The sequence below is a fragment of the Oenanthe melanoleuca genome, chromosome 2 (genome assembly GCF_029582105.1).
Source record: "Oenanthe melanoleuca isolate GR-GAL-2019-014 chromosome 2, OMel1.0, whole genome shotgun sequence".
Lineage (NCBI taxonomy): Eukaryota > Metazoa > Chordata > Aves > Passeriformes > Muscicapidae > Oenanthe > Oenanthe melanoleuca.
In genome coordinates this window covers 64,156,652-64,409,260 of record NC_079335.1, presented here as the reverse complement: position 1 = coordinate 64,409,260, position 252,609 = coordinate 64,156,652, and the positions used below count along the sequence as shown (strand labels likewise).

General features: G+C 39.5%; 1 protein-coding gene across 5 annotated transcripts; it reads right to left on the bottom strand.

The window, feature by feature from the left end:
- Nucleotides 1–130,149: 130,149 nt before the first annotated feature.
- PTPN3 (protein tyrosine phosphatase non-receptor type 3) lies at nucleotides 130,150–252,361 on the bottom strand. 5 transcript variants are annotated; one of them, XM_056484333.1, is made up of 27 exons: nucleotides 252,195–252,361; nucleotides 223,086–223,240; nucleotides 213,849–213,956; nucleotides 213,648–213,705; nucleotides 212,538–212,616; nucleotides 211,136–211,180; nucleotides 210,175–210,227; nucleotides 201,416–201,536; nucleotides 197,607–197,694; nucleotides 192,856–192,944; nucleotides 187,600–187,663; nucleotides 182,382–182,554; nucleotides 177,554–177,688; nucleotides 175,884–176,060; nucleotides 164,269–164,292; nucleotides 162,189–162,387; nucleotides 161,145–161,222; nucleotides 160,100–160,156; nucleotides 155,354–155,510; nucleotides 153,495–153,661; nucleotides 150,896–150,986; nucleotides 150,587–150,648; nucleotides 149,812–149,958; nucleotides 147,581–147,709; nucleotides 141,838–141,983; nucleotides 141,034–141,169; nucleotides 130,150–137,167 (listed from the first exon to the last, which is right to left on the bottom strand). In XM_056484333.1, exons 2-27 carry the CDS (start codon nucleotides 223,221–223,223, stop codon nucleotides 137,090–137,092), a joined length of 2,799 nt encoding a protein of 932 aa, XP_056340308.1. In that variant the 5' UTR covers nucleotides 223,224–223,240; nucleotides 252,195–252,361; the 3' UTR covers nucleotides 130,150–137,089. The 5 variants fall into 5 exon arrangements, with proteins under 5 accessions (XP_056340308.1, XP_056340310.1, XP_056340309.1 ...); XM_056484335.1 differs by having other exon boundaries at nucleotides 213,648–213,690; XM_056484334.1 differs by lacking the exon at nucleotides 252,195–252,361 and adding an exon at nucleotides 238,281–238,614.
- Nucleotides 252,362–252,609: the final 248 nt, after the last annotated feature.

Sequence of the window (252,609 nt, the reverse complement as noted above, 5' to 3'; positions counted from 1 at the left end):
AGAGGTTTGTTCATAAACATGGAAGAACAAAAACCTTTCCATTAGAAAATCTACAAAAAGAAAACATTTCTTGATGAGTGAGCACTTTGCAATGACTCCCGTCCATCTAATAAGCAGGTTTGATATGTCTTAATCATATGTTCTTTCCTTTAGTGAGAATTTTATCAGGTTTGTACTGATTTCAGTGCATATAAATAGTATTGATATTATTTATATTCAAAATTATGATTAGATTTGGATGCATTAATAAAAAAAGTTTTTATTTAAAATGCTTTGTTAAATTTGCGAAGGTAACAGATGCTCAGCTGAAAAATTGAGGCATTTTTCCAGTGGTGAACTGTTTTGATATTAATCTTTGGTGAGCCTAGAAGACTGCTCAGAATGTTACCTATAAGGAAACATCACATGCTGAAAGAATAAAGTTTTCTAGGAATATTTTCTAACCATAATTATGCGTCTTTTAATTATATCTCCACTGAAAATAGATATCCATGGCTTCTTGTGCTGTGCATGAATTAATAAGGTCTAAAATTTGCAACAAAAATACCTTTGACTGACGCTGCAGTGCTGAATGATACCTTGTGTAGGTCTGATGGGGCAACAAACCACTTATGAGAGCTGCTGGAAACCTTCAATATATATTAAAAATCGGAGCAATAAAACGAAGGTGAGGGTTGTAATGAACATGCATCACATTAGATTTGGTTAATTAAAAGAAGCTTAAGTCAGATACTCTGGGCACTCCAATCCATTGGATGTTAGGCTGGTGGCAGAAGGAAGATCCCCTCCTTATCTGGAGACTTGAGCTCTTCACCTGTTGAATGGTTTGAAAGAGAGAGGGACAGGAGGCAGCCAGGGAACTGTACTTCAAGAGGGGGAGCTTTTTGGAGGCAAACTAGTCAACAAATGAAGAGATGAGTCAATAAAAGTAAGTATTTCTGAGGGAACAAAAATGGAAAAGCAACAAAAAAAGATGAAGCCACTGACAAGGCTCCTGAGTCAGTTTATTTGTCCTGTGCCTACCAGTAGCAAGAAAACAGGAAGGAAAAATTCAAACTGAAATACTGAACCATCAGTGCCAATAGTTTAAACAAAAATATTTTTTTAAAAATTCAATTTTTATTTCTAATCTTGTATTATGTAGCACAGGTTTTGCTGAGGGATGTGGAACCAAACTGTTGACATACTACAAAGTTGCTTCATAAAGTAGAAATGTTTTGTAATTCTTTTTTTTAGAAACTGCATTTTCCTAAACAGCAAACAGCTCATTCTGGGATGTGAAATATATCTTGATTAAAATGTTACCTATATCTGAATGATAACCTGAGTATAGAATGAAACACTGTCAACTTCCCAATGAACAGGAATCTGCTGCACTAGTAAAGCTGCATTGGTGTTCAAAAGAGGAAAATTGTAGGAGGACTGAATCACTCACCCTACAGCATGGCTTTTCATTTCTGTTATATGGCATAACTAGGGGGAAGCATACAGTCCTCCCTTGTGTGTGTATAAACTTTAGCTTCCTAGATTGATTGTCAGACACAAATGCAAATTTATCCCAGCAAAAAAGAGATTGGAAAGCAATGTCTCTTCATAATAGATGACCTAGAGGAGAAAATCTTTTAGAGATTTTTGTGACTTAACATGTACTTGATCATTAAAATCTCCTGACATGCTACTTTCCTACTGAGTTTATGGGGTTTTAATTTCATAAGAACTACAGCACCAGCTGAAGGAAATCTATTCTCCTCTCCTTCCCTTTCTCCATCAAATGTTAATAATGTACATGTACTGTCAACAGAGGCTCCTTCTTGCCCAGCATTTTCATCCTTTATTGTCAGGCACTGTGCTGTGCACACACTGTCCTGTACCATCTTGCAGTGACAGCATCAGAACACTCTAACATTCTTCTGAGTCTGTTTTCTCTCTCTTGTCACATAAACATGTTTTTATTTAACAGTATTTTTAGTCTCTCTGGATCCTCTGTTGGATGATGGCAGCGTAAAGTAGAGAGACACACAGACCACAGGAGGGGTTGTGATGCTGCCAAAGGGTAGGAAAGGGGCTTCATATCATCTTTGTCTTGAGGCATTCTCATTTCCCAGCTGGAATCACTGGGAAAAACTTCTGTCAGGTTTTCAGAAGCCCTTTCCCAATAACAAAAGTAAAGTCATATAGACTGGCTGGAGTATGCAGAAAGATCAGAAAGATCCTCCTTATATGAGTGGGAGGAAATTTGTATCCTTCAAGTTTATCAAGAGGAAGCACAGTGAATCCCAAACATACTGAGAAGTAAATTTATTTTTCTCATCTTTCTAAAGTCAGTGATACAGAAAGATATGTTTCCTCTAAAATACAAGCATGAAGGGCTGCTTCTGCAGCCCTTAGAAGACAGGGCTGCATAATGACACACAGCACAGTGCTGGCTACTGCATCTTGAGCCAGAGAAGTTTAAAAAAAGTATAAATTAATAATATAATAAGTTTTCTTTTATGTATGCTATGATTTAATTATAAAGAAATGGTTTTATATTTTCATAAGAAAGTTTGATAACTTTGGCAGTATTACAACACATTGCTGAAGAAATGGAAACAACTATTTCTTTGTTTAGCTCTATTTCCCTTAAGTGTAATCCAAGTTACAGTGCAGAAGAAATCTGTCTAAAAATCAAGTCATTCTAAAAAAAAAAAAAAAAAAGACTGATACAGAGAGTTCTGCCTGAAATGAACAAATAAATTTACATAGCATCATTTTTATCTGAACAACAATCCCCATAGTTATTTTCTCCAAAATACTTGGTGTGCCTTCAGCCACACCTTAACTCAGTTGACTGGATGCAGATTACTTTCAAAAGTAATGCCATGATTCTGACTCCTTTACAAGTTTGGATGTATGAACTCTTCTAGCATTTGCAGCACAGAAGATATCTGTCTTACCTCCTGACAATAGGACCACTTCCAGACCTGAAAGTCAGGGGGCAACTTTAGATGATGACTGGAGATTTGTGGAGTGTTCCTTTCCTGTTCACTGCTGTGAAGCCATGCAGAGAAAATTTTGCTGCGCTAGACAGGATTTTTTTTACCCTGGCAACTCATAAAAGAGTAAGGCATGTGTCATTCAAATTATTAAGATGTAGTGAAAATAATTGTAAGCCTGTTTAGTAAGTTCTTTTATATTGTGTGTAAAAGCATTGTGTTAAAACTCTTAGCAATTAAAAAAAAAAATCTGAGCCAGAAATAGTGTTAGTAGTTGTACCTCACTGTAATTTCTTTTCCTGCTGAAAGCACAACAGATGTTTGATTCCCATGTTTACAGTTTTAGAGGCAGGCGTAAAAAAAATTGTGCTAACAGGCAGGCAACCATAAGTATTCTCTGTTTGGATATTTAAGTATTCTCACCATCATAGATGAGCAAAATTAAATGGGAGAATAGACTGGGCTGTAAACATTTGTTCACTGAGGTTGCCTTGCATGATGCAAGAGGATCAGTGATAGAGTGAGGGGTACTGACTGCTCTTCTGCGCTCCAGGGAGGTCAGGGGGCCTTTTGAAGAGAGGTGGGAAGAAAAGAGATTTCAGCTCTTCTGGACCTGGTTCTCCACAGGGGCATAACCAGCATGTTACCATCTCAGCCAGGGTCCAAAACATGTCCCAGAACCATTGAGCCAAACACTTGCAGCTATCAGCTTGGAACCCCATAACATTAGAGGCCCATTGTGTCCAGACTGGGATCTTAGTGGAGAAATGGAGTCAATGTAGTTTGTTTGCCCTGAGTGAAAAAGAGTTTCAGTGCACTACCAGAATAGCTCCTGAGTGTGGAGAAATGACTGCTTACTTTTTTGTCAGGAGGTCTAATGTTTTCTCAGGCTTCTTGGGAGATTAAATTTAAAAATAAAAAAAAACTGAGGGTTTTGTGGTTTTCCAATGTCTTTTGAAATTGCTGAGCAGGTTTATACAGTTATCCAGAAAAGGTAAACAGAAAGTTACTGGATTAGGTTTACATGTAGACATTGAGATAAAGCATTATGCTTGAAATCTTGCTTTCACTGTCTTTCTAAACGTTAGCAGCTGAAGGTGTGTATTCTCAGCAATTAATGTTTTATTGCATTTGAAAACTAAAGCAGAGGGAGACTCTCAAGCACAGAGCTTTAACAAGTACACCCAGTGACAGAAGCTGGCGAAACCCAAGTCAGAACTGAAGTGTAGGCAAATGCTGCAGTCTTCAATGGTGGCAGAGCCCGGGCTGTAGGCAGCTGTTGGATGCTGTGGGAAGCTGGGATTGGGTCCCTCCCCAGACTGTGGGAACACCAGGGCTGCATTTGCATAATGGTGCAAGCTAATGTTAGGAGTGGCTGGGCTCCCAAGCTGGAGTTTACCAAGGGTTTTTACACTGTGGGAGAAGGACTCGCCTCTCAGCTTAAAAAAAAAAAAAACAAAAAAAAACAAAACATAGGATGGAGAAAGTGCTTTCTTATTGATGCACTCCTTCTTTCCAATACCAACTTCTCGGAAAATTGTGTTTTGGATGAATGTGGCCTGCCCCCTCAGCCAGTCAGACGGTTTCTGTGAAACACCTGCTTAGGCAGGGGAAGAAAGGTGATCCCTTTTTATTTTCCAAGAGCAACAGAATAAATGGAACTCTACCCAGCCATGCCTAGTGCTTGGAATCATCATGTGCTCTCTCTGACTGTCATGGTTATCACCCTTCCCCCCAGCTCAGAAACTAGGCATGCATTTTATTCTTTCCCTGCCCCATCATGAAAATTTTGGGGGTTTTTTAAGGGTGAAAACTATGAATATTTAAAGCACATTGGATAGAAGAAAATCACTTTAGAGGCTTCAGATAGCCCAGAAAGGAACAGTGCCATGTATAAGTTAGAACAGAAGTGTATCTCTGGAAAGTTACCTCTTATCTACCTATGTTACAAGGGCCATCTTCATCCTGCATGGTGAAATAGCTCCCTGCTTGCCAAGATCAAATGTGTAGCTGAGGTATTTATTCAGATCCGAAAATGTATCTATACCTGCCTGGAGGCACATCTACACAGGCTAGAGAGTTGTTTATCTAAAAGGAATGAAACCCAGAGCCGTACAGCCTCCTCTGGTAGAAAGTCAGACAAAAAATCCCCCTCGCTTGTGGGGACTGAAAACCCTTCAGGCCTGGTTTCAGGCAAAAACCTCTGCAGATAAGATAAGCCTGGCTGCAATCCCAAACTGAATCCCAAACTGGAGTTCTGCCCAGCCAACTGGGCGAGCTGGGGGCTGTGCAGGGGTAGAGCCTCCAGTTCTGAAACACAGAGGATGCAACAGAAAGGGTGAGAAGAGCTCCCTGGCTGCTTCTGCTGGAGCTGGGGTAAAAGGATGAGCAGGGGGATAGCCACACTCCAGATTTAAGTAACCTTTAGCACGAGGTGAAGCTGCTAGCCAGACACTGCAATCTGTGTTACACCAACACCAAGCTTCCCACAGCAGGAATACATAGCGACAGATGGGTAGCTGGGCTGCTGGTGGCAGTGGGTGGCCTTGGAGTCCAATCCCAGGTAAAGCACATCCTAAAGGCTGATGCAGGACAGAGCTAATGATCATGCTAACAGGAGTGGTGGCCTGCTGGCTGGAATCTTCCTACTGCCTCCTTTGGCAGGCATAGTTAATAGCACAATTACAGATCTCAGCTATCAGCCTGTGTGTAATTTTACAAATCTCAATCGGCAGTTGATGAGAATCCCATTGCCAGCACGGAACCTGGCTCTTCACCCATCAAGCAGCAGGGTTGCCTAACATCCCACATCACAGCAGTCTTCCTGAAACAGATTTGGAGCAGACTTTTGGAGGTATAAGATTATGCAAAATGAAAAAAAAACCAAAAAAAACCAAAAACTTCAAAGTAAAAGAATTTATGTTTAAACTAATTAAAAATAAAATAAATTATTCTGACAATATGAACATGGCAAAGAAAAGAGTAAAGCTCTTTATAATAAAATTAAAGAAATATAGAGCTGATTTTCTATTCTTTTTCTTGTCCAAGTGGTGTTGTTGTAGAAGCAGGGAGCAGAGTTAAAGCTCTGCTAGTCTTCCTCCCAAGAAGTGTCAGGAAAGATGAGTGCCTGTCCTACTCCTGTGCTTGTAGTGAGTTGCACTGCTTTTGTTTCCATCCACCCAGTGGGGGGAAGATCAGATATCCCATCTACAAGCAGAGGAGGAGTAGTCATGGTCATATTGCTTGCCTAAGAGGATGGTCAGTCACTTTTTGTTGGTTCAGAATCAGCACTATTTGTGCATAGGGAAAGGAAAGATTGCACTCTTAGAGCAGAGTTGGTTGCTAGCCCAAAGCTGGGAGCAGCACACTGGGATGGAACAGCTCATCAGACCTCTCCACTCGGGAAGGCTGGTTTTCTGCCTCCCTCCAGCTTTGCTTAGGAAGAAGAGAGTATTGTGTGGGTCACACTCACATATGAAGGGAAAGGATTCCAATATCTGGGGACCCATAACACAGAGGAGTTATCGTTCTCCTCTTCCTTCTGTTCCAGAAGAATGAAAAGAGATGTAACAAGACATGTTGTGAAGAGTGTGCTTAAACAGTAGGGCTCTTTTGTCAAGTACAAAGCAACTCCAGCTCAGGTATACTTTAGTTTGCCTTTTTTAGGTGGAATTAACAGAGTTCATGTGCACTCCCTCAGTCTATTTCTGTGCTTTTCTAGTTTATGTAACAAATCCTTCACATCAGTTTGGGCCCAGATCCCATTAAAGTATTCTGAGCAGATTTGAAGTCTAGGTGATGGTCACAAGGAAACAGAAGTAAACATACAGCCAGAAGTGAGCCAGTGGCAGAGGAATGGACTGGATGCCTTTGCTAATGATAGGATCTGCAATTTTATCTGACTTGACTGTTCAGGAAAGAGTGACGGGAGTGTTTGAGAGCTACCCACTCAGTGTGCCAATATGCAGACACTCACCTTTGTTTTTCTGAGCTAGAGCTCTGTCATCTGATAACACCTAAAAATTATAAAATGAACCAAGAGGCAGATATAAAACCTCACAGCAGCACTGAACTTTGCACAGTTTAATTAAAATGCCTAATTGGATTAGCAAACAATAATTTGGATTATTAGACTTGCCATACAACAGTTTTGAAATGCATGATGAATCTCAACAATGCAAATTCTCTCTGTTAAGTGGGGCAGCAGTTGAAATGCACTAATTGTTCCAAAATATAGCTTGGAAACAACTTTATGAAATCTTCATTAAAAACTAACAAACAAAAAAGGGGAGCAGGGTGTCCCATCTCTGAAAGTGTTCAAGGCCAGCTTGGATGGGGCTTTGAGCCACCACCTGTTGTAGTAACAGGTGTAGTGGAAGGTGTCCCTCCCATGGCAGGGGGATTGGTCTAGATGATCTTTAGGATGCCTTTCAACCCAAACCATCCTATGATTCTATGATGATTCTATGATTCTCAGGAGCACTTGAAAAAACGAACTGAATTGAAGCAACAACAAAAAAAATAAAGCTTGACAGGAACGTTTTTGGCAAAGTTCCAGGATTGTCAATAGCATCTACTAATTTCATAAGCTTGATCTATAGCTCACATCCACAGCTTAATATTTCAGTTTGGACTAAGAAACTCTGCTTTGAAAATACATGTCCATATATGCCATGTCAGGTATCTAAACTGAGCAGCAGCATCAAACATTTAGTCTTGGTCTGTGGTCATTGCTCTGACTCTGTATTTGCTACTCTAAACAATCTTGCAATAAGAAAGATACTGTGCTAATGCTCAAGCTTGAGAAGCTTGCCTCAACCTGGGAGCCAAGGTGCCCATAGCAGAACTACCAAACAAACAGCCTGGATTCAGCCAGGTTAGTGGCTGCTGATCATTACGGACAATAATCTTCCATATCTGACAAAAGACAAACTGATTTAGATGTTTGACATTTTGCAAACATGGTTAAAATGTAAAGAATGGAAACACAGTGAGGAAGTCTGGCACTCATCAGAATACAAAACCCCAAAACCAATCAGATGTCTGGTTCTTAAAGAAATACCTAGGAACTGGAAGTGCTGCAAATGAATTTTCACTGTAGAAGCTTGCTGGAAATGTCGCCGAAATATGATTCCCAGTAATTATTTGTAACCCTGGAAAAGTGTCATTGTTCGTGACCAGCAGTGTGGAAGTAACATAAAGTGAATATGTGGAATTCTGTCTAAAACAAACAGCTCAACATTATTTGTTCAGCTAGTGAGGAGCATTGTTTCTGTGAATACCAGCCATAATAGAAGTCTGAGCACAATATTTCAATAATAGCTTAAATAATCTTTGATCAAAGAGTAACAGGGTGGTATTAAGAGCCAGACAGATTAAATCTTCCTCAGAGAAGAATATGGAGTCCCAGACCTCACCACTGCTCCAGATGAACTGACTGGAGAGACTTGTCTTTTCTCATGCAAGGGATGCAACCAGGCAATATGTGAAGGGAGAAGGAGCAGAGCAGGGCCTTGTTCCTTGGGCAAGGCTGTGGTGACACCTGCCTCTGCTGGTGTAGAAGAAGGACAGTGAAAGGGCCCCACAGAGAGGCACAGTGTCCCTGCATTGTCCCTTGATTCCTGCTCTCTGAGCGACCAGAGGCACAGCTTGGCTCCCAGTCCTCCCTGCCTTGGTGCTGTCTTTCTCCATCCATGTGCTCAATGGTTCAGTGTAGCTCACAGCAGTACATCCTTCCCTGGCCCAGGAAGTAGCAAAGGAACTGGAAGAAAGATGTGAGGATGACAGTCATGGCCTGCTGGGTGCCATAAGGTGCACAATGAAATAGAGTGTCCAGGTGGACACGTACCTGTGAGACACTGTGAATGGATTTGTGTGATAGCCACCCCTCTGCTGAGTGCTGCCAGATGCCCAAGGCCTTGCTGTCTGGCTATCCAGTGTAGAGAAAATACTAACATGAAGCCTGAGTGCATTTGAAGAGTTGGATACAGCAGGCAGGGCAATCCTTTCTATCCCCCTGCAGCACACTGTGGACACACCACTTGCTTCCCTGCAAGAAACTCTGCCTCAGCCTCCTTATGCAAGTTATGGCCCATGGCAGAGGGGGGTCTGGGGCTGCATGGGGGCACCAAAACAGAGCAACTCCATCACAAAACTCCTGTTCACACACTAAGGAAAAGGCATTTGGATGCAATGCTGTCACCTTGTAATACCTGCCACTGCAGTACAAAAATTCTTTGGTTTCCTACCTTTAATCTGTATATGCCTATGGTTTTCCCCATACACAGAAAGAGGGGATTAGAGAGGATATTATGCATTTGGTCCTTGGTGTCACAGACTATCCCACATCTGGATTTGTACTCCATTTTAAAGTGGATCTTGGTAAAGCAAAGTTGTTTGGTGTCTGGAGAATAAAGAAAAAGAAGGTGGGAAGTAAAGGTAAATGTGGGATTTCATCAATGTCTCTGATCATCTGAATAGAGGGTGTAATGGGGATAGATCCAGGCTCTTCTCAATGGTTCTGAGAAATAGGAGAAGGGTAGCAGGCAGAAACTGGAACAGAGGAAGTTCCATCTGAACATGAGGAACCTCTTTCGTGTGTGATTGACCAAGCACTGGAAAAGATTCTCCAGAGAGGCTGTGGAGTCCCTCTCTCTGAAGATATTGAAAAGCCATCTGAACAGTCCTGTGCCATGTGCTCTAGGATGACCCTGCTTGAGCAGGGAGGTTGGACTAGATGACCACTGTGGTCCTTTCAACCTGACCCATTCTGTCACTCTCAGCACACCAGTCTTCTTTGGGAGAGGCACCCCCAAAATGAATCCTGCCTGCCCAAGACTGCCCTGCAATGCTTATCTTTGAAGGTGTATGGAATAGCAATCTCCAGTGTGTACATACAGATCCTGAGTTATTCAGGCAAGCCTGTCAGCACCACTTCAGCCAGCTTAACAAAATAATCTACTTGTTCTTAGTGCTTTTCCTCATTACAGCATTTTACAAAACCTACCTTAATTAAAGTTCACAGCAGTCCTGTGTGTTAGCAAAATGTCATTATCCCAATTTTACAGATGAAAAAATTGCAACAGAGAGGTGAAATGCTGGGCTTGAGGCACAGAAGGAGACAGTTTTAGGGGCAAGATTAGCCATTGGGAACTTTTGGCTCTGTGCAGCATAGCCAGCCTCCAAGGGCACTGAATGGGCTCTCAGAGATGCTGAAAACACTGTGCTTCCCCTCAGGCTCCTTTGCAATCTCTGTGTGCTCTCTGTAAGGTGACAAAGGGGACTGGTCTGGGATCTGGGTGCTGGCCTTTGTTATCCATATTTACCTTGCAGAACTAGGCCATGACAGGCATGTGCTGAGAAGGAGAAAATCAGCAACATGACCTTCTTGGGCTACTGTGAGTCTCAGAGAGCTATTCAGTGAACAAAGAGGGGCCACAAACAACTTAGAGCAGTGTGAGGCTGGGCCAAGCCACAGCAGGCACTGTACCACCTTTGACCGCTGCTGGATTCCAGAGGGCTCAGGACTTAATCCCCAAACCACGCTCCTCGCTGAGCCAAAAACGTAATGTCACCACAAACATATCCAAGACATCTCCAAGCAAGCTGAGGCAAGCATGGATCCAAATGGTGTGACATTGGCAACCCATCTGGAGTGGTGCAGGGGGCAAACTTCTACTCTGAGTCATGCAGCAAGGATGTGAAGCTGGGACTCCCACCTTTTGAGCCACCACCCTAGCCAGAAAGCTCAGATGTGTGCAGCTGACACTCCTACACCTTCCATTTTCATGTAAATATTCAGAAGGCTTCATTTTTTCCTAATAAGAAAGGAAAAACCCCGTTCTACATGTTAAAAAAATGCTTCACCACAAAGAAGAATCATTGCCTGCTACTCAGCTGAGCTTAGCACTTGGGTCAAAAGGCACCTCAGGATGTCTCTAGTCCTGCCTCCTAATCAAAGCAGGGTCAGCTCTCAAATCAGACCAGGGTACTCAGTGTTTTATCCTGTTGTGTCTTGAAAATCTCCAAGGATGGAGATTGCACAATGACCCTGGGCAACCTGCTCTAATGCCTAATTTTCCTCCTAATGATTTGTTTTTCCCTATATCCATTTGGAACCAGTTGGACTGGTGTCCTAGAAAGTAGTGTGTTGTTTCACCTGTGGCTACTTCCAGAATTTTTTTTCCCTTTGTTTAAAGCTGTGCATAAAAAAAAAAAAAATTTAAAAAAAAATTTAAATTGATTTATTTAAAAAAGAGACCATGGAAACTTTTCAGTATGAGTTTTAGTACAGCAACACTCTGTCAAGATCTCAAGCTGAAGGCTCATGATGACATCAGAAATACAATAAGAATATATTTTCTTTTTATGTGAGAAAACAGACCAACTTTTTAAAAACTCCAGTGTTATTTCATTTCCCCCACTTGTTTTTATAAGACAGTGCTTTCATGTCGTTGTAATGTAATACAGATCAGAGGTCTCTAAAGCTCTCAAGTCTGCATCACGTCTTAATACCCTAAGGCATAGGTAACATGACTGAGATTTACTGCTGAAATTCACCTATTATATTCTTGTGACATCAGTGATATTAGTCACCTGTTACTTTCTTGAAAGTCTTTTATAGAAACATAATAGTAATTTTCTTGTGAAGATATTTTTATATTTACTTCTGTGACTTGGAAGAAAAGGGGCAGCAAAATGCGTAGTGCAGGATCTAAACTTCACCTGAATCACTTCTCAGTAATTATACATACACCAAAGCCAGGAACTGTGTGTGCCACGGGAATGAGGGGGTAGCATGGATCTCACTTGTTGTGACAGACCACACCATAATCCTGTGTTGGAGTAAGCCTGACATGTGTCTGGTTGTGCCTGTAAATGTGTATGGCATAGCTGTGAAATATTCTGCTGTGTTTGCTTTGTTCAGTGGGCAGGAGTTACTGCACCCACCTCCCAAACTGACTTACTCCATGGATGAGTATTCCTTTGTCAGGCAGCCACCAGAAATGTAGCAGGGAGTGTCCCAGAGATTGATGGACCAGGGAGTGAGGAGTTGGATGTAACTGATGAGGGATGCCAGGCTGTTCTGCCACTGGTATCTTCTGGCAGGAAGTTAATGAAAGGGTCCTTCCCATGGAATGAAATACAGAGGGATACTATGCTAAAGCTGTAGTGGTTCAGCCTTCAGACACTGCCATTTGCTCATGCATATTGAGGTCCATGCCTCCTACACCTCAGACTGCAAATGGAAGTGTAGTGATCAGTGGCCACATTTCCTGGTGAGTGCTGAAACCCCACTGTGAGTCATCCAGGACCTTGCTCTGCTCACTCCTCCCTCCTGGGTTCCTGGTTGCTGTCGCTATCTTTCCTCTCCCTCTGTGGCTCGATGGTTAATGCAGAGCACCTGGCATGAATTGTTCTGGACAATACTGACTTTTGTAACTTTCACTGTTCCTTTCCCCTACACCCCTCTTTTTTCTTTTTCTTTTTCTTTTTTCTTCTTTTCCTGTTTTCACTCTTTTGCACCTAGCTGGCAATCATAGAGACAAAGCCATGAGCTGGCACAGGCACTGCTCAGACCATAGATGCCCAGTGATGCTGCCAAAGGAGCTGGCTGATCAGAGAGGTGAATTTGCACTGATGTCCCTGCTGCCAAGGCAGGCCTGGGAGAGAGCTCCAGCCTCACTCAGGTTTACTCATGCAACCTGCAGTGGCTGCAGTGTAGACATATGGTCTGTTTTACTCGAGGCCAAAAGTGACAATTATTTATAACTCAGTCTTAGTAATGGGACAGCACTCCCTTATTTCTCACCAAGATGAGTAAGACACAATAAGAGGGTCTTATTCTCATGCTCTTTTTTCTCTCCTCCCTCTCCAACAGAAAGATTTTGGTTGGTCTCTGCTACCCTTGTTTTGAGCACTCACGTAATTTCATTGTGAAAGTGTCTGATGTGAAATATACCTGTCTATACTTGGACAGAAGTGGACAAATAACTCAGTAGGATGACGTTCCTGTATTTGTAAACATAACATCATTGCTTAGTGTTCAAAGTTCTGCAGTGAACCAGCCATAAAACCATTAGCATTTCACTGAAATTCAATACAGAAATTCTTATCTGGTTTTGTGCTCGTACCCTCTTTGGACAGAATGGTCAAGGGGAACCTGTGTCCTTTAAAAGCAGGCCTTTAATGCTTAGGAATGACATCCTGGTAAATGGGACATGCAATCCTATCATTTTTTTACACTTCTAGAGTGAAGTGAAATTTTATTTAGCACTGAGAAGGAAAAAAAATCAATAGAGTATTGTGGAGTTTCCCCTGAATTTAGCTGTGAGGATCTTATTTGTTCTAGAAGGTTCATTCTGCTGTCACTGGCATATTGTTCCAGAGCCCAAAATGAACTGAAAGCACACAAATAACTTCACTAAAGCTCATAAAAGGGCAGGGTGACATGCTGATAGGAACCCCAAAGTCTGCAGGGTGGGAGCAGTAAACATGCTGACTTGTAAGAAATGCTGTGCCAGAGCTCTTGGTGATCCATGTAACCTCAGAGTTGATGAATTTTCTCTTTCCTGCACCAAGGATAGCTAGAAAGCAGCACCAAACACACTGATGGCTGTCACCCACTGAGGTGCACAGGGCTTTCCCCAAAGAGAACTCAAAATGAATTTTTGATCAGTTAATATATGTTGTGCCTGAGGCCAGGTTTTGACTTCTGAGTGGGTCCTGGCACTTGAAGTCAGTGGGAGTCCACGCAGAATAATGTGTAACCCACCACAAGTCAATTCATCACAAGATGTTTCAAATAATATTCAAGGGCCCAAATCCAAAAAGCAGATCTCCAGCTGATAAAAACTGCATCAGCAGAGAACTTTTCCTTATTTCAATAGAATCACCTGCAATGATAAATTGCTCAGGTCCATAAATTGGATCAGGACCTTGAAGCCTGTTTCTTCTGGAGCCAGGATTGAGTATCTGCATTTTTGTGAGCATAACTGAATATTCTGCATGTGCTGAAATCACAATAATAAACCAAATTTCTTAAAACTGGAAGAAGGCCCACATGCCTGCTTTCATGCCCTGCCCTATTTTCATAAACCCAATACTTGCTGTAGGAAAAATACACAAAAGAATCAGGAAAACCCCTAAACCTTCTGCTTAGGGTAAGGCTAGAAATGTTCCAGTTCCCAGAGGTTTGTTCCATAACCAGTAATGAGAGGAACTCTTAGTCCATAAGATGTATATTGAAATAAAGCAGATCATACAGTGGCATATCTTGATTGTCTCTCCACAAAAAAATGGAAGCATTTTTTACTGTAATAGGAGAACAAAGAATGGGCAACAGAACACTGCTTTTTTACTAAAATAATTATTTTGGTTATACATTATTTTTATATCTGTGGTGAAATACTTTCAGTTAGAAAAGAAGATTTGTGTTAGAAAGTACTTATACTTGTAACTCCAGAGTGCTGGGGTATGTAGGAGGTATTAGGCACTTTTGGTCATTGAAGTTACAGATTCCTCAGTGTGAGGAAAGAGTGCATGGGGAGTCAGTTATCAATAGAGATTTCTATCACAAAACAACCTCTGTGACACTGTAATAGTGTCCAGCTCACTATAATAGGTTCCAAAAAATGAGGTCTGAGAAAGGTGATTTCTGACTTTTCCCTTTCCATGTCCCAAAATTGCCATCTATTTCCTTGGTATTTGAAGGTGAGAGGAATCGTCTGCCTTTGATCTTTAACAGGAAAACTCAGAAACAAATGACATAGTATAAAGGACATTTTTAATAGATGCTTAATATTTCCCCATATGGGTGTAGCATGAAGAAGCAGAGGTCAACAATGAACATGTGGTCTAGAAACTCTGTCTTCTGACAGAAGTGCATCATTTGCATTAATTATGTCTGTAGGCATTAAATCAGCCTAGGCTTCTCTAAGCAAATGAGAAATGCCATATTTGTATCAAGAGTATAGCTTTATCTGCCAGTGAATTGGATTTTATGTCTTTGAACAGAGAGTTTTTCAATCAGGTGTCCAATAGCCATGTTTTTCACAGCAAAGTTTCTCTGTGTAAAGCCTTTAGCATTGCATGAGAGCATTCTGCAACCTGAAAGTGATTATATGTTTCATGGTATTCAAATGATGTTTGAAATGCTGAGGTGCATTTTTTTATGTAAGATTTGCAAGTTGTGGTTAGTTATACATACCAAAAATAGCTTTTTAAGAATGTTCAGCCAAATGGTTTGCTTTTATACAAGAATATACACAGAGACCAAACCAAGAGAATTTTAGATTTAGTCAGGAAGCTGTTGTTAAATACCAATCAAAATTTTCATATAATTGCAATATGAACTAAAAAAGAAATCTTGAAGTGATTTTTCTAGGCAGCAGTTTTCTTGGTTAGCAGATCTTTGAAATGTTTCCTTTTCCCCATGAATAACTGTGAAGTCCTGCATGAGAGCTGCCATGTTATTCTGGCAAGTGTACTGCAACACATCTGCAGAAGCCCAAAACAGAACTGCTTGGGACTTTCTGACCTTAGACAAAACAAATGTAATAATCATTTACCTGCTTCACTGTAGGTTTTGTCAGAAAATAGTTTGTCAGAAAAATACAAACTATTATATATAAGATGTATTATATAATTAAACATACTGTCTGTAAAATTCAGAGTAAATTCTAGATTCTATATAAAATAAAGCATCTTTTGACAATCTAATCTACTTTTTGCTGACCTTCCTAAAGGGGAGACTGTTGTGATACACAGAAACTTCAGGAATCCTCTATTCTTTAGGAATCTATTTTCTAAACATTTGAGTGACTATTTCCACAGAGGTTCTCAAGCTAAAAGTGACTAAAATGTAACCATTTTTACTACTACCCGGAATAGCATAATTATTCCCCATCAATTTCATATACTCATGAATATGCATGCACTACTACTTTCTTCACAAAATGGGAGAAATGTGAGAAAACTAACTTATGGCTTCAGAAGATGTTAAATATTTCACTTGCAGGAATCCATGAAGACCGATTTTTTTCCCCCTTGGATTGTACTGACAACAGGAATCGATTTGCTGCACTCTCCTCAGAGAAAAGGTGCTTGGTGCAGCTGCAAAGAGGGTCTGCCTAATATTCTTGCCTACACAGATAATGCATATGTGAGTGCATACACATGCTAAAGTAGCATTGCTGGGAAAAGCTACTGGAGGCATATTCTGCATTTAGCTTGGGCCAAGCTGACCTAGTGCTGAGAATAGCTGCTGGAGATGTGAGGAAGTGAAAAAGGGCCCCAGTGAGAATAACACCACCACCAGCAGCACCGTTTACCATTTAGTCCTCCTTGCTTATGCTTACTGAAGAGGACCATTGTATCAGGGAGCATCAAAATAGGTGCAAGCTGATGCTTTGAGGAGTCATAGAATCATAGCATCATCAAATTATAGAATAGTTTGGGTTGGAACAGACTTTTAAAAGTCCCCTGGTCCAGCCCCCCTCCAATGAGCAAGGACACTTGCAAATCTGGTTGCTCAGAGTCTGGCTGCAACCTGGCCTTAAATGTTTCCAGGGATGGGCTACCTACCACCTCTCTGGGCAACCTGTTCTAGTGTTCCACCACCATCATTGTAAAAACATCCTCCTTATATAAGAATATATTCTTACATCTTCCCATCCACCAGGTTTCTACTCAGCTGCCCACCCCCAGGAGAGTTCTGCTAGTGAGAGAGATTGTGCCACCACGGAGGGAGCTGAGAAACAGGCAGGACCAGCCTACTAACCAGCAGGGACGTGCAGCCATCTTCAGTGCTGCTGCTGACACTGGGATAGGCAGAAGGGCTTCTGTGAAGCACTGTCAGTGCTGACTGCCTCACTTGTTTAAAAATGAGCCTGCAAAATTTATTAGATGGAGCCATCTGCTTCTCAGTCATTCTCCTACACTACCTCTGACAGTGACTGACAGGAGAGAAACAATGAATTTACAGCAGTGGGTGAGAATCAATTGCATTTCTGATCCCTCTTCCAGAGCTGCTTGGAGCCCTTACAGTTCAACCTGGAGTACCTGGTAACCCATCTCTTGAACTTTTGGAATGCAGACTTAGTATTCTTGATCACTTTTGCTGTGCTCCTTGCAAAAGCCAGTGAGGAAGAGTATGCAAAGGAGTTGAGTGTTTGCAATCATTCTTGTTAATCAAGCTAGGAAAGGGGAAACTTACTGTGACAACTCCAGGTTTTCTTTTTTTTTTTTAAAGGGAGACATTCAAAGGTCATTTGGATCTTACTGACATATCACTTCTGATTTCAATAGTCCAGTAGATTTTAATAGTTCAATAGGTCTTGATATGGTTATGAGTCTGTGAGCACATGTTCTTTGAACAAGGTGGTTTTATTAACTGATTCCAGTCTGGAACATGAACTTTTTCTGTCATGAGTACAAAATCTTCATTGCAAAATGAGTTGTAGTCGTGTATGTTTCTTTTGACTATGTTTATTCCATTTTTAATGAAAACTGAGAGCATTGTGAGTTGGGTTTTTTTCTGATATTTATTTGATGTGAAAATCGGGTGCAAAAAAAAATAATGAAGTTTTGTCAAAACAAGAGAAGAAACTGCTTTGATTCACTTGTATAGCAAAGAAATGTATTAGTTCTGCTTCTTCCACTCCAGACCTAAAAAAGAAACCATATGTCCCAAACTTTGGCTACTTTTCAAATTATACCAGTTGATCTAACTAGCAATACTACTTTTGCCTGCAAACCTCAGATGACAAAAATATGGACTCTCTTGAAGTTAATCAGTGACTTAAGGCAGCATGCATAGCTAATTTGTTTCACCTACTCAAGTGGATAAAAGAAACAAGTGAAAGATGTTGCTGCCATTTCTAAAAGCTGATTCTCATGTCCTCAGGAATTAGTTGATTACCTGCAGCACAAGCTGTGTATGTTCTTGGTAGGGTTTGAGGAGGAAGCCATGCACCAGCAAAGAGGAGCAGCAGCAGAGGAGCCCTGGGGCCAGCTGCAGCATAAGCAGAACACAGGTGCCTGATCTTGCAGTGCACGCTCAGTGGCACATGCCAGACCTGCTAAATGGGATCTGCCTCTCATCAGCATGCACACCTTTGCCAAGGGCAGCTCTTCACCCCAGGCTGGCTGCATGCTTGGGCTCCTCTTCTCCCAGAAAGCAGCAGCATCCTCATGGCTTCTTGCTGGCCAAGCAGCCACCACTGACTGGCTGGTTCAGGTGAAGGGTCCTTCAGCAGGGTACATCCTATGGCATGGCTCCTGGCTCTTTATGTGCTATGTCTACCTTGTGCTCACCACAGGCTGGAAACAGGCAGCACAAGTGGGCCAAAGCCAGGCAGCATTCTGTCTGTGCTGGCTGCCGCCCTCATGGACTCAGGATCCGTGACCAGTGCTTGTCACTGTGTTGTCAGCTGCTCTTCTCTACTTTAGGATCCTCTCTGAGTGGCAGCTGTGGTCATGCACATTAAAAATGTCCAGTCTCCAGGCAGGGTAGTGCCCAGGTTGACTTGGTGACCTGTGCTGGAGCTGCAGGGTGCCAGAGGAATCAGCAAGCCAGCACAGGAGCTTGCAAGCAGCCCAGAGAACACATTGAGGGGAGGTGGTCCTTTAAACATGTCCATCTCAGGGCAGAGTACCAGGAGCCACTTCTCTCTTAAAAACGTTCAGGTCCTTGCTGTCACCTGGAAACTGATGCTTAAACTTCTTGTGTTTTCCACCCTTGGGTGTTTTTGAAGCATTTCAGTGTTGTATGTCAGTAGCCAGCTCACCATACAGGTGACAAAGGCTGCTCCCTGCTCAAGACAACCCAGGCCAATGTCTCTCACCTCAGCAGGCTGTAACAAGGAGAGGTGGAACTTGGGCACTCATGCTTCTCCTGGAGGAGTTGTCTGTCTTTCCATGGCATTGCTAAGCACCAGCTAGAAGACAGAAGAGGTCACAGGTAGCCCAAGGCCAGTTTGGTCTCAGCATTCCTCTGGGTAGAGGGATGGTCTGCACTCCATGCCTTTCCTCTTGAGCACATCTCAGATCCTGCCTCTCCATACAAACTCACCACCCATAACCATGGCTGTGCAGAGGCAAATTCAATCTTGTGCTCTTTCTTGCCCTCAGTGAACATTTATTTATCCCATGCAAAGTGGAGCAGCATAAACAGGGCCCTGTTCCAGGAGAAAGCAGTTGCAGACATCCAGCTCTTGTGGCACATTCCTGGGCAGGAGTTTGCCATTGCCCTTGGGTCAGGCTGTGCTGGTGGCACAGGCAGGGGAGATGTGTGATAAGGGACTGGCCCTTGTGCTGCTCAGCATCATCAAGGCAGGAGCATGTTGGGGCATGCTGAGAACAGAATGTGACAACCCTGAAAAATGCAAGTTTGGGAAATACTGATGTATTCAAAATGAAGTTGCTGTGTCAGTTTTGGGGGAAAGGGAAGCTACAGAAACAATTCATCTATTGTTTGTGAGCAGTTTGTGGTATCAGTAAATACAAAGTAGATACAGTGATACCAAGAAGTGTTTGAGCATTATTAGATGTAAGAAACAGAATGTTGTACTGAGCCATGTGACTGAGTGATGATTATATTCCTAAACCTACAAGACACAAATGAGTGCTTTATAAAAGAAAGGGGAGAAAGGTGTCATGCAAAAGGGGAGAAAAATGTCATGTTATCTGCTGGAATTGCTGCAACGTGATGAAAGTGATTTGCAGAAATACACACAACTTACCAAGAAATACTGCCTGTGTCTCATCCCATCCGTAGGAGAAGAAAGCTGGCATGTGTAGAGCTTCTTGATGAAAGTACTGAGCCATCCTCCTCCTTCTCCTGCCTTGCCTGGTGGCACAGAAAAGCACGTTTAGCTTTCACTGAAATCAAGAGCTGGGGTCATTTAACATCTACCTGAAATATTTTGCTTCTTGCAAAATAAGGTACTTTGAGGCTTTGGGTTTTGGTTTTTTGGAGTTTTTGTTTTTGTTTTTTTCCCCTTGCTGTGCAGGGTACCTGCTAAGAGCAAGTGCTAGAAAGCAGAGGAAGAGGTATTTTCTGGTATTCTCTGGAGAGGGTGAGCTTTAGCTCCAGCAATCTGTGTTTTCTTTTTATAACAGCACCTCTCACTGTGGTATCTTAGCACTTGCTGAAAGGTAATCTCAGAGAGTAAATACATGTCCACTCCTCTGAGTTGCCTAGATTGGAATTTGTCCTTTAATTCCATGTTCTGGTGGGATTGCTTATGTAACAGATTTTTTTTCCTTCCTTAAACTAAGGTTATAATTCCATGGTACGTAGAATTAGGCAAACATTTCATATCATAAAACTACAGCCTGTGGGTGTGATGGGCTTTGGGCCAGCATCTATGAACAGACAAATGTTTTTTATCATTTTAAGGAGTTAGGAAATCAGACAGATCACACAGAGATGAGAAATAGTAAATGTGTTTAATTAAATATTATTTTCTCAAGATGGTTTCAACAAAAATATTGAACACTGCAAATGTTGTTAACACCTTCTTCAGCATTGCAAATGTAGGCCATCAGACCTGCTTTAAAGGAGCAAGGGGGAGGAATAGAAACAAAAGTGCAGAAAAAGTTTCCAAAAATCCCAAATGTGTTTCTATTTTGTAGGGAAGCAATTCAGTTTAACACACATGTTGATGGAGAGGATGATGCACTTTCTGTTCAGAAGGCACAGTTTGAATGGCTGCACGAGGGACACGTGCAGTGTCATTTTGGTGTCTTGAGCTAGGGTGGCTTTCCAAGGAGCAGTGGAAACCATCCATGAGCAAGCTGGTGAGCTGCCCTCTCTGATTCTTCACAGAAATGCTCATTAGACCAACTGGAAAGGTTGATACAGGCAGGGTATCTCCTCTTGCTGTAGATCTGGGTAGCATCTGTGGGGTCTGACTGAAAGCAGCTCACCCTTTAAAGAGTGACACCCCACCAAACCCTGACAGTGCCTCTATTCTAGTACCTCTATTCTATCTGTTTTCTTCTACCTTGTGCATGAAGGATGAAATTAGCTTAAACCAGTCCATTACACTTGCAGAAACGCTGCTCTGGCCAACCTCACGACTAGAAAAGCCAAACCTTTGGCTCAGGGTGGAGGGGCTCTCTGTCTTTCATCTCCTTGATGGCTCCAAGACCAGCTATCCCATTCACCTGGGATGTGCTATGACTCAGGCTGATGGAGCACTTGGCATAGGGAGCCAGCACCATCTCCCAGAAACAGCCAAGCCCAAGGGACACACGAGCACATTTTTAGTGCCTTTCAAAGATGAGAGGGGTGATTATTTAGCTGCCCAGGAAGCATTGTTTTCCTCTGTAAAACAGTCTCTTTGGAGCTGGGAGACACACTGCTCATGCTGCTTAATCAGTCATTTGGGACACCAAGGTACAGGCTCACCACAGCCCTGGGAGGAGCTAGGGCTTGGGAGAGTAATGCCAGATTCCCAGACTGTTATCCCAGCTCTGGGCAGGTTTTCTGTGGGGCCATAAGCTGGTCATTTCTGTCCTTTTACCTTCATTTGCCCACCTGAATTAATTAAAAGATGGGCTTTTGTGGATTAGTTGTCTAATAAATTATACTGTGCTTTGCATATGCAGCATATGATTTAAGCATCTCCATGACAGTTCATTAAAAGCCCTAGAGTGCTTGTATAACAACAGGTAAGCATACATATTTTGGCAGGCCCAGTTTTGCAGATGCATCTTGTTACAAATAGAATTTAATGTGACTTCAAATAAACCATGTGAAAACAAGCTCTTCCATTTGTCTGGATTAGCATAAGCTCTTCCTCCCCTCATCTCATTTCCCGCGTGTTTGAACTACAAATACAGCTGAATTTGAATGTAATCCTCATGCCTTTACCAACTCATCTTCACTGACAAAAGCACATCATTAAGAAATAGTAGTGTAAGAAGTGGGGGGGAATGGACTAGCCTCCTGTTTTTAAATGTGATGTAAGCAAACCCATCCAAATCTGTGTTAGTGAGTAAAAATTTATCCCCTAAGCACAATAAAATTGGTATCACAGAACATACAGGCACAAAAAAAAAAAAAAATCTAGCTTCAGGATTACCAAAGCATTTCTGTAAATTTGGGGTTCCTTTCTCAGTTCATAAACACTTATTACATGTAAGGAGACCCAGTGCCTGGAGAAAATGTGCAGTTTAACCTATTATTGATTACTTTTACAGCCTTCAGGAGCAGCCAGATTGTATTTCAGGGCAGAAATGGAGAAGCTGTACGTGCAGTGCATACTCTGGAGAGCTGCCAGTTCTACCTGTAAGGTAACAAGGGGTTGCTCCAAGCCCACTAGACCTGGGAGAGGCAAGTGGTGTTAACCTGATACCCTGATCAGGGTAGCAGTGTGCAGTCAAACAGGTGATGTTTGCTTTGGGGATGGGGGTTTTGGGGGTTGGTACAAGATGAGCTGCTGCAAGAGACATTTCTTTAAGACAAGGATGAGTGTCTAGGACCTGAAGCAACTCATCACCTGGAAATTGTAGAGAGATCCTGAAGACTGATCCAGCTGTATCTTGCTTTGCCCTGGCAAAGTCTGGGACTGTGGGAACTACAGCCAAACGTACCACGACCAAGACCTGAAAGTGGTAAAAGTGACTTCAATGTACAAACCTAAAATTCACTTTTCAGGAAGACCTTGAAAACCCCTCTTCCCCAATTTAGATACTCCTCTCTGTTATTGCCTGTCCTGCCTTGGAGAAGATAGTGACCACTGAAAGAGATGGTTACTGAAGGCACAGAAATGTGTAGTTTGATCATATATCCACTGCCATAGTAAATACAGGGAGAAGTGAGACATCAGGGTTGGCCTGGTGCAGCTGTTGTGCTATGGCAAGAGGAAATACACAGGGAAACCTGTGGCACATACACATTGCCAGGGACATCAGAGTGGCCATACTGAGTCAAACTATTTGCCAATTTGACCCAGTATTTAGTCTCTGCCCACAGCCATAGCAGACACGCAAGCAAGTGTGCAAGAACAGGTTAGGTCTGTTCCCCCAGAATAATCTCCAGCCTTTGAAAATGTGCAGCTCCCAGTCCAGAAGAATTTTTCTGGTATTTAGAAGCTGTAGTGGATGTTTGTGAATTCACCCAGTTGTTTTTGGTCCAATGTGAATATTTTGCCCTGTCTCTGTGAAGAACGGTTTCCTTTTGCCGATTCTGCCCTAGCTGCTCTCTGGTGTCACTGCATCCTGGTGGGACATCAAACTCACGTTGGGCAGCAACAGTCACTCCCTACCCATGCTTCTGTGATGGACCTAGAGCACATTAGTCCCTGGGCATGGAGAATTCTGGTCTCTGTGGCTGCTTCTGGTGTAAAAGCCATTCCACTCTTTGAATATCCTGGTTAACCCATCTCTGAATCTTTTCCTGTCCTCTTGTTTTTAGGATGAGGACAGATGTGCCCTCTGTGAAGCAATACTACATTTATGAAGTGCCAGCACTGCCTCTGTTGCTGAGACCAGACTTTTACCCAGTACTAGTCACTCTTCTGAAGATGCCCACCACCTCTGCAGCTGAGAAGCAGAGCACAGCTGGGCTACAGGGCACTCACCAGCCCCCAGCAGTGATTTTTGGCAGAGGGGGACAGTTGTGCCACCCCTGCTCTTCCTGGTTCAGAGTTGATGCAGGAGCAGATCCAGAAAAACTGGGCAAGCTGGGGACAGGGAGTGAATTCAGAGAGGGAGGAGCTTCAAGGATAAACACTTCTGAGATCACCAGCCTTTTCCTCACAAGTTTAATACTGGATGGCATAACAGTAATTTTTTTCCCCCAGCAGGCCAATCCTGTGAAATGAATGTCATTCTTTTCATGTTGCCCAGACTCACAACAGCAATGAACTTTGGTTTCACAGGCTGTCCAGCTTAATTGCCATGCCATGCTGGGAGCTCATAGCCAGTTTCATGGATTTGCTGCACATCATCTCACCCAGCACTTTTCCAGCATTGCTTCTTTCTAAACACCTCCAGCCCCATCAAATAGCTACATGTGTTTCTTCATTTCTTCTGGGTGTATTAGCTTGTGTTGTTCAGGTTGGATTTTATTACTATATCCTCCAGATAAGGCTGCTGCCTCTATGATAGAGTTTTTGCCACCTACTATGAGATTAGCTTCAAATTTAATTTGAGAGCTATTCATCTCCTCTTGATACCTACCATTTACAACAATAAAAGTAGAAATCACAACTGAGATTCCCAGAACCCTTTGGGTACCTGGCCTTATTTCAGTATACAGTTGTTGATTGTTCAGTTTTATCTATTTACAGTCCTTCAAGTAATGTTTGGTATACAGAGCAGCTCTCTGACATGCCATTAATCAGCTTCTTTGAAATGACTGTAGAAAAGATATTGGGCCAGGAGCCAGCAGTTTTGGGATCATGTTAACGGTTTGCTGTCATATTTCAATCACTTGTTCTGTGCAAAATAACCCAAGATGTCCCTCCCTCAGGGTATTAAGTAAAGATTGCAACCCCTGTGATAAGGGAAGATTCTGAAAAGCATTAATCTGAAGGGAGCAATTTGGTGGAAAATAAAGGGCAAGAGCATCACCAAATAGCCTGTTCCTGCACAGGGATGGCATTTTTTGAGTGCATGGACTTTTTAGGAGGAACCCTGTTTCCCCAGGATTCTGGCATTGCTACAAATATTGGGGTGCATTTGGGTGGTGTTCAACATCCAGAGCTTTCAGATTTAGAAAATCCTTAATTAAACAACAGAAGGCATATTATCCTGTCTCCTTTCATCAGCTTGGTACCCATCAACTACAGCTGGCACAAACCAATTATCCCTGTGGCAACCACAGCTTTTGACAGCTCTTGACACAGACCGTTTTCAATTTGTAGCACCCCATGCTATTTTTATGCTTCTGCAGATGATGGATGGCTGCACTGTGCACCTTCTTCTCTTGGACTTGTAGTGCTGTGGCAGTCAGGAGGGGGCTTTGAGACTGCCCTTCTCCAACAGCATCAGCCAATGCTTCCAGAGCAGTGGTCACAGTGCAGTGCAGAATTTGGCCATCCTCATCCTTGGGAAGCAAGGTGTTTCCATCAGGCTGAAGCTGATGCTCCAACTTTCTCACAGTGGCTCCTTGCAGCCCAGCACTGCCAAGGTCAGTGATTGTACCCTGAGATAAGTCTGTGTGATGGAACTATCCTCCTGTGATACCAAACAGATTTTTAGTCCAAATCTCTTCTCATGGAAGTCAATGAGCATTTTAGAAGTGAGACTGAGGAGGATCCAGACCCAGCTGGGCTGCAGAGCTGGGTTAGTTACTGGATTACAGAGCCACTGTACAGGCTCTGGGGTATTGGCTCAGACTGCCTACAAAGCTGTGATCACCTGTCTGCTGTGGAACAGTAAGCAAGGTGATGGAGACCTGATGGAATATTTGAGAGGAAGAGAGAAGAAAACAAACTGTGAGGTGTTTCAAGTCAGTGAGGTCAGTTCACAGCTAATTAGAGGGCAGGAGTCTCTTTCTGGGCTAGTGACCAGACTGGCTCTGCTTCATGGCCGCCAGCAAGCAGCAACAACCACAGATGAGTGGGAGCTCAGGCTTTGGGCTGGGTGTCACCACCCCACTCGGTGGCAAAGCCACCCAGCAGTTCAGCAGTCACCTCCCGTGCAAGGATTGTCTCCCAGCTCAAAGGGAGATTTGGCATTTTTCTTTTTGATGGATCTTTTTGATCCATTTATCCTTCTTCAAAAGCCCAAGCCAAAAGCTTTTGACTTAAATGGGCTTTGCCTTGGGTTTCCAATTTGTTGCAATGAGATACATATTAAATTGTTCCAAACTTCCTCATTAATAAGAGTCCTACTTATGATCCGTCTGTGCTTGGTTCCATGATCTAACAGAAATCCCAAGCTTTTTTTTTTTTTTTTTTTTTTTGCAACATCTCCCACAGATTTTTAGTCTAAATCTCTTCTCTGGAAATCAACGAGCATTTTAGAACTGAGATCAAGGAGGATCCAGAGCAGAGTCCCTCAACACTTTTTGTTTATCTCAGCTGGGCTGTAAACCTGGGTTATTTTTCTCTCTTCTTTTAACAGAACACCTTGTTGGCACATTTTCTGGATAAACCTGCAATATACAGACTTTCAAGGAATCAATATAGAGATTGTCAGAGTGTCAAGAGTCATGATTTCCAACACACACAGAGGATGGTTGGCTTGCTTTTGGTTTTTTTTAAATGAAAGCAGAATACGAAGTAAGAATCTGAGGAGTAGGAGGACAATTGTATTACCAAATGCAGAACATTCTTAAATTCCTGACATTTATCTTTAAAAGGAAATCTCTAAGAGCTCAAAGTTGATATTTTCCATGTTAAATTTGTGGGTATTTTCTAAAAAAAAACAAAAAACATTTAGAGTAATTTTTCCTCAAGTATCTCCACAGATAATTAACTGGATTGACCTTTCAAAAATTGTGCTTTCAGCAGAAAGATAACACCTTATAAAGTTCTATATTAAAATTGTATGGATTTTTGTGAAGCTGGATGACACCATCAAATGTTTGGATGCCTCTTTAATACACTGGCAGTTTAGGCTCTATAATTTTAGCCACTGGAGGGCTCCCCAATTTTTTAATTAATTTAGTTGAACATATAGTATGAAAGAATGGAGGAAGAATACAAAGCAGGGTGGTCCTAGTCACTGCCATCATCTCCAAAAATACTAAATTGAATGTGAATTCCAGGTATTCCTTGGCACAATAACTCAACCAAAATACTGGGAGAAAATATTTTTAGTATTTTTGGTAGAATAAATAGTCCACTATGAGTTGACCAACCAGCAAGACTGGGAGTAATTTTTTAGCTTGATATGCATAAAAAAATAAAGTTTCAGGACTTAGAAATATTACAAAATCAGGTAAATTCCCACAAAGTTTATTTCAATATATCAATACTTCAATATATCAGTTTCATGTGGATGGTTTAATTATCATTGCAGCTTCTCCATGCTCCCAGGCTACCAGCTCACCTCTACACTGCCACTTCACTGACACCCTTTTCAGATGCAGCTGCTCAGAGAAGCTGCCTTGGGTTTTTTTGAAATAATTATCTACAGAGACATTTCTGTACTGAACATGGCTGCTCATGGCTGGATCAGGAGGCAGCACAGAACAGAGTCTGCTCCTGCATCCTGCTCTACCTGTTGCACTCTGAGCACAGAGCTAACCACCTTCCAAGGTCCTAGGTCTGGCTGTATGACAATATCCATGCCTGCTCTGGTCAGAGACCTGGGGTGTTCTTGCCAAAGATGCGTGCAGAAGGAGAGGCCAATAATCCCAACCATGGAACATTTGCTGGGGAGTGCAGGAAGACAGGTCATGGGCTGGCCTGTCCCACTGGCAGCCACTTTGTCAGAACTAGGTCAGAGCAGTTTCTATGGATAATGTTGCAATCCTCTCTGTCCTCCTGACCTGCTAGCTGCCATCCTGATCAGACACAGACTCAGGGATCTGGTGTGGTTTGCATGGTGCAGCTACACAGTGGTACTGCAGAAAGCAATGTGCATGGAAAAAAGGCTGAACTGGGAGACTCAGGAATGCAAACACTAATCAATATGGATGCATTTGGTACACCCTTAGGAAAGAGAAATCAGTGGCACCAATTGTTCCAACTCTTGTTTTTCATACTGCCCTTGTGCAAGGCAAAGGTACCCACACCTCAGCATGGTGAGCAGTAGACTCCTTAGCAGAAAGGCATATTTGCTGCTAATAAAATATTAACCCAGATGAAGGGCTGGTAAAATATTTAAATATCCCACATTCCTCTACTCTTCAGCTTCCCAGCTGGCACAAATCACTACCATGATTTGGAATCTGATCAAACACGTTTCATCGGTACAAAGAGGCTAATTTATAAAGAAGGATTAAACCCTCTGCAAGACCAGGCTGGTTGGAGTTTCTCTTTCCCCTTTTCATGCTGTAAGACTCTTAAATATTTTTACACACAGTGCTTTTCACTAACTTATCTCACAGCCTTTTGAGGCCACATATTTTAATTCAGAAACCTGAGAGCTGAAAATTCCTATTTATCCACAAGGCAAGTTCTAGTTTGCCCTTGGCCCTATGAAGAACTTTGCAGTAACCCTTCAGCATACTTTGAGCTTGACCTGTAGAAGGGCAGAGAAGGTTACAGCAAGTCTTGGGACCAAAAGAGATGATGAGCAGAGGTGGAGAATCATTCCAAATGTAGTGCAGGCACCCAGAGGTGGTGCAAATGAAGTGTGCCTGGGACGTGGCAAGTGAGCAGGAACAAGGGGAGCACATGACAACCTTGGCCTCAGGTAATGCAGGTGCACATACCATGGTGATGAAGGCCACATTTCAATTAGAAGTGGTGTGGAACAGGATTGTTTTTGTGTTAAATGTGTACTGCCTCATCATTTCAAGGTGCCCCTCAGCACTCTGAGAAACGGGACAGAGAGAAGTTCCTGTACTTGTCCTGTCGTGGCTTTGCTGGTTGATCTCCCTCTCCTCTCTACTTCAAGCTGACAGAAGCCAACTTAGCTGGTACTGAAACACCAACATCACACAGAAATGCCTTAAACAAAATCCATTGCTTCTTTGCCCCAGGCAAATCTGAGTCTTCTGTGGCATTTTGAAAGATACCCTCCAAAGTTTGCCTTGGAAGCTGACCCAGTTGGCAGCAAATAAATGCTGTAAATAAACAAATACATCAAAGGAATGCTGTGGTCTGAAAGGTGGATTTTTCACTTCATCCAGAACCAACTTCCTATCCAATGTCCTGGGACAAGATCCATTCTATTCACCACTCTAGCAGGGCTGCAAACACACACACACAGAGGTAAGCATCTTCCAGACATATGTGTTGATCATTTGCTAGGTAAATGAATTTAAATAAACTTGGCATTAGACCTATCTTGTGACTTTAAATTCATTAAGTTCAATTCTTTCCCAGGAAAGCTTTGAAGTGGTGCTGTTAGATTCAGATCTCCAGCTGCTATCAGTGAGCTGCAGAATATGGCATTTTCATACTCCTGGCTTGGGTGCTGGCAGCTTTCCTATCTATTATTTTATTTGGTCTAGGTGCAGATTATGGCAATGATGTAAAGGTTTGTCAAAGTGTTTTTTATTATTTGGTTTTAAATTTACATTACAAACACCTCTTAAAGAAGATCCAGTTAATCTCAGCTTGGCCTGTTGCCTGGGAAATTTTCTGTGTGGTGTTTAATATTAAATATAGCTCTTGAAGGTTTCTTTATTTTTCTGAAGTGTTTATAATTATTTCTGTTCTCATCTCAGTTTGAAATTGGCTATTTCATGAGTACACAGGTAAGAATTAGGCTCTTCCTATGCTTCATGCAAAAGTCACCATTATATTGTTAATCACTGAAAAGATGTTGCTAATACAGTAGCCTGCAGCAGATGAGAAAGGGAGAACTAAAAGGTTTCTGTAAGAATGCCTAAAGAAATGGCAGAAACATGATACAGCTTTCAAACACAGACAAGGCCTCATTCTTTCTGTCTTGTTTGATAAAAAATGAACCACATAGTGAATGCTGTAGCTTCATGTTACTCCTGTCAAATCTTTAGTAAGTGGGTGTCCAGGGAATTAGATCATAAGCAGAGGGAATATTCCTCTCATTTGAAAGGTTTCTCATTGTGTTTATTAATTTAACCATTGATTTTTAAGAAGGCAAAATATGCTATTTTTAAAGGGATTCAATGAAGTGAGATCTGCCTGACCCCTTTACAGGCTATTCTGAGAGACACTTATCCTATGTATCAATGGAAATACCCAGAGAGAATACATGTAATATAATTATTCATAAAAGAGAGCTAAATCACCGAGCAGTTACACATCACTTAGGCTGAAAATATCTTCAATTAAGGTAGGAATGAAGTAATATCACATTTTATGCAAGTTCCCATCAATAAGCCTGACACATGTCAGCTCTCATTTAATAACATATTTTACTTCTAATAATTCTCCTTTTCTTCCAGGTACAAAAAATATTGAAGAAGGCTCAGCTGTTCACAGAAATGAAATGTGGTTGTAGGAGGAATTAAGGTTTCATGTTTCAGGGCACAAAATAATCCCCTTCTGAGGAGGCCAAGATGCATTTTCCTGTTTGGAAAGGAGCACCAGCATCACTGGAATGCCTCATCACTGGACTCAGGAAATGGCAGAAGTGGGAGCAGAGGTTATAACCAATTTGACAAGTCCCATGGTTCATACACCTCCATTTCTGTCCCCAGAATATTTGGGAGGTCCTTTCTGCCTGAGCCAGTGCTAATTCCCTCATGTCAGTAAACAGAAAGGGCCAAGTCCTTCTGGCACACAAGTGTTTCCAAAGCATTAGGCTTTCTCAAATTGAGTGAACAAAATGCAGCTCCATCCTGAGTAGCAAATGGGAAGGGAGACAAGTGAAAAAAGCAAGGTGTTGGAGATGGGCTAGGACTGGGGAGTCATCCTGAGTGGGGAGCTCTGGGCAACCAGAACAGCATGTCCTGCCCAGGCCACACTGCTGCTGAGCTGGAGGGACTCTTTGCCCCCATTAAACATCCCAAATCCTGCTCTGCATGGTTTGCAGGGATGCACTGCATGTAATTCCACCCCTCAGCACCCCTGATCTCAGTGTGTGCAGCATGGAGAGAAACCAGGCTGGGAAGGGAACCAAGAACACACAGAAGCCATTCCCACTGGAATGGAGGAGGGGAGCCTCACTTAATCCATCCCCACACTCAGTCAGGAAACAGAAGGGCTGCAGCTCTGCCAGGCAGCTCTAACAGCAGTGTAATCAGAGGGAAAAAGCAAATCCATCCTGCAGCAGCTCTTTAAAAGAAGCTGCCAGGCTGCAAGAGCTGCAATGTAGGCAGCAGCAGTTGGAAACATGAATTTGCATGTCAGCATCTCAGGCTTCTCTCCCTCCATAATTTCTCTTTCTGGAAGGGCTGCAAACTGGGATTCAGCTCTTCAGGTGTGCAGTGCTGTTTTGGGCACCCTCAGGTTGCAGGGAAGTTTGCACAGCACTGGCAGGTCCCTGGGGCAGCCTCAGGAGGCCAGGTGGGAGAGCACAGAACATCTCAAAGAGCCTCCCAGCCCCATGTTAGGCAATTAACTCAAGGGAAACTCAGAGAAATCCCAACAGATTCATGCATCTAAACTTTGAAAGATGAAGGGCAAAAATGCAATGAATTATTGCCAAAACTGCTCTGAATTTTGTTTCTATAAACACAGACATAAAAATATATTTGTATATATTTGTATAAAGAAATAAAAAATAAAATGTGTTTTTGTAATGTACTATTATCCATTGTGAGACACTTTAAATAAATTGTGTGGGAAATACAGTGAATTCTGCATAGCAAACACATTTGCTGAGATATTTTCTGATGCACCTCACTAGTGCTGCCCTTCCAGCAGAGACACAGATTTTGTAAGCTGTGTGGCAGGAATTATTTTGTTGGTCTTTTTGACCATTTTTTATCTATTGGGATATGCCAGCCCTATGTACAGCCTGTCCTCATTCATCTCACAGAAACAAGTTTCAGTTCCAGTGACAATGCTGTCAAATTTCTTATGATTTTAAGGTATGGGAAGAGTGGGAGTAGAACTTGAGGTCTTCTTGCTGTCTTGATTAAAACTATTCATATTTATATACTTTCATCTGTAGCTTACTGGTGTTTCATAACACACCAGTTCTCCCCATGCTCATTAAAGGAAAAATATGGAAGCAAGAGGGACCAAGGAAGCTGCAAATTAATGCTGATGAAAATGAAGGGGACAGAGGGTATTCCAATAAGTCTTTCCTATCTCTCCCAAGATGTGCTCCAACAGAAAAATAATCTGACCCTCCAAACTGCAATCTAACAAGTGCAGGATTCCTTTCTGACTATAAACTACACAGAAAGCTCCAAGTGTAACTCTTGCCATACAGCCTTTGGGAATGTGATGATTTCTTAAGTAGACACTGTTTGCAACAAGTCACAATGTCGAGGCAGGAGAGATTCTCACTGAATGATTTATGGGAATTTACATTACATTTCATATGGCATAGCTGTAAATGAAATTAACCATAAATGTAAAGAAAGAGAAAGGTCTTTATCACGTTGAAATAAATTGCTCACACATGACTCGTGAGAAAATTATTAAGCACCAAGTCAATATTTCCCAGAAATTTTGGGTAATGCAAAATTTGGATTTTCTTATATCCTGGTTCCAGTTTAGAAGGATTTCCCCCCCTTGTATAAAATGGCAGGATTGTCCTTGTAAAAGATAATCAGGTTCCCAGCAACTCTACCTTTGCTTTGTTCACCTCCAGTTCCAGTCTCCCCAGCTAAATGAATATTGTTGTGTGTATTAACTCTGCTCTCATTGGCATGAGCTGGTTTACTTCACCTGCTCAGAAGCCACTTAGAAAGTGCAAGCTGTCTCTGAGCAAAGGCAGTGGCTTTCTTCTGCTGTTCATTACACCACATCTTCACAGTGGGCAGGAGCATCGATTTCAGTGTTATCCTTCTGGAACAACATCAGAAAGCTTTATGGTCTGCAATCATGAGCTCATCTCTGTGCAGCCTCTGGATACAGCTATAATGAATATACCTGTATTTATTGACCTGTAAACTGGCTTTAAGATACACCTGGATAACCCCTCACAGCTGTTCTCTGTTGCTGTTCTCAGTTATGTCTGCCTGGTTAGGAACAAATGAGCCTGATTTCTCTGGAGCTTTGGGATCTGGTAAATGAAGTGTGAATGTGATTTCGCACTAAATGAGTCTATAAAAGTAATGATTTAATGCATGACATTTGTTTGTACCTTAAAAACATCATAAAGTTTAGCACAGAAAACACAGCCAAGGCCCACTGGGATCCTGTTGCAACAGGCAAATCTAGGGAGCAAGGGCACAGAAATGGGGCTGCTGTAAGGCCACTCATTGCATTCCAAACACCCCAGAGCCAGAGCTGCTGCCAGCATTCCTGTGAGCTGATGGGCACAGGCAGAGGGTGCCTCTGGACCTCTGCAGGCAGGGCACAGCAACAGCCACCTGCCCCTTCAGAGGGCTGAGCTCTTGGTACTGAAAAAAAATACAGGAATGGCAGGGTACAACCCTAGACAGAGGGAGGACACACAGACACAGAAATGAGGCTCCCAAGGAAAGCTCCTGCACACCCCTCCTGCTTTCCTAACTGCAGCTGAAAGATCTAAGGTTTATTTCTGTGGAAAATGCTGATGTCCTTCTTGGGAGCTCCCCATCCACAGGGGATGCCTTGGCTCCAGCAAAACCCTTGGCAGTTCAGTGCTGAGGGAGTCTGCTCTCGGGTTTACAGGTTGTGGTTTCTCTGATCTGGGGCTCAAATGGCCAAAAGCTAAAAAAATGGGGAACATGTGACTCAGAGTTGAAAACTGCTGTGGTTCTGTGGGATAAATATTATTTTTAATGTGCATGAGCAGTGCACTTTTGAAGAAGTTCACATATGAGTTCCTTTACCACAAGTCATTACTTTGCTCTGATGAAACATTTTACACAAACACAGCATACACAAAATCTATATAGTGAGAGAGGGCAATCCTGCAGCTGGCTGTACAATAAAGGAAAGAAGTAATAGGAACACCAAAACAACTCTTTAAAAGTCTCATAAAGCAAACCAGATTGAAAATCGTTAGCGATAACACCAATGTAATTCCAGTTTAACTCCATTACACTGAGAAATTACCAATAAACAACAAAGAAGTGCTTGCTGCAAGCCAGAAAACCCAGACAACAACAGATTTTGTCAGCTCTTCTCGCATTATCTATATACAATACTGCTCAGCTTCTTATTGGAAGCAAGGTTTGAAGCTGATTTTGCTTTGTTCCAAACAATAGTGTCTCCCATTGATGTTGAATGATTGCTAGGTATTTTTTTCCTGAATTCACACAGTCAGTTCCTTCTACCTTTACATTTAAAGGTGTTATTGATAAAGACAATGTCCCATAAAATTGTATTGTAGAATCTATGACTACATCTGAGTTCACACGTTCCCTGGATAACAGTGGAATATATTTGTTTGAGGTTTAGTAGTCACCAACATTTTTCACTCATTACCTGTTGGAAATGATTTGTTTGCAGTGTACTGTGCATGTGTGTGTGTTTTACATTTTCTGATAGGCTGTGTATTTATTTTAGCACACCTGTACACACTGTCAAGCACCTAAATTCAACTGGAAATTTTTTTCACATCAATGGGTTTTTCTGTTTCATTTTTTTATAATACTTCAGAAAAATCCACAAGAGCACAGCAGTATAAAATGGGCATACATAAGCATGTCAAGAGTAGAAAGCAAGCTCCCAAAAGCATTCAGAAGGAAGCAAAGAAACAAGGCTACCCTTGAATCAAACTGCAACCCCTTTCAGCAGTGTTAGCAAATACTTTTCTGAAATATGAATATTTCCCCTTTTCCAGGACCAGTTAAAAACGCTCAGTTCTGCTCTGAAAATTGCCTGACACTGCATCTAATTTATCCAAATCTAATCTCCCTATCACAGATATCACGTGTTTGCTTCAGGAAAAAAAATAAATAAGTGCAAGTTGTGCATAGCAGAACTCTGAACTTGGAAAGGCTGCTCTTGTGTGTGTATGTGTGTGTGTGTGTGCAGACCCACACATGTGCTTGTGTGTAGGCAAGGGGGCAGGACAATCAAGAGGCTGGGGAAATAGGTCTATGTCCTTAGTCAGCCCTTTGCCATGTCCCATCACCCTCCCCACTGCCACCAGAGCCCCTGAGGACTCGTCAGAGCAGTTCCCCCACATTGCTGGGAGCACAGCTTATCTGCCACAGACTGCCAGGAAAACTCACCTCCAGGTGGGGCAGTGTCAGGACCTGTGACAGGAAGGCCACAGTGAACCTCAGAGGAAAGGTTAAAGCCAGGATGTAAACAGAAACTGGTTATGAAATCCAGGTCTGAATCTGGTGGTTAGTGTGAGTGCCACAGCCCAAAGCTGGTCTTTGGAAACTGAGTGCCTTTTAGGGGTGCAAATAACACCAGGATCGTGGGTTTGATCCTTTTTCTGGCCATTGACATAAGCATTGGAATGAATGGTCCTTGTGGGTCCCTTCCAGCTCAGACAATTCTGTGATTCTATGGTTCTGTGATTCTGTGATTCTGTGATTCTGTGATTCTGTGGTTCTGTGATTCTGTGGTTCTGTGGTTCTGTGGTTCTGTGATTCTGTGGTTCTGTGGTTCTGTGATTCTGTGACATGCACAGAAGCTGACTTTGAAGGACAGGACCCACCTGTCATCACTTGGGATGCATCCCTGTGTAGTGCAGCAGATGGGCATGAAGCTGGGTAGGTTTTTGCTGGAAAGGTTCAGTTCAGAGTAGGTGTGCAGTGACCCAGCACCAGATGCCTGTAGCCACAGTCATCCTCAGGGAGCAAGGATTTGTCTGGCCCAATCAGAGGATGACTAGGCAGTGACTCTTCTCAGAATGGGGTTAATCCTCTTTATGCTTCTGATTTTGCCCCGAAGCTTTCCTGATGGCTTCACTGGCACCAGGTAAATTTCCATCCACTGGGCTAAACAGGGAGGGAAATGTAGTATCTCAAACAGCTGCCTCATGTTGGAGCCAAATTCAGGTATCCAGATCCTGGTCCTGCCCTAGGTGCTTCCCTAGGTGCTGGGGAATGGGGGAGCAGAGAACAGTGGCTGTTCAGAGAGTTTGTGTGACCTGGCCTAACCTTCAGTACACATGTCATCCATAGGTGGGCTGTGATAGATCATGTGTAGGGAAGACATTTGAAGCAATCTTCATGTTAAATGAAGATTTTTTTTTCCCCCTGTAATTACCAATTATCATAACAAAGAAACTGAAGGGGCTGATCAGATTTGTATTGAGAACAGTTTTGTTTCCACCTCTTTTCTCTTGTCTTGGGAATAAAACATGCAAAGTACCAAGGAAGATACTTTCTTATAAATCACTGAATTATAACTAAGCATTTCAGAGGTTACTTAAATATCTATGTATACATATATATATATAAGAAAGCAAAGAAAAGCATCAAGTTGACAGACATAATTTGTCTTACCTTATGACTAATGTGTATTTTTCCCTTCCTGTATTTTGCCATCATAATTTCTCTTGCACTCAACTGCCTGCCCTAAGTCAAAATTTTCAGTTCTTTTAATTTAGTAACTGTGCCCCACCACTTGGGGCAGACAGCGAGACACATGCACTCTGTGATGCTTTTGGGTTTTACCCCAATTATTATAGAAGCAGTAATGTCAGAGTGCTGCAAATACAGTTGAGGCAATACCTGCTTCCTCCTTTTCCTCTACTTGTGATCAAAGCAATCCCAGTTTCCACCTTGACTACTCTGAGGACCTAAAACAGCACATGTGCTGTGGAGCTGCTGCTTGCTGGGCTCCAGTTCTGGTTTTCTGGAAGTGTTGCATCAGCTGCACTGCTGCACAATAGCCATGCAAGTCACTGGTGGGTTTATGTGACAAGGTTTTGTAGCAGGGGTGCAAACATCAGCTCCCCAAGTGGGGCTCTCAGCAGTGTCAGGAATCTGGAGGATCCTGGCACCTTTGGCCAAGCCAGGTGAATTCTAGAAACGTTGAACTGTGAAGTAATAACAGCCCTCCCCATTTAGATTTTTTAGAAAGAAGAAAAAAAACAAATATATACCCAAAGAAACCTAGGTGAACATGCATTTTTGGAACCTGCAGCCTTTTCTACTATTTCCCTGCTTTATCCCTCAGGTATTTGAGGGACTTGCATCAAGGATTTCCTTCCTTTCCCATCACTGATTTTTCCATTTCATTTTGAGGGTAATTTTAGGCCCACAAACTAGTTTCCTTTCTCTATCTAGCATTCAATATACCTTCAAAGCATCCGGGTAACTTTCTGAGCTTGTCTTCTTCTCTACCTTGCCAGTTCACCATGTTTGTTCTGGGCTTTTCTGACTTCTCACAGATGTCCTTCTCTTCCCTGCCACTTCTTACATTGGCAGTTAAAATTAATTCCTGCCATGTATCTTACCTTTTTTCCCCTTTTCCTCTCCTGATTCCTGCAAATCCACCTGCCTTGGGGTGTATTCCTGTGACAGAAGCTGTCCCTCTTCTGTGACCCTCAGCATTATATCTCATGGGCTTCCTTTGATCAAAGTGCCTCCAGGGGAAATGGCTTCTCTTCACTGCTCTGTGAATTTTAGTCAGTAATGCTCCAATCCACACCTGCTCGAAGAAATTTAAGTCATTCATATATGGGCAGCAAGAGATAAATGGGCAGCAAGATAAATATCATCATTTCCATAGAAATGTAGACCAACAAATATAAGATTAGAAGGTAGCTCTGCTCTTGCATTATTGGGAAAATGTGCATAAAGGGACACATGATAAACACTGACTAATGAACTCTGGCTACCATAGGATTTGCTTTTTTTCCTGCACTAATGTACTCTCTCTGAGGGGCTGAGAATGAAAGCTTGACTGGGCGTGGGTGCATTTATACCAAACTTTGTCTGCTTGTTTGTCTGCAGATACTCATTCTCAGACAATTAACTTTTCTAAAGTAAGTTATGAAATTTGAGAAAACAACAGTTTATTTGGCACAAAGGTTTAAACCCAAAGAAATTAGGCATTTTTTTACAATCTTTGTCAATTAGCTCTGTTTTCTTTTGAAGATTCTTATTAAATAGTAACCACATTTGCAATGTAGTGTAATTAAGAACAATTCATGAAAGAGAAGTGGAGAGAGAGCTTTGACAAGGTTGGTAATTGTTGTTAGTTTTTCTACAAGCACATTCTAATTCTGCATCATCTGCCACAGCTGCAGAGTTGAAATATCTTAGCCTTGACTTTTATGTAAGATTTAGTCCTAACTTCTATTCTTGCATAGGTGGTGAACAGTCTATTTTAATTTATTTTGGTGCCTGACCAGCAGTCCCTCCACGTGGCTGAGTGGCTGTTCCTTATTTACTACATTCCCTTCAGCTGCATCCATTTTATATGTGAATAAATGCCTTCCTTCTTCTCCTGAGATCTGAGACCAAGAGCTGCAAAGATATTGTGAAATACCGTCTTCAAGCACTTTATCTGCTTTAGACAAAAAGGATTTTAGAGCTTACTCCAAAGCCTAAGACTCTGTATTTTTGCAGTTCTTTGTAACTTCTGCTATTCTTCCAGGGCTACTTGCACTTTGACTGCTCAAAAACTTCTACTGTTTTCACAGTTATTTTCTTCTCTTCTGTCTCATGTTTCTTATAACCTGGACCCACCAGCTATTATCCCCAAGTCTCATCTTTTAGATCATGGAGCTGCCTTCTGGGCACCACAGTTAAAAACATAAATAGAATGGAAAGCTTTGCATTTGTAGGGAGTATGTGGAAGTCACCTTTTTGGGTATACTACATATTATTGATGAATGCCACCTCAAGACCACCATCACATTTATGTTGTTTTACTTTTGTTTGTGTTTTGGAAAGCATCCAGTGTGGTGTTTGGTTGATGTGACAAAACCACCCTAAAACAGAGCTCATAATACAGTAGGGTCACTTATGGCAGAGTGATGACATTGTCTGTTCCTGCTTGTTGTTTTCCAATTCTGTGCTAAGTCAGGTGCACTCATCAGGACACTATATAGCTATTTTGAGAGATTTTCTGGTATTTCAGGCTGGGGTTTTTTTAGTAGATGATCTTTCTCTTGTAGGGACAAAATTTCAGTGTTTTCTAGGCTTTGATGCTCATCTGAATTCAGCAGCAGCTCTGAGTTGGAAAAAAAAAACTCTCCAGAGGAGAAGTATAGCAAAAAGAATTTCTCAGCCACCCCTTGTGTATAGAATCTAAACAAAATCAGAAAAAGCAATTGGAAAAAAAAATACTGTTGTCCCCCCAAATATCTCTACTAAAACAGGCTGCTAAAACAGACAGCATTTTCATGCACAGTATATGAAGTGATACTGATATGGAGATATTTTGTCTTTCCCAAGAGAAAATGTTGGTCAGGTAAAACAGAACTTTTCCATTAAAAGGTTCAATTAACTTGGTATATTGATCCAGAAGGCTTACTAAGCCCCAGATTGATTCTAGGAGGTGAAAGTGACTGAGATTCACACCAACCAGTGCTTAATGATTAAAACATTCTCCTGAGATGCATGAGGCACAAACTGAAATTCTTACCTCCCCTTTTTAGGTTGGTAATTATTTGGCTAAATATGTAAAACATGGTAGTTTGATTTGGGAGGTAAAGCTATTTCTTCAGAAATCTGTTTGTCCAAGAAGCTGCTTGAATCATGGTAAATGCAGGCAGACTTACTCCTGTGACCATCACATTCAGCCAATTTCTGTCCACAGAGTAATTTTCAGATTATTGTTTGGACTCTCTTATCTGTGTTCTCTTTTCTGAGCAAGGTGATTTTCTTCTCACTCTGCTCAGAATGGAGATTTCAGATTCCCAATTTTTTAAACAAAAAGCAAATCTTCTCAGTTTTCTGGCCCAAGCCAAGTTAGATCTGTGTAGATGGCTAAAGCTGCAAGAATAACATGTTCTGCTGATATACCCCTGCACAAGCCTGGACCTATCAAACCTATACATGTGCTTAAAATGGGATTTCTGTCTCTTACACAATACTTCAGTTATCTCACTTTCTGCTGCTCCTCAGTACTCACAGAACTTTTGTGTATTGCTTTCCTTTTATTGTCTGGCCAGGATGCAAGCTGCTGACAATGAGAATCAGGGCTCTGTAATCCTTTCCCACGTCTGATGCTCCCAGTATCACATGTGGCCTGGGACACATGTCCAGAGAGAGCTCTTGTAGAAAGTGCACAGTCACAGGGATGCCCAGGTGTTGGCAGCACATGTGAGAGAAAGCATCTGAAAACAAAATGAGTAAACAGAATAATGGAAAGAACCTGCACTACTGGGGACAAACACCTTCCAAGAGCTAATGAGCCCTTGTCTAACATGGTAGGGATGCATTTGGTTAATGTGCTCCTGCTTCTCTTAGCTAAGTCCTCTGAACTTATGAACTGAACCTTTGTTTTCAGTGTTAGCATTAGCAGCCCTAGGTATGTCATGAGCTGCTGACATGTTCAGACACTGATCTATTATTGAAAAATGTGCCTCTCCCTGAGCCTGATTGGTAGTCATCGTGCATTTCAGAGGTAATTAATACCTGTGGTGAACATGAATCCAGCCACCAGGAGCAAAGGATGTTTATTAAATCAGCAATTGTGTTGAGGTGGTTGCAGCAAAACCAGATAAATGAGTTCTGTTGTCCTATGTGGTGCCTCTCTCAAGAGGCTGTGCTGGAGTTGTTGTGAGGATGGGACTAGGAATACTTTACAGGACCCAGATGTTGTGCTGTGCAGGAAAAGTTACACAAGTTTCCATATCTCCTCATGACTTTGTTCTGAAACTAAAGAGGATAGTGGTAGTGGTAATTGAATGTCAGAGCAGGATGTGCTCAGGGATGAACTGTGGCTGTCCCAGGGTACTCAGAGATCAAATAGCATGGCTGATGTCCTTCATCAGCAAGTGCAGTCTGACATCTCCAGTGAGAGCCCACCTATGGCCCAAAGATCAGGAGCTGAGCAAGTTGTAATTATGGAGAAGAAATGGTGTTTTTTCCCTAGTGCTGTTGCCCTGTAACCCCCTGTTGCCCCATGTTGCTGCCTCTGGGGCTCTGTGAACCCTTCTGGTGACCTAAATTCATGCAGAAGGGGTTCAGAGTGGTGCTGAGCATGTAAATGTGGTGAGTGGGAAAGGTAAGCATGGGCACAGAGCTGGGGACAGGTCACAGCAAAGTGAGTTACAGAATGGCAGAGAGGAGATAAAAGGGGAACAGGAAAGCTGTGCAAGGAAAGAGCTCAGGTGGTTGTTCCTTTAATTAGGACAGGAGCTCACTGCCACAAGAACTCAGTGAGTCATTCCTAAGATAATTGAGCTGTTGTAGGTGGCAGATTCTGGAAGAGATACAAAACCTGTTTCAGACCACAAGCCAATTTTGGATTACTGAGGGCCTACACCTAACATGGGTGCTGTTCACTTCAGGTTTACAGAGTTGTAGCACAACCAAAGCACACTCCCTCATCTATGACAGGACCCTAAACTGGAAAAGGAGCTGGAGCAATCCAGCCAGATCACTATATAGCAAAAGCATTTTAGGCAATGAAGATAAAACTCATGTGAGTAACAGAATCAGCTTTTGTCATTACTTGCAATGCAACCCAGGTGACTCATCTACTCTCAAAAATTTATTTCCATGGTACTCTCAGTGTCGTTTTTGACTGCAAAAGGTTCAAGTGAATCATTTATGAGCATATTCTGGCAACTCAGCCAAGGGATATTCTTCCAAACCTGGTTTCTTGAGGAGACAAAAATGGAAAATGAAAACCTGCATCTGATCAAACTAGAGCTTTTTTCAAAATTTCTCCTCAGCCTAGGAAAACTGAGTTCAAAAATCTCCTCTGGTCTAGGGCCAATTCAAACTTAATGTCTTTGCCTGTCAGAAAGAATAACATATAATTACCTACCTCACCAGGGCATTGCAAAAATTAGTTATTGTTTGCATAGAGTGGTTGAGTAATCTTAAAATCTTCATTTCAGCTCTCATGAAAGATTGTCTTTCTAAAGTAAAATAAAGTATTAATAATTTCAAAGCGGTAGTAGAGGAGAAGGCAGGTTTCCAGATCACAACTTGAGTAATTCAGTGATGCCCAAAAGAAACAGGCAGGTACCAGGGAATAGATGACATGTGAAGGACCAGATAGCCTGCTTCTGTAGCAGACATCCTCTTGTAGGATTTGGGACCACCAATTTATCCTTCAGATAGAGGACAGAAGCAGTAATTAAAGAAAACATCAGGAAGTCGCTTGGTTTTTTGTTTATTTCCAATTCAACTGCTCTGTATTTTCATCACAGCTTTCCCTCATTTCTTGGTTAACCACACCTAAAGGAACCCCTTTCCCCTCTCAGGTCTCAAGGGTGCCTGTGCCCAAGTGCAGTGAGAAAATGCACATCCTCTGCTCACATCCCAGGACTTTGTGCTGCTTTCACCTCACACAGCAGAACTGCCATGACAGGGAAGCTGTAATTTGGTTTTGGTTTTTGGATTGCACTTATGAAAACAGTTCATTTGCATTCACAGTCTCTTGATGACACCTGACATTTGAAGTCCATTATATTTGGAAATGTCATGTCTGTCGCTTGCAAGATAGGAGAAACAAGGTGTGCTGTGTTCCCAAAAATTACATGGCAAAAACCTCTTCTGTCCACTTGCTTCTTCAATTCAGCACTAGCTCTTGTTTCCTGTGATAGGGTGGCACATCAGGACTGAGCAGTTCTGCAGAAGAGACCTGCTCCAAATGGTTTCTAGGTGCTGTGCTGCAGTGCCAGCAGCTGTGGTCAGGACCCCACGCTCCATGCACCTCAGCCAGGCTGAGGACACTGGCTCTGCACTGGGATTTTTAGGGCAGGGACTTTCCGGCCACAGTGTATCCTGGCTACAGATTTCTTTCTTGGATCATCTGATTCAAAAGGAAGTACTCAGAATTCAAAGTGTTGCACGCTTCTACTATGATTTATTTAAAATTCTGGTATCCAGTTTCCCCCCATCCTTAAGAAAAGTGATCCTTCATTCACACAGGGTGTCATCACATTTTTAACCAGGCAAGATACATTACACAAGTTTGCAGATATGGTGCCTTGGATAGGTTTGCAATAAGAAAGAACTCTAATAATCTCAGTATAGAAAGCTGTTTTATTGCCTGAGTGTTCATAAGCTGCCTAAACACCCTTAAATCCCTACATAAAGGGCGGAGGAAGGAAGGAGATCAGGATGGGATTACCATGAAGACAGGGTGTTGAGGAATCTCCTTGAGGTATGGGAACATTATTTTGATCTCCTAAGTTTGTGCTGTCTACTCCAGTACGAACTTTTGTGATTTCACCTTCAGAGTCACTTGAGTCTGTAAAAGTGAAAAAACAGTAAATGCAGGCATTTCATTTTTCCTTCCCAGGGAAGACTCACAGATATGATTTGGTTTGATCATTCACACATTTGTTAATATCAAAACAACTTTCTGGCTAGGGGATTCCTGACTGATATAGGCATGCATCATCCCATGCCATGGCATAATGAAGTATTCCTATAGGAGCATAGGGTTTACCTTGTGCTTTGCTCCTTCATCCAGGATTACTGCAAGAAATGAGAAGACTGATAAAATAGAGAAGCAAAAAGGGGCATACAGAGGAGATAAAAATGAGCTGTATGCTCACCCTGCTAACCACCTAGGAATATTCTTTCCTAATTGCATAAGCATTAGTTTTATTATCTCATTGCTTCTCCCCCTCTCTCTCCCCTTAGCTTTGTTTGGGGTTGGGATTAATTAGCATAAGATGTTAGAGCATAAGAATTGCAGCAAACTTCTGCTTTATTCCACAGCTGGGGTGGCCAAGGCACTTAAAAGCAAATTCTCATTGATGTTTCTGGGAAGAGGTTCAGAAAGGATTTTAGCCTACACAGTTTTGATGTGTAACAGGAACTAAAAGAAAAAGAATTACATTAAAAGGAAAAGATATCTTTCTCTACTCACCCAATCTTTCAACAGTTCATTTCAGTTATTTATATAATGAAAAACAATAGTTCCAGCAGAGAGGGCAATGTACTATGAATTTTCCACTTCTGCGTATCTACCCCCTGTGGTAAAGTTCATACCAATGACAAAGAAGCTACTCAAAAAGAACAACTTTTGGTTTGTGCATTCACAATACCATTTATTACTAAATTCCCTCTGAACCTTATTAAGAAATTCAAACAAAGGTTTTCGCTTCAGTTTCTGACTTATGTCAGCCCAAAGGCATAAGTTAGAAGCTTATGCTTATATGCATACCTTATGCATGTAAATGTCCTTGGGCATCTGCATGCACATGAGAGCCCTAGGTCTGTGGGAATATTACCAAAGGATGATACAGTTGTGAAAACATCTGTAAGAGTGCCTTTTGAAAAGCAACAGTTGCTAAATGTGTTCTCACTAATAAGTATTGGAAACTAGATTTCAAGACTGGAGGCGCTTTTCTTGTGAAACTGGATTGGTTACACAGAGATCTGTGTGGCTGGTGGAAAAGGACATGGAAGGTCCAAATGTACCATTCCATGAAAGACCCCCTTATTCTCTTCCTGTTCTGATAGAAGGTGTTTCTTTTTTTTCTTTTTTCCAAAGCTATTTCCTTCCCCTTCCTTCTACCAAAAAGTGAAAAGCACACTCATTAAGAGCCATGAGCTCTATTTTTCTTCATTAAAAGTATATTAAAAAACACAAACCAGAATTAGAGCTGCATAATGTGGTCCTCATCCCATGATAAAGTACCACCAACAAGAAATATTGTTATCAACACTGTCTTATATTCATTAAGCAAACACTGCTTGGGATGGTGTCAGATTTTCTTCATTTTTCTATTACATGATCCATGGGACTTTATTTTCTTGTGATTATGGAAACAACTGAACGTTACACCTATAAGTTCTAGTTGCTTGCTCCATCATTTTATTTTAATAGGTTTCAACAGCAAAGAGAAAATTAAACCAGGGAAATCTTGTAACAGAAAATGAAGAATACCTGATTATGTGCATTCAGCAATTACTGGGGAGGAGGGGGTGGTGTAGCTCTTTTTAAGCTGTGCCTACAGGGCACTTCCACTGCTTTGGTTCATAGGCATGCAGTTTGCCACTCATATTTTGTGAAGACATTTCACATAAAATTCCGAGTACTTGCAAGACAGTGCCTTGATACATGCTTATCCAAAATGGAGCAGGGGCTGGGTTTGCAGTTCATTCAATGGGACTGGGTTTGCAGTTTATCCAACAAACAAAAATGGACTTAGGCTTCTGGATATTTCCAGCAACAGCCAAAAGGATGTCTCTCTCAGCTTGATTGTCAGTGCCTTGAAGGTGCCTGGGTTCACTGTGTCTGACTGAAAACCTGCTCATGCACTGGGCATCATCCTGTGCAATAAGGCGCTCCTCTCCCAGATGGGCTATCTGACTGTGCACTCTGTTTCTGCTAAAACTTAGTACAATTCAGGAGATGAGGATTCTTCTGTCCATGAAAAAGGGTGAGCTGCCTCCAGTAACCATTGCCTGAGCCTGCTGGACTGATAGGACAGGGCACAGAACAAAATCTGTTCACAGACATTTGGAACAGTGATGGCAGCTGTTGCACTCTCAGTTTCCATGTCCCTACACCTTTCCAAGGTGCAGTGTTGTCTTTGCAGTGGGACAACTGCTCTCAGGGATTGTTTCCAACAAGAAATCAGCACGCTGCATCTCCCTGTGGAAGCTGTGCCACCTTGCTGGAAAAGAGTTTAATCAGAACAGGGAGGGTGTGAATGCCTGGTGTGTCAAGGGGGCATTCAGCTGAGAACTCATGAGAACTCTCAAGACTACCACTGGATTTTATGCAGAAGCTGCAATAATAAACAAATGTACCAAACCAAACAAAACCATGCTGGTGAGAAACTCCTTCTCTGCTCTGGGTTTTCTTTAACAAGACATGGATCTAAGGTGCCATCTTCCCCCATGATAATGTTCTAGATGGCAGATGGAGCTTCTGCCCTGTAGCCCTTGATAAGTGCCTAAGGCATTGCCTGACTCCTGCTGCAGCAGGATGCAAATTTGGCTGATTGCAGGTGACTTGCAGCTCCCCAGTCAGGCTAGAAACTAGTGCTAGTAACTCAACAAGATGGGAAGAATGGGCATGCAAGTCTCTCCTTGGAGGCAGAGAGCTTCTCATAAATTAGGTGCTGGAAAGGTCACATTTAGTTTTCAGTCCTGCTGCTACCAATCTCTGGGGCCTCTCTGGAAGCTCAAATCTACCTTAAAAGTAAAATTTAAGTTCTCAGCAAGCAAATTGCAGCAATATAAAGAAACCTGACTCTAAAGCATAGTCAGGCATATGTAGAAGATATATGTGCAAAGCTCTGCAGGTTATGAAAGGACTCCTTTTTTCCACCACAGCAGCTGGAGATGAACTACTACCTGTTGATTCCAGGGCAAAGACAGCCTGGTTAAGCTGAGCTGCCCTCAGTCCTCTTCCCTGATGGAGGTATCAAGCTGCAAGAAATTGGTATGTTCTGTGGAGGAGAAGATAATTCAGCTAGAGATTTGCCTGTCTTCATAATAGCAATTGTATACTGATTTTTACCTCTAGAATTGTCCTTGTTTTAAAGTCTACCTAGAATCATTGAATGAAAATCATTTGGGCTTGTAGCTGAAAGAAGCACAGTCCTTCTTCATGGATAGGGAGCACTTAGCTGTTTATTGCTGGAAAATGTCTCTCACAAGAGAAGGACTCAATGTCAAAGTAACAAAGCTGAAGGTAATCCTTGGCTCAGAAAAATGTGCCACGAACTAACTTCACTCAGCTCTTCTCTTCAGAAGACAGAAGAGAGGAGTTTGTGCTAAAGCACCTTGCTACAGTACATATCAGACTGCTAATCTCACTTTGGAGCTGAATGCAGAAGCAGTATTTCAGTGCTGCTGACTAAGAGACAGAACAGCTCCACAGATAAATAGCCTGATGCTGAGAATATTTGTGACCACCCTACTAGTGTAAGGGTCTGAAGCTCCATGAAATCAAGATCAAGGGGGCACAGTTCATGTTTTGTGAGGTTTCCCCCCTGTCCTCAGATACTGCAAGAACTCCCTCTCTCAGGCATATCTCCAGGGGTTGTTCAAGGACCATCTATGAAGAAAGTATACTTATAGAACTGCCATGCTTTGCAATTTGGGAGAGTTTTCTCCTTTTCCCAAGTAGGGAATTATCAATACATGTTACTGTAAGAAAAATAAACAGTTCAGGGCATGCATGCACCATTTCCTCTGCTGTTGGTATTCATGAATGCTCAAGCTACTGTTTCCTTTAATCTCACATGACCACAAGTTGTTTCCCAAGTGCTAGCTTTACAATCAGCTTGTGGTTTTGGAGAAATTCAGGGCAAGCAGCACAGCCAGATTTGCTGTGAGTGTTGTGGCTGCCTAAAACACCTAATGGAGAAGAACCCAAAACTTCTGCAGCTCCCTGTCTTCTGCCTCCCCAGCCTGCTGCAGCTGTGGCTGTATCCTGCTGGCTGCCCTGTTGCCATCCCAGCTCCAGTCAGAGGTTATCTGTATGGCAATACACAGCTGCTTACAGGCAGCAGTGCTGCTTTGGTAGCATAATACAGAATAAATGAACAATAAATTCAACAATAAACAGTAAATTGCTGTAGGACTGCAGGGCACTTTCAGGAGCAGCACAGCACTTGTCACTCATCCACATAACCTGTGCCATGTCTGCTTGCTTTCCCTGGGCATGGGCTTGCTGTCCAGGGCTCATTGGCAAAGCCTGCACATCCACATATCATGCAATGAGAACATATATGTGTGTGTCCATGTGCTCCTGCCCTGGGGGCTTTGGTTTCCAATCTAGTTACAATACCTTGGAATGTTCTTCTCACACCCTGATCCCCAGCTTGGTCACTCCTAATGATCTCTGTGGGTTTTAGCCTGTGTTGTATAATACATGAGAATTGAGGTTCTGCCTTCTGGTCACTGTGATTTAAATGCTGTATTGGTATCTATGCTGGCACCTCCACTAGACATTACTGTCCCAGGGACAGAGGCAGTGCCACTTTTCCAGAGCTCCAGCAGCTCAAAACCCCAAACTACTGCTGATTTGAGCCTGTTCACATATTTTTAGCAACAAACTGCAGCAGATGAGGAGCAGAGGTGCTCACTGTTCTGCTGCCTTAGCTGGCATGCAGTACCTCCTGGGAGGTGGCTGGGCATCATCCCACCTTAAATTCCCTTCCAGCATGAATCCTGGTGTGGTGAAATAACAGAATTGTTGAGTTTGGAAGAGATCTCTAGGTCATCAAGTCCAACCATTAACCCAGTTCTGCCAAGTCCATGTCACTATGCCATGTCCCTCAGTGCCACATCTACATGTCTTTTAAACACCTCCAGGGATGGTGACTCAATCTCTTCCTTGGGCAGCCTGTGCCAGTGCTTGACAAACTCTCCTGTGAAGAATTTTTCCCTAATATTTAATCTAAACCTCCTCTGCTACAACTTGAGGCCACTTCCTCTCATCCTTTCACTTGAGATATGGGAGAAGAGACCGACTCCCACCTGGCCACAACCTTCTTCCAGGTAGTTATAGCTCAGTCAGGTCCCCCAATCTTCCTCTTCTCCAGGCTGAACAGCCCCAACTCCCTCAGCCACCCCTCCTCAGACTTGTGCTCCAGACCCTTCAGCACCTCTGTTGCCTTTCCCTGGGCACCTCAATGTCTTTCTTGTAGGGAAGAGCCCAGAACTGACCAGAGGATTTGAGTGCTGAGTGCAGGGGAAGAATCACTTCCCTGGTCCTGCTGGCCATGCTGCTTCCAATACAGGCCAGGATGCCACTGGCCATGAAAACAGCAGGTGCCCAGGAAAATCAGGTTAGGTTGTTGTTTTGTATTTTTTAATTGACAAAAGTAAATCTCAACAGAAAAAACAGAAGCATCTAGTGCCTGGCTTTTAACCCACAGCTTTCAGTGTGACCCAGAGACAGGCACTGGCTCAGGCCACACAGGTGGCAAGATGTTCTCTCTTACAAACTCTGTAAGACCAGCAGATTCCTAGAAATTGCTGCTGTACATGCTTTGTTTCTCCATGCCCCATTGTTCTTCCTCTTTTGCTTTTGCATGTCAGTTGGCATTCCTTTATCCTGAACCTTTTCTGCAGTATATTATACATGCTGGTGCCCAGTGCAGCATAATACAACTTGATTGGCTCACAATCAACACTTCATAATAAAAATCACTTACCATTATCTGAAATAAGTCAGACATAGTGGAGAATAATTTAATTTTTTTCCCTTTCTCATACCAAGAAATTTGAGGACACTTTGGTAATTCTGCTATAATGCTGAGTGTCACTTTGGAGACTTTCAGAGGCCACCGTGTTGCAAATGGCAATCAGTTTGTGAGACTTGAGCAAGCTTTATGTAGCAGTTTTTGCATGTAGCATAACTGCAATAAGCACCAATTTTGCCTATAAACAGGTACTACTTCTCATTCTTTAGGGATTTCTTTGGTAGGAGGAATTATATTAAAAATAGACACTTTTAGTTTTGCAATTATCTCAAAGATCAAGTTTAAAATAAAGTTTTGAAGGTAACCCTTTACTGACAATGGATTTTGCATCAAATTTTCTCCTCTCTTCTGTGCAGACTATTTTTAAGCAGTGTGGTATGGTATCTATCTCAGCTCTATGAGGTCAGCTGAGATTTTGGAATTAAAGTCCTTGACTGTGTAACTTTGCAAATCTTACTCTCCATTTCCTTGTCCTTCCTACACTACATGCTGCCTTTTTCATCAGGTTTTTATCTTCAGCAGTCAGATAATACACTTCAGTGCCACGAAGCCTCAGCACCACAAAATTAGGATATAGTCCTGATGGTCTGAAGACGTGTCAATCTCTTTTCTTAAAAAAAAAAAAAAAAAAGTTAAACTTTACCCTAAACAACACGCTGACATTGGAAACTTGTACTAAAATAAAAGTAACAAACTCCTGCCTCCCTCAAGTGGGCTGTTTTAATTAAAAGCTGTCATTACCTAAGCAGGCAGAGGAATAACTTACCCACATTGCACAAAGACTACAAAAGCATCTCACTGTGAGATAATCTGTCTACAACACTTTTGGATGGGGTATCAGTGGACCTTTACCCACCAGCTCCCTCTTGAGTGGCGCTATCTAGAAAAGATATTAAGCTGACATTAGACTTTAAATAGCTTAGCCCAGTCAGGCAACTAAGAACCAGGGAGCTGCTCTCTCACTCCCCACCCTCACCCTTCCTCTGGTAGGATGGGGAAGAGAATTTGAAAAAAGAAGGATGAAACCTGTGAGTTAAGAACACAGTTTAATGAAAAAAAACCATCATCCTCATCATCATAATAAAAATGGAGATAACAAAAAGAGAGAGGAATAAACCCCAAGAAGCACAACTGATGCATGATAGAGTTGCTCACCACATGCTGACTAATGCCAGACCCTGTTCCTGAGCAGTGATCAGCCCATCCCAGTAACCCCCCAGTTTACATACTGGCATGACATTCTGTGGTATGGAATATCCCTTTGGACAGTTTGGGTCAGCTGTCCCAGCTATGCTGCCTCCCAGCACCTCCTCACTGGCAGACCATAGAATGCTGAAAGTCTTTGGCTTGGGGTAAACTCTGCTGAGCAACAACCAAACCATCAGTGTGCTACCATCAGTCTCATGCTAAACCCAAAACACAGCTGTGTACCAGCTACTAGCAAAAAAATTAACTCTATCCCAGCTGAAACCAGGACACCAGGCTGAGGATAATGCAGTAAGGTGAAGTAAGAAGGAAACTTTTTTTCTGGACATTTAGTCAGCAAAGGCAAGACTGTAAGAGGAGAAAGCCAGACACCAGTCATTATGGCTTAGCATTAATCAAAGAGCAAAGCAAAACTGGAGAGTTGGCCAAGAAATGAAGTCATGCTGAACGTCACAAAGTCACCTTCTAGATGAAAACCTCATGTGACACCATTGCTAGTGTGGTGTGGTTCTCCACTTCAGCATCCTGTCAGACATGGTTTTTCTCTAGTCCTGTGCAGGTTAGGCATTAAAAAGCCTCTCACACACCATGAACAGGACTAAGCTGGTCTACAAACACTACCATGACAGGTATTTTTAGGGAACGTTTCCAAAATTTCTGTCTTGCTTTTGGAAATGGCTAACTTGTGCCAGCTAAGATTGGGTCCCTCCCTTCTTCAAATATGCAAATACAAGCAAGTTAGTCTGAGGCATCCCTGCAGCACGAAAACATCTCATCCTCATATTTACTGTCAAAAAAATTCTTTGTATGAACATTAGTGAGGACCTGACTGGTTGGAGGAACTTTTGATGACAAATGATAAATTAAAAGTCTGACAAGCAGAAGGCCTAGAGACTTGTCTCCCCTGCAATTAGTGTGAACATGCAATGTAGAAGTGTCTTGTACCCCCATTTTTCTCAGTTTCTGCTGTGCTTAGGCCAATTTGCAGTTTGGGTTGGGAGCAGTGTAGTCCCAGTGTTAGAGGCACACTAGCTAAAGCTGTCCCTTTAACTCAGGCAACACCATCTGCCTCTGCTGCTCATCTCCCTTAGTGGTTTTTGGCTTTGGCTGGTGCCTGAGCAGAAAGACCCTTACTGAGTTAACTCATCACTTCTGATACTCTCTGCAGCACCAGCAGGATCCTGCTGGATCTGGCACTCACTAAGGGAGTAAGCCACCTTCAACTTCAAGCCATCCTGGATCATCACCAAAGACTAAAATCAGGAGAAGTCCAGGATTTTATTCCCTATTACAATTCTACAGTTACCCAACCAGATTACATGTACTTGGAGTTGTGCAAAGCCTTTGACAGTGGAACAGGCTGCCCAGAGAGATTGTGAATATCCCATCCCTGGCAGCATTCAAAGCCAGGCAGGATGGGGCTTTGAGCACCCTGCTCTAGTGGGTGACATACATGTTTATGGCAGGGGGCTGGAACATCTTGAAGGTCCTTCCAACCCAAACCATTCTATGATCCTTCCTGACAACTTCACAGAATAACAAGCAAGAAATCTCTCAGAAGAAGATCTCTTCAGTGGTTGTCTTGTTCAGTGCTCACCAGCTGTTAGAGGCAAAGAAATCTGTATCTCTATAGCTTCAGGCCACATGGCTTGGCTCAGCAGCCAGTTTTCCAAGCCACATTTAAAAGGATTGCTAACTAACTACTCTTTGCTATTATCTGTCACTAGACATTAATTTTGGGGTAGAGATTGTCCATTGGAGTTTTTAGGAGAATGCTAATGATATAATAGTAGGGGAGGGGAACCTTTTGATGCCTCAGTAACTGAAGAGAGAGGAATGAAAGCCAAAATACTGCAAACCAGTAATGAGTTTAACAGACCAATACAATCAAGTGGAACAAAAATCACTTTAAGTGGCTTTGTATTTGCATTCACCATCAAGGTCTCATTTGTGCAATTATTGTAATATTGATCCTCTTGCAAATGAAAAAATGTAGTGGCAATTTTTTAGTTTTTTTTTTTTTAAATACAAGAATAATTAAAAAAAAAAGTTCTTATAAACAGGAATGGGCTGGAAGATTTCAAAAACATTTCATTATCCTGAAGTCTGTAGCTCAATTATTTACCAGCAGTGGTTCAAATTCTAAATCTCACTCTGCTCATCCAAATCACTTATGAGAAGGACTTAGTTTACAGTAAATTCCTTTTCCTTGGAGTTGTGTCCTGCATTGTATAGCCGTTTGAAGATATGAGAAGTGGCCAAGATTTCTGGAAGGGCTGGGTTTCTAAAGAAAATGATTATGCATTTAGGAGGATTTTCTGAAATATCTAAATAGCTTGTAATTTATTTCTGCAGGTTTCAGCTCACTGTGATACCTCTACAGACCTCACCAGGTATGTATTCAAATCCCCAATGTCTTAGAAAATGTACAAAAGATTCTGCAACCACAATTCCCAGTTTGTGTTACTGAACATTTCATGATTTATCTGCATTTTGGAAATCCTTTGCATACATTTTAAGTAAATATATTTCCGTAAAACACTCTCCAGGGATGAGATAAGTGCATTTCTGAGAAACTGTAAGAGAACCTGGGCAGATCTATCTCAAACAGGCTGTTTCCTTTTCATGAGGGAAAATGGTACCCATTTCAGTTTCAGGCTCAGTGCATCTCCTGAGGTACATGGAGTTTGTGGCATCAGTGGCAAGCACTACATACTGGTTGGATACAAAGGCAGAATCCATTTTACAGTTCTAACATAGGTAAACTAAGCCTAGGCTGAGCATTTATGCTATTCCAGCAAGTTGTAATGCCAGTCAGTCTGTCAGTCATGCCCCCACACAGATCTATTATTCCATTTGATTGCCAGATAAAAGCAATTTGGAAACAAATGCTCCTAAAATGGTTTGATTGCTCTTCTTGTAAGTAATCAATTACTCCTTAATTAACAAATATATGATTTTGTGATGTCTCTTGTATCTTCTCCCTCATTGTTTTGTCCAAGTGCTTAAAATATATCTCTGCCCTGCAAAAACCCCTTCTCCTTACAAGCAGCACAAAATTACCTCAGCCAGCAGCTGAGATTGCTTCCAGCACAGGGTAATCTAGTCCAGCAGTGGCCTTTGATAGCCAGCTCTGATCAGGGCAGGCCTAGCAATCCCTCTGAGGGTGGGAATTGTTGAATTTCAGATGGGGTGGGATGAACTCTGTTCATATCAACCTGCTCAGCTGCACCTGAGAGTAACAGGGACTGCAGTGCTGTGGGGGCAATCAGATACTGGGTACTTTGGTTAGGATGAGCAGAACATACCTGATGAAAGATAATTGCTGAATCAGTCATAAACCTGCTTGTTACCACTAATGGAAAGATAAAAACTAAATTTCATGTTGTTAGGATGTGACCTCCCCTGAAAAAAGGTCAGACCTCAATGGACCACTCCTGCTTTATTGGCACAAAGTGATGCACTGCAGGAGTAGCACAAATCTCCTTTCTGCAGTGAGCACTCCTGCAGTGTCCAGAGGCAGTCTGCTGCAAAGGCAGAAGTTGTCATGGCAGAGCAACAGAAGTGGAACAGCAGCATGTCAGCACTGAATTCAACTTTCAATAAATGGAGTTGGTTAAGTTTGATGTCTCAAAATCAGCCATCTTATTGTGGTTTTGCCTTTGAAAGTTTCGGTGTGGGAAAGAACAATAAAGTTAAGCCTTAGCAGAGCATGGCCTCTTTAGCCCTCTCTTCATGGAAAGATTGGGTGTTTAAGGCATCACAACAGCATTTAAAAACTTCCCTCAACAACAACAACAACAGCAAAAACAAACAAACACAAAACAAACCAAAACCAAAACAAAAACAGTAAAACCAAACCAAACCAAACCAAAAAAAGGAATTACCCATATTCCAGAAGGATCCCACCAGGGGAGACGTCTGGAATCAGCAGCTCAGATGCTCTTTGTACAGTGGAGCTGCTGTAGAAGTTGTTAAGCTCTCTCTTACCTGTCCTGCTCTTCTGCTGTCACTTCAGCTTGCTAAGATTTGCTGTAATACATCTTCTGCCAGAAACAAGGAGAAACAGGAAAGCAGCTGCAGTTGAATAAAAAGGTTGGAAGCATAACACCATTGCAGAATCTCTAATGCTGGTTCTCAATCCAAGGCATTCATTATCTTGTTCTAACAACAACATTTTTCCTATTTCTACCTGCTACTGCAACCACAGCCTTGTTTACCATTCATTTAGTGCACAGCCTTTAGGGAAGGATGTTTATGAGGTAATTCATCTCTCTTCATATGCATAATAAAGAATAAATTAATAACTACATTAATAAAGCAGCTTATTATATATTTATTATAATTATTATATGGGGTTTTTTTATTGCTAACATAAATAATGAATGCCCCTCCACCCAAGTTACAGCACAGAGCACAATTCTTACTCATAACTCAGAACTTTCAATTTTTTCTTAATTTATATCAACTCACTTTCTCTACCTAGTGCTATGTCCTCAACAATTCTACTGCCTGCAGACACTAACTAGGAACAAAGCATGCATTGCAACTTGTAGAAATCACATTGCTGCTTTGAAATTTAAGCAAAGCACTAATAAAGTTATACATATCAAGAAGTGGGTTAGCACTCCATATTTCTTCTCAAATGATTGTGCAATTAGTCCTCATCAACCTCCAGACTTCCATACCAACAGCTGGATTTGCTTTTGCTCTTACTTCCCAGCAAGTATTGTGAATGATGACTACAGAAATCCTGTGACATTCAGAACTTTGACATGATGAAAATTAATCTTCACTTTAGGAACATGGGAGCAAGCAAATGTGAATGTTAATGTAATTAAAGACTTGCCAGTTGGGGAATGTTGGGCAGGAGGTTTGAGCTTACGACTTAACATCACTTTTCACAGCTGTGATGCATGTGTTTAGAGAGAAGGGAGGTGCACTGAATTCTAAACCATTTAACATTTGCAAATAGATGTCATGCTCACTCTGTGAAGCCACCAAACCCACTTCCATCTTGTACTTGGGATATTTTATCTGTCTTTGCTTCTACATGATGCAGATCTGATAGTCCCACTGCTGAAATGAGAGCAAACCATAAAATCTGGAAATATAATCAGTTTTCCATATTGTTCTCTATTTTAATCCTATAAGTCAGAAGGGGATTTTCTCTTCCCAATTTCCTTTGCTTGGGGCCAGCAGAACATATTGCAGAAAAAAAGACATTTCATACATATTAGCCTAATCTCAAGCACAAGGAGTAAATTTCATCTAAAAATCTCTTAATGTAAGACTGTAATGACTAATATTATGCAACTGGGCTAAAGAAATTAAAAAAAAAAAAAAAAACCAACACTAACCTTTCTATTTATCTACCAATATTTCTAATTTGGCACATTTAGATGGTACATGGCTGTGCCACAGGATGTGAGGTTTTCAAACTGGAATACTTGGAAACACATGATGTCTGGGAGCAAATTTATTTCCAGGGTAAGTGTTTCATAGGCATTTATTCTATACCCAGCATAAAGAACTCAGCCTTTAGACTGGCATCTGCCCAGAAAAACAGGCCATTACCTCCTTTTAATTTTATTTCAGGCAGAAATGTATTCATTAGCAGCTGAACATTCATTTCCCAGCTAGGAGAGGCTCAAGAGCAAAAAATCTGCTGTTCTTTCAAGGTCAAATGTGGGTTAAATGTGTAACTATACCAAATATTTTTCTTCTTTCCCCCCAGCCCAACCTTGTAAGACCATGAGGAAGAGGGTGGATTAAACCCAAAGTGGAAATGCCACATCCAGATGCTCAGGAGGACCCCAGATATTCAGTAAGTCATGAATTTAGATCATATTTCTCTGATATACTTGCCCTATAGGCAGTGCTTCTCTAGTCTTCCCTCCCAATCATAGCTTGAGCTTCAGCAGAGAAAGAGAAGTGGATGAACCTTTCTCTTTGAGACTGATAAATGGGATGCAATTTCCCTCAGCCAGGAAAAAACAGGGAGGTCTATGGACCTCAGGCCCAGTTTAATTTTTCCCTTCCCTTCCTTTCCTCAGGGAGGATGGCAGCAGCAGGAGGTGCTTGCTGTCAGTAGCCCAGGGCAAGAGTAGGGCACTCACACCCTGAAGGGGCTGCTCTTCTCGAGGGCTTCAGCACTGGCTCTGCCCCTCAAACCCCTTGGTCCCTTTCTGTAGGAAAGGGAGTGTAAACATCACTTATCCAGAGAGGAGGTGGAGGATAGGCAACAAGAAAGAGGCTGCTCCCTCCAGTCCTTGGGGTCAGCCTTGAGGACAGGAGAAAGAGGGGCCAAGGACAGCCTGGCCATGTGTTCAGCACCAACATACTGCAATGGGATGCACTGAAATGAAAACACCCTTCATCTACTCTTCCAATGAGATATGTTGTGGGATCCCTCATTTCTCCTCCATTCTTCCTTTCCCAGAGAAATGCAGGAATGGACCTCATCTGCTGTGAAAGGCAGTTTAACCCCTGCTTGATGAATTTACCTTGCTTATAATGAGTTTCAGCATACTTTCACGGAAGGTTTACATGCACTTAGCTTGGTCCTTTTTATCAGCTCATTAAACCAATAATGAAGATAAAGCTCAAGTACTAGGACTGCTAGTGAGCTGATCATGGCTAAAGTGGAACACCCATTAAAGCCCAAACTAACTGCTTCAGGTAGACTTTCTAGTTATGAAACTATCAATTTAAAGATTTCACCATCTTAACAAGTCCTGTTTCTTTCATGTACGTAATAAAAATGAACCTATTAATCTTCAATGTGCATATCCCCAGAAAGAAATGAGCAGGAACATTTTAATTTTCAATCAGCATTTCTGGTGGATGAACACAATTAAGTACTGTCATATAAAATATCTGTGATAGCTTAAGGGTGTAGAGTACAACTATATGAATAAATAAAAGAGCCAGTGAATGAATCATAAAAACTTACATCTAAACCACTGAATTATTCTTTAAGATATTAAATCAGGATTAACCTAAGAACATGCACATATTTCTGTGTACATATCTATGTGCTCAACCTGTATTTCAAATCCATTCAAAAACATCCACATCTTTTTTTAATCAGTGAGCACACATACAATTGTGTGATGTTATTCCAAGCAGCAAGAAAATGAAGGTAATCAAAACATTATGGTAAAAATATTTATAAAAATTAATTTATAAATATACAAATTCAGCCCCATTTTGTGTTAGAAAGGCTATTCCACAAGATCAATTGTAAAATCTTGCTTTCCATTATGTCCCACATGTCTGCTCCAGGCAAGGTCCAAGCTCTCCATGCATCCTGCACAATTCTGGCAGAAAAAAAATGTGGTGACTTATGTGAAGATGGGACAAGAGGTAGACTTGCAGAAGTCAAGACACAATGACTGTGGAGCTGCCTGGTCACAGAGGTGGGAGGAGAAGTGGAAACCGATGGGGCAGGAGCAGCAGGAGCCACTGGGTAATTGGTTTTGACAAGCAGGAAGGATATAATGAGAAATAATCTGTAGGGATGAAATCCTAGGACAGAAAGAATGGCAGATATAAGAGAGATATTTACTGTTGAACAGGAGCAATAGGAGGCGGACAGGACATGAGGACCAATGTCCCTGAACCAAAACAAGAGAGGGGTAGAGCATGGAGATCAGATGAAGATTGGATGGGATTCACTGAGTGAATACGTGGATAAAAAGCAAATAATGAGACTTGAAAAATATTTCTGATGACAGGTCTGAAGAAAGAAGGTGTGTTATAAAATGGTGGTGGTAAAGCAAAAAAAAGAGAGAAAACATATCTCTACATGCAAATTTATTTAGTTTTCATTTCACATTTTAGGAAGCGTGGGATTAATTTTTCATTTCTATTGAACATTTGGATTGATTAACTTTTTTTTTCTCTTTTTAAAGTATTTTGGTGCATAGAAATTATCCTCTGCACACTCACACAACCACATGTACCTATGTCACAAAGAAAAGAACTGCTGAAAGATAAAAAGTACTAGCTAAAAAAGTGTTAATGAATTCCTCAGGGCTTTGAGAAGTGATGAGTAACAACCACCAAAACAAATATACTCACTGAAGAGTATTTTTAAACTGACTTGTTCATGGAAGACTTTTCCCAGACATATTTATTATAAAATACTGTGAAGTGGTTTGTCTGGATTTTGAAGAAGAATAGCCTGGAAGCTAAGTCATAACCAAGACTGTAATAAAAAAATAAAAAAATAAAAGGATGAAAAATGTGCAAATAGACCATATTAAAACTTGCTTATTGCATTTTAGTATTCTCAAAATGTTTACTGCACGTTTTATCTTTCCTGGTGGTAGATCCACATTTCATTTTTCCTATCTGTCAAAAGTATTTCACTTACAGTATTTGTAGCTTAACCACTTTCTCAGTGGCAGCTATTGTATTTCTCTGTTGCTTCATCACCTGCTCCCATTCAAGTATAAATTTTAGCTGTGGCAATATAAACCTAAATGTGCTTGAATATTGTTTCACAAGATCTATGTTTCATTAAAAGTTTATTTGTTCTACGAAATATATGTACTATTTCAGCAGTATGAGAATTATTTCAGCAGAGTGAGTATAAAATTCAAATAACCAAAAATCAGTATAAGGTCTGCTAACAGTGTTTGGCTCATTAAGATTGGATTTGAAATGAGCTACTCAAAATGACTATTTACCTTCTTTTTAGCAGTCGCAGAATGCTTACATTTAAAAGTCTATGGCTTTTATTGAATTAAGTAAAGAGTAGGATGTCTATAAACAAAAAAGATACTTATTCTTGAGTTGAACAACAAATCAAAAGTTCTTGTTCAGGTTCTAGCAGTGCAGGAAGTAGAAGCAAATGTATTTTATGTTTTATGCCACATACAGCAGAACAAGGCAATTTTTTCCTATGTAAGTGGACTGGTCTACTCCTGATTGAAAGAGGTGCATATACCTAAAATGTGCAAGAGTGGCAAATGCCACAGTTTAATACTTAATAATCATATGATCAAACTGCTTTTATACATCCTGTAAATGGAATCAATTTATCACTCATTACATTTTTATCTGATATCCAGTGTTGAGGGTTTATTTCAACCTAGCTGATGACAAGATGATGTCTACCATTCTGCTGCAGATTGGTAGACATAATTTGGGTCAGCCTTAATGTTAATGGCTAACAGAGACCAGCAGTCTGATACTTGAGAGATTTTTGATACTGAACATGGAAGCAAAATTCCACCAAATTCTCCTCAAGTAAGGAGGAATCTTTTCCACTCTTATCTGGTCATCAGCTGTCAGAACAAATCATCAACATGTGATGGAACAAGATTTGGAACAGAAAAACCAAATATGATAATATATATATCTCTTTTTAATTTTTTTTTTTTTTTTTGCTAGTTTTTAGTGCTGGTTAGTCCTTTGCAAACTTGTCTCCCTTTAAAGCCTTGTATGTGGAAGTGTCTTCCCTGGAGTAAGTCTGGTGGAAGTGTTCCCTATTCCAGTAGACCATATGAGTAGGAAAAGGAGTGGAAATGGGGCATGTCCTGTCAGCTTACAACAAGATGAAGTGTTCCCTGGATGAAGCATTCATCTCGAAGATCTGAACTTTTTCTAAGTGTTGCATTCTTTGACAAGAAAATATGAAATCTTACTTTCTGTCAAAGTCACTTGTGAAATTCTGCATCTTTGACTCGCCCAACACTGGCTCCTTCAACCTTGCAGTAATATCACCTGAAACAAGAGCTCCACAGAAATCATAAAGGCTTTGGAATACACTGCTATGCTCCTCCACAACTATCATTAAAGCCAAAGGGGTGTATGTCTCATCTCAGTAAATCCTCAAGAGCAGACCTTGTGACTGAAGTATGGAAATGATCTAGAATTAAGCTTTTGGCTTGATCTCTTCTCCACCACTGTTTCTTCTCTGAGAGAGTTCTCTGTTGCATAGTTATCTTTATTCTTTTTCACTAGCAGGCAGGTATATTCAAAATCTAGTCCAAGCAAGATGAGATATTTGGACTCACTGAATATTTGCAAATGGGCTGCAGAAGAAGCAGAAGAATTGCCCCACACTGCCCCTTCAGATGTGATTTTGCCCTGCAAGATGCAGCAAAATCACATCTGAAGCCACAATTACAGTGCAGAAAACACTGAAGAGTCCCTGATAAAGGGTACTTTGTGTTTCCAGGAAGCTGACAAAAACCTTAGCTCCTGGGATGATGCACACAATTGCTGAGCATACACACAGAAAGGGGGCATCAGGCATAGAAGGGGATTACATGCTGCAACACAGAGCTTGAACTGAACACAGGTGTCTGAAACAAATTTCTCTGGAGGACCCACATCCATCTCTCTATAGACAAAATTTGATGGAGAGATTGTATTCCCACCAAGGAAGGCAGATGGGGCAAAATATGGATGTGCTTGTATAATTTTAAGAAGAACCTGACAATTATTAATAGTCAGTCTTTAGACAGTACTTTACATTTACAAATCTCAGTTCAAGCTGTATTTAATTAATGATAAGTCCTTAAATACACTGGAGTTGAACTAATGCAGCTTAGAATGACTGATGCATGAAGACAGAAGAATCGTTAACCTTAATGAATCATGTTTGGGACAGTGGATGGAATAAGTATTAGAAATAAACATGGACAGTGTGTGACAGGTTGGCAAGGTAAAAAATTAGTCACCTAACACAAGCTGTTTTGTAGTATTGCAGCTTCTGACTGTTTCCCTGGTAGATTGATTGCCATGGGGTGAGCTGGGGTTGCAGTGTGCAGAGATAAGATGATACACAGTGCTTGCTCATGATGCCACAGGCACTGGTTTCCTCTGCCCACTACCAATGCTGCCAGGGCACTTACTGATTCCTGAGGATTTTGGCAGATGCAGAATCAAGTCTATGAGTAACCATTACATCACTGTTACTTTCAGGCTTTTGGAATGGGACATAATGGAGTGCTATTAATTAATGTGTATAATTTTAACGTCAGTAATGTTAACATAGCAGAATCTAAATTAAAGACCTGAATGAAGACCATCACCTGTTTGAGCAGATAAGCATAATGATTTTGTGGTATGAAATTACTTGAGTTGAAACTGTTACCTCCCAGTCAGACTGAGAGTGATTCTCCTCTGGGTAGAACAGCACTTCAAAAGCTTTGACCATCCATTAGTTACAGGCACTGCATCCTCATAAAAACCCTGCAATTCACTGGCTCTGTGCCCTGTATTGCTTTTTGGAAATACCAGACACTATCTCAATCTAATATATTTACAATTGCATTTTGAATATATCTAGAATGACTGGCAGACAGATCAATTTTTTTGATAAAAGCAACTTTTCTATATTAAAAAAAAACTGTCTAAGCAGTCTGCATTTAAATTTTTCTATAATATATTGCTGTTCAACTTTCTGTGTCTGCTTCAGTGTTTATAAGTAACACCATTATCCCATGACCAGATAAGCACCCTTCATTTTCCATTAAATTTTCTCATCCTTAGCCCCTTAAATTGAGGGAAATGGCAGGCACATCTGATTCAGAGGTTGCTAGCAGAGACTGCAGCTGAGTATCAACTCACATGGGCACTGCTTACCTACCCTTGCACCCACGGGTGCCTGAAGGGCTCCTCCCAGCCTTGCTGCTTAAGCTTCCTTATCTCTGCTGAGGCAAAAGCTGGGTTTGACTGACATCTGTTACCAACTTCAGAATTCTTGCACCAGCATGAATCTCCTCAGGTTGTAAAAAAAAAAAAATCCTTTCCCAACTGCACAGTTGTTATTTATCTGCACAAAAAGCCATGGCAGCAACTCCAGGTGTAATCCCACTGAATGCTGTGGTTAGACATTACTGTGTTTCAAATTTATATGCTGTTACTAGTAATATCATAAAGCATCATGATGTTATTCCCTTTTCTTTCAGGGATCTGTCACATTAAACAAATATTTATTCTTTAAGTCGTGCAAGATACTGAGGCTTTGCTGCTTTGTGCTCACACAGATTAACTACCCCCTGCAGAAGCAAACAAGAAGAGGACACAGCTCCTGCTATAAGTATAGGTAGCCTGGTAGCTATGGTAGCAAGGCTTTGCTAGAGTGAGTCCTGTTTTGGAAATAACAGTGAATAGGTTACATGAAGTAAAATAAACACAGATTTGTTTACTAGTAAACTGCTGTGATAAATAGAAATGAAGAGGATTAGGCATTCCTTTGGGAAATGTGTCTCTTCTTCATATTAATTACACTGACAGGAGATTATTAATGCTGTGTCAGCTTTTGTTTACAGTTTTCACAGAAAAAAAAAGAGAATTGCTACAACAGAATGTGAATATAGACATTTATTTTTTTGCTCGGTACATGTTTCAGCGATTATTTAAATAGACAAATGAAGATATCCTCACCATTATAAGATAAAGCAGAAGAACTGAACTAAAATTATAACTGAAAACTGTCAAAGCCTCACATTTGGGAAATGCATAATACATGTAAGATTTCATTTGTGGAATCAGAAAGTCATCTTACTCAGTTCACCTTCAATCTCATTTTCCCAGGTGAAGTTTCAGCTTAAGTTTTTTGAGGGAACATGAAGAGCTCTAGGTCCTTGAGAAGCCACACTTCTTGTTCTTTTGCTCAGCTATGAAAATCATCATAATGTATTTATATTATAATGATATAGAAAAGTGTGTGTTGGTTCCCTATAAGACATTTGTGTTCCACAGCCCCAGGGAAACACACATAACCCCCTGCCCTAACACAGCAGGAGAGGCTTGTACTAAGGTCATGCTGTAGCATGTAAACTCCTGCCAAAGTGAACAAGAAACACAGAGGAAACTGCCTGGGTTTTACAAACAAAACAACAAAAATCTGTTTTTGTTTAAGAGACTGAAGTACTGAGGGGAGGACTAAAGAAATGGGTTGTGTTTTAAATAAAAAAGAAACTTAATGCTTGATCAGATCTCTGTTCTAATATATGTACAAAACCCTGGTCTTGCTTGATTTTGTGTGTAGCTGTATCAGCAGTCCCATCAGCACCCTAAGAGAATAGTGGAAAAAGTTGATGTGCAAGTGTGTTACACCATAAAAACCCTCTTTTCAGTTGTTTTTCTGTTTAGTTGATTAATTCTTATCAAAGTTTCTCAACTTTTATTTTCTCTCACAGGTGTTTGTTGCTTAGCTCACTTGGTTAGAGCATGGTGCTAATAATGCTGGTATTGTGGGTTTGATCCCCATATGGGCCATTCACTCCAGAACTGGTTTTGATGATCCTTGTGGTTCTCTTCCAACTCAGAATAAATATTCTGAAATTCTGTTATCCTGCCTCAGTACAGATGGGAATGCCAGAGATCTCAGTGGCAGGTACTTCACTTACTAAATTGGGATCTTCAAACTGAAAAGGCAGTAATTTTCTTGCAGTCTGCCCTGCCTCACATATTAATCATGCATTGTTTGTGGGGGTTAGGACTTTGGTGCTTTGTCATGGAACAAACTCTAAAAATATAAGTACCAGTAATAAAACCACTCTGGCTGGCTGGGACGTGCTGCTGAGGTTTACTGTCGGATGTACAGGGAGAAGCTGCTGGGTCCAAAATCCATCACCCTGAGTTGTCCCTGGCATATTTCCCCCATGCTCCTGGCATCACAGTGAGTCAGCCACCAGTCCTCCATTGCCAAACCTACGTCAGCAGCCTGGGGTTAGTCAGAGAGGGACCAGGGGAGACGTCTGTCCCTCCCCACACAGCCATCATTAAAAAGGCTGTGGTCCTGAATACAGAGTGCTGCTGCAGGGGAGAGATGGCCAGGCCCTCAGGAGGCTCCAGGAGATGATGGTCCACAGCTTCAGAGGGCCTGCTTGCTCTTAATTGCCACCATCCTGTGTCCTGCCTGTGTCACAGGGTGTCCTGGTGACAGGACAGGGTCAGAGATTTGGGTGTGCCTTGTAGGTGAAGGAGGTGTCATTCTTCATCCAGGAATGGCTGGTGTCCCGGGATCTGGGGTCCTGTGAAACCTTTGTGTTGTGCTGTCTGGCATGACAGGGTGCACCTCCACCCCAGCAGGGCAGAGAACATTGTGCCCACCACCTTAAATGACTCACAGGCTGGCACCTCTGCTACCCAGGAGATTCAGGGTGATGCTTCAGAGACTAGGGGGATGCACGCCCAAATCTCTGGAAATCCAATGGGACTAAGTTTTTTAAAGAAGTGGCCTTTCTCTAGAAACCCCCTTATGATACTGGTGAATACTCAGATACCTTTTAGAAAGGCTGTGAAAAGCAATATAGGAGGGTGTGTGTTTGCACACATATACTTAATGTAAAACAGATGTTCAAAACCCATCATTTGATCTCATGCAAACATTTATAATGTTCCCCTAGAAACAGGCAACCTTCTCTTCTTTGGCAATTAAATGCATGTTTGGCCTCATTCCTATACATTGATAGCATCTATTTTTCATAACATAAACAACTGAGTTAAAGAAATAAATGAAATCAAATGGGAAATTATTTCTCTCTTTTTCTCATATTACTTGTCATATGCAGCAAGGAAACTTCCTAAAATCCTGTGTATGTTGCTGGTGTTGTATAATGTTTAGAGTTTTGAGAGACTTGTTATTTTAAGCATATACAGACATAAAATAGCAACATAGTGATATTGAATATTTAACATTACTGCAGATGGTTTTATTTATAGAAATCCAACTGCCTAATTTCTGTTTTACTCATATTTGGGTGGATGTTCTGTCATAGATTAAAAAAAATGACCTGATCATACATCAAACAGATGGGTTCAGTTCTTTCAGGTCTGGATTGACATTTATTACTTATGGGAAATACAGCATGGATTGTCAACAAAAGTTTTCTTGCCTTAAGTTGCCACGTGCATCCATAGCATATGGAAAAAGGAAAAGAAAGGGATAATAATTAAAGACCACATTCCAGAAAGTGAAAAAAATATTAACCTAGCTAACACCTCAGAAAAATCCAATAATTTCAAAGTATAACTCTTGACAAGACAGATCCCTTCAATGCTTATACAACATCATCGATGACAATATCCTGAGTGGAGTCATAAAGGGGAGAGCCCATAGAAGAACACTTGTATTTTTTTTTTTAGACAGAGAACAATATGGTCATCAGGCAATAATCAGCCTGACAGTAATCATTCTGGCTACATGAGAGGACTTTTCACAGTGCACTATGAAAAAGGCTGCCTTTTGATACTCAGTATTTAGCCTTGCCGTTGTCAGGGTGACTGGAAAAGAGCTGTGCATAGAGAGGGATAAAAGAGAAGAAAAATTATAAAACTTTTTTTTAAGAAAAAAAATCACTTTTACAGAAAAAAATACTGATTTCAAATCATACCAGTTATGCAAAAAAATTACTAGAACTAAAATTTAAGGCAAAAGCTGAAGTCTGACATGACAAAATGTTTACAGAACAATTCTCTTTATTCCAGTCAACATTAAGTGGGAGAGAAAAGAAAATTACTTGAATGAAGGAGAAATAACAAGCAATGACATTTTTGAGTGACTTATCTGTTGGGCCACTCCTCATATCTCATAGCTCCCAGTCTGTAGGATTTCACTCAGTTCAGTGACCAGCATGGGCAGGTCCTGTGCAGCAAGTTTCAGGGGTGTCCAGCTGTGAATCAGGTGCTGCTGCCCCACTGCTGGGTGTCCTGCCCTATTGCTGCCCTAGTGCAGGATGACACACTCAAAAAGCTGTAATGGCCCTACACCTTCCCAGAGAGGCACTTCCTTGGCTTCAGCAGCTAACTTAGACCAAAGACACTGTGTTTAAGGCCCAGTGCTGTGGCACATGGATTTGAATGAGTCATGTATGTGAGTAGGACCTTGTTTTATCCCTCAGCAGTGGTGAGGGGGAAGAAAAACAGCCTTGCATTTTCTCATTCATATTTTTAAAACCTAAGACACAATATAATAGACCTCCTAGAATTAGGCAATAAATAAAAGGATAGAACTAATCTGTACATTAAAAAAGAAAACTCTTTCAAAGTGAAATGCCAAAGCTTATCTGTGCTAACACTGAAATCACCAAAGAAATTTAAAAGTATTTCACTTACCTACCTCACTTCTATGTACCAGATTGCTGTTTTGTCTCTATCACATCTCATGTGTTTTTCAAAGAACTCTCCTCTGGGATGGACCAGTCTATGGAGCTGCTGCTTTTAAAATACAGCTTTTAATCTGTGATAAAAAACAGTTTGTGGGAAACCTGCAAAGCTAACCATGCTGCAGTGGAGAAGCCATGGAGAACTGTCCCCTCAATCCCAGTCCATCTCAAGCCACAGTTCCTGAATGAAGACTTCAAGGGCTGGTTTCTCTCCCTACCTCTGCTGAAGACAAGCCAAGCTCTTTTTTGGTGGCCATGAATTGTGGAATCACTACTGCCAAAGTGCATCCATCAGGATGATCCATCTGACTGAAGCAGCATGGCAAATAAGTGTTTCTCAAGTGCTGCATAAAGCCCCACAAAACAAAGAATTACTCATTTCGTGTACAGCTCTTGGTAAATAGCCCATTAAACAATAAAAGAACAAGAAAATATGATGTTTACCCATAAACTGGGTACTATCCACTTTGTGTGCCAGCCACAGTTTCCTGGGAATAAAACTGTGGTCAGGCAACAAAAGGCTTTGTTATGTGCTCAGAGGGATGGCAGCCCCTCTCTTTCTGCCATTGTAGTTCTCTTCTTGGCAAGCATCACAGCCCCTTAGCACTGCTTGCTGTGCACTGTCACCTCATATATTGCTATTTTCTGACTCAGCACAGGACATGCAGACAATGCAGCTCACTGAAGGAATAAATAATGTAAGAAGGTTTTTTCCACCAAACTGGAAGAGAAGTGGAAACAAGCACAGAGGAACAGTGCAAATTCACAGGGAGCCTACACGTGACCACGGTCCTGCCAGGTGGCTGTTGGTGTTGTCCCCAGATAACCTGTGCTTAGTGGGGGATGAAGCCATGTCCAGTTCCTTGGGAACTGAAATGATGTAAGGAGGGCTAAGGAGAACAGGAAAAGAGAGTCAAGTTTGGTCAAAACAAACTCAGGTTACTTAAAGCACATGATTGGTTTTCATTTTTTGGCTGAAACAACTCAGTGAAAATGTGTTATGTGATGACAGAAAGAGGGAAATTGCCATCTGCTGGTATCCAGTACAGCCAACAATATTTTCCTATCCAGGCACCAAAACTGCTTCTGTGCCATATATGCTTGAGCAGCTGGCAATCGTAGCAGAGCAACAAGCTGCTTCAGTGCTTTGACACATGGTTAAATGAAAACAACAGGAAAAAGAAAACAGTGAGAAGATATTGGACAGTGGTTAGAAATTGGCAAGTTGTTAAGCACTAATCTGTATCCAGACCCCAAATCCTTCATAGCTCTGGGTCGAGTGAATCTGTGGTTTGGTTTGCTTCTTTCAAAAATGCAAAATTCTTCTTCCTTCCCGTGCTGAAGGCATCCAGCTAATACACACTGGAGTCACCTGCAACCCATCAGATTTAGCACGTCCTTGTGTTTATGTGTGCTTATGCTCCCAAGTGACTGGTATGAGGAACTGCAGCCATTTGCTGCTTGGCCCTGACGAGCAGCACCCCAGCTGCAGGGCAGAACTGCAGTGTGCTCCTCACAGGCAGCTGTGACATTCATTGAGTGTCATGTGAGTTACTGTGAGCGATCAGGAGGCCACAGATACCTCTGCAGTGTCATCTCTGAGTCTCCATTGGTGCTGGCTGGGAATGACAGGCAGGAAGAAGGTAGATGGAAACCCTGGAGAAGAAGCCTTTGCAAAGCCAATGGATTAGGAAAAGCCACATGGCTCCTACTGGCACAGACAATGGACCACTAGATGACACCTAGTATGTCTTTCTTATTTCAGAAATATTTTTTTTATTTTAGGGCAATCTTCATAAGACAAGCCTGCATGGCCTTGCACTTTTTGATAAATGTTATAAATAGCAGGTCTGGTTTTGTTTTCTTTTTTTTTAACAATGCCTGTGGTTTTGCTAGCAAGTCTCTGAAGTTTACTGTTTGCCTCTGCTGCTGATATTTCATCTCATCAGATCAGGAGCCTGTGTCTGTGTAGTGGTATAACCAAAGTACATATAACTTGTGAACTTCCAGGACTGCTTCTTTCTCAAATTTTACCTGTCTCATACGTTTCGTTTTCCTTTTATCCTTCTCTCAATTCCTCATGTCACTTAATCTGAACTTTTTTTCTTCTTTGAAATCACAGTATCACAGAATTGGTAGGGTTTGAAGGGACCTCTGGAGAGTACCCAGTCCAACCCCCCTGCTATGGCAGGGTCACCTAGAGCATGTTACACAGGAATGTGTCCAGGTGACTTCTGAATGTCTTCAAACAGGGAGACTCCATGACCTCCCTGGGCAGCCTGTTCCAGTGCTCTACCAGCTCAATGTAAAGCAGTTCTTCCTCAGGTTGAGGTTGTGTTTTGGTTTATGGCCATTGCTCCTCATCCTGTCACTGGACATCACCAAAAATGTCTGGTACCATCCTCTTGACATCCACCTTTGAGATATTTATATGTATTAATGAGATCCCTTCTCAGTCTCCTCTCATCCAGACTAAACATTCCCAGCTCCCTCAGTCTCTCCTTATAAGAGAGATGCTCCAGACCCCAAATAATCTTTGTGGCCTCCACTGGACCCTCTCCAGCTCCTCCTTGTCTTCCTTGTGCTGAGGAGCCCAGAGCTGGGCACAGCACTCCAGATGTGGCCTCACTAGGGCTGAGCAGAGGGGCAGGATCACCTCCCTCCACCTGCTGGCCACACTCTGCCCAAAGCACCCCAGGATCCCACTGGCCCTCCTGGCCACCAGGGCACTGCTGGCTCATTGTCAACTTGTCATCCACCAAGACTCCAGGTCCTTCTTCACAGAGCTGCTCTCCAGACTGTCTGACCCCAGCCTGTGCTGGGACTGGGGGTTTTTCCTTCCCAGGTGTAGGACCCTGCACTGGCCCTTGCTGAACCTCATTGGGTTTCTCTTCACACAACTCTCCAGCCTCTCAAGACCCTGAATGGCAGCTCAGACTTCAGGTGTATCAGCCACTCTCCCCAATTTTGCACCATCAGCAAATGTGCTCAGGGTGTGTTCTATCCCTGTGTCCAGGTAATCAATAAACAACTTGAATAAGGCTGGAGCCAGTATTGATTGCTGGGAAACATCACTGACTACACACCTCCAGCTGGATTCTGCCTTGCTGATCATGACCCTCTGAGGTCTGCCATTCAGGCAGAGCTTGCCTATAAAATAATCTAAGCAAGTTTGATCTCGGAACAGACAAGCTACAAAAGGAGTAACCTGGGAAGAGAAACCATCACTTTTTTTTTTTTTTTGCATCTGAGAGAGGAAAACAGAGCCTATTTTCAATTTCTTCAAAGGATGATACCACTTGTTGCTTCTTTAATGCTTTTGCAGGTTTCAGAATATCTGGGGATTGGCTATCACTGATCAAGAAGGACAGGGTATTAAGAAGGATACGTGGAGCTATGTGGTTTCCCGTATTTTTTTGTTCACTATCACATTTTCAGCATCCTGCTGCAATATGGCTTTTTCTGGCTGATGTACAGACACTGTTAAGTACAGTTCCACTTCACAGCCTGAATTCCTTACTAAAGATGAATACAAAGTGCAGCTATATCTGGGATTTCAATTACTATTGTGAAGAAATCTCCTGTTGACACAAAAACTAAAGAGAAGCTCCCTGTGTCTAAAAAAATAAAAAAGCTTTGCATCTTCCTTGAACAGCTGGAATAATAGAAGCTTTCAAAATACTCCATGGCCTGTCATTTATTTGTAAGCCTCATCTGGGTCTGTGTTTCAAACACAGTTGGTGTATCTCCTCCTACTCTACACTGCAGCTCCCAGTACTGCAGCTATTGGAAAAGGGGAAGTTTGCTGACAGAATATAGAGCAGAGGCATTTCAATTGCTTAAACATGGGCTCCTGTTGCCTTTTTGGATGGTACAGTGCATCTTGGATAGAGATGGGACTATCCATCTATCAGGGCATCTAGCAGGACATGATTCAAACCTCACAGGAGACCCCCACACATGTCTGGGGAAACAGCTGAGGACCAGGTGGTTTGTAATACCTAAAAAGATGCAGGATCTGTGTGGAGAATGGGGCCAAGCCTTGTAGTCTGCACTATACTCAACTACTTGTTTCTTTCTTTCTAGAACTTACTTCCAGTGTAAGAAGTAGGCAGTGTTTTCTGTGTTACCCAAAGTATGTTTGTTTCCAGTAATTTTGTTTCAGAAGCATGTCTGTCATTTTGGGCTTGGACTTACAGATGTTTGAAACATCAGCACCTAACCCTAAGTTACTTGCCCTGATCCCTGTAGTCCACTTATCCTATCTGTGCTCCTACAGAGCAGGAACTGTCAGCTGCTTGAGACCAGAAGGAAGAATTGTTAACTGAAGCTACCACCAGCTGTGGGAGAGAGAATTCGGTTAGACTAGACATTCAATTCAATAAGTTTGAAATTAAATTAAAGGCATCTTCCAGGTTAAGGCAAATATTACAAATAAGCCCTTCTGTGCTGCATTTTCATGCTGAACCCTTGTGTTTCCACAAATTCCAGCAGAAGTCTCACTCTTCAAAGGCAATCAAGCCCTCTCCTTATATATTGGGAAAGTCCAAAGTTCTTTGCCTTGCTAACTTCATTATAACCACTAATAGCAAATTTAAATACAACAATATAAAACCTTCCAGCCCATTAGTTAAGGAAAATGCACTCACATCTATACAAACACAAATAACACAATTCTGTCTCTGCAAGTGTTGATTAGACCTTGAAGGAGGAAAATAAAATGGATCTTGGATTCCTGGAATGATATGAAGTGCTTAATTAAAAAAAAAAAAAATCTCATCCATAAGCTGAAAGTTTACTTTTTATTTCTTGGGATGCATTACTTTTAGTGAGCAACAATGATGGCTATTTATTTAAAATTGTCATTCCGGCAAGCTTCTTGTGATTTTCAGGTTTTCCAGACTATTAGAAGGTGGCAAAGATATATGGAGGGTTGGGGAACTTTTAGGCTTCCATGTTTTTCTTTATTTACCAGTAGAGAAAGTGAAATTGTGAGAAGATCCTGAAGAACATGGGCTACTTTGAGAAGAGACACAGGGCTCAGGTTCACAGTTAAACTCTATTAAATTACTTAATAAGTTTTGCATCTGTTTGTTCCAGGGCTAGGAGGCACATCCAGCTGGGCAAAGTGGCTCAGCTCACACACAGGTGCCATCTGAATGCATATTTAAAGTCTCAGCCTCCCTGCATTGTGAGAAGCTGTGGGACTCAGCCAGATTCCTCATCAGCTCTGAAAGTGGTGCCTGGCATTCCAGTGTGGTGAGATACCTTACATTACCCTTGATTCTTTAGGCATTTTACTTGAAAAAGGGTTGGGGTTTCACACTTGTGAATAGGCTAGTTTATAATGAACTGTCCTGCCACAAATTATGATCCTGACACAGAACTTCAATGCCTGCAGGAGGCTCAGAATGCTTTTCAGCCCATCTTTAAGCTGCAAGGAGAGATGATAGAGCAACACTGAAAGATGTTGGTCTGCTAGGTATTTCTCAGAGAAAGTCAGTAAATAAAAATGTCCCAAGTAAACATTCCAAATAATAATTTCTTAAATAAGAATAACAAGGAATTAAGATGACATGATCATTCATAATGCACAATTTTTCAAAGAAAAGAATAGAAGTAATTTGCCAAATATATCCCATTTCATGCAGTGGATAAAATTCACACCTATACAGTATAGTACAAGAATTACCCACAGAAGTGACTTTGGCCCATCAGTGTGATCAAGGCTCTGGGTCACTCCCATAAGTATACTGTTATTTATATTTTTCTCCAGCCCTCTTTTTTCTCATATCAGTCTGCTGAAAGTTTCCATTTGAGTGATCCAGATGCTTGCATTTGCAGTTAAGTGCTAGGATGAAGGACAGCATGTGTAACAAAGAGGCATCCACCTGTCTGTGAAAAATCACCTGTAAAAGCCAGCACATAACTTATGCTACGCTTCTGTAGACTCCAGCTCCATAGTAGAAACTCTCAGCTATGGACAGGGAGATCTAATGTTAAACAGAGTATTCCCAAAAGAGTGGGAAATACTCTGTGGCAGATGAAACACTATTCCCTTCAGTAACTCCACAGATATAGGTAGAGAAGTAAACATGAACTCAGGGGCAGAAGTACTTCCCAATACCAGATTATTTGTAAGAGAGGGTATTTTTATAGTACCTATCAAGGGAATTTGGCAGGATACAACAGTGAACATGGCTCAGTCACTAAGTTACCTGCCTAGCCTAACCATCTGGTCAGCTTTGTAATTTGTGTGTCACTAACTTTAGTCATGCAACTTCTATGCTAGGATGCAGAGGAAGAGAAGAAAATACCTTGGTGTCCACATACTAATGGATGTGCCTCAGCCATATTTGGATTTAGTAGATAGAAACTCAGTATGCTAATCCTTCTCTAACCCCTTTCATTAATAATAAAATTAATCATTCCCTGGGGTAAATATTCACCCAAGACACCTATGTCCTATTCCTCTGCACTTCCTAGATGAGTACATCCTAATATTACCCTTATTGTATCATAGATTTACCCAATACAGTCATTTATTTCTGAAGTAAACCTTCTTAAAAAAACACCATACTTAAATGCTGATGGTCAGGAGCTGATTCTGGCAAGCAATTTCCACTCAAAGAGCAAATATCTACACAACTACAAACTTTCACAAAAAATTACCCAGCCATAGAATCTGGTTCTCACTTTTCTTTGCAGCAGGAATTCTAGGATGTATGTCAAAGTAACTAAATGGGAGGAGACACAAAGCTGCTAACAGATTATACATTAAAACCTTTTTCTAAATTTCCAGCAACAAACTCCTTCCAAAAAGGTCCTCTCAGAGAGATGGGTCTGCCATTTACTTAATACAATTATCTCAGAGTATGTCTTGATTTGCTATCTTGATAAATTCTGTATTGGCAAAAGTACTCAAAGAACTAGCACACAGAAACATGATATTTGCAGGAAGCTATTGCTTATAATGCAGATCTTTGAGGGAAAAAAAGAATAGGTGTACCATGTAATGCATTGTAATGTGGAATCAATGGAATAAAGGTACCCAGGAATACTAAACATAAAAACTGGGTAATTCTGTAGGAAAGTAATGTGCTCTGTGTGATTTTTAAAAATAGTTTTTGGTTATACCAATTATATTTGATGGCAATACCAAGCAGATTAGCAGCTGTGTCAAAATTATCTTCCTTCCCATGTATTTTTAAACACATAATCTTCCCTACTATAATAAGTATTTGCACACAAGATATGGCACTGTGCCAATAAGACTTCACTGTACATCAGCTGTGCTACCAAGTAAACAGGCATGTGGACCTGAAGCCACCTGATAGCAGGCACTTACCTTTGTGCCAGACACACAGAAAACATCTCCCCTAGCTGATGTGCATACTGTGTCATTTTCTCTCCACCCCATTATGTTTCCTGTGTCAGCTTTCAGCAGGTCCTTCCTAAATCCCACCCTTGCCACAGGCAGACCAGATTATTCCGCCTCCCCGTACACTTCTGAGAAATCCAATTCCTCCTAGATCAGAGGCAGTGGTGCTGAAAAGCTGGCAGTGAGACAAGAGTAGAACATGAAGTATGGACCAGGCTGGCAAATGGTGTCAGGTATAAGACTGGAATGAGAAGGGACCCAGTAAATAAACCACTTGGATATTCATTTATGTTAACCTTGGCCAGCAGCCAGGCATCCACCCAGCAACCCTCTTGTTCCTCCTGCTCAACAGGGTCAGGGGAGAAAAAAATGATGAAAATGCCAGGAGGTTGAGGCAAGGACAAGGAGATTGCTTACCAGCTGCCATCACAGGCAAAGAAATCCGGGTATAATTAGGCTAATTTATTGCCAATTAAAATAGATTTGGGTAGTGAGAAACAAAGAAAAAAAAAATGAAAACAACCCTTTCTCCCTATCCACACCCTGCTTTTCTCCCTAAACTCAGCTTCACTCCCTCATACCTGATGCCTCATCATCCACCCAAGCAGTGCAGAGTTGAGCTGTCCTTGATGAGCCCATCACTGCCTGATGGGCTCAGCTGAGTGTGGGTCCAATGCAGACATGGCTGTGTCCAGCACAGGGCAGCCACTGGCTTCTTCTTTTACTGTGTTTTTCAGAAGGTTTTGAACAGATAATAGGCCCATCTGTGCTGGTAACACCTTGCCACCTACACCCAATACACACTGTTACTGGTTTTACTTGGTGTGGTCAGCAGGTGAAATCCAGCTCAACAAAGTGGTCAGTGGAAAGAGGTAGGGCATTGTATTGCATGGCTCTAACACAGTATTCTTTCCTTATGGAGAACATCAGCTTATTCTCCCTTGCTGACCTTCACTTAACACCCACAATGCAAAACAGCCACTCAGTGGCCTCATGCACACAACTCAGCTTAAAAAGAGTTTAGGAACTTGTCATCTTCTTTTTGATTAACCTTACCATGCCTTTGCAATGAGACCTGTCATTACCATCACTGTTCCCTGGCACAGAACCTAAAGTGCCATTTGCAAAGATAGCTGTGTCTCAGTCAAGGCACAGTGGAGCCAGAAAACAACACAAAACAACACTTACATAGAGCTGAATTTGAGCTTATTATGTGCAACATATGCAGAATCCCCTTGAGTCATGGAAGATGGAGTCCTCCTAAATCCCTTCTGATTTGGTGCCTCTGCCTCCAAGAGCAAATACAAATAACTATTACTTCTTAAATGAAGCAGATGAGAATTTCTTGGCTTTAGGGATCTTGAAAAACATACCCTAGCTTTCCCAGTGGAATATCTGCACTGGTTTATTTTTCATTAAATGAGTACTAAAACAGTGATTTATATTTACAGCATCTGACTATGTAAATTTTTTAATAAACATGAATTGAGTAGGAAAGCGACCCCTATTATGTATAGGTTTGCATTGTTGCAAAGCTTTCCCTCTAAGGATTTCAAGCCTGTTTCATTTGCAGTCTCTGTAGCTTATCCCTGGGGACCTTCCCTCTATATAAACCTGAAGGAGGTTGGAGGCTTGGCTGGATTACTGAGGCACATGGGCAAATGTAGTTAGGACTATGCCTGGATGATTTTGATTTATAAAACTAGGTTGGAAATATTCATCTCTCTCTGGAGGAGTGAACAGCAGCTTGTCACTGCTTTTAACATCCCCCTTTCTGCGTAGGGGTAAATACATTACATTGGATGTTGCAAGGTGAACATTTAAAGTGGGGAAATATATTTTGTTCCTTTATAACATGTGCATATCCTTATTCTTGGGTCAGCTCCTGGGACAATGTTACTTAATTCTAGTGAAATGTGTTTTCATGTTTTTCCCTTCCAGCTGCATCCCTCTCTGCAGCTCATGCTCACAAGCACTCCTGGTTTGTAGCCTTTAGAACTCTGTGTACCCTATGCACTGTGAGTTTCCTCTGTCCTGGTGCTGTGGCTCTGGGTTGAAATCAAACAGTGCCACACGGGAGAGAGGATCTCACTTCCAGAGACAATGACTCCTGATTCCAGCTAAGCCATCCTGTGAAGGCAATGCAGAGAAAGCATCACTCCAGGCCTGCCTGCAGAAACCCTCTAGCTTTCAGGCAATGCTCCTTGCAGAAGGAGACCATCTCCTGCCTTCAGAAAGGTACATTTTCTACCATTCACACTGTGCTACCTCTCCTCTTCTTGCAATTCCCTCCAACAAAGATGGCTGTAAAAAACCCACAGCTGCCCTTCTACTGATGAAATTTTACTAATTTGATGTCCTTCCTTGCTTTATTGCTGGTGATTATAAGGACTCATTTGCCACAGCACTGATACTACAGATATCTTTTCCTGAAGAGAAGGAACTGCTTATTTGAGTCTTTTTATTTTTTCTGGCCTGGCTAAACCAGCAAACTTGTTCTTATAAAGCTTTTATGTAGATTATTACCAACAACATCAGCATATTAATTATTCCTCTGTGAGTTCCTAAAATGTTAATTCACTGCATACTGCTAATTAAAGAGGGCACAGCTATGAAACTATGCAGAGACTACAGTATCCAGCAGAGTTTTCTGTTACCTGACAAATAAATCAGCTTTCACTATTTTTTTAATACTGAACTGAAAGGAATACCTGCCTTGACTCGCCAACACATAGTGGCATGCCACAAATAGCTTGGCATCCTCAGGCTTGCTCCTAGTTTTGCCCAATAAATGTAGATTCCAGGATATCACTATATGCTCTTGTTTCACTCTTTCCAATAATGGCTTGGTTTGGAATCAGGGAAGCAGGGATTATTATCCAGTTATACTGTTTGGACTGTGGATTGGACCATTAGCAATCATGGACAAACAACTTGACTTAGGTTTAACTTGTGTGTCATGTTTCATCCCAGTGCACTGGTCTCCAACTCAAAAGCCAGTTTTGGTTTAAGGTATATTTGTGCTTAAGACTCCAATTTAATTTACAAATGCTTTATCAGTGAACCTGGGAGAAGAACCACTACAACCATGCTGCAGTGAGCTGGCATTGCCAAACTTCCCTTTTACCTTCCTGTTGGGGATGTGTCTCAATGTCCAGCAGAACCAAGCACAATTGCTGGTGGCCTACAGAGCTTCATACTTCAGAAAAGGGAAATTTCCACAGTATGTAACTTGCATGTCCCTAGGTAATGTTTTAAGGTCTGTGCTGGTCAGAGGGTAAAAACTGTCACCTGAGGAGAGGCCTGGGCTCAGTCTGAGACTCAGAGGTGCACCCATAGCACAGTGTTCAGAGACACTTAGTTCTGATCTGATTCCCTTTTTTTGCTAATTATTATGATGGATTCATGTGAATACATCTCCTTAAAATTGCTGATTTACCACTCCATGTAGCCAGCTAATTTACCAAGCTAGCAAATTTTGTGAAGAAAACCCCAAACTGCTGTGAGTCTTTTCTGTAAGAGATTGCAGGAGATGGAAAGTTTGGTTCCCAGCTCCATGTAGCAGCAGCTTGCACTGCATAACTTCTCACTCAGACTCTCAAAGCCTGTTTAATCACACTGCAGAGGCAGGTGGATGTTAAAGGCTCTCTAAAGCCTACTTTATCTCAAAAGATGGACTGATTAGGTTAAAAAATACCATTTATGGAAGCAAAGAAAGAAAATAAATTGGTTAGGAGAAGAGAATGTCCCTTTGTAGACTTGTACAGCTGAAGTCTGCAGAGCAGAACTGAACAAGCCCTTGGCTTCCTGATCTTGGACAGATACAATTTTTCATAGAATCATATGGTCATTTAGATTGGAAACAACATTTAAAATTAGTAAGTTCAACCACAAATCAAGCGACTCTAAACTATGTCTCTCAGTGTCATATCTACATGTTTGTTACATACCTCAGAGATATTTACTTAATCTCTTCCCTGGGCAGCCTGTGCCAAAGCTTGAAAACCCTTTCAATGTAGAAATTTTTCCCTAATAACCAATTTAAACTTTTCCTGGCACAATTTGAGGCCATTTTCTCTCCTCCTGTCGCTTGGTACCTGGGAGAAGAGACCAAACCCCATCTCCCTACAACCTCCTTTCATGTAGTTTTAGGGATCCTTCCTGGGCTTTCTTTTCTCCAGATTAAACAATCCCAGCTCCCTCAGGTGCTTCCCATCACTTGTGCTCCAGACCCTTCTCCAGCTTCATTGCCCTTCTCTGGACAAACTAACGCAAAACTGAACACAGGATTCCAAATGCAGCCTCTGAGTACACTACTGAGTATAAGTGCCCTGGTGCTGCTGGCCACCCTTTTTTTGACACAGCCAGGATGCCATTGGCCTTCTTGGCCACCTGGGCACACACTGACCCATGCTCAGCTGCTGTCAACCAGCAATTCCTTTTCCTCTGAGCAGCTTTCCAGCCACTGTGTCCCCAGTGGCACTGCCTGGGTTTATTGTGACCCAAGGGCAGGACCCAGCAGCATTCACCCTGTTGGACCTCGCACCACTGGCCTCGTTCCATTGACCCAGCCTGTCCAGATCCCTCTGCAGATCCCTCTGCACTCCAGCAGATCAACACTCCTGCCCCTCTTGGTGCTATCTGCAAACTGCTTGAGGGTGCACCCAATCCCCTTATCCAGATCATGGACAGAGGTGTTAAACAGGGTCCTGTACTGAGTCCTAGGGAACAGCACTGGTGACCCACTGATGTCTCACCATCCACCACCACTCTCTGGCCCTCCAGACAAATTTTAACCCAATGAACAGTACACCTTTACAAGCCATGGGCAGCCAGTTTCTCCAGGAAAATGCAGTGGGAAAGGGTGTCTAAGGCCTTAACAAAGTACAGGCAAAAAACATCCATAATCTTTCCCTCATCCATTAGGTAGATCACCTAGAAGACCAGGTTGGTCAAGCAGGACCTGCCTTTCATAAGTCCTTGTGGGCTGGATCTCATCCTGGTTGTCTTGCATTTATCACTTGATGGCAACTGGTATTATTTGCTCCATGACCTTCCCCAGCTGATAGGCTTGGAACCCCCTGAATTCTGCTTTGAACCTCCCTGTGGAAGGCTGTCCCATTTTCTCACATCCTGTCATCTGGGATCTCACTGACTAGCCAGGACTGCTGGTGAGGGATGGACAGTGGCTCAGTGAGCACATCTGCCAGCCTCTCCGTGCTGTCAGGGGGATCCCACCCAGCCCCATAGACTGGTGCATGTCCAAGTCTCATGACAGATAACTGATCATTTCTCCTTGGATTAGGCTTCATTCTGCTCTCCATTCATCTCCCAGCTCAGGGGGCTGTGTATCCAGAGAACAATGGCCTTACTATTGAAGATGGAGGCAAAAAATGCATAATGTACCTAAGCCTTTTCCTCAGCTTTTGTCACTTGTTTCCTCCCACATGCAAATTTTCCTTACTTCCCCTTTTTTTACTCAAGGTAATGTAAAGTTGTATTTAGATTTGCTGCTGAAGAACTCTGGGATCCTCCAATGAAGAGTGCTGTAAAAAGTTCAAGGCACTGTCAGACTGGGAATTATCTAAATCACAGGGAATTAACTAAAGAAGATAAAGCTATTAAACGTTCCATAACCCAGTTGTTTCAGGGGAAATGCAGAGAGATAAGTATTAATGGGGTTTTTTAAAAGATAGATGACTGAGGAAATGAAATACTGATAATATGTCTTTTGTCCCTTAAATAAGAAAAATAGTGTATCCAGAAAAAACAGAATCCCTTTTTCTTAGACATAAAGCTACAACAATTACAGAAAAAAAATCCTACATGCACGTTGTTTCTCATAATTCCTAATAGGATTTGAAAGAATAGTTTGAAAATCTGTATTTTTGGTAAAGATACAACGATCTTTGCAAATTCATGGCATTGTTCCATATTTGATGGAAGGATCCTCAGACTCAATATCATGAGTATATGGCTTTGGCATACAGCTTTGCTTTGCACAAGGAATATTGCTTCCATTGGTCAAACAATGATGGTTTGATGACAGCAATGGAAAAAACAAGACATGCACACATAGCTCACTTGAAATTTCAGTTGGCTGGCATACACAACTCTACCAAAAGAACAGAGGACTCAGTGAACAGAATGATATCTGAGCTAATCTGTCAAATAACAATGATTTTTATAAATCACCACAACAACAGTGTAGGTCCCAACTCCCTTATGAGTACCTTCCCAGCAGAAAAACCATGTAGAACAAATCAAGCAAGCAGAACTCTCACAGCTCCATTACTGCTGCACCTGCTAAAGCAAAAGCAGTCCAATTTTAAAAAGCCTGTCTACTACAGTGCTGGCTCACTTTAAATCAGTGTTAATATCCAGGTCTTCTTTTGGCTGCAGTCAGTATTTTACTGGCATCACAGAGATATACCTTTCCTACATAACCCTTACAGTCTGAAATGATGTAGACAATCCTTATTAACACTTTATGGGCAAGATAATGGCAGTTCTTTGTTTAAGCCATTTATCTGAATACCACATTCCACTTCTTATGAGGGGATTTAGCCCTGAAGCTGCCTGAGTGCCTCTGTTTATCAATTCAAATATGTTTAATTAAAAAAAAAAAAATAAATAAAGACAAAGTATTGTATCTCTTCTCATGAATACAACTGGTTTTAAGATCATAGCCAAAGGTATCTTTTGAGTCAAAGCTGTGTGTGATCCTGCTGAAAGTCATAAACCTCCCTGGCTTTAATGGTTCTGCCAGAGTACCCTTATTTAGCAGCTATGAAAGTGTAAGGCAGAGGCACTTACTGGGAAGCAAGGTTTGTTTTTGGCTCTGTTCAGCTGAAGAGAGCCCTTGCCTCAGCATGGCCAAATTGGTCTCTCTGCATGTCAGCCCCTCTCTGCCTGCTGGCACTGACACTGCTGTGCTCCTTAGTGCTGCTGCAGTTTTGCTGCTCATCCTTCCCCTCCTCCTCCTCCTCCTCTCGCTGGAGCACGTGGAACACAGAGACTCTAACAGAGGAGATGTATAATTGCAAATGCCTCTAACCCAGGTTGTAAAAGGCACAGAGCAACTAAAATCCAACTTAAGCTCGACACAGAATACAGGTCCTGGAGCATTTTGGAGCCTGTTTCCTTCTCTGCATAAGAAGTCTCACCAGGCAACTAATTCACAGTGGCATCAGGGGTAGCTTAGCTGGTAAACTGCCTGCACGACAAAGGAGAAGCTGAACGAATTGTGGTCACAGTTAACACTCTAATAACTAGCATTTGTAATAGCCTGACAGTACATTTAGGGCCCTAGATTACCCTCTGGAGGTACCATATCAGGCTGCCAACACCACACTTGCTGGCTGCACCTTGGCTTGGCCACAATCCCTGAGCAAGAAGATTGTGTATAAGGAACTAACTGTACCTCTGGGATGCCTGGTGTGCTCCTGATCCTTGTCTGTTCACATATGATGTAATCTGCTTTTTGGCCCTGCTCCCTGTGCTCCAGCTCCAGCTTGGGGGAAAAGCAGCTAGGAGAGTTTTCCTTCTTGCCTTCTGATGTCTGAATGCAAGGTCTAAAGGCAAGCCATTCCCACAGGGCAGGTTGGAGTGCTTCTTCCTGCTACCCTCTGTCCCACAATGTGGATGTATCACTTGAAAAATAGTCCAGCCCTTGGAGCACATCTTTTCTGGATCTACACATGGAGGGAGAATAGCCTCAACACTTGCAGAATTAGACTTTTTTAATAATAAGGGACATATTTTTTTTATTTTCCCATCTACAATCCTCAGTTTGCAGACAAACTTCCTGCAGTGACATGTGCCCATTCCAGGCCTCACTTCTGCTCCAGACTGGAAGTAACTTGGCCACAGATCAAGCAATCAAGTGCACTTTCATTAATTCAGGGCTGAGCTGCCTTGCCATCACTTCTAACCTTGTCCTCTGACACAGAAAAATTTCCCCCAACCCACATGCCCCGGGTAGCTTGGCACCAGGGAGGATTCATAAAATTAGAGTCCATGTTCAATAAGCACAATGGAGTGGAAATGGCCTAGATATATTAGTAACACTGCCAGTATAGAACTCGTGGAGAACAGCAGCTTTATCACTTTGAAGCAAACAGAAAAATCTGTCATTAGTGGAAAGGTCATCATGTTGTCTGCAGAGTGAGGAATGTGACAAGTCAAACAGCTTAGCATTTTGAGAATGGTGCTCAGGAGATGATGTGTCTGGCATCCAACAGTGTTGTTGCTGCTGCCTGTGGTTCCCACTGTGGTGCTGGCATCACTGCTCCCCTTTTCCCAAGATGACACCACAAGAGAGGCTTGGAGAAGATGGTGGGTGACCAGGATAACACACCTGGGTGAGACACCTCCAAGATGACAGGCTAGCACAGCACATTGCACAGCAAAGGGTCTGTTGTGGTACTCAGTGAGGACATCAGCAAGAGCTCACCTCAGCTCCTCTGCATGTGTAATAGGCCCTTAGGCCCAAAAATACTACTTAGATCTACATTAGATCACTTCATTGCAAATTTCAATTCCAGCTGGGGCCTCAAGCATGTAAATTGCTGCAAATGGGTAATGCAGAGAGATTCTCCACAGGTCCATCCACACTGTGTGTTGATGGCAAGCTGACCATGAGCCAGCAGTGCCCTGGCAGCCAGGAGGGCCAGCCCTGTCCTGGGGGCATCAGGGACAGCATCACAGCCAGGCAAGGGACGGGATTGTCCTGCTCTGCTCTGAGCTGGGGCAGCCTCACCTCCAGTGCTGGAGGCTGGTTTGGGTTCCACGACATAAGAAATACATTAAACTATTGGAGAGAGTCCAAAGGAGGGGAATGAAAATGGTGAAGGGCCTTGAGGGGAAGCCAAATGAGGAGTAGCTGAGGCCACTTGGTCTGTTCAGCCTGGAGAGGAGGAGACTCATTGAGGTTACAACTTCCTCATGAGGGAAAGAGGAGGGGCAGACACTGATCTCTGTGGTGATCAGTGACAGGACCCAAGGGAACAGCCTGAAGTTGTGTCAGGGGAGGTTTAGGCTGGGTATTAGAAAAAAGTTCTTCACTCAGAGGGTGGCTGGGCACTGGAAGAGTCTCCCAAGCCTGACAGAGTTCAGAAAGTGTTGGACATGCCTCAGGCACAGGGTGTGATTCTTGGAGTGGTCCTTTGCAAGGCCAGGACCTGGACTCAACAATCCTGGTAAGTCCCTTCCACCTGAGTATATTCTATGATTCCATCATCTTTTCCATGTATATAAAATGGACCCTTTCTGATCTGGTAGGATTTTGCACATCATTTGTGTGAGTACTCACGACTACAGCAGAGATCAGAGTAAGTCAAAGAAGGATCACTTTCTCATATGCGATTCAGTTTTCCTCAGGTTGTTCTCATTCTCATAAAATAGCCTTTAGAATTCTAATTTCTGTTCCATTCTGAGGAATAAATCTAGATACTTCATGGCTCATGATACTCTGTGGCTCATTTTCCAACCACTTGCTATAACAAACATAGGAATTTTGGATGTTTTGGATGTGTTTCTTTTGTCACTGTTGAAACTGACACCTTTAAATAGTGGGTACACCAAAACATAAGTCCTAAAGTAACTCCTTTGATAATATCATTTGCAGCTCTATAATATCATCTCCCAGCTCTAGCCCATCTCTCCTGCTTGTCTGCATGATTACCCTTAGCACCTCCAGGACCACCTTCTTTTCAGCATGCAGGGCACCAAAATACCCTGCCTTGTCACCATACAGATTTATTGACAAGTTAGAAAATTGCAAAATATGTTATGGAGATCAGTGAATGCATCTATTTCATGTAGCCCATTTCTTCTCTCCAGCCAGTCCCACATAGACTGTTCTCTCTGGAAATTATACTGCCAGTGAGGGCCACTGTGCAATGCATCTGATGTCCTGATAGTGCACACTCTCATTAGGCAAATCCCAAGGATAACTCAGAAGCTAATGAGAATGGTTACAGATGCATTAACAAGGTCACTGATAAGAATATAGTCACAAATCACCTAATTAGGGAGGAGAAAAATCCAGGCAAGCTCTATTATATTTCTGTTTTACAAGTGAGTTTCTGCAGCCAGCTGCTAGCTATTGCTTCTCTTTCCCCTACCTGTACAGATGGCTGCCAAAATACCTCTCCCAAGCCTGAGAAAAGAGGGGAAGGAGCAGAGAGTTCTCCTGAACTGTGGCATTTTGATCCAGTATGGAAAAACTAATTTGGAATTCTGAGAATATCTCTTCAGGCCTGCTTCTTTTGTACCTGAAGGGCTGCTCACATCCCCCTACTCCTCTGCCGAGTCAGTCTCACTCTTCACTCATTTTCTGTCAAAGGACATTGATGGGGGTGTGGCACTCACTACACTGAATGCAAGCCCCACAGAAATCAAGACAACTATTAATCAGTTTTTCATAAATTGAAACTCAGTGTAAGAGAATTAGGGTCAGTGAAAATCAATTCTGGCACCATTAGGAAATTTTGATTTCTCTGGGTTCTCTTTGCTTGGTTAGAACCAGGACAGAAAAACAGACACACTGGTATTCCCACAAAGACAGAATAAAGTCACATTTAAATCTGATTAAATGAGTAGGATGGAACCTAGCACTGACTGTCATTTTACAGGAAATATAGGGTTGACATAATCCATTCTGATTTAATCAAACACTCTATGAGGTCAAAATAAAACCCAATTAACAGCATCAAAACAAAATGTTTCAATTTAACCAAGAGTTTTTAACTTAGCTGAATCAGTACCCTTTGAAATTTAAAAAATTTTGCTTTTATAAAAGTTCTGATGCTACAAAGAAATGAAAATAACAAAATGTCCTTCATCTGCAGCTGTTCTCTAACTAATGCCTTACTGTTAATAAGATTTATTCTACTCCTAATAATGAGAATTTGCCTGTTAAAATATAATCTACTGCAACCTGATTCTATAACACAAATAATTTGTAAAATTGAGATAATGTATTCTATACATAGTTCCAATCATACATATGTACAAATATAGAATACCATAAATACAGAACACACGTATTTATAATAGTTGTACAAATCCTAGGCCAAAATTCTTACATAAGTTATACTGGCTGTGTTTATATAAAGGCAGAATATATATGCTGACTCTAGGAGAGGACAAAGCCTTGAAAGCAGAGATATCATACAACCACAACATGGCCTTAAGATAGAAATTTATTCCTCTCTCCATTAATTCACTAAATCCTCCTCACTCTTGCTCAGTACAGCAAATTTTCCCACTATTCCCCATCTAGTGAGGCAACTTCATTCTCTGCTGGCACTTTCAAGGTTACTCTCTGCCTGAACAAATGATACCCATGCTGTTTTTTCCTTACTTCGACAGAAATCATCTTGTCCTTCATGATCTGTGTGCAAATGTGTGAGCACTAATAAATAACAGCACTGCTCATTCAGACAACGTCCTTCACAGGAGCACTTTCCAATCCGGCAAAATTAACAACAACATCAAACAAAACCCTTGCCAACTGGGATATAAAAGCTAAACCACACACTGACTGCCTGAGTAAGGAAAGAAATCAAGGTAAGGAATAAATGTGGCAAATTTATTTCTGAAAAAAAGATTAAGTGGAGATCTTTTGCAGCCTGATAGCAAACTGCATGGGGAGCCAGGCTGGAATACTATCTTTTTTTGGGTGCCCTGGCTCGGGTCCCCCTACCCACATAGCCCCACATGTGGACTTCTTGGTGGCAGGGAGTTTCCCTAATGGAACAGAGGTTCATCCTCTGGGTAGCCAGAGAAGCACAGATACTGTCCTGATATATTAGGGTAAGTCTTGCTCTCAGGCAACTTTTAAGTTCTGCCTAGAAGGCAGGGAGGGGTAAGAAGCAGGAACAATGCCCAGAGCAGGTGCATAAGGAGCCAGGTGCTGAGTCTGCTCAGGTCCTCAAGAATGGACTGGTAAGACTTTCAACTCCAGCTGTAAAGTGACTGGGGGGGTGCTCAGCTTGGTATGGGCACCCCAGAGGCTCAAGCAGACAAGAGCTCTCAGCAGCTCCTCCATACCTAAAGTCTGACTCTGCTGCTGGCTGCACCAGAGCTTTAAAACAATAGGGAATGGAAGTTAAAAGCTACCAAGAAGTCACCAATTCAATGTTTACTTCAGAGCCAAAGTTCCAACTGAAATCAAAATAAATCAGTAGTCTAAGAGCAAATCTGGGTGTTTTCCATTTTCAAAGATCTCTATGCCTCTTGGATGAGCAGTACATTTAAACTGCCAAGTACACTAGTTGGCTGGAAAAACTGTAGAGCCAAAGATTACCTTTAGAAAAATGCCAAATGCCACAGGTAGTGCTGCTCAGAGCTGCAGTGGGTCAGTGGAGTCCCAGCAGCCAGAGGTCTCCACTGCAGCAAACATTTTGGTGATAAATGAATAAACAAGGCAGCCAGCACAAGACCCTGACTGAAGCCCATCAAAAGGCAGTACTCAAAGGGAAGCATGAATGAACAGTAGCTTGAGAAAGCACAAAACATAAAATAACAAACCACAGACAATCCTGAGTGTATTTTGGTGCTAGTCTTGAATGTCCCTCTCTCCACTCCCACTGACATAAAAAAATGGTACAAGATATAAAAGCCATAAAAAACACATTCCTAACCTGTGACCCAGCTTTTCCAGCCATTGCTGGGCAAGGGCATGCACCTTTAGGGGCAGGGAGGGGAGGGCAGGGGGATGGAGGAGGCAGCTGGAGGGGCCCTGCCATTTTCAGGGAATATATCAGCAGCAGCTTGCTTGGCAGACTCTGACACCAGGCAATGCATACACAATTCTGCATATGATTATTTCTAGTTCAAATTAAAATATGAAATAAAGTAGGAAGTTCATCAGTGCAGAATAAGACAAAGAGTGAGCAATCATGCCTGACAGCCACAGGTTTGTGGAAACATCATGAACTGCTGCTCCGAGCTGCTTGCGGAGGTTGGCGCCCACGTCCCTTCATTGCTACCAGGCAGCTCCCATCTGATTAATTTCTGGATGTCCCATCTATGCTCTGCAGTTTTAAAAGAAAACTGAAGCATATTTAGAGGATGGGGTTCCTACTGATTTTGTCAAAAGGCTGAACATTATCTTTTGGGGTTTGGAAAAAGCACCATTGTATGTTGGAAAATTCAGACTCTGATCTCTGTTCTTTCCTCTCATCAGTGTATGTGCCTTGGTGCTTCCTATAGGGGCTGCATAATCAAAGTTTTTGCCTGGTTTTAGAATACAGATGTCTAAGCCAAACAAAAAGTCTGCATGATGCTTTCCTGGGTATTTTAGCTTCTTTTTTGCTTTTCTTTTTTAACATAGACCATTTAAAAAATATTACCTGCAAGACTGACATAAATAAGATCTCTCTCTTGCAGCTGGCATGCAATAGAAATTATAGATTCTGATTTAATCTGTTTGTCCAACTTGCTTGATTCTAGTTAATCAAGTAGAAAAAAACCCAATAATAATAAGTTGCATCTAGAGCTTCAGTCCTTCCAGCTTACTATCTTCTCTCTTCCTAAAACAGTCACTTATTTATTCCAAAATATATCTTTAAGTTTGAAGGAAAATATATTAATTTCTCCTGGATCTGAAGAAAATATACATTGACAAACCCTTTGCCAGCAGGGACAAATTCAGATTGCACATTAACCCTAGGCCTGCAAAACACTGTTTAAAAAAGGGGATGTAATGTTCTTCATGTGTGAAAAACACCCTATTCTTCAAGCTGAATCACATTTCTTTTCACAGGCAGGTCAATATTTTATCTTGATTTGCCATATTTAGTGTTCCCAGAATGAAAGTGAGTAAAATAGAAAATCTCCTAATTGTCACAGATTCTGTGCGAAGCCACAATGGCTGTATGTCACCTTGAAAAGCAGCTTATCCAGTACAAGAGACCTGCGTTCACAAATTAATGTAAATTATGTGAAAGCACCAAGGAGTGGAACACAGGGCTATTATTCGCTGAAATGAGTCACTCACAGTATTGCTGCTGGAGTAGAGCTCAGAAAAAAATCCCTACTCTTCAAAATCCCAGCTTTGGTTTCATTTTACAAAGTACTGTAATTCCATTTTCTAATGAAAGTAAATTTGGCCTTCAACTCATTGTCTCACCATATTAAAAATTGATCAAACACAATTTAAATTAATATTTTAGTCCTTTTCTTCCCCATAGTCTTTTCTTTCTGAAGGTAGCTGCACTCGGGTGTCCCTCGCAGCAGCAGCATCCTGCAGGCACTGACCTGTTGTTGGATACTGCTGGGAACCAGGGAAAAAGCAGCCTTGAAGCCTTGAGTTTCTCAGGCTCCACAAGGACATGAAGTTATAACAATGATTAAACACCTGCAAGGTGCGTGGGAGCTGTGTGTGTCTCGTGATATTTTGCAGAAAGCATGTTTTCAAAGAGGTGTTGCCTTCTTGGACCAATGAGCCTTTTCTATTTTGTTTTTCACGTACTACCCTATAAAGTGTAGTGTTTCTTTGAATAAAGCTCTCTCTTCTCTTCTGCTTCTCCATTGCAAGAGGAGCTGTGTTGCATTATTCTTTTCGCCTCTCACCTATAGCATAAAATGCAAGGCTGACCCATGCAGGCTTTGGGAGCAGGGAGATGTGCTGTCAGAGCTCCTGCTGGCTGAGAGGGCTGTGGGAAGGGCCACACACCCATTCTGTAATTCTGTGCCAGAACATGTGTGGGCTTGTCCTGATGTCATCTTGCCTGGCGGGTACAGCTTGCTGTGAGCTCCCAGCCCACAAGGCATCTTACAGGGCTTTGGGCTAGCCTTCACCCCGTGCATGACAAAGTGGGTATCCAGATGAGCTCAGCCTGGAGCTTCCCAGCATTTCACAGGGCTTTGTCTGCTGAGCACCAAGCTCAAAGTTCTCCCAAGTTCCAGACGGTCAGGTACATCCAGGAACCAAGGCTTCTTGTGTCCAACCTTATATTAACTCCACATGGTACATATATTTCCCCCCACCAGATGAATTTTGTCTTTTTCCCTGAATTATAAACAGTGGGAAAATGCTCTGGTCACAGTAAAGTTATGCTTTGCAAATGTTCTGTTATTCATGTTCCACTGTCACTTATCAAAATTTAAATGTCTTGGAGCTTCATGACTGTACACAGCACTCAGAGGCTGCAGGCAATTTTCTTCACTCTTCTCTTTAGAAATTCACTAACAGCTGGTGGAGTCCCACCTTGAGTAGCGTGTTCTTTGGGCCCCTCACTTGGGTTTCTTTGGACCCCTCTTTGGGTCCCTCAAAAGGACATGGATGTGCTGGTCTGTGTCCAGAGAAGGGCAAGGAAGCTGGTGAAGGGTCTGGAGCACAAGCCCTGTGAGGAGCAGCTGAGGGAACTGGGGTTGTTTATCCTGGAGAAAAGGAGGCTCAGGGGAAACTGCATTGCCCTCTCTAATCACCTGAGAGGAGGCTGTAGGAGGTGGGGCTCAGGCTCTTCTGTCATGTCTCAAGTGCAAGGATGAGGGGAAATGGCCTTCAGCTGTGTCACAGAAGGTTCAGATTAGATATTAAGAAAAGAAATATTCACTGAAAGAGCAGTCAGGCATTGCAATAACTTGTCTGGGAGATGGTGGAGTCACTGCAACAGAGGAGGTGTCTGGATGTGGCACTTGGAGATACAGTTTAGGGGTACAGATTGTGGTGGTGTTGGGTTCACAGCTGGACAAGATGATCTTGAAGGTTTCTTCCACCCTTGATGATTCTGTGAAAGACACACTCTTTAACTGCAAACGAGACAGAGTTTATTAAGCATGATTTGCATACTCTTGTAAAAAAACCCCAAGTTCTATATCGGCAAAAATTTAAAGTCTATCTGGACTTGTAGCTTCTGCCCTCAACAAGAAACACCTCCATGTTGGTCTCAGTCTTAAATGCTTCTACCCTTATTTTAGGATTCATATCCTAAGGCTATTCACTGCCTCTTCATGGAGTAACTATAGATTAGCCTCTGACTTTATCTCCTTTTTTTTTCTCTCCAGAGCAGACTTTGCCTCTGCTCTTGCACTTGGACATGTCAGTTCTGGGTCAACAGGCTTTTTTTTCTTTTGGTTAACTCTTACCAAATTCCCAGTGTTTTTGTGCCTCCCCAGATCTTCCTTCTGGCCCCTCTTTTTAATTTCTGTGTTATTGTATTTAATTTTAACTTTATATGATTCAGCCATGAAAAAGAATTTTACAGTGTTATCCATAAGATAGATATTTCACAAAATAAAAAGCTGAAATGCATTTCTCAGGAAACAAAAAAAAAAAAAAGTTTGAAGATGGTATGGTCTCTATTTAAGTTATTTGCCATTTTTAAAATGCTTTTTCCTCTGCTGCAAAAACTTCACCCACTCTTGTATTCCAGCCCACGGCCACTGTGAATAGTTTGGAGCACCCACACACATGTTCAACTTCCACAGGTCTAATCACAGAGTCCTTTTCACAGCAATTTTCAGATAAACATAGGTGGAAAAAAATAATGAAAATTTGAAAATCAAGGTCGATTCAAAGTCCTGAAAATTTCCAGTTGGTTCTGCAGGAGTTGAGTCAGGCTCGACCTGAGACAAGCACTGTCATAGGAATATCGTGCTGTACCTGCCTCCCTGCCAACAGCCGATGGGACTTTCCAGTCTTTGATCTTTGTGCACAAATCCCTCTGGTATTGCTGCAAACAGCTGACATCCATGAGTCCAGGCTTGTTATTTCTTTTTTATACCCTTAACTGTGTTATCTTCTTACCAATAAATGTAGTTTCCCACAAATCAGCTTAAAAAGTAATGGCAGCCACTCTTGCACAGTGGGAGGAGAAATGAAAGATAAGATCATTTTTCTTCTCTCTGTCTTTATAATGACCATGAAAAAAAGCCTCTGAAATTAGTTGAATGAATCTTGGCACTTCTTTCTTGGCTGAGATCATAATTTCATGGTTAATTATTTTGTATCTAAATTCTCTCTGCTTGCAGCTTCCATGAACTTTTATTACTTTAGCAATATTCTTGGTTATCAAGTCTCAGTTTCTGTTTACCAAGGCAGCAATACCCACACTCAGGACAATGGCTTGGCTTGACTTTTGACTGTCTAAGTTCAGGGTTTCTTTTAAGCATACAGGACAGCAAGTGGGGTTAGTTACATACCTTTTCTTTTCTAGTTGCACTGTAGCTATTGAGCAGCATTAGTGCAGGAACCAATGAATTTTTGTTTCTCTTACTTTCTTGAACAGTAACTTAAAATTAAAATCTGAGGAACAAGTTTGGGAAGTGTCTGTCTCCTCTTTGTCCATCACACTGCCAGCTGGGCTTTGCTCTTCCTAAAATACCTTTTTCTCCTCTACTGTTGGGAGATCCAACTTCAAAATTTTGTGCAAAACAGAATTAAATACTTGGTCTGGGAAAGCGAAAGTGTGAGGTTTAAGTACTTCAGATATGTACTATTTGCAGAATTTTTTTTTTTAGTAAAAAGTGCCTAGTAGACCTGTGATTTTAAGCTGTGTATCTCTAAAACATTGCAAGGAGAAACTTATATTTTCATGTGAGTACTAATGAATAGATGTCAAAACCCACTTGCACAACAGCTAATACAAATGCTCCCCACCCCAGACTGATTTTGCTTTTATTAAATTCTGGTTCAATGAAGAAGGAATAAAATTTTAAAGTCCAGTAATTTTGCCCTTGCCTCATTCAGAAGTGCTTTTTCTCCTTGGCATTACTATTGACTGTGTTGTTTCAATGGGGAAAAAATAATTGTCAGTGTGGAGACAATACTACTGAGTAGCTGGGACAGGATCTTGCTCTTGAGTGTTGCTCAGGAAGGGCTCTTACAGTTTCAGGTGGGTTCAGTTCATGGCTGAATGTGGGTCTGGCTGCAGAGCTGTGTGGCCACAGGCACTCCTTGACCTTCAGGTGGCTTTCCCACAGCTGCTGTCCTACAGCTTTTTCTGCGTTTACAAAGAGCACAGGTCAGCAATCACAGACTGGTGTCCCCCCAGCAGAGGCAGCACCCATTTATCCTTGACTTTGGAGGGAGCTGAGGGCACGCCATGCACTGCAGGTTCAGAGAGTTAATGAGCTTTCTGCATGATTTACAAGAGAATATGTTTATCAGCACTTGACACTGCCCCTAGCGCGCACACTCCTGCAAGCGTTTGTGTAAAAGCTCCTTGGTGGCTGGCCAGGCGCCAGCAGAGATTGTTGTGACAACACAGCTATTCAGGATGATTCCCCCAAATGGAAACATTTCACAGCAAAGTTATTCACCCTCTGAGTGAGATTTCTGAGCACAACCAGCGTGCCCAGTGGCTGCTACTTCAACCACTGAGAAGCTGCTCCCTGACTGACAGTAAATGAGTAACTGGGGTCTTAGTGTGGCACTGCAGCAGTAGAGAACCAAAGCTGGCAATTTTCCTCTCAGATGAGTTTTCTAACCATTGGGGAGCTAGCTAAGAAATATTTTCAATTTTGGAGCTAAGTTTTCAGGTTTCTAGATAGTTAGAACACAAAATACCTTGAAACTAATAACAATTTTTGTCATGGGATGAGGTAACCTTTTTTTTGTGCTGTCTCTACATCAGAAAACTGCTTTTCAGGTGATAAGGAAACATATTACATGGCTAATATGACTGTGAGAAACACAGCCCAAGACTGATATCCTAGCCTAGGAGCACAAATATTAGAGTCCAGGAGACCAAGCAAACTCATGCTGGGACACGCTGATGTGCTGCCTGAGGATGCACCTTCTCACCTTGCAACTCCTCTGCCAACCAGCCTCTGAACAAGCTGCTTCTTGTTTCTCTCTATGTGAAAATAGTAGCTTTTTAAAGGTAATATGGTAGACAATATGGCACTTTATAATCATAGGCATCTTCAGAGTGCAAGTAGACATCAACAGCCCTGTGCTCCACACCGAGGAGCAAACAGACTCCAAGAGGAGAGAGCCAGTTAGAAATAATTATAATTACAGTAAAGAAGTCATAAATAAAAACAGTTATGGAAACTAAAGGTTTCTAACTATTAAAATGGCAAAATTCTGGAGCAGCTCTGCAGAGATACTCAGACTAGAGAAAAATTAAGTAAATGAAAAATAAAAGCCCAGCCAAACAAACTAATGTTAGGCAACCTGTCCTAGTTTGGACAAACTTAGGGGAAAAAAAAACCCCAGAAGAGCTCCCCAGGGAATAAACCCCCAATTCTTTATCCCACTAGACTTAAGAAAAAAATACTTCACTCAGGGGGAAAAGTGGAAAAAACCTATTTATTAACACATACAAGGGAAACACTTCCCAGCACAGATCCAGATGCAAAAAAAAAATTTCACCGAGGGAGAAAAAAAAGAGACGTGGACGATTCGATCTTCACCAGAAGGACGAGATGCTTCTCTGGCCGGTGTCCAGAGGCAGCCGCAGGGTTCCTCCGGAGCGAGCTGGTGCTGATCCTCGGGAGGTGAGGGGGGGGGGGAAGGGAGAGGGGGAGAGAGAGAAAGGGAGAGAGAAAAAGGAAAGAAAAAACAGCCAGCAAGCCTTAAACAACAGCAAGCAGGCAACGAACTACTACCACAGCAGCGAAAAGCCAGCAGCAGCAGCAGCAGCAGCAGCCAGAGCCAAGCGAGCCACCGCAAGAAGAAGAGAAAAAAAACCAAGGCCAGTCCACAGAGCCGAGCCCAGGCGGCCCCTCCCCCGGGAGCAGACAGCTTCATGGCCAAGGGGGGCAGGGTGAGGAGTCAGTCAAAACACCAACCCAGGACATTCCACCCCTTATCCCATATCGTGATCATTGACACACGATTGGGATATACACTCATTAAACACAATATGAACACTTCCTCTGACTTGCTCAAACCTTCAACATTTACATATTCCTTCTGTCTCATCCCACAGTCAGATCTCCCTGAGGTACACAGCGGGTTGTTCCATCTTTCTGCATTATCCACCAAGTACATCCAGGTCCTTGAGCAAAGGCAATCCCCCGAATGGGTTTGCCTGTACTCGAGGTAGGATTAATCCATACTGTCTTCCCTAGCAATCCTCTGACATGGGCCGCTGGGACTTTGTCTCCATCTACTGTATTAAGGCACTCAGATTGGGCAGGACCTGCTCGGTTGGTGGAACCTCGAGTGTTGACTAACCAAGTGGCCTTTGCCAAATGCTGCTCCCAATTCTTAAAGGATCCCCCACCCAATGCCTTTAAGGTGGTCTTTAACAATCCATTGTACCTCTCCACTTTACCTGCAGCTGGTGCATGGTAAGGGATGTGGTACACCCACTCAATACCGTGTTCCCTAGCCCAGGTGTTGACAAGGTTATTCTTAAAATGAGTCCCATTGTCTGATTCGATCCTCTCAGGAGTACCATGCCTCCAAAGGACCTGTTTTTCCAGGCCCAGGATGGTGTTGCGGGCAGTGGCGTGAGATACAGGGTAAGTCTCCAACCATCCGGTGGTGGCTTCCACCATGGTCAGCACATAACGTTTACCCTGGCGGGTCTGAGGCAGTGCGATGTAATCAATCTGCCAAACCTCCCCATACCTGTACTTGGACCACCGTCCTCCATACCAGAGGGGCTTCACCCGCTTGGCCTGCTTGATGGCAGCGCAAGTGTCACAATCATGAATAGCTTGAGTAATGCTGTCCATGGTTAGATCCACCCCTCGGTCTCGTGCCCACTTGTAGGTAGCATCCCTCCCCTGATGGCCTGAGGCATCATGGGCCCATCGAGCCAGGAACAACTCTCCCTTATGTTTCCAATCTAAATCTATTTCCAACCCCCCTATTTTTGCTGCTTGATCTACTTGATGGTTATTTTGCTGTTCTTCGTTAGCTCTACTTCTGGGGACATGGGCGTCCACATGGCGAACCTTCACGGGTAGCTTGTCTAACCGAGTAGCTATGTCTTTCCACTCTTCTGCAGCCCAGATTGGTCTTCCTCTGCGCTGCCAGTTCGTCTCTTTCCATCTCTGCAGCCATCCCCACAAAGCGTTGGCTACCATCCAGGAATCAGTGTAAAGATAGAGCTTTGGCCACCTTTCTCTTTCGGCAATATTCAAAGCCAGTTGGACAGCTTTGAGTTCAGCGAATTGACTAGACCCTCCTTCTCCTTCAGTAGCTTCTGCAACTCGTCGCGTAGGGCTCCATACAGCTGCTTTCCATTTCCGTTTTGTCCCTACAATGCGACAGGAACCGTCGGTGAACAGGGCATAACGGATTTCCTCTGCCGGTAGCTGGTTGTAAGGTGGTGCTTCTTCAGCCCGGGTCACTGGTTCTTGTTCCTCGTCTGTCACACCAAAACTTTCTCCCTCTGGCCAGTTGGTAATTATTTCTAAGATCCCTGGGCGATTTAATTTCCCGATCCGGGCGCGCTGCGTAATGAGGGCTATCCACTTGCTCCATGTGGCACTGGTGGCATGGTGGGTGGAGGGAACCTTCCCACTGAACATCCACCCCAGCACTGGCAACCGGGGTGCCAGAAAGAGTTGTGCTTCTGTGCCAATCACCTCTGAAGCAGCTTGGACTCCCTCATAAGCAGCCAGGATTTCCTTTTCTGTCGGGGTATAATTACCTTCAGACCCTCTGTAACTTCTGCTCCAGAATCCCAGGGGTCGGCCTCGGGTCTCACCTGACACCTTCTGCCACAGACTCCAAGACAGACCGTGGTTTCCAGCTGCAGAATACAGCACATTCTTCACATCTGGCCCCGTCCTGACGGGACCAAGAGCTACTGCATGGGCGATCTCTTGTTTAATCTGGATGAAGGCTTGTTGTTGTTCTGGGCCCCAATGAAAATCATTCTTCTTCCGAGTAACCTGGTAAAGAGGGCTCACAATCTGACTGTACTCGGGGATGTGCATTCTCCAAAAGCCTATAGCACCCAAGAAAGCTTGTGTCTCCTTCTTGTTAGTAGGTGGAGACATAGCTGTGATTTTATTAATAACATCAGTAGGAATCTGACGTCTTCCATCTTGCCACTTCACTCCTAGGAACTGGATCTCACGAGCAGGTCCCTTAACTTTATTCTTTTTGATGGCAAAACCGGCTTCCAGGAGAATTCGGATAATTTCCTTTCCTTTCTCAAACACTTCTTCTGCTGTGTTTCCCCACACAATGATGTCATCGATGTACTGCAAATGTTCTGGAGCCTCACCCTTTTCCAGTGCAGCCTGGATCAGCCCATGGCAGATGGTGGGGCTGTGTTTCCACCCCTGGGGCAGTCGGTTCCAGGTGTACTGCACGCCCCTCCAGGTGAAAGCAAACTGCGGCCTGCACTCTGCTGCCAAAGGAATGGAGAAAAACGCATTGGCGATGTCAATGGTGGCATACCACCTTGCTGCCTTGGACTCCAGCTCGTACTGCAGCTCCAGCATGTCCGGCACGGCAGCGCTCAGCGGTGGGGTGACTTCATTCAATGCACGGTAGTCTACTGTCAATCTCCATTCTCCTTCAGACTTGCGCACAGGCCAGATGGGACTGTTGAAGGGTGAGTGGGTTTTGCTCACCACCCCTTGGCGCTCCAGCTCCCGGATCATCTCATGGATCGGGATCACAGCATCCCGAGTTGTCCTATATTGCCGGCGATGTACTATTGAAGTGGCAATCGGTACTCTCTGCTCCTCTACCCTCAGGAGTCCCACGGCAATTGGATTCTCACATAGTCCGGGCAGGGTGTTCAATTGCTGGATTCTCTCTGCCATCACAGCCGCTATCCCAAATGCCCACTTGAAGCCTTTTGGGTCCTTAAAATACCCGCTTCGAAGGAAATCTATTCCCAAAATACACGGGGCCTCTGGGCCAGTCACAATCGAGTATCTCTTCCACTCTCCTCCAGTTAGACTCACTTCCGCTTCCACTATGGTAAAGTCCTGTGATCCACCTGTTACACCAGCAATAGAAACGGTCTCTTTTCCGACACATTTTGATGGAAATATAGTACATTGCGATCCAGTGTCCACTAAAGCTTTATACTTCTGTGGTTTCAATGTGCCAGGCCACCGAATCCACACGGTCCAAAACACTCGGTTTTCCCTGGCCTCACCCTGGCTAGAGGCAGGGTCTCCCTAAGCCTGTTTATCCTTTTTGACGGGGGCATAGGTCTTAGAAGTTCCTTCAAGTGAATCAGACATGTCGTCATCATCCTCCTCATACGTGGCACTGTGATTCCGGGCGACTGGAGCTGCTCTCTTTCTGATGGAACCTTCTTGTTGAGCCTTGTCTTCCTTCAAATCACGCACTCGTCGTGCCAGAACGGCTGTGGGCTTTCCATCCCACCTCTTCATGTTTTCTCCGCAGTCACGCAAGAAAAACCACAACTCCGCACGTGGGGTGTACCTTCTCTCCTCAGCAGAGGAGCGTCTGCGTTGACTGCCAGGACGTCCGATTTGCACAGCTGAGATTTGGAGGAGATCCTCCTTGATTTCCTCTCTCAGCTTCTTATGGTTTTCCTCCAACTTATCCTCCAAGTTCTGTAAACGTGTTTCTACGGCTGCAATCCTGGCATGCGTTGGGCCATGCACAGCATCAGCGTACGCCCGAAGCTTCTTTGCCATATCAAGCACTGTCTCGTATATGTCTTCTCGTTTCATGATTGCAAGAGCTGAGGCATATTCAGATGGTCCAAGCCTCACAAGCTTCCTCCACATAATCGGTGTGCATGGTACCAGATCTGGATTTCTAGTTGTTACGTCATCTGAGAAAATAATTTCTGTCACCGCCATCTCTCTCAAACGTTGGACTCCCTGCTCGATGGTTTTCCATTTGGTCTGCTGCATGTACAGGTCATCAGCGCAGAGATATCTTTGTGCCACACTGTCCAATACACGTGACCAGAGGCTCTGAGGATTAGCTCCCCTCATCATACCTTGATCGATGACTGGATCTTGAGACAGGGATCCCAAATGTCTCGCTTCCGTGCCATCCAGGATGGTTGCCTCACCAGCCGCATCCCAAAGCCGAACTAGCCAACTAATTATGGATTCATCAGGTCGCCTTGTATAGTCTTTTCTTAGACCACGAAGATCTTTCAGAGAAAGGGACTCATTATTAGTTTCTGATCTCCCATCAGTCACTTTAGCTTCAGATTTTACATCAGGGGGAGTTGAAGGTCCTTCTCCTGCATCCTCCTCATCCTCATCCTCCCCTGGCCGATCTGTTTTCTTTGTGCACTTTCTACTCCTGGTACTGGTAGCCACAGCCATAGGTTGAGGCTTGCTGTCTAATTTTGCCCCTGTCCTGGAGCCTGAGGAGTTAACTGCAGTCTGAGTAACTGGAATAGTGGCTACGTTATCTCCCTGTTCCCTCTCCTTTGTTTGTTGTCCTGCACTATCTAACAGGGTTCGATAAGCGTACGCCAGAGCCCAGCTCACTGCAGTGATTTTCTTTTTCTTAGAATTGTCCTGACACTTTTCTTTTAAGTACTTTGCAATCTTGACTGGGTCTTGAATTTGTTCAGATGAAAAATCCCAGATTATAGGTTCAGAAAACTCTTTTAGAATTTGGCCCAGTTCCTCCCATTTGCCACACCACTCAGAATTCTTCCCACTCTGCTTTGCTACCAAATCAGGGGTTGTAACACCTGCATCCCTAGAAATCTCAGCTTTCATTCTGTATAAACTGCAGACAGTATAGAAAAAACTTACTAAATTAAATACCAGAAAGATGGTTTCCTTTACACTCAGGGAGAGCTGAACATTTTCTAACAGAGATGTAAATAATTCAGGGGAGAAGAAGGAAAATAAAGGCAAGAAATCCTCTTTGCTTGCTTCTCCTCTAATGAATTGAGTGCACAACACAAACCACGACTTGTACATCCCTGAAGTGGATTCTAACACCTTCATAAACTTCTGGCAGATCATAACAACCAAGCCTAGCCCAATGAGTATTTTGGTTAATACCCCTTTCATGAAAAAACTACGTGCTAGAGACAACACTGGGGCTATCTCTGAGTAAGAGAACAGGCCCAAAGACCACAGGGGTATTAAGATTTCAAAAAACTCTAAAGAGCAAACATACAGACAGGCTTCCAATCCAAAAGACATCATGGCTTCAAAAAACATACTGATATCAATACAAGCAAATTAAAAACAAGATGTTATTAAAGTTTTTTCCACTTTCTCCTTCCCCGTACGGGCCACCAAATAAGAAATGTCCTAGTTTGGACAAACTTAGGGGAAAAAAAAACCCCAGAAGAGCTCCCCAGGGAATAAACCCCCAATTCTTTATCCCACTAGACTTAAGAAAAAAATACTTCACTCAGGGGGAAAAGTGGAAAAAACCTATTTATTAACACATACAAGGGAAACACTTCCCAGCACAGATCCAGATGCAAAAAAAAAATTTCACCGAGGGAGAAAAAAAAGAGACGTGGACGATTCGATCTTCACCAGAAGGACGAGATGCTTCTCTGGCCGGTGTCCAGAGGCAGCCGCAGGGTTCCTCCGGAGCGAGCTGGTGCTGATCCTCGGGAGGTGAGGGGGGGGGGGAAGGGAGAGGGGGAGAGAGAGAAAGGGAGAGAGAAAAAGGAAAGAAAAAACAGCCAGCAAGCCTTAAACAACAGCAAGCAGGCAACGAACTACTACCACAGCAGCGAAAAGCCAGCAGCAGCAGCAGCAGCAGCAGCCAGAGCCAAGCGAGCCACCGCAAGAAGAAGAGAAAAAAAACCAAGGCCAGTCCACAGAGCCGAGCCCAGGCGGCCCCTCCCCCGGGAGCAGACAGCTTCATGGCCAAGGGGGGCAGGGTGAGGAGTCAGTCAAAACACCAACCCAGGACACAACCAAACTTCATAAAGTTAACAAACCACAGTTCTTAGTACCACAGAGCTGATCCTCTTGTTGGGTATATCAACCTGTTTTGACCAACCTGTTTTACTGTCGATGGAAACAAGCAAAACCCTAGTTATTGCACAATATTATTCACTTTTCACTAATTTCCTTCTTTTTACTATAGGCAATAGGAATGCATAAATAAGTATTGCTGGCATCAGATACAAAGATGGTGTTAAAAGTCAAGGCAATACAGAGAATGAACAATTTTAAAAAGCTGTCAAGAAAAATCATTCTTAGGAAAGGGAGGACGAGTATTCAAAAATAAAATTAAAACTTTTCTTTTTGACAAAGTTGTATTGAAAACTGCTTTTTCTTCCTTAATTTCTTCTCCTCAAAGATCTGTATGTTGGGGACCCCACTGGAGAAGACTCATCTAGGCTGTTTTGATATGGAGTGAAATGTTCCCAGTGCAGGAAGGCACTTCCCCAAGGAATGGCCATGCAGGAGACCTTGCCAAGGCAGATGCAAACGAGCAGTTTAGGGGTTTGCAGTATTCTCCTAACCAGAGAGTAACTCGAGGAGTACCTCGAGTCTCTTGCACAGCAAGACAGATGCAAAAAAAGCCTTGCCATTGGTACCATTCATGACCCTTGGGAGACAGGAAATACCATGTAGCAGGGAATGGTGTGCAATCCATAAATTTTCCTGTGCATAGGGTTCCTATGTTCAGTGTTAAAGCAGTGCTAAACTGGATGATGGGAACAGAGCTGGAGAAGAGGTTGTTTTCAGTGCTGCAGAGCATCTGAGAGAATGCTGGCTTGCTGAGTTGCTCAGCTGGTTCTTACAAACAGGAATTATTTCCCCATGTGTGCAGATGTTGGGCTCTTCTTTTCTTTCCTTATGAATACACAGATGTACACATCATCATTGAAAGGCAACCAAGGAATGTGAGGTGAGAAAAATACAGCTGATAACTTTTGGGTCTCTTCCCTTACTCTGTCAGAGGAAAAAGTCACTCAGCCAAGAAAGGGAACTGATAAAGCTTTGAGACAGCCTAATTCATTCAGGCCATCAGAAAGCTAAGAGATACACACAGCCCCATTCATCCTGGTGCCCTTGCTGTACATTAATAAGAGATGTATTCACCCTTTCAGGGGCTCTCAGTACATCCTTTCATTTTGGACAGTGCCTCATTCACCTTCTCCTGAAGTGCTTCTTTCCAGTAACATCAATCTAGGAGGCCATCAGCCCTGCATGCTTGATAATTTCCAATTAAAACAGCAACATCTGCATTGTATAGGAGGAAAAAATGCTGGAAGACTAAGGAGGCCAATTTCTAAGTTTAGCTATCAGAGGTGAATGTAACCTAATTTAAATGTGATGAAATTAGACCATTTGCCCTAATTTTCATGCATTTAGCATTATCTCAAGAATACTGATGAGGATAGAATGAACACCTGAGAGCAGCTGTGCTGCATCACATTCAAGGTTTGATTTCAGATGGTAAAATGGAGTTATAAAAATGAGGGATAGAGCTAGGCTATCTGGCTCTCCAGCTTGTTTGGGAATGGGAGAATGCCAGCACCCTCCCTTCAAAATCACATTGAATTCTTCTTTTGCTTCTGCTAGCCTGCTCTGCTTGTGTATTGAAATAAACTCAATACTGTTTATTCTCTTAGGGGAGAGGATTGCTCTTTGAGAGGTGCTGGTGGGAAAATTGGGATGTGGGGGATTTTTTGCTTGCATTTTACTTTTTGACTAAATGGAGGTAGGAAGAGGAAAGCATTGCTCCTTGAGTCAGTCCATAAGAAGCAAAGACAGAACTACTTCCATCTATTGGTAGAAAAGAAAAAATTATTTTACTTACTTTCCAAAGACAGGAATTACAAGAATTTCTAGTGCCATCTATGAGTGAACACAGAGAATTGCCAGTATTCCTATGCCTTGTTTTACACACACATGCACACACACACACAGATATATAAAATACAGAAATGCACATTGCTCATGTTGCTGTCTCTAAGTCCACACAAGATCTTTGTGAATAAAATAATTTTGCAGCTATTTAATAGACACACTTGAATAAATCCAGTTGGAGTTAGCAAAACTTTAAAACTCATCCCCAAAGTCTAAGGTACCATCCAAACCAGATGACATTCAATCTGTCACCACGATGCACAGCTCTCAAAGAAAAGCCTAAAGGAGATACCTGAGCTCAAGTCTCTAAACTTCCTAAATGGCAGCAATCCAGGGTTAAAATCTGCATTTGACCCATACCAAACTGAAGAGAAGCATCTTCCCACCACCCCTGCTGTAGTTCAGTGTTTTTAAAATACATCCTAATTAAAAATCAGCTGAAAAACAGCAAAATTCAAAATCCAGTTGTTGTCCTCCACTCACCCCTGAAAAGACAAGCACAATCCACCTGGAATTCCCCCCTGGATCTTACTGGGAAGTAATTTAAAACCTCAGAATGATAATTATCTTTTTCTGATACTCTATAGGTTGATTTTAAAATGCTTTTGAATACTCATCATTAGAGATTGTCAGAAGAAGGGATGTGGGAAATCACATACTGTAATATTTCTTTTTTGGATGTTCCCAGATGTATCAATTTCAAAAAGTGCAACTTATGCCTGGGAGAGACTTTCTATTTTATTTCTCCTCATTCACATCTGAGTCTGTTTCCTGGGATTTTTCTCTCCAAAGAGGACAGTAGCAAAGAGAAGTGGCAATCCAGAAAATAAAGAATGGTTATATTGGATCCCACAAGAGAACAACATTAAGAAAAGGACTACAACATATCTTGAAAAACACATTACTTTCCCCTGGGGGAAAAATTTAGGAGTTCACATTAAGGCAATATTCATTTGCAGAACCTCCTTAACACAAATTTGTGCCATAAAGTATTATAAAGGCTGTCATAAAAAGTGAAATACCAAGAAAATATTTCCTGGTATATTTTTTTACTACTGTAAAATAAAACAGAGCAGAGCCCTTCACCAAGCAGAGCATGTGAGATTAGCTCAGCACCAGCACTGCCTCTCAGCTCTCTGCAGGGATGTGCCTTGTGCAGCAGTGTAGACCTTTCCACTGCAAGTTTTCACATCCACATTGCCCTAGGTCAAGTGATTAGATCCACCTGGGCCAAGTGGTGTCCTGGGTTTTCATATGGAAATAGGCAGTGTCTTATTACACTGTGGAGAGATGCTCACATAAGTAAAAATTGCAATGTCCGCTCTGGTTATGAAGTTATTTTTAGTTTTAGGGGAATGTTCAAAGAAAAACCTTGTGGAGTACGACACAATTTCTACATTAAACAGCACAGAAAGTGTATTATTTGTTTTGTGCTTCCTTAAGCTTCTCTCAAAAGCAGAGGTCAAAGGAGACTTTCATTAGTTGGGGACTTGCATTTTCTTGATATCAGGTTCATGGTAAAAATACAGCTAAATATGGATTACCAAAGGAGCACTTAAACCAAAAAATGTCCCCCAGAAACAGAATCCCAGCAAGAAACGTACATAATCATGCACTTCTTATCACTGGGAGGCATCAATGGAAAATGTGAGGGAAATAGAGGGGGATGTTACATCCATTGTATTTTCACCTAAGTATTTTCCTCTGAATAAGAACATTTTATGTTAGTTTAAAAATGACATCTAATTTGTACTAGACCTGACTGACCTAGGGACCATTTTCCAGAATCAAGCACAAAGGTGAGATAAAAATCGAACTCCAGAATCTTTCAAGTTAATACATTTCAGTTCAAAGAATGTGAATGTACAAAAGCATAAAAAGATATATGTTAGCTTTTCAGTAACCAAATGCCAGAAAATTACTAAGAAGGGCAATGTACAGCAGAGTCCTTGACTAACACCCTTGTTGCAAAGCAGGTGTAACTTGGTAAGTTTTAAGTGTTTTACATGGAGTTCTGGCACGACACTATGAAACACACTCTCTCCTGATCTGATCTTTCCCTTGTCCTTACAGTTCTTCAATTTCTGTGATGTGTGTATGTTTCCAGACTGTATGTACCTGGATTTTGTCTTTATTCTATCACATGGAAGATCAGTGGGGAAACAGGTGCTCCTGTCATTGGGCTTTCCACCCACACCCTAAGGCATGAAGTTCTTCTAACAAATCCATGTGTGTCAGTGATTAAAATATAACTGCAGATAAGTATTTCACCTACATGGAGACACTATTGCATGCCTCATCTTTCTCTAAGCCATTTATTACAAGACAGCAAAAATTTTGATTTCTTTACCCAGGATTTATCTATTTTTGCACCTCAGGAGTCTGTGTAGATACCCAGTGAGAAGCAATGGCACAACTGCTTGTAAATTTATCAAGGGACGTGTTTCTGCAATTTCAGCACATGTCCAGGCAATAATGATAAGTAGGTTTTTAACAAAGGTCCTTTATCTGATCTGGTTGCCTGAGGAATTACCTTTCTTTCATAAGATACCACCATGAAAAAGACATGGTCTGGTTCCTCAAGTGGAAAAGAACAAGAAGAGCTTCAATTTTCTAAATAATATCACAAGCCTAACTTTTATTTTTCTAAATGTTGATAAGGTTTCCTTGGGGTTTAGTTTTTCAGGGATTTTTTTTAATGGCGTTTGGTTTGGATTTTTTTTTATTTTCCTTTGGTGTAGGGATTTTTTGGGGGGAAGAAGAAAGGATACACTTACCTTGGTATATTAACAGAAATTTGGCTATGTGGCAATTTCATGTTCTAGTTTCATGTTCTAGATATATACAGCTATTTTTGTGCATGTTAAACTGCATAATTAAAACTAATGAGGAAATGGTTGATTAAACAAAAAAATCAACAAGCATATTTGAAAAAAGCCAGGAGGGACCTTCAGAAAATACATTTGCAGGCAGTGGGCAGTGGCTACCATGCACATTTCTTCATGGGAACTGAGCCCAGAAAAAGCCCTTTGGTTTTGCCCTTGAAAGTAGTGCATCAAGGGAAAAAAATTCAATTAACTAGAAAGCAGAAAGACAAGTTTTTAGAAAAATCTTCTGAGAGTTATGAAAATAGATCGTTATTTTTCTCTTCTTTATTACTACACACTGCCTGCATTGATGTAGACTTATAACAAAATTGACCAGAAACACAAATCTCTATTAAAAGAAACCAGAAACACAGAGCAAATCAAATTAGCACCTTCTGACAAAAACAAAGACATTGGGGGACCAGTTTGTTCTGGCTTTCTCAATAAAAACATAATAGTCCTTTAATTATCACCTGAGCATAACATTTTTAAACATAAATTGTGAAAATGCATCCAAAACGTAATGAAATCACCCCCAAACTTCACAGGGCAGGTTTTCATACAAAAGGCCCTCTTTGGAGTCAAACTGGTGAGCTTTTTTCCCCACTTCATTTTAAAATAAAAAAGCCCAACCAAACAAAAAGAGGACACAAGAGAATTATTTTTCCCCTCAAAATTTTTTTTTAGATATCAATTTTAGCCCCCTTCCCACTCAAGGTCCTAGCTCAGCTCTACTTTTGACCTTTTATTTTTAAAACAAAGAGGGAAATAAGAAGAGAACTTGAAAACTCATGCAAAATAAGGCTACCTAATTTGCTAAGGCAAACATTCATATTTAGAATCCTGGGATTGACCGGCATACCAATTTGTTCCTGACATTGAAGTTAGAATGTGAAAGAAGGGTACCTCTCCCACTTGCTGAGATTCAAGTGTGTCATACTCTGCACACATCCTTTCCTGCTTGGGCTGAGAAGGGTGAGTCAGTGTCTCTCTCTAGAGAGCCTCCAACCATTACAGAGGTAGTAGTTTTGTTAATTCCATCATGAGGGTTTGCCTTCAGCCACTAATGATGGCAGAAGGAGTCGTTCCTTTCACATTTTAGGAAATCCACCTTTCTTATCCTCAAAGGAGTCAGGTTTGGTGGGGGAAGTTTGGCCAATCTGTATCAATTTCTCCCCAGTTTCATATCCTTGGCTGGTTTGGCCCAGTGGAGAGCACTTCAGCTGGCTGCTGCTCTTGACATGGGACAATAACCTGGCAAATCACTGGTCCCTGGGCAAAGAACCTGCTGGTTCTGCCATGGCATTTCCCTGGCCCAAAGCAGTTTGTGTGCCAAGGGCTGGAATACAGCAGTGGGTGCTCACCAGAGTACAGCTCACTGCCACGCTTGTGCCATGAAAATCCCTAAAAGCTGAGATCCCTACACTCATCTATTAATGGACTCATGACAGAAATAGACAAAATAAAAGCCTGATGGTATAAATCAGAATAATCTTATTATTTTCACCAACATAGAGTTAACAATCATTTGCACTAGTTGCAAAGCTGGCCTCTCATGTGTAATGGATGACACAACAAGGCTGCTGGGGAGGAAGAATAGATATGTCCTCCCACTTCTTAATGAAGAAGCTCCATGCATTAAAATGCTCAACAGATAGAGGTGACTCCTAAGAAGTCAGCATGCATCATGTTCAAAGATCTCAGATATTCTGCTGGTAGGTGATAATTTTATTTTATCTTCAGCTGTCAGTGTTAGTCAATTGTAATGCTAAGTAAGGTTGCATCACTTGCTTTCCTTGGCTGTAAGGAATGGGATGTTTTGCACAGGTCTGAGCAAATTTTTGCTACAAGCTCTCCAATAATTCTCAAGGTACACTTTGAATTTGAAAAGCTTTTCTACATCTAAGGACTAGGAGTGCATTCCTCTTTGAAACAGGGTTGATTTATTCTCATGGCTGGTGCAGCTGAAAGAACAGAACCACCAGCAAATAGCTAAATTTGCTACAGCAATTGAGCAAATCCAGCTCAATTTATTGTATATTAAAAGTTTGCTAGTTGTTTTCTCCCTGCAAACATATTCCAAACAGTTAGACAAAAGTTTTCAGGAAATAAGTCTCTTTACTTCTCTTTACTTTAATCTTTGCTAGTAAAGCACATAGAAGTTGGAGTTGGATCTGTCTGAAATGAATATCATCTCCAAGGGCTATGAGAACTGATTTTAGGAGATGTCTGGCACTCCTGCAACAGAAAATAATGCTGGGATGGCATCTTGGAGTCACCATCCTCAAATGTTTCCTTTCCACAACCCTTTACTGTGACAAAACAGACAGAAAATATTTCATTTCAGCAACTTCTGGCTTCAGCACTGCTTTCTCAGCAGGATGTGAAGACAAGATAAAAAAGACAGCAGTAACTTTGCCTGTAGATGGGTCAGAGAAAATTTTCATGGAAACAACTTTCATTTCATCCATAAGTTGAAGTTCAATGACTGCAGCACAGTCAGGTCCAAAGCTATTACACATATAATAAACAGCTCAGATATTAATACACAGCAGAAATAATCTGTGGAGTTTTATTCCTTTTGTGGTTTGTTTGGGGTTTTTTGGGGGTATTTTTTGGTTGTTTTTGGGGGAGTTTTTCAGTGTTCTTTTGTGGGGTTTTTTTGTTGCTTTTTTGGGGGGAGCGTTGTTTGTTTGTTTTGTTTGTGGTTTTTGTTTTTGTTTGGTTTGGTTTTATTTTCTTTTACTTACTTTATACTTGGGATTTAGCTGAAAAAGGATTTGCAAATGTGTCTTTGCAGATACATGACACTGGTTAAGCTCCTGCTCCAAATACAGTACATTCTTCCTGTGACATAATCCTCATAAGGGTCAGCAAAATAAAATTGAATATTTAGACTTTATAAGACCTGCCACCACCTTTTCCTGGCCCATCCAGAAAAATCAGGGTACAGCAACCAGCACTGCACTGCAGTAACACAGAGCAACACAGGACTGGCCCAGCCTTTCCCAAAGCAGCACAATGTAGATCAAAGAACTTAACAGAAAAGCCATGTTTCAACAGAGGTGAGTTTCAGAAAACAAGCCTCAGATTAGATAAGCAAATGCCCAGCTCTTGATAGCTGAAGGTGAACAAATCAGAGACCCAGAGGTTGAGCACTTGCTGAAACCAGGGTGCAGCTGTGCCCACACTGCAATGGAACCTGCAGAGGAGAGAGCTGGCATGGGTGAACAGCCCAAGGGCAGAGGGGTTTGTGATGGGTGGGGTAGTGGTGGTGCAGAGGGCTGAGCCATGTCTGCCTCCTGCCAACCCCTGGCAGGCAGCTGCAGTGATCCCCCAAACCCCAGGGCCACTGCAGCATCCAGAGATCAGCTGCTGGGGTTTTCCCAGGGCAAATGCAGTGTAGGTGCCCTGTGCCCAGGATCTCACATTCAACGTGTAGAATGGGCAGACTGCCCACTGTTTTCTGCCTGTTCTGAGCCCTCTGAGGATGGCTAACTGCATCAGAAGGGCACACAGATCATTTCCACCAGGCCAACTGTGAGCAAATACATGCATTTGGGAAGGGATTTCAGACACAGCGCTGCAGCAAGGATGACCTTGCCTGCTGTGCTGTCCAGCATGTGAGAGCAATCTCTGAAGAGCCCATCTGTGAAAGTGGCAGCCTGTGTCAGTCTCCTCCTTCCTCCATGCCACAGCAGTACCATTGTGAGGCTGGCCATTAGTTCAGGACAACATTTATTCTTTGAGCATTCACACACATTCTGCTTCAGCCAGGAAGGGTATTTGATTAGTACCAAAATGCTTTGTAACAATAATTTGTACAGGACCAACCTACCTGCACTGAAAGGGTCTAGGAATGTGGAGATAAAACTGAAAGGTCTCTTCTCAAAGACACAATATCTGAAGAATAACAAAAGTATATTTCTGGATCTGTGGAGTGGAGGTCATAGGCTGAAGTGTTTTCTATCTGCAAAGCATCTTTTCAATCTTCTTAGCCCACCAAAGAGGAGCCTTTTCTTATACATGTGTCCAAACACAAACAATAGAGTTGGGGAAATTTTACCTGAATAGATAGACATGTTGCCAGTATCTTCTCTACATTATTAAATGGCCAAGAAAATTGCTCCTTATTAATTTCTAGATGTAGGAAGCATACTTCTGTCAGTAAACTCATTGCCAAAACAATAATTCCTTGTATTACATGACTATCTTGTAGATATCTCTGCTACAATCCTTTGCTATGTTTAATTAGGCATTCATAGATAGTTCAAAAACTGTAGTAAGCTGCACAGTTACTAATTAATCAATATAAACAAACTGCTGTGCCTTGAGTCCCTTAAGAGGAACAGAGGAAAAGAGACAGCAGCTATTTTTGCATCACAGTGACTCAGGGGTACTGCTCTACGTGCTGAGCAGTTTCTATTTTCCAGAGAACATCCACACCTTTTCATTTCGACAGTAAACTCCAGAGAAGTGCTCCTTCAGTTGAGCACACACTCCACAAATTTCTCACATAAACCTGAGAGAGGATATTTAAGAGTCATAGACCTAAAATGTGCCTTGAATACTTGAAAAGGAGAGGTTTTGATGTGTGTCAAAACACGAACTATTTAGCCAGGAATTGTCAAAGTGAGAGCTTAAATCTCACAAGGTTAGCACTTCCACCTGCAAAAAGAAACACTAAAAGAAACTTGAAGACCACCTGTAATGTGGGAAAAAACCCTCTGAGACTGTGGGCAAACTGCAGTGGCTCAAGGAAAAGAGACATGCTCATATTTGAAGAAAAGGCTTCATGTGTCAGGAAGAGAATAAATTTGGACAGTAGAGGAACAACAACACTTTACTGCTGTGACTTCCAAAATTTTGAGAAATTACCCAGGGGAGGCAAGCAGCAGGGGCAGGGCTGGAGACACACACCTGTGTGGTGGATCTCTGCTGAGGAGGCCCCTGGAGGAGCTGCAGCCCGTGAAGGATCCACAGCAGGATGAGGAGCAGTGGGTGGTGTGGATGTGCAGAAAAAACCTGCTCTGCACCAGCCCAACCTCATGGCTCACTCACTCAAAGGGACAGGGAGGGACTGAGTACAACATGCAGGGAAGTAGGGACCAGAAAAGGTGGAGCAGAGCTGTTGGACAGATACCAGTGTGGGGAAAGGGGAAGAAAGACATTTCCCTCAAGGTTTGCTTTCTTGATCAGCCCTTTATATTCCCTCTCAATAGCCAAGGTAATTGTTAGAAGTTTCTGTTAATTGGAAACAAATTGAATTAAATGAAATTTAAATCCCTGAGTCAAGACTGCTTTTCTTGTGATGAGAGGTCTTAATTTGCTTGGCATTTTCACACAGGTCTGGGCTGCTTTTTTCCTTTTTTCGCCTACTTTTTTCTTTTTTTTTTTTTCCAATCTCCACAATGATAGGGAGATATTTCTTCTTGAGGACAGGGATGCTCAACATGCAACACGTGATGCCTATGGCAGGGGACTGCAGGACAATGAAAATGTTGGCATTTCCTGGCTATCACTTCTGAGGACATTCATTCCTCAAACCTTTCCCTGCCACAGCCCAGACTGAGCTGGGGACAAGTGGCAAGAGCAGCTGTGCTCTGGCCTATTTCTGAAAACAGAGTGTGAAAGGAGGCTGCCACCCTTGTCACTTCATACAGCCTTGGGTTGGGAACCAACTGGGACTTACCTGTGCATAAACCCCAGCTTTTCTGGCTGCACCACCACACCTAGTGTGTGTGTATTTGGGAAGTCCAGCCCCTCATGAGCCTTGCAACCACAGCTGGAGGCTGGTGCATGTACAGCAGAGAGACCCTTGGGGAGCAAACCAGCCATCACCCACATGGAGAGCCCCAGAGCAACTTCTGCCTCCTGAGAGAGACTCTGCGGCCTTTGGTTCATACAGGAAACACTGTCCTCTCCCATCCATAAATCATGGTAGCTCAGGAGAAACTAAAGCCTGCATAACAAAAGGATTACAGAGTGTTCCTCAGGAGGTCAGGAGAGTCCAGAGCGGTTCAATCAGCTCTTTGATATTTGCAATCTAGGCAAAGTCCCAGGTCACTGGTTTAAGGATTAGAAAAAATAGCAGAAATATTTCTTAAACTGGCTTTGAAATCTGCAAATGCCTTATGGAACAGGAAGACCAGGCTCCAGGAACAAGGCAGTGCCAGCAGCCTGCTCAGCAGCACAGGAGATGGTGTCCTCTCAAGAAGTATTTGCATTTTTTGGGTGGGACCAGGGTTCATGGACACAGAAGATAACAGAGCTGTGTGAATGCCTTCACAGTTTGACATCAATATCTAAACACTGGCTTAAAAATGAAGCTGTGTTGGTCTCAATTAAACATTACATGAGTGCTTAAAATAAAAGCAGACAGGAACACATCAAGCTCCAGAAACAGTTCTCCACTGCTTGAAATTGAGTTTCATTTCCAAGATTTGCTGGTGACACTGAACTATTTTGGGTGCATTCCAGAGGAAACTGGAGAAAGGTGGAAAACCAGACAAAATGTTGTCACATTGAAGGCATGCAATTTGAACTGTTTTCAAATTATACTAGGTACAGAATTGAGTACATCAATTCAGACAAGACACCACTGTATTTTAATACAGAATTTAGTACCAATCTCTGGACAATCTGCCAGTAACAAAAAAACCCAAACCAAACCAAAAAAACAAACAAACAAACAAACAAACAAACAAACACCACAAAACCTCCCCAAAAATCTGAAAGGAAACAAAATGCTAGTAATTCAAATTCTGTTTATCTTCTTCTGAGCAATATAGTTAAGGCAGTATTTGAAAGTATCACAGGATAAGTGTTTGAGTTCCACAAGAAGCTGGGCTGATATAAACCATTTTTTTAAATAGGCTACTCCAGGACACGTGGCTTTAAGTGCTGACCATATAAAAGAATAGCCTTGCTTGGGAGTCTTAGTTGTCAGCACACAATGTAAGATTTTTAAAGAAATCAAATTATATGAGTAGTTGCAGCAAATTTTACACCCCTACCTAGCAAAGCACCAAAATGCAGTTCTCTCTGCCTTCATAGAAATGTAAAGCATCAATGCTGCCTCAAAAATTTCTAATGCTAAGCTGTGTCATATTCAGAAACGTTCAGAGGAAGAGAAATTTACTTGGTAATCTGTCCCCCACAAAGGTAATGGCCTTAAGGGGACTGGGCAATAGGGAAGGCTCAGCCATCTGCCTTGTGAAGTCCAAGTCCTTGGGTCATCAGGGATATGGCAAAGGCTTTCAGGGAGGAACCCTCTTCAGGATGGGCTCCATTTAGTCCATTCTGCATGAATGACTAGAAAAGATGAATAACATATTAATGACATTTACAGATGCTGTTTAATTATGAAATGAAGCAAAGGCTAATATGCAGCTGAAAGGCAGTAAGAAAATAGTGAGGCATACACATAGAATAAACACTCACATTTATATGAGTGCACACATCAGCTTCCAAACATAGTGAGGGAAATTATTTTCTGAATTACTGTTTTTATTGACATTGGACTCACTCTCTTGAATGGCTGAATGAAAGCACTTCTCCATCAAATGAAACCATCTAATAATATATTTTACTGCTGTGGGCAATACTGTCGATCTAGATCTTTGCTTCCACTAAGGAGATTTCAACCAGATTCCTGATAATTTTTTTTCTTCCTATCTTCTGTTTTATCTTTTGTATATCTGTGTTGTAAAAGCAGTAAGTGAAAGCATTTCAGGTAAAGTCCAAAAGGGAAAGGGTAAAAGTGCAAATGACAACCTGTTAATTTTTACCTGAGAAATCAAAACTTTGGTTGTGATGTGTCCTGGACGTGACCTTGTAGTGGGAGGAGGAGCAAAAGGGGTGTGATTCCTGCAGGTGAGCAGAGCTTGCAGGGACTGTTGGAGCTGGGTCTCTCTGCCAGACAAACACACCCAATGCTTTCAAGCCTTTGCCTCTGACTGGGTTCCAGATGGGGCTGCCCGCTGGATGGATAGCAGGGGAACGGCAGCCAAGGCCTGAACACCTTCCCAGCTGCTCAGGGCTGGCAGGATGGTTCTTTTCTTTGCAATTACTCTGTGACCTGTCAAAGAAAAGTTTTTCATTTTTCACTTCTGAGCACTGGGAGTCAGGGCAGCTCACAGCCAGTGCAAGGTCAAACCACTGAACTATTGCTCGTTTTCCATTTTTTTCTTTTCTCTAGGAAAACCTTTTCACAAACTGCTTGGAAATCCTTGTTTTGATTAGCACTGCCAAGTGCATCTGCACTGCACAAGGATGAGGATGTGAGGTGACAGGGTCACCTGCAAGCAGCAGGGAGAAGTATCAGGAACACTGCTGTGTATTCCCTCTGGCCACACATTTTACACTCTGATACACTGGGCTAGGGAGGCCTCAAGTAAGCTGAAAACATCTCACAGGTTTGAGTGGCAGATTTTTTAGCTCTTGAATATTGAGGCTAACTGTGTTTAGGGCTGGAGGGTTTTTTCCATTTTCACATACACCAATTTGAAGAGAAGAGGCTCTTCAGGAAAAGCCAGCAACCCTCACATACACACATATGTCCAGAATGGATTGGACAAGTCACTTCAAAGGTTCATTTTATATTAATCTCTCTGTTTACAAACCCAGCCATGTATTCTAGGTTAGAACTGCCTGGTAAAAAGTCATGTCCCAGTTTACTTGGAAATCTAAGCAAATAAAATCAAACCAATCACTCAGTCCTGCTAGGGCTGGGGCAGAAGCTCCTGAAGCCATAAGTGCTGCTGACCTCCTGCTTCTGCCCTGTTCCTCAGCTGTGGCTGCTCCCCCAGTACAACCCTGTCACAGGAAATGTAGGAAAAGAAGATTCAACTCTGCAATAGCCAGGTGACAAAGACAGCTGATTTTGTGTCCAGGGCAGCAGGTCAGATGGACTGTGAATGAATGATGCTGGTTTTGCTGGTGTGGCCTGCCAGAGTCATTTGGGGTGGCCCATAGCACATCCTTTCCTACACCACAGGGTTATAAATGCAAATAAGAGCCTGCAATTTCCCTGCATAATTGCCACAGAAAAACCTCTTGGCCTAATGAAGTAATCCAGACTTTTATAAAATGGCATGTACAACTTTACAAGAAAGCCTGACAATTTGACTACAGGAAGCAGAATTAGTGTGACTTTGTTAGCCTATTTTCAAGGTGTCACAGCAACAGAAAGACATCAGCACGACACTCTTGTAACTCCTTGGGTGTCAAATCAAGGTTCTTTCAGAAGGCAACATAAAAACACAAACCACCCTCCATTAGCAAAGAGAGCTTTGATAGTGTCTGTGTCTCTCAAATAGTTTCAGATCTGGCAGGCAAAATTCCCAACAGGGGTAAGTGCAGGAAAGCCTTTGTGTGTATCCATATTCAAGGCTTGACCTCTCTGGCTGCTGGTGAAGAACAGACACAAGGTGAATGGATGGGCAGGAGCTTTGGGAAAACCAGCTCAGCCAAGAGGAGCCACAGCTCTCCATTCCTGCCCAGCTGCCCTCCCCTGCCCAGGAGGCTCCCAGTCCAGGCACTGCTGGCTGCTGACCTGGCTGCTTTCTTGGGCTTGTCATGCACACCTGCAGCAGAGCAGGACATCCCTCAGCCCTTCCAGCAGCCACAGCACAGCATCTCTCTGCAGGGCTGCTGTGCTGCTGGGCAGGCTCTAACACCTGCCTGCTCCACGAGGGAGGAAGTTGTGTTTGGTGAATAGATTTAAACCCAAGTGCTCAAGCCCAAGCCCAGTAGCTCATTTATGATACAATACCAAGATGTGTCACAGGAATTCATGCTTCACTCTCCTCTGCACAGGCCACAATGCAGTGCAGGCTCTCCTGTGCAGCCAGAGTTTCACTGTGGCAGCTGCAACATTGCAGAACATCCCTGAGCACAAATGCTTTGGTTTTGTCTTGCCACATAAACAACAGCAGTCCAGGAGAGACTCTGCTTTGACCACTGAAAAAACAGCAGTGATGTTTGTGAGTAAAACCACTGAATTTTTAACACAGTCAAAATCCTTGTCTGCTTTGGAATTTATAGGTCTTAACCACTGCTTGAACTCTGTTTGGACCTGGGAAATGCACAGGACCCCAGCACTGTGGTGATTCCCTACCTCTCATAGTTGTGATGTGCCACATTTCCATCTTTCATCCTGCAGGGATGGTTACAACCCGTGCACCTCATTTGCATTAGTCCCATCAGGCTGTGTGGAACTTAGTCAGCTAAATATCAAATCCAGCTCTTGCAATTCTGCTTACCTAGAAGAAATAAAGCTGAATGAATTGAGGAAAAAGTAATCAGCTTACATTGTTCTGATACAAAATACTTGAAGCTGATTTGGGATCACGTCTCTGGGTTACTACATTGGTATTTAGAATATTGTGAGTGTTGGGTATTGGGTGCCCCAGTAAAACCCTTAATAGGAGAAGCTGTGACTGCTGCTTGCTTTTAGCTGTGTGGTATCTGAGGGCTGAGGGTTCTCTGCAGCACACCCTGGCCTTGCTCAGGTAACTCTGAGATCCCAGAGTCCAGATGCAGCAGTTCCTACATGCAAGAGACAAAAAGAGAAGCATGCTGGACAGCAGCTGGGCAGATGAATAATTTTCCAGAAATGATGGAAAGTGCTATTCTTTAGGAGGTCTTGATGGGACTCACACCATTCACAACCCAGAGTCTTGCTCCAGCTCCTAGAGCAGGCCACAGGGGCAGGGTCCTGGCACTGCTGCTGCCCCCTTGAACTACAAAACAGATGGTGACTGGGCATTTTCCATGCCATTGGGAAACAGAAGGGATAAGTTATCACATCTTTCTAGGACCAAAACCCAGATTTAAAAAAAAATTCTCTTTAAAGATTTACTAGTGGAGATTTTGTTCTAAGTAACAGAAAATGTCTCACCAAACATAATACTCCTCTGCAAATATTAGTGTAACAAAGCAAAGAGAACACAGAGTGAAACTGCTCATTTTTTGAGATTCTGCCTTCTTGTGAAGCAAGAGACTCTGAAGACTGACTGTTTAATTTCAATTTCCCCATAATTAAAAGCATGTTCCAATAAAGGCCAGGGCACATATATATCTTTGCACTTACAAATCCCTACAAGTTATGTGCAAATGTGACACACACAGACCTATGCTATTATTTGTACTTAGAGTCACAGAAAAAAGGAATGTGAGAGCCAGCACAAGGACAGCTGAACCAATTTCCATCAACCTCCTTGATAATGATGTGATAAGCTGCCATCAGGGCTTCCCCCTGTTGCCAAAGAAAGCCCCATGACCCCTCAGAGCAGCAGAAACCCCTGGCAGAGCCCCTGCCAGGTCTCAGCACAGGCTCTGCAAGTCCTTGGTGGTGCTTGGTGAAGGCAGCTTGCACATGAAGCGTGGGCTCCATCAGATGATCACTGAAGCCAAATTTGCTCCTTGGAAAACATGCACACATTCCCACGGTGCCAGGAAACAGTGGGCTGCCAAACAGATTGCCTGGGCTGACCTGGCCCAACTTTTTCCTAGCAGAAAATACACACTGAACATCTCTGAGGCCAATTTGCCAACTTCTGCAAAGGTGAAAACTTCATGGCCTGCACCCATTTAAGTCATTGAATGGGCTCATAACTGGCCTGCCACAAATGCTGAGGGTGAGCAGCCAAGATGATTTTACCCACCTGTATTCCTGCAAGAGGCAACCACAGTGTCCAGCTAAACAGCCTGTGTGGGAGTTCCACAAGAAACCAGTGCATCTGCTCAGTGCTTTAACTCTGCTGTCTCAAGGCCTTTTCTTGCTTCCTTGGGCATGAATCCTATCACACTCAGTTTTATGACCCAAGATGTGAAGTACATCTGGCTGCTGAGGAATTGATAGGAGAAATAAAGGGCTTTCCTTGCAGCATGGCTAAGTGCCAAGCTCTTCATGCAAGGTTGCAGTGTGCTAACCACACTGCCCTTATAGGCACAGAGAAATCAGGCAGCAAAAAGCAATAAAGTGGTTATATGGTTTGCCAGCCTTTTACAAAAAGGGAAGAAAGTATAAAAGCACCTGAGTTTGGTCACAGTTTGGTACAATGTGGTAACCTTGCTTTCCAGAGAAGGTATTATCTTGAGTTTTGGGAGGTGGGTTCTAGTGCAGGCTCTTTCACAACTCCCATGATGGTTTCCTCTCCCTAGAAACAGCATCAGTCCATCCAGACCAGGTGCTCTGTTTGAGCCAAACCCCTGAGGCCAGTTTCTGATGGGGACCCCAGAGTGCTGGGAGCACAGGCACCAGCTTGTCTTTCTTGGTTCCTCCTCATCTGCAGGGAGAGGTTGGTGATTAGGCTGGGATCTGCCATGGTCCTTGCTGTGCCTTGTCACTGGGGATATCACTAGGTGGCCCTCTTAGATTGTCTCTTTCTAATGAGCAAGATTTTAATCTTCAAAAGAATATTGTACTGTTAGGGACTGGGACTGGAGCCTTTAAATACTTTTCTCTTTTTATTTTTTTTTTAAATAAAGGATTCTAATTTTGAAAGAAATCATTATATGATTGTGAGAGCTTGCTGGGAGGTTTATTCCCTATATTTTGACAGAAACCCTTCAAAACCACAACTCTGGGCTCAAAGGAATGAACTTTCTTTCAGAGGAGATTTCTTTGTGCACTATTTGAGCTGACTTTTGCTCTAAAGTTAGTAAATGTATATAAATAAAAGATTATGGGCTTTGAGCAGCTGATAATCTGGTCTGCTTCAGTAGAAAGGTACACCAGAGGTTTGCTACGGTTTGCCTCAGTGCCAGGAGGGAAAGGACAAGTTTGGGTTTTTTTCCAAGTGGAAAGGCTTTTGCATTTGCAAGGACCCTTTACATTTGCCTGGGACTCTACAAGGACAAAGTATCAGCTTTTCAATCCTGTAATGTGATACCTGTCCTCTCAAAGGTTATTTGTGCTTCTGTGAGAGGCCATTGCAACACAGCTTTTCATTGCAATCCTTTCCAATTAGCAAACCAGGAGTGTTTATACAGTGAGGCTTGTAAGCACTTGTACAGCTGCAGCATGAAGGCATCTTGGGAGTGAAAGAGTTTGTAACTACAAAAAAATCCCACAGTCACATTTCCCAGCACTGAGGATCTGGACCAAGCTCCGTGCTTCATTCCTTGTACAGCTGCTTGGCTACTCAGCATTGCAAATTTTAAGGAGAGCACAGAGTATCAGCACGTTGTGTTGAACTTCTTCTGGGTCTGCTGGGAAAAGGGAGACATAAAAGGTTAGAAAAGAAGAAATCATTAGTGCCTGGGAGAAATAATGGGAGCAGAGGACGTGCTGTGGGGAAAGAGTGATGCAAGCTCTCAAAACTTACTTTTGAGTTATTGATGAGATATTTCCTGCCAGCAGCCACCTCTGCTACCGAAGAGTGCCTGGCACTCCTCCAGTTAAGGAAAACCCAAAGACCAGTTTGGCTCTTCAGCAGTGAGCTGACCTTGCAGTCTGAACACTTGATAAATTCAAGATTGTGCATACTCCAAAAGACCTGCTGCCACCACAAAAGTCATGGAGATGGGAAAAACCAATGAGCAAAGAAGCCCACACCTCTTCAATTTATTCAACAAACTAAACAGAACAAATCTTCATCTTCAGCAAGGTGTCAGTGGAGAGGGAACTGAATATTAGCTGGCACATTATAGCCAGAAAAACTATGCATTTTAAAATACTCACTGTCCTTTCCTAAGCTTCCAGCCAAGGAGATGAATCCATGACCACCTTGCTAATTAGCTCTGGCCATTTGCAGGGCCTTTCAGGGGTTATTTGCTTGTTCTAGCCTTTCACTTGAATAAACTGAGCCATCACATTAAGTGGCTGGGACCACACAACATCTGTAGAACCTGCTGCCTGACCTGTCTGAGAATCCCCTTTGCTTACCCATTGTTGCAGAGAAGGTTTTGCAATTAGAAATGGCAAGGCAATTTGGCACAACAAGAGGCATTTCCCACTTAAAAATTCTCATGATTACATGGGACCTCATGATCAAGTGCTGTGTCCAGCCATACACAGCCACACCTGGGATGGTGGCAGAGGTTTATAGCTGCAGGCCAGCAGGTTTATAGCTGCAAGCTCTAGAGAGTGGTGTCAGAGAGAGACCTTTTAGCCACTGTTCTTAAACTTGAGCAGGTGTCCCCTGCTGCCAAAATGTTACATGCAGCAGAAAGATAAATTAAAGGATGCTTACGGCAGGAAAACCTCCCAGAGAAGAGGTTTCTGCTGTCTGCATCCCTTTCTTCAACAGTGGCACCTCTCATCCCAAAAATAAATTATCCATGTATTTCTAAGCACTGAGGCAAGCAACAAGGGCTTTTTACATGTTTCCCAGCCTTGCCTTCTCCACACAACAGTTGTTTTCAATTACAGCCAGCTTCCATCAGCATCTCTCACTGTCCCTGCTTGCAGGAGACAAGTTAGATACTGACTTTGTATTTTCACCTTAGTTGTTCTCTGGGCTGTGGGGGAGGAAAGGGAAAGAAAGGGAAAGTGAATGTAAGTGAATATCAAGAACCTGCCTTAGATAAAATATTCAAATCTTACAGTGAATAATACATGGGAATGGAAAACATTTTTCCAGCTGCGTGCAAGCCCAGTGCACTGTAGCAGAGACCGTACCAACTTGGCTAGCAGCATCTTACAGAGGACCAAGGGAGGCAAAAAGTTTGGCACAGCTTCTGTTATTAACTAAATTCCCCTTCAACAATGGAGCAGCAGAACAGGCACAGACCATGCACACACACACACACACTCTCATTCTTTACACTTCTGCTCCAGCAGCATGGGTGCTGTGCTCACATGCAGCAAACACAAGAACTTGGTCAGAGGTTTCAGCGGGAGGCTGGGCTGCTCTGTGCTGCTGGGCTCTCCAGGATGGTGAGCAGAGGTTTGCAGCTGCCACATCACCACCCCTCTGCCCTCCGTGTGCCCCCTCCCCTCTGCTGGTGCCCATAGCACATCCCAGCGCTGCCTGCAGCGCCAGCTCCTCCCTCCTCTCAAGCTGCCTCCGCTCCGGGTGCCATCCTCCAGAGCAGCAAACCTGCTCTCCACACTTACAGCTTTCAAACTGTGACCGTGTCCCAGCAGGGTTCTGGCACTCCCCGGGTGCCAGTGGCCCCCTCGTGCCCCTGCCCATCCCACCGCTGACTGCTGCCAAGGAGCTTTTCCCAGGAGTAGCACTGCTCACAGCAGGCTCAAAGCACGGCTGGATTTACCTGCTGGCAGCATTCCACGGCACCCTCTGGAGCCACTTCTGCCCTTCTCGGAGGGGATGAGCCTGGCCTTGCTGCAGCTCTGCCTGGGGAACCAGCCCAGACTGTCTTGCCTCTCCTCTCTGACCAGAGGGTTGGCTGGATTAAATCCTGCCAAGTTTCTTCATAAGAGCTGTTGAATCAACCTGGGCACCAGGGAAGTCATCCCACTCCACTGGATGGGAAAACGCTCATCTAAGGATATACTGTAACCTGGGCTGCCTGAGCATCCATTTTATGGATGCCACACTGCTGTGGGAGCTGCTCATCTCCCTGCTCTGACAAGCTGCAGATGTTTCCTTCAGTGTTATTCTAGCTTCAGGCACAAAGTGCACAGAGGCTAGAAAATAAGTAGCCCTAAGGGATTTTGTGAACCCCTCATCTGCTGCCTCAGGATACACATGCCCCCCTGCTGCCCCAAGGCACTGTGTGCACCTGGAAACCAGGGAAAGGAAGGGGGGAAGGAGAGGGAGCACAGAGGCAACCATTCCCACTCACAGGCTCTGGGGAACAACCCAGCACTTGTATAAATGCAGGGATAAGGGCCTGCACTGCTCAGCAGCCAATTCAGGTAATGGCCATGCCAGGCTGAAACTGCTGCTCTGCATCAGCTCCATTCACAGCATTCCTCTTTCCAATGCCTGCTTGCACAAGTGTTCCAACAGGCTTAGCTTTGAAAGTACTTATTGCTGTTTAAAAAACAAAACAACAACAACAAAAAAACCAGAGACTGTCTCTAAGGCTTGCAGAAGCATACACACAGCTAGAAAGAATGATTTTTTTTTTTACTTTTTAAGCCCTTCACTGCTTCAAGACATAATTGATTTATGCAAGGAGATAAAAATGTTACTTATTGCAGGCCAGCATATTTCCAGACAGAACTAATCATCATTAGCCTTTCTGATTACTGAGTAAACAACCTGCTTAAGTATTGATCATAAATCTATGATATCGCCTGGGTTCATTCTAACTTTGCACATAATGTCAGCTGCTGTGAGATGCAAATACAATAGATTCACTTTCCAATTGCTTGTCAGAATATTGTACATGTGCTACTGCAGTATTCTGGGCTCAGATATTGTATTCCTCCCCTGAGGTCTAAGAAACAAGAATTTCAAGAGGACAGCAAATGAATTTCTAGCCTGAGGGAAAATGTTTGATGAAAAAAGTCACATTGTTACAGTTTTCATGGAAAATGAGATGAAAGAGAGGTTGAAAAATAATAATACTGGAGTGGTTTTAGCTGTAAGTGCCACTGAGGGCCTGATAAGAGCTGTACCTTGTCATTTTTTAGACCAGTCTCTTTTGCACACTAGAGCTCCCACTCAGGCTCACACAAAGCATTCCTCACTGGGTACAAGGTAGGAGGAAGACTACTGCTCTCTGTGGGCAATGTCAGGAAAGAGAGCCTGCCTGGTAAAAGCTAAAACACAATTCAGGAAGCATTATGATATCTGGATTGACTAAAATTCATTATTTTTATTGGAAGTATTCTTTCTCATGGTGAGAAGTTCTTTGCTCCTGTCAATAGCTAGCACTTTCCACAATAACTGTGAAAGCCCAATTTATCCAACAGAAATGCCAATGGAAATCATTGGGGTCAGCTTTCACAATACCACCTTGCACTTTGAAAACAGCAAGCAAAGCAGTCCTCCTGTTTTATCCATCAGGAATGGATGGCAGACAGGCCAGGTGGACTGGGCAGCAAGTGGGTTTAGTGCACAGAGCTGCTGCTCAAGCATGGGCTTCATCCCCTTTTGAGGGAAAAGATGCATTGGGGCATTAAACAATCACTGCATGCATCACCACTTTGAGCCCTTGGAAGTGAGGCACAGTGACTACAGAAACCCATCTGTATTGTTCTTGGATTCATTATGAGTAGTAAACTGATGTGCAAAAAACCCCAACTACAGATCACATATAAAATCCAAGCAGTCCTAAAGTGCCAAGAGATTTTGTAGGAGCCCCTGGTGAGGCAGGATGCAGCTGAGGTAACCTGCTTCTCCAGCCTCCTAATTGCCTTGATCCATTTTCAAGGAAGAGGATAAAATGTCACAATGACATATTTTACTTGAGCTAATCAATGCTGTGGGCTGCAAAGCAAAAGAAAACAGCCCCATTAATTCACAATAACCTTCTTCTGAAACCTTTTGGGATTTTATGCTTAGCTGCTGCTAAACAGAGGAGGTTAAATAGCAAAACTGCAGAACCACTTGCTTTGCTTCTCAGCTCTGATGGGCAGCCTTCAGAGCAGGCACAGCTATCAGTTAAATGCTGGTATGGTCCAGACCAGGCACAGCAGCTCCCTGAGCTGGCACCAGTCACTGCTGGGCTTCCCCTCTGTGCTCAGGGAGCAGCAGCAGACGTGGTCCCAGGAGCAAGGGAGCCTCCTGGGAGGCTGCACCGAGCCAAAGCTGGAGCAGTGCTGGGGCTCAGGGCAGCTGGCAGGCTGAGGGGCTGAGCAGGACCTGTCCAGCCCTTTGCTGTGTGCTTCCTCAAGGGCCTGCACCAATGAACCAGGGCAGAGCTCTGCCTGTGGGCTGTTTTCGTTAGCTTGCTTTGACTGCTTTTGTTAAATATGAGCAGAGGTTAGGGTTATTCAGAAAGGATGCCCTGTCCTTCTTTCCCAAAACTGTCCTCTTGCCCTGATACAACAATGCTTTCCCTGGCTCACTGCCACACTCAGAGGCTTCTCCCAGCCCTTTCTATCAGGCTCCCTCTGTGGTCCATGTCATGTTTCAACTGAGAGTGCAAAGAAAGCCAACAGCTTTCCTAGGATTAACTTTCAGCAAAAATTGCTACTCTTTTTAGCAAAAACTTAATAACTTACTAGTACTACTTACTAGTTTATTTTAAAAATAAAAAGCACTTTTAAAAAGCAAAGAGACCAGTTGTGAAGGAGTTAAAGAAAGCAATTGATTTCAAAGCAATTGGAATATCAAAAGCTTGATAGGTGATACTTGTGGATGGACTATTATGTAATAAGTTTATAGCTGTTTAAAATGGGCAAGCAAGAGTAAAATAACTAGTCTGGTATGTCAATGAATAATTTCCAAAAAAATATATATATTGTTTTTAGTCTGACAGGACACAGGATAAACTTAGATGTCTCTACTTAGTAAGGAAAATGAAAGAAGCAGCCTGGGACACATGAGAGATGTGCTACAGGTCATCAACAAGCAGCATTAGGTAGAGAGTTTTAATTTATTTTCTTTTTTTTTAAAAAGTCTTTAGCTGAAGACTTTGGTAACCTTTTTCCTTCCCAACACAAAGCTATGAAACAGGCAAGTGATAGAAGAGCTTCTTGGGATATGATGGGAATGATTTTCCGCAAAGTTAAAGGGAAGAGGGAGGTTCGGAGGATGGGGAGCTCTCTGAAAAACAGTATTAACAGCACACACATGCTCTGCCAGTGCGGAGGAAGCATAGCAGGAGAGCAGCTTGGCTCTGCTAGGAGCTATGAAACAGCCTGAAACTTGAGGAGAATAGGAAAATAGGACATAGGGGAAGATATTCAAGAAAAGTATGACAGAAGAGCATGAATTTATAAGGGTAAAATCAAAGGCCAAAGACACAGAGCAGGATTTTACCAGGAAAGTATGTAAATTAATGCATTAGCAAGACAATAGAGATCACTTCTCAGTGGGAAAGGAGCAGCTAGCCCTGAGGAATGGAGCAAGGCATTTTACTTTGCACTGGAAAAGACAGCTAGCTGGAGCGGATGGGCAGGAGAATAACACCCAGGGGAAGGGTAAAAGAGCCAAGATGATACCAGAAGAGAACATGCCATAGAGTACTCTGAAAATGTACACTGAAAAGGTAGAAAATGCCTGAAAGCTTGTTTAACTGGTTAGACATGAGGAAATGTACCCAGATTGCTCATCAGCCTATGGGAGAACATGTCAAAATGACCACAAATTTTTGTTGCGCCCTTGGAGAAAAAATGGCACTAGATAATGGGAAACAGAAGAGTAAAATGGTCCTTAAAAAATTATTTAATTGTCCAGTGATACCAGTGATAACAGAGCATGTGGCTTCAATTGCAATTCCTAGAAAAGCACTGGAACAAATTATCTAATTATAAGTGAACATGCAGTAAGCAAACATGTTACAAGCAACCAACATCACCAACTCATTAATAAAACCCACATCGAATCAATCTAGTTTTTCACACCTTGCCATACCAGAATATAAAATCTCAGAGAGGCTTGTGGGCTTGGTTTGGGAATTTTTTTGTGAACCTCTCCCCATCATTTTGGGTTTGAGCTGTTTTTGTTTTTTCCCCACATCCAGCTAGGTTTGGAAAGAAGAAATAATTGGTCGCTGAAACAGAGGAACCTCGGGGGAGTTTGGTAATACAGGAGCTTAATAATGTGCCATGAAATGAGATCTCTTTAAATGTCTCTCTTTATTTCTATATTTTACAGTCACTGCTTTGTATGTCTGGCTATTCAGATCACTGGTGCTGGCTCCCCACCATGACACAGGTGCTACCAAGTATTTCTTTAAAGAGCACAGTAGGAATAAGGATTACAGGGAAATCTGGTGTTCACAAACGCCAGATGAATGTAAATACACATTTCTGTGTGCACATGAAAGCGTACTGCAGTGGCATCCAGAGCTGTTTTAAAAATAATTATGTGCATTAGTCATGGGGTTGAGCAAGGAAAGGTTTCATAAAGGCAGAGTTGTCAGCCTCCATCCACACACAGCTGAGTGTGGGGAGGTGCAGGCACAGACCTAATATGTGAAACTGGCTGATAATTACCTTACACACTCAGCAGGAAAAACTAAGCTGTGAAAACCATACAATATGTGAATTATCACCTCACATGGAGAGGGGGAAGGTCTCTGAGGACAGGGGCACAGCATGTCAGCCCCTGGGGCAAGGGGTGGTAAAGAGATTCTCAGTGCTGCAGCTGCCTGGGGATGGACGTGTGGCCTGGGGAAGTTCTGGTGAGAGGCATGAGGCAGATTTCAGGGATCCACAGGAGAAACCTAGTGGGTAGCTGCAGGCTTTTCCTTGTGAGGGAATGTGGGCAGCTTCCAGACCATGGTACCAGGCTGGGCAGGCATGGTACAAGGGGCAGCTGACCTGAACAGGGCTGCAATAAATGATGAGGATATAACAGAAGATGATGGGAACACCTGGAAATTGTGGACTGTGGTTCAGAAATCTGGGTACTTTAAAGCTATCAAGACACACAAAAAATCATTGGTTAGATTCCTCTCCTCCTTGGGTTACCTTGGCTCACTACACATCATCTAAATAAACCACTGACAACCACTGGCCACTGAAAAAACCCCAACAAACTAACATCAACCTTCCAATTGTTCAAATCCAAATAATTAAGAGAAAACTAACCAACCTTTTCAACAAAAACGCTAAATTTTCTCCTTTTCCTTTAGCAACCTCCTACAACACATGAACATAACTAGTGGCTGCACTGCAGACACCATCTGTTCCAGCACAACAGCAACTCACCCACTTCTACCCACTCAGCATGACCAGAATTTAGCAGTGCATGCTGCATGTGCAGGGGAGGCACATGTGTTGTGAGTGGTGGAGGAGAGCAAACTAGGATAAGGAAGGGACAATCACTGCTAGAGGGGGAGCAGAGTGCAGTTCTGCAATGAAACCTTCTTTTTGAGATGATAGCAAACTGGCCACACTTGAGAAGGATGAGAAATTCATCCTGGGATAACCAAATGCTTCACTATCTTGTAAGCTGCCTAGTACTGATGCAGCCATCCAAACCTACTGCTTCCTTGCCATCAGCCACAGTCAGCAATCCAATTATTTTTAGTGTGAAAATCCTCTAGTGCTGTGCTCCACAGAGTATTTTCCACAAGTATCCCATGGAATACAGGTAAATCATTCTGGTAGTCAGCCTGGGAATTCTGGCATCAGCCCTGACATGGGCAGAGGACCACAACTTGGCCTTCAAATTCTCTTTTCTCATCCAATAGTTTTGCTCTGTGGCCATGAGATTCTGCATGTAACCTTGGGAGAAAGATACAAATAAGTGCATCTAACAGGAAGGACTGTAAAACCAACCTTGCTTGGCAACATGACACTTACAGTACCTGGTCCATGGGGAGCTAAACAAAAATGTATCCTCTCCTGATGGACTTCAGCTCTTGCTACTTCCTCCACTACCCCCATCTTCCAAGACCTTTCTCTGTAAGAATTTTAAACAATTAGCACAATCCCATCAAGGAGCAATTCCTATGAAGCAACAGGAACACATTGAGAACAAGGTAGCATCCAGGGTTTCAATTCTCCTGCAGAAAGGGCTCTGTGCTGTAGGCTTCCTCTCAAGGCATGTTGCCAGTGTTGTACTTCCAGTTTCTATGACTTTATGCTCTCTTCCTTGCTGTACTTGGATAATCCAGGTTCCATGCAGTATCATTCCCTTTGCATTGGGGTAATTCCATCAGTTCACACAGCCAAACTTTGGCTCTTCAAATATCTGCTGAAATTATATCTGCCTCATCTCTGTCATTGAGCAGTTATTAAAGAAGTAATTTCTTCCCATATTTAACCCTTTAACAGGTGTCACACCCCTGTTTCCTTATATACCATTGCTTGGTTGACTGTGCATGTATAAACTGTTTTGAACAAACCTGAAAGCTCATTGGAAGTGGGATTGCATTTGATAATTATTAGCTCAGCATCAAGCACCCTAACTGCACCAGATTACAAACTTTAATAATTGGCTTGATTAGGGCAAAAGGCATGATATGTAAACCAGTGCTTGAATATAGACTGAATGTAATCATTGCTACATAAAGTATTTTATTTTCCCTATTCTCTGACATCTAAACTCCCAGAAATACCACTTTCCTAAGTCATTTAAGGATATTAAAAATATCCTCAATCTATATAACCTTGTAATGACAAAAGAGTAAACAGTTTACACAGTTGGCAATAAAGCAAGCAAGATTCAGTGTAACTTGAAATAGTAAATTATGCATGTATTACAAGGATCTACAAAAGCAAAATCATATGCATATAAATAGTAAAACCAGCATATATACAGATTTTTTTCAATAGTTTGAATCAAGTTTTTACTTCAGTACAAAAACTACTGTAGCATGCCAGAAAAAACCCACTCCTTATTTATACATATTATTTCTATTACCTGTATGGCCAGCTTCATTTTAGACTGACTCTTTTTAGTATTGTTTAGGGCTGAGATGTCAAACTGAGTGTCAGTGTTCTCTGCCCATTTTTGGAGCTAGTTTTGCTATTCACTTAAATGTTCTGTTTTCTCTTTCTATGTATGTCCTCACATATACATCTATCTCTCTCTATATATATATACACCCCCTTCCTATCCTGTCTTGATAAAGAGATAATATTTGAAAGTAATACCATTTAAACAAATCTTTAGAACTCCTGTAAGAGCACTTGCCCAGATGGAGTTTCTTAGCTGAGGAGTTTTAAGCCATGCCAGCTCTGAGCAGTTGCTGCCGTAGAGAGTGAAGTTGAGTAAGAGAGGCCAAACAGGGAAAAACCAGCATGACCAGCATCATGCAATGAGAGAACAGATGACTCTGTAGGAGTGAAGAAACCTTCCCACTCCAAAGGGAGCTCAGACTGGCTGTGGCACTCCCTGCCACAGGGACTGAAGGAGAGCCTGTTTCCCTTAGTAAAAATCCAAGGGGGATGGGGAGGAGGGAGAAGCGTAGGAAGCTCCTTGTAAATGGTTGTCTTCCAGTCTTCAGCAGATCTAATAACTCTTGGGTTCTGTAGGTTTCCTGCATAGCATCTAGGCTATGTTCAGTCCTAACTTTCCTTCAGCTGGAAGTTCCACTTCTCCTCAGTTCTTGTTTTACTTACCAAAGTAGAGGAATTATCCATTGTGTTGTGTAAATTGTATAAGGAAGAGTTCCTACAGAGGTGGTGGCATTTTCCCAGCTGAGACAGCTTGAGACATTTGTTCATGTGCTGACATCCTATTTGATACTGAGGTAGCAGAGGTGCAATATCATAATACTGAAAGCTGTTTTCATGGAGGACAAGACAACATCCTCTATTCAAAATGCAAGTGCCCTCAGAAGTACAATGCGAGATTTTCTTGCAATAGTGTTTCTAAAACTGAAAAAAAAGAAGCTTAAAACAAAACAAAAAAGTCCCCAAACGAAAAACACCACAAAACAAATGAAAAATCAACCCAGCAACACAGATGAAAATAACACAGCCCTGACTCTTTAAAAAAATAAAAAAAATAAAAAAAATTAACACTCACAACCAGTCAGGAAGCAGCAACAAGTAATTTCATAGGCAAAATGGATTTCAGTTTTTGGCACATTACCTGAATGCTGGAGCCACTGCATCCTTTTAGGCTAAGTATTATACATAAGCAAATTGGCCCCATTTGAAAGCACCAAGCTTATGCTACCTTGGAATCTGTATAATTGAATGCACAGCTTAAAACCTATGCTACATTTCCATGACATTTGCATGAACATGCACCAAGCAGAGTTAACCAGATCAGACCTGAGGACTATCATGCTTAGCAAGGAGTAACAGTATTTAAATGAGAATTTATCAGGTCTAAAAGAACAAGGCATTTGCACTGACACAGAAATCATGAAGGCAAAAATTGCACTTAAGCAGGAACAAACCCATCAGCAATCAGCATTCCTATTCCCACAGCACTCTGAGTTATATCAAAGTATACAGTGAGAGTTTTCACACACCTTTCCATCCTGTTACTACCATCTTACACCCCAGTTCACACCATCATTTGTGTCAGTGCAACCTGACTGTCCTGAGCAATTAACCCTTGGGCTTAAGAGACAGCTAGTGCTGAGGAAACCTTTTCCTATCAGTGCCCATTAACTAATTTCTTAAACTGCACCTGATGCATGGATGAGCTAAAAGGCTCCTGCTATAAATGATGTTGCATATTTTGCGGGTGGGTGCTAAACTCAATGAAACAGAAGTAAATCAGAACACCTTTGCTTTAAAATAGTGTTGCAGGAGGTATTTGAGCCCCCCAGTAGCTGTGTCAGGCCACAGAAGGGTACATGAGTCTGGCCTTTTATCATGCTCCAGCAGAATATTGGTGCCCCTTATTCCTGAAGATGGACCTAGGAATCTGAACTGGCTCTGAACCCAGAGACCAGCAGCAATGACCCCAAATGACTTTCAGTTATTTTCACAGGGTTCATTTTAACAAATTGTGAATTTTGCCAGTCAAAATGAAGAAACGAGTTTTCTGAGCAGATTGGCTTTTGCACATGCCACGTATGCATATTTATTTTTTAGCACATGAAATCCACTTCAATTACATTGTATTAGAACTGGCAAAAAAACCACAACTTAATCCCAGATCAACATGAATTCAGATATTAATAATTTTTATTATATTAGTTAAAATATTTTACTTCAAGTACTACAAGGAAGATAAGCTAAATTGCTCATTTCACTGCTTGGAAATGTTTATATCACTGAACTAGGGCATGAAAAAGCTAGACATGAAAATAATACATATACTGGGGAATGTCATTTGACATTTATATTCCCAGTTTTTACAAATTCAAGCAAGACTGTTAAAAGGGAGGTTCTCTTACCTCTGACTGCTCCTTAGGAGTCTTGAGTTACATGAAGGCACTCCTTCCATACTCCTGGCTCCCTAGTGGAGCATCTCATTCCACTGCAGGGTAACAGTACCATAAGGATTTTAAAGGATTGCCTTGTATGAAAGAATGGAACACCTTCATGTACAAAAAACACGTGTAACACTCAGCAAGGTAAATCCTTTTCTCCCCTCCAGCAGTCAGCTACGATACAGCTACAAGCTTGGAGTTTACTTCTGCCTTATCTCCTCCAAAAGGCCCTTCTTGCATCCTATCTTGCTATCAAGCTGTGAAGATACCAGTACATCTTTCAATAAACTGCTTCAATTGGATTTCCAGCAAAACCTCATCCTGATAGCTCTCTATGTACCTGTAAGAGGTTCCAGCATGCACACATATCCTGTGTTCGAGCTGTCCAGAAGGTTGGTTTTGGCCTTGTGCTTCCTTTCACTGAGATTTTATTGAATTCATAACTTCATCATGAAGGGTTATTGGCCTCAAGCTTAAAAAGACTAATCAGCAGGCAGAGCCACGCCTTGTAAACAGCAAAAAGTGCTGGCTAACAACCATCCCAGTTCTTAACAAAATCTCAAACATATTTTCAGGTCAATGCTCTATCCATCTGTTAGTGTTTCGTTCAATGTGTTCTCTATTTTGAACTTGCATTTTAATATGCATGTAAACAGAAATAATTCAAGAACAGCATCAGTGGGCTCTGTTTTTTTTGGTGAAAACGTGATAAGCACCATGGGGCAACAGACGGTGTAGAAGATCACTCAGACATGCCTGGTTAGTACCCTGAGAACACATGAAATCCCAAAACGAAGGACAGGCTCCAGATTTTATACACAGGAGCAAAAAAGAAAATCTGCACTCAAACTTGCATGACGTGACTGCAAATGTTTATTCTCCTAATTAACCAAGACAATTCTCTTTCATAAAGCTTGTTGCAAGTGAAATATTCCTAAGAATTTGTGACACTTGCTTGGTTTTCTTTTCTTACTGTGGTATATAGACCAGACATCTCCCATACAAGTTTGATTGCTTAGATACAATTCAAGCTGCATCCATGTGTGATTTCTTAGGTAATTCCTTTACTATCAAAAAGGTCTGTAACTTTTAAATGCAATTCTTATTTTCTTTTTTAATAAGTCACAGTAAAACCATACAGCCAAAAATGTTTTATTTCACCATTAGCCATATAACCAATAAGCATAAAATGGTGGCTATATTTTTGTTCAAAACAGTTCCAAACCCCAAGAAACCTCTACTGAAAACCAATCCTTTATTCCTATAAAAATAAAAAAGAAAAATTATACATTCAAGAAGTGTCTACACTTTTAAACAATAAATTAAGCTTTGTAATATCAACATCAATTTACATTTCAAATGATTGAAAATAAAAGTACAGCATAGGGTACAAAATAATCTCTTTCCTTACCTTCCAAATACATCAAAAACATTCTTTTATTTCTTTAATGCACTGGCACTTAAGATCTTAGAAGAAACTACAGAGTGCTACAGGAAAAGGAAAAAAAAATTAAAAAACCTCACAGCCAGGGTCCCTAAATGGATATTACCTTCCAAGATTTTGCTGTCAAAAATGCTAACTGAACTTATATGAAAATACAATCTTAGTGACTAGAATAGTGGAGTCTTCTTCAAAACTTGCAAAAAACCCAAACAACTTTGGCTTTCCCAACTGCTATGCAATTTATTCCAGTATTATAAACGTTTCCATATCAGTTGTAATCAAGATCAGTTTTAACCAGTACATCATTTGTGAGAATGAATGGCAGGCAGGTTTTTATAGCTTTTATAGGACTGTCCCCATTATATACCTTGTATCTCTCTATTAAGGCTACATAATGAAGCGTGAAAATCTAAATAAATTATGTTTAGTAATCACTGCACAGGTCAATCTGATAGTTGTCACTCATTTTGCAAAACTGGGATTAGAAATAGATTTACATTTGAGCGCATACACTGATTTCTACAGACAGTAATTTAATTCCTGCTAAACCCCAAGTTTTCAATAATGTATGCAAAGCTCTGAATCAGAAGGGCACTGATCAGGACTAACTCAAGTGCTCCCACACTCACCTGCTGCTTAACTGAAGCAAATGAAGCCCACTGCAATTAACATTGCTGAGCTTTTTTTTTTTTTTTTTTTTTTTTTTTTTTAATAGAGTGCTTCAATATTCTTGCGGACTCATAGAGATACATCTGATCTCGCTTTGAACTAGACAGAGAATCAAGTACAACCTCACTAAGATCAATATAGGCTATGGATTTATTGTGCAGGATTTCAGTATCTTTCCCTAAGAAAGGCAGCACTTTTTCCTTGCTCCTGAAACAGGATTGCAACCAAACATGTGCAAGAAAGTTGATAAATAATCAGGCATGTGGGCTGATGATGCACTTTCTGTGCTTTACTGGCCATACTGCACACTAGCTGAGAGCAAATTTGCTTTATGTCTAAGTAAGCTGCACCTACAGCTAAGAAGGTACTTCTAGCAGCTAACCTTTAGATTTTTGCAGAAAAATATTTTATCTTCTTCCTTTTAAAAGGTATGTTCTGTACAGAATTTGGTAAATAGTCATGCCTTACTTGAAGATTCAGGTTTTAACTTTTTTGGTTTTTTTAAAGCATAATTTCTATATTGGTGCAAGACGACTTCCTTGGGAGAACAAGCTCAAAGGACTGTTTACAAAATGTTTATTTTGCAAAAGGCTGATAGAAATATGAGGCTACTCTGGCTTAAGCTGGTAACTGATGTTAGATAAGGAGTTTAATAGCCCTAACAAAGCACCTGCTTCCTTTTAAGCATGCAGGGCAACCTCACCAATTATCCAGCCACATGCAGGTTTCATTTATGTCTCAGAAAAAGACATCAAATGAAAACAGCCAATATAGTTTTTAAGATGAAAATATTTCAGAGGTTTTGTTAATGTTACTAAAGAGCACAAACCAGCAGATGAGGAAAACATTTCACTTAAAATTATTTTCTAGGTGGGTTTGACAAAAATTAAATCCCATGGCCAGCAGTATGGCTCTTCACTAAAGAAATTGTTCCAAGAGAAATGCATGTGTTTAAAACACAGAACAGTTTTAAAGGAAAAAGAGGGGGGAAAAATAATGTATTTCCCACACCGACTTTATCTGTTAAAAGCATTTTCATGTTCACAAGGTTTGATTTTTTTTCTTTTAATATTTAAGTTAAACCCAGGTTTATCTGCCCCGAAGAAAACACTTCTTACATGCTTTTCCATATATCTTTATGATTTCTATCACTGCTAGCAGCAGTTTAAATTCCTCAGAAAGCAGATCAATTGAGACTGGTCTGAACACCACACTGCCCCTTCAGCATGTGAAAAAACCCCACCCTTTCTTAAGCAGCAGTAATATCACTTTGCCTGTCTGAGACAAAGCCAGCTTCACAACTATAGGAAACCTCAAAGTGATTTTATAAGGCAAAACAATGACATTTCAGGAAACAAAATCATGAAAGCCAAGTAAACAGAAGTTAAACAGAAGCAGTAAACTGAAGTGTTTCACTAATGTCTGTTAAAATAAATGCTTTAATATTTTAAATAGAACTTTAATTAAAGGTTAACCTGCAGCTAAGCCCAAAAGAAAGCACAAAGACTACTCTTATCCAAGTAGTCTGCAAGCAATTGTTCCCTCTTGAGATGAATTTGTCTTAAAAAAATAAATAAAGGACAACAATATTTCCTGGTCTCCTACAGACTATACAATTTGTTTTTTTCCATAATATTATTGATCCTCAACATTTCCTCTTTATATGAGTGGTAAGAATGCTACTGTCACAGAGTTAGCCTGAGCTGAAAAACAATTGAATGTATTGATATTATGTGGTAGTTCTTCCTTTTGATTCAGAGAAACGTACTTTTTTCTTTAGAGTGACAGGATTTGGTGATAGTATGCTACTCTTTGGAGCTTATACAGTATTAAAGTACACTAAAATTAAATCATATTGCATTAGACTGGTGTATTTAAACTGTTAATGTAAACTATGGTTAAAACAGCCATTTGTGATGGCTGAGCATAATCAGTGCCAGGACTTAAATGCTAGAAACAATGAACAAAATATTTAATGAAAACTTTACCTTCTATATAGCTTCACCTAATAAATACTTTTAGCTAAGTAGATTACAGTGATTGCAGTTTACTAATCAAAATACAAACATTTCCCAGCACATGTTCTCTGGAAAGGCTGAAGAGTAAAATAAACTTGCACTTAAATGCTACATTTCAGGATAGAAAAATAAAGCCATTATCAGTGAAATATCTATGTTTAAATTATAATTGACTGAATATGAACCAGGTGCATCTATTTTCAACATTTATGCATTTAGCCTGACACAAGAACACTGTCTACAGGAAATAGTTTTTTTGTACAAAAGTACTATACTGTGCTTGTAATAAAGCAAATGCAAAGTTCATTATATAGTTCAGAACTAGAGTTCTTTTAAAATACATATATATTAACTAAGTATGGCATAGAAGGGAATATGAGGGGAAAAAGAAAAACCAACAGTTAAAAAACTGGGTGCATATGAAGACTTATTGCTGAATTTGTGGGTACGTTTTGACTGCATATAATTTAGTATCAACACCTAAAAGACAGGATAATTAAAAGCAAGCCCCTGGATTACTTTCTTTTTTTTCTTTTTTTTTTTTTTTTATTTTTGCAAAACACCACCACTATTAAAGGTTTGGTTGTATTTTAATGATTTCTATTTCATACATCTGGTTACACAAAAGGCATTCATGGTTTAGGGCACTGTTTTCCTTATTTTTAATATATAGCAAGACCTGTCCCTTTCACCTCTGTCTCAGAAGTGAGATTTCTGAAGACATGCTGAATAGTTTAGTTACTTCCGTATCAAATATAAAGCCAGTAAGTTAAAATTTGTTTAATTCTGCAGAAATAAATGTTAGTGTATTTCACAGTGATGAAAACGTCAAGGGTTTATTGCTCCCTCTTCATCCACCACCACACCAGACATTTTGAATACTTATTCTCATGATGATGCCAGCACAGGAGAAATCAAGGGTAAAATGTTTATGAAGGTTATACAGAATCTTGTCTTCACAGCATTTTCTACCATTTGCCAATTGCTTGACAATTAAAAACTTGTAGTCACAAGTTTTGACTCCCACCAAAACCCCCTAAACCAATCAATTAAATCTATGTCTTTGCAATTTCTTAATTTTTGTGGAAACAAAAGCTGGTGTTAAGATGTTTTCATAATTATGCTTTCATTGCAAGATCAGATCTAAGGCATACTTCATTCAGTGCAAAGTCATCACACACTACAGAGAAGACAAAATCCTTTCAATTCTCCCCTATGGACCCTGCAGGTACATGTGCAAAACCCAGCAAGTGAAATAAAGATGGACACATTATACAAGATACTTGTGTTGCTAATATTTCCTCTAAGGTATTAAAAAAAAAAGAAAAAACAAACAAAAAACTTACAGAGATTACTATTTATATAGCTTTGAATATTCTCTTTGTGGCCAGCAATTTCAAACAAGTTATTAAAATCCAAGAGCTCCCCAATGGTATTACCAAACCCACCCAAGTTTACCAGAACAAGAGCAGCATTTCTTGTCACAATATGACAGTCATCATTTAAATGCACACATACTAACCCAAGTCTATACCATGTATCTTGAGACTGGAGTCATACAAGAAATACATTTACAGTGCTTTGGTAAGTATATATTAAACACGAAGAAACATAAATAGCAATTCGAATATAGGAATAACCTTGAACACAAAGAAACAGTGAGTACTTCCATGAAAGACACAGATGTCACAAAGATGCTCTAAACATTTTCTTACAATTTATTTTCTTGCCTTTTTTCACTTCTTGACAAACTATTAAATATAAGTCATGCCAACTGCAAGGCATGACTCTGAGAGCTGGGCACAGGAAAACTTTAAAAAAAGAAAAAAGAGATGTTGTAACAGACAGGCACACATGTAACAAAGCTTCCCAAGCAATATGTGCATGTCCACTATCATTTTACATTTGGATTCACAGACAGATTGAGCTACCTGATGCAATTTAGCAAGGTAAGGCAGTCTTCTAATCTATGCCCAATCAAGCAAGATGACAATGATCCAAAATTATACAGAAAACTCCAGTCAAAGTGAAATTTGGAATGCAGTATGTAAGGATGAGCACAAACCTATTCAACATAACAAGGCCAAGAAGATTTCCGTGTTGCCAACTACTTTGCACATCTCAATTAAAACTCTTTTGATCAATAAATAGTAACCAGGTATCTTCTTCAGCTACAGCTAAAAATGTAATCTTGGAGAAAGGATCAAGCCAACAAAAGACAAGTCAGCAATTTAGCTCATCCTACATGTACTTTCTAGTTATCTCCTGGGAGAAAAAAACCATAATTTTCCAGTAATATGAGAGATGTGTATTGTACAGCTGTGATAGTTTCTATAATGAAACTCCAGCCATAAATGATAATATCCATAATACAAACCATAATTCTAAAATACATCTGAGTATGTGTGTGCATATATATATATGTCTCTGAAAAAAAAATTATCTAAGTTTCTCTTTTATACATATAAACATCTGGCTATTATGCCCCATAAAAATTTTTCCCTATTTAGGACTAATTTTTTAAATAACAGAGTTTTAAACAGTCCCTTAGAATATTTTTTAAACACTATTAAAAAATTAATAACTATCTCAGGTTAATCAAAAAGCACACACAAAATAATTTAACATTATACAAATGTGGTTATACTGTTCAGAAAGTCCAATTCTCCCATCTGAAATGAAATAGAGACCAGTGTACCTTAGGGTGAATTACTCATCAGTGTACAAATTCATTCTCTCTTTCCATGTAAATCTTCAGGCGAATTTAACTGCATTTCTGTATAAGCAAGAAACACAGTAAATCTGGAGAACTCTTGCAAAAGGGAGTCGTGTTTCACTGGATAAGAGTGCTTTGCTGGAGGGCACCAAGTCAATCTTTTATCACCACCTGAACACTAGCAACACCTGTGCCCTTGTAAGCTTCACACCTTGAAATAGCAGCAACATATTTGATGGGTTCAGTAGTAATTTTTCTTCCAGTATTGGATTACACTACTTTGTATACACAGTAAGTCAAAAGTCTAGTACTTGTGTGCAACATTAATCCACATTTACATCTGAGAACTCATAAATACACATGGAAACAAACATGACAGAGAATTAAACCTCGTTTTAAGTTAAAATGCTTTCAGTCCACATATAGAAACAGCAGTGAAAAGTACAAAGGAGATGGACAGCAGAAACAGAAGAAAAGCGGTGCAGTAACTAAAACTGTAAGAAGTAGGTCACTGTCAAAAGGGCAATAGCAACCAAAATTGATCAACAGAAGATGTAGACTGTACCATCTGCATAAATGCCTAAATGCAGCATTATTTTCACATCACATACAGTAGATGTGATTTCTAAGCAGCATATTATAACAGCTGGCATATCCACTAATAGATTTATGGTAACTGAATACTAAATTTCTCCAGCTCGGTGTACAGTAGTTATGCATTAGCCTTTAAAGCTCTTCATCAGCCTTTTAGTCAAGGTTACAGTCCCATGGATATTTAGTATCCCAATAAGAAAGTTACAAATATTCACCTTCAATGAACTTTCATACAATACAAATATATTAAACGCTTTCTTAAGATGAATCATTTCAATAATAGGAGTTTTCTTCCTGCTATTTCAAAGAAAACACAAGAAACATTGCAACTTCCAAAGTAAAGGGTGTTTTAAGGCAGTAAAAGACGTGTTAAGGTTTCCATGATTGTTTATGGTGGTCTATATGAATAAAGCATATTACACACAATTGTTGTCATATATTTATCTATGTGACTTTGTTATACTGTACATGATTTAACAATCTTCTTGAGAAATTTAAAGTGCCACAGTTCAAATGTGCTCCTCTTTCTTTTCATGGGCTTCTAGTCCATTCTAGGTGCTTCCAGAAACAAGCCCTTGCTTTACTTAAGGAGCAGGTTTTTTAGGTGAAAAAAGAACTCATCCTCCACTGCAATGCTAACTGGAATCCAGTGGTCGAACCAATCCTTCTTTGTAAACACGAAGAATAGCTTCACAAACAAATTTGTATTGGCTCTGTGTAGGAAAGAAAACACAAAAACATTTATGGATGTTCAGTTAAACTGCTGATTAGACAATATTATTGAAAAGGACTAACAGTTCCACGGCTTCCTTCTTTCCTGAGCAATGACAGGAGAGGAGCTACAAGGATGGGAGGAGAAAATCCCACTCTCCTGTCTGTGTTCACAGTAAACAAAGCTGACATTTACTTTTCCTTGTAGGACAAGCATTAAAAATCACACACCAAGGAAAATACACTTCCCCAAAATAAAATAATATGTTCTTAATTTTCACGGAATAGGAATTACTTGTAAAAACTATGCATTACTTTTGACTAAGTTTAACTTGATATTTACCTTCTCATGTATTTGGGCAGGGTGAGGGAGGGTTAAGTAGTTATCTGATTATTATGAGCATTCTGAGCTTGCCAATTGTGCAGTTATATATTACTGGGCACATTTAAGTTACAGGATCACACTTAAAAGTTGCCATATAGGACCTGTAGGTGCAACTACCTAGCTGAAACCCCCTTTTTTTTCCCCCTAAAACACCTACCACCTACACTACTGCAGGAGTCACTTTATTTTCAAATTTTGATCAGACATCATATCTCCTTTTATAACAGAAGGACATCAAAACCTTTCAAATTGATATTTTTTAAGATCAGCAGCCAAATTAATTCCTCTCTCACCCAACATTTTAATCTCAATTAAAGTCTTCACATATCAGAGTTTCGTTTCTACACTATACTATTATGAAGCTCTTCCATGCCTTTGTAATGTAACTATTTGTTAAAAACAATTAGCCAGTAAACCTCTTTCTAAAAAGTGATGCAAGGAGACATTATCAATAGGACTAGTGCAGAACTAAACATCCAGGTAAGCCTGAATAAATTTTTATGACTAACACAATCCTGAGAACGTAAGATGATTGAAATTTAAAAGAATTTGCAAAGATCAAAGTACCCTCACTTCTTCTGTGAAAGTACTACTGTCAAAACCCCCAAAGCCCCAACTTTCCTCCAAAGTTCGATGTCATATATTCAGAGAAGCAAAGCTTCACATTTTTTACATCCCTTTTTCCGTCTTTGAAATGTTCTCCCAGCTGCCCTTGTATTGTCAGCTCCCATTAACTCTTCTGGAGCATCCAGAAATATTCTCCCACTATCTCCCAAAGGGCAGGGCGGAAAGATAACATTTGTACTGTGAAGGACCTTAGGTTGCCTTTATATACCAGCAGTTAGGAATGTTCTTGTCCATAACATAACACAACACATTTTCTTTTGAGTACAGAAAAATTCAAGGAAAACAGGAAGGTGGAAATGAGTTTTCTGCATCTTGATTTTCCTGGTTTTTCTTTCAACCTTTCAGTCAACTTCGCCCACCTTCAATATCACTTTGTTCTTATTTCTTAATTACCATGACTTGTCTCTTCATTGTTATTGTCATTTCCATATTTCTACTGCCTGAACAAGCCAGGTGTGGTATTTAGCCCTCTGTTCAATACTTCTGTTAACTTGTGTGATCAAGTTACTGAACAAATAAAAGAATGAGCACTTCAGCTTGCTTCCTCTGACTCAATCTCTGACTACTTGTTTTCTTTGCTCATATCTGTTGCATGTGTTCTTACTGCTCACTCAGCTAGTAGCTACTTCTATTATGTACATCCTAAGCACAGTATTCTCCATTGTTTAGATACCTAATTTCTCTTTATTGGAAGATAATGGTTAATATTTCTTTTTTATTAATGAAAGGCCATACACTTACACCAACTTTGTTATAGCTTCATCATTTTGGTTGAAGCTTTTTCTGCTGCTCAAGGTAACAAAATTACTGGTCTTTGAGAAACTACAGCATTCACATGATTAACAACAGACACTAAACTGACCAGGTAATAGCTCTGATAGGTCCACTCTTTTTCAGTATGCCCTGTCACAACATGCATCTGGCAAATCATATCACCTTAGAACTGGAGCTCACACACAATCCCCACAGGGCAGCTGAACACACTTTAGGCAAGGCTATTGAAACTGAACAATCCCTTTATTACAACTGAATAATCTCTAATGGCTTCTCCCAGAAACCCTAAGCAGGATATCAAATATGAGCAGGGAGGCTATCTGGAATGCAGGCATTGGAATGTGATAGAGCACCCAGGATAGACTGAAATATTAACATGCAGCTCTCTAGTATTCTGTTTTCTCACAGTTGAGCGCTTGCTTCTGTGTCTCATTTACAGCACAGTATGCCAGTTTTGCTCACTGGCTTTTCAAAACACTATCTGCCTTCTTCAGAAATAACAAGTGAATTTAGTTTCCCAGTACTGCTGCTACAGATCATCCCTCTCCTGATTGTGCTGACAGCAAACTGTGTAACACAGCAAACAAGGTAAAGAATCCTATTTTAGATATTCCATACCAGGAGTCTGACTGTAGCTGTATTTATTACTATTCCCTCTATTCTTTAGTTATGTCAAAGTGTGGAGTGAAAGGACAATTCTGGCTGATTTCTGTTGTAACAAAAGGGATTCAGCCTTCTGGCAAGCTAAAGTTTACTTCAGGTTTTTGCTTCTGATTTTCAAGAAGAGGATCACTTCTAGAATGTTGAAGCTTGAACTTGTTTAGGCAATTTTAGAAACTGAGGGGTGTAGACAGGTGCAACTCCAAAAGTTAACACTCAGCTTCCTTAAACTTGAAGCGAGTGCTCTTCATCTCATGACCACCTTTGTCACCAGCTCTGCTTCCACTTCAGCAAGGAACAGGCAGGGCACCCTTCAAACAACTCCCTTGTCAGCCACACAGTCCTGACTCTCTTCCAGAGACTGCACTCCTGCTGCAATGATCACGAGTCACAGCAGCACGGATGGACAAGCTCTGCTCACTGAGCACTCTAATGGTGCACAGGCAGCTGCAGATCCTGACATTTTTATGCCCTCTGATGATCCAAGATTGCCCCCACATCTAGTCATAATGCTAATTCCTGCATTATTCATTAACCTGTTAATAAATAGAATTTGTCTTTTTAAGTTAACTTTCTGTGATCAAATGGATTTGATTTCAGTGCATTTCAGGCATTTTCTTTGTAAGATGAGACAGAAATGCTGGATTTAACTGTTGGCTTTCTGTGTCTAAACCCCCTTACTCTCATTCTCATAGGGTGTTTAGCTCTCCAAGATAACCCACAGTCAGAATTCTTGTCATCCAGCCTCTCCTAAAGAAAGGACAAGTTCTCATCCTTCATCTGTCTCTAACATCAATATGTTCATTTCTAAAGCTGACAGAAAACTGCTCTTATGAACTCAAATTGTCTCACTTTCATCTTAAAAATCACCATCTACTTTCCTGTCTCAGTTACTGATGCTACTCAACTTGTCCTTAGTTTTTTCCAACTGGGTAGTGGCAAAATTTAAAAAAATCCATAATATGTTCTTATAGAATTTCTGCTCTAAAGTGGCCTTTTGAAAATCCACTTCCTCCTTTTCAAACCAGGTCACATACACTTTGATTTCACTTTCAACATAATAACTTCCTATAGTGCTCTGTACTAGAATAAAAAGCAAAAATTTATTCTAGCTTCTTGCAGAGAATTTAGACAAAGGACCATGATCAGATGATCAGTACAAGTCTGACTTCGGGCATTCTAACTACTTACAATGTATCAAAATCTTTCCATGGCAAGACAAGAAATATTTTAAAATTAGATAAATACATACCTCATTAGCAAAGCAGCCTTTGCCACCATGCTACATTATGCTAAAGTTATGAAGTTTGAAATGCAATGGCAACTGAAGATTCATACTACTAGATCCTTTAAAAAAATGTGGACCTGTTTTACAACTTGACAAGTGCAGTATATATGCAGAAATGATAGTTCACCACTTACTGATGTTTGCACCATCATAGCTCTCTGGTCTCGCATTTTCCGTACAATATCCAGTGGATAAACAGGTTGGTTCCTTTCAATTAAGCACATGGCTGTTTCCATAGTGACCAACACACCAGTGCGACCGATTCCTGCACTGTGAAATGTAACAGGAAAATAGTCTAGAAAATTAGGTTTTTGCAATGCACCAAATTCATATCACAGTCTTAATAGTAGGACAGCATTGGAAATTACAGTAGACCCTAGTAAATTCAAAGAGAGTGCAAAGTTTATTGTTACAGCAACTTCAGTAAAATTTTCTGGTAATTACTAAAAAGAATTTTTTTTTAATATAAATAAAACTAAAACCTTATCTAAAGTAAATGCATTTTTAAACAATTAAACTGCTCAAACTGAACTGGTTTGGTATTTTTGTCTTAAAAAAGGTAAGATCTAAATGACTGCTTTTATGTCATGCACACTTAAACAGCAGGAAAAGAATTTTTGCAGTACCATTCAAAATGAGATCACAACAGTGGTAGAGGATAAAAACCAGAGAACAAATTAAATAGCAGATTATCAGATCTGTGATAATTATGTGACTAAGCCATTTCACCAAAAGGTTGCAGGAGAAAGGGAGACAAAGTAAACTCATCCTTTAGATACAACATCAGTGTTTCTGTTGTCAGCAGTAAATGATAATATTGCAGTTTAACATTTTCATCTAATTCAAGGAATCTCCTGTCTTGGGGACAAATTTTTCTCATCAAATGCTTATTCTAGGGCTGAAGCAGATCTATAATCAGAGTTTTAAAACACAAGTACCTGCAGTGAACAAGAACTGGCTCATCCTTCACTCTCTTTGGCCTCATAAAGGTCACAAACTCCAAGAAGTCCATGGAGTCATCAGGAACGCCATGATCAGGCCAAGCTACGTACTGGAGATGGGTGACGGTGTGCTGTTGTTCTGTCTAAAATACAGTAAAGTTTTCAAAAGATGGCCACTGTTATGACTCCTGTACCAATGTTTACTAGATAAAAGTCGTATTTTTCACAGCAAGTGTTTTCTGCAGATGCAGTAAGAGGTAGGTGGTCTAGAAAACGTTTGCAAACTTACATATATAGGTATAATAAAGTCACCAACAACACTTGCTAAATTTGTTTTCTGTTAGAAAACAGTATATATACATATATATTGTTCATACATACATGCTCATTGTACATATATGAATGACATCTGTATGATCCACAGGAGGATACTTTTCTGTATGGAAGCAATATAATTAGTTAAAAGATTCTGTTGCACAAAGAGTTCTTTTTTTTAATCAATTATACATAAAACCCCCTACGGTTTTACAGAAGTTCTTTCAGTTTAGCCTTTTGTTAACTTTGATTATGAAATCACTTAATCATCTCTGCATTCAGTTGGGCTGAACTGATGTTACAGATGTAACTGATGGTTAGGGTGGGAAGGAAAAGACCTAAAATGCTCGTGAGCTCTGCTGCATGATGCAGCGAGGATCTGAACTTTTACAAACTGAGACAAGTCTTCATGTTCCTTTACTCCTTCCACACGTTTTGCAATATTTAAGCTGCATATTTTTGCATATTTTACCTGCATTTAATTTATGCCCATTACCAGACTTAACATTTGGCACTCTTCTGAAATAAAACTCTCCTTTATGACTGGATTAGTCTATAAAATCTGGCCTTTCCCTAGTGGTCCACACAGGAATGTTTTTGTGATGCTAGTGACTTTAAAAGGTTTTTTCCTTTTCCTCTTAGGCTCACAACTGCTGAAATATAGGACCTGTTTTTTTAAATGTCTTCAACTGCTTGTTTTCTTCTCCCACTTGAGGATGTTCCACTCCTAGGAAACAGGCTAGTAGGACACAAAAATGGAATAACTACTACCTATGTACTAAGTAGCACCATAGGGAACACATTTACTCCAGTTAAAGCAATTGCAGAAATTTACAATTGCCCACAGGGACAAAAAAATGACACAGCTCATACTTGGCTTCTTAAAAGCAGAGCCTGAGCAATCAACAATTAAAAGGTCCAGCATAAGGCCCACATTGACAACATAATCTAACATTAATGACCAAGCTCACTGTAATACAAATTACATCAGCATCTACCATCCACATCATCAAAAGATGCACAATGACCAGGATCTCTGCATGAAAAAGCATGCAAGGCCTTGTGCTACCCAGCTCTACTGAGTAGAAAAAGTTGACCTTGATCAAATGATTACCATTCACATTTTTCTGAAATGCCACAGATTCAAAAAAAAAAAAACAAACCAAACAAAAACACATCTAGAAAATGTCATTAAAAAGTCCTCCATTGAAAATCTGCACATGCTTCATCAGAACCTCATCATAAAGGAAATGAGATAAAGGAGCAATTACATGTAACAGTTTGTGCTAATTCTCTTAAATCAGAGACATTTGAATTACAGTATCGTGGTAAAACAGAGACTTGATTAATTTGAAATTATCCAAGACTGAGCATCCACTTGCCTTCCATGTGCTTCAAGAATTTAAAGCTACACAGCATGGATAAGGCACACCTGAGAAATACTAAGAGTGATCTGCAGAAGCAAAAAATCGTTTTATAAGCTCAGAACAAAGGAAAGAGCTGACTTAATTTTTACTTATCAGTACTTCAGGCTCAAACAGAGTGAGCTGCATTTGGTTAAATAGTTTACAGACTTAAGTACAAAAAGTACATTACATAAGACTTATTCAGAGTGAGAATACACTAAGAACATGCTCTTAGTCCTCAAAGCTGCTGCTTTTGGTATAAGCATCTTCAATTTCTGTTATGTGCCTTAGAGACCAATATAGGTGTTTGCTAATTATTCCAGGTATGCCTCAAGCCTCAGTGCAGCCTTCCAATTATTTGTACTTTAACATGATCAGTTTTGATTCTTTTTTTGAGCTCTTCTGAAATGATTAAAAATGCTGAAACTTGACTATTCTGCCACTTGCTTTCCAAAATGCACAAATATTTTAAAACACTTTGTTTTTTTATCAATTTAAACCTAATGTAAACAGTAAATATATTCGTTTATGTTTGAATTAGTTTTTCTAAGTCTAAGATTTTATGTCTCATGCAGAAAATGTCAAAGCAGACTCTGATAAAGTCCAGATTTTTAAAGCTATTTTTAGCGGGGTTTTGGGCTTTTTTTAAAACATAATATTTTCAAGTCTAGTGAAAGTCAGTTTTTAAATACAGAAAATGTCAGCCAAACAACACCCCACATGGAAATGTCTTACATTAAAAACCATCCCAGTTACTAAAATCTAGCACTTGTAGATTAAAAAAAATGCTAGAATTTAGTTACTGGTTCCCTAGTTAGCCCTACAGTACATGTTCTGTTAGCAACACTTGTTTTTAAACACTATTCCTCTCAGATCTTGCTCCTTTATACAAACCTGATAATGGAAAATAAGAGGTAACTTCTCGTATTCAAGTTATTATCAAACCATTATTCTCTGCAACTCAGTTTAAGTATTTTCCACAGTTTTTTCTTTTTGCACTGAGGTTTTCAATGACAGTCATCCTAATGACTGATAAATGTATAATTCTTTCTTCACAAAAATCTGACTTTATTAGTCCTGTTTTATGACCCTTAGAGAAAGTGAGACAGCAACAGCTGCTTATGGTTTGACTGCAATTTTTGCTTAACTTGACCTTGTACACCTTGCTATTCCATAATTATTAAGTGGTTTTTTTTTTTTTTTTTTGCACTCATGTGGATTGATTTCAGTGGAATTAAAGTATTTGGTATTTCTCCAAATCAGTTTAAAAATTATTCAAAAAAATTAGCCTAAACAACAGACTCCTGCAAGACTTCAGGATTATGTAATTTTCCCAGTTTATCATCAGCCCTTTGGCCAACATTTATGTTCTTCATGGCATTGATCCACATTTACTTAGTAAGGAGCCACAGAATTCTAAGACATCATGTTTGTCCCCAGCTGTTTGTTATTGTGCTTCTTTGCTGCCATTACAGCAAAGCTGTTCAGCAAAAAAATCTGCAACAAAACTGTCTACTTGTCCCTACTCCTCCTGGGCAAATTCAGGATATCTAACTGCAGCAGCAGCTTCAATGTGGTTAAGCTAACATCCTAGATTTTGCTCAGAAGCACGTAATTTTTTCCAGTCAGTCTACTATTGGGGCTGAAACTCCTGACAAAGAATAGAGCTGTCACAGGTAATGCTTCAAATGGCTGCTCTAACACTTGCAATACAGCTGTACTGTCAAGACCTTCAGCCACAAAAATATCCATTCTTCATCCTTCTGCAGTTTGCAGCCTTGATTATTATAATTACATCAAAAGGCAAATTTCCTTGTTTTCATTCTCCTTAAATGATAGACTCTTCCTGATTAATAAAAGATTTGTGTTCTCTTCTGAAAAGCAACACACAGAACTTAGAATCCTAACAGTCATACAGAATGTAGGAAATTTAAACTTGAAGTGTCAACCTTAATTCTTATGTTAAAGACCAAGCAATTGATTTTGCATTTCAAGGTTTCAGTTAATGTCCCTTTTTGCAGAGGTTATAACAATCTTCAACAATGAGACAAAAAAAAAACCAAACAAACCACAATGTAGGACTACATTAACCCTGAAATGGTCTTTTTATCTTCTAAGCAGGAAAAGGTTTGCTCTTTGCCAGTGAGCTTCACAAACATATCTTGAAAGCTGAGTCTGAATAATCAGGGTTAAAGCCCAGTTCCTAAAGAGTAGGTACTCTGGCAAGTGGCATTTGGCATTTCTTGGACTTGTTCACACATTATTATGCTGCTGTACACACTTGCCATAACACTTCTGACTTACTTTTGTTGACTCTTCATGTTTCAAAACCAGTGAGATTTAATAGCCAATCATATATTGCAAGGCATTTATCTTAAAGGGAATGGAACACAAACTTGTTTCAGGCTTCTTATGCTATTTTGTCAAGAATTATAAAGAAATACGTATCTCAATTGACAAAATAGTGCACTGTGTGATGAATTCTGCACTCTTATGACATAATTTCTTTCCTTTGCCTGTTTGTTCTGAAGCTTTTTTTTTTTAATAAAAAGCCTCAACCAACTCCCCAAACCCCTAAACTTAGTGCTACAGTATAGCTTTCAATCTTGGTCTTGAAAAGAAAGGGTGGGAAATTAAACCTTTCTTCATTTTATGAGACTTCAAAAGGTTACAAATAAATAATTTGAGTGACAAGGACTAAACTTTGGGTACAGCTGCAGCACTACTTTTATGAGGTTAATTTTTTCTGTGCTGACATTCAAGCTTGTAAATTATAGAGAAGAGTTAAATACACAATAAATATATTATATCATTATATGACAATACACAATATTGTATATTGTCATATAATGATATTACATTATACATGGCCAAAATACAGAAACAAATATCATGCTGCTCCCTGACTGGGTGGTTTCTCATATCTAGAAACAGAAGTACTGTAAATTGTCTTAACTGAAAAACCTTTAAGTACTGACATCTGACATGTTTATGACTGCAAAGGAAAACTTAATCACATTAAAACGAATTTGGATGTATTATCAAGTGAGACTTTTCCTGGCTTGCTACTTACTATTACTACTAGCAATTCTGGTAACAGTAAAAGCTACTTAATTATGGAGAAGTTTAAAATACTGACTGCAAATTAGCCTTTGGTCAGTATAAGTGATTTCTTACATATCTTATGATAGCATAAACTTTTCATCTTTTTAGAAAACACCTGTGGCCACAGAATTTTGGAAAAGAGATGAAGAAGGGAAACATATGACAAATGCAGGTCAACTTAGAAACAAAAACCAAACTTCAACCCCTACAATTCAGGTTGTGAGAAGTCTAGATGTGACCTGAGCACAGGTTTCACAACACAAGATAATATGCTGTGTTTTGCCTTTGCTTTGCTTTCTAACACCCTAGACATTAGCATGAAAGTATTGAGTTATGGAATATAACTATTTTTCATAAATTGAACACATTTCAATTGAGATATATATGGACTTTTTTTCGTTTTTTAAAATCTGACTAAACACAATGAAAAGGAACTGGTGAGATTCTGCATCTTCTCTCAAAACAACTTTATTATGTTTCACTTCTTTATTAGCTGTTTCAGCTGCATGTGTTATTAACCAAGTGACCCACCCATATTTCATCCTTGAAAGAGAAGAATTACTTGGGAAAAAAAACTCTCATTATAAATCAAAGTACTTAAGAAGAGTGAGCAATTGCAAAACTGTTTAAAGAAAAGCAATAAACTTCCTTATGATGCTTATTGCAGTACCTGCACAGCATAATGTTTTATAGAACTTCAAAAAATGTATCTTTGAAGAAGCTCTAAAGAAATAATCATACAATGTTGATCCATATAATATACACATTCTATTTCAAAAAAATGTGCATGCATGTGTGTCTACAAACACGCATCATATCCACACACAGAGATATACATTGTTAAACACACAGCTTTATTTACAAATGTATTCATTTAGCTTGTTTGGGGATAATTAAAGGCAAGGTGCATTTACCTCAACGTTTGTAATGACCATTTCTCTGACAACATAAGCAATCGTGCAGTCTTCAGAGTGGCACCTGACACGGAAGCAGCCATATTCCATTACATCTGGTGGGTCAGGCCAATACTGATGACATTTGGTCTGTAAGGAAAATTAGGCTCACGTCAAGACTGTTGTATACAAGCTCTTCCATTTCCAGCCTTCCTTCCTGTGCTGTGGTTCAGGGAATTCAAGGAGCAGTACAAAATCAATTTCAGTTATCTGGTGAGATTTTTTTTCCCATCCAAATTGAAAAATAGCAGGAAAAAAATAGGCTAAGTTCTCCATAAACTTCTGTTTCAGGGATTTAGAATAAATATTCAGGTTAATTGGATGCGTGATGCTTTGTCTGCTGCTTATCTGTAATTGCTAGAATGACTTCTCAAGGCATAATGTGGGAGAATAAAGATGGATTTATTCTATCTTAAGAAAAGTGCAGTGGTTAAATTTGAAACTAATTTTAGCCATCTAATAGTAGGTTACAACAACGGCAAAGCCACTCTCTTCTTGCAAATGAACAATGAAAGGACAAGAGGCAACTGTAAAGAAACAACAAGGGAAATTCTGACTAGATTTTCGCAAAAAAATTCCACAAAGAAGGACAAGCACAGAAATAAGAAGCCTTAATCCATTCTCATATGAAATCTCCACCTGTGGAAGTAATTAAAACTTGATGTGACACTGCAACCTGCACAAAGTTCAAAGTTGTTTTTGCCTGTAACTTTTAAATTGATACAGAGGAGCACGAGCTGAAATCTTTGAAAAGTTGATTTTTTAATTTTACTTTTAATAGAGCTCAATTTTCAGAGTCTTGAAATCCAAATTATAACCATTATGCCTGAAAGTTTTACTGTGGTAATTTATCTTAACTTTTCCCTTCAAATTTAAGCCAAAATAACGTACCCATTTCTGAAAAAATGAATATTACTGTGGAGAAAAAAAAAAAATCCTATCATACAAATCTTAACACCATTGGAAAAAGATAGTCTGGAATGTAAAACCTCCAGGGACTAGGAAAACATTTGGCATTTGCCAATGGGGATATTCTTGATATGAATATACATCTTTTTCTATGTCTGAAGTTCACCCACAAACTGGGCAAATCTAAATAATTTCTGAAAGCAAACAAAACTCATAAAGTGTCTGTGTGCAAAGGTACCAGCAGGATGATTACAAGCTATCAACAACTGCCTTGAAGTTTCCAACTGACCGTATGAACTCCAGGCTAATACTTATCTGTGTTTCTCCTCAATAAAAGGAAATGAATTCACCAATACAATCAAAAGATGAAGGGAGCATTTTTATATCAGGTGATGTTCAATAATGTCTGCTTCCATGAGCAGCTACATAATGTAACCTTGGTTAGAACTTAATTGTTGTTTAACTGTACTTATTTCCATCTGAATCTTTATGCTGTTTAAGACCTAAATTACTCACTCTCTTGCTTTCTAAAAATACTGGGTTTTGACTGGGATGCCAGATAAATTTGATAATGTAGGGCAGATCACATATGAAATACAGATAAAGGTTACAGTGAGGGCATAAAGGAGTCACCACCTTCTACACCTCTTAAATATTCCAGCTTCTAAAACTTCTAAACCAATACCTTCCCATTTAATCTAAAAACTTAATCTTTAAAACTACAAAGGACAAATTAAATCAAAATATACCAGATTTTCACTGTGCTATTCCAAAATTCAAGGAGAGACAGAATTTATCTAAACATAATTGAAAGAACTATCAGAGCAATTCTAGGAAGGAACCTGAAATGTAAATAAAAATGAGCAAGCCAAATTCTGACTACTAGTAAATACCACAATGGCAGACTCCTTTATACAGCTAGACTCCAAGGTTTCCTCAGCCCACTCAATGCTTCCAGAAATTTGCTGAATCTTTTGGAGGGAAACTGCCACATGGAGGCCAATACTCAGGGAGAAAAACGACAGCACATAGTACTTGTCTGATCAGCACAATAGAGCAAATGCAGTGATTTCTGTTTATCAGGCAGCTGGTTTGTCTGCAAAGCAGCATAACAAAAAGCAAGTTGAGGACTATCTGCTCTAAGTAATTCAGAAAGCCTGGCCATCAGAAGAATGATTCAACAGAATAAGTTGGCATCTTTCATGGTTATTTAACCATAACAAGGGAAACAAGTTCAAAGGTAGGACACATTTCTTCAGCATACCAAGGACCTGGGCACTTACCCGTCCTCGTTCAGTGAGAGTTGTTAACATGACGATCAGTGACAATTTGTGATCCCAGACTACTTGCCAGAAGTGTGCACATGTGTGTGGAAGAGGCCCCTGAGTAGCAATGTACCGGTTCACAATGCCAGCAGAAGGAATTTCCATCTACAGAGGGAAAGAAAAATCCTAAGTTTGTTCTCACTAGTGAAAATGTATTTGAAAACTTGAAACTGCAAAGCTTTCTAAATTTTCTTTAATATTTAGTAAGGAATGGTGGCAGGGTATATACACCAAAGGTGTAGCAAAAGCTGTTTACTGCCTGATACCAAACACAGGAAGTTAATTGATTCTTATTTAGGTGCTTAACTTATGTATCTGACAGAAACATATACACATTTCCCCCTCTTTTCCCTGACTCCCAGCCTACACTTGATTGATAAGGGAAATCAAGGCTCTAGTTTATCTTCTGAATCCTTCATAGCATAGCTGGTAGGTGATAAGTGGTTCTAGAGGGAAAAAAACCTTAGTTTTATGGAGACCACCTCAGCATTTGAAGTATATGGGAAAAAACCCCAATTTTTACTGATTAAAGACTCTACACATACCACAGTGTATCACTACATGGTAGCACCCATTGTGTATTTAGGGTAGTCACCTTTTTTAGGTTATGAAATTTTATATCTTTAGCATTTACAAATCTCACCAAATTAAAACAAAATATCCTTATTCCCCAAAAAAGCCCAATTTTGTCTGCTTTAGTAATATAGAAAGTGGAGGTCTCTCTATGACTTACATTCACATAATTTGCATTAATGTAATCTTCATCTCCTTGCAATATTATTCTTGTGGCATCATCTGCACACACACAAGAAAGAGGGAATAAAATTAGCAATTAAGAGACACACTTCCCCTCTATTATGTTAAAAAAAAACCACTGAGGACTTGCAGAAACACAAACAGCAGAATACAAACATTATAAATTACCTTTTAGAAAGTAAATCGACCAATAATGACTTCAATTACATAATGAAATCTTTAATCAGCAAGTTCAATACAGCAGTTTTAGAAAGCAAAATATGCAGAAACTGTACTTAAAACTCACAAGGTAGAACATCTTTGTATCTATTCTTGTCCATATTCTGAGGTACCTTTGCACATGTAACAGCCAATCCTGGTTTCTTTCTATAAAGTTGCTGCAAAATAGAATTAAAAATTATAGTATTTTGAGGAATGTGGTTATGCTATACACACACTAATTACATTCACACAAAAATACATAGACAAAAAAATTTCAGATTTTCTCTAATGTTTTCCTATCCTTCTGCAAAATTCACTTGAGAGGTTTTTCTATGTAACATGATAAGAATTTCTATTATTGATAGTCCATCAGGACAGTTAGAAGAATTTCTAGGAAAAAAACAAAAAACAGAAACAGCAAGTGAGCATTATAGATATAAACTGTTGCTCTGCAAGTTTGCCTGCTGCTTTTAAAACTGCAGACCAGAAGGACAACAGTGGTTAAGGGTGGAACAAGGGAGCATCAAATGGCATCAGAACAGAAAAATAGCTGCAGACTTTTCTCTGGAATCAACTATAATACAAAAATTTCAGAAAAAAAATTATTCTCTGGACTAAACCTATCCATTTCAATCCTGCAAATACCTAAAAAACCAAAACTTCAATGTATCACAATCTCTTAACATGTGACTTCTTTGCTTTTGGGCAGACTTTATTTAGAATAAATGTAAACATACAAAATGAGGTATATATGATGTATGATAACCAACATTTTGAAGCTGGTGTTAGGTTGGAATCTATGATCTTGAAGATTTTTTCAAGCCCTCATGATTTTTGCTTCTATGTACATCAAACAAGCAAAAAAAAAGTACAGAGGGGGAAAAAATAACAACGAAAAAACCAAACAAACCCACAATAACTGTAATTATGTAATTATTCAACTATAGCTTTTGAACATTAAATATAAATGAAAGCACCTTACAACTGAGTTATTAATCTGGCTGTGGCAGAGTTTTACATCCTTTACTGAACACATACCAAAGAGCTCATTATATCTTAAATGTTTAATGACGATTTTGAACATTGATCCATATATAAAATGGAATAAAACAAATAGAAGGCTACACAAATTTATCCTACTGAGATTTGCTGGACCTTAAAACTCTGAATCACAGCTCACTGCACTTTTCAACTTATACAACATAAACAAGCCATGTGAAAAGAGAAATTGATAATATATGTAATGGAAAAGCTTCTATCTGTTATAAGTCAAGTTCCACTTTACTAGAGCCAGGTTAAAATTCCTGCCTTTTTTAAGACAAGGAAGAATAATTTTAAGTCAAGTAACCAGCTTCATTGTTGCAAACAGTAATTTGCTATTGACAGACTTCGTAAATTCTGATGAAATGGAGGAAGATATTCTGGAAAAACTTGATTATTCACAGTCTAATGACTAATTATTTACTATTTTACTAAAGGGAATGAAGAGTTTGATGAGGAGACACTGCCATTGCCTCTGCTTCTCAAGATCACTAAATAATGAACTAAAAGCAAGAAGGCCTAGTTTATTAGATTTCAAAAAGCTTTTGCATTTTTTTCTGTAAAATCCCTTTATAAACAGTGCCATAAAAAAGGATAAAATACAGGATCAAATATGCTAGGAATATCATAATATCATATATCATAATATTATAAAGGATCAAATATCCTATGAAGTTCCTGCCAGGAAATTTGTGCACAAAATTACTCAGCAAATTTGACAATTAAATAAGTATTGAAAGGTCAGTTCACATTTTTGAGCTACTGCTTCAATAGGCAACAGATTCATTGTAATTGCTGCACTGCATCCAGTACTGTGGATTTTGGAAGGCAGGTATGAACTATTGTCTACAATTCCTTAAAACCAGGGGAATTTTAATTCTCAGAAATCATGGAAAGAAAGGAAACCTCATATAAAGAGTGGTTATACAATAAACAATACCACAACTCTTCAGCCACTACCATTAAATTTTCCAGCTTTAAAAAAAAAAAAAACAGTGAAGGAAAAGAATATCAAAAGGGGGAAAAACTTTATTGATGTTCTAAGTTTTGAGTGACAGAAGGGGTTACTCCAGAACTCAATGACAATTTTATAAATCATAAGAAACTAGGGTTTATCCAGAGCTACTATAACAACAGTAAAGCAACCACAAACATACATACTGTACTCCTTTGTCATTAGAGAAGCAGATGAATTATCCTTTGGAATTTCTTACACTAATACTGAAAGAATTAATTTAATAAAATATAAAACATTTTATTAGTTTTCTATGACCTTTGTTGGAACACATAGAAGAACATAGAAAAAAAAAAACAAACAAAGTAAAAGACTGACCTCTGCCAAAATTCTACTACTCAATAAAACAACTGCAAAAAATACTAATTTAGTGAACTTTGGGTAGTTGATCCAGAAACATATTAATTCAAACACATTTTTCTCAGCAGATGGAATTTCGTGTAACACTTAAAACTCATTCTTCCCTATTCTGAGTAGTGAAGTGTGAAACTGAAGTCAAATTGTTGCTTTCTTGAGATAAGATTGAACAGGAAGAATGAGATTTGCAACTAATTACAACCCCTCCATTACTTGCTGGTTACAGCTATTGTTCTATGCTAACAGCATTACAGAGTTGAGTATCACCCACCTCAAATTGAATAAGGACAGTCCCGCTTTCTAGTCCTCTTCTTAGCTGCTCCATAGACTCCTCCAGTGTATCACCACCATATTCAGAACAGACAGGAAGAATAGATTCTGGCAGAGTGTGGGAATCAGCTTCATCTTCTGATTTGGGCTCCACAAACTGTTTAACTACTGAAAGATGCGTACAAAATTATAATCCATTACAAAGAGCATTAATGTGTTTTGAACAGATTTAAAAATTTACCAGCTTGAAATAACAACAGAGTTTGCAAAACCTCAGAAAAGCAAATGGCAACACATCTAATCACATTCCTTTTTGTACTATATTACTGTAGAAACTATAAAGAGTAAAATGTCTCTATGACCTTTCTGAAAGAAAAACTCCAAATGCCTGTTTATGAAGGCAAATAACTTGAATTCCTAACACAAGGAGGTTTTCACAACCTTGTCTTACAAAATGTACTGCTAAATAGGCTACTGAAACACAACACCCACCAGGGTAAAAAACAATGGAGTTTTACCTAAAGAAGTGTAGATCATAACTAGTGGAATTTCTACGAGAAAATTCTATAAGTTTGCATCTCCAACAGCAAAACAAATGCAAAAATCCCTTCATCACACTCCTTTGCCATTAGAGAAGACAGAGAATTGTCTTTTGCAATTTCTTATGCTAACATTGAAGGAACTAACTAAAGTTACAAAGAATTATTAGTCCATTTTCTGCAACATTCCTTGCTATTGAAGAACATGGCAAACATTAATGAAGTAATCTGCACAGCGGTTCTGTCCCTATGAAATGTATTGTATCACCAGACATGTCCAGCTGTGGTTATTCTCTGCAGTGATGGGAACAGTTCATACCTGCCAAACTGCAGACAATGGGGAGCTGGTTATGCTCATGCCCATAAAAAATGACTTGTATGGGGCCACAGGTTATCTTTAGATAAAAGCAGATTTCTCTTATCTGCAAGTTGGAAAGGGACTAGAAAATTAAAGGAAAACTAAATGCTGCATAAAGAGAGCAGAAAACAAAATAAAGACCCCATCTGTCTTCTTAGAAACATAAGAAATTTTAAATGAAACCAATGTTACATAAGTACATATCACTTAGGCTGTTTCATTCCCTCCTGTTTCCTAGTAATGCATAATCCCTTCAGATTTTTATATCTTCATGCAATCAAAAACTCTGTGTAATTGTGTGTGCTAATGTTTTACCATACCTTTTAAGGAAAGCAAATAACAAATTAAGAGTTTGACATCATCTGAAAGCTCTTGGGATCTACAGGTGTTTAAATATGGAGCAAGCAAAGCCAAGCTGGATGAGTTCCCCATTTTTAAACATACAGGCTTTAGATTCTGCATGTATCAAAGACTGTCCTCTCTTTGCAGGCAACAGCTCTGCAAGCAACCAGCACAAATTTATCTCAGAATTGTCACAAAATGTCTCCTATGAGAATGAGGTGAGGAGCAGCTTATTTGACTTGTTTCATCACATAATTGTGCAGGGGAACAGCCCATGAATTTTTGTGAGTCTGCAGCTGGGGGGGTTTAAAATTATGCTTTATTTACAACAACACCCCTTATCCACCAAACAAACTCTTTCAAGAGACTATTTATTCTCATAGATTTTGGCCAAAAAAAGATGAAGAAATTCTAACTTGCAAGATTCATTGTTGCAGTGCTACGAATCTACATTGTTTAAACTACTTGTACTACTAACTCAAATTTAGTGAGACCTATCTTTTGCACAGACCTATTCCAAGTGCACTGAGAACATGTTTATGCAAACAGAAGAGAGTATACCACCAACATAAAAGCAACATTCTTCAAAACATTAGAAGTGAGTAAAATTAGCCCAGTTACCTTTCCTTCTGACCAAAAGTGCAAGCTCTCTTGTGTGAGATTCTCTGCTGGCTTTTATGAACATGACCACCTGGTCATGTGTGTGCTCTGAGATATCTCGGCCATTAATTAACACTATCTGATCACCTTCATTCAGCTTTGGAATGCATTTATCAGCCTGTTTCAAGACCAAAGAAACACATTAATGTCATCACAACCAGCTGTGCAAGCAGGAACATATCAGGATATTAAGTACATTGTGTAAGCAAAGTCTTCACAGTTCTCTTGACAATGTTTCATATTCTGTATCACAGGTTTTATCAACGGTTTCAGCTCTAAAGCTCTCATGCTTCAAAGCCTCTCCATGACGATTAAGGAACCGTTCAAACAGCATATTGATAGCTTTAAAAGGAATTCACATTAATCAAACTGCCACCATCAGATTGCTCTCAAAGATCTGTATTTCAGACTCCATGTCTCAATGACCACTGAATTTCTGAAGAAAGTGTTTTGGGCACATAAGATAATCCAGTTCACTTTTTACACAGTGAATACTAAGAACTCCAAACACAATTTTCCTGAAAATTATTTAAGTAACATGACATTCCGCAGGCATGCACTTTTTAAATTTTAAAGAAATCCACATACATTTCATATCTTTATTGAGTCTTGTTTAGATTTAGATAAACTGTTGGACTCCAGGGTTTGTTTGGCTTTTTTTCTGCCACAGTTCTCAGTATGCTTAGCCCTATGTCCAGCACAATGCAATTAAAGCTATGGCCAGAATATGATGATGATGATGCTACAAAGATGTCTAAGGGACAGAGCAGTTCTTGCATTAAGGAAGGCTCAGAGAGCAGGGAGTATTTAGCCTAGAAAAGAAAAGGCTCAAGAGGACTTTGCAATGTACATAAATACTTAAGGGGAAGGCAAAGATGAAGCCAAACTCTCAGCGGTGCTCAGTGACAGGATCAGAGGAAAAGGACTCAAACTGAAACACAGGAGGTTCCATTCAAACATCAGGAAACAGTTCCACTGCTGTGGTGACTGTGCACTCCAGCAGGTTGCCCAGATGTACTGTAGAGTCTCCCACCTCAGAGCACTCAAAAGCCATCTGGATATGGTCCTGGGCAAGTGACTCTAGGTGACTCTTGAACAGGATGGATTGGACAAGAGGACCTCCAGGTCCCTTCCAACCTTCTGTGCTTCTCTGATATGAATGTGTGGGATTCTGCAATCTTTGAGTGTCAAGTAATGTAACAATTTTATCTTCATTACTATCCTAATCTTTGTTTAGGAAGTCTCCAGCTACACGAAAGTGATATACAAACACTTGATTTCATTTATTGTATGAAGGAGACATAGACCTTTACTATTTTTATTTTTTCATAGGTGGTTCCTGTATTTCCTTAATAGCCAGCACAGGTTCCCTGAGCTTTATTTGACCAATATTGTTGCATTAACCATTGCTTCACAATATCATTAGGCCTACCAAACAACCATTACCAATCCCTTGTGAACAAGATATTAACATCAGATCTAATGCTGATTATGCCCTGCCCTGATGGCTATTAATATATTGATATTACCAACTAATAAATACAAGATGGAAAGGAGAAATGATAATGAAAAAAATCAATAAGATAAAAAAATGCAGGATAAACAAAAATAGAGGCAAGAATATGAAGAAAACAAATTGGGAGTCATTTGTACCAGCAAACAAAGTTAAAGAAGAGAAAACTTAAGACTACAAAACAGACAAAGAAGATGAGAAAGAAGCAAGGGAAAAGAAAGATACATGCAAGAGGAAAAAATCCCAGGCAGAAAAGCTAACCAAAATTTAAAGAAGAATAGCTGCCCCCAACTTTTTCCACAGAAATAAGGAGAGAAAATTCTGAAGGATAGGGAAGATTGACAATGATTCATAAGAAATGTAAACAGAAAAAGAATGGGAGTTAGGAACAGCCATGATGTTCTTCAACACTGATTTAACTAGGTATTCACAGTTCCCCAAGAACACCCTTGTGATATTTTGTACAATTTAAAAAGGCAAGACTAAAGATTATAACTATGAATGGCTGAATAATTTAATCACTCTTAAACATTATTAAGTTATTCTCAATGAAATATAAATATTTGAAAAGATGGGCAATATACAGACTGTATCAAGTCAGTCTAGGAGAGTCAAGATGTCAACAAGAACTTGGAAGGAATGGTTTCTGAGCTCCTATATCTGCCCATAATTTAGATTTCTTGGTTGGCTGCTGTTAGTCTTTATTACAGATGAAGACTAATATCTTTGCTCAAACAAACTTTGTAAATCAAATTATATGTTAATGCATCATCTTTCTTATTTGAATCATCTGACTATATAAAATATATCTCAAAAGAGAATTAATTCCTCCTATGCAAGCATAATTTATAGATTTTTCAGAGTCTGAGCTTTTCTAGGCAATTTATTAGGTCAAAGGCTCTCTGTCCTATTGATACACCCAATATGTCATTTTATGCTAATCACTTATTGCTCCAAGAAGTATGCATGTTTTTATGCCATGAAAAGCTCTATTAAATAAAACTATAATGACCTCTTTAGCACCTGAGATAATACTGTTTGTGAAAAGATATATGTATAGAACTTTATTTTAAAAAAACAAAACAAAACCAAACATGTAATAGATGGTTGTTCCTTCACTAAAACTACATTGCTGCTTTATTAAAGGATTTTTTTAAAAAGGAACTTTAAGATGTGTAAAGGAGAATGCTGCCTTATTTTGAGGAGTAGATTTGCTTTCTCTCCTCTACAAAAAATGCACATCTTTTTGCAGGAAAGTGGGAAAAACGTGACTTAAAAACCTGTGAAATAATCTTAGCAAATAATATTATCAAATAGATTCTCTGAAGACAATTTACAGGGTAATGAGTTAATCTAGAGCACGTTAAAATAGCAGAAATGAAGGTAAGACATAACTGAGCTAAAATAATATCAAAATGCATTCCATAGACTTAAATTTGAACTTTGAAATATCAGCTATATTTCATTAAAAAGTAAAGAACAGGGAAAAAATTTGTTTATGGAAAACAATATAATCAATGTTAATACAGCTATTTTCTAAAAATAATTATATCATTTTCCTCTTGCTATAACATGACATGATTTCCCTACCACTGCTACTGACTATATTATATTGGATAACTGTTTCCAATTTTATCTGTGATCCTGGTAACTTGTTCACGTGGTGGTTGACTATGCTAGAGAGATAATTGGTGACTCCTGTCCATGCCTATGACACCAAAGGGAGACACATCAATGAAGTGTTCAAAGTTAGAAGTCCAGTTCTTTTTCAATCCAAGAGAAAAAAATACAGATCAATACTTTCCAAAAGACCATCAGAATCTGCCCAAGGAAATGACTGCTTCTAGAGAAACATCTTTCATTCTCTGATTGCAGAATGCCCCTATTTGCCCTACGCAATTTCAGAATCTCAAATCACTCTTAAAACATTTTCTAGGTTGATGATGAAAAGTCTTAGGAACAAGACATTGTTTTCAATTCCTAGATGCAAGTTATTATTATAATTCCTACCAATTTTTTCCCAAGTAATTATTAGAGTTCATTAAGAAGTGCTATGAACCATGTAAGTCAGGCCAAAAATCATAAATGTGACAAAAAATAACTTCTCAAGCAATCTGTTTCAGCTTGATTTGCATCATGACATTTAGATATCAGTCCTGTGACTGTTTATCAAATTTCAGAAGAGTCAGAAGATTCAGAGTGCATTTTATTTTTAGGACTAATTCAGTAATATTTCCTAACAAGTCTGCACTGAAATTATTTTATGAGAGTTAGGAAATACAGTTTGTAAAAAGGCAAGTGAAAAAATTTGATACAACATTTGTCCTCACAAATTTATGTAACAATTATTTAGGTAAAAAGTTAAAAAAGATTTTATGTTCTTATTATTATTTCACAATACAACAGAAGAACTCAATGACTCTACTGATTCTTATAAACATTTTCCCTAGTCTATAAATATTTCCATAAGCAAAAAGTCTATGGTAAAATAGGAAGAGCAAACATATGCTCCCTCTCTATGCTCCCTCTCTCCTGCCAAGTACTCTCCCATCCTATAAATAATTTTAGCCCTAAGGACTTCCTCAGCCTATTGTAGTTTGCTCAGTCAATAACAAGATTTTTCCCCGAAGTATTTGTCCTTTCCTGACCGCACACAAAATTATTTTAAACAAAGCATCCTTTGTCAAGGAGTTTCACAGGTCTACTACCTTCTGCACAACAAATTACTTCACCAAACATGAAGAATCTGACCTTCACAAACTTAATTTAGTAGCCCATATTTCTGCTGGAATTCCTTTTTTCACAGTGCTCCTAATCTTGCAGATCCCTACTTCATCTCCCGCAAATAAGCTATATTTTGTACTATGCAGGGGCCCAAATTATTTACTTCTTCAGTAAATTATGTTCCTTATCCCCAGTCCTTGCCCCTCATCAAACATTTTCCAGTTCAGGATGCACTTTTTGAGATGACAGGAGAACACAAAGACACTTTCTCCTTGTATCTTGTTTGACTAACTCTTCCAGATATTTTAATCTCTGGTTTAAGAAACTACAGGTAAAACCAATTCCTAATGAGAACAGTTTTGCTGCTATCTCATAGTGGTTACAGGTGTCCAAATTTCTATGTGTACAGACATTAGAGAGGTGGAAGGAGTAACAATGGAAGGGATTAAAAGTCTCAAGAATTTACTTACAGGTGATCCTGGAGTTATTCTTGATACCACCAGTGGCATTTTTTGATCTACTCCACCCTAGAGGAATGAGAGGAATGTCAAGTAAATAGCAACTATAAATCCATGATTAAACATAAACAGAATTTTAAATAAGTAATTGCTTATTTTACTTTTTATATAAATTTTTTATGCTGTGTCATCTAGACACGGTTGGTAGGACTAAACTTTCGTAAGTAAACGGGGAATTAGGGGGTGGGTTGTGATGTCTTTAAATCTACCAATTTCCAGTAGACTAGATTGGGTGTCTCTTTCAGGCTATATATTTTTAATAGGAACCAATAGATAAAACTGAACATTTATTGTAACCCTGGGCTTGAAGCAAGCCTAATTTAATACTTGAACTTGCAAAGCAGACAGTTTTCTTAGATTTTGTGACTAATGTGGAAGGAATCTGTTAGGATCAAAGTTCCAGACAATTGTACTCCCTTATTCTCTCTACATCACATTCAATTGCTGCCACACCAATAAATAGCCAAGGTGAAATGACCAAACTCTGCTCTAATTTTGATAATATGGCAAATTCACAATATTCTGCTTAAATGGAATTTCAGTGAGGGAATGAAAAACCTTAACAATAGTCAATCATCAATAGTAATTTTCATTTTCTTCATAAATTAATTTTCAAATTTTCAATATGGTTTCTAATTGACATAATTGAATGGAACAGAACAAACTATTTAAATTGTTTTGTAATACAGAGGTCCAATTTTTCAAAAGTTGATGCCTTCAATTAGGCTTCCGAGTTCATATTTTAGCAGCTAAATAGGCAGTGTACCTTGGATATGTGCCATGACCATAATATATGCAACTCAAAACCAGAGAATTATTAGATACTTATTTCTGTAAGTGCTGCTTTAGCACTTTAAGGATTAGGCTGCCACTTCTAAAAACTCTCAGTCCTGTGCTTTCTCCAAATCATTATGTTAAAAAAAATAAAAAATAATCACAAAGTCAAAACATTTTATACATAAAGCATTTAAAAATAATTAAAAGACAGCTGGTTTACCTTTAGATTAAATCCAAACTTCCCTTCTTCATCTGGTTTGATACGGACCAAAAGTAAATCACCCTCTATTAGGTCATTCTGCAATATATAGAAAAAGAAAGAAAATGTTCTGATTTTTAGAAGAAAATATCAGCAAATTTAGATGTGCTGAGCGAAAATACTCTATGTAAATCCACCTTTGAAATAGGAAGAGGTTGCAGAACATGGTACTAACCTTTTAAATAGTAAAAATAACAATGTACATCTCAGCAAAAGTTTTCTGGTTGCTCTCTCCTAACATTGTTACTCTAATCTTAGCTTTCCCTCCCAACTGATAAATCCTATTAAAGTTTCAACCTGTTGACATTAAAAGTTTAGATGCAACACAAGAATAGAATTGATTCTACTCCAAGAACTGAGAGGTCACTATTTTTCCCTTGACTTTTCTCCTTTAAATAGGTGTATTTTTACACAACAGATCCACAAGGCAGAAGAATTAAAAGGTGCCAGCAACTAACAGGCATGTAGGAAATGATAGAATTATTCTAACTAATTTTAGTTAGTTGTTTTAATTAATTGTAAGCGCTCACTTTTAGCTAGAACCCTTCTGAAACAGGCTGGGGAAGAATGATCCACTATCATAACCTTATCAGGGAGCAGCTGGTCTCTAGCCAGGTCAGAACTCAAAAGGATGATGTTTAGCTATCCCTAAGAGATGCCTGGGATAAAGTAGAGCTGTATCTGCTTTTCAGACATATAGCAACTTGAGTTAGCTGATCTTTTCCCTTGGAGGAAACAAGATTTAATCATGTAAGGATTTCTATTCCACTAGGAACTTTCCCTGAAGCTTCTGCAATGCTGGACACTTTGGAAATCAATGCACTTGGTAAGTTTGTCTATCACACAACTCTGGATAAATGTGAGTAGCAACATGAGATCTGTTCTCATTACTGCATAAAATTTCCCCATCCTGCAACACAGCCACCACTTTTGTGCATTCCCAAACCACAGCTCAAAGTCACATTCACTACAGCTCTGACTTTAAAAGCACACAACTGACCATACCTTATCGCAGTAGTACTGACTGGAATCTTCTGTTGAGTTACTTTTTGTAACGTTGTCATACGTTTCTAAGAACTGCTTATCCACCCCTTCCAATGGGTAAGAGCCAGAAATGTTGCCAACTCCATTGGGAGACCGAGCCAAGGCTTTAGGTGAGAGAGGGGTCAGGGAACTCCGCGTCGGATTGTTTCCCGACACATTCCTTTATTTTGAAAGGAGAAATATTACAAAGGTATTGTTATCCAGATTTACATGTAAAGATTTAAAAAGAGCAAGTTATAAGAGTTAAAAGATTTAATGCCACTTCTTAGTGGAAGCACTGGGAAACAGGATTGGAGCGTGATCTAAGCCTATCATTTGATCAGTGGACATCCAGAAAAATGGACAAAAATTCTGGAATAGCAAAACCATTTTGAGCAAAATACTTGGATGCTAGCAGTGAAAGGCATTGTTGCAACAGCACAGAAAATCACAGTAACACATGGAAAGGGCTGAACCGCAACAGAAAGGCACTTCGGTTGCCAAATCTATCCATGAAAAATCTTTTGCTGTGATCCCAGTCTCATTCCTGGAAAGCACATTTTTCTTTTTTTAAAGATTCCTCCCTCTTACAAGTGCCATCTCAACCTTACCCTTGTGGGAAAAGACAGTTTGCAGAAAAGCCAGGGTAAATTGTTAGAGTAATAGGAAATGAAGTGACAATGACAGGTTTAATTGCAGTTATTGTTTTACTGAGGTATAGTTATAGCCACACAAAAGGACCCAGAATTAACTTAGGGTAGAGATCTGGCCATTCAAGAACTTTAACATTCAATGACAACAAAAGTCAGTAACTAAAACTCTTAAATCCGGGAATTGCTCAAGTTTCCTGATGATGCTCCAGGACTTCCCAAATGCTCATTTAGCTACATTCCCTCTTATGAAAAGGATGACATGCAGACCTCTCATACAACCAAGCCCCTCCCCTTCTTTAACTGGACCAAACTCATGGATACCATACAGACTAACTGCTCCATCCTTATAAAAACTACCTACTGTGAAAATATCTCTCTTGGAGAAAGCTCAGGTACAGCAATATCAAATTTTGACAGTGTTTAAGTGGCAGAAGTACATGTCTTGCCAAGTAAACCTTGGCATAAAAATTTGTAAATTCAAACATTTATTTCTGCTTTGGTATTTGTCTATATATGTGAGTTTTTTGAATCACTTCCAGCAGCCATTTCGAGCTGCCAATGAAGACGTAATTCTACACTCCAAGGAGTGTAGATTTTAACATACAGGACTTGTACTGCAGTGAACTTCAATATTACAAACACTTGTTTTTCAGCCTGTGAAAATCTGATCACAACAAATGCAAACCTCCTGAAAAATGACATCAAGCAAATGTATTCTTGCCATAATACTTCTGACTTTTAGTTAGACTATGCACACTTGGCAATGGCAATAAGGTGTTTCATACAACATCTGCAGGATTTTCAGTTACTATAGAAAGTGGCACTTTCTGAACGCATTCAAAGTTTCAGAATACATTGCAGTAATGAATTACAATTGCACTGTCAAAATTCTCATTTTGTCAGATAGCTTCCAAGACTTTCCATCATTCTGATGAAGTCAATGTTAAGCAAGGAGGAACATCATGCATGTAAATACATCCTAAAAAGTTTTTCAGAACACAGTCCAAAAAACCATTTAATTTACAAGTTGAAATTACAGCCCATGTAATGATTTTTCAAGTAGAAAAGAAATCTAATAATATCAGAAAAATGATTACATACTTCAGTTTCACCAGGCAGTATACAAAGAATCACCACATAAAATTACCAGTGGATTTTTGTATCATTAAACTTTTGCAACAGTTTCCAACTTTTTTTGTTAATAGTGATGAGAGATCTATTACAACTTAACACTTCCCAAATCCTAACCCCAAAACTTACTTTTTTCACAAATCTTTACAATCTTCATTGATTTATACATTTATTTTTGTCTTTTAATTATAAAAAACCAGTGCTTTGAAAAATATGTTGAAGTTATATATTTCATTATTTATCTTAAATAGATAGGAGAAAGTGTAAAGAAAACTCACTTTGGTGATTCTTGTTCAGATGACCTGGTAAAAAAAAACCACAAACAAAAAACAACATGAAATGAAGATAAGTTAAATCTTCAAGTAAACAAGAACTAAACTCCAATTAAAACAAACAAAAAACCCAAACACATAAAAAAATAAAACAAACCAAAAACCAAACCTGCATAAAAGCCAAAAAACTAAAGAATACTTAATCCTATATTGAAAGTCTCAATCAGATAACTAGGGTGTTTATAAAATACTCAGCAAAAATCCCAGAGCAGCTCTGATCACTCCTGGTTTTGATACAAGCCCAATACAGGCAGCACACATCTCCTACTGCAACTCAAACTCAAAGGTGTTTACAAAGGCAATTATTTAGCCAGATACACTACATCTTTTTAGAAAGTTTTAGGTATGGATTACAATGACTACAGATGTCACCGACTGCATTTTGTAAAAGTCAAAATGTAGTAAGATCTTTATGTTTAGGTAGCCAGAAATGAGCACAGGTGGCTTCAGAAGCCTGACATTTCCAAAGCTTATTCTCATGATGTGAGAGCAGAGAAGGTGTTGACAGAAAATTTTGAGACAAAGCATAATGAAAGTAGAAGTGGTTACAGCAATGAGGACATCCTAGAATGGAAAAGAAATCAAAATTTGCAGTACACAGCACTTTCCAATGTATTCAATTAACTTCATTAAAAATCATCTGAAACAGCAAGCTAAATGATATGACATAAATTAAAACAATAGCAGTGCTACGAAGACAATTTTTAAAATAAAAGTTACCTAAAAAGGTGCTTACAAAGCAAAGTTTAAGGCAGATGGGATAACTTTACAAATTCATTTAAGCAGTGACCAAAAATCCTGGAGTAGTATACGTCCATGCTGGAAAAAAATATTTGAAGTAGTTGAGTTCGAAAGAAGACTTATTGAATTGCCAAGTTATAAGAGGCAATTCAGAGTACACCGTTAAATTTTCAACACGCGCTCCCTAAATCATCCTTAATACTAAGAATTACATACTACATTTCACCAAAATGACAGTAAAAATAGCACCAGTATCAGTCTAGTTAAGATTCCTTCTATGCGATTCGACAATATGAAGAAATTCTTCCTTGAGAGGCAGGGACGGTAAAGCTTGATCCCTGAGGAATTTTGGAGGTTTGAGTTCTGTGTACTTTTAATACTTTTCAAACATTAAGCATATTCCCCTTTATTGCAGTCATACCTAACTTCTGACCCCACTGACATCCATCCCCACTTACCCACTAATATCTCTGGTTCTATTTGTCCACAATCCCTAGAGAATTTTTACCCTCCAAGTGTAAGCAGATCCTACGGGTATGTAAACTCACCTGCTGCCTCACCAGCTCACATCTAAATGGGACAAATACTGAACTTGTACTTTAACTGCTCAGTGAGAAGAGAATGTCTTAAAGTGTTGGGATTTTTTCCTGCCTAGTCACTGACTTTCACTAGCCTTGAGAAACTTTGCATATTCAAGAACTCATCTCCTACATTACATTTGACTGCATTGTCCAAATATTCTCAAGTGGAAACAGAGGCAGAGGGGCTGTACAATGACATAAGCCTTATTTCCTTAGGAAGTCACACTAAAAATAAAGAAACATTGAATTAGTTTCATTAAGCTAATGGATTTCCTTGTAAGGAAAAGAACAATGAAACTGTACATCTTTTTTATGTTTTGTCAAAGGAGACCAACAGCTATATTACCAAATTCTGTGTAGAATCAAAGTTATCCTGAGTTAACCCTTTCAAGAGTCTTCATCAAAAACTTACAGACATAGAATTGTGATAAAAATCAATACAATGACCTGGTTTTAATATATTATCTCCCCTCTATCTTCCCAAGAGAAAGAGGAAGTTTGAGGAAAAAAAACCAACTTGAGCTTTCATTCACAGACCTTCTGTAAACTTACAGTAAATTTTTCATTATCTCTACCTTTGAAGATGAATGTGGGATGTAAATTCTTAGTACTATTTGATGAAGATTTATTTGTTAAATTATTGCACTTGAACTCAAACAAATTAGCTCTAAAAGATTTACTGAAAATTCTGTAACCTATTAAATTGGGAAGAAAGGAGACCAAATATTTGACCGAGAAAAGTGACCAAATTCAAAGTCTAAAAGAATTCATCAGAGACAGTGCAGCTGTGTCTTCCTGAATCCTTAGTAGGTCAGTATGCTGGAACAGCAGAATTTTGCACTGCAACACAGTTAGATAGTATTTCTAGCATTTAGTTACTCAGCAATATGATAAAATACCTTAAACATTAATAACTAGGTGATTTTTTTTAGCTACAATGTTACACAGTTTACTAAGCCATCTTCCTCACTGCACAACACACAAGGACTGTACTTTAAGTCAATGAAAGACAACACTCACCACACCAGCCATTCGACTTTTTCATCAAGGAAGAGAGCCCTTCCTTGCAAGGAGATTAAGCTTTCCATTGGTGCAGCAGATAGGCAAACACTTCAAAACTTCAGGTAATTTCTCTTCCTCACTCCGAAATATAACTAAAATCATGCCATTTCAATTTTCTTTCAATATGGATTGATCTATTGATAACTGTCTTTTAAATAAAGGTCTTTGCCCTGAAAAGTCTAACTCTCCTATTCTGTCAGAAGGACACAATGGAAAAGCCTTAGGGAAAGAGCCCTCCTCCTCATTTTGGTGTGACCTACCAGGGAATTCTGCTATTCTGAGAACCAAGGATGACAAACTACAGCAGAATAAAACCCCGAGAGAAAAGGGTCAACTGAAACAATAGCACTGTAGCAAAACTCCCACTTTACAAACAACTGAAGGAAACATCTGTAGGTTTTGCCCTTACGTTGTACTTGAAGTTTTTAAAGCTTCTTTCATTGTAACACCTGCAGGGTATTATAGGGGAGGGCGAGCCTGCCAGCATTTCCATTAGCACCTTTTTCTGAGGACTCACCGTTACAACTGGATTTTTTATTTGTAAGCAAAATAAGTGGAAGGTATTGCAGCAAAACCTTTCTGCTGTCTTTTAGAGGAATTCATACACAGAATATTCAGTATTACTGTGAAGAGAATGGCTCTGAAAGGTGTCGTAAGTTTTTTTGGTACTGCATAATTAAGAGAACAAGTGCAGAAAACTTGAGGACTTCATGGCATACACACACATACACAGTGATTTCCTGTAAATTCCAGTCATTCACATTTGTAAGCTTCTACCATCACCTTTAAAGGGATACTTTGTTACTCTGCATTGCCTCTATTGACCGTATTCCAGTTTACTGGCTTGCCATGAAAATTTCATGTGTTTTGATACACAACAACTGCTTGGATTGCTGCAAGGTTTGCCTTATCACGGATTTGGAATTCAACTTTGAGATTTTCTGTTTGGATGCAAAATTATTGCTTTTTGAACTGGCAAGAAAACTGTAGTACGTTTGAATAAGGATATATATTTTAAAAGAAAAGTTTACATCTATGCAAAATATATACATGCACTATTTTCATGCCTATTTGGGTGGAAAAGCAGGTAAAACTTAGTGCCTATTAGTAATAGCCCTAAAATTCCAGTTTGAAACAATTGAAACATTCACAGCTTCACTGTCTAGTATTAGGCTACCTTCCTTGAGAAAGGCTGAAGTACACAAACAAGGACAATAGAATTTTGTGAAATGGAACAGATTTTGTAAGAACAAAGAAATTATCATATCTGTGCATGATTAAAAACTAAGGATAAATAACAGTTTAAAATATGTGCACTTTTTCACTTATTTGCAATTTTCTAGCAAAAAAATAGCTACCAGGACTTGGCTGGATAAATCCGAAGAGTGCTTTTATCAACACTAAAGCTTTAAAAATTTTCCTCACATAAAAAATCATATTCTAGTTAAATTATTGATGTGTTCCCATAGTACTTTCACCAAAGCTCACTATGCAGCTACAGTTTATTGTCTCTCAAATGCTAAGCTAAAAGAATTGAACAAATGCAGCATCCGTTCAGGAAATCTATTTTCAGAGCAATACCTTCACCAGATGATGCATCACACTCACACCAGGAACGTATGTGCACTTCCAGAAATTCATAGCACAGTGCAAGTGAATTTCCTTTCTGTATATTAGTTCATCATTTCATTTCCTTCCCCTCCAACTCTGGGGCTACAAACATTATTCCATCTGTATCACTAGCAAAAGATAGTTTTACAATGTAAATTGAAAGATGTTTATAGCTTTGCAAGCATTTCAGACAAAAGTTTATGAAGGGATATATTGCATTTATAACAAGAAGAATTGTAGACTCAAAATAATTTATGTTGGAAGGAAACCTGAGAGGTCACTTAAACTCTTATTCAAATAATAGACATAAAAGCTAGATGAGGGTATTCAGGTCCTTGACATGTTGTGTTTTGAGGTTCTCCAAGGATGGAAATAACTCCCCTTTTTGCTGAGGTGTAAAAAGAGTTAAATAATCAAAATGTAATTTTTTCCCCCTCCTTATTTTTTGAGCATATCCCTAGCTATAACTTGTGTCAAAAACACTTCACGTTCTTGCTCTTCATCTCCAAGAAGAGTTGGCTCTATTTTCTTGATAATCCACTTTTGGCAGAGCAAGGCAACAATGTGACCAACCCCTCCACCACTCCCCCAGCCTTCTGGTTCTCGTGCATCATATGCTTGCACCTGTGAATAACCTGCCAGATATATCTCATCAACCAATGTATGACTCTATATAAACGATCTATATCATCTCACCTGTCAGAAAGCTTTTCTTGCTGACTGTTACTATACCTTATCACTTAGAAATATGTTTTACAATAATCTTCTTTCTGGTTAGAAAATTTCACAGCTAATCTCTTCTGTTGGGCAAGCAAATCTATTCTAAAAAAGTACCAAAACACTTGCTCCTACGCAATCTGCTGCTTCAAACCAAACAGACATGTTTGGTTTATTTAATTACAAGGTGAACAGGAGAAACTGAGTACAATTCCGATAACAGGACCCTCCACCCAGCTTATCAGGTTACTTTTCCACACCAATAAGCCAGTTATTTTTTCTCTTTAGCACCTTGTATACTGTGCTGGTTTTCACTGCTGTGGTAGCTTTCTTTAGAGTGTCCAGTATAGGGCTCTGTCTTGGATTTGTGCTGAACACAGGGCTGATAACACAGAGATGATTTTGTTAATGCTGAGCAGGGCTTACACAGAACCAAGGCCTTTGCTGCTTTTCATACTGCCATGCAGGTGAAGAAGTTTTGGGAGGCTGGAAGGAGACACAGCCAGGACAGGTGACCCCAGCTAACCAAAGGGATATTCCAGACCATATGACATCATGCTCAGGATATAAAGTGGGAAGAAGAAGAAGGAAGGAGGAGAATTTGGAGTGATGGAGTTTGTCTTCCTTAGTCACCATTACAGGTGATGGGGCTGTGCTCTCCCAGAGATGGCTGAACACCTGCCTGTCCATGGGAAGCTGGGAATGAATTCCTTTTTTTGGTTTTGCTCCTGTGCATGGCTTTTGCTTTCCCTCATTAGCTGTCTTTCTCTCAGCCTATGGGTTTTCTAGCTTTTACAATTCTGCTTCTCTCTCCCTGGTTCCATTGGTGGGGGTATAATTGGCTGCATAGTGCTTGGTTGCTGGCTGGGATTAAACCAATGCAAATTTATATATTCTTCCTTGCAAGTATCCTTCCCATTCAGAAAAGTATGTTCAAGAACAGGAGAGGGCAAACAACAGCTATATAACACTCCAAACTGTTTAGTCTATGATATAAAAAACCAATTTAAAAATATTTTAAAAAGCACAAGGTATTAAACCTGAATTTAAAAGGTCAAACACAAGCTCTTCTCCTATAAGGGAAACAGGGAACAACTCCTGTAAATGTAACATGACTAAGATTATCCTGAACTGCCAAAATAAATTACTGTTGGTTTCAGTAATCCTTTGCATGTAACACTTTTTCTTACAGAAACTCAAGGTTACTAACTTTCCTTTAAGGGGCAGGTGCATGGGCTAACCACAACTCAGGTCTTCCCACAAAGCCTGATAAAAACCTTAAATCCATGAACAGAGAAAAATGGAGTACACTCCTTTTTCATACTGAACGGTAGAAAACCATGCAGCTCCCACACCTGGGTTCTTGGAGGTTAAGAGCATTAAATAACACCGTGGTCTTCAGTTTTCATTTCTCATAATTTGTTTTTATTTCTCATTGCCTAGTGAAGGGTGAACATCTGTATCACACCTCATGCACCCAAAGGTGCTTGAGAAAAATGAAAGGAACAATGAAAATAAAGAAAAATTAAAGTCTAAAGATCCATAAATAGTACTTGGTTACTTTAAGTTTTCATGGCAGATCCTGGTATTTCAAGTTCACCAAGTGTTTAAAAAGTGTATTATTGAAACATTTTAAATCAAATTTTTAATTTATACCAAATACCTTAACATAACGACACTAGCAAAACTGTTATATCAGTTTAAATTTTCACTTATTTACTAGAGGGTAAAGGGCAGGCTTATTATAAGGAATTTTTTTTTCCCACTTTTTCTAAGAATTCATCTATGAAGAATCCTACACAATAGGTTGCATGTTAATTGTTTTTTTTAAAGCTACCAATGCCAAGAACCAGATCTTGCACTGGGGATGGCCAGTGCAGCCTCTCAGGAGAAAACTTAATACCTGATAAAAGATCAAGCATGTCAGAGTACACGGTTCTGAAACATAACTAGTCTACTGCTCCAGTTAAAACCAAGCTAGATTTGAAGATTACTGCATAAATCAAGAATTATTTGGAATTTACCAACCTGATATTGAAACAATGTCACATACTTCAGTATGACTATTGTATTTTTCCTGTACCCTTTTCCTTTAAATGAGACAGTAGCATACAGATCAGAGTAGTGTCAGGGAAAGGCAAATCAGCAAGGATGACTTGTTCCTCTACATCTGAGAGTCTCATTCCAGATTTGGAAACTACAGTGGTACCTTTATCAAGACAGACTACAAACAGTACTAATCTTCAAGCACTACACCAGGCTAGACAAAGCAAAAATTGCAGTAAAAAATAATTCCCTGGACAAGTCCATCAGTCTGCCTTTAAAAACAGCTAGCTGTGGCTTAAACCTGTTAGACTGAAATAGAAACATTTTTCTCAAAGACAACATCTTCCAGGATCTCTGTTGAGGCTACCTATCAGGACAGCAGAGGGTCAGGATGAGTTGATGCCAGGTAGCCTTTTGGTATGACACAACTTCGAAAAAACTTCCCAAATTAAAGCAAATTTTCCACAGAGCTAACTTTAGGAATAATAAAGTCTCATAATATAACTCACTTTGTATAGTAAAAGAAAGCCAGTTTCCTGTATTCATCACTATTCCCTAATGTATATCTCAGGGTTTAAGGACATCTGAAGACACATAATCTTCAGGGAAGCTAAGACTATGGAAAGCAAATTCTATCTGAAAAACAGTTATCAAACAATTGCATTTACTAATTAGTATGTTTTATTTCAATGCTGTTCTTGAAATAATTTTTAGAACAAAATAGCAATGGTACCATATGCATATACATGCAGGCATAGTATAAACAGAGTGACAGAGTGAGTATAACATGTAGTCATGAAACAGATTGGGTTACCTGTTCTGAACTGGTGAGGCACAGCCATAAAAAAGTGTTGCACAACAGGGAATGCAACATATGAGACTTCAGAAGGCCAAGTATGGGCTCCATGTCCGTGCTAGTGCTAATTTTTCAGTGGCAGTAGCAACCAGCTGAGATACCCAGCAATAGGACAACAAAAAAGAAAAACTGACAGGGGAGACCTTCCTCACAAAGGATGGAGAGATCTGGGCTAAAGAAAAGTTCTGTTCAAGTCCTCTTCAGCACTGTCTTTTCTGACAGGTTTTGTAAGCAGCAATGATTTGGGATATTTGGCTTAGATAGGCAAACCTATTCATGTCCTGCAAATGAAGTTCTAAATAATGTATGTTAATTTGGGATTAGAGCAAATTTTTGTCTATAATACAGATGCAATAGACAGCTCTAATTTTTTCTGTAGACACTAAACTGAGAGAGAAAAATTGCTTGTTTTCACTGTGTCTGAGCCCCAAGCAGTTCTTGAATGTGAAAGTACCTTAGATAATTTGGGTAGCAAGAGCAATGAAGCTACACCTAACACTGTACTCATAAGATTGCCTTTGTTTTTTGTAGTTCACCTGTCTGCATGCTTTGAGCTATTTTCCAATTTTCTTTTTTCCAGTCACATCCTGTGGTACACACCTCAAATTTCAATTAGAAAGCACAGTGTTCACACAAAGCACATTTTATAAACAGTTATTTTGTTCTTAACAACAAAAGAAATGACAAATTATCGACCCTCATTTCCAGCATGTTCATTTAAAGGATTTTAACATCAAAAATAATTCTAGGTGATGACATACTATATCTTCCAAGAAATTGAAGAAGAAATATTAACAACTGCTATGTTTTATGCTCTCTAAATTAAGAGCTGTTCCACATAATTTGTTTTCTAAATTGTGTACTGTTTCACAGAAAGAAAGCAGAACTTGATTGATTTCTATATGTGAGTAAACAGAGCAAGGAAGAAAATCAATTATTAAGAAAATAAATATAGCATTGTCAGGAAGGAAAAAAAAGCTGTATAAAGCAATAATTGCAGGTGCATGTACTTTTGACAGCAGTGGCTGCTTCTACATTTCTGATACCCAATGTTCCAAACGTGCCTTGGCAGGATTAGGGAGGTAGCAAGCCTTGTACATGAGTTTTATCTGTGATCTGCCTCAAAAACCATTCCATCAGAACAAGTCAGTTTGAACAATAACAAACCACTCATTTTGACAAAAAAATGAAAAAGAGGGAAGACTACCCATACCCTTGAAATGCTGATGGCAGCTGGAAAAATAAGTCAAGAGCTATATCCCATGCTAACTGCAGCTTGCACTGTCTTGCTGCAGAAATTGTAAATGAATTTGATGTTTACTTTACAGAAATCAAACTGTTGCAGAATTATTATATGAGCTCACAGACATAACCATTCAGTGATTAAATGCCAGTATTTATAGCTGTTTGCCAGCAGCTCTCTAAAAATGTTTCAGATATTTTTCATGCCAAAGCTATTTAGTAGTTATAATTAGCATTAACTAACACCTTTATTAACAGTCCCAGTGGGCTAGGCAGTAAAAAAAGGGCCCCCTAAAGACAACATGTATTAGCAAGACTATGGAAAGCTACTCTTGGCTCTCCTCTAATAAAAAAGAAATTGAAAATCAGGGTTTTTCTTTTCCATAGTATGTTTCTATTATGTCAAATCCACTGCAGACCAACATGGCAAAAATGGGTAGTTGGCTTTACAAGACTTATCAGTACACCAAAAAGTGTTTTATAATTAATGTCTAAATATTCCCAACACGTGGCAAAAGCCCAGGGAAAGCATCCATATTTAATACTGAGAATATGGAAGGTAAACTTTTTTCTTACAAAAAAGATTTAGCTGATAGGGTAAGATTCCATCCATCAGCATTCATAGAAAGAAAGATTTCACTACACATACATACCTGATTTCACTTTGCACCTTTCAACAAGGGAAGTGAAGCAAGTAATATCTACTGTAAGATTGGAAAAGGAAAAAAACTGGAATGTGGACTAACAAACTTCAGTGTAGAGAAAAACTACTTTTTTTTTAATGGCTACTTTGTATTTTACCTCAAGTGTTGAAAAAGAAATTATTAATGACTATTTTACTTCACAAAGGTCTAACAGCCAATACAACAAAGCATCATTTACTCCATTCTTCTTCAAAAACACACAACTTGAATTTACTTATTCAGATTTATGCAGGCATTTTTTGATTTACCTGCAGAGTATCAAACATTATAAACATACCCAAAAACCTGATAATGCATTTGGGATAATATGCAAGAAGAAAAGCAATGGTTTATATGAGGTACTAACGGTAAAAATCTCCACAGTGAGTGGTATTATTCAGATTCAGCACAGTCACTGGGACGCAGAAAATAAATGAATGTGCTATTTTCAAATTTAGAACATCCTTTTTTTCATTGTCTGAGAAAAGGCATAAAGGCAGGCTTTCCCACTCCATTCTCAGTAGGTATAAGATAACTGAAAGAGGAAGGAAAGAAAAAAAACTACAGGAGAAGAAAAGAATAAGGAAAATAAAAAGTCCCACAACGTACTAGATGGCAGGACACAATTCGCTGGTCACAAGACACAGCATGCCAACACAATTTTCTGTCTATAGCTTCTACCCTCATCATCTCTTCTTATGTCTGCCTCCCAGTATTCCTACTTAGAAAATACTTCTAAAAGTGTATCATCTGCAAACTTTCAAACACAGCAAAGACATGGTTTGCTATCTATGACTATTCACAACGTCTAAAGGCCTAACTTTTATGTATTATCACAGCTTCTTCCACCATTTGTACTAATAAATAGTACTAAGGTTCAGCTCTCTTCCAGTCAGAACTATAGAAAAACAAAGTGACAAACTCAAAATACTTAATATACTCAAAAGAATGACAAAATCCAAATATGCATACATGTCAATTTTTCCTTTCTTTTATTGAAAACTCTCTGCTGTAATGTAGTAATAATATTATTACAGAATTTTAAGAGAATAGTTTCAATCAGAATTTAAAGCTGTATTTAGAACCTGCACACTGTCACAGAGGCAGGTGAGTCCTATCAACTTCCATTAAGACATCACTTCCCAAAATATGCCTTGCCTTAAAGTCACTAGACATCACTGAATGCCATTTTCCTTTTGCAATGCTACAAAGGAACATGTATTTTAAAACACATTCTCCCCAGCTCCAAGCTTTAAAGTAGCTGTTTTCTTTTTGTGACTGAACAAGTAATGACTTTGTACATGATTTCTGAAGCTGATATTGTGATGATCTGAAGTTATTCGTTGAGTGTAGCCATAGATATAATGTAATACATGAGCAAACAAATAATCAGAGTGCACAAAGACAGGTGCTTCAACTCCTGGCAGCAAATCTAGCAGATGTTAAAGCACTGCAGAGGAGAACAAACTTGGTCCTCAAGGAATACAGCCAAAAAGCAGACACTGCCTTAAGACAAGCCATTGACAGTTCCTCTGAAGAAGAAAAAGATGGATGACCACCAGCATTATGATGCTCTTGTGTACACTCAAATGCAATACCTCTTTTAACTGACAAGGCTGAGCTGATGATGTGGAATGTGAGTCAACTCTTAAAAGAGTCTTTCTTCCCACAAAAAATGTTTCTGACAGATAGGAAAGGGTTGCAAAAGCTACTAGGAAACAAGATATTACAGATTTGAACAGGCATGCCTTAGTAGTTCTTCTAGTTTTACTAACAGCTCAACTACTGTGTACTGTGTTTAGCGATGAAGGGTTGGTCTGCTTTTGACTTGTCATTTTGTGTAATGAAATTGCAGTATAGCAATTGGCAAAAATAAAGCTTATGCAAACAAAACTTGAGTTTGAACTCACTGTAACATTGTAACTGATTGTGACTGCTTCACACTGCAGCTCTTTGGGTTTTCTGTTTGGTGCTTTTAAAAAAAATCAAAATAGGAAATTGATTGTTTGCAGAAGTCCTTACCTCCTCCTTGGACTACGGCGCTGAGAGAACTCTGAATCACTGTCCTTTGATGTTGGAGAGCCCTTATATGTGTAAAAAACATCCTCTGTTTCAGTAATATAACTAATCTCGTTCGTAAGGTTATCTACAGACGAGTGTCGTGGTTTGCGGATTTCGTGACGTAGTCTAGGACTCCGCCTTAAAATACAGAACACAAACACAAGCAGGAAGAGTAGAATATTCCATGAAACTTTTAAATTATGATCTGCATCATCTTAACAGGCCTATAAGTCTCACTTCAAATAAGCAGTTTTTAAGCATTCTTATGGTATACTAGGCAATCATACACTGCTGGGTTCAGTACACTGAACCGATTTGGGGTTTCCTCCATCTAAAATGCAATTTATGTTATTAAAGTTTTAATCATAGGAGATTTCTGGTTGGAAGGGACTCATGGAGGTCATCTAGTCCAATCTCCTGCTCAAAGCATGGTCTATTAAGGCCAGAGTAGGCTGCTTCAGGCTTTATTCACTTATATCTCAAAAAATCTGAAGGATGGAGACCACACAACTTTTCCACGCAATGACTGTCCATGTGGTGAAGAAGTTTTTCCATTATTTCCTTAAAAAAATCTCTTTTTTGTTTCAACATACACATGCTGTCTCATCCTCCCATTATGTTATAGTGAAAAATCCAGCCTCATCCTGTAGCGGGCCTTCTCCTAAGTAATACCAGGCTGTTATTAGCCTACTACCAGATATTTTTAGGCATCTGGGAAACCCCTGCTTCTCCAGGCTGAACATGTGCCACTATGTCAGCCTCTCCTAGCAGGGTGGGTGCTCCAGCCTTCTAACTGCCTTGGAGCTGGAGGTCTTTGCTGAGCTTGCTCCAGTTTATAAGTGTGTCTTGTATTTGCAGACAAAAATGGTTACAGCATTCTAACAAAATCTAGAGAATGCTGAGCCAAAGGGGGCTACCACTTCCACTGCCTGCTATCTACACTTCTGTTAATTCTGCCAAGTTGGACTTCTTTGCTGTCAGGGCATACCAGGTGGCTCATGTACCGCTTCTGCCTATAAAGATTACCAGGTTGTTTTCCAGAAAGCTGCACTGCAGACAATGCTGTTACACTGGGTTCTCCCCAGGACACTATGTTTGTCTCCATTGAATTTCACACATTTACTATTGGCCCATTTCTCCAGATTATTGAGATCACTTTGGAGAACAGCTCTGCCCCCAGGCTTATTGACTCACCCCCAGTTTGGTGTCATCTGCAAACTTTATGATCAAGCATATCCTTTCCTCCTCCAGGTCATAAAGATGTTGAGCCAGACATGTCCCAAGAGAGATCCCTGCAGTTATCTACTTTTTAATGTTGTCCAGGTAGAGTGCAACCCATCAACTCCCCTCTTAGTCCAGTCATCCGACCATTTTAACTTTTTTTTTTTTTTAAACCACCCTGTTGTCCACTCATCCAGAAACATAATATCTTAATCTGGGTATAAGATTTTGGCAAATAGCATGAAAGCCTTGCTAAAGTTGAGGTAAGTGACCCTTCTGCTGTCATATAGATTCTCAGAATAAAAATGTTTAAATATATATCTACATGCTACATAATTATTCCACTAGAGTACATGCAATGAGAAATGGTAGAAGGTTAGAAGTGTGAAAAAGGCTGAACATGTATTTACCAATTGGGGGTAACAGGAGGTGATCGAGAAGGAAGACTTTTGGTCTCTAGGTGCTCAACTGATAAGGATCGTCTCATAGATGGGTTCCAAACCATCCCACCTATCACTTTTCTGCAGTACTGGTTGTTTACAGATCTGAAAAGATACAAAACAAATACATGTGAGTTACTGTGTATAGAAAACTTAAATGAAATAAAATATGCTTATGAAAGTCAACCTTAAATTTAAAGCATCCCCTTGCTTACCTCTCCTCACTTAGGCATTTACATTCTCACAGACACATTTGCTGTCCCTTATTTGTGACAATAAAAGTGATTGTTAATCCCTGCTACATTGCTAATCACGAGCCTGGGTAAAAATAACTTTTTCTGAGAATTATTTTTAACCCAATTGTGTTTAAGAAGACAGAGGGGAAAACAGGAAATTCAGTATGTCCTACTGGCACTGAACTGAGTGCCTACAAAACACAGTTCAAATACAGGCAATATGCTCTGAAGCTTCCCTGTTAATATTCACAAAGGGGTAGCAATTCAGCAAGGGCTACAGTGAGCACAGGACAACTTTACCCCTCTATCTGCTGCCTCATCAATTAAGAGCTACACCAGACACCACTATTGTGGAAGGAAGTCACTTTTGAGTGACGTATTCCTCATAGAGACAAACATTAAAAAAATATTATGTGAAAATAGGATCTCCAGATCTGGACTGCTTCTTGTGACAAGAATCTGACAAGAAAAGGGCTGCACCAAGATAAGAACCACAGCTAGGAAAGCAATAAAAGCATCTTAATAGTGAAAATATTCAGCATGAAGAAAAACTTTAAATAGACTGAAATTCAGACAAACTAAGTCCTATTCATCATTTTATGCAGCATTCCACAAGTCAAGCTGAGAGATAAGCTGCGCATCCTTGAGTTTACAGGCCTAGAATTTCTCATGGAAGAAAATTTATTAGCTGCAGAGAAAACACCTTTGGCTCATTAAGCCCTGAGCTGTACATAGTGGGAAGCTGGGATAGCAGGCTATGTAAGGATCTTACTACAGTGCTGAAAAATCTCAATTTTACATAGCAGAAAAAAAAAAAAGTGTTAAAGCTGTGGGTATTATGTTAAAATCAAACCCTAAGCATGCTTTGCATTGTACTACTTTTTCTTCATATAAGTAGAAGAAAAAGCAACCCATATAATTTTTTCATATATACTGAAGTATTTCATATATCTTGTTCTTGATTTTAAAGGAAATCAATTCCTTCATTTTCTAAATGTAATTTAAAAGCTTCTCAAAGTATAAAAAACAGAAGAAAAACTTAGTATGAAGCATCTACATGATTAAAATCAGCTATCCATGTATGTTTTCATGCTTAGAAAACAAAGTCCATCAACACAGGAGAAGCTCGTGGCTATACTACCCATTTTAATTTTCTAAGACTTTTGAATACAATGACAAGGTATCAGCTACTCAGCTTCTTCAGAAACAGAGTTATTTCAAAGAAGCCTTACATAGTTGGAGCAGAGCAAAAGACTGGAAAAAGAGGATGCATTATAAAAAATCCATTGTGTAGAACTCCACATTCGTTTTTACAAGTGGCTGCCAATGCATTTTCCTACACAGACAACTTGAAGTGCAACACAATTCATGTGATGGAAGCCAGAACCCTAAACCCTAACTCTAATCTTAACCCCCTAATCCTGACTACAAAATCACTTATAGGGTATGCCTCTAGATATTTCAGTTAAAACACAGAAGATTAATTATCTCCTGAACTTCAAGTAGCTGTCCTTCAGGTGCCAAATATCAGCATATTTCTCAGCAAACATTCTGGGAGGCTGCCAAAGTCTTTCTGGAATGGGCTGTACCATCTTCAAATAATGATTCCTTTCTCCCATCTATTACTGAGGCTATCCTTGATGAAAAATACAGATACATTTTTTAGCTTTTCAACAAGGAATGAGAATGCGTCTAGGAGAGGTTATTCAGCATTCAGTCCAGAATTTACCTCTCAGAATCTGGGAGATGCGACTCCGTCTGCTCCTTGAAGAAGGCTTACAAGTAATTTATACAACTCAGCAGCCTAATTTAAATGGAATGCCTCTAGTACCTTAAGCTAAGAGAATCAAGAAGGGCACAGTATGTGCAAAGAAGAAATTGTACTCAAGTAATGCAACTATTTGAACTCACATAAAAATGCTAGGCTATCTGCCTCACACAAGTGTAGAAGAACACAGAACAAGAAAGCCACAAATTCCATAGGAAAACTTATGATAGTTAAGATGGTAAAACCTGAATGTGGCACCCTTCAAAGCTGATGGCAGCTGCAAGAAAAGAATTCTTGAGTGCGAGTCAATCTTAAAACCTTCAGGACTGCACGATGTGGTCAGAGGAGTTTTTGTGTGCACATTTGGCTTTGTGGTTTGGTTTGTCTGTGTTTGTTTGATTTATACAACGCAAAAATTTGTTCCCTTTCATAAGGGAGAGTGCAGAATCTCTTTTTTGGTTGTGCAACTTCCACATGAGTTCAGAGCCATCCTGGAAAAGGAACATGGAAAATCTTACAACATTCCACAATTATAAACAAGTTGAAAAGTAAAAATTTCCAATGTGAAATATTACCTCTGAATTTACTTTTTTAAAATTTTTATTAAATCTTTTGAGAAAAAAATTTGCTGAGTTCATAGGAACTACTCAAAGCTTTTCAAAATAACTGTTGCTCTTATGTAGTTAAGCAGTCTTTCATAACAATGGTTACTGAGTTACTTCTTCCTCATGTAGATCCTAAAATTCTAATCCTATAAATAAGGCCAAAGAGGTTATCATTAAGCTAATGGAAGGTATCTCCATAACTGATTCTCCCCCTGGAGATTCCTGAAAATTCCAAGTAAGCTATTCAGCAGAGACAATGCCTCAGAGCACTGAAATTGCTTGAAAATTATTTTTCTTAGAAATTCAGATCAGCAATAAGAACTGTCCTGTATGCTACAGAATATTAAGAAAGTGTAACAGCAGATTATAAATAATATGCTTGGTAAGAAAATTGAATGTTGTTAAACTAGTGCCCTTTGGAACTCATACTGGTTTTTTTCTTAACATTACAAAGGCCGTGTAATGCCTGTGTGTATATATCTGTCTGTAGGAGGATCAGGGTTTTGAATCTCTGCAAATATGAAAGACATAAAAGATTCCAGGACCTGACAATCCAACAAACTCTGAGTGCCACTTCCTCAACACCTCCACGAGAGGAAAAACAAGGTCATAACACTCCATAAATGAGTAAATTCTAAAAATAGGGATTTGTAAAATGTTAGAAAATTAGAATACTATTTGTACAACTACTTTTTTCTTGTAATCTAGAAACCAGATCATCCAGCTATGATCTAGTACTAGAGGAAAACACGAAATTACACTCCAGCAGAAAACATAGTATTTTATCAGAATTCCTGCTGTTGGACAGGGTCAATTGCTTCATTTACAGGCAATACCACTGCACTTGATATCAATTTCTAGAATATCAAAAGAGACATCTGAGTATGAAAAACCAGAGAGTCACCAAAGTCTGACAAGTTATTTGATGCATGTTGATATCATTCAGAAGTTGAAGCTTATCCAGATAGAAGACAGAAAAATCAGTCTGATAAATTAAATGTATAGTTAAATTTTAAAGAGAACACAGTACAAAAAACTCACAAAAACACACTACCCATGAACAACAAGAAAAGAATAAAATCTTCTCCAAAAATCATGAGAACATGCAGTTTTCTGGAGAGTCTACAGACCACCAAAGGGTGAAAGAATCCCCCAGAACCCAGAGACAATAATGACACAAAACTTCCTTTTTCATTCACTACTAATATGAAATATTTTTCCTATGTTTCATTACAGAATATTTTTGGGGGCTGGGGTAGGTGTATTAGGATACCGTGGACGAGACAATGAAGACACAGGACATGACACCTTTGTAGCTGAATTGCTGGTAAATGTAATAACAGAACAAATCAGCATAATGGAAGCAATCACAGTGACTGATTCTTATCAAAAAAGTCTAAAAGTCCCTAAGACAAAAGAGCAGAGTAAAACCTCCCACTTCCAAAATCACACAGGATGGCCAAAATAAAGAACTGCAAAGAAATGGAGAAGGACATTGCAATGTCAAGTGACTGGACAATAAACTGGCAGCTTAAGTTTAATGACAATAGGGCCCAGTTACTGCATTTGGGGAGGAATTATCCTAGCTTCATTTAGGAAAATCACAGGCTCTAAAGAATTACTTCTTGGTGACCAGATCTCAGATAACACTAGGAAACTACCAGCTCTGTAACTAGAAGAATCCAATGACACAAATAAAGGATTGGAAGTGTCACAACAGGGGTATCTTGAATACCTGAATGGGAAGAAGTTTTTCATCTTTATGTCAATAATAAGTGGTTGGTGCGACGAACTTCACAAATTGCCCTAACAAGTTAAACAGAATGTGTGCATGATACTAATGGCTGAACATTTCAAAACAAATCTGTTCTGAAAATTCTCTTACCGGATCATTAGCTACATGACATTTTTCCTTTCCAGTGTTCTTACACTTCAGACTGAAGCAGCAAGTTGAAAAAATAACAGTAAAACATATATCCAAACACCTTTTGAGGCAATTATAAGAAAAGTTCTACTGTAAGGAGATCACATTGCAGAACGTAAAACCACAACCATATAACTTGCCAAATGGTTCTTATATAGACTGGAATAAAGCTATGGACAGAACTGCCACTTAAACTTGAGGTACCACGGACAAAAATCCACCCATTCCCATCATAGAGCAAAACATGCTTTCAAACAATACTTACTTTGCTGGATTTCTAGAACCCAGAGTCCAATAATGTGATAATATTTTTTTTTCATGAGGTAGTGTCTTCTTTGCATGAAAAAATGTGTGATGCTCTACACAAGATTTCCAAAGATTTTTGCATGCTCTGTAATTTAACATGTTGAAGGCAACAATATGCTCTCTGGATTCATTCTGTAACAGTAGGGAACACCATGTTTCAACATATGCAAGTAGATGAAACAGTAAACAAGGTCATAAAAAAACCAGTAAAATTATTTTAAGCTTAAACATGAAAAATACATCGTGGCAAACAAACAAAAAATCAGCATATAGTAGATTTTGAGCTGGATGATGGCTAAAATACCTCTGTGACTACATGAAATTCCAAACTGCAAAATGCGCACTTTCTAAGTTCATGAAATGTTAATGAGCTATTTAAATCTAGAGCAGTAAAGACTGGGTATATATGAGTATCATGTTATACTGATAGATATATTTTCAGGTTTCCAGTCAGATTTTCACCTCTTAAGGCAAAAAAAAAACAAAAAAAAAAACTTTAAAACATTCCATTAAGGGTGCAATGTCAAAAGGAAAAATCCCTTCATTCTTTGAATTCAAACTCTTCACGTAAGGCTTCAATTCAATAATGTTCTTTCAAGTGCCATAAATATGCAAAAAGCCTATTCTTGATAGTCTTTCAGAAGAAACTGAAGATGTTAACAGTGATCTTTCTTGGGGGAAGAAAATAGTTGTGATGGGGCTGGAGCTGCTGCTACTGCTGTTGAAATCCACTCCTGCTTGGATGATAATGTGAGGCCACAATGAAGAGGATCACAAGGCAGCAGAATATAAAACTTGTTTGCATCATGTCTCAATGCAAACCCTTACAAGTAACTTCAGGGCAAAAGTGACAGTGAAACATGAGTGCGACACAATTGTGGCAACAATGTTTATCCCAAGAGTTTTGTACAGAGAAAGATGTAGTTAGTTGATCTAGTTATTGATGGAAAGTGGAATGAGAGCAAAGCAAAGAGTAGAAATAAAGGTAACAGGCGACCTGAGTCAATTGCCAGCACAGCTCAGCACTTCAATGAAAAAACCGCAAGTTTTCATCACTCATCTTTTCCAGCTCCTCTAAATTATTTTGACATCCCAACACATAATTAGACAGGCAACCTTTTGCTTGTTCACTGCAACAGTCTTGTTGGGAAGAAACTACAAACCATTTTGTCTGGAATAGTCAATCTGTTTTTCTTCTGTTCTTCTTATTTCTAGGTGGCATATCTGAGACCAATCCTGCATTTTGCAAATCTCTTCATGTCTAGTTCAGAGAATCTATGGCTTCAGACATGCTTTTAAGAAAAACAGTGAGACTCTCAAGAGAAAAAAATGATTTGCCTCTGGATTTTAAATAAGCACTGAAAAACATTTAAATTATTACAATCTTTCAGGAATGTTTTCCCTGTATCTATTAAAGCATCGAAAAAGTATTTTCTTTTCAAGATATGGGTTGGTTATTTGAGTCTCTTGCATACTGGAACTGATTCACCTTTGTCAGTTCACCACAGTTGCTTCTAAGCAGTTATGCAAAATAAAGCAGGAAAACATAGTGAAATCTAAACTCAGAGTTTCTTGAAATATATAAAGCATATATCACAATGGTTTAATGGCAAATGCAATTTCTGACATAATCCCTGTTGGTTGTACATCACTTGAAGGGTTTTACTGCTCCAGCAAACAAATAAAAAGAAATGTATAGATATTTTTGTTGGCCTGAAGGGCTGGCTTTTCAAATGCCACAAAAATTATTTTATCCAAACATCTCAATTACATTGAAAAGCTATAATACATAGATAAGGAAGTAAGTACGACTAATATTCTGGTTTTTAAATTTAGGTTTGAAAACAGTAATGAATTTTGCTTGTTACAAGTGTGCTTTTCTGTTGTCACAGAACATTCTTAGAAGCTTTTAAGTAGGCTGAAAGTTTTAACATGGATTTAAGCTAGGAAAGTTATTTTGAGAGGTTTCATAAAAATTTATTCAATTTTTAGACTAATATAACCTTTCGTTAATAACAGTATGCCTCACTAACAGGCTACCTTGCAAGTCATGCTGTTAAATCTGTACTTTTTTAAAGGTGAGCAGAGTTCTAGTGGAATCCAAGGAGCTAATGCCCATCATACTTCTCAACTCAAGTTCTAAAAGAGCATTTTAATAATTATCAGAAAATGAGGATTAGAGAAATTTGAGGTCATTAAGGTAAAGGGAACAATTCCACATAGCTGAAGTGTCTGGCTAGTTCAAAATATGGAAGAACTTCTGCATCAGTTGTATGCCTACTCCATTAACAGAAAATCTGAAAATATCTACAGCATAGAGAGTAAAGATATATATTTAAGTATGCAGCAAATGAAGTTGGTTTTAAGCATTAGATAGGCACATTGAAAATAAAAGTTCATTTCTGAAAGGTACAAAATGTTGCCTGTAAACAGCAGAGTTCCTATTCCTACCTTAAATCCTGCACCCTTCATTAAGCCTACATGTCATGAGCTTCTATAGCACCAGACATTCACTGATTCATCAGTCTTGCTCCCCAGTCCTTATTTGGCTCTTCAGCAGAAACAGAAATACTGCATACTCCTAATCAAGTAGCTGATCAACAGACTGGAGCAGTGGGAGGGTAAAAGAGAAGGTGAGTAGAAGGGAAAGAGTGAGATAAGGTAAGTTGATTTTTCAGAAGAGGCATGTAAGGAAAGAAAAATGGAGTAAAAGAAGTAAGGAGAATAAATCAGTGAAACATGGCACATCCCAGGGGACTGTAAATTCATTGCCTTTGAAAACTTTTTGTAGATCTTTGTAAAGAATCTACATATGACCTACAAAATATAAAAGAAATTCTATAACACTCTCATTTTTAGTCACACCTCAGCTATGAATATACAATATCTGCTCTGCTTTCCCCACATTCTTTCATCTCTTTTACTTTAAGACTCATTTACCTATTTGTTTCTGTATTTCCAAGCAAAAAATGGAACAATTCAAAAACTGACAACAATGCATTCATCTGCCCTCACACACCTCTCAAGCATCCGACTGTTCTGGTGAAACCCCTAGGACTCCACTCCCCTCTCTCCCACTGCACAGCACCAGCAAGCTTTTCCAAGCAATACCACTGGAGAACTGCACACTGGATGCCCTAAATTTCAAGCAAAGGGAGCTGACAATGATGGATGCATCCACAGATTTAGTGGCACACCTGGTCTGCTTTTTCGTATGTACTGAGAAGGACTAAAAAGGTCATGCAGCTGGCCTTACTTTTCTTAGTTCTGTAGCTCTTTAAGTGTGACACTGTGTGCGTTACTATCATCTCCGTAGGTTATGAAATAAAGAACTATAATCACTTAAGGTAAGCTAAAAGAATCAAGAGCCTTGAGTTGTCATCATCTTTCAAATGTTTAATCGAACAAATTAAGACTCTCTTCAAAAGTGACACAGGTCTCCAGAGACAAAAATTCTGGTTTTGGCAGCAGTCAAGTCTTTACTGAATATTAAGTTCACAGATTGCTCTATATTGACACTTTATTCTTTCATATTCCTAAACCGTTGTGAGTACACCCATTTTCAGAGAATCACAGAATGGTTTGGGTTGGAAGTGACTTGCTTTATTGACTTCCAAGCCCTGTTTTACTAATCATTCTTAGAGAGTTCTGTTACTACGTTTATTCTCAAAGACACATTTGGAAACTGCTGTTTAAAAGCCTGTACTTATCTATGTTTGAAAATATTTAGATTTTTAAATTACTATTTATTTAAAATTACATATTTTTTTTAAATTTACTATTTATCACTGAATTTTAAATCCTCAAACTCAACTTTTGCAGGTCTTTACACTCACAAGTGAGTAGAATGGTTTATCAACCACCCATTTCTTCATGCAGTGACATATATATATGAATAGACCGTGACATGTCTTCATATAAACAATATGTTTAGAAACTTACAGCTAACAAAAAGACTTAAGATCCCTTTATATACAGTGTGTAAGGACACACCCTGTGCATGCTACCTGTGTGTGCAAGCATTAGTGCAGTAACACTGTCTCTGGATACTAACTTTGTTTAAAGGTGAATTCTTAAAAGTAACATGCACATCTGCAAGAACTCACCAAACTGGGGAAAAAGAAAGACACACAGAAAAGAAAAAGGAAGAAAATATTTTCCTTTTGGGTAAAACAAAGGCCTCCTAGAAATCTGTGTTCAGCAGACCTTCTAATTTATGTGGGTCAAAAGGTGGTCTTGTAACACAGTTCTTATAAATTTAAGATCTTGTGTACTACCAGAAAGAACCTTCATGAAGTTAAGGTACAAGTTAATACTTACCTTTTACTAAGTTCCCAAGTGCTGTCCTCAATTGAATTAAAATATTTATACATCTGCTGATCATTAATTTCTGAGGTTTTTTTTCTGTCATATTAAATAATCTATACTTTTTCTAAAAAGATACCTTATTTTTTCATATTGTGGGAGCACAATAATAATCAATAATCAAGATTTCCTCCCCCATTAAATAGACTAATATTTGTTCTTCAAAGGACACAAAGCAACCAACAGAAGCCAACTCCTAACAGTTGAAAATTTTTACATTCATTTTATTCAACTACACATAAGTTGCCAACTCCTAAAGCCCTCCATGTTACAGCAGGAGATATGCTATTCCCTTTTCAACCTCATATTTTCAAGCTGCAAAGCTCTCCTTTTCTCCAAGAGCCTTGCTTTTTTCCTGAGCTCTGAGCCCCATAAACTAAAGGGACCTCACAAACTCCCCCTAGATGGGATAAGCAGTTGTTTAATAGATTCTCTGCAGTAAGGAACTCCGCAGGGCAAGGAAAGCAACAAACAAAAGAGCAGCAGATGCTGATGAGAAAGGGGAAATATGCTACATTAATAAATATGGGAGAAAGGATGGAGATCTGCATTTACCCAAAGGGAGAAGAAACCTCCATGGGAAAGATACAGTCCAACAGAGTGAAAGTGGAGGGGTTCAGCGTCAGAAAAGAAACAAAAAAAGGGAAAAAGAGAAGGAATAAGCAGACCAGAATAGCAAGACCAAGTTAACAAAACAGTTTCAAAGGCAAATTACCTCAACAGAGCCTTTTGATCAGCAATTTGCAGGTTACATTCAACATAAAATATTGAATATGGTCATTTGAGCAAAACAAAATTAGAGGACTACTTACATGTTTTTGCCGTTGTTGTATAAAAAACTTTTTCCTTTTAAAGGAAATTTTTAATATATTCACCCTAAAAGAAAGAAACAGGCCATGAAATACCAAACAATGTTTAGACTGATAAAACAATGAAAAATAATACTGCATACAGTGAACCTGAAAGATTCTGGCTGTAAAATATTCAATGAATAATATGCAGCCATCTACTCTGTTGAGTGGCAAATAGATGTCCTCGTTTAATCTTTAAATAGTTCACAGCAGTTCTCTCCCACCAAATCTATTCTTGCATCAAAAAACTTGATGACATCTTCTACACTAAGCTGCACAAATGTTAAATGTGTCAACTTTTGTATAACTTTTGTCATATGACAACTATGACTAAAGGAATAAAATTTAAGACCCTAATGACATGACAAGGTTGGTCTTAGAACAACTGAAACTTCACAGAGGCTTTGCAGAATTGGTTTCGTAATGTGAAAGATATCATGTACTTGTGCTAATCATTAAATAGAATCTGTAGACAAAATCATAATTAGAAGGATGAAAACTGTAGGAAAACTGAGTGCTAATATATTTTTCATTTCATTAACATTGCTATTTATCTTTTTAAATATACACAGTGTGAATAAGTATTTTCTAAGGTAAAAATTACAACTGGAATCGGTGCTCAAGCAACTTTCATTTTAATTTTATGCTGATCACTTTTGCTAAATTAAACAAACTTCTACCTACTCACAGCAAAACAAGATTTGCCTAAAATACCCAAATTTTCTCTGCAACAGTAACTGAAAACCTGAACTTTTTGGACAAAAATCTCTGATCTGTTGTCAGCTGGAATTTATGGATGCCTAAGGAAATGTATTTAAGATCTGATCAAGTCATATTTGCCTGAAAATAAAATCATGAAAGGATTTTTTAAGCTTACTGCTAAAAGTCCCATAATGTTTTAGTGAACTGATACTCCACGATGCTGATGTTAGATATCAGGTATGAAGTATGTTGAAAGTCCTCTCAGTTTGGCACAATTTTTGCATCACTCTCATTAAGTGGGATGGCATAAAACTCATTCCCCACTGCTCATGGGAGAGGCACTTGATTTATAGAGCAACATCCTTCAGGATGCAGGATGAGTATATTTCCAGTTACTAGCAAGAATATTCATGGAATTACCTACCCCTCTTCCTGCACAAGAGGTGGAAAAGTATGTGTGCCATTTTCAGAAAATGCTTTTCTCCATCAATTACAGAACCACAAAGAAACAGGTATTTCAACACCATTCTCTGACAAGACAAACTGGTGTGAAAATGAATGGAAAGTTGAAATCATATCCACCTCTCCTGTTAGGACAACTCTTAAAATACTTGTGTCACTTGACTTGCTACCTCAAACATCAGTGATCTGCATTGCTCATCAAAAAGTTCTCGATTCTAAACTACCTGACAAGTCATGTAAATTTTCAGTTGTACTTACTGAGCTGCAATTCATTATATATTAATTCTTTCTTGATGCTACTGCTACTCTGCCTGAAATAGCAGCACCCAAGTTTTGTGCTTCTGATTCTTTCTTACATTTCTTGACTTAGACTGAACTTCACAAACAAGTTTTTGGAGTATATTCTCAGCTTACACAGTTGCTGTCATGGTAAGAGCAGACCCAACATGAAAGCATCAAAAATGTCAGAACTAACCTTGCAGACAAAGCAAAAAACCTCCCACCCTACAACAAAAGGGGAAACAGCATTGCAAAGCACCAAAACTCTCTCAATCCCTCCTCTACATCCTGTTTTGTTTTTTTAATTAAAAAAAAAAAAAAAAAACAACAACAAAAAAGTGAGAAAAAAACCACAAAACCAAAACACCCCCAAACCCCACCAAAACCATGATTCACTACATGATCATATAATCACTTCAAGCCAAAGCAGGGCTTTAAGTCCCTTTATTTTGACACTCTCCTAAATAGAGTACTGTTCTTGATTCCATTCATTCTTCTTAAAGTACAACTAAGCCTATTTAGTTCAGGCATGAAGAACACTTTTAACTCTAACATTTTTATTTAACAATAACTAAAAATCATTTGCAATGTTATGCCCACAAATTGACTGAATGTTCACACCTAGAAAAATTTACCCCAAAGATCCAAGAGATTAAGGTGTCAAAGCATTTAGACTTAACAAATTCTTGAAGATGCCATACCCAAAAAATATATTAATGCAATGCAGTTACTATTATTATAACTGGTGGCTCCCTCTCACCAATGATCTATCCAGTGACCATGGAAGACTCACAAAGCGTTAAATTTCATGGTTTACTTACAAGACACTCACTGGCTGTAGCATTTTAAGAATGATGGATGTTTTGGGTCCCATCTTCCTATCATTCACAGGCATCAAAATAGATTTGTCACTCTGTAGGCTAGCCACAGAATCACTAACTTTTAATTAAACTGGTACTCCTGTCCTAGCACTTAGTACTAACAGCTGGTAATTGTGACTTGAAGCAAAAAAAGTTTCTTTACTGGTAAACCCTATATGTTGCCACTGAAGAAAGGTTCTGTCTGCTATGTAAGATAGCTGTTTTCCAAGTTTTAACTAGCAATGCATTATGTATTCCTCAAGCAGTTTCTCTGAAGTTTTCAAAGCAGTGAAACTGCACACACAAAACAGCATTTAATACCTAACTAGTCACTGCTGATATAGAGAGCATTTCTGGTTTTGTCATTAATATTTTACTTGCAAAATCAATTTGGAAATTACCACAGAAGGACCCTTGAGAATAACTCTGCAGAGTGTATAAAACAGTGCATTAAATCCACAGCTATTTTTTAAACCTATCTTGACTTGCATTGCCGCTGACTGATCAGTCAGCTCTTTACGTAGGTTGCTTTGATTGAAAAGCCTCTTTTTGCCAAGGCAGAACTCTCTCACTGCCTCTGTTCCTGAAAACTTTTGGTCCCCTTTGACTACTACCATATGGCATAGTTGTATTGTTGTCATCCACTGCAGAGTATTTTATTTAAAATTTTGGAAAGAGTGCTTTGATGGTGTTTGCTGCCACCTTGAGCTCTAACTTGTTAATGGTGGATGTAATTGCACAGTCCATAAGAAAAACCACATAATACAAATGGTGTTACATAAAGAGCCTAAATAAATACCACTTCAGGCATTACAGAAATGTATCCTGCTTTGAGATATTAAATAAAAGTGAGAATCCATACTACAAATATAACCCAAGCATCTCCGCTCCGGTGGCTTTTCAGTGTTTGCTTATTTTTTCGTGGGATCAGGGAATGGACATCATTCAGGCACAAAGAATTATGATTAACTCATGCAAGATGTCAGAAATAAAATATCAAAAAGCCCCTGTGTAGGGAGCTTTTGCTTTCAAGATGAAAAGAAATTTTTAGAGAGAGGGGGAGAGAGAGTGAGTAGGCAAGCTCAGAACAACTTGCATTTGCTGCCAGCTGAAAATATTACTGTCTAAACCTCATATTTTAGAGTGGGAATTATTTGAACTGAAAAAACCTAAGGGTTTTATTTTCCTCAATCTTTTTTCTGTAAATGAGAATAGGCTTTTGCGAAAAATGTTTCAGCATCTGTGTTTTATTCCTCTGTGCTCTCCAGGAGTAAAAGTAGCACAGGAAGTTGCAGATTCTTCCTGTCTTATGTGCTGTAAACTACCTTTCCCTTCCCTAAAAATTCATATAGTCATAGATTTTAAAATGCCATTACTCTGTGGTTTTTAGGAACTACTATTATCCATTCATATCTTACGTAGTTCAACTAAGTTGGCAGAACAAGACTGGCAGAAGACAGAAAATGTGCCTCCAGCTGGCAGTTTTTAAAACCTGCAGCGGTTCAAAGAAGCTGCAAGGCTGATATATGAAAGAGCAGCACTAAAGGCACAAAGATGAAAGATAAGTGTTTTATGCTTCAATGTGCATTAGAAATGGAAAAATATAAGTTTTCTCTGTGCTGCTGTATGAGCACATTATTATTGACATGCATTTATCCAGGATGATTGCAGTATATCCCAGGGAGTTGAAATACAGCTCACAGCAAACAAACAAACAAACAAAACAAAAAAAAAAAAAGAAAAAGAAAAAAAAAAAAAAACAGAGACTATGCAGTGCATTTTCCCCTAGAATTTTAATTGAAACTGATTTTACTGCTTTTCTATAGGAAATAGCTTTTGGTTGGGTTCATAAATGAAAGCATGGAATGACAGTAGTATTTAAAGAATACAGCCAGGGAACTTTTTTATTTATTTTTTTCTGCATAATTAAGGGCCAAAAAGCAAGTACAACCCATTGGAATGCATTTTTTCTGTCATGATTAAGAACACTGTACTAATATACTGAAAAAGTTATCAAAAAATTGTTACAAATTCGACAAAGAACTCATATATAACATGACAAAGCTATAGTTTTATCAAGGATAAAAAAAAGAAGTTCAGACTTCTTTTGAAAATGAAAGATTGGAAAAAAAAAATTCTTTCTGATCCAAACCAAAAAACCTTAAGAAAATGCCCAATCTCCATAAAATTAGAAATTTTATAATTTTTATAATTTTATAATTTTTAGTATGGTATAACTAATAAAGCCCAAAAGCACTTAAAAAATATAGCTTCTCATGTCATTCACATTAGAGTTCTTGTGCACATTACTTCTTTGCAGAGGTTATTTTCTACAGCACAATCATGCATTCTAAAGTTTTATGTATCAGAGAATAACGTGAAGGTCTCTCGCCTGCTTGTTGATGTTATATACCCATATTTGATGAGATTTAAAAATGTCTAAATTATATTACCCTGCTTCCTGCAAATCTGAATCTCCAAATAACTCATTTTACATTTCTACTCCACGAAGTATCTTCTTGCTGAATGCCATGTTAAAAAGTTCAGACTGAACTTAATTCAGACTGAATTAGGGGCTGAGCTTTCATAGCAATACTGATTGGTTTTGTTTGTTTTTAAAGAGACATACTATTGGGCATAACAGCAGCAAATCTCTAAGACCACAGGGTCCTCCTAATCACATACACATACCTGTATGTAAATTAACTTGATCAAGATTTTAAACAGTGCAAGGACTTCAAAAGCCTTAAAAATTTAAAAGCCTAGGCAAGCTTTCATTTTTATCTAAGCACAAGGAAATACTCCATAAAGAATTAATATATCTGTATTGTAGGCTTCTTTGGAATAAATATGAAAGCAAATTGAAGTAAAATTGAAAAAACTGGACACATTTCTTCACAATAAAGGAATTTACCAGGGATAGAAGCTTGTACAGATGAGTTTTCTATATACAGCAATTCCACTGGATGCAATCCCAATCATAAGATCAAGATTATGGAGGTCCTACAAAAGAAAAATACTGTAAGAACATAGATTAAGTTTGTGTCATTCACCTTTATCTACTAATAAATTCATTTCCAAGCTTTCTATACCTAAATTGCTACACTTGAGGGAAAAAAAAAAAAAAATCAATGAAATTTCTGAGTTTTGATTTTCTATCATCTCTTTCCTTTGATGATATCTATTACATAGTCTAAAAACAAGTTCCAATGTTCATCCTACTACCCCAGATGTTCCTTAGGTCTGTCTGAAGAGAAAGTTTGCAAGTCTAGCCTTATTCATTACAGGAAAGGAGTTGAAGTACCTTCCAAGATTAGTCAGGTAAATGCCACAGAATTTTGGGAACTGAATGAAAATTGCCTGATTATATGCTGTTTTAAAAAGAGAGAAGAAATAAATTCTTACTTTTTTTTTTTTTTGGTCTTACAAAGAAAGACTGCACAGGAGGTGACCACAATTTTGCATATGAAAATATACTGGAGAAACACACGTGTACATGAATATTTCCTACACTAAATGAAATCAATTATTAACTAAACCAAAAGCTGTGCATTAGCTTAATACATGCAACTGGAAAAAAATAATAAATTTACAATCCTTTCTAGGTATTGAGTTACTCAAGAGAAAGTTCATTCTTTCATATAAGCAAACATCTGAGTTAAAAAACAAATCAGGAAGAGAGGAAGATGCTGTATGATCATTTTGAGCCTAAACCCACACTGTTGTTAAAGAAGCTACAAATCTTGGCTTCCTACTTCTTATGATCAAAACACATTTATATGTTATTACACAGATTTCTAAACAGAATAAATGTATACATAAATCCACATGTAAGTAGAATTCATTGTTTAAAACATCAGGTTTGCCTCAAAAGCAGTTTCAGACTGTTTTTAAAGGACAGCCAATGGTAACAGATTCTTTTAAAGCCGTCAGTAGCACACTTGCTCCTCTAGATGGTACTCTGGGCTCAATTAACATATGGCTTTCCTCCATGTCCAATCCCAACTTCTTTATATTAGTAAGGCATAGGAAAGTAGAACAGGTAGCATGTGCTCTGACAATACTGTAGAAGGTCTACAATAAATCCTTTAAAAATAGTTGAATAGAAGCGTGATACAGGCACATGAGTGACGTCCAACCTAATTTGCAAAGCATAACACAGGAATCCAGAACTGACATCCCTGTATTTTAATACTTGGAAAGAACACTGAGGTATTCAGGAGATTAACTGCCTGTAGTTTAGCTGTTTCTGCCATGATAAGGCCAACCTAAAGCAGGGTAGAAAATAGTACTACTAGCACTTAGAGCTTACTCCAGGCTCCTGCATTAAAAAATCAATACTGTGAAGAGAAAGCAGCTTTAACAGTAAAAGCTGAAAATCTACATGATTAAGCAGAAATAAAGGATTATCTAAAACACTTGATAGAGATTAATTAGGCTAAACTACTCTATTTTCTCCAGAAGCTTTATCAGGACAAAGTTCATTCCTCACACTCCTCTGCACCAGCCCAAATCACTAATCTCCCCTGTTATTTGTTATTATTAATTCTCTTGTGTTGAGCCTAAGAAACATAAAATCAAGAGACTGAAATAGCATAAAGAGAGGTCTCTTATATGAAATATTATATTGATGTACAGCTACTTCCCTTTCAAAACATCATGCTGTTAAATTGCACAACAAAGAAATAACACGCACATATTTATTAAAAAAACACTAACATGAAGAATATAATGAAAAAGTTATAAAGATAAAAATTTTATAAAAGTTATAAAAAAATCATGCCAGGCATCTAACTGGTTACATACTGATTCATATTTGATTTAATTTACAATTACCATCTTGATTTTTGCAGATACGGAAATAATACTGATTCAACAAATTTCCTATTTTCGACTCGCTGAGTAAAAATGAAAGATCAGCTAATGGCAGATTAATTATTGAGCAGATGGGATAGTAGTCCAGAGTGAAAAGGAGATTAGGAATTCAAGAAATATCAATATAGTTTTAAGATATTGAATTCACTCTCCTGAGTCTCCTCATACTATTGAATTTTTAAATACTTTAGCAGTTCAGATTTTTCATCAGAAAAAAGAAATGTTTTCATATGAAAACTGAGCTCAGATTAAAGTTGCATGTTTAGTAAGTTGCTAAAAAGAAAGCTCACACTCATGTTAAATATTTAACTTCGTATCATAAAACAAAAAAAAACCAACCAAACAAACAAACAAAAAAAAAAAAACAAAACAAAAAGGAAGCTATACATTCATTTCTTTTTCAAGAAACATTATCCAAAAGTATCCCACTCTCAACCACCAGTAGAGGAGCACCAGCCTCTTTGGGCCATTAGTATAAGAGCCAGGTGTTACCTGGTTCTTCTGCCATGCACAGTAACAAGATCATCAGAATCGACAGAGATAAAGCCTTTCACAGAGACACAGTTTAATTAGCCCCTGCTAAATCTGGTCAAGGATATCAGGAGGGACTGTAAAAACCCCTGCCAAAGCAGGGGCAGGGGACAGCCTCTGTGAAGAAGCAGCTCATAAACCTTGACTGCAAACTTCTTACAGGCCTACAGGAGCTCTCTTGGCTGAGAGGTTTTCCTCATGGCATTCAATCCAAACTGACTTGCAACTGATGTTTTGGAAGTACCAAACTTCAGAGACAACCAACTACACCCCTACTACCAACTGCCCTTCTCAGCTTCAGATCATTTACAGCTAGAGGATTTCCTGGTTTAGAAGCTTCTTTTATGTTTAATGGACTCTAGGACTGCCTAACTGCTCCTGATAGCTATTTCCCTTTGGGCAATCCCTTAAAGTGTTACTTACAGTTCAACTACAGCCTTATGGAAAAAGTTCCTTTACTTAAACCTGTCTCTTTTTGGGTAGACTATTACCAAAGGAAAAAATTGAACATTGTTGGCTATTCACATTCTGCATGCTGTTCACCTACTACAGAAGGTTTTTCCGTAAAACATTCACAATTGTTATCCTTCTCGGTACTTTTCTTTTTCCATTACGTACTCTGAGATAAGGAAGGGAGAAGAAGAATGAAGCTCAACATCCAAATGATATCGAAACTCAATTTGAAAGGTGGCATGATATTTTCTGGTTTGCTTTCTATTTCCTTCCTAGCAGCTTCTAAATGTCTAGATGTCTAGTTCAACTGCTAGAAAAACAGAACACTTCAAATATTACACCCTTTAAAAAACTGAATTGCAATAAAACTATTATTTTGAATTGAAACAGTAGCAAGATGGTCTGCAGTGAAATTTCATTTAGGTGAAAATGTCTGAATCCAGTCTATCTTCTCTGCTTGGGACTGGTATGACCACTACTGACATCCTGCATGCAGTTCAGTGGCCTGCAGCTCAGGGAAGATAATGGAAATCGGAAGACCTTCCAGAAACAGCATGTCGTTAATATTAAGAGACTGGTCACATAGTGGAAGTCTAAGCACTCAAGTTGGCTTAGCAAAATACTAGGCTATAACAGAAGTTAAAAGGCAAATATCCAATCAAGTTAAGTGCATATAGTGATCTCAAGTGTAACACTAAGAGCTTCTTCAATAAAGTACAAAGGTGACAGATGACTCAATACATAGAGAGGATACCTATACAAAGTCAGATTTAATAAGATCATTTCCTTTCCTCTCTACTTTTCTTAAAAAAAGCATCTACCTTTTGAGCAGTGTATTTCATGAATATGAATGTAATTACAGCAGCTTCGTACAGAAGCACTTTAGGAATTCCTAGAAATCCAATGCAACAATCACTCATTTACAGCAGCATAAAGGAAAACAAGAAAATATGCTGAAGGAAGCAAATTACTCTTTCTGTTCCTTCCTCATCATTAAAGAAATTTTTCATTATAATTACCAGTGTCAGTATTATTACCAAAACCCAAAAAAATGTTAAGAAAAATAGAAGTCATCTTCACCTAGGAAATCAATTATCTGCAGTACAAATCCTTTAGTTTTTGCACTACAAGCCTTACACCAAAACAATTTACTGTTGCATAGAAGCACAAGAGGTAATTTGCACACTAGGATACAAATAAAAAAGCATTTTGGGGATTCACTTCAGACAAACAGTGCAGTAAAAAAATTAAATAGGAGTAGACAGTGTAATACTAGGACATGTTTCTTATCAATGCACACCCTGTATCTAAAATATTTCAAATGCATTTTTATTGGTCATCTCTCAAGATGTTAAATACTTCTTAGATTTAAACTGGAATCAGGGAATACAGGAATAAAAAAAAAAAAAACAAAAACAACTCTATATTCTTAACACATAAGAAATTTGTGCTAAAAATTCAGAGAAATTAAACTCTTAAAACACTTGCCAACTAATAGCACTAAACAGAGCATTCATTTTATTTCATGCTAAAACGCCTTTGTAAAATTATTAAGTAAAATGCATTGCAGTGACTAAATAGTTTATCTTAAAAAAAACATTGTAGAACTTTGGAGGAGCTCTAGCTTATTTGGTTGAAATCCCAGCATCTGTGTCACACAAGTTACTGAAAAACTACCCAATTCTAATTAAAAATAACACATGATAAAATCAATACTTAAATATTACATTTTTAACTCCTATTAATTAATGTTTAAAAAAGCATATAAATTTACTTTCCAAGGGAAAAATTACAATGTAAACATACTCTACCACTGTGCAATTCCACTCCATAGAATTCAAGTGTTCTTGCTATATTTATATACCAGGACTCTGCTTCAGATTTCTTGAGGCCACTAAAAGAAGGGAAAAAATAATAAATAGGAACCACAGACAAGTCAAAAATAAAAGATATTAAATCATATTTATTCCAAATGTATAAAACCAGAAGAATGCCAAAGTCCAGTGTCTGAGAAATGACCTCACATTAAATAGTGCCATGATTTCTTTACTGGTGAAGGCCCTGCTAAAGTACCCTCAAAAAATTGAGTGAATTATTCATTATTTTATTACCTTAGCCATTCTGGACCTGCTCTTTTTAGAAAAATCTTTGTTATCTGCTATGCTTAAAGGGATGAGGATACAATTCCCCTATAAAGTCTTACTTTTTAGTAAGAAGTTGTATCTTTAAATATTGTATATTTCATAATCTCTCAGAAAGAAATAATTTAGAAGAAAGATTAGAAGCATGAATGTACTAATAAAATAAAAGGGAGAGAACAGATTAAAAGTTATGAAACTCACCTAGGAAAAGCCTGAATTTACCTAAAATCTGTAAATCCTGAAATATTTTTTCTCCTGCAGCTAAGACATACAAGCATTTGACCTTCTCATCTCCAAGAAAGATTCTATAAATACAGGTAAAACCAACTCTTTGCTAAGTGAGTTTCCTAAACAACATGCATAAAATTACATTAATCAAATGCAGTTTAGGTACAACCTGCAAAAAGCTGACATAACATTGAATTATGTTAAGAACTCCAGCATCTAATATTTCCAATTAATATCCCTCCTTTTAAATGCAAAGCCATCAAAATACAATACTCTGAAACAGCCACACTAGGAAATATTATATCACGCTGCAGAAAACTGAAAGCTACCTTGAACTGGAAAGCCATGGCCAGTGTGCCTTGAGGATACCATAATATCAGAAAAAAAGAGAGCAAAGATAAAAAAAAAAGTGCTGTTTGTCACAACCTTGAGCTTAACTGGTTTCTCAGATCTACATGTACACTGACTATTGTCACCTTGCTTCTGAAAAACTTTAGTAGACCTTATCTCTTTCATTGTGTCAGAAAATTACAGAAGCAAACTAATGCAAAATGGCCATTTTGTTATGTAAAAGGATGCTGAATATGTTTGCAGGAGTACATTACTGTCATTTTAAATAACTTGGTCAAGTACTTTGTTCAGAACGTCTGCTGAACACAAGATATGCCTGCAAATTTTAATTCTTAATTTGTATACTCCATCTAGACCAGAACAGTCATGCCTTGTGTCTTGAAGGGCCAACAGGTATTTCAGCACAGACAGAGGTTTTTAATTCATTGTTGTTACATCCTCCTACTGAATTAGAGGTGAAATGAAACCTTCAGGTCCCTAAGCAGATGGCAATTATTCAGTGAGATAAAGGAGCAAGAGGACACTGGTCTTGATGTTCCAATTTTTATAGTTGTTGATACCCAAGGACTAACAAACCTCATCTGAAACATACGCATCCTATTTAGTTTCAAATACATCTTTCTCTTCAAACTGGTGGCTGCATCTAAGCAAGCACTATGAAAACCTTACCAATTTGGACAATATCTGCATCCTAAGATCTCAGGCTACTTATGTAACTAAGCAAAACACAGCAGAAAAACCATGTCTGAACCAACTACATAAAGAAAAACCCCTGTGGATTTAGGGATGAACACAGAAGGAAAATTTCTGAACTATATCAGTTCAATATGACAATAGATGCTTTCTTAACAGCTACGTACTGAATAGTGTGGCATGGACTTACTCAGGGAATACTTCCTCAGATTTTGCAAAGCAACATAAAATCTGGGTAACAAAAACCTTGAACTGAGTTACAACACATAACACAACACATAACTTCTCAAGTCTGTATTTCAGCAATTCAAGCCTTTTCCTTTGTGGAAGTTTCCAAAGGATAACACCAAAGAATGAAAAAAGGATAGATGTTTATAGGGTTAGCTTTGAAACTCTGTAATATAAGAATATCAGTTTCAAAGCTATGATAATTTGCAGATAACCTATATGGTTGATAGCTATATTTTTTGTTCCAGATTAGCAGAAATCTCATTCCAAAGCAATAATGTTCTCTCAAGAGGTAAAAAAGTACTCTTCCTTTCCATGTTTCCTTCCCAGCATCCCTGGTGAACACCAGAATCATTCTTGTCAAGTATGTTCTTGGCACTGATCTAGTGCAATTCATGTCTGAGACATAAGTATTCTCTACGAATGCCAAAGGAGTATGCAGGAAATACTGCCAGAATAAACAAAAATTTGTCTGCCTCTTCTTGCCCTCTGAAGTAAATTGGTCTTAAGAGCTAAGTTTCAAAAGAGGTGTCAAAGCAATAAAGGAATATTTTTTTCCAGTCCAATCTACTCCATATTTTTATTCAGACCTTCAATTACCAACATCTCTGTTAATTCCAATACAGAAGTTAAACTTCTCAACCATAAAGGCTTCACCCCACCAAAAGACACAACAAAAGCATTGATATCACTGAAAGGACCCAGGGAAGAAAGGAGTCTTTCCAACAGATCCCACCACACCTTAGTCTGGACCAATGCTAACTTCTGATCTTTCCTTTGCAGAGCATAACCAGTTTTATATCTCTTGCTACCACAGCACTAAATACACGAGCTCAACCCAGCCACTTCAAGACTCTTCAGAAACTTCCCTCAGTGGTCTCCAAGATGACTGCTTCCTAAAGATAAGGAATTTTATCCATTCCTGTCTAAAACTCCCCCTCAAAAAAACTACTGAGCCTACTGGAAACTGCAAATAAATTTGGAAAGAGTAGAGGCATTAGCTATTGCATGCCTGAACATGAGCTGTTCAGAAAGCAGTCCAGATTAGTATCTCCAACAGAAAGGATGGTTGGAGTTAAGAGTTCAGTGCTTATCTTCATTTGCTCCGTAAATGACAATGTCTATTCTGTATGGCTAGGGAGCACACATGAAGTTCAGAACTACTCACTACACCCATCAGCAGTAAAGACACTAGAGGGAAAAGTAAGAGTATTGAAAGATGTGAAGAAAAAACAGCTGAAGGACATTACGAAGAGACAAAAATGGAAACATTTCAGGGTATAAATCAAAGAAACTAAGAGAGTGGGGAATTAGCTCTGCTGCAGTTAAGATACAGACAGAGAAAACAAGCCTAGAGAGATTTGGATTTCATTTGCTCACAGACAATTTCTTGGATTGGTATATTTGCATTCAGCTTGCAAGTACCTGATCAACAGCACTAATTCCAAAGCTGCAGTCTTACAAGAGATAAATCAGCAGGGTCAGAAAAAATAATTAGCAGTGCATTGACTGAAATAATCTGTTGCAGCCTTTGAATTACACTCAGGAGAGGGGAGCGAAAGCACAAAGTTAATTGAAGTGTTTTATGGTTATGGCATTTCTTGGAGTTTTTTTTTCCACATATATTGACAAAAAAAACTATAGAATTTGAAAAATGATCAAATGTTCTTCAAGCAGCAAACCCCTCAAGCATCTAGTATAGTGTTTCAGATTGTTACCTTTAATAATGTTTAAGGTTAACTACTCTACTGTAGGTTATAACTAAAAATTTATTTAAATGTTTCAACACATTAACATCATACTCTGAATTAATCTAACACCTCTATGATAAACCCAAGTATTTCATTTAACTGAAGTTTTATGAAATACAACTGTCTGTTGTAATGAAACTACTAAGAACTTGAGTCTTCCTTTTGACACCTTTTTTTTACTTAAAAGCTCAAGAGGTGAGAGAGAACTAAAAGTTTACATTACCTGTTTTGCTCATGTAGCGTTTCTACTTTGGTAAGAAAATCTTTGTTCTGCTCTGGTATGAAGTTGTAATTTGACAGATATCCTGAACAATGCACTGCAGCATTATAGTCTCCAAGTTGTGCTGTTAAGAAACAAGAAACACATATACAAAGTTTTCATAGTTAATTGGATTTTTGTTTAAAAGAAATTGCTTCTCATTAAAACACATACACATATGGGAAAATGAAGAAATTACCAATTATTTCCCAACAGACAAGATGTGTTGAACATAGGGAACTGTATGACCTCAGGAAAGTAGGATTTTTTCCAAAATACACTAACCATAACTATAGTCTCAGGCACTGAATGACTCAGTACTTTATTTAGTTGCTTGTGTAGCCTGACTTTAGCATCACAACCTGTAACAGCAGCAGACAGACGTCATGTGCCGTGTCCACATGGATGTGCAGCACTGCTATATCAGAGAACACCAAACTGCTTCAGTAAGAGATGGCAAATGAAATCAATTTGACACATTTACTTGACTAGAACATATTAGAAGTCTTCAACAAGATCTGTCACTTAGAAAGCATCCACTCTTCACAAATTCAGGTGGAAATCACTCTACTAGCAACTCTGGCACTATCCCAGAATTTCAGCTGTGAATTACTCAACAGAACACGTGAAATAACTGCTGATTGACACATAATATTACCAAGCTGCAGCAAAAAGTAAATAACTATAACCTGTTCTAATCTTCTTTTTCATAAGGAGTATGTAACAGTGATTATAAAGCCTTAAAGTTTCCCAGAAGTTATTGGTACGATTTGCAAATTAACACAAAATAAGGTAATTGATAGGCTGCAAACAATTCAGCATCAAAAGCTCCTCAACTAAATCAAAGTTCAAGAGCACACTTTTAGGATATACTATCAATAATATTAACACTATTTTACAGATTTTTTTTTTTTAAAAAGTACAAAGGAGATATTTAAGTGATTCAAGTTGAGGGGCATGAGAGGCACACCAGAAATAACTTACACATAGTAATTATATAGGATCTGTAATGCAGGGGATAACTAATATACTTAATATATATTCAAACTGCATAGTTTATATGGCCCAGAAAATGGAACTACAATGACACAAGACAATTTCCAGGGAAATGCAGTCAAAAGCTAATATAGTTGCACACCTAATTGTCTGCATCAGAGATATTTAAATAAAAAATGGAATGATAAAGAGTAACTAATTTACTTTGAATGCAGATGGTCTTGCATACTTAGTTCTTTCTTTTTAAAGATAGCCCAAACTTTAAATTAATTACCAAATGGGAAGCAAATGACTAAATATTTACCTTGACAGCCAAAACACGTATTTGAACATTACTATAAAATTTATCTGAAGAAGAACAAGAAATAAGAACAAGAAAAAACAAACCAAAACAAAAAAATCCCAAACCAACCAAGACAGAAGATGCACAAGTATCATACGAAATTGAAATGATTTTTAGGAACATCCATATATTGAAAAAGTCCAAGCCTGGCAATGCTAAGTCTAAAGCAACAATAAAAGTGAAAATTTTGAACTTTTAGAACTAAATAGTATGCCAATAACAGTATGAAATAAAATCCACAATTTCACAATGACAGTAGTTGATTGAGGATCCTTTCCCTTACTAGTCATTAACACAACTCATCTTTTCTATGAATCTACATCTTAAAGGTTTGTTGCAGCCAGTTTGAATTCCAGTCTTGCCAATGGGAAAAGACCAAATTGCCAGGAATAAAATATAGTTTTCGACTTCAATTTTGTTTGCAATAGGAAAAGGTATTTTTACTATAATGTTACCTTCTCTAAAGTTATTATTGGACAACTGTTATTCCTTCATACATTATGAGATAGAGTCTTCTTCCTAATCTTTAAAATAGGCTACTCTTTTTTTTCCCCTTTTGCTACTAGCTACCTGAGGCCATGCCAACCAGGGGAGCAATTTAGCTTCTCCAACTCTCTAGCCAGCTGTTACAGTAGAAAAGAAACATCTTGCAAGACTAATGATCTTGTGTAAGATTTAATTATCCAAGTAGGAAAAAAAGTTAGGACATATCAAGACATCAGCAAGAATAATAACCCACGATGCTCCTATCTCTTTACTGTATTTCTCCAGAAGAGAGCAGAAGGGCACGAAATACAAAATACCTATTTCTAATCTGAGTTTCTCCTGCTCTGATCATGAGTCAGCAGATACTAAGTCAATGAAGATAGAGTATAAAAATAACATTTTAACCTTTCTCCATTCTAGACCTCTGTTGCTCTTTAATTTATTATAACTGGCAAACAATATAGCACACAGTAAAAGAAAGGAGATATAAGGATAAGTCAAAAAAAAAAAAAAAACCAAACAAACCCCTGACATTTGAATATCAAAATATTTTATTTTAGAGTTATATGTCTAATATGAAAAGCTTTAAAGAAAGGAATGTGATGGACCATTAATTTAGAAGGCCATATTCAGTAAGAAGAGAATATTCATTTTTTGATTTCTTGTAAAAGAAGAGCTCAATAGCCATGTCAACATGCCAAAACACTAGCTCTACAAATTTCCAACAAAATAAGAGCTTATAAGTGCTTGAAACACTTGAGATCATATATGTTTACAGAGCATAGGATCTGTCAATGCCTTATTGAAGCCTAAACAAGCCTTCATATATATATTCTACATACTTTTTTCGAAAGTAATTTGTTCAGATATCTTTTAAGGAGCAGATGACATTGTTCACCAATTCTACAGACTTTGCTTGTAAATAACAATAATTTTTAAAATTGCATACAAAGTAATAGCACCAGAACCTATTTCTGGCATTTTAAATAACTTCAGATACAAGAAGGCAAATATATTAATGACTTCTTGGCTAACCATGATGATCAGTTATAGATCATATGGAAAAACTGACCCAAAGGAATGCCTATAAAAGCTAACTTTTTTACAATTTTAATATTTTAGGTCACGTGAATAAAGCACAAAAGTGAATTGAGTTGCCTGTTTTTAAAAAAAAATGGTTAACTACATATAAAGATCAAGTTCACAGGGAAGAGTCTTGCATACAAATTGTAAAAATCCTCAGGTATAAAATTGCAGTCTAGGAGTAAAACATAGTTAGGATCACATAACTGGCCTTCAAATCAGGACAGCAATTATGACACATTCTTGACATGAGGGTGAAATGTAGTGTTAAAGGCTAATGATTAATTTATCTTCATATGAAGACTGAGGTACAAAAAGAAAAGATACTTAATCTACACAGTTTAATCAGTTTAGAAATTTTAAGCAATTGCTTCTTGGCACAAAAAGAGAACAGAAAAAAGATGAACTTCATAAACATATGAACAGCATAAGCTGTTTCTCAACAGCAACTACAAATTATTCAAGTATTAAAATTTTTCTGGAATCAGAAAACAATCTGCTAGAGCAGAATTCAGTTTCAAAGAACCACTATATAAATGTAGATACTTATTAATGACAGATTAAAAAGGTACATTGAAATGAGCAAAATGACACCATGTTGAAAATGGTTTCCAGAGAGAAATTCCTAAAAGTACCAAAATCCTCAGAAGTGAATGTTGAGAGAAGGAAAGGTGTTGAAACAAGTGGAACCTGAATCCAAATAAGGATGCAAACATGAACACTAACCCGCTCAGTCCCTAAGTAATTGTGATGTGCCTATAGGACAAGTAGAACTAGTTATCATGTGAGTTAAAACTAATTTGTTTTGTAAAAGGAAATAATGCTTCACACTCAAGAGCCCTTACAAAATGTTCAGCCTAGGCATGACTGTAAATAGCTGCTTATGACCACTTACAACAGCTGGCCATTTTGTGGTAAGACAGAATGAGAAATTAGGCATTAATAAAAACAAAGGAACATTTGTGGAGGGGGAAAAAAAAAAAGAAAACTATGCATGCACAATGGTAGTCTCCAAGTTATTTACCACTCCAGAATGAAAAATGAGCCAGTCCTTGTAATGCCTTTTATTAAAGGAACTAAAAAATAAAAATCAGCAGCTCAAAACCCAAACACAGTTAAACAATGACACAAAAAAATAGTCACAAAGAAAAGGAAGAAACAAATTAGAAACTATAAAGTATACTGAGTTTCTGTTTCTGCATGTACTTCAGAAACCATATAGACACAATAAAAAAAAACTATTCAGAAAAGAAAAGTATAATTCAAAGTACAGAGTATTTATTTTGAGGAAGTATTGGGATAAAAGACTTAAGGGAATAGTTACCAGTACTGCCAAACATTGTGAGGCTTTACAAAACTAATGCATCTGATCCTCTACCATATATGTTGTTTCTCATCATTCACCACTACTCATTTGAAAATCACAAAGTCATTTAGGTTGGACAAGATCTCTACGATCATTGAGTCCAACCCTAAACCCAGCACTGCCAAGCCCACCATTAAAACATATCCCTCCATGACATATCTACACATTTTTTAAATATCTCCTGGGATGATGACTCCACACTTCCCTGGACAGCCTCTTCCAAAGCCTGACAACCCTTCTGGTGGAAAAATTTTTCCTAATACAGAACCTTCTTTGGTGCAATTTGAGGCTGTTACCATGAGTGCAGTACTGTATTACATGGACCTTGACCTTGGTCCGAGGACTCTTCTTCTCCTCTTTTTAGTTATGTTACACAAAAATATTTAATAGGTTCATCCAACTTAAAACTACAGAAGAATAGTATCAAGTCTATGAGGCGCTGCAGAAAGTCAGCTCCTTCAGCTACAGCACTGGCCAGTATCCCAATCTGGGGTCCTCCACTCTGGGGACTGTACCTTGTTTTGAAATGCTATAGTTCAAAAAATTATTTGTGTCTTAGTGGAAGACCATCATAAAAACAATATTTGAAGCAATGATCTCCTGAAGTGACCTCTGTATCACATAACACAACTGTAAAATGTAATTAAGGAAAATCAGCCCAAAAGACCTGGGAAGTTGCTGTATATAAACAATCAGGACACTCTTAGAGGATCCATTGTACAGAGATGCTAACAAGCTCAGGAGCTGCAATCTAGAATTCAGTGAACCATATGGAAGAAAATAAGAATGTATTTCAGTTACTCTCCCCAAGCTGATTCTTGTATTGGGAGTTTCACCACCATCACATGATAACACTGGCACTGCTGATGACAGGTACTGTAAGATATGATAAAAGGTACCTCTGACTGAACAGCACTGATGCAGGTTTCAGAAGAACAGATGTGACATGCATACAATCCTCAGACTACCCAATTTACTAGTAAGTAAATTCAAACACTGGAAATTCAGCTCCAAGTTCTCTCTATTAGTCCAATCTGATTTTGATCCTAAGGCACAAGGGTTAAAGATGCACTGGAAAGAAGCAGAAACCTGGCTGATCTGTAAGCAAATCTCTCAGCTTACATGAGATGTCCTTCTGAGCACTATTCCACTTCAAGAAAGCATGGGTGGGGAGCACACACAGGAAAATCCCCAAATGCTAACCAAGAAAAGAGAGCAGTCTCCATAAACTAGTAAGTCTGAGGAGTCAACCTAATTTCTATAAAGTGAGGCAAAATTATGGCAAGTTAGAAGAGTCAGGCCTCAATGTGGAGGTGCTGTTGCTGTTTCTCTAAGTCTTACAGCCCACCTCTACCTTCTTACATTCCTAAAATTCTAACTCTCCTAATTCCCAGTTCCTGAGAGACTTTCACACTAAATTCAGCTTTCCTTGACTCCTAATGACCAGCCTTCCTTCCCTTAGAAGAGGTTAAAGTCCATTTGCATCCCTACCAAGCAGTCAACCCCTTTCTGAATAAAGTCTCAAAGACCAACAGTAGTGTGCTAGAGATGATTCCTGGTTCCCAAAGCAGGGCTGAGAGGAGCAGTACCACAGGAGAAAAGAACAACTGATGTCAAGCTTAGAAGCATTCATAACATCTTCATTGGTTTTATTGTTGTGCTTCAGATTCAAGTCCCTATGCAATGGATTTATTAACACAAGAGCATATTCTCACAAAACCCATAGGATTTCTTACACACCAGTAACTGGGCACTTAAACAATGGCCTGGAAATGGCAATTTGCTACATAAAGTGATAGAAAACAAGTGATGATAGATCAGCTTTGTGACATTTGAAATTTAATAAAAGGAATAGTCGTACTGTATAGGTTTCCTTATTTGTTTTTATGGATGGTACAACATTCCCATTTTACACTACTAAAAACACATGATTTATCATTAAAATTTTTCAGTATGAGTGTCTTCAAAATGATGAAATTATTTGAAATGCACCTTAACACATTCTTCTTAAAAAAAAATTAAACATTCACTGACTCTTTTGTCACAAAGCACATTCCTGATAATACAGTAACAACTTATTCTTGAAGTGTCTGAACTATGCTCGTAATCAGGTTCAGTCACATGTTATTCAGACACAGTATTCACACCCACTTGCATTCCCCTGTAACCTAGCCCCACCAGGCAGTGCAGCAGAGGGACACATCAGAGCTTTATTTCAGACCAAATGCCTGCTCAAAGAGCACTACAGAGAAGTAGCATCCCAGCAGCACAGCAGAAACCACCAGAAAACCATCCCCTTGCAAAACTCAGACAAAGCCTCTGAAGGCCAACCAGACAGCGAGTACATGGAAATCTTTAACTAAGAAGCAAGAGCAGAATATCAAACACCAGACTTCAGACACTGTGAAAGAAATATGCTTCAGCCCTCTCATCAGCAACAACTGCTACACCTTTTAAATAAACAACCCACAAGGTTGTTAGACAATAAGGATTTCCCTTTCTGCATACAAGGGAAGCCACAGAAGGAGAGGACAGCCTGAAAGCCAGCAGAAAGTGGCAGTAAATAGCTCAGGTAGAACTGATTCATGACAACCTCAGACAGTGAACCTTTCATAAGCAACTACCTTATACCAAGAACTTCAGCTCTCCTAACTATGTATGATTAGAAATTAAAACACTAATAGAAAACTACTTAATTTCAATTGACGGGAATTGCAGCAAACATGACACAGAAAACCTTGCGAAACCTTTGATTTCAAAAATGTCTTTTCTATGCCATCATCTTCAGGTAAAAGCAAAAAAAAAAAAAAAAAAAAAATCTTAAGGGAATGTTTTTCAATTATATATTTCATTCCTTACCAATGCAGAGAATGAATATCATAAGCATCATACAACAGCAACAGAAAGGAAATCAGATAGCAAAAAAAGGTTACTTTTGGGTTTGGGGTTTTTTGTGCTTTGGCTTTTTTTAACTAAAAAAGGAAAAGAAACCAAAAATAAAATCCCCACTTCCTGGTAAAAGCAGCACTATCAGGAGTTAGAAAAAACAGGCAAATAGCTTAATGGGAAATCCAGAATCCACCATGAAAGCCAATGATTAAAACACACCCTAGCACCCTTTGACAATCTTCACTGTCTTTCTATTGTTCTCCTTTAGTACAGATAACTGCATTAGTAGATACCCTAAACTAAGCACTAAACAGGGAACAGTCATAAAACTGAAGGGGAAACAGGAACAACTTTGGGGTACACTAGATACGACATTAATTCCACTTTGTGATAAAACCTTTTCATTCTTCATTTTTGAGCTTTAGCTCAACTGGATCACCAATAGTTCATTTAGCAATCCTAATGGTGCAGAGTGTTTCAGCCCTCAAGTGCCCTTACTGGGCCTCAGAAACACCAGAGCAGGATGCATTTCATTCAGTTCAAAACTGGGACTGCCACATACTATAGAAAATTCCAACTGTTCTTACTGAAGCTTGAATCTGATTACAATTTCACTTTACAAAAGGGTGCAACATATGACATGCTTAAACATAAAAGCAAATATTTCATAGACTCTTAGATAGATACTAAGAATTTATCACATTCTCCTTTGAAAACCACACTTTAATTATTTTAGCTTGGTTCTTATTTCAAACAAAAATTACCTCAATTGTTTTTGTGGGCCTTGTTAGCCTTTCCATAAAAGAAATGATATTCAGCCAAATAATTACACAACTATTCTTTACTTTCCCTTGACTATTTTAACAAATATGCAAACTCCACTAAACCCTCAACCTTTTTTTTTTTCTTTATTTGTTTAATGAGAAAGGTCTTCCTCCAGCTGTTTTTCTCTATCTGTTGAGGATACTTGTGAGGCATTGTCAGACTCCAGTCTGGCTTTCCTACAGAAGATGTCTTTCTAGTATCATCATTTGAATTTTTTTTTTGCCACTTGAAGGCAGATTAGAAGAATGTAACTTCTTATATGTAGAGTCACCTTAAATGTACTGCAAAGGGTCAGTTTTACATAAGTGACAAAAATTCCATTGTGTAAGAACACTGTAGTTTCTTAATCATGAGTTTACCTTCCTCTTATCTGTTCTCTAGATGACCACTTATTCCCTTGGAATGCTTTCCCATAGCTATTGTAAAGCACAGTAAGTTTCATGGTTTTGTTTCCACTGAGAACACAAACCTGACTTTTTTGCTAGCAGTCAGAAGCACACATAAATAGCAACATTATTCTTGTATCAACCTGTTTTTTGACGGACCTAAAAAGTGTTCTTATTCTATTTAGACTGTCTCTGGAAGCTGGTTTAATAACTTGCACCTGCATACTTGAATACTCTGCACAAACAGATAAGGAAAGAAATCTCTCCTGACTTTTCAGCGCCAAACAGCCAAGAAAGTAGTTGAAATGAAATTAATTCATTAACAAAATAACGGTTGGTTATTACTTACATTGTACTGCATATGATGCCAGGACAATAGCAGAATCCATAGGGCATGACAACCTGGAATGGAGAGGAAATAATTTTATTTAAACATAGGCTGTATGTGTGTCTTATTGAAACTGTCTCAGACTAATTTATCTTCAAAGAGTATCTAATTTTTTCTTACTAAGTTTGATTGTTAAAGCACAGTACAACTGGATATTAAAAAGCTCCTTAAGTCTAATCAGAAAAGGACATGCTCAGATTCTTACTGGATACTTATTCAGGAAAGAAAAATAAAAATATTTTTATGGGGCTCTGGACATTACTTTAATAGCTGCGTTCTGGTGTATTTAAAACTAGACATAAATACTAAAATTACACAAATGCCAAGCACAAAGACAGCTCTGATCTTATGACCAAAACTGACTCTATAAAAGAAAAAAGCCAACACCTGTAGGCAACTGAGATTTGGCAGCAAATACTTGAACCACATTTTCCTTTATCCTTTTTTAAAATGTACAAATGCACAGAAATCACAGTCAAATAAATCATTGGTTATATGCCCACTATACAGGTAATATACCCTGAAATCATGAGAAATGATAACATGAACTGCTGTTGCTGCTCCTGATTACTGCACTAGGTAGTAGGTCTTCAGGCTTGGAATTCCATGTCTGGCACACCAAGCCTTGCATAAATATCTCTGTGGCTGATGTTGAGCCTGTTGACACACAGCATCTCCTACAGCTCATTCACAACAGACTTCTAAACTGTTCTTAATAAGTGAGCTATGAGAAAACTTGTAATATTTCCTAGCAATAGGATTTTCCTCTAAAGTAATGTTTCACAAGGCATATTTATGGGATAACTGGGATAATTTTACAGCAACAATACCCTCAATTTTACATCAACAATACCCTCAGGTAAAAGGCTTTTAAATTTTATTTTAAAAGAATTATAGAGAAATTGAAGATTCTTCTTATTACCTTCCTTCTGCAATATCAGTCTTCAACTGCAGAAAGAATAAATGCCTAGAAAATATTTTTTTGGAAAAGAAACAAATATGCATTTATTTTTAAATGGTATGATTTAAATAGCTACATATATTAGTTTTATTTCATTAGATTTCCCAGCAAGCTATACAAACAGATGAACAAATATTAGTGGCATTTACAAATATACAATCATACACCCACTTACTCTCACAACATTTTTAAGGTTTTTTGGCATTCTCTACTGAAACTCCAGGGCCACAGTATTAATGTTGCAATAACACCACAATAACCAAACCAAACTACTGAATTGCACTCTTTTTCTCCCTGGAATACTCATTTTGAATGCAACTTTTAAAAAATAATTTCAAAAAAAGGCAAAGCATCCCAAATCTCAATCAAAGCTGACTGGGAGAGCTACTCAATGGAGGATGAGACATTTCTCTAGCAGCATATGCTAACAAAAAGCTCTTAAAACAATTCTCTAAGAGCAGTTCAGTCTTCTTATTAGTGTGTTTGACAATGTTAACTAATAGTGATACTAAAGAGTGGGCATGTGAAGAACGTTAAAGAGACCTTAGAATAATTTCAGTTTTAAACTGCAGAACAGCTTTAACTGCATGATTAACAAATAACAAAACAGGTCAAAAGCTAAATTTTCTACAAGAAACATAATTTCACATGTTGTACTATTTATATTCCCAAGTCACTGAAATTAATAAGCAATGAAAGTGCTACAGAAATGCCAGATTAATGGCCAGATTAATGTGTGCCTTCAAATTCTAAGCTCCAAATTACAGGCACTGAACAAAACAAGTATGCAATTAAAATATTGTGACAAATTAATTGAAAATTGCTTATAATTCATGCACCCCACCACCCCAAAAACTCAGAGACAGGTTAAAAAAGAAAACTTTAGAAGTCTATTGTAAACTGAAGCATTATACATCTTTGTATGTTACAAGTAATGGGCAAACTGGAAAACAAGAACTGCTATCTGTTCTTACCCCAGAAAAAATAAACCCCACCCTCCCACACCCTCAGCATTAAATCTACTACACATGTTCAAAACTGACTCAGTGTTGATACAAAACTTCTAAGAGAGATAGACTTAGGGCATACAGACAAAAAAAAAAAAAAAATTAAGACACAAATAAATGTACTTTTAACACCTACATCTTTGTAATAACTTACACTCCTGCTGTATCTCAGAGCTGTAAGCTGTGTATATGAGAAACTACTCGTAATGAGCATGGCATCAAGCTCTCCATTCCATATGCATTCAATACCAATAGTTACACAAAGTTACCTATGTAATAAAGCACAATTTGCCAAGCTGCAGACATGGGCAAGACACATTCTTAGTTCATGGAAGCAAACATCAAACAGAAGTTACCTGGTTTGTTCTTGCTGAAGTGTGTTAGGATCAGGTATAAAAAACCTTACACGAAAATGAAGCGTGCAGGGAAAACCTCCTGCAATATTTTAGAAGAGCAAATCAATCTTTAGTTCAAAATGGAAAGAGCCTAATATTTTCATTTCTATATTTACAGAAAAATTACATGAACAACTACACAGAAATCTCATGTATCTTTTAATAAAACTAAAAGGAACTATGAGAAGTCTCTCCTCACAGCCCAACATCAACTTTGAGAATACTCTCACATGTAGTAATGCTTTCATTTTAAAAATGACCTTTGCATATTCTACTTTGCATAAAAGACATTATTGAGCTTCCTTTGCCTCCTAAGTATTATGAGAGACAGAAGCACTAAATATATCTAAGGATTCTCAGTTGGGATAATGCTCAGTTCTACCTTACATTAAATCACCAAACTACTTTTGTGTATGAATTGAAATAAAAATGCATGATCTGTAGCCCAAGGTAGAAATGAGACTGCTGAAAAACACAGCTCAAGTGTGACAGCACAAACTAAGACAGTGCTACTCAGGCCTCCTAAGCTACTCTCCAAGCCAGAGTTTTTGCTGGCTGGCCTGTCCTTCCTGGTGAGCATTCTGTGTTACCCGAAGTTGTATAGAACAAGACCTGCTAGTACAACAAATGCACCTGGAAGTATGTAGCATTGGTTTTTTGGTTATGTGTTTTTTAATAAAAATGCAATTCAGAGTTTCTTACTGTATGTGAGACAAGAAATTGCCAGAACCTACACATGAAACTCAATCAAAACCCCTCTTCCTTTGTATCTCTTTCAGGAGGAATTCTGGCACCACAATATGACTACTACTTTCATGCCATCTAAGCATGTCTAACACTGCTCAGAAACCAGGTTTAGCTGCTATTACAGCATCAAAGTTAATAATCTACCAGGTCTTATTTCCACTCAGGTAGGAGTAAGCAGAAGGATCTGCTGAAAAGACTGATAGACACAAGACTTGCTCTTGAAGAAAAATCTACCATCTGGACAATATGCATTTGTTCTAGTCATAGGAGCATAGAAAAACAGAACTACAAAGTTACAATCAAGATAATAAAAACAAGTCTTACCTTTTAACTGTTTTCTAATAGGTTTGCTTGGTTCAAGCCATCGCTGTGAAATGAAAAACTATTAGATAGATTAAAAATTTTTACAAATAAATACTGTTTCATTATATGTATGTGTGTGCATGAATACGTGTGTATACATGCATGTGTATATATTTATACACACGTATACATGCACACACATTTATTATTTACTATACTTACAGGTGAATCTACTGAAGTCTCATTTTGCTGTAAACCAAAATACTCCTTCTCTGTCACACCCAGCTGGTTATAGGTCATATCCAACAAAATCTGTCCAGTGTCTTGTTTCTGAAAACAGAAAAGTTTATAAGTGAAACCCTGCAACACTTTTACATTTTAAGATACAATTAATTGAAACTAATTTGGTTTTGTTTTTTTTTCTAATGCAATTCATGAGTAAAAATAGTTGCTAATTCATCATTTCAAAGTTTTTCAGGAATAAGAATTTTATTCCGATGAAGGTTTGGGTTTCTTCCCAAAATACCTTAGGCACATGAAATTTCCTAACAGAAACAGACATGTATTCCAGCCCTTGATGCAGGTGCAGCAAATTAACTGCAAGCAGGTCACCCCTCCCTCGCCCACAGTGGGAGCAATGTCCTTCTCTGGAGCAGCAGCTTGCAGGGATGGCTTGCAGACACGTGGGGCTGCTTTGACCCTAGCTATCACCACAAAGCTGCACAAAGGAAGCCGTGCTTCCACATCAGCTAAAGGCAAAGTATACAGGATGGGGATCCTGTGATCCAGCCATAAGATCCCATACTTCAGCCTGCACTCTCACCTGCCTCTTAGTGCCTACATGCTCAGCTGCCATTCAGCCACACCATTTTCTGCCTAGATGTGCAACACGGTATCAAACAGGCAGCAGAGATCAGAAGTCTAAGGCTGGTATAATTTCCCTCCAAACCAAAAAAATCCCCATGCCATAGCATTGTGGAGAACACATGAACCAACTTCTGCCAAAGAACACTGTGAACCAATTCTATTAAAAAAAACACCACCAAACACGGAAAGAAAACACAAAGACTGCAATCCTAAATATGCTAATAAGTAATAAATAGCTTGCTGTATTGTGTTTGTGTGGCTAGATTTTGGTCCTGGGGAGGCACCAGAGCAGAGATGCCCTTGCAGACCATGGTGAAGCAGCTCTGTTCCTGCAGCCATGGAGTCCCACAAGAGAGCCAGAGATCCACTTGCAGCCTGTGGAGGATTCCATGCCAGGGCAGGTGGATGCTTGAAAGAAGGCTGTGAATCAATGAGAAGCCAGTGGTGGAACAGGCTCCTGGCAGGGATCTGCAGACCCACAAAGAGAAAAAGAAACCCACACTGGTAGAACCTGTGACCCTGAAGGACGGCACCTCAGGGAAGAGTGATCCATATTGCAGCAATTTGTGAAGAACTGTGACCTGTAGGAAGCCCATTGAAGAAATTTATGGAAAACTGTCTCCCATGGGAGGGAACCCATACTGGAGCAGGGTAAGGACTCCTCTCCCTGAGCAGCAGGTAAAACAATCTGTGGCAAACTGACTAAAATCCCCATTCCCTGTCTCCCTGTGCCACTGCAGGGGAGAAGGCAGAGCCTGAGAAGGAGGGATGAGGGGTGAGAAGGTGTTTTTTATATTCATGTTACTTCTCATCCCACTCTGATTTTGTTTGTAGTAAATTCAGTGATTATCCCCAAATTCAGTCTGTTTTGCCTGCAACGGTATTTGGTGAGTGCAGAGCTGTATGGCATCTTAGCTGTAGATTTTTATATACAGAATTTCTGAACAGAGCAAAAATCAGGCCAGTTTACTTTTTTATGGAAAAAAAGAAAATCAAAGAAAAAAAGTGTCCTAATTAGTTTAAGATTTTTCCAAAAGCAGAAATAATCTGCGCACATAAACCCCAACTCAAAAAAACCCCAAACCATTAAAACAAAAACTCTGAGGAAAATTATTTGAACTCCAAAAGACAAGCACTTTATTCTTGAAAAAATTTCTTTAAAATTCAGCTCTGGTTTTATTATTTCTGATTTTTTAAGAAAATTTCTTGATTTTTTTGAAAATAATCTCTTGAATGTACAAGCCACATTACTGTGGCTGGCCCCAGTCTTGCTCAGTATGTAAGTGTTCACTTATAAGCCAATTCAATTCTTTGCTTAAATTTTTTTTATAACAGAAAAGCCGGAAGTGCTGTTCAAAAGACAAATTTTTATTATTTTTTATTAGGGTACAACATATTTAAAAACAACATATTCCATGGTCTTCCCTTATCTCATAGGAGCTATCTTCCTATTTAAAAGATGGGAAGAGAAAAACAGAATTTCAAGCAAAGGACACCCACTTGACCCATCTTATTTTGGAGGATGGAATATTATCTAACATGTTCTACTGCTAGAGAAGAACTCCTAGCAGCTCATTTGTGACTTGAATGCTCAGTGTTACCATATCAGGATGTTGGCCTCCTGTGGAAAGCTGTGCCCACTTTTCTAGAGTAAAGTCACATGTGGAAAACAATGTAGGCAACACCCAACTGTTGAGACTACCTTTTCCTCTCCAGCAGTCTCCCATCTTACTTAACTTTCAGAGAAAACAGTTGAGATCTCACAATAAATGTGAGTCCACATGGGCCTCTAAAGGGTGTGCGGTCACTAAGATCAGCAGCCTTGTGCCCTCCTTCTACTCCAGCTCCACATTCCCATTCCCCACCTTTCAAACTGGAATAGTCAAACCACAGCACTGATCAAATCCCACTTTCTTCTGAAAATAGCATAGGCCTAAAATCCAGCTCAGAAACTCTGAACTGTCAGTGACAGGTAAGGGCCATGCAGCCATGCATTCCTACTCACACACAGCCATGGCACCATGCACCTGTCCAGCATCATCAGTGACACTGCCACCACCATGCAGACTGAGATTTGTCCAACAGAAATTATCCATATGTGTACACAAGAGGGCCCTATGGAAACAGCAGATGCCACCCTCTGAAACAATGGGCATTTCCTGACATCAGTAAGCTCATTTTTAGCATTGAACATATTCATTTCCCCAGGGTGGGGTTTTTATAAGCAGAAAGTTAAAACACATTCAAGCACCAGCACAACTCAAAGGCCTAATTGCACACCTATGATTCTCACTCCTGACAGCACCTAAATGAGCTCCTAAAGTTATATTATGACCAACAGCAGTAATTACAGGGGATACTTTGATGAAAGAAGGTGTTCAGGAATATCAGGTTTCATTACAAAAGGGGCAGGACAAGACCACAGAGGGTGGATTCTTCTGCTAAATTTTTAAGTTTGAATTTCAACACTCTTTATTCTATTGGTCTCCTTTCTTCAAAATAGCATTATCTCCTAATTCCTTTCTCGATTTCCATGCTTCCAGTCTTTCATCCCAATTTGTCTGCCTTTACCTTCTCTCTCCCCATCCCCTCACAATTGCACTCCTGCCTCTCCCCCAGCATATAAGAATTGCTAATCCTTCTCATTGTTTCTCTGTAAAGCAAGCTCCCCACTACTACATTGTTGCTCAGCAGTCACAGTTCTCTCTATGCAATGCTCCCATGGGTCTCCCAACTCTAAACCCAGCTGTTCAGCCAGCACTAGTTTCATCCACCTACACATCTATTTACTTCCCCTCTGCCCCTCCATGTTTCCTAGAAAAAAAAAAACAAAACATTCCTGCACTACTTTTATGTGGTTCCAGTCCTAGTCCTCTGGTACTAAAAGTACAGGTTTTTTCCCAGTGCCTAGGTCAAGCACCAGTCAAGAAATCGAAGGTAAGTAAAAAATGTTGTTTTAAATTGTTCAAGGCTTCTTGTTAAAGTTCTCAGTTATAAAGGGTTTTGTTGTTTTTTGAGGAAATGTTTATTTCCTTACATTTGGTATTGCTTTAGGAAATATTTGTATTATTTTTCAGACTATATACCTAAAAATTACCATACAGCTCATGCTGCACAGCCTTCAATTTACTTTGTGCATTAGCAGTTTTGAGACTGAGGTGTAAAGTGAGCCAGGCTAAGCATGTCACATCACCACTTCTGAATTTTGACATCCATTCCAATACAATTCATAGTCATAGCATATTAAAATATTACCATGTGTCAAGTGCTTTACAACACATTTTAGCTTCCCTGTGCCATAAGAGAATGGCAAAACATCACCTCAGTTGCTCAGCTACACAGGGTATTCGAATCAAGATCTCCTTAGCCCTATCAACCATTAGAGCAAAAATTTAAGACACTCCTAATTAAACTCTTGCTTTTCTACAATGACATTTAAAAAATTATGGATTTTACGCACTAGCCTGCACTGCTATAATGACACAAGATAACCTTAACAATTTCAAAATTTTTACTGAAAAAAATAAACATTTTCAAGAACTTTGCTTGTTTCCACCTGAAAAGAACTTTCCATTTATTTCACCTTCATGCCATCTATCAATCCTTATTCTGAATTGTTAAGTGCTTTACATCAACCACCTCATAACCACACACTATTCACCTCCATTTAAATCTGTCTTCAAATCAATTACAACTTATGTTGGATAGGCCAAAAATTAATACTTAAAGCAGTTATAATTAACACCTACTACATTCTATCCATGCCACAACAAGTTCCGACAACATTAAGGGAATTTTAATTAGTCAAATTCAATTTCTAGTAAGTTAAACAATTGTGAGGAGAAAAAAGCTCTTCATTATTTTTTAATGTCAAATACTTCAGTGCTCAAGACTCTGCCCTAAGAACTGCATAAACTTAAGGTGAGATTATTAGAACCTTGGACTAAAGAGGTAAATATGCATGTAAAGTTCTTCAGGTTGCTAACTTCTACAAGGTAAGTGGCACAAAGTGACAATTTCAGAGGACAGTGCAATGTAAAGCATATCTCCCTGTCCCCTGCAGAAGCTTTGCCCCTGCTTTCTGATAATGATAACCACTCAGTTAAGGACCACCTAAGCTTTTGTAAATTCAGTCTCACTTCAGACACAATACTCACTTCCTGTCACATGCTGTTGGAGGTCATCCTTTCCTAATTTTGTCTGTAACACTCATTCACAACCAGACAGCCTTTGGTCCTAAAAGATGCATGAGCCTGAGCACACTGCTACCACTTTCTTTTAATTTCCACAGTAATTCTACATACAGCTAATTTGCTCTTCTGTTATCTCTGTCCTTTTCTCTTCCTGGAATTTATTTACCCACCTGATACTCTTATTCAAGCACAGAAGATTTTGTTCATCTAGAATAAACAGAACAGGCTCTTTCCTAAGGTCCAGTCTTCTGCAGAGAATCCTAGTTTTACTTTCTATGCCTGCCTGACTGGAACTTCCCTCTCTAGCCTGCAAGAGGCCAGGATCCAAACGTGACATTCCCTGGAGGGCTGCCTCAATGCCAAGACCAACACTGTAAATAGTTCCTTGACACTGGCTGAAGATTCTTGCCTGGTGCATGAAAGCACTCACCTTTTTCAGAACAATAATACATGAGCAGCTCAGCCCTGCAAACTGCCACTGCTCTCTATTGTTTGCACTGAAAATTGAGCTTAAAAAAACATTACCTCATCTCATAAAAGCTATTAGTTTACACTACTGACTTCCCTCTCTGCAATTACTCCTCATTTAAGATGACCTGCTACCTCATATTCCTGTATCCTTTTTGTTGTTAAAGAGGCTCAAACTTAATATTTTTGATTTTTTGAAAAAATTTCAAGAGCAACACATTAATGAAATCTGTTAAGAACTCCCTTTAATGTCCTTGCACTATTTAATATCTCCTTTACACCAAGATCTATAGCCACCTCCTCAGTCGACTCCTGGCCCATGCCATAATGTTTCTAGATTCCATGCACTTTAGCACAGTATTTTCCTATATAAAGGTCACACAAAATATTTATCCAAGGGCAGAGTTTTAACCCACTGCATTTCCTCTGCCTCACAAAAATGATTTAAAACAAACATATATTTGAGGTTAGTAATTTCATTCTAACATCGGAAAAATCTCCCCTCCACTAATTCTTTCCTTCAGCATTTATTATGAAGTCATGCCCCACAAAGGGCTAAGACTAACAAGCCTGCTGTAGGGCAGATCACTTCCTCACTGTCCTCAAAGGAATCATCAAATTTCATACTGTCTTGCTGCTTTCCAGTCGAGTATACTGCCCTGTCTCAATACAAAACTAAATATTTGTTGCCAGCCTGAAACTTCATACAGCAGTTCTTTCAACATGCAGGGACACAGAGTAGCATCAAACCATCCTGTATTATCAAACAATACTGAATAGCAAAACTTGGTGACAGACATACAAAAATTTTGCATAATTGCATTTTATTATGAGTTTAAAATTATAAAATTTACACCCACAATCAAAAAGAACCTCTAAGACTTGTATCTCCATCCATTATTTTAAATATACCGATTATAGATGTTCATTTTAACAATCAAATTCCTTCTCAAATATTGGAAGAAGAAATTTAACTGAGATGGAAGGAAAGGGAAAACATACCTTACAATTCAAGCTTCAATTCATGCAACTTTAATTATTACAGCCTCATTTTATTTCTAGAAGGAAACACTATTACTAAAAGCCAACTAGTCTGAAAGCAAAAATCAGCGGTAATAAGAGAAAAACATTATCTCAGATAGACAAAGCAATTCAGAAGTGATCTGACACTGTCCATTTTATCCCTTCTCAAAAGTAAGTTAACTGGACAGGAGCTTCTCAAGTGGTCATTCCTGGTAAATGAGTCAAAGTAGAGCAAAACCAGAAAATTCCTGCATGTTTATATCAAAAATTACAGACAAATTTGCATTAATGCACAATGTAATATACACAATACAACAAATACCTACTAAACACACTCAAACATTGTATATGAGCAAATTCTGTATATATCAGAATGATAGCTAACATTTTCTCCAGGTGAAAAGCCTATGCAGTACAGTATTAGAACACAACAGAGATGACATTAGGGACAGAAGTGAGTTAAGCTTACCATAAAACTGAAACACCCAAAATTTACTGGGAGGCTTCAAGAAAGCCTGTATATAATTAAAGTCAAGTGCAACATTCAGCATTAAATGCAGTCAAATCTTTGTCTCAAACATGGTTTTGAAAGAACATTTCCAACTCTCAGTTTCCATGTACCTTCTATTCTTTGCCTGGACTTTGGACATGTTGCATCTAAGTACTGAAACACACAACAGAGGAACAAGAAAGGCCATTTCAGCCTTGCATAGTTAACATACTCTTTGGACTGTAAGCAATGTAGTGGAATGTATCTGTCTGTACTCTCATGTGAACTTTCTTGATAATGATGACCTAAAATCAGCACATACCACAGGTTATACTGATGAACTCTTTGTGATACCATGAATCCAAATTTCAGATTCACCAAAACTGTAGTATAACACTTTTAAATAAAAACATTGAACAAAATAGCCAATCATTTTGCTTTTCTGCCAAAGCAACAAGCCCAGAAGTAGAATGGTACTTCTCTTGCAATTAAGTCTATATTTACATTTATATCAATACTCTTTAGGATAAGTGATTAATAAGAATAATTTTTCAGAAAGGAAATCATGCAGCTATCTTCAGGTTTCTCAATAGATAGAAAGCTCCTACAGAGCAGTAATGATAGAGCAATAATGAGTCCTATATCATCCCTATGCAGTTCAGCATCACAGCTGCAGTAAAAGAAGCCCTTACATTTCCTGGATGAAGGAAGCAACCAGAAGTGCTACCCTGGGGATATGCTGAAGGTAGGGAGAAAAATCAGTTGGGTTCAGAATTTCAAAAAACCATAGAATGGTTTTGTTTGGAAGGAATCTCAGAGATCATCTGGTTCCAACTCCCCTACCATGGCCGGAAACACCTTCCACTACAGCTGGAACTTTAAGCAGCCCATTCCAGTGCTTCACCACCCTCACAGCAAAGAATTTCTTCCTAATATCTCATCTAAATCTAAATCAGTTGGAAGCTGTTCCCCCCCTTGCTGTATCACAACACGCCCTTGTACAAAGTCCCTCTCCAGCTTTCTTTAGGTACCAGAAGGCTGCTATGGAACCAGAAGGTCTACATAGCTCCTTCTCAATGGTTCCCATTTTGCACTCACTGCCTTAAGGGGGAAATGGGAAGCAAATTTCACTTGTATAATGCTGGACCTCAGGCCAAGTACTGCATGTAAAGCTGTGTAAACATCTGTTTACAAAAAACAAATATGCTACTATGCAGGGATTTAAAACAAATTTTGAATTCCTCATTTTATACAGACCCTTGTGCAGAGCAGGTGGCAATCATGCCAGCTCACTGACAGACAAGGCAATTCCTAGGGCATGCTGAAAACAAACAATGGAAATTGTATACTAACATGTTGCTCCTTCTTTTTCTTACTCTTCTACACCTTTCCCCAACATTATACACTTACATGAACATATAGCACACAAAATACATATCAAAATGAGACTAATTATGTATATACTATGGTGAAAATAACCTTTTTAACCTATCAAATTATTTGTATTTCAATTAATATCGAACAGAAAAGTTAAAAAATAAATCTGCAGAGAATAAGACTTGGGAAAATACAGCTTTTGAACGTCCTATTAGAAAGCACTGTGTAACCTAAGATATAGAAACAACAGTTTCCTTGCAAAATGCTGCTTCTCAAACAAGGTAAATCAGATAAAATAAGTATCATATAAAGAAATACACACAAATCTTACACACAATTCTACAGTTTTTCTGCATGGTCAGGCAATTCTAATGAAAGTTGATCGAGAAGTGAAGCTATTTCCCTTATTTTCATTTAAAAATGAACTAATATTTTAAATCAGTACTAAAGGTTATAAACCTTGCAGAATAAATACACTAAAAATACAGAATACAAACCTCCATTAATCCCCTTTCCCTCCCCACACCCAATTAAAGAGACTGCATTGAAGTACAAAAGACTGAATACAACAGTCCTACTAAGCCCCAACATCTTCACTGTTTACATCATCTTTGCGTTTCTGAAAATATGTACTGACATCACTACAGGAATTTGTAAGGCTTCCTTCTTTCAGGAGGAGTCCTTTTTACCTGACCTTTGAAGGAGGAGCACATCCAAATACAGCAGCTCCCTTTAAATATTAATTACTTATTCATAGTTGCTAATGATCACCAGATCTGTTCCTCTGTGGCTCCCATATCATATAGGAGACTCTTCTCCATATACAATCTGCATGCCATGATTTTATGACATTGAAGTTGGTTGGCTTGAAAGTAAATTACAACAGCACATTTTAAACCCACTTCATAAGCAGTAATTCTGCAATTTGTTATGGCAAAGCTACATCTTTTGGAGATACCATGCCTCAAGGTCCCATATTTCATCTGCAGCTTTCAAACAAATTTCTATGTATTTAAAAAGAAAGTAGTTTTCCAAACTTACGTTGACTTTGAAGCTTTGTACTGAGCCATCCAAAAAGTGGACGTTACAGACGATCTCTGATCGGGTTTTCTCTTTTGGTAGCTCTGATGCTCGTATGTTATTTATCCTCCCACCTAAGGCTCGTAAACGGGAGTTCATAACTATTGCTGAATAACCTACAAAACAAAAATTATGTTTAATGACAGTTCTTACAATTCTCTATGTTTGTTTTTCACAGTAACTCACAACATCATGAAGACCTCATGATAACCCCAAGTTACCAAATGCTTCTTATAGAAAAGAATAAATTGTAAAATTAGCCTGCTGTAAACCAGAACATAAATGCATAAGTATAAAAGGGTTCCCATGTTGTAAATGTGAACATTTTCAAGAGAATCTCAGGTGATGCCTGCAATGTATACTTGTATAGGTTGTATAGGTTATGTATACTATATATAGGTTAGGAATTCAAATCAGTAAAAAACCTCAAACATCTACTATAAAGTAGGAAGGCAATGTCAAGACAAGTTTTTATCATCTATAAATAGGAAATCCTTCACCCCTTTTTACATTTTCTACATATTTCTGCATTTTTAGGTTTCACTACAATAATTCTGTTTACTCTCAACTGACAAAACAGTCTTGAGTTACTGCAAATCAGGTTCTATCAAGTAACACTTTGTTTCAGGAATATATACAAAAAACACCATATGTAAGGCAAGCAGAACCTTAAAACATGTCAATATTTTACAGTCTAGCATACATAAATTCATGAAGCCAGAAATTGATATCAAAGAAGAACACACCATAAGGAAAAAAAAAATAGTTATTTTGCTGCTCAGGCTTCTTTCTTTTTGTAAAAAATTCTTCATGAAAATCAAAACTCTGAAAACCAGTTATTTACAAATCAAAACAACCAAAAGAACATCCCATCAAGAAGAAAAAGTTGTTCATTGAAATACGAGGTGAATTAAATTCAGACAAGCCTGTAAACATTTCAAGCCTCTCTTCACTGGATCAGGTTACCAATTAACATCACAGCGTTTAAAGCCAGTTGGCGAGTGAAGCAGAGGATAGTTTTCCAGGTTAATTACCATACCAATTACCAAACCATACCTCACTTATAAGGGGACAGCAACAAAGGGACTTGCATAATATGACTGTTACATAGACTGCTGGCCAAGCTAGACAGGACCTATATGAGTACTATTTTGTCATCTCCCTTTTTTGTGCATCTGCCTTAAAACACAGGCTGGCTTTTCTTTTACACAGTTATAGAAATGGACAATTTAGGGGGGAAAAAAAAATCACTTAAAATATCAAAGCATTGCATCTCTTACACATCTCTTTGACAGGGAAACATGAAAAGCATGAAAAGCCATGAAATGTAAAATTGTATAAAGTGGGCTTTTTGGGGTTGCAAAGACAACAAAGCAGCGCAGTGATGCATCTTCACTCAATCATGTGTAATCTATACTCAGAAGCAGCTAAAACAATTGCCTTCTCACAGACAGCTCAGAAGTCAGACACACATTAGCATTCAACACTTCCAACAATACTCTCATGGGTTTTTTTTGTCAGACAATTAATAGTTCACCATTGTAATTTTTCTAAAATCAAAACTGAAAGCTATCAAGATTCATCTTTTAGTCAGCATGCATTTTTTTCCTCAGAAAAGGTGTGGTTTGGGGGTTTTAGCTGTTTGTTTTCTCTGGTTTTTTTTCTTTTTAAAGGAGGGGTCAAAAAGGAATAGGAAATCTCTAGGAGAATTATGAACAATATTTCCATATAAACCACTAAACACTCCTATCGCTTTGCAATTTTCCTTTATATACTGTCTGCAGTTAATCATAGTATTTTTTTTTAATATCCAGAAAATGGGCTAATTCAGGAATGGTTGCTGTTAAATAAAACATACAGTTTTAGCAGATAAGTTTTAAACTATTTATTCAGCACTCTGTTCACCTTTCACCAAAAAGTCAAGTGACTACATGAATTATACCACAAAATCTTTTCTCCATTCCCCACCTCAGCTGGCTTCTCATTTGCAGAAATAGCTCTCTACCCACTAGTCCACTGATGGGTAAGTGGAAGGTTATCCTTCACCGTGGGCCAGCCACTAGATGACAGAGAATGTTTTGATAGTCAGATTCAAAGCTTCATCAGCCTGGCTTTCAGGGCTCAGTCTGCATTGCAATGCCTAATGGCCCCAGAACAGAGACTTCTCCATTCCTGGGAAAAAAGGCTATTTGACCCTTTTTCTTATAATCCCCAACCTATCTTACACTTCTACCATTCCCTTTATGCCCTAATTATATTCCAACTTTGTCAGGCTTCAACAGAGAGCAGAAATCAGAGGAGTCTCCATCACCCTGTTCCTGATCTATACCCAGAGACAGGAAGCAAACAATGTTCAGCCCCTGAAGCCCTAGTGCATAACATGCTGTAGGTTACACTACACTTGGAGACCCTTCAGGTCTTTTGATACCTAACCCTAATCCCTCTCCAGGAGAGCATTATTTTATAAAACATTACAATATAGCCAGATCTTGCTACTCACTCATTCGAGCTTCAAATGCAGAGGCCAATAAAATAGCATCAATAACATTTATATACAAATGTGCTTGCCACTCAGAAAAAAAAAAAAAAAAAACCAAGAAAAAACACCAGCAAAAAGAAAACTCTTATCACTGCAAAAAAATGAACCTGAATAAACCAAATTGATGATTTTTATTTAAGTGACTGTGCATAGTAGCACAAGTAATTGCAGATCCATTTCATACCATAGTCCCTCTGTAGGAAGCCCAGCTTCTCTCCTGGATAACCTAAGCTATCAAAAAACTAACAGTAACACATACATACATACTGCAGTCCATTATAAAATGAGAGATTCTTAGTTTGAAATTTCTAGTCTTGCACAAGTTTTTCAGTTACCTTTGGTTTAACACCTTCAGGTAATCTGCTGGATGCCGGGTTATATGCCCAATGCCCAAAGTAAGCTGGAAATTCATGATGAGGAATTCAAATCTGCTAGTGTGACCAGTTTGTATTGGGTTCACAAATGAAAACCTGCCTTACCATTTTATGTAAAATCACACCAGGAACACAGAGCTCATGGTTTGTGTTTACAGCATGCAAAGAGCCCCAGCTGAGGCTGTCCTTGACAAAGCCAGCTGACCACAGGAATTGTGCCAAGACCGGGACAAATGGCTGAGTGTCTGGACGCCACAGCTATCAGTCAACCAGAGCTCACAGGGACTAATCAAGCCCTAGGAAACTGCCACTAGCTGGAGTCCCCAGCAGAGAAAGCCACACCTTCTACTTCCCACCTCCATGGCCTTGAGCAGCGCTGTGCAAAGCCTCAGGGAGTGTGTTACAGGTGTCACGCCGCAGGGACCTGCCCACACCACTTTGCATGTCCCACCTCAGCGTGCTGCATGCTCAGCAAGTCTGCAAGGAAACAACCAAGTGAATCCCTAGCCTAAAGGGCAGGGGAAGAAAAACAGGAGAGAGGTGAGCAGCTCAATGGCTGGCATCTTCTCCAATGACTTTTCATCCATAAGTGATCTGTGTTCAAAGCTGGATTTCAAATATGGCCAGATCACTGGAATGGTTTATGGATCTCAGTACAACATGAAGCACATGAAGGAATGCAATGGCAACTGCTTTTGGGGAAGGCAGAGGGGCCACTGAGATCCCCAGCACCACCAGAAGTCTTATGCTTCTAAGACTAGGGCTCTTAAGCACTGGCAATCACATTCCAGCCCTGAGCAACCAGAACCAGCCATTACACGCAAGTCTCGGTTCCTGTTTGTAGCCTCAGGAAGGAGGCTGATTCAGAAACAAAAATCAAATTTTAAAAGAACCTGTAAGACACTTGAACATTATCAACAAGTGAATACTTTAATATTTTTTTCCCCTTTCCCTAAAATAAGCATATTTTCCCTAAAAAAAGCCAGGAAGTTGGGAGGTATATTTTAATTAAACAAACAAACAAAGCCACTCCAAGACACAGTTATTTTCACAGTTATAATCTATAAAACAAACATGTGGAATTCTATCCCATAATGAAATCATGCAGTAGGCTTTCAGGAGAAACAAAGACAAGTACAGCTGTGGAAAGAAGTTAATGTTTTCCAAGTACATTAAACACATTTCTGGACAAGTTTGGTTATGCATGCCTTCTCGTACAGTAACGCTGCAGTCAAGCAGAACAAAAATAACATGTTTTCCTCATCTTTTGTCTTGAAGACTGACTTTTAGAAATACCTTTTTTCCATACCAGCATTTGATTTTTTTCCAACTGCTCAGAAATTGTTGTTAAAAAAGACTCCAATATCAGTAAAAATACCATTAACTTATTTTTTACCAAGTAATAAAATCAAAGGTAGATTTGCTGAGTATACACTCAAGAATGTTCTACATATAATCACAGTGTATAACTGTTAACAGTTTTGTTGGGTTTATGATTGAGAGTTGGGTTTGTTTTTTTTTTTTAAATAAGTCATTTATACCTCCATTTCTTTGGGTAAATAGTGATAATTTACTCCTGTAAATGGGTGCAGTCATGGTTTTTTTCTAGGAGGAGACTACTGCACTAATTTTTCTCAATTTATTACAGTCTTGACTGAAAATGCTGGCCTCTCAAAAATCACATATATAACAGAAACTGTGTGAACTCTATTTGTAAAAGGATAATGCTTCAAACCCACTTTCATTGTCTGAGTGACCACCCCTGACAAGGAAGGGGAAAACAGTAGTACTGAAGACATGGCCAAGTCTTGTGGTCCTTTCATTAACAATTACATTTTATGGTGATCTGTTCCTTTACTTAAAAGATGTAAAATAAATGACACAGGACTGGAGAGAGATATAACAAAGTAAAGGTGCCTTGGTAACTATGTGTATCCCTAAGACAACTAATACGAATGCTCTTCAGTGTGCACCAGCCTATTTAGTAAGAATTATTCACACACCTCAAAGCCGTATCTATCATCAGTGCTTCTTAACAATGACTAAATTATTCAGCCAGGTTTTCCAAATAGAAGAATTAGGCTCAACTCACCACATATCTCACCAGGTTCTGCTTTCACCTTCTGCAGAGGAAATGTTTCACCTTTTCTACATTCCCAACAAGAAACTAGATGCCTGCCTATTAATGAAAAATTCAGCTCTTCTATTTTGCTGGAAAATCCCAAGAGGTATTGACCACAATACAAAATACTGGGCATTACTAAAGCAACAAACAAAGAAGAAGATCATGAACTTCATTTTGAGCAGTGTGTGCAGGTCACCATTTTCTCCTTATTTGCAGTGATGTCCTCACAAAATTTTCCTGACATATTCATTCAAGTTATATAGAAAGTAAGAGCGGAAGTCATAAACAATATGATGAAACTTCACATCATTGGGAAAAATAAAAGCTAAAAAAGATTCTATCCAAAGCAATTAAACCATAAATATAGATCAAGCATGAAAGCCTTAGATGATTAAACCCTACAGCTTATGGTATAAAAATACCTCCCAGTTGAGATAAAAATAATAAAAGACTTGTTGAAGGACTACCTTCCTTAGAATAAAGGTTAATATCCATGTTGAAAGTTAGTGCATGTGTGTAGATACACATACACCTTTCAAAGCAGTAGCTGTAAATTTTCAAACCGCTGCTCTTTAAGAAAGACAGCAATGTCATTATAATAGACTCTTCACGCCAATATTAAAATCAACATTAATAAAATTAAAGAATTTGCTTTCTTAGATTTGTTTCACACCAATATTTTGTTCAAGCACAGCAAATTTATTTATCTGCTGTTAGTAAACAATAGGTCTAGCAAAGCATTCTAAGAATGTTATAAAAAATTGCACTAATAAGGCTTAAATCGTTCTAGTTATCATCTTAGGTTTTCCAGAAAACAAACAAACAAAAAACCCTATAGGCAGAGATTCTTCACAAAAAATTAGTCCATATAAGCAAAAAACATAGGCATTTTGAAGTTATACCTTAAACAGGCATAACACATATTGCCAGCCCATAATTTACCAGAAACAGTACAGAGCAAAGAGAAAACATCCTTCCACGGTAAAATATAATGATACCTCTTCTTCATTTAATAGCCCTTAATGCTGGAGTTCACCCACAAATAAGCCTTCAGGGTAGACCACATACAGTATGACACCTCTATTTGTTTATTTAGAATGCACTTCAAAGCATTTTAGTTTCAATGAAGGCAGGTACAAGGAAAAAAGGCTCGTTCTAAAAACAAAAACCAGACCACAAGTAATTGTGAATACTCTTTCCTCTTCTAACAGGTACAGAATTGGAATCTAGCTTTTTATTTCACTTTTGAAAGCCAGTAAGTAAATAAACTAGATTTCTTCCTATGTCTAGAAATCAAGTATCTACCTATCTACAGTAATCATTGCCTCTTAGAAGACAATCCAATATATGCAGGCGAATAAATTTTTAAAAATCCCTACACTCCTATAAAAGGTTATATGCTTAATTAGTGCATAAAATTGGTAATTAAGTGATTTGCAAGCCTTCCCTCATTTCATTTAGCTTCTCACTATAACAAAACCCTGATAAATCCATATTGCAAAGTGTTTTCATGGGAAATCCAGCTGTTTTAAACTCTGGATTCAGCAAGAGCACACATGACTGGAAGAGATGGATGGGAGAGGAAATAGGCCTTTCATACTGCAGGTAATGCAAACCGTGTGAGCAGCTGCAATATCTGGTGCAGAAAAGCCACGCATCACAATAAGCTACCCATCCTTATTTCAGTTCTGCTTCCTGGGACCTACGTACACTCATGCAGCTGCACTGGGGACAACATTCTGTTCTGGCCATCTTATAGCGGCAGAGTAAAAACACTAAGTGACCAAATTATCCTTTTAAAAAAGGGAATATTCACCTCAAACATTTGTTCTGTATGTACATATTACATACATATTCATTCCAAAACAAGTTTTAGAGACAAAGATTCCATTTCAACTTTTCTGACACCCTTCTTCCTCTACCCCCTCCTCTTTTGAAAAAGGTGTGCAACGATTTACCAAAAAGATTTTTACCCAAAGAGTCTTAAAACATGCACAGCTTCAGGCATCCCAACAGCTCTTGCAGTTAAGACTGAAGAAGCAGAACAGGCTGCCATCACAGGGTAATAGAGATTATTTGACCAAAATAACCATGCTCTTTACATAGTAATAGCCTTTACATGGGGGACTGGGGGTTAGAAGGATTATCCCAGCCTTTCAGCAACATGTTCAGCAGCAAAGACTGCTTATCTGAAAACTTAATCTTGAAATCAGATAACCTAAAGGTAACCAAATTCTAGAAGAGTTTATTAGCGGAAAAGCAATATTGACCATAAATTTCAGTGTTGTTCAGATCTTGTGTTTTTAACATCCTTTATTCCAACTTCTGATGTAAATATTTTGGTCGCATTTGCAAAGGATCAAACAAGATTGTATGAATAACCTCTCAAACTTCAAGGGTATGGTCTTGGCAACTTCACAAATGTTTTTTTTACAATAACATACAATAACACCATGCAGGTAAGTCATTGTAAGATCCAATGTGTCAAATACGGAGATAGTATCCACTGCATGCAGAATGAGTGAGAGCAGAAAAACTGTTGGGAAAAAAAGCAAGAGACCTGCTCCCTACATTGCTTAAAATACTGTGAAATGCAGATGAGAACAAGACACACTTAAAATGCTTTCACATTTTTTGCAGTTTTTAGTACTCATGTCAGAGATCTTTATGATGTTTATTTTTAAAAGCCATTTGTAAAATAACACCTTCAGCCAGTGTGTTGAGGGCAGTAAACAGCATGCTGCTTCACTTCCTGCACCCTGCCAATCAAAGCGTTCAGGAACTCTATGGCTTCCTCTATTGCCTGCCTCAGCTTCAAGCAGACCACAGAACAAAAGAAAATCATCTCACCAAAAAATGCAGGGGTTATCACTACTTTGTTTTCCAAATAATGCTTTTGGGAGGTAACTAACAATGTTGCATTGAATTCAAAATAAAAACTGCAGAATAAAAGTCAAAATCTACCTTTCCCAGCTTGGTAGTGTCTTACAGTAACATCACTGAAAAGTGGAAGTGAACACTGAGTTAAAGTGAAAACTGAGCACTGCAGTGCCCAGCTATATCAACATTTCTCATAAATATATGGGTTCATATAGAATAAATAATTTATGCCTTCAAATTTTCAAAACCAAGTAAGCAAGCATTCACCACTGAAATTTACGAAGACAAGCAACTAAAATGCTCTGAAATCTTAGTTATCAAATTAATCACCATACCAAAACTGAAATATAAAAAAAGACCTCATATTCTATTAGCAATAAACTGTGTGTCATGAAACTTTTGTATGACACACGACACAAAACAAGAACCATCATGTCAATTTTCCTGCCAAGTAAAGCTGTGATATCTAAGCAGAATTGTAATCATCCACATGACAGATTTGGGGAAAGATGTAGAAAATAACCAAAGCTCTAAGGATTAAAACGTATTTCCAAAACATGCTTTTAGAGGGAAATTCTACTTTTTACTATATCCATAGTATTATATTAATCAAACAGTCTAGAAATTATCTGTTCTACAGCTATTGGTTTTAAAAACACCTTAAAGTAAAACCGGGATTATTCACACAAATCCTACACTATCCAGCATGCTTGAAGGTTAATATAAATCTCTACCTCCTATAGGGTAACATAAAGAAATACGTATAAATTTCACTTTTGAGAATGTTGCTGAGAGTGTCAGAAAAGCACAGAGTCCCTGGATAATGCTCTCTGTGTTAGACATCCTCTTCTCTGATAGCAACTTTGAACTGTTGTCTTCCCCCATGAGTTAAAAGACAACTGATCTACATTGAAACATTTCATTTGCCAATGCAGCAAAACAATGGCCTACCCAAAAAAAAAAAAGACAAATTGCAGATAATGAGAGGCATGTAGAAAAAAACCCCAAACACCAGCTTTTTAAAATAATCCTCTCCTCATATCTCAAATGCATGTCTAAAGTAATTTTTTCCTGTACATATAAACCAGACAAATAAAAGACAGCTTTTTTAATTGTTGCCTCCAATTAACACAGTACATTTTGCATGTCAAAGCTACAATTATCAAAGATTTCGGTCTTTTCAAGAGGACTGATGTCACTGTACTTCACATTTCACCCTGTTTCTTTAAAGCAAAAGAAATTTAAGCTGTTTTTTAAGGAGGACGAAAACAGCAGATTGTAGACAGAACAGTATATAGACTCAACACAAGGCTGTGAATCCAAATGTCCACATTCTATTTCTGATGTTGGCACTACTGACATTTTGTGAACCCGTCACTTTCCTCCTCCCCAAAGTGAACACAGATCATGACAGAAATAATTGCCAAAGCACACTTTTCAAGACTTTGAAAAAGCAGGGATAGGTAACCAAACTGTGGATACAATTAAGAACTTGTTCTTCTACAGAAGGATTGAATGGCCCTTAAATCTGTCAGCTCAGAAAGATGCTGCTGGCAGTGGTGACCGCTATTTGTTGCCAAGTGGGAAAGAAGGAAAGAGAACACCTTAATCATGGCTGTGAGAGTATTAATGAGTACTGATGCCACTAACTCAGCTTCTAAAGAAAACAGAAATTCCACACAAATTTCAGTGCTGGATTGTTGAGAAATAGCCTGAAATTAGAGATGACTGAAGTTTCCTTCACGCATGGGCATAGTTAAGTAGCGGATCAAGACCTGCCACTGTTACCTGGTGTTTTCCACTGTGGGCAATACTCAATCTGCTTCTAAACACAACAGAAGACTGTATCATTCAAGCTTGGGAAGAAAAAGTCTCATCACTGGCAATAAAAAAAAAGCCCAGTCCACACTTATTGCAAGAAAACATTTCACATCTCAGAAGAAAATCTATCTTGTACATTGTGTTAATGAACAAAACATCCTTCAGAATTGCTACAAATTATCTTTCTGAACCCCCATATTTCTTTTAGAACTGAAAGCTTAAAACTTCACAGAACTGTTTTCTATACATTCCTGTTTCGTGTATTTTATAATTCACATTTTGCCACAAGCTTTTGAAATATTTTCCATTACACATGACAGAAGATTTCTGCTAAAAAACCTATGGCTTCAAAAGGGTCCCAAAGAGATTTGGAACACAGCACTGGCAATCTGTAGTTAACCACAGAATACTAATGGAGAAGATAAAATGGTAAAATAATCAATAATCAATTTGCAGCAATTCTTCCTTTAAAAGAAAAAGGAAGGACACAATAGCAATTTGGAAACTGAAAGTTATGTTATGAAGGGAAGTTCAAGCTATATGGACAGAAAAAAAGTATTTCTTTTAGAGACTATAATGCCATTTATACTCCAGGACTGTTCAAAACTACACAAGTTCAGGAGATCCTCAAGTCTCACAAAACTAATTGAAGGAATTACACAAAGTTCTACTCCATGACCTTCAGGAAAGAATTTGAAAATGTGAAAGAAGTCTTGCATCTCAGAATCAAAACCTAAACAACATGATAAAATTAAAACACCTCCTGATATTTTGATCATAATTTCTTGTTTTTACATATTCAGATTAACAAAACTGAAGACATTCATGAAATAAGTTTACTTGCTCATGCCCTGTGAGGGGACTAAGGGAGAAGACTACCTCCAGAAAATTTATAACTTTTTACATGGGCATGTTGTGATAGGAAAAGGGGTAATGACTTAAGCTAAAAGAGGAGAAATTTAGTTTAGATATTAGGCAGAAAATCTTTACTATGAGGACAGTGACTAGAATGGGTTGCCCACAGAAGCTCTGGATGTCTCATCTCTGGAAGTGTTCAAGGCCAGGCAGCATGGAGCTTTGAGCAACCTAGCCTAGTGGAAGATATTCCTGTTCATGGTAAGGGGTCTGGAACTAGGTGATCTTTAAGGCCCCTCCCAACCCATTATATGATGATCCATAAGTCAAGAAGAAAAAGCAAACACACACTAGTCTGGGAACATCTGCATTTTGTAAACAACTGCCAGAGGTGAACAGCTTACTGCCATTCTTTCCTCTCTTCCTCACATCTTCCTCCCCTATTTATGACTAACAGAAATATTTGTATTTTAAGCTTACCAAAGCACACCTCTTTTTTCCCTTTTCAGTCTGTTCCACAGACTGCAAAACATTTATAATCACAAGAATTTGTTTTCAGTAAGATCAAACTATTTCTCCAGGACCTGCATTAGCACTGACTGCAGCTCTGTAGATTTTGCACAAGTCCTCCTCCTGCACAAAGAGAATAAGCAAACAAAAAAAGGCAACACTGCCACCCAAACTGGATAGACATTTTTCCAATTTCTTCATGTGCTTGGACATCCTCAGTTTAAAAGAAGAAAGCAATTCCTCTGCACAGTGAAGAAAAAACCAGAGGAAACATACTACAGAACATGTCCCAACTTGCAAATAATTTGTGCTTTCTGGTTTCCTATCAGTATTTAAACAGTGTATGTTTCAAACCAGCAAAATCTAAATATTTACATCTTTACATCCCTGTTAAGCAATTTTTTCACCACCCTACAAGATTAACACACACCCTATGACCATGATGCACCACACCAGAAAGAGGCTGCTCCAAAAAGCATTCACTTAAAAGAGATGCTCCTGCATCTTCCCTCCACTGCAAACCCAGTGGCAGCTATTTCTTGGTCATTTTCTTCCTTTCAACATATTAATTAATTTAAGCCCCCAAATAGCCAAAAAGCAGCTTCCCACTCAGGATTCAACACAACTTTGGAGCCAAGCTCTGGCTGGACAGCAAGTCCCCGGCAGGACAGATAACTCCCTAGACCAGGGAAGGCAGAGCATCCCTCCACCATCACAGGCTGGGGTGAATATATTGGGCCAGTTTTTAGACAAATACCTGCTAAACCTTCTGCCATGAGGCCACCAAAGTAGAATGAGCATGAGCCATGCAAACCAAACTGGAGTTTGGGGGAGTAAAATGGAAGGGATTGGAGTGAGATTTTGTAAAGGAGACTGGTAATGAACTACTTGCTCTTGAGTGAAGTACTACTTTGTTTTTGTCAGGAAACAGGACAAGGGGGTTATTTTACATTTTTTGTTATTTTGTTGTTTCTTCTCCAACTCTTCTACTGACATACTGACTTGCACAAATAATTCAAGTCAACCTAGGTAGTTTCTGTTTATTTTTAACACAGTGATCCAGCAAATGGGCATTTATAAAAAAAACTCGTGTTGTTATCTGAAGTAACTCAAGTCTCCTCAATCTTGTATTTGCAAGGTTGTTAAAACTCCCACGTGCAGCCAAGATCACATAATTTACAGAATTAAACTATCTCATTTTTGAGAAGGCATCCCTATGTATCAACTGCTGCTATTTTTCAGAGTTTATAATTCAGAGGCTAGTTTGGTTTTTAAGTTCCAAATCGTTCAGTGTACAAGACAATGCCCAGCATTTTCAAACACACACACCAGATTTACTTTGGCCAAGTAAACCTGACATTCCCCAAGCCTTTCTATTTCAGATTTCTATTCCTGGCTGGCAGGTAGAATATTTATCTACTTCCCACAAAGCAATCTTAGCATGCTGTGGCAACCGATTACAGAGGAATGCAGGCACTAGGCCAGCACTGCTGGTTTATACTGAAACAGGAGCAAAAAGGGGAGAGCTCTTCTTACAGCACTGAGATCTGGTATCTCTCCCAGTTTCCTCACTGCTCAGCACTGCTGCAAGGCAGAGGCAATGGGCAATGGCTCCCCACAGGCAAATTCCTCAAAATCTAATGCAGAAGGGCTGGGAGAGCTAGAGGGGGTTGACTGCAGTGTTTCATCACCTTCTGTGAGCTATGATCACAGAACAGCTGGAATGAAAAACAGGACAGAAGTCCACCACTAAATATTTTTTGCCTTCGTGTTTCTTTCATGACCCAGCAATACACCAGAAGTGCATTTTAAAGGAAAGGCATCAAAACAAGGACTACTTAGAAACACAGTACTGTTCTAGTTTTGCTTAAGACTAGTCAATTGACCAAAAGTAAGCAGTACAGCAAATCAATGACAAAACAGCCTTTTTTCCTGGAAATAACTGATCATCATGAGAGCTTTAAAGGAAAAATTAATTTGAAATGGGTTCTTCAATGTCATCAAGCTTATTTTACCTTAGCAACTGAATAAAACAGATTAACAACTTGATTTTGAAAGCTATTAGCTAAACCTTTACATAGATCTCTAATATTTAAGCTTATGCTGTAATCAGTTACAAAGGTAATGACCCCTATTCCAGATTGTCTACCCTAAATTACACCTAAATAAAAACACTCAGCTTAGTCTATTTAATCTTAATTGCTTTCCTAGTGCAAAATGTACCCTGTCATGACCAAGTAAGTGGTCTGCTTGCCCACGAGAGCTTTCTGAATGTGACATCAATATTTACACATGCTGAATGCTCTCAACTGCTACCTGATCTTTGGAATCAAAGTACAAATTCTGACCTTCACCACATACACTTTCCTACGATTAATAAAACCTAGTATTTCACCCAAGCAAGTTTGTCCCTTACAAAAATGGGGTGGGGATTCAGCTTCAGCTTGCACTGCAAATTAACTGCTAAATCTAGCCAAAACTTGCAAGGTATGTAACCTTCAACCGGGTTAAATTCATGCAGCAGCATAGAGTCCCCCTCTTGAAGCAATACAGGAAGAACAGAAATTCTTTCAAAGTAAAGGCAATTTGCAAGACTAGAAAGAACAATTGGTGGGATGGTTTTGCTGGGGACAGAATGCAATGACAAACTGGTTGCCTACCCTAAGCCAGCAAACACAAAGCAGCCAAAAGGAATCACAGCAGCATGTTTGGAAGGGAGGTCTAAGAGAACTTCACAGCAGAGCGCTGGCTGGGAAGCATTTCAAAACCTTGAGGAAAAATCAAAAAGCAAGTGCTTCCTGGTTTATTTCTTATCACATTCATGAAGAAAGAGCATAAATTTTTTTTACATAAATTTTAAAAGCATTATATCAGATGATGTTCAAATGTAAAAATAAATCAGAACTGATAAGACTAATTGAATCAGGAACTAGTGCAGGCTCTGAAGAATATAGGGGGTTTCAAGTAGAATAAGCAGAAGACCAGACATAAAAACAAGTACTGAATTAATAAAAACATAAGGGGATAGAACAAAGCAAATGGTAACATGGGTATAACAACTATGCAGGGACTGGAAGAAGAAGAAATTAGATAAGATAGTGAAGGGGAATTACCTGGCATCTTTAAAAAAATGACTGAAGTTTGCCCCTGAAGAACTGGATCAGTGCCAGTCATAAAAGAAAAATGTATTTAGGATTTGTACGAATTTCTACTACCACTATTTAAAAAAAAAAAAAAAAAAAAAAAGAAAAAAAAAAAAAAAAGAGATGGCTTAAATCAAACCATCAATTATTGTAAAATTAAATATGGTGTTTGAGGCATGTTTTTGGTTTGAGGTTTTCTTGGCAGGTCATGTTTGCTTGGTTTTTCAAATGTCCATTGAATTTTCAGTTATCTTTTGTGGGTTTCCCTTCATAAATGTTAGATAGTATGATTTCATGCCCAGTCTGAAGTGCTTCCTTGAAAACACCTCATTTTAGTCCCAGCCAGTCTCAAGAAATGTTATCTACACTGTTGGGTAAGGAGTCAGATGCATCTCATTCAACTATCTGGCATTCTGTTACTGCTGAATTTGCCACCTTTTTCTCCAACATGACTCAAATTATTTGTGTGCAGATAGCTAACAGTGACCACATACACACATTAACTTCTGTGCCAAACATGCACTACTACACTTAAATACACATCTTAACATCTTGTTTTACAGATACAGATTTAGCCTGCCACATGATGACTTTGCCATCATTCACTTTTAATGCTCTGAGACCAACTCCTCAGCTCCACATTATTAATATCTCCAGAAGAACAAGGATTACAACTCTTTCTGGCAGTATTATTACAACCATCATCACAGACCGTACTAATTAATTTCTTCTACCCCAAGCTTTCAGTATGCAGCAGTTTAGCAAACTATCACCTTCTTATGTCCAAGAACTTTTTGCTCAATGACTAATATTAAACCATGAAGGAAAAAACTGGCAACATTGTCAAAGATGTACAAACTTAAACACTGTAGTGTACTAAGCTTGTAAGAAAGAAATGTACATTCTTACTTGTGTAGGTGGAATCAGAGGAATCATACTGGAATTTGCTTCAGGAAAAAAACAAAACTGTTTTGATCAATTAATCAAACCCTTGGAAAGCAAAAAGAGTAGAATATCAATGTAGATGAAGCAAAATTAAATCCTTATGAGGCTGCAGCACTTTTTCCTAAATTCAGAAGTCTAGCTACTACTAAGAAATTCAGTAGTACAACTCCCATTACAAATGCAGTAAAGAAAGGATTAAAAAATTCAAAAATGCAGATTTCAGATGGCTACTTTCCTCTGGTTTTCAGCCATGCAACCCTCCAGAAGAGGCTTGAAAACTGCGGTTGGAAGAGAAGCCAGGCTGTGCTGGGCGCACTGCCACCCCCAAAAGCGTGGCTGCAGCCCAGCCCAGCACTCCCTGCCGCCGGGGGAACACGGAGGTCCGAGCTACTCATTAACCAGGGCCGGGCAGGAGGCTCCCAAACGCCGCCCGGAGATGGGGGTGTTCCCAGGGCACCTGCGAGCTGAGCCAGCACAGCGGGATCACCGCCCTCTCTCCCGGAACCAACCCCAGGGAAAGCCTGCGGGCTGCCTGCCCCGGGAGAGAGGGCTCAGCGCTGGCAGCAGCGTTCAAAGCCACCAACTCTTCTACTTTGGGAATAATCCCCTTCCCTGTCCTGTCAAGGGGAGCTGTCACCTAAATTAAAATATCTGTAATCGTGCAAACAGTAGTTAATTATAAATCTAGCTATCCAGAGAAAGGTGACAGCACAGCAGTGCCTGCAGCAGCGCTGTTTGAACACTGTGATGGCTGCAATTATGCTAAGGAGTCGTGGAAAAATAAGAAACTTCTGCCCACTTCAAGAGCAGGTTCTAAAGTGGTTAGGTGACAGGAAAACAAAAAAGTAGGGCTGATTTAAATGCAACAAAAATAAAGATATCAAATAATTTAAACAAGCAACAAAGAAAATAATAAATCATTAGCAACACCAGGTTAAAAAAACACAAGGTTTTCATTTAGAGAAATGCTGACCTTGTAACTGTTTTCCTGCCTGCTTGAAATACTTCTACTAGCTTAATGAAAAGAAAAAAGAATTAGAAAGAATCCGAGGAGTCATTATAAAACAGGCTTGTAAAGTATATCCATATACATGTGCTCCTCTTCTATTGCAAAGTTAAGCACCAGAAACAGTATCTAAAACCTGCTAAATATACTCAAGCCAAATCATAACTAAACCAAGTAGTCCCTGCACCTAATTTTACATGCAAATCAGGTTAACATAAAAGGTTTTGAATATTTAAGTATACTTTCCCATGATGTAGCTTACAGGATTTTGTTATCTCCAGTAAGAGATCCGTAAGTTCCACTCTGAAAGCCAGGTCTAAATTTTTAGGTCTTGTGCAGCACTGTATAGATTTCACATAGTATGTGCACAGACATCAGGATTATTTCCTGAACCAATAGACAGCAGAATTACCTTGGCAAAATTTGAAAGGCTAACTTGGAATGTCATACAGGGAATGCCAACAGATTACATTGACTTTGTAACAATTGCTACAATGAACTGCTGGGACAAAATCAAAAAGGCTTACACCAGGAAGGCCAACCACTACAGCTGGCCAATTTGGAAAACAGACAGACTAACAAAAAAAAAAAAAAAAACAAAACAAAACAACAACAACAACAAAAAATATACAGAAACCAACTACAAACAGGATATGTCTACCTCAAAGTGTTTTGAAACAAATATAGCTCCACCATTTGTAAGCTTGTCTTAACACTCTTAATTTGTTCTGTAACAAACAGATCAATTTTTATGTTATTTTCATACATATACATACACACCATGCTGTCAGCCATAAAATCTTCATTCAGGTATTCATCATTTACATGTAACCAAAAATAAAGGGGTGGGGAAGTATTTGCTACTAATAGTCAAATGCTTTCTGATTAGGTTTGAAACTAGGTGTTTAAACACTACTCAAGCAGCATTGTTTGCATCAAGCAAACCCTTACAGGATTCATCCTCACTAAGAGCTTTTTCTGCTCTAAGGTAAGTAAAAATAACTGAGTATCAGCATTATAGCTATTTCTCTAATATAAAACAATGTAAATTCTTTTAGTAAGTTTATCATTGTGTACCGGAAACAGTATTGCATTGTGGACGATTTCCCACATTTATTTTCAACAGAAAAAAATATCCTTTATTTTAATAAGATTAATGTAATTTCTATTATGCTACCACAAATATTTTAGAAAAACATGGCTATAGATGACCTAGATCCCAGAATCATAGAAAAAACTAGGTTGAAAGGGACCTCTGGAGATCATCTGGTCTAACTGTTCCTGAAAGTAGGGCTTTAAAATAGATTTTCCAAGGTTCTATCAGGTCAAACTTTGAATGCTTCCAGCAAGGAAGACTTCAATACTTCTCTATACAATATATTCTAAGAATTAAGTAGTTCTCAAAGCAAATTATTTCTTCCCTGACATACAGGCATCTAATAAAAAAAAAAAAAACTAAAACCACAAACAAAATGAAAAAAAAACCAGTAAATTATTTTTTGTACCCTGCAAATAAAATCAGAATGATAGAATTCAATATCTGCAGAATATTTATTTCAAGTAACTACAGGTCTATAATAGATGTAACTGGTCAAGTCCTATGTTTATTATTAAATAACTTTGTAATATATCAGTGATCTCTTTTGGTAACTCTGGCACTATCCACTATCCTAAGAGAGTCACATAGGCATTCCCGAATGCCTCTGAGCATGCTACTACTACTCTCATCTCTTAGGATTCCAAGCTGCCAGCTCTCCAAGCATGAGCCCTTCCCCTCTTCTCCCAGATCCCAGGCCTTTGTGAGTACCACACATTCCTCTGTAGTGCCAGTCTTGCCCAGCCATCAGACAAAGGATGCAGAGAGCACCAGTGTAGGTAGAGACTGAACATAAGTCAAGCACCTGCCCACTCTCTGCCCTGTGGGCAAAGCAATACAGACATCTGCAGAGCCTCTCTCAGAAGCCCCAGCCCTAGGGCAGGCAGTAACCTCTTTATACAGTTCACAGCTAGATGTCTTTAAGACATTACACATAAAAAATGCGTTGAAACCAAGAGGACCAAACATTACTGGTGCAGGGATGGACAAGCAGCATGCTTTTGAAACAGCAAAGCGCAGGAGTGAAGTGTTTATTTGACCCAATGTTGCTAGAGGTCAGCTGACAGAAATCAGAGTTAAGAATATGAAGAAGCACAAACTTGCAGCTCATTTACTCGTCACACATCAACTGCCAAAAGGGATCTCGATTGATGGAAAAGAAGGACATTAATAAAGCCAGGCTCCTCATGCTGTCTAACCTTATCTGCTGGCGAGAAGCACATTTGCTGATTGCCTTGAAGTTGCCTCTAATCAATCCAGTAAAACAGGCTTTTTTATTACCCATGTTAAAAGTTCAACTTTGCCTTATAACACGCAGATGGTTGTAAAGCCAGTATTTCTCCACACTGCCAGAAAAGGAAAGCAAATGTGCTTGAAGGAGTGCCACAAGCCATCTCTAAGCAAGAGAGGCCATTTCACAGCTCTGGGTACTGGCACGTGGCAGCTGAGGACCACTGATAAACAGAGGACTCCTGCAGTGCTGTGACCATCCACACAACTGAGGGACACCTACAGCAACACTTTATTCAGAGCTTCTGCAACATTAGGCCTACAACCTACTTCTGTAAAAAAAGTTGTAAGGATAAGCATAGCATCTTGAGCTAAGATGTAATTTTACTTAACTGAATAAACTAAGCCTTCTAGTACCTAAAAGGGGACTACAAAAAGAGATGGAACCTTTCACACAAGCATAGTGACAGGACAAGGGGGAATGCCTTTAAACTAGGAGAGAGTAGGTTCAGATTAGATATTAGGACAAAATTCTTCCCTGTGGTGGTGGTGGTGAGGCAGTGGATGCCTCATCCATTAAAGTGTTCAAGGCCAGGTTGGATGGGGTTTGAGCAACCTGTTCTAGTGGAAGGTGTCCTTGCTTGCATACAACACAGAGGTTGGAACATGATCTTTAAGGTCCCCTCCAACCCAAATCATTCAATGATTCTATGATGATAAGCACTGGAGAAGACAGATCACATTTGGTGTTTACATTAATGTGTTTATAAATGTCTGGGGCACAGAAGACAGCGTAACAAGCATGGGTCAAAAACCATCTACTTTTGCCTTTGGTAAATGATAATAAAGCTGCAGTGCTGGACACTTGGGAGACTAAGAAATGTGCAGATTTATTTCCTTCATATCCAGTTAACACAGCTTGCAGTTGTCTTTGGCTGCTTACTTTGACACCCAAGAGAGAAATTTTAAGCCAGTTGTTCTATACTGGGAAAGACTGACTTCCCAGTTAATCAGGAAAAAAAAAGCAAAACCAAACAAGGAGGACCACAGTACGCAACAAGACACTACTCCAAGTCAGTCCAAAGTAGCACACGCTGGTTAACAAGTAACAGAGGTTGTAACTGATAATAGTAACAAAGTCACTTGCTCCTGAGAGTTCTTGGCGACAGAGCTAACTTTAGATCCCAATACAACCGATTCTAGACGCTTGCTTTCAAGACCACATTAATTAATTTCTGAAAATTCCGTTTTCATAGCATATTATCCTTCAAAACTTCTTTAAATAAAGGGTCAGGGTCCTTATTCGTAGGCTAAAGAAATTGGGGAAACACATCAGTAGAAAAATTGGTTTCCTGCATAAAACAATCACAAAACCTCTGCAATCCTTTTGCTCCAAGAAGATGGAGGGTTGTTTTAAAGAAACATTATTTATATTGTGTTTTCAGAATCAAGAAGTCAACACAAATAAGAAGTTGTTATTCCAGTGATCAATTACCTTTATCAGCATCATAGAATCATTTAGGCTGGAAAAGATCTCTAGGATCTTCAAGCCCAGCCATTAGCCTAGCACTGACACCACTAATCCACGTCCCTAAGTGCCACATCTACATGCCTTTTAAATATGCCCAGGAATAGTGACTCCACCACTTCCCTGGACAGCCTGTTCCAGAGATTGCTGATTCGCTTGGTGAAGAAAATTTTCCTAATTCTGAATATGCCCAACTTCATATTCCACTGCATCATCGTTTGATGACCACAAGATCTTTGATGGTTTACAAGTCAGATAAATTTGTTTAGAAACCAAGTACAGTTAGATGAATAATACTCACAGTAAAATCAAGTGTACTGCTACCTCAGGATCTAAAGCCAATATATATCAACAAGTAATAAATAGGGTTTACCAGTTTACCACTGATTTTTAAAACTGTGTAATTATTCAAAATTACAAGGAGATAACTGTGATGCTGCAATCCTACACAATCTGCTCCAACAGAAGTATGATGTTCCAGATTCATTCTAGGGAGATACAACCTGATGAACGCAGTGCACTGGCAAGAAGGAAATGCTGTTGGCCAGTGCAGGCTCTGTAACTGAACAGTAATGGGACACTTGCATGATACATCAGTTATTTGGTACCTTTGGTCAAAAGCAACACATATCACATTAATGAATTGAAAGATTAAATATTCATCCAAAAAATAATAAAGCACTATCTGTTCAAAAAAAGACAAAAAACCCCCACAAAACACACAACCCACAACTTTTCCCACTATTAAATACTAAATCACTTCCTAGTTACCAAGAGCTACAATTAGGACAGCTGCTTTACCACAAGAGTATTCTGGGGAGTTCTAAAATATGTCAGGGATTTTTGGTTTCTTGTCACATCAGTAGTGCTCCCTGAATGGTGTGGTCCTACAGAAATTTTCTCCACTTATTAAACTTTCTGGCAACTACTTAAAAAAAAAACTGTGTTGCTAAAGCCAAATCTGAAAGCAACAAGAAGGAAAAACTTCCACCATGGCTGCAAATATAAGACCCTACACCTATGTGCAGTCTTATTAAAAGCTGTTAATGTAATAAAATAAAGTACAGCATCACAAATTAGGAGTTGGCTAATATTTGCACATCTGAATTTTCTCAGTGATACCTCAAATTACCTACACTTTTGGGGTAAACCAGACAGCATTGATTACACCCGAAATTGTTCACAATTCTAAGTTATAAACAAATATTGGATTTTTATCACTGGATTGCAGCATTCTATGAAACAGCCATCAAATGCTGCATACCTCTCCAAGCAGCCCATGCTGTCTTGTTCCACTATTGCATTTTTAAAATTGTTTTATTAAATACATGGAAAACTTAAGTTTTTTAACTAGGCAGTCATGCATGGCTAAATTCTTAGCAACATTTTCAGGTGCTATGCAAAATAAACTACACTTAAAAAATCATGCTGAGAAGATAGAAAGGTTTATGATCATTAAAACAATAAGGTCTTTCTGTAAAAATATTCCGAAAAGACATGATCTCTTTTGAAACTAATTATTAATAGAATAATGAACAAGACAATATTTAGAATGGCTTATGCTTTACCCAAAGTCAAGCTCATCATGAATTTCCATCAAGTGAAAATTGTAAAATCTTTTTTAGGCATCTGGGAATACCATTGATGAAAGTGGCAATGGGCAGAACAGATACTAAAATGGCAACGAGGTTTACACTATTTTTAATAGAAGAATTGTTCTAATAAACAACTGCACCAATTCACAAATGGAGAAAACCAAGACTTAAAATTGAGTTAGGCATAGGAAAGAGTGGAAATCTTAATCAAACAGCAGTAGTCTAGGCAAGTCTGTGTGAAAGAGGAAGCTATCAGAGTTCAGTAATTTTATCCCCTTAAAGTCTTTTGACAATTAACACAACAATGGACACACTGAACCCAAAAATAAGAAGATAGGGACATCACAAAAATTTGAGCCATACCATAACTATGAACTTAATGCACTCAGTAGGGCAGGATGTCAGACAAATGTTTTTAAACAAGTATCCAAAGTGCTTTAATAAATCTTTACTGTATATATATTTATTTATTTATTTATTTATATATATATACATATACAGATATATATAGAGAGATACATATAGATATAAATATGGCTACAAGCATGTGTAAAAAATAGACATTATGTCATCCTACAACAACCTCTGAAACCCAATAAGGACAGCTTGTACTCACGAGGTTGTTCAATGCCTTTTTTTCCTACAGTAAACATGGACTCATAAATTCTGAAAGAACAATGAGAAGATAAGGCAAGCTGTACTTTAACATGTGCTAACTGATCTTCAACCTGACCAACCTACAATATGTTTTATCTGCAGGCTCTTAATGTGTTAGTTAGATATCAGCAATACAGTCAAGAAGATCCAGACAAACCACTAGCACTGAAACTATGGCAAAAAAAATACTTGCATGTCCTTAACTTCAGGTACATATGCAAATCTGCCTCAAACAAAAGCTGTGCCTCTATCTACACCATTATAGTTCCAGAAGCATAGTCCTTCCCCATCTGTATAAGAATATGCAAAAAAGAAAGCCAAATCACAAAAATTACGAAAAGCCTTTAGTGACACAGGTGTAGAAACTGAATATAACTGCACAGACATCCAATACCTAGGATAAAAACCTTAAGTCCAAAAAAAAGAGAAAAACCCCACACCAAAGCTGAGTGAAACGGCAGAGATCAGACCTCTGCATACTTGGGCCAATCCCTGGGGAACACCCTATGTTGAACAAGAGGCTCCATAGTCACAGAACTGTGGGCAAACAACACAAGAACAACACTACAGTATGAAATCCCACATGTATACAAGTCACAGCTCAGGCTCACAGCTTTGATTCATAAAAGGCGTCATTCCAGAGAGCATAACTGTATCACATAACTTGCTAGGGAAACAGCCATGGTTACTCATCACAGCTTGGTGTTATGAGCCTCTGGCTTTCCATAACACTGCACACACCAGATTAAAATCTCTCCGGGGGTGGAGGGAAAGGATAGCAGGAAATCAATGAACAAGATGTCAAATCATAATTACTTTCATACTTCAGAGCGCAAATAAAACAGCATTTGACTTAGTAGTGAAATACTTCACTGTTGATTTCAGCTGCTTACAGCTGCTCCTTCTCTAGAATTATTTTTTGAAGCCTTGCTCAGACTAAGAAAGGAAAAAAGTCTGGTTCAGAATAAATAATAAATTACTTGAAAAGAAAAGTGGTTTTCTGCATCTTGCTATAAAAAACCTTAAAGAGTAGCTTTACTTAGTGCACATGATGCATGTTTAATTTGACCTTTAAACCATATTGTTGAGGCACAAGCCTTGGTTAGTACTACTGGCACTGGTCAGAAGCACCAAAATTAGAGTTACCACCAAAACACTGCAACTGTATTTGCCAGCTACAAAGGCTGAAGCATTTTATGATCCCACAAAAATTTTACCATTACTTCTTCTTCAGAAAATATAAAAGTGAAGCATATTTTGTACTGTCCACCTTAACATCAGAAATTAAATATTTTAGCTTGTTTGAAAGGTTGTATGAACTGAAAGGAAGAGTACACAATTGCAGTAGAAGAACAAAGAGTTGGATTAACTTTCTGTACAGCCAGTTTTCTTCTTCTTGCAGAGAAGTTAAAAATACACTGATTTTATTTTCACCTTGAATAACTAAAAACTTCTTGAACTCCTTGTAAAACTTTATCTCTCACTAAGATATCACATGTACAGGTTTGAATTGAGGACTGGCTTTTGCTTCACTTTTTATGAATTTCTATGAGCAGCATGACTTAATATTAGTGGGAGAGTTGCAAAAACAAAAGTAGTGACTGAACCAAGAACCTTGTGACTGGCAAGTTACTACCTTCATACTACACAGCATTGATTGAGAATAATTACCTAACCAATTTCAGAGCACCAGCCACTAGCTTGAATCAGTAAGAAAAAAGCTGGTTGTTGACAAAGATGATAAAATAGATGGCTGTGACAAGGGTTACTACTTTGCCTCTTGAAACATACTCACTGAATTGGTCAATACAAGCAAGCATGCAATTTACTAGCTTGGCTGTATTTCAACTTTGTGATGCACGGAAAAGAACCCATTTCACTTTTGGCAAAACAACACCTTTCAGAAAGCCTAATACTCCTTCTGCTAAAAAAGGGATTGAGATCACTTATCTTGAAGAGTTCATCTCAACTCCAGATTCTGAAAAACAGCTTCCTCAACAGTGTTCTTAGTCATAATTCAAAGCTTGGGACATTCTCCCCCTCTAACATATGTTGCTGTGCTTTTATCAAACCTAAATTTGCCAAGAGAGGGAACTGACGAAATTACAGCCAATATAGCAGATTAACATATGCTCATAGCATGCACAAGCTTCACTGCTTCTGGGATTTCTATTTTATTTGTAAAACTGCATTACTTGTCTAATGTTCTGTAATCTTCATATTGAAGAGACATTTGCAGAAGTTTAACAGAGGGAACTTAGTCAGAGAGATACATCAGACAAGACCAGTCCTAATGATTTTAATTTCAAACAGAGGCCATTAGGATAATGTGCTGTTTCAGACTTAAGGACCTAGAGCCTGCAGAGATGCATCATTTATGCAGTGATATGGCCTCCTGTTAAATCAATGGTGACAGTTCTTGGACAGAAGAACTGCATTTCTTGAAAGGAGAAGTATTGTTATTGAATGGAGACACATGCTGAGAAGGGATAGTAAGACAATGTGAGACAAGAAGGCTCTCAAACCACAGAAGTATGACAGACAAAGCCAGAGGAACCCCAAGACCAGTGAAGAGGCAGATACAAGCAGAACTGTATCTTTTTTTACCAACTTTTTTTTTTCTGGAAACTCATTAAGATAATACCTTGCATCTTCCTGAGGAGTATCAGATACTCTGTATTCCAAATTAATTCCAGAGCCCATATTTTGCTTGGACATCTCTAACTTGTAAGCCAAGAGCCCTTGGTAAGACTCAGGTGAACAACAGCACAGCAGTGCACCAAGAACCTCCAAGGTTTTCAAGTCTCTCTTGATTCCTCCCGATCCAGGAGACAGGAACCCTTTGTTACCATTACTTATGTGAAATGTTTGGAAATCTAAACCAAAATCTAGCACATAGGAATGACCAGACTTCAGCATCACAGTGATTTCAGGACAACTCAAGCAACCGAATTATGTACAAAGTGTCAGTGTTTTCTGTGGGGAGAAAACTCTTCAAGACTGTGAATAATGTTCCACAATAGGAAGAAAAATTAGGACAAAAAAAAAGCTTTGTAAAGCAAGCTATTAGAAAATGTTTTCTATAGTATCTGATTTCATAGCATTTCATAAATGCAAGGATATGAAAAGAAGAAAGAGAAGGAACACAATGTCCCATAGTGGGCACGTGACTAAGTTTCATATTACAATGCTAATAACAGAAATTAGAACTACTCAATGAGGTTCAGTACACATTGATTGAAGGCAATGGTATCTTAGGGTATGGGGAGATTAGAATAAATTATCTCAAGGTATGAAAGGATGAAACTTGCAGCAGATCTGTTACTCCACTCCAACTGCAAGTGTGCCTGCTCTTTCTCCTTAGTAAACATCTCAACAGAAGAATAACTTGCCTCCCATAAATTCCACTTGTCATGAGGAAAGCCCACATACACCTTCTGACTTTAGGCTTCAACAAGAAAACACTACAGCTCATGAAAAGCATCCAATTACTTGATACTGACACTTCCCTTGCCTGGATTAAGTTACCTAAACTCTGTCTCTCTTAAGAGAAAACCCCAATTCAGAGTTACTTGATTGATTTCTATTCAAATGAGCCATCCCATCCTCCAGCCCAAGGCATGGGATGCTTCCATCAGGGGCTAAAATGCTACAGCTATGGGTTCTCATCAGTGTTGTGCCAAATTACCCTTGCTGATTAACATCATGCACTCAACACCATGGAACAAAATGTACACTGCACTGCTACACATAGGTAGCCAGAAGAAAAACCGATGCTACAAACACCAACAAATACAAGGAGGAAGCAAAATGAATATTTTTTGCTTAATGTACTCAAAGCTGTAGTTTTGGGACAGCTATCCACCCAAAAAAAAAAAAAAAATAAAAATAAAAGGTGCTCTCTCATTTTCCTGTGCAAACTCTTCAGTAGATGAGCACACACTATTGCCTCTGACAGAAATCAGTTCTCAAGTTCACAGTTATGAAGCTCAGGGAATGTGTTTCTCAGTCAAAAACAGACAGAAGAAACAAACAAAAAACCCACAACAACTAAAACCAAACCCACAGCACAAGGTTTGTATAAAGTTTACTATGACATCTACCACATTTAAAACAGTGAAATAGATAACTGTGGTCTTCATCACCACTAAACTACATTTTACTTTTAACTGGTCAAGTTCTAATGAACAAATACCCCTATGCATAGATGTCAGGACAGCAAATATTATTTGTGAATGAAGTGACAAAACGGAAGACCTGCTCACTGTACTGGCATTTAGTCCACCTTGGAGAATTTAACATTAATGACTTCAGTGCACAAGACTTTTGGTGTTGTACCTATGTAAGGCTACTCTTTCAGTGTCCATGTAAAGCTATCATTTACCCACCAGCATAAAAAGTAGGTCACAGCTTAGAAAAGTATGGACACATGTCTCTGCTATAATACTGACTGCTAAAAAAACAGTCCACTCAAGATCTTATGAAATCAGCTGATATTTTAGAGTCCTGGATTGGATGAAAACATGATTTATCACATGGTAAGTCATGAACATATTCAAGAAGATGATGATACTACCACTAGCTTTTTTGTTGCTACTGCCTACTGCTTTAAGCATATTACACCAATAATACAAGATTATTAATTGAGAAGCAGTTATGGAGCTTTGTAATTTAATAGCATATCACTCAACTATAGTTTTATCAGCATCTTACTTTGTACAGAAAGTATTTTGGAAGCATGAGGGTAAAGAGTTAAGTATTGTAAAGCACAACGTGTCACTGTGATAATTTATGTCTTAAAATAATGAACTGTCCCAGTCTTAGAATATGCAAAAAGTTGATGATGGAAGCATCAGAAATGCTCATTAAGTCAGAGAGAGAGAGATGACAAGTGTTAAGAGTTCTTCCAGGAATCCACTGCCAGCAATATCAGAGTGTTTAATGAAATGAAATTAATCTTATCATCACAAGTTGGTCCTTCAAATGAGTTGTTCTGTTAAGTGTACTCAGAACTATGCAGAGTATTACATTTTTTCTTATGAACTAGAAAACAAAAATGTATTAGGTATTTGTCACCACCTATCAAGACATTTTTGCCACAGGACGATGCCAGAGAACGTCACCATCATAAAAATTTAGCACTTGTATTGCACTAGTGAGCAAGCCTCTCTAGGTATGGCAACTGAGCAGACCCTTCCTCCCCACAGCTCTGCTTGTTGACTGTTTCCCTTGTGATCAAACCCACTCAGGTAATAGGGAGAGCTTGCTTCTTGTACAACTAGTTTCAGAAATTTTGTTTTAAAAAAAGGGAAAGTGCAACTGCCCCCCAAAGCTAAGTAAGTATTCTACACCTACATTAACTTTAAAAAAAAAAAATTCAATGCAACACTGTGCAAAATTAATACTTCAGTAATATATGTATTTCTACTATGAAGACAGTTTGTGATTAACAGAGTAGCAGTACCAATATTTAATAGCATTACCAATATTAAATAGTATTAAAGAACTAACTTGTTCTGCTTTCTGTTACCCAGGCATTAGAACAGGAGCAATTTGTGTGACAGGTGGAAGAGTGCCACAAGGGAAGCAACCATCCTAGCAGGGAAGTCAAATAAATCCCAACTGGATCTTTGAAAGAGAGGAAAGCAAGGAGCAACAGAAGGAGAGACTGACTAATTACTTCGGATAAGTTCAGACAAGAGAGGAAACGAGAAGTGCTGCAAGATGAATGAGAATTTTATATTAAAAGAAATATCCTGTTTTACTGCTGTCACATCTGTTCCGTAACACCAATGAGGAAAATAGTTGCCGCAGCTGACATATATGGATGTATTACAGATATATTTGTACCTCCACAGCGCAAGCCAGCACCCAAAATGCTGAAAAGTAACCGCTGTGGAGCCTGTCCGCTCCGTGGTACTGCATCTCCGGGCTTTGGGGTTCTGATCCCCGGCAGACCCATGCGGGCAGGGGCACGGCCAGTGCCGCTCTGCGCCCGCAGCGCTCCTCTCTCGCCTAAAATCCCCCGAGGCACCCGAGAATACTCTGAAGTCGGGTGCTCTGCCAGCAATTTGGGAACAGGGAATAAGCCAAACTCGCCCTTATGTGAACAGGCAGCAAAGGTGAGCGCCGGGGACGGGACGGGACCGGACCTTCCCCATGCCCGGCGCTGAACACGCAAGGCGCGGAGCGGCACAGCAAACGGAGGACAACGCGGAGCGGAGCAGCGCCGCCCCCGGTGCACGGCTCGGCTCGGCTCGGCACGGCGGGCTGACACCCAGCCCGGCACGGCTCGGCTCGGCACGGCTCGGCGGGCTGACACCCAGCCCGGCTCGGCTCGGCTCGGCACGGCTCGGCGGGCTGACACCCAGCCCGGCACGGCTCGGCTCGGCACGGCTCGGCGGGCTGACACCCAGCCCGGCACGGCTCGGCTCGGCACGGCTCGGCGGGCTGACACCCAGCCCGGCACGGCTCGGCGGGCTGACACCCAGCCCGGCACGGCCGCGCACCTCCCCGCTCACTTTCCCCGCGCCAGCCGCCGGCAGCAGCGCTCGCCCCCGCTCTCCCGCGGGGCCGGCGGCCAGCCAGGCACGGCGCGGGGCCAGCCCCGGCCCGGGCACTCCACCGCCCCGCCGAGGTGCAGCAGCAGGAGAAGGAGGGAGGTGCGGGGCGGCCCCGGCGGCACCGCCGCCCCCGCCTCCCGGAGGCGCCCCGGCGGCGCCAACTTTCCCCGCGCCCCGCGCGCTCCCGCCGCCTCGCCCGGTACCTGCCGCGCCGCCCCGCGCCGCCGCCGCCGCCCCGCTCCCCCAGGGGGCGCAGAAGGCCGTCACGGCCGTCGCGGCCGCCGCCACCGTGCGGAGCGAGGAGAGCAGGTGCGGAGCGCGGCACCACGGAGCCGATCCCGCTCCCGCCGCCGGCTCCGCTCCTGCGCTGGGCTGGGCGGGCGGGGCGCGGCCGGGCGGGGCGGGGCGCTGATGGGCGCCCGCCGCCCGCGCTCGCCCCCTGGCGGAGGGAGCGCCCGGCCCAGGCCCGCCCGCCCCGCCGCCGCTCCCCGCCTCGGCTCCGCTCGGGTCCCTTCGGCGCTTCCCGCCGGTTCCTCAGGGGGATGGCGGCGCTGGGGCTGTTCCCCCGGCTGCCTTCCACCCGCAGGACTGTCCCGCCGCCACCTGTTCCCGCCCGGC

Excerpts from the sequence above, each read along its gene's own strand:
- PTPN3 (XM_056484333.1), bottom strand. The coding sequence starts at position 223,223 with ATGAACTCCCGTTTACGAGCCTTAGGTGGGAGGATAAATAACATACGA. Across the intron at positions 213,957-223,085 it reads TACAAAGCTTCAAAGTCAAC|AAACAAGACACTGGACAGAT; the intron begins GTAAGTTTGGAA and ends TTCTGTTTTCAG. Across the intron at positions 182,555-187,599 it reads TACAACAACGGCAAAAACAT|AATGAATCCAGAGAGCATAT; the intron begins GTAAGTAGTCCT and ends CTACTGTTACAG.